The sequence below is a fragment of the Nomascus leucogenys genome, chromosome 12, assembly GCF_006542625.1.
Source record: "Nomascus leucogenys isolate Asia chromosome 12, Asia_NLE_v1, whole genome shotgun sequence".
Taxonomy (NCBI): Eukaryota; Metazoa; Chordata; class Mammalia; order Primates; family Hylobatidae; genus Nomascus; species Nomascus leucogenys.
In genome coordinates this window covers 33,899,599-34,187,956 of record NC_044392.1, presented here as the reverse complement: position 1 = coordinate 34,187,956, position 288,358 = coordinate 33,899,599, and the positions used below count along the sequence as shown (strand labels likewise).

The 288,358-nt window shown below is 43.4% G+C and overlaps 3 protein-coding genes and 2 non-coding genes across 11 annotated transcripts; 3 read left to right on the top strand and 2 right to left on the bottom strand.

Moving 5' to 3' along the window:
- The first annotated feature begins 3,100 nt into the window (after window positions 1-3,100).
- On the top strand, window positions 3,101-82,300 carry RCSD1 (RCSD domain containing 1). Of its 2 annotated transcripts, XM_030824028.1 has the most exons (7): window positions 3,101-3,433; window positions 57,192-57,293; window positions 58,748-58,837; window positions 63,381-63,452; window positions 67,428-67,631; window positions 70,754-71,491; window positions 78,277-82,300. In XM_030824028.1, exons 1-7 carry the CDS (start codon window positions 3,428-3,430, stop codon window positions 78,307-78,309), a joined length of 1,245 nt encoding a protein of 414 aa, XP_030679888.1. In that variant the 5' UTR covers window positions 3,101-3,427; the 3' UTR covers window positions 78,310-82,300. The 2 variants fall into 2 exon arrangements, with proteins under 2 accessions (XP_030679888.1, XP_030679889.1); XM_030824029.1 differs by lacking the exon at window positions 58,748-58,837 and having other exon boundaries at window positions 3,202-3,433.
- A 5,996-nt stretch (window positions 82,301-88,296) lies between these two features.
- Window positions 88,297-88,368, top strand: TRNAP-CGG. Its single transcript has one exon. It is a non-coding gene; the product is annotated as a tRNA-Pro (tRNA).
- A 684-nt stretch (window positions 88,369-89,052) lies between these two features.
- On the bottom strand, window positions 89,053-89,124 carry TRNAP-AGG. The gene has a single exon. It is a non-coding gene; the product is annotated as a tRNA-Pro (tRNA).
- A 6,355-nt stretch (window positions 89,125-95,479) lies between these two features.
- On the top strand, window positions 95,480-166,039 carry MPZL1 (myelin protein zero like 1). Of its 4 annotated transcripts, none has more exons than XR_004032612.1 (6): window positions 95,480-95,760; window positions 140,175-140,341; window positions 146,723-146,936; window positions 147,684-147,816; window positions 149,195-149,293; window positions 150,512-150,598. XR_004032612.1 is itself a non-coding variant. In XM_003258818.2 (6 exons), exons 1-6 carry the CDS (start codon window positions 95,670-95,672, stop codon window positions 163,148-163,150), a joined length of 810 nt encoding a protein of 269 aa, XP_003258866.1. In that variant the 5' UTR covers window positions 95,480-95,669; the 3' UTR covers window positions 163,151-166,039. The 4 variants fall into 4 exon arrangements, 3 of the variants coding, with proteins under 3 accessions (XP_003258866.1, XP_003258867.1, XP_030679887.1); XM_003258818.2 differs by lacking the exon at window positions 149,195-149,293 and adding an exon at window positions 163,049-166,039 and having other exon boundaries at window positions 150,512-150,614; XM_003258819.2 differs by lacking the exons at window positions 149,195-149,293; window positions 150,512-150,598 and adding an exon at window positions 163,049-166,039.
- Window positions 166,040-182,686: 16,647 nt separating this feature from the next.
- Window positions 182,687-287,286, bottom strand: ADCY10 (adenylate cyclase 10). Of its 3 annotated transcripts, none has more exons than XM_004089823.3 (33): window positions 287,047-287,205; window positions 277,833-278,038; window positions 276,745-276,849; window positions 274,860-274,898; window positions 274,506-274,686; window positions 271,673-271,878; window positions 268,999-269,095; window positions 266,252-266,340; window positions 254,449-254,640; window positions 251,524-251,642; window positions 251,148-251,224; window positions 249,110-249,299; window positions 245,788-245,843; window positions 242,024-242,177; window positions 234,615-234,807; window positions 233,549-233,635; window positions 229,908-230,182; window positions 228,095-228,231; window positions 221,880-222,008; window positions 219,493-219,771; window positions 219,071-219,361; window positions 210,170-210,239; window positions 209,225-209,456; window positions 206,885-206,992; window positions 205,592-205,767; window positions 201,875-202,031; window positions 197,263-197,467; window positions 197,088-197,184; window positions 195,618-195,733; window positions 194,314-194,431; window positions 191,703-191,898; window positions 184,362-184,550; window positions 182,687-183,448 (listed from the first exon to the last, which is right to left on the bottom strand). In XM_004089823.3, the coding sequence occupies exons 5-33, from the start codon at window positions 274,663-274,665 to the stop codon at window positions 183,287-183,289; spliced, it is 4,557 nt and encodes a 1,518-aa protein (XP_004089871.1). In that variant the 5' UTR covers window positions 274,666-274,686; window positions 274,860-274,898; window positions 276,745-276,849; window positions 277,833-278,038; window positions 287,047-287,205; the 3' UTR covers window positions 182,687-183,286. The 3 variants fall into 3 exon arrangements, with proteins under 3 accessions (XP_004089871.1, XP_003258869.1, XP_003258868.1); XM_003258820.4 differs by having other exon boundaries at window positions 183,254-183,448; window positions 274,506-274,649; XM_003258821.3 differs by lacking the exons at window positions 274,506-274,686; window positions 276,745-276,849; window positions 277,833-278,038 and having other exon boundaries at window positions 287,047-287,286.
- Window positions 287,287-288,358: the final 1,072 nt, after the last annotated feature.

Genomic DNA, 288,358 nt, shown 5'->3' with positions numbered 1-288,358 from the left:
ATATGCCTGGCTCCTCCCCATACGCCCCTCCCCTGGCTGAGCTGTATCTCTGGTGTTCTTGTTCTTGTTTTTTTGTTTTTTGTTTTTTGTTTTATTTAGATGGAGTCTCACTCTGTTGCCCAGGCTGGAGTGCAGCTGCACGATCTCGGCTCACTGCAACCTCTGCCTTACGGGTTCAAGCAATTCACTTGCCTCAGCCTCCTAAGTAGCTGGGATTACAGGCGCATGCCACCACGCCTGGCTAATTTTTGTATTTTTAGTAGAGATGGGGTTTTGCCACGTTGGCCAGACTGGTCTCAAACTCCTGACCTCATGATCCACCTGCCTCGGCCTCCCAAAGTGCTGGGATTGTAGGTGTGAGCTACCGCACCCGGCATTTGTTTTTTGTTTTTGTCAGGGTCTTGCCTCTGTCACCCAGGCTGGAGTGCAGTGGCAAGAATTTGGCTCACTGCAACCTCTGCCTCCCGGGTTCAAGCAATTCTCCTGCTTCAGCCTCCCAAGTAGCTGAGATTACAGGCATACGCCACCTTGCCCAGATAATTTTTGTATTTTTTTAGTAGAGATGGGGTTTCACTATGTTGGCCAGGCTGGTCCCTAACTCCTGACCTTGTGATCCACCTGCCTCACCTCCCAAAGTTCTGGGATTACAGGCATGAGCCACCGCGCCCAGCCTGGTGTTTTTATTGTTAGTTACCTGATGACCTCTACTTATTGCGTGGCTGGTTCTGGCTATCAGGATATATGAAGGGGAAGGCCCAGGGTAGAGTGAAGGAAGTGGTTCCGTGTTAGCCAGCCAGACCTCCAGAGAGAGAGGGGAACCAACTCCTCGGAAAGTCACTTTCCCTTCCCCTTGGGCTGTTGTTTCCTCCCAGCCCCCAGAGCAGCCAGTTACAATCCCAGATAACCCAGCAAACCTGGGTGTTTATCAGCAGTTACTGCTATTCTGGCTCCTGGAGATCTTCTGTAGGGACAGGAGAAGAAGATAAGGGGAGTACACACACCACACCTACTCATGGCTGCCTAAACACAGCTCGGGGCTACCTCTTGGTCCCTCCCTCCCTGTTTTCCACCCCCTCCCTCAGGAGAAGTCCCAGTCTGGGGCCCAAATAGCTCTGGAGCAGCATTAAGCTCTGCACTGGGGACCCAGGAGCATAGTGGAGGCCCAGCTTGTTTGCTTTGTGGTCATCTGTTCTCAGCCAAGGGAGGCCTGAGCAGGGCGTGGGGAGCAGCTGCAAGTCACCTTGGGTGACTGTGATGTTATCGAGGCCTAACGGTTTCCTCTGGGTAAGCACTTCCGCCCTCCTGTTTGTGAAGCCAGAAACCTGTGCTGGGGCAGCCCCACTCTGAGCACAAAGGAGGACTAGGTAGAGGGAGAAAGGAAAAGGCCCTGTGGAGCAGAGTTAGAAGACCTGGTAGTAGACTGCGCAGTCATCATTATGTCCTGGCACCTTTAAAAAGAAGAAAGGAAAAAATCACAAGCAAAAGTGTGCCTTGCAAGTTACCTGTAAATACCCTTCCTTGCTGCCGAATCTGCTCTAGAGTCTTCACCTGAGCAGCCATGGGGCTGGACTGGGAGGGGCCTCACTATTAATTCCTGGGAGTGAGGGCTCTTTTCACTGGGTCCCCGAGTGCCTGTCTCTAAATAAAAGAAATATCAGGCTCTTATTCATCTGAAGCTTGTACATGGGGCTAAGCATGATAAAAACAGCCACTCTTTGCAGAGTGCCTACTACATTGTATAGGTGAGGAAAATGATAATCAGAGCAGTTAAGTGACTTGTCTAAAAAATACAGCTAGAAAGTAGCAGAGCTGGAATTCAGCCCTCAATCTGTCTGTTCCTAAACCAGGGGTCTTCCTCTATGCTTAGCTAAGCTAAAGAACTAGAAGCCACTCTGGCATTAGGGCTGCCAGTGTTTTAGAAAGTTGGGCCTTAGAAAGTTCTAGGACAGGAAGGAGGCCATATTTCTAAGACTGGTACCCAAAGCAGCAATCTAAGTGCCTGAAAGTGCAAAGATGGTGCGGGATAAGCAGAATCAGGGCAGTCTTTGTAGCAGGAGCAGACTCTCAGCCTTTTTTCTCTACTGTTTCTCCACATGTCTCTTCACAGCGCTCACCATCACTTGTCCCATTGCCCACCTCTGATGGGGCTCCCCTCCCCTGGCTGAGTTGGGGTTGGGCCGGTGAAAATGCTGTGGGATAACCCAGAGGCGTCATATACCCAGCCAATACCCTGGCGCTCACAGGTCTCTGAAGGCATTTTCCTGTTTCTCTCTGCGGAAGGGTCCGAAGGGGGCCGGGATCCGGGTAGCAGGGAGCGACCCTGGTGCAGATTCCAGTCCCCGCATCCCTCCCACGCGGTCTCTTTGCTGCCCAGCCGGGATGGCCCCAAAGGAAGGTTGCTATGCTGAGCCCTATGGGAATCAAATGTTGAGCATCTTGCCCTTGACTATATTTAACAGGAATGGAGACGAGGCCCTTTAGCAAGCAGCTTGTGGGAGCCAAAATTCCCACAAAACCGAATGCATCAGTCAAAGCAAGGTTGAAGAAAAGATTTACCACTTCAGGGAGCTTGGAAAACTTTGCGTGGATTCCTCGTTTTCCTCCTCCTCCTCCTTCTCCTCGTACACAGATGATAGATGGATAGATAGTAGTTTCCTGAAAGGTGGAGAGGAAAAGAGGTGAGAAGGGAAAGGTGGTCCCGTCGGCGCCACGCTGAGCTCTGAAGCCTCTGTCTGAAGGGCTCCTCTTTTGGGAGAACACAAACGCCTTCCACCAGGGAGGGTCCTCGAACTCCACCCAAGAACTGCAGGGAAACCAGGTATGACAGTAATGCAATTTTAAAAAGAGGGAGAGGAAGAAGGAAAGCAGGAAGGATGGACACAAAAGAAGGAAATCGAAAAGAGAGGAAATAAAAAGAATTAAAGGACCACTCTAATTCTTGAAGGGACAGGAAAAAGAAAGAAGGCGCATTAAGCGAGGGAGACGTTTAGAAGGACTGAGACCGTGGCAAAGCCCAGGGTCCTGAGAAACTTCGCGAGACAGAGGGGCCCGGCGGCTGCCCATCCCCATGTTTGGGCACATGGAGTCGTGGCTCCCGCTCTTGAGTCCTGCCCTGGGAGGGACAGTATCTGTTTAGATTTGCGTCTAAATTTAAACCCTGATCGTCGGCCTCCCTCCCCGCTCCCCACCCTCCCCTCCCCTCCCCTTCCTCCCTCCCTCCTCCTCCTTCCTAGTTCTCTCGCGCAGGGCCCCCGCGGCCGGGGCAGTCCCGCAGCCGAGCGCAGCTGGGCGCGCGCCGCCGCCCACTCGCCCTGTGCCCGCCGCAGCCCGAAACTGGCCACGGCCGGGAGCGGAGGGGACAGCGGGGATCGTGAGCTCCGGCCTGAGCGAGCGGGTGCGTCTGCCGCGGAGTCGGCACCTGAAGGACATGGAGGTAAAGGACCCCGGAGGGGGATGCGGGGCTGAGCGGTGAGCGGGGTATCGGGCGCCCCTTCCTCGGGCGGCTGCCCCTTCCTCGGGCGGCTGCCCCTGCCCTGAGCATGGAGCACGCGGCTCATCGCTGCTGCCAACTAGAAGGGCAAATGCCTGCTGTTCCGACGCCTCCTTGACCAACTCCGAAGGATCATCCCTGGTCCCACCTAGGACACCCGGGTTGGGAGGCTGGGGTTGGTAAGGAGACCTCAGAGGGAGGGAAAAGGGCTTTCCTAGAGGCCCGGGTATTTTGGTTAGGAACTTAAATGCTAAAAAAAAAAAAAAAGAAAGAAAGAAAAAAGAAAAAAAGTTAGGTGCAGCCAAGGTTTGTAAATGGGTAAACGTGTCAGCAAAAACTCTGCAAGAAGGCAGAAGCCCTTGAATATGAAGAGATGGGTATTGAAAGAGAAACAGAACTGGCAACACGAGGCCAGCACGTCTTCGTGGGTCTGTGGGCTTCCCTTTTCGCTTTCGGAGTGGCATTTTAGAGAGTCCAGTTGTCCTCTTGCTTCTGAAGTCCTTCCTGTGTCTGTCGCATCTTCTTCCATAACTTTCTGAAAGCTCCCCTTACCGGTCAGTCGAATGACATTACTTCTGATAAAACTTAAGACTCCCTTGGACACCCCTGCCTCTGAAGCTGTGTGTATGGAGGTATGCTGGCCACATCTGCAGGCTGTGCCAGAGGGAGGCCCCGCACTTCTCTGCCTGCTGAGAGGAGGTCTGGGGACTTTCCTTGTTCTGTTCCAACTTCAGCAGAGGAGTGTTTGGGTGTATTCCCCACATCCCTCTCTTCTGCACATCTTGAGGCTTCCCTATAATGAGACCTGATATGTAGCCCTAAGTCAATCTTAGTAGGACCTGGGGCTTTTGAGAAGATGCAAATGTTATATAGTTTTAAAGGTGATTCCCACTCATATTCAAAAGGAAACCTGTGTTGCTCACTAGACCATGGTCAGTGCAATCAGGATTCACAGTTAACTCTGCTATCTCTTCCCTGCTCCAGGCTCTGTGCCTGGGCCCTGGTGGTCTTTTTATTTTTTTCTTTTGAGACAGGGTCTCATTCTATTACCCAGGCTGGAGTGCAGTGGCACAATCTCAGCTCACTGCAACCTCTGCCTCCCAGGCTCAAAGGATCCTCCCACCTCAGCCTCCCAAGTGGCTGGGACTACAGGTGTGTACCACCATGCCTGGCTAGTTTTAAAATTTTTTGTAGAGACAAGTTCTCACTATACTGCCCATGCTGGTCTTGAACTCCTGGGCTCAAATAATCCTCTAAGCCTTGGCCTCCCAAAGTGCTGGATTTGCAGGCATGAGCCACACCACTCCTGGTCCTGGTTGTGTTTTCTAAGCTAGACTGTGCTCGCCAGCAAAGCTTCATGACTTCTCTAAAGGGGCAATAAGTTTGCCCTTTAGAGAAGTCATGGAGCTGTATTCAGGCATCCAGCCCAACCAGTTGTCTTCAAGGAACAGGGAATCACCTTCAAGGAGACTTTATAGACTGCAAGAACCACTGGAGTCTAAGATGGACCCTGCATAGAAACATTTGGAAGGCCAGGAAGCTCCGGCAGATTAGGGCTGGTGGTGAGGCACGCACACAGCGAAGCTCAGCAGGTGGTGTGCACACATCCACCCAAAGAACACACAAACACAAAACAACAGGGTTCTCTCTGAGCTGGCCACTGCTTCAGGGCAGAGGAGGGAAATGGCCCAGGCAACACCCAGCTTCTTGGGTTGGGTGAAGGCGCCTTAAGAAATTGTTTTAGAAGTGGCTTCCCTCTTCTGGAAGTGTACAAAGTGCCTTAGGCCCCAGGCTGCAGATTCACTATGATGTATGGTCTGTCTAACCTCTTGAAGAAACGGATTGGAGATAAGAGGAAAGCAACTCTTAGACTTCAAGCAGGTTGCTACTGGAGGGCCAAATGCAAGTGTCAACTTTGTTCTAGGAAAACAAGGAGGGTCTCCTTCCACAGAGGCAGTTTCTCCCCCGTCAGCTGAGGAAGGAATAGTGTATGGCAGAGGCCCTGAAACTATCAGCTGAGCAACTTCCTTTGTGGCTTGGGGGGTGGAGGGGATTGCAGTAAAAGAGAAGGCCCTCCCTTATCGAGATGTGTAGTAACTTGTGCAGGATTCCACCAAGTTATCAAAATCACTCCCGTGCTAGGGTTTGGGAGTGACGCAGGGAGGGAATCGCTCAGCCAGCCAGAAGCCTGACAAATCACCCTGCATCTATTGCAGGGCATCAATTTGCTGGTTGGACAGTGGCTGCTTTTGAAGTTTCTTTGTCTAAATGCCAGGAAAACAAAAAACAAAAACAAAAAACAAAACAAACAAAAAAAACAACATGCAACTGCTAGTGAAGAAAGTAAAGAGGAAACCTAGGGGCCAGGGAAGTGACCATTCTTAGCCAGGAAGTAAACTTTTCATGGTGAAGCATGATATGCAGGAGTTGGATTTGGGGGTTTCTGAAAATCTCAGAGTAAAACCCTCTTTTGAGAGGTGAAACTCAGTTTGGGGACATGAAAGCTCTACTGTATCTGGAAAGAAATTAAGTTATATTACTTCTCAGTACTAGGAATCCAAAACAGACCAACGAGGGTTACTCAATATTCATTCTCTAAAGTTCACGTACCTATTGGAAGTCTCTGAGAGATCTTTTTTTAAAGTCACTGTTACCATTATCAACAACATCAATCTTCATCCCTCATAAAGCCCTGTGGAATAAACAAAGTATAGATGCCATCTGATCCCTGCCTTTTAAAAGTTTGCAACCCAATAAAGGGACTATATCCTATCATATATATATAATCTTCAAATGCATAAGTGCCAGTTGAATACTGCTGCAGATCATGAGTTCTGCAGGAGTTCAGACTAGATTAGGTTCAGAAGAAAGATGTGGGTGAGGAGGAGAAGGTATAAGGAATGGGCACAGGGAGAACATGCCAGCTTTGTCCAGCTGGCTGGGAAGGAAGGCAGGAAAGCAGTAACAGAAAAAAATGGAAGTAGTAAGATAAATCCAAGGTCACTGAGTATAGTAGATGCCCAGCTAAGTGGGTGAGTGGGAGCTGAAATCCAAGTCACTTGGAGGAAAAGGTTACTTTTTGTTCATACAAAATCTCCTTGCCTAGTTGAGCCTCAAATGGGTGGCTTTTTCTAATTCATGCAGAGGCCGTCTGCAACCCTTGAAGGCGAGAGTTGTATGGCCCTGGATTCTGCTCCATGGATAGTAGGAAACTCTGAGAGGTGTTGAGGCAGCTGGCAGCAATGATGTAGCAGGGATGATACAGCAAAAATGCCAGTTCATGGAGTGAGCAAGGGAACCAGGTAAGAAAGCATCTTTTCGAGTACAGGTATGTTCTGACTTCAGGATACAATAAGAATGGAGAAGATGGAAAAGAGTAAAGACCAGGCGCTGGAAGGGAAGTCAGAAATCACCAAGCTGCCCAGAAGAGTGAAGTTCTCTATGGTGCCAGGGAAAATGGCAGTACCAACTTTTACAGCTCCATACAAAGCCTTTTGCAGGCAGAGATTTTCTCATTGGTCTTTGAGTCTCCAGAATGAGCACAGTGCCTGGCATATAGTCATATAATTTCTCTATAAAAGTTTGCTTGATAAATGATTAGCAGAAATAGGCAACTCCTTCCTCTCTCGGTCTGCAGCTCAAATGTCTGGAAGCCTTCTGTGAAGCCCCCAGACTCTAAAGCACTCTCAGAGCACTTTGTTCAAGCCACTATTAGAACACTAGGCAGAACTGGAACAGTCAGCCTCCTTAACTGTCACCCCGGAAGTCTCCTTGAAGGCAGGGGCCATGTCTTATATATTTAGAGCCTAATGGGCACCAAGAAAGGCTTGTTCCATGAGCAAATATTGAAGAGGGAAGAAAGATCAAGGTTTTTTTTTAACAAGCAGTGTTTAGATATGTTGGTTTTGATTGTTCTAAGCAGAATGTCCACCACTCCCTAAGAAATACAAACCTGTTATGATACAAATGTGATTCTCCTCTAGAAGAGATAATAGGTAATGCTATTGTGGATAGGAACCCAGAGGACAGAGGTGTGTAAAGAACGAGCTGGAGGCATAGGATGTCACATTTAAATTAATATTCTTAGTCACTTAAATATAAATTGTGTGCACTGCCAATAGCCTGAGGGCACTTAAAAAAGGTATAATTTTCGCCGGGCGCGGTGGCTCACACCTGTAATCCCAGCACTCTGGGAGGTCGAGGCGGGTGGATCACTAGGTCAGGAGATCGAGATCACCCTGGCTAACACGGTGAAACCCTGTCTCTATTAAAAATACAAAAAAAAAATTAGCCGGGCGTAATGGTGGGTGCCTGTAGTCCCAGCTACTCGGGAGGCTGAGGCAGGAGAATGGCGTGAACCCGGGAGGCAGAGCTTGCAGTGAGCCGAGATTGCGCCACTGCACTCCAGCCTGGGCGACAGAGCGAGACTCTGTCTCAAAAAAAAAAAAAATATATATATATATATATATAAAATTTTCACTGACTAAATCCTTTGTTTGTTCAACTAAATTGTAGGCACATCATGGCACTGAAAAAATCATGAATTTCTAACTTAGGTGGAGTCAATAAATGAATCCTTTTCTCTGGGGTAACTGCAAATCTTTCCCAGATATTATTTGTCATTCATGGACCTACTCAGTATTTATTGGGCCCTTATTACATACCAGATCTTGTATTTTAAATGTTACTTAAAAATTATGGAGCTCTCATGTCTTTACATTCTCACAGACTGTCACTATTACTCTGATGAGAATGTGTGTGTGTGTGTGTGCGTGCATGTGTGTGTGTATGTGTACATATTGGTGTATATAATGTGTTTGTTTTGTGACCTACTTTTTCATCCATATCTTTTTACTTTAGTAAACATTTTCTACCACATTTTTTTAAATTATGGGACTAGGAGATAGAAGAGAAACATGTAATGAATCCAAGTCTTAAAAAGATTATTTTGATATTCCACCGTGAAACACTAGGAGAAACACCCACAGCCTTGCTGTTTTTTGACCCACCCACCCTCTCACTGAGCCATATGTTGGCTGTTGGTTGGAGCTGATGGGCCGTAATTAGGAATTGCACAGCCTCTGAAGCTAGAGTTTGGCTCGGTGGACTTGTGGCATGCCCAAATACCCCACATTCCTCTCTGACTCCCACGTGCTCTGTGGGACCCTCACCGTCACACTGGCCCCCACTCAGCAGACATCGTCCATTTGTTGGACTGCGACGACAGGGGGAATTTGGGGAGTGAGACTCTAAGGGCCCAGCCCAGGCCCTATCACAGGAGGGGGTGAGTGTGCATTCCTGGAAAGGAGTCGGGTTTCAGAGCCTGATCCGCAGCGTGGCTCCTCACAGCACTGCGAGCCAGAGCTTGGCGAGTGCGGTTCCGTGGGAAATCTGAACACTGGCGGCTCAGCAGCCCGGTAATCTTATCAGGGCCACAAGGGAAAGCATTTTGGTTCCAGAGAAATCTGAAGGCAGCTCCGCTTTTCTCCAGTAATAATATTTAAGTCTGTGGAGCCAGCCTGACCACCCCTATTCAACTCATTAGAATCTAAAAGTCTCAGAGCTCTGGGTGAAATAAAACAATCTTTAACTGCCCTCTGCCATATGGTAAAGGGATAAACCAACGCACCAAGAGGTATCCTGAGGATTTAGGCACTATTGGACTTTTGGAAAGCCCACAGCTTGCAATTTTTCTCTTACCTGGGGAGTAGTTCAACCCAAGCCTTCAGAAGTAAGACAGAAGGATGGTTCTTGTAGTAGCAAAGTTTCAGTAATGCTTCGGACACAGGATGAATACTGAGTTGCCACCATCAACAGGATTGCCCTAGGAATCTCCTGAAGCTCATCACCAGAGCCAGACCCGAATGAACACTGTCCTGGTTCTTTGGTCTTCTGAGCAGTCAGCCTCCCGTTTTTTTCCTTTGGGGCTTCCTGAATACCCATCTCCTGGGAATTGTGGAAACAGATGGCTAAGCCCATGAGGCTCACCCTGTAGAGCCATTTATTTGGATGGATCAAATCCTATTCCATGGGAAGGGCCTCCAGCCAGTGCAATTCCAAATCCCAGTGAGTCCCTAAGAGAGGTGCAGGGCCTTTACCTCTGTAAGAGACCCCTCTGAGATGCCATTAAAACCTATCCTTAATGAATAGTATTAGAAGCCTCCAAGCTAGAGCAGTCAGGTGGGGGCACTGAGAAATTCTGGACATTGGAACAGACATTATCCCCAGCCAGAAATTCGAGTCAGCATCATAGATGTCTCCAGCCCTTTGTTTTGAACCTGTTTGTACCATGTCAGGGCCAACCTCCTGGCCTTGGGGTAGCAATCACTACTCTTTCCCAGGCTGAATCTTTTATAATTAATCATTAATGATTCACAGCATGCCATATGCCATGCACTAGCTTCTTCTTTTTTTTTTTTTTTTTTAGACGGAGTTTTGCTCTTGTTGCCCATGCTAGAGTGCAATGGCAGAACCTCAGCTCACTGCAACCTCCTTCCAGGTTCAGGCAATTCTCCTGCCTCAGCCTCCCAAGCAGCTAGGATTACAGGCATGCACCACCACACTCGGCTAATTTTGTATTTTAGTAGAGATGAGGTTTCACCATGTTGGTCAGGCTCGTCTTGAACTCCTGACCTCAGGTAATCCACCCACCTCGGCCTCCCAAAGTGCTGGGATTACAGGCCACCACGCCTGGCCCATGCACTAGCTTTTTAGTTAGATTCAGTAAGCACACACTGAGCCCTTACTGCCTGCCAGGCACTGAGGATCTAAAGGGGTACATATCTACTAGCTTGCTGACCCTTGAAGAACTTGCAGTCTAAGAGGGGAGACAAACACCTAAACAGATTATTGCAGAGCAGGGATGAGAGCTTACACGCACGGAGGAGGGGCATCAGCCTGGGGCTCAGGGAGGGCTTCCTGCTAAAAATAATTTCTGAGTTGAATCTTGAGGGGTAAGAGTTAACCAACGGCAGAAAATTGGGAAGAGCATTCCAATCAGAAAGAGTGACAAGAGCAAAGCTACTGGTGCAAGAAACAGCATGGTGTGCATGGGAAATAATAAGTAGTTCATTCCTGGAGGATAAAGCAAGATAAAGATATTTGAGGACTAGATGGGGAGTACAGGAAATGTAAGTTGCAGTTCCTGCCCTAAAAGGAACTCTATTCTATTTGGGGAAACAAGATATACCCAAATGACATGACATAAAAACGCAAGATAGAATCTTGATAAGTTCTAAGGTATGTGGGCGTTCAAAAGCTCCTCTAATACAAGGTAGAGAAAACTGGCTTCCTGTGCTGGGGATTCCTCCAGAAGTGCTGCTCTTCCCCCACCTCCTGGCAGCCCTAGGGTGCAGAACACACAGGAGACCTCAATCTAATGGCAGCACGTGCCTGCCTGGGGCCTGCCCCAAAGGCTTCTTCTAGAGAAGTTGATTTGAAATAGGCTCCAGGTCCCAAGGGAATGCCTTTACTCAAGCTCACCAAAAGCCACCCCAAGTCCTCCTGCCTTTTCTGACAGAAAGAGGGCTCTAGGAATAGACCACACACACACACACACACACACACCCCTTCTGTTCCCACTCACACTTCCACCTGCAGCCCCACTCATCCCTTCCACTATCACCACACATCCTGTACACCCCCTGAAAAGTCAGCATTTCTCCTGCTTGCCCAGAAGCAGACAAGGGATGCACCAGGGTGGACTGTAGAGCAGCAGCCAACCATATGCATCAGCCCAAACCCAGTAAGCAGTGCCGCTGGGCCTTGTGGCTGCTTTGCACAATTCAGGCACCCACGCCACAGGGCACAGAGAATTTGCATCTCACAATGTGCCGCAGCAGGCTTTGGGCCTCCTCTGAGCCTCCCCGCTAGACCCTCCACCTTCAATAGTTCATTCCCAATGCATGAGCTAAATGTACGCTTTTCCCACCCTGCTGGGCTGCCCACCACGACCTCCATCTCTGAAGCACGTTCCCAGGCTTCAGGTTCCTGGCTTGTCATCCTTTACAGATATGTTTTGATGAATAATGGGAAATTCATTTCTGAGCAGCCACACCGATGTCAGTGTGGGAGAGACCTAAAACTTGTTGTCATGGTAATTACTACCACTTGTTGAACGCCTACTATATATAGATGCTGTGCACAAATTTATTTCTTTTAATCTTCATAAAGTCGTATTATGTCAGTCTTCTAGGAAAGGATGCTGAGGCTTTGAGATGCTTAAATGATGTGCCCAGGGTCTAGAAGGTAATTACCAACCTTCTAACATTTGAACCTACCCTATCCGGTGGGATCCTGTCCTGTTCTTCCTCTTGCTCTGGAGAAACTCTGGCTTCCCCCACAGCACCTATGTGGGCTCTCAGGAAGACAACATGCCCCTCAGCCTGGCCAGTCTTCCTCCAGCTCAGGCCAGGCCTCAGTGGAGGCCAGCCAGCCAGCTCAAGGCTTGGCGCTTGTAAGGCCTGGCACAGGTTTACTCCGAGCCCTCCTCTGCACAGCTAAAAGACTTCTGAAAGGCCCCAGTTGTGTCTCTGGGTGAAACTGGTGCCCACACCTAAAGCAAAACAGGAAGATTTTTCCAAATTCATTTTTAGGACTTTGGAGTTTTGAGAGCAAGAAAGAACCATAGCAATTTCTTCTATCCCCTTCATTTTAAAGATGACGAAATTGAACATAAGTGATTTACCAATGGTCGTACTTAAAGTCAGTTAGTAGCCAAGTCAAGAGTTAAAACCAAGGTCCTGGTCGGGGGCAGTGGCTCATGCCTGTAATCCCAGCACTTTGGGAGGCCAAGGAGGGCGGATCACGAGGTCAACAGATTAAGACCATCCTGGCTAACACGGTAAAACCCCGTCTCTACTAAAAATACAAAAAATTAGCCAGGCATGGTGGCAGGCACCTGTAGTCCCAGCTACTTGGGAGGCTGAGGCAGGAGGATGGCGTGAACCCGGGAAGCGGAGGTTGCAGTGAGCGGAGATCGCGCCACTGCACTCCAGCCTGGGCGACACAGGGAGACTCCGTCTCAAAACAAACAAACAAAAAGCAAAAACAAAAACAAACAAAAAAACAAGGTCCTCTGACTCCCAGCACACTAGGGCACCTTTGATCCACATGTTCAAATGAACTCATAAATAATGACTTTATTGATTTTGCATTTTTGTGTATTGTCTTCTTGGCTCTCTGAAGTCCTCCACACCGTGGTGCTCAGCTCTCTAGGTCTTCCCTGGCAAGCACCACTATCTATGGGGATAGGGTGGGTAGGGAGAAGAACCGTTTTCATTCTCATTGTTTTTTTTTCTTTGTTTGTTTGTTTTGAGGTGGAGTCTGCTCTGTCTCCCAGGCTGAAGTGCAATGGTGCAATCTCAGCTCACTGCAACCTCCATCTCCCTGGTTGAAATGATTCTCCTGCCTCAGCCTTGGAAGTAGCTGGGATTACAGGCACCTGCCACTGCACTCAGCTAATTTTTGTATTTTTTTAATAGAGACGGGGTTTCACCATGTTGGCCAGGCTGGTCTTGAACTCCTGACCTCAGGTGATCCACCCGCCTTGGCCTCCCAAAGTGCTGGGATTACAGGCATGAGCCACCATGCCCAGCCCATTCTCATTGTTTTAACAAATGCCAAGAGACCCAGAGCCGAGGCTAGGAGGGCCCAGCTACCCTAGCTGCAGCACCACGCCTTGCTCTACTAGGCTTACTTTCTCCGATGCCCTCAAGGGGTCTTTCTGGGGGAGCCCCTTGGCCCCTGTTGCCCAGTCATACCTGAATCTCCTCACAAAGTCCTGAATTTAAGTACTGGAGAGGAGAAGAACAAGGATGATTCCAAATGCTTGTTTTCCTTGGGGAAACAAATGGGAGACTCAAAGAGATGCCTGGCACTCCAGGCTGCTATACAGTGCGGAAGTGCTGCCCAGGTGGAGAATCTAATGCCAGTGGAGTTGGCAGGTGTATGAGTTTGCGAGGGCTGCTGCCGTAACAGATAACCACAAACTGGGTGGCTCAAAACAACAGAAACATCTTCTTTCACGGTTCTGGAGGCCGGATGTCTAAAAGCAGAGTGTCAGCAGGACCTCATTCCCCACTAAGGCTCGAGGGGCTCCACTCCATGTTTCTTTTGGCTCCTGGTGGTTGCCAGCTTCCTTGACTTGTGGCCACATCACACCAGGCTTTGCCTCATCTTTGCTGCACCTTCTCCTCTGTGTGTCTCTTATAAGGACCTGTGTCATTGGATCAGGACCTATGTTGATAATCCAGGATGATCTCCTCATCTCAAAATTGGTAATTACCTCTGCTAAGACTGTTTTTGCACATAAGGTAACATTCACAGGTTCCAGGGATTAGGAAGTGAGCATATTTTTTTTTCCCTCAAGACAGGGTCTTGCTATGTTGCCCAGGCTGGAGTGCAGTGGCACAATCATGGCTCACTGCAGCCTCAAACTTCCAGGGCTTAAGTGATCCTCTCACCTCATCCTCCGGAGTAGCTGGGACTATAGGCATGCATCACCACACCCAGATAATTTTTGTATTTTTAGTAGAGACGAGGTCTCACTATGTTGCTTGCCCAGACTGGTCTCAAACTCTTGGGCTCCAGTGATCCTCCCACCACAGGCTCCTGAAGCACTGGGATTACAGGCGTGAAACACTGTGCCTGTCCAGGAAGTTATCATATCTTTTAGGGGGTCACCATTCACCCCACTATCGCAGGCAACATGCTATCCATATAGAGTTAAAGGACTTGGGGATTGGTGGAGTGAATCCTAGGTTATTGTTAAGCTATATTATAACCACCCCCCTGAGCCCCCACTAGTGCCTTGGGTGCAAATTACCGAGGAATATTTATTGACACCTGTTGTGTGATTAATTTCCTGCCTCTTAGGCAGCCCTTATATACAGCTGTGTCATCCATACCCCTAGTGCCTGGGTCTCAGCTGTAATTCTCTGTTCAGAGAGCTGCAGTTGGGAGGGGAAATCTGTCTCCAGGCCACTATGGAGCATTTCCATGAAGCCATGAGGATCACCCCCAACTCATCTGGTCACTTTTCAGGGAGATAACTATGGTGTAAGCAGGCTGGGAAGAGCCACTCAAGATTATCTAGGATCACCACCACCATTGTAAAGGATCACACCTAGCGAGATTATAAAATCCTATTCTTAAATATCTTATTCTTTCATTAATCCCTTCATTCATTTATTTAGAGACATGTACCAAGATGCTACCAAATGCAAATTAATAAGACCAATCCTGGCCGGGTGCAATGGCTCACTCCTGTAATCTCAGCACTTTGGGAGGCCGAGGCGGGTGGATCACCGAAGGTCGGGAGTTTGCGACCACCCTGACCAACACGGAGAAACCCCGTCTCTACTAAAAATACAAAATTAGCCAGGCGTGGTGGTGCACGCCTGTAATCCCAGATACTCAGGAGGCTGAGGCAGGAGAATCGCTTGAACCTGGGAGGCGAAGTTTGCGGTGAGCCGAGATCACGCCATTGCACTCCAGCCTGGTCAACAAGAGTGAAACTCCGTCTCAAAAAAATAACAGTAAGACACAATCCTTGCCCTCAAGATTCATACAGTCTGAAGGTAAAGAGGGGACATAAATGAAAGAAGTAATTACAAAACAGTGTGATTGGTTCTGAAAAGGCAGTGAGTAAACAGTCCTGTTGCATAAATAACAGGACAGGCTAGTGTTGCTGTAACCATGCCACAATCTTAGTGGCTGAAAACAACAAAGGTTTACTTTTCACCCCTGCTGCAAGTCCATTGAGTGTTGGCTGGGGGCTCTGCTCTGGGTCATTTCTTGTCCTCCCTCTGAGACCTAAGCTGTGGGAGCAGCTACCCCTTTGCTTGTTGTCATGGCAGAAGGAAGGAAAGTTCTGGAAGACTCGCACTGGCCATTAAATGCTCTCTTTTGGAAGGTTCCTAACTATCCACGTGGCTCCACTTAACCATAGGGGCAGGAAGTACCATCCTCTCATGGCCTCCAAATGATGAGAGCTAGAAGTACTTCACAAACATTGTTAGTGGCCTGATAGAGTCTTAGAAGCCTTCACAAAGCAGACGATCTTTGAGCTGTGTCTGGAAGTAAGACTGTGTCTTTCAGGCTGACAAGAGGGGGAAAGCCGAGGGAGAAAGCGTTTATCTGCACCACTCAGGGCTCATTCACTTGAGTCTTACACAGCTTTTGTGGTCGGAGATGTTCTTGCAGATTGAAATGAAAACTGCTTCACAAGCACAAATAATGTTTTCAATGATGTCAACTGTTCTTCATGCTTTGGGGGTGATTGAGAGAGGCAAGTAGGTTTGAACGAGAAGCTAGGGGTGCAGATATGCAGGAAAATATATCACAGAAATATAAACATAAGCGTTAAGGGCATCTGTTTAGACTGTTTCTCAAGCCTCTTAGCCCTGGAACAGCCAATTCCATGGAGCATGCCACCAGGAGTTGCAACTTATAGCCTAGGTGGCTCCTGGGAGGTGGACATCTTTGTTGCTATATGAGCAGCATTGAATTGTCCATGCCTTTTGATTGGAATGCGCTCCCCCTTGGTGAAAGGGAATCTATGCCTTTTTTCTACATGCAGTTGCATAACACTTAGAATCACCATTCTTTCCCATAAGCCTTGTACATAAGCCCTACCTTTTGTCCCTAAGGAAGGAGTTGGTGAAAGTCAGCCTGTGAGTAACATTGGAATTAGGCAGTAGAATTTGAAGAAATGGTAGCAACAGGCTGCCCTCTGCTCCCTTAAGGCTTTCTTTGCCTGATTATTGAATTTGTAACAGATCAAGGGGGATGCCATGCAGAGAAAGACCACCAATCCTGGGTTTTAGGTTCAGGGTCAGTTACCGGCCTCAGGATCCCGGTCAGTTCCCCGCTCTGTAAAATCAATACCTGCTTTACCTACCTTCCAGGGTTATTTTGAAAAGGAAGTAAGATCTTGCATGTAATAAATATCTTATGAAAGTACCTTGAAGCATTCAATTATTTCACAAATGCATGGTGGTGGTGTTATTAGTATTTATTAAACTGATATTGTGAAAAATTGTAACAGCCCTGAGTGTGTCTTCTGTAAGAAAGCACTGGCGCTGTCTGTGCCTAGTGGAAGGTGGCAGAAGGGAAGGCAAAGAGGGTGACATTGGTGCATATGAGCAAAGTGAACCTTTCCAATATAGGACAAAGAGGCTTTTTATAGCATAAAGGAGGTTCTAAGCTGTGCAACAGTAATAGGAAAAATACTTTGCACTTCTACCACACTTTATTTTCAAAGTACTTTCCCGTATCTGTTCAGCTAAACTGTAAGCTCTGCAAATCCCCATCATAGGTCCTAACATCCAATGATGAGCATAATGTAGGTTCAACACATCCTGTGAGTAGATGCGGGAATGCAGGTTTCATATGCCACATGGGGAGACAGTGCAATGGCTTAAGGGCTAAGAGCACAGAGAGCCATATGGCTGGGATTGAGTTTGACTTTGCCATTTACTAGCTTGTGACCTCTCCATGGCTTGGTTTTTCCATTTGTAAAATGGAAATAATGGTAACACCTACCTGATAGGGTTGTTTTGAGGTGTAAATGAGTTAGTGGTTGTGTAAAGTGCTTAGTGCCTCACACATATTAGGTATGATGCAATTGTTTATTGATTAAGGAAAAGAGGCTTTTATAATCATTTAGAAGAGAACAGGCTCCTGCGCTTTTGGTGCAGCTCTGACTGGGACACGGGATAGACAAGAGGACATCTGAAGTTCTCCTCCAGCCTGAGAGTTTGACAGAGGGGTGGTTACTGCATCCTGCATGCAAAACTCTGCCAGTAAATCTCTCTGGGCTTCTGTAGGAGGCTGGGTCTTGGGGGCAATGCTGGAACAGTATCCCACATAAATCCATACTAGAACCTGGGAGACTAGGGGAGCCTTGGGCATAGAATAGCAAATCCAAGTGTCAGGCTCATGGGCAGCCAAGACCTGCAAGAAAAAGGGAGTCTCCTTGGCTCAAGAAATACATTTTGGCTGGGCGCGGTGGCTCACGTCTGTTATCTCAGCACTTTGGGAGGCTGAGGCAGGCCGATCACCTGAGATCAGGAGTTTGAGACCAGCCTGACCAACATGGAGAAACCCTGTCTCTACTAAAAATACAAAATTAGCTGAGCGTGGTGGCATGTGCCTATAATCCCAGCTACTCTGGAGGCTGAGACAGGAGAATTGCTTGAACCCGGGAGGCAGAAGTTGCAGTGAGCCCAGATCACACCATTGCACTCCAGCCTGGGCAACAAGAGTGAAACTCCGTCTCAAAAAACACATACATACATACATACATACATACATACATACATACATACATGCATACATACATTTCAAAGAAAGGGAGGGAAGGAGAGCAGATGGCAAGTGTATTTTTGGGGGTCACCCTGGTAGATCAATGAAATGAGGAGGTAGGAAATGGGAAGGAGAGCAGTCTGGAGTAGAGTTTCCCTTCCACTTCCTCCCCCCACATACCTGGGTTGCCTGTACCCTGAAATTCCTTATCTTTCACACCTCTGTGGGGAGGCCCCTGCTAGGGAGCTGAACAGGGTGGGATTCGGAGACTGCTAACACAGCTGCAGGGATTGGACAGTAAGAGGCTAAGCATTCAAACCAGAGCCCCTCTCCCTATCTAAGCTGACATCGGTCGTGATCTTTCCGACTGGGCTTAAGGAATTGAGTGCTTTCCTATGCCAACAAGGGTATTCTGATTTCTCACGTGGTCACATTACTTGTATTACAAAGGATTTTTTGACAAGATGTATTCAGTGCAGGTTGAACTACCTTGCCCAAAGTATTTTGATTAAGGACCGCAGGTCTTTCCTGAAGAAAGTCTCCAGTGGCAGGCCACAGGGCTCTATCCTTGGCCATGATTATTAAACATTTTTGTTAATGACTTAGATGAAAAATAGAAAGAATCCAGATGACCCACAGCCGGGATAGTTACTATGCTACGTGACATATTCAAGTTCAAAATGATTTATATAGGATGGGATGCTGGGCCAAAACCAACATGATAAAATTAAACAGGGATGAATGTAAAATCCTCTGCTTAACTTTAGGAAAATTTCATGCACCAGCATAGGACAGACCTGGCTTGGAAATACGCATGCATTTTTTCCACAAATATTTATTGGGCCTACTGTATGAGAGACACTGTCTGGATTCCTGGAGGGAGTAAAATATAAAGACAGTATCTCAATAAGCTGGAGGTTTAGTAGTGGTGGTGCCAAGAGATAAGATGTGTCCCCAGATAAAACAGGGCACAGGATATGCTAAAGTGTTATATAAGCAACAAGACCATGAGGCTGGGGAATTTCACAGAGAAAGAACATTCTCAACTTGTTCAATTGAGGAAGGCTTCTTGGGAGAGGGTGACATCAGAGTGGCCACCAAAAACTAGGAAGAATTTTTTTAAACAGGTGGTCATAATGAAGGGGCAAAGAAGGGGATGGTGGTGAGAAGCTAGTGTGATGAGAAGAAATGAAGGATGCCCACGGGGAACTGTGAGTGCCCTAAGTGACTAGGGTGGAGGACCTCTTAACTCACATGTGTGGGTGTGGGTGCACATGTGTGTGCACAGCAGATGGGGAGAGGGTGGGTAAACACTATTGGAAGGCCTGGATGCAGTGAGGTGGTGCACACATTAGGGAGACTGAACTGATGCTGCCTGCCTCCCTCAGTCTGTCATGAAGGTCCTTGCAGAGTGGGGCTCACGGGATGGAAGGGATGGAAGGAGCACTGGAGGGCCATTAATTAACCTAGAAGCCAAAATACCAGTTGAGAGGCCGAGGCACCGGTGAAAGGTGGCCTTGGGAATGGAAAGGCAATGAAGCTGCGAAACCAACTGTGGGAAGAATCCACAGTGCAGATTTGGTATTTGGTTGGAGACTGTCACAGAGGCAGAGTTAGAGAGAAAGTGATCAGAATGACTGCATTTTCCATCTAGGAGCATGGAGAATTTTACTCGTTGGGGGTGCGGAAGAGGCTGAGTTTTGCTTGAGGCATTGACAGGACACCCTGTTGGAAATTCAGAAGTGGAGTTTGGAGGGCTTTGGGCCGAGGCGCAGCTGGGTGGTCATCCGCACAGCAGTGGTTCACCGCAGGCCTGGGTGGTGAGCGGTGGCTATAAGGAGAGAAGCAGGCCAAAGACAGCTCGGGACAGCCCTCACATTTGAGGAACGCCAGGAAGACTAAGGACAGTGAAAGAGGGCTTGGGAGTTATAGCCGACCATAAGCTAACACTTTTCTAAAAAAAAAAAAGAAGAAGAAGAAGAAGAAGAAAAAGAAGTAGAAAGACTCAATTTTGTGTGAGACTTAGAGTTTTTTTTCTTTTTCTTTTTCTTTTTATATTACTTTAAGTTCTGGGATACATGCATGCAGGTTTGTTACATAGGTATACATGTGCCGTGGTGGTTTGCTGCATCTATCAACCCATCATCTAGGTTTTAAGCCCCATATGCATTAGCTATTTGTCCTGATGCTCCAGTTTCTAATCCTGCCTAGGCGTCCTCCCCAGGACTCTCCTTTGTGTGATCCCCTTCTTTGAGAGCTCTTTCTCAAGCTCAGGGAATGGACACCTCAAGAGAAATAGGATCCTCGGAACTTCCGGGGCATCACCCAAAAGCTGGGGTAGTGGTAGCCAGGTAGAGAAGCAGGTAGAGGCTGGTGCGGTGGCTCATGCCTGTAATCCCAGCACTTTGGGAGGACAAGGAGGGTGGATCACCTGAGGCCAGGAGTTCGAGACCAGCCTGACCAACATGGTGAAACCCCCATCTCTACTAAAAATACAAAAGTTAGCTGGGCATGGTGGTGCATGCCTATAATCCCAGCTACTTGGGAGGCTGTGGCAGGAGAATTGTTTGAACCCGGGAGGCAGAGGTTGCAGTGAGCCGAGATTGCACCATTGCATTCCATCCTGGGCAACAAGAGTGAAACTCCATCTCAAAAAACAAAAAAAAGAAGAGAGAGAAGAGGGTAGAGGCAACAGAATTACTTGTCCATTAGGCACATGTCTTTAAGTGCTTTTAGTGTTAATCAGGCTGCAGTTTCCACAGCAAGCAATTTATAACCCACAGCCATGCATTGGGAAGGCCTGCATGAGGCATGTTCTTATTTTTAAAACAAGGGGCCAAGCACAGTGGCTCACATCTGTAATCTCAGCACTCTGGAGGCTGAGGCAGGGTGGACTACTTGAGCCCAGGAGTTCAAGATCAGCCCGGACAACATAGTGAGACCCCATCGCTACAAAGAAAAAAGAAATAGCAGTGTATGGTGGTCTACCTGTAGTCCCAGTTATTCAGGAGGCTAAGGCAGGAGAATTGCTTGAGCTTAGAAGTTCAAGACCAGCCTGGGCAACATAGTGAGACCTCATCTCTAAAATAACTAACTAAATAACTAACTAACTAAATAAATAAAATAAAATAAAAGCAGTGCATGGTGGTGCACCTGTAGTCCCAGCTATTCAGGAGGCTGAGGCGGGAGGATTGCTTGAGCCTGGGAGATGGAGGCTGCAGTGAGCTGTGATCATACCACTGCACTCCAGCCTGGGTGACAGAGTAAGACCCTATCTCAAAAATAAAATAAAACAAAACAACGATAAGACCACAACCAATAAAAATTCTTTCTAGAAAACCCTAGGACTGTTCAGGACATTTTCTCTAGTTTCTAGTCACTTTGTTTTAAAATATTAATTTGCTAAAAAGCTAATCTTAAATATTTTAAGATTTGAAATTCATCATCTTAACATAACTATTTTCTTTTTCTTTTTTTTTTGCTTCCTTGAAATCCTCAATTATATCCCTTTTATTATTTTTTAAAGTTGGAATAAAAAGACAATCCTGCATAATATAACTACTTCCAATTTTCCACTTCTTTATTAGTTTTAGCCAAATACATAATTCTTACATAATTGTAATCAGTGTATATACAACTCTGTACTCCATCTTTTCTCTTAACATTATTTCCAGGTCAGTATTCTTGTTCCTCATAGTCATATTTTCATTGTAAATGTCTTCCTGACACTCTGTTATACAAATATATCATAATTATTTAATCATTTTTCTATTTTGGAACACGGCATTTGCTTTTACTTTCTCCTTATTACAAATAACACAGCTATAAACAGTACATGTATCCTTTTTCTTCTTTTGAATTATTTCTCTGGAAGCAATTCCCAGGAGTGGAATTATTAGGTCAAAGGATATGAATGTCCCTTGACGAGCATTGCCAAATTGGCCCTGGCCTTCCTTCCTTTTTGCAAACACTCACTGTATGTACCAGGTGTGCACAATTGCAGGCTCAGCGAGATGTGCCAGGGAGGAGATGTGAGGTGACAGCCCTCCACTAAGCCAGTTTAGCAAAGAGCCTTTCCTCCCAGTGCCTTCCAGCAAGTCCTGTGGTTCTCCCTCCACCAGCAGGGAGCGGACGGGAGGGGAGCACAGGAAAGGGGTGTGGACACCCTGGAAATGAAGCAATCACATGGTAGCTCCCGCTGGAGCAGCTGCAGATAGGGGGAAGTTACATACCAGTGATGGGGTGCGGGCAACAGTGAGCCCGGGGACACCAGGACACCAAGAATCTCACCCACCAGTCAGGGATGGAGGCAGAACACCAGAGGTTTTGGGCTGAACTCTAGAGAGTGATGGGCTTGTCCTCTAGGAAATCCCTTGAAGTCCTGAGCAAGAGTGGCCTGAGTTTGAGAGGAGAAGCAATCACTCACTCGCTTGCTTAATAAATATTTAACAAATGCCCACTGTGTCAGGTTCTGTGCTGGGAATTCTACACACAAAAGGTAATAGAACTTGGATCCTGCCCTCAGGGAGCTTGCAGCCTAGTAAAACAGTCAGAATGATAACAAGTGATTGAAACAGTTTGGTTAAGTATTCTAAAAGATCTGTGCTCAGAACACAGATCTGAGTATGACCTGGGTATCTTGCCCAGAGTGGGGAGGGGCTGGGGGAAAGAAAGGCTTCTTAAAGGCAGTGATACCTGAGCTCAATCCAGAAGGACAAAGAGGGAATGGATAGTTGAAGGGTGAGGAGGAGGGTGTTCTAGCTGGAGGAAGTAGCATGAAAGAGGACAGTGTGCCGGATCCAACCAGATTGAGTTGGTAAGCCAGGCAAGACCTCGAGAATCTCTTCAGGGCTTGATCCGGGAGGTGCCAGGATTTCTACACAGAAGGCGCTTGGGGCTACAGTCTAATTGCAAGGGGAGAGTCCAAGGGGCTAGCCTTGACGCTGTTATTTGTATAACAAGCATGCTTTTCACCTAAAACGGAATATGTATTTGGTGTGGCTGATGATATTATGGGGTGTTACAGCTCTCAAAAACCACAGCTTGGCCTCACCACTTGTTTCATTCCCAGAGTGATGGGGGGGGGCAGAAAGTTACATAACCAGACTTGAATTTCAGGAAGTTGGCTCTGGCCGTGGTTCAAGGAATGGATTGGAGAGAGCATGGTATGAGGCCTTTAGGAGGCTGGTCATTCATATGGACTAAAGACCAGGAGAGCTGGGCTTCAGAAGGGACTGTGGGGGCAGAGAAAGAGAAACGGAGTTTGAGAGGAGGATCCTTCCTCACAGGGACAAGAATTTTCTATCTAAGGCCTAGCTGACGACTAAGGGAGGGGACAGCATTGTTCCAAGGGACCTGTGTGTTAATGGGGATGCCTGGGTGTAGGCATAACATTTAAAGGGCAGACAGACCAGGGCCTGGGTGTCTTGTGTCCATAATAATAAAAAGCTCACCTGTGCCTCTGGGGCAGCTGTAAAGATGCACTGTGTGTGTCCGTGTGTGTGCCAGAGGGGAACCAAGCAAGTGTTAACACGTTGCAGAAGGAAGCTAGGCAGAGTGGCCAACAGGAGTTCAAGGCTCTGGACCAAATCCCATCACTAAATTGCTGCGGGATCTTGAATCAGTGGCACAAGATTTGGGGGCCTCACCGGGATGATCATCTCATCCCTGCCTGGCTTATTGGGAGGACTAAATGAGATAATGAATTCAGAGTTAAGGATTTGGAAAGAGTATAAAAGACTCCACAGATGCAAGGTGTTGTCTCCACTGTGTTTTGGAAAACATGGGGCAATGTCTGCAAACAGCTTGGTCCCTCAAAGAGAAGCAGGTGCTCTGGAGCCTGGATGTGCTAGTGTTGGGGTGGCGGCAGGGTCAAGCTGTGAGGTGTTCACCTCCCCTCTGGCCTCTGCTTCCTCCTCTTCTTGTGGCTTCCCTTTGAAGCTCTGAGCAGCTGTTACAGATGAGAGGCCAGGCTGGGCCAGGCCCAGACCACTCACTCAGAAGCAGAGGCTGTGTTTGAAGCCACCAGCCAGGGGGTAGGCAGGATTTCCTGACTCTCGAGTGTTTGGGTCCAGCTCTGGCCTGGTACCCTAGAGGCCTACCAGGAGGCCTGTGCTCTCTAACCAGAAGGACCGCCGCCCATCCCTTCAGCCAAGATCTCTGTTCCAGCCACAGCCGAGGCCAAAGTCCAGGAACTGTAGGGACTGCCCTCTGTCTGGTTAAGCATTTTGAGTTTTAGAAACAAAAGCACCAATTAAGCACAAAGCAGGGAGTGGAGCCAATGGCTCTGCTTGTGTGAGGTTAGCAATGGAGTAGGGAGAGGGGTGAGAGGAGTGTGCATGGTACGATGGGGTAAGGAGGGGATAAGGAGGGGGGCAGCCTCAGAAGCAGCTTCCCCGAGGCCAAGTTCAATGCCTTTATTAGTTCGGTAGCGCTGCTGTAACAAAGTGCCATAGACCGGATGGCTTAGACAGCAGAACTTTATTTCTTTGCAATTCTAGAGGCTAGAAATGTGAGACGGAGGTGTCAGCAGGGCTGGCTCCCTCTGAGGCCTCTCTCCATCTTCTCCCTGTGTCTTCACGTGGTCTTCCCTCTGTGCATGTCTGTGTCCTCATCTCTTCTCATAAGGACACCAGTCAGGTGGGACCAAGGCCCATCGTAATGACCTTATTTTAACTTAATTTCCTCTGTGAAGACCCTACCTCCAAATACAGTCTCATTCTGTGGTACTAGGGGTTAGGGCTTCAACATGGGAGTTTCAGAAGACAGTTCAGCCCAGGACAATGCCGCCAGCCTGGAGCCTCACTTCCAGATGTGGGTGAGAATGGAAAGGTCACAGCAGAGGTCACCACTCCCAACCACAGAATGCCACAGGCTCTGAACACCCAATCCGTACTGGAGTTCTGGGTCCCACCTTTCCCTTCATGCCTGGCTCCTTCTGTCATGCCTGCCCTGGGCCACATCCTAGAAAGAGCGTCCCAGGCACCAGGGCACACTGCATTCTGTGCTGGCGCTGTTGCTATGCAGCTCTCCTCACACGCCGACCTGGGCCCAGCTTCCCTTATGTCACCTCCTTCTGGATCCGTAAATTCGTGTCACCCCTTTCTAACACAGAGTGCAATGCTGTGGACTGTGACCAGGTGTCTTCCTGCCCTTCTGTCTTCTTGGCCTGTTGCTCCTGCTGGTCCCTCTACCTGCAACACCTCCCTGCCTCTTCCCTGCCATCCTGCAAGTAATTTTGTTCCTGTTGAGCTCTTACCGTCCCAGGATTATTCCATTTGGGGTGCTAGGTCTTCCCAGCCAAGACAGAGGAGAAGAGGGTATAAATACAGGGAAAGCATGGCAGGGAACATGGTGGGATGAGCCTCTGATAGGCCTTCTCCCTGCTGTTCTTGAGGGGGGCTGCGTTCCTCCCCGACCTCCACCATTATCTGGGGGTTGGGCCCAGATGTTTCTTCTCACCCAAACAGTCAACAGTGCCTTTTCCCACAGAAGGGCAGAAGCCCTGTTTCCAGGCCTGAGATGGGAGGAGGTTCCCCCAGCCCCAGCTTCTGCCTTTGTTCATCTTTTTTTTTTTTTTTTTGAGATGGAGTCTTGCTCTGTCACCCAGGCTGAAGTGCAGTGGCATGATCTCAGCTCACTGCAATCTCTGCCACCCGGGTTCAAGCAATTCTCCTGCCTCAGCCTCCTGAGTAGCTGGGATTACAGGCGTGCACCACCATGCCCGGCTAATTTTTGTATTTTTAGTAGAGACAGGGTTTCACCGTGTTGGCCAGGGTGGTCTCAAACTCCTGGCCTCAGGTGATCTGCCAGCCTCCCAAAGTGCTGGGATTATAGGCGTGAGCCACCATGCCCGGCCTCTGTTCACTTTTCATTCCTCCTGTAGCCATGATTCCCGTCTTAGCATCTAGCCTAGAGAGAATTTAAGTTTAAAAGGAACTGGGCCCTTTAAAGATGAAACCTCACCAGGCCCAGATACTTGAGTGTATTTTCAGCCAGAGACCTAGGTAAAGATACAAGCAGTTGTCAGGCTGGAAACAGGCCTGCTGCTCCCTTGAGACAGACCAACAGTTGCTGCCCCAGCAGAGGACCACATTTTCTAAATATTATTTTCTAATTACGAGAAAGTCAAACAACTTGAAAGCTAATGAACAGTACCTTTTTTTGCCTGTCAAATGCACCTCCAGTCTTTGTGAATTTATATTGATTTGCTGTTATGTGACTCATCGCGGGGCACAAAGCATGGGGGATTTTTTTTTTTTAGCCTTTTTCTTGTTTCATACACATCTCCATGTGTGAGAAATGTTGGATATTCATCATTTGTAATGGGAGCATAATGTTTTATTATGCTCCAGAATTTACTTTGTGATCCATAATTTACTTCAACTAGTCTTCAAAATTCAGTATTTAGATGGCTTCTAAGTTTTCACCTTTATGTCATGCCACTGCTGCAGACAATTTTGAATAAACTGCATTCTTCTCCTTTATTTTCTTAGTGTATATTCTAAAAATAGAACAAAGTCCTCTCGGGCTTTGGTTACACAGTCGCAGATTATTGTCTCAAAACAGAGTAGAATTAATCAATGTGTAATGCTAACAGCAGTTTTTAAGGGAACAATTTTCGCCATAATCCTGGCAGCCTTTTATCATTATTACATATTTCTGCCAACTCACAGTTGTGCAATGATACCTTAGAGTTACTTTGCATTTTATTAATGACTGTCAATGTCATGTGTCTTCCTAAACTATAACTTTGGGTTGGTATTTTCTCCCATGCTTTGATAGTTTATCTCCTTTAGTTGCTTTCTGGTGTTTATTTTACACAGATTTTGCATGTATAAACATGTTGTGTAATTTTCCTTAGCAAGCTTCTACCCTGGCAGCCCTTGCCTCCACAAAATCTGCTTTAGATGAAAGCAGTGGTTCTCAACCCTGGATTCCTGTTAGAGTCCTGTGGGGAGAGTTTCTAAAATTTCAACACCTGAGGAACTGAGCAGACTGCTAATCTTATTTAACAGATGGAGATCCCCCTAGGCATAGTAGCCCAGTTACTTGATCCAGAAGACAGAGCCTTAGTCTTTATCCAGCGGCTGATGCCTTTAAACCCACAGATATTGCACACCTATTACGTGTTGGCCACTCTGCTAGGAACATGGGGATGTCAAGGTAAAGGCTAGGGTACCTACCTTCAAAGCGGGCTCACACTCTGTTAGAGAGACAGACAGTTCAATGTAGCAAGATAAGTGCTATGAGAGAGAATTGCATGGAGTGGCTATGATGGCATAACCCAGGGGAGAGGTCCATGAAGGCTTCTTAAAGAAGGCAGGAAGGAGCTGGATCTTGGATGATGAAGAAGAACTGTCCAGGTGAAGGGAATAAGGATCAAGGCATTTGAGGTAGAAGAACAGCATCTGCAGACACAGAGGCAGGAAAATGCATAACAGGTTCAGAAGGCTGCAGGAAGTCCCTGGTGGGAAGAGCAGGGGCCTGGAATTGGACTGCCAGGGTTGAAACCCCAGCTCTGCTGCAGCTTTGTCACCTTTGTCATTTTGCTTCTCTGAGCTCCAATTCCACCATCCACAGCATACGGATCATAATGCTTGGCTGGTTCAAAAGGTAGTTTTGAGGATCAAATGAGATAATCTTCGTTAAGCACTAAGCATGGTATTGGGCACATGGTAAATGTTTAATAAGTGTTGGCCATTATTGAGGAAGTGTTACTGTTTGGTGAAAGGGCCATGTACACAAAGTGGCTCCCAAATGCAGAAGGAGCTGAGCGACAAAGAAGTCCAGCTTGTCATTGGAGGGTGATTTTATTGGGGAACTTATGGACAGAAGTATGGTCTTGGGTGGCTGCACCATTACCCCTCAGACCAGGGATTATATACCACAGGGAAACGGTATGCGTGCTTCAGAGGGAATGGGTAGGAATTTGATCTAAGGTCAGGATTTAAGTCAGTACAAGTTTATCAAGGATGATTTTATGTAAGGGCAGGATTTACAGTAAGTTTGTGCTCTTACACAAGGAACAATACTTAAACTGGAAATTTCAGAGGCATTCCTGTAGCCAGGGTTAAGCAGAAGTCAACATAGTGCTGTATTAGCCTCCATAGTTACCTTTCAGGAAGGAGAGATTGACAGGGGCCTTACATTCTCTACTAAGATGTTTTGATTATTTAGTAGGTAGTATATAAACCGAGAAAAGTCATGATGAGACTTGTATTTGAGAAAGGTTATGTGGGTGGGAGAGGGCAGAATAGACAAGAGGAAGGAGAGCAGAAAGAAATCAGTTAGACCATAATCTCTCCCCACAGTCGAGAGAGAGATGATGGCAGCCTGAAGTTCAGTAACTACAGTGAGGATGAAGAGTCTAGACCAGAAATATATATATATAGAAGACAGGACTAGGCTTAGTGACCTACTGGATGTGAGAAGGCAGGGGAGGCAGAATCTGATATTACCTGATTGCCATCCCCAAATCTGCTCCTGAGTTCAGCTGGGTCCTGCAGACCCAGCCATCATGTCTTCTCCAGATGGGCCTGTCATTGCTGCTCTTCATGGCCCCCAGGGACTGACTTCCTGAGGTTGAGAAGGCTGTGGAGGAAGAATACAAGGGCCTCTTGTTTCCGAAGCTGGATGGAGGCTGCACCTCTCCCGAAGGAAATGAGCTCAGCTTCCCCAAACCTCCCTCCTGCAAAAGAAATCTTAAGCTTGGACGCTTGGAACCTGCCCCAAGAACCTCACTGACGATCACTCTTAGGCATCCAGATAGCTTGTTAAAGCGTCTGGTCCAGGCCCATCTCTGCCTGGGGAGGGTTGGCCCACAGGAGGGATGTGCTTCGCAGAGAGGAAATGGCTCAAACCAGATATCGTTTGTTTGTTTTCCCTGTGAAGAAAAGAGACCGTTTTTCTCTCCTCTTTTATTTATTTTTTAGGGATCAGGGAGATATTTTTAATTCCTCTAGTTTCCTGCTGTCTACAGGTGTTTCCTATGGTGTTGCTGTCAGAAAGGACAGAGCTCATCGCATAATCAGCTTTGTTCCTGAGATTATCAAAAAGTCTCCCTGCTATGACCTGCGTGTGCCATCCCAAACCCCCTCTGGGCAAGGTGAAGGGAACACGCCACTGCTGCATAACCTGCTCTGTGCCCTCCACCAGTCACCCTGGGGTGCAAGGCAGGGCTCTCTCTTAATACCAGCTGATAAGAGGTACAAAAGCGGAGATTAGGAGAGCAGGAAGCCTTTGGTCTCCAACAATACTCTGTGGTTGTTGAGTTCCTAGCTACTGCTAGGCAGCTCCAATAGAATCTTCTTTGCTTCTCATACATAAGACAACTCTCCCATCCCAACCAGAGATGACAGCCCTATAGAACAGGTGAGGATGCCTTTGCTTTTGAAAAGGCAGAATACTTGTTCATTTAGGCAACAAAAAATGTTATATGTAAACTAAAACTTTGGGAAAAACATGATGTTCTCCTTGCACCAGAGAAGCCCATTATGGGAAATCCTCTTATGAAGTGAAGAAACTATTAGTTAAACAACATAATCTCTCTAAATGTTTCTGTTTACAATATACATGGATTTATGGAGCCTCACATCTGTCTTTTAGAAGCAACAGAACAAATATTTATTGAATATTTCAATTATACGGCCTATCTTTTAAAACCCTCACAGACATTCTGTGAGGTGGGTATTGTGGACTCAATAAGAAACTACGGCTCAGGATGGTTAAGGGGTTGAGCAGCTGCTGAGGCACAAGCAGAGGACTTGAACCCGGGTCTTTTCATCCTGTCTCAAGTTCTATGTCATAATCCTCCCTAGAATTCAGTGAGGAGGTAATGATACCTTTGATATTATTTCATAGTAAGAACAATGGTATAATAATATGCATATAATAATTAAAAAGAAATTAATATATTAAACCAAGAGACACCTCCTGTCCAGGCAAATGGAATGCTTTTATTGGGATAAAATGCAGCAGGCAAACATTTTCTCCACTATTGAGGTTCTTCTTTGTTTTTCTTTTTTAATTGAGCAAATTTTTTAAATCAACAGATTGCACTTTATCTGAATTTTAATCTTGTTTTGAAAAATCCGATCATTTGGTGACACTGGGCCTTGAATGATCTTTTGGAAAATGACCCAATGTAACACAGACAGACAGTAGGCTAGAACTGAGGAAGAGCGGCTCTATTCATTTGGGTGGGGACAGGACAGGACACCTTCCACACACTCATTTACATTGCCAACCCACCATCTAAAGGCACTGGAGTTAGCAACGCCTCCTCTAAATGACGGGAGAGGGAGGCATGGAAACAAGCTACAAAGCTGGGCCTGGATGAAAATGGGTCTTGCACATTGGGAAGCTCTCCCTTTTCCATCTGCTCTAAAGGGTGTCATTGCTCCCAAGAGTCAAGCTGCAGTCTCAAAATAGGAGCTCCTGTTCAGAATTTATATCACTGACATAGAGTTGAAAGAGAGTTCATAGAAGGGAGAATAGCTGTGTCTTGTTAAGAGTCAGACTGGGACACATTTTGAACCCACCTTCACTATGCCAGCATGTGACCCTGGTTGGGAAAGCCACTTTATCTCTATGCTTCCCTGTTAGATGGGACTGATAATACAATAATATCTACTTCATAGGGCAAGTAAGAGAATTAAGTGAGCCAGTGTCCGTGATGTGCCTTGCACATAGTAAGCACTCAATCTGTAGATATTGATTCCTGTCCTGGTTTTTTCCGAAACTTGTGAATACATGACTCCTTTGGAGATACAATCTGTTTATCACCAGGGATATAGATGAATCTATGCTGATTTGTCCAAGACCTACAGAAAATCAGGGGTGTGGGGCCTAAAGGAAATCACCTATATTCCCATTCTCTTTCTTTTGTCTTGTGATTTGGATTTTTAAGAGTATATGCTGAGATGACAGGGCCCATTTTGGCTTCAGACTGATCATTTGCTTCAGCAGAAAGCAGTTGCCAGTAGCAAAGGGACAGCATTTTAAAAAATATGTTTAGGGCTGGCTGCAAATGGGGCAAATTGACCTAAATTTTAGTAAGCCTCATACTTCCTAAAAACAGCTTCAAGGTGCATACATTTAAATTTAGTAATGAAATATCCTTATGGGATTATTAGTAATTTCATCTCCTTCCTCCCCTCCCCTCTGGGCATCTGTGCCCAGTCCCCAGACAGCCAGGACTTGGTTTTGATATTCTGAGAAGACTGACTGCTCACTGCAGCGTTCTTTTCCAGGTATTTGTTCCCCTGCTCAAATCAGACATCCTAGAGAGCAGAGCTTGAAATTCTCATTTCAGCATTAAAATTTTTTTTCTTTATTTGATGTTTTCCATATTATATATCTTGCTTCCTTTTCCTTGAAAATATATCATGGACAGCCCTATAAAATCAGTTCTAGTTTACTCATGCACACATACACACACACACACACACACACGTTTTATTTTTGTTTTAATTTTTTAGAGACAGGGTCTCACTCTGTCACCCAGGCTGGAGTGCAGTGGTGTGATCCTAGCTCACTGCAGCCTCAAGCTCCCAAGCTCAAGTGATCCTCCTGCCTCAGTCTCTCGAGTAACTGGGACTACAGCTGTGCACCACCACACCTGGCTACACACACTTTTACATAACTGAGATGGTATGAGACACACTGGATTTATGCAGCAGTGCTTTTCTTTTGGTTTGCTTCCACCAGATCAGCCCCCCTCCCTGTGTCCAGCCTCCAGAAACTTCACATATACCTTTCTGTAGGATCCTTTATATTCACATAACTATATAGATAATTACATATACATTGTGCGCATATGTGTACATAGAGATACACACACATAAGAGGTAAGCTTTTTTGGTTGTTGATTTATAAAACTAGTGTTATATAAACTTATCTGCATCTTACAATTCTCACTTTACAATTTTTCCTGGAAGTTTGGAGTTTTGTTGTTGTTGTTTGTTTGTTTGTTTTTTGAGATGAAGTCTCACTCTGTTGCCCAGGCTGGAGTGCAATGGTGCAATCTTGGCTCTCTGCAACCTCTGCCTCCCGGGTTCAAACAATTCTCCTGCTTCAGCCTCCCGAGTAGCTGGGATTACAGGCGCGTGCCACCACGCCTGGTTAATTTTTTTTTTTCTTTTTTTTTGGAGAGACAGGGTTTCACCATGTTGGCCAGGCTGGCCTAGAACTCCTGACCTCAAATGATCCACCCTCCTCAGCCTCCCAAAGTGCTGGGATTACAAGAGTGAGTCACCATGCCTGGCCTAGTTCATTCTTTTTAATGGTTTCCTAATAACTTGTTATGTGGATGGGCCATAAACCATTTCCCTTTTTATGGTATTTCTTTTTTTTGTCTCTAGTGTTTTGCTGCTGTAAACAGTACTGCAGTTAGCCCCCATGGCTGTGTACGCTGGCATTTATGTCTATGGGGTAGGTTCTCAGGAGTGTAGGGTGAGCTGAAGGGTTTGTGTAATCTAATTTAATCAATGTTGCCAGATTACTTTCCCAAAAGGCTGTAACAAGTCACATTTACTCCAGCAATATATCAATATATAAGGGTTCCTTATCTCCATTTCCCCAACCGCAATTGCTGTTTTCTCTCCTCTCTCTCTCCCTCTCCTTCCCACCGCCCATCATCTGATAAGCATAAAAAGAAATCTTAGTGTTAATTTAACTTGCATTTCCCTGACAAGTACTGTAGTAAGTTTGAGCATCTTTTTATGTTGATTGGCGTTTTGAATTTGCTTTTTTATGAATTGCCTATTTATATCCTTTGTTATGTATTGTTCCTGTCATTATGTGAGAGTGCTTTATATAACAGACATTACCTCATTTTCATCTGTGTTAGAATACTTTTCCAGGTCTCTAGTTTTCTCTTTACTTCTTTGATAGTATTTCTATATGTAAATAAGTTTAACATTTTCCTTTATAGTCAGGAGGTTTTGTTTCCTGGGGTTTTAAAATTTTAATAGTTTCTGGGAGTTTTCCCTTAGTTAAAAAAGGGAAACATTTATTTTAACACCTTTTTGGGCACACTCTACGCTCTGCCGCTGCATACTGTGTTTCAACTAGGTAATCTCAATTTGCCTTCAGAATGCCATGAACTGGAGAGCCAGGCGTGGGAATCCAGCAAAGCATGCTGGGAACTGTGATCACAGGCTCCCCTTGGACCACGTGTCCATTCCCTGGCCAGATCTTACAGCTGATACCAGTCTGGAATTTTTCTAGCTCCAGCTTTTAGCTTCTGTCATCTCTTTCCTCCCTTGTCAGCCCCCTCCCCCATTTGCTCCTTAAATGGAAGTTTTCCTTCCATTTTCTCAGCTTTCTTCTATATTTTGCCCTTCTCTCTGGTGGGATAGATGTGGAATGTCCCTGAACTCGCCATGCCTCTGCTCCAGGGCCTCCCAGGGTTACAGGGTCTTTTCCTGCCATCTTAGCCAGGTCACTCACCCTTCCCTGGACATTGAACCCCCTTTCAAAAGGATGTCTGCATCACTGTAGGGGCTGCCCACGTGCCTCTTTTTTGCAATCTTGGTTTGCACGTAAGAATTCAGGACAAGCGTTTTCTCTTAAACTCCTCGTCATATTTACCCCTTCAGGATAGATTCCAAATACCTTGGCTCCATGCTTAATAGCTTGCATTTTTGAACACTTGTTTGTGTGCCAAGCTCTGTGTTAAGCATTTTACATGTGCTCTCTTGTTTGATTCTTATATGAGCCTATGACATTAAGTATTCCTATCCTCACTTTTAGATGAGGCCCCTGATGCTTACAGAGGTTGTTACTTGCCCGAGGTCACATAAGGAACAGAGTGGAGATGTCAGTCAGACACTCCATCTCCAGAACACTGTCTATAATCACGTTTTGATCACATCTGACCCCCATCCTTACCCCATCACTTCTCCTTCCTGGGCCCATAGCCACAGCCACACTTACAGCCTGTGCTGCTCCTTGAGCTGTGAATCATGCCCCCTAGAGTTGCAACTTCTGTACCATTGGCTCCTTAATTCACTATTTTTGTTTTGTTTTGTTTAGAAACAGGGTCTTACTCTGTTGCAGGCTGGAGTGCAGTCATAGCTCTCTGCAGCCTTGAAGTCTTGGGCTCAAGAGATCCTCCCACCTCAGCCTCTTGAATACCTCTTGAATACCTAGGACTATAGGTGCCTGCCAGCATGCCGGGCTAATTTCTCTATTTTTGTGTAGCAATGGAGTCTCATTTTGTTGTCCAGGCTGTTCTCGAAGTCCTAGCTTCAAGCATTCCTTCTGACTTGGCCTCCCAAAGTGCTGGGATTACAGGTGTGAGCCACCGTGCCCAGCTGTAATTCACTCTTGCATTTGATATACCCTGGTTTCATATTTCCCTAACTGGTCTGTCAACTTCAATACAGAGGAACTTGATTTCTCTATAAACTCCTCCCCACCACTAAATCGTTGGTTGATTGTTTCTTATTTTTCAGGAACTTCCTTTGGCTTCCACCAAAATGAGGTTTAGCTAAGAATTCTGTAGGGAGACTGAATCTTCTTAAATCTCATTGCTTTCAACTAGGGGCCTACAGAAGTCCCTGCTTGATCTTGACTATCAAGCAGGTTCTATCCCCAACATGGGCCAGCCCCTAATCATATTAAGTAAAATCAGTTGAAAATAGGAATAATACAAACTGGGATTTCCTTATTTTTAAATAAACATTGGTTTACAAGGCACTTACCATACACATTGTGACTTACCTTCATTATGACCCTATGTAGTAGAGATCATCCCCATTTTACAGAGGAAGAAAATGAAGTCGAGAAAAGATAGGTAGCTTGTCCAGGGTCCCTGCTGTGAAGTGCGGGTCTGGGACTAGACCCTGCACTTCTAACTCCACATCCTCCCCTGGTGGAGTCCCAAGTTCAGGGCTTAGTTCTGGATCTTCCATGCCAGCCCGTGCTTGGACGTTAGGCTGATCACAGACAGACCAGCATGGGCCAGTCTGACCTCACTGCCAGCACTGTGCTGACCCTGGGGTGCAATTGAACACCATTTCTGCTCTCTGCTTTCTGTAAGGATCCAGAAGGTCCTTTTACAATCCTGGATCCTCTCTGGGTGTAGTGGCTAGAAGCCACTAAGAGTGGAGCCACCTCTCCTGCAAAAGCCACAGCAGCCACCATCCTGGGCTCCTGGAGGCCACTAGGAAGTGGATGTGGATGTGCTTAGGTGGTGGGATAAAGTACTGCCTGGGCTGTCCACAGTTCTGCTGTCGATTAATATATATAAAATCTTGTGAGTCATCTTCCCAAATAACTACACAAGGAGCAGATTGGCCCGTATCCAAAAAGAGATTCCTCATGCATTTGGTGGAGGATAGTACAGATGCTGGTAGGAGTGCAGCAAGAGGAGATTGGCTTATTTGTATCTTAGATCTTGTGTACATTGCTTCTTGGGCTGGGGGGCCATTATGTTTCTGTGCTCACTATAAGGAGAACCCTTCTTGAGTTTCCCATGAGGAATATAATGCACAGATTGATCTGTGCAGCAACCTTGTATGTTCACCTCTGCTTAGAGCCTGAGAGCCCCCTGAGGGATGGAGGAGGGTCCCAGTCACTCACCCTAGGGGATTAGTGAAAAGCCCTGTCTGTATCTATTCCAAAAGCTTCCTTAGATGACCCATTCTATTCTTAGAGCCCCTGCTTCCTGCCTTGACCCTTCCTGCTTCAGAACCACGAGGCTCTCAAGCTGGCCAAGGGGCTGGGCCTATGCCCTTGGTGTAGCAGATGGCAAAAAAGTAACAGGAAAGAAAACAAAGTCTTCATTCCATCTTTTATGACTTTTCTGATAAAACCAAAGTGAAGGTTATTTTTTCCCTAGCTGGGTAGCAGCAATCCCCTGGGGTGTTGGGGGATTGGGGTGTGCAGGCAGCACACTCGTGTGTGTATGTGTGTATATGCAGGCTCTCTTGATCTCGCTCTCTCTCTTTCTCTCTTTCTCTTTCTGCCTCCTCATTTCTTTTTTTCTTTTTCCCACTCACAATTATACTTCTTCTGGCCTTGTGTCCCTTGACCATCTTTGTCACTGTTCTTCATTACCAGTTTTTCATCCACTTTCCTCTATAATTGCTTGTGGACACCTCTTAGGCTGTTTGAGCCCTGCCATCTGCTTTCTGGAAACTCTCCTTTTCGAAAGAATGGCTGGCCTCAGCTTGCTAATTTGGAATGAAAGGACCATATCATATTGTGCATTTTATTCCTGATTTAAGAAAGGCAGGGAGTTCCACTCCTAAAATCTTCTTAGGAAGGAGGAGGAGGAGGAGGGACGGGATTCTCTACTTGGAAGAGCTGAGTGTGAAGATGTTGGGGCTGTAGCAAGCGCTGGGTTTGCTTGGCAGCCCTGAGTTTCCTGGCAGAGTTTCTTACGATTCTGCCTGGACTTAATTAGGTTATCCATTATCCACCTCTATTTTCATCTACAGAAGAAAGATAACCCAAGTTTTCCCAATTTTCTCCTTACGTTATGTTAAAAATGAAGAGCGAGCCAGCAGCGTGGGTCTTAGGAAGCGTCTTTTGCAAGCCCCTCATCTCGCAGATGAAGCGGAAGGTCATGGGGGCCAGTGAGTTCACGCCACTCCTCTGACTGCTGGGTTAGTGGGCTCGCCTGCCTCCCAGCTGCTCAGCTCTTGAAATGACTCATCTGGATCTTCCCTTCTAACTTTGCAGGACAGGGCTTGTCTGCTCAGAGACTTAACCCCGTAGTCCCACTCCCTAGACCATTGTGTTCCCTGGAGAACTACTCAGGCCATTCACCCACAGAAGCCTTCGAGAGCCCGTGCCCTCACTTGAGAAATTATCCCCATCAGGCCTAGACCTGCAGGGGCAGGCACAGCCCTCAAACTATGGCCACACCCCTGAGGCCAGCTGCACTCGAGACTTGCCCTTTATGGCCCCTTCATACCATATGCCTGGGTAATGGCAAGACCCTCCCCAGCCTGCAGAAGCCAGAAGCAGTCTTCCCTCTGAAGGCTGATCCTGACCCATTACCCTACCCCACAGCCTGGAGACATCCAAATGACCCCAGCACACGAATTGCCCTTTTCTGAGTGAGTGTCCTCGTGGCTGGAGGCCAGAATCACACTCCAGCTAGCTCCTGTGGTTCCGAAGACTCCCATTTGTAAATTCCTCTGACATGAAGATGCAATGCCAGCCCATCTGCTCTGCCAACCTATTCTGCAAGATGGGAATGAAAATGACTTGGCAATAGCAGATCCCTGCCACCCCCTTACAATTCTTCAGGGCCAAACTGGCAACAGTCTGGTATCTCTACAAGGAGTGCGAGGGAGCCCACATTTTGACTAACACCTACTGTGTGTCAGTTGGTATCTTAGGTGACAACAACAATAGCTAAAATGAGGGGAGAGCTTATTATGTGCCAGGCACTGTGCTGGGGCTTTATATGCAATATCTCATTTGGGCTTTATCACAATTGTAAAAAATAAGTGCTATTATAAATGTTTATTTTACAAGTGGGGAAACTAAGGCTCAATAAGGTCAAGTGTCTTGCCTAAGATCACACATCTAGTAAAAGGCAAGGTCTGGATGTCAACCCAAACTATCTAATCAAACACTATCTCCTAGTATCCCCATGACCTTGTAGGGGGTGTTATTATCCTCATTTTACAGATGAGAGTCTGAACAGTTAAGTCAATTGCCTAGGATCCCACAACCCATCAATTACAGAGTGGGATCCAAACCTGGTCTTGTCAAGCTCCAAATTCTGTGTTGTCTCCTGTATCTTGCTGCATGAGTCCTGGCAGCCACCCTGGGCTGGACAGGAGTGGCTGGATGTGGCCTGCTCCCAGCAGCTGCCAGAGGCTGCCAACCTCCTGCAGCCACAGCACCTTCCTGCTCACGCCGAGGCACACAGAGCTGGCATCCTGAGACTAAGCCAGGTTCCTAGCCCTAGGGCACATGAAAGACCTCCTGCAGGCTGAGTGCACCTCAGCTTTTGTATTTGAACTATCATGAGCACTTTAAAATGTTTTAATCACCTTTTTGAGGTAAAATATATGTACAATAAAATTCACCCATTTTAAATGTGTACATTGATGAGTGTTGACAAATGTATACAGTCATATAGCCACCACCACGAGATGTAGACCGTGATCAAGGTATAGAGCATTTCTGGCTGGGTGTTATGGCTCACGCCTGTAATCCTTGCACGTTGGGAGGCTGAGGCTGGCAGATCACTTGAGGTCAGGAGTTTGAGACCAGCCTGGCCAACATGGCAAAACCCTGTCTCTACTACAAATACCAAAATTGGCCCGGTGCAGGGGCTCACGCCTATAATCCCAGCACTTTGGGAGGCTGAGATGGGTGGATCACCTGAGGTCAGGAGTTCAAGACCAGCCTGACCAACCTGGAGAAACCTTGTCTCTACTAAAAATACAAATTAGCCAGGCGTGGTGGCGCATGCCTGTAATCCGAGCTACTCAGGAGACTGAGGCACGAGAATCTCTTGAACTCAGGAGGTGGAGGTTGCAGTGAGCTGAAATCGTGCCACTGCACTCCAGCCTGGGTGACGAAGTGAGACTCTGTGTCACAAAAAAAAAAAGATGAAGAAGAAGATATAGAGCATTTCTATCACCCCAAAAGACCCTTCACACTCTTTACAGTCAATTCCCTGAGCCCACCGCTGGTCCCACGCAATCAGTGATCTTTCTATTATTATAGTTTTGCCTTTTAAAGAATGTTATGTAAATAGAATCATATGGGAAGTCATTTCTGTCTGACCTATTTCACTTAGCACAATGCTTTTCAGATTCATGCATGTTGCTGTGTGTATCAGTAGTTTGTTCCTTTTTATTGCTGAATAGTATTCCATAATGTATGTAAAACATAATTTGTCTGTCTACTTACCCGTTGATGGACATTTGAGTTATTTCTAGGTCTCAGATATTAATAATAAAGTTTCTTTGAAGATTGGTATATAAGTATTTATGTGAACATATGCTTTCATTTCTCATGGGCAAATACAAGTGATTGCTGGTAGGTGTAGCGTAGGTGTATGTTAACTTCACGAGAAGCTACCAAAATATTTTTCAAAGTGACTATACTGTTTCACATTCCCACCAACAACATAGGAGTGATCCAGTTGTTCTGCAGCTTCACCGTCATTTGGTATGGTCAGTTTATTTTAATTTAGCCATTCTTGTGGGTGTGTAGTGGTATCTCTTTATAGTCTTAATTTGTGTTTACCTGATGACTAATGTGCTTATTAGTGATTCATATGTATTTTTTTGTGAAGTGTCTGTTTAAATCCTTTGCCCATTTTTACTGTTGTCTCATTATTAATAAATTTGATGAGCACCTTTTTTTTTTTTTTGAGACAGAGTCTCACTCTGTTGCCCAGTCTGGTGTGCAGCGGCACAATCTCCACTCACTGCAACCTCCGCCTCCCAGGTTCCGGAGATTCTCATGCCTCAGCCTCCTGAGTAGCTGGGATTACAGGCGGGTGCCACCACACCCAGCTAATTTTTGTATTTTTAGTTGAGATGGGGTTTTGCCATGTTTGCCAGGCTGGTCTCAAACTCCTGGCCTTCAGTGATTGGCCTGCTTCAGCCTCCCAAAGTGCTGGGATTACAGGCGTGAGCCACCCACCGTGCCTGGCCAGATGAGCACTTTTTAATCCCAAAATGTAAACTCTCTATGCTTTTCCTGCTGGAGGCAGTGTGGAGTTCCGGTTGGGAGCACACAGGCTTTAATAGACCAACTGAGCATGGGTTCCAGATCGCCCATCAGTAGCTCCGCAACCCGTAATTCAGTTACTTGGGCTCCTGAGTCTCAATTCTCTCATCAGTAAAAAGGAGATAATTATGAATCCACATCACAGAGGTGTCGTGGGGATTAAATGAGATCATCTTAGCACAGTACCTGGCACAATAATCATTCAGTAAATTTGCTCTTTTATTATTGTTGAAAAAACATTATGAAAGCCTACTATTACTCATTCAAAACCAGTTTCTAAAGAGAGACAGTGAGCAGGAAGGAAGTGTAAGGAGAATTCCTGAGTATGCGGATGATGCTAGTTACAGAGGGGACTTGAGTGCCTGGCAGCCACTCCCCCACACACAGGTCTGAATTCTCATGGGACCAATGCCCTGGAATGCTTTCCATCAGCCCTGGGAAGGGACAGTAACCGTGAATCAGCCCAAGGCCCAAAGGGAGCATCCAGAGGAAAGGGTGGGTGGAAGAGAGAGGGCTGGCCATCAGCAAGCCTCTGCAGGCTGAACACCCAACAATCTTCCCTGCCATGCCAGGAGCCTAGCTGCTTTGCTCTGTAAAACCCAATAGAACAAGCTTGTCCAACCCACGGCCCATGGGCCACATGTGGCCAAGGGGGACGGCTTTGAATGTGGCCTAACACAAATTCATAAACTTTCTTTAAATATCATGAGTTTTTTAAGTGTATTTTATGTGTGCCCTAAGACAATTCTTCCACTGTGGCCCAGGGAAACCAAAAGATTGGAGACCCCTGCAATAGAACTTTCAAGTGAAGCAACTCAACTCAGCTGGATGGCTTTTGTTTCTTTTCCCTTTTTGTAGCAGGCTGGTGAGAGGAGATGGAAAAGTTTATTTTAAAAAGTCAGCTCCAAGACTCCTTTTGGTCCCATTGTAGCTGAGCAGGCTTCAAGGGAAGGGGCACCTCATTGTAGCTGAGTAGGCTTCAAGGGAGGGGGCGCCTATCCTGTACTTTGGATGGAGCCCTCTTGATATACTAGAGACTGTGGAATCCTGCCTTGAGCATCCCTGGGCTGCAGAGGAGGCCTTGGAAGGGACCTGGAGGCATGGAGCCTCTCCCTTGGTGACCGAAGGCAGATACTGAGACCAGACCAGAGATGTGGACTTCAGAACTGGGACAGACACCATTCTACTATATTCATAATACATTAATTCTACCTTCTGCATTATATCTTTCTTTTCTTCAAATTTTCTCCTCGCTGAAATGGATCTGAAAATATCAAGCAGCTAACAGATATATTCAACCACTCTAGATAAAGAAACAAATTTTAAGTATTTTTGATGTGTCATGTTCTAGGATAGGTTGGGTTGTTAAAACTGGAGAAGACAGATACCCATGGATAGAGATATGGAATTATAATAGATTTCATAGCTCCAAGTTGAGACAGGAGGCTCTGATTGTTAAGTAATGGCTTGGGCAGGAGAAAGCCTCATTCTTTGCCCTTTGGTTACTATTTTAGGGAGCTTGGACAAGTCACTGAATCTTAATGAAAATATTCAAGCCTGGTGTGCTCAGAGCCTCCCTGGATGACAATTTGTTTCCATTTTCGCTTCAAGGTCTTGATCTATATTTATCAAGCCCTCACAATGTTGCCCCAGTGGTATTGGTTTACGGAGGCATCATTCATTTATTTGTTCATTCGTTTACCGGCATTTACTGAGTACCTACTATGGGCTAGGGGATGGAGCCATGAATAACACATGGTCTGTGTGCTCAGCAACTACAGTAGAAAGAGAAAAACATGAAAAATGCGGGTATTTTAAAAGCTCTCAGGCCAGGTGCGGTGGCTCACGCCTGTAATCCCAGCACTTTAGGAGGCCAAGGTAGATGGATCACGTGAGGTCAGGAGTTCGAAACCAGCCTGGCCAACATAGTGAAACCCCATCTCTACTAAAAATTAAAAAATTAGCCAGGTGTGGTAGTGGGCATCTGTAATCCCAGCTACTCAGGGGGCCGAGGCAGGAGAATCGCTTGAACCCGGCAGGCAGAGGTTGCAGTGAGCTGAGATTGCACCACTGCACTCCAGCCTGGGTAACAGAGCAAGACTCCATCTCCAAAAAAACAAAAAAAACTCTTTGAGTTCCAGCCACATCTTCTTCCAGTTCCTCAAACACCTCCTGTCTCTCCTCCAGGAGGTTTTTGTGTAAACTCTACTCGAATGCCCTTGGCTACCTCTGGCCACCCTCTGACTAATCCTCCTTACCCCTCAAACTTCACACTTGCCTGGATCACTTCTAGTGACCTCAGTTTAAATGTCACATCTTTGGGTCAGATTTTCTTGTCACATGCTCTCCTAGAACCCTTTTCCTCTTCAGCATTTATCACCCTAATAAATAATAAGCTGGAGTTAAGATAATAATGGCTATGGAGTATATGTCTCCCCTACTAGACTATAACCTCCATTATGAAAGGACCCTTTTGATTTGGTTCATTCCTAAACCCTGAGCACCCACTGCAGGGCCTGGAATACAGAAATAATGAATGAATGAATATGTCCAAGATGTACTAAAAAAAAAAAAAAAAGGGAGGAGCTTCCAATTCTGCCTGAATGGGGGAAGGTGCATGGTGGGGAAGGGGAGCTTCACAGGGGGTTTTCTGGAAGTGCCCAGGGTGAAACTGTGCTTGAAGGAAGCTCAGATGTCAGTTTTTCAGATTGTGCTCTCTGTATATCTAGGCACTCATAGATACTTTCTAGAACTTTGTGTAGTGTTTTGCAAATGTAGTTAAACAGATTTGCGAATCCATAACTTATAAAAACTTAAGCTTGTGTTCTTCTAATGTTGTTCTGAATCCAGTCATTTTTCTTCTGCCTCCGAATTAGACACTTCCCCTATGCAGTAATTCCAAGTACAGTCAAAGATTAAGTAAGGAAATGATGCGCATGAAAAAATTTCTACATATTTGCTAATAATCTAATGACTGTGACATCTAAACACTGGAAACACCTTGATTTATGGATAATAGGGCTATCTAGAATTTTCAAGGGATCACGGACAAATAATAATAGGCAATTTGATCAAGTGGCCATGTAAGACCATTGGTGCAGATACAGACTGATTAAAGTGGAAAATGTTCTTTTTTCTTCCTAGCTTCCTGCTCTGCCATTGCCTTGTTAATGTGAGCCAAGGCCTATTGGTCTCCACAGGACAAGCCCTAGGCTGTACTCTGGGCATGCTTGAACCTGCCTCACCTGTCACTTCAAGTCCAGCCCTGAGCCTCTGAGAATGAGCCTGGGAACCATGAGAAATTATGTCTATTTGCAGCAGGCAGGGCCTCCTTTGGTCTCTAGCATAGCCTTTGCCCCATCTGCTCTTTTCACTTCATATGGGGTACTAGGGAAAGTGGCTTCCTCTTTGGGTTTTGTTACATACTTTAACCAAGACTGTGCATGCAGATGGCCTGGCATGTACTCGGTGCTCAGGATGTTGCAGCTACTGAATTATTATCATTGATTTCTTCTGCATGTGACCTGGATCCACAAGTCAAATGCAAAAATTTGTCTTGACTGATGGTCCTCTCCTGTCTCCCTCCAGTACCCCCTCGTGAGGCTTGCAGGGGCAGGAACCAGAGGGCCCAGCACCATGTCCTGCTCATGCTCACTCCTGACTGCAAGGGAGGCGAGGTTGGGAGACGCTGTAACAGGAGAGGCTACAGCTGACTGGGACGCAGACCGGGGGCCGGGTCCTTGGGAAATTTGTTCTAATCTTAGAAGGTATGCCCTGGCTTCCTGCTGCAGCCTGAAGGACAAGTGTCCCAGACCTCAGGACACACACGCACACTCACACTGTCACTTGACTCCTGCCTGGGAGGCAGGAATGGCCCCTAGTGAAGGGTACTTGTGTGGGCCTCCAGGTGGCTGTAACATACCCCAGGACTCCAGGCAATCCTGGAAAGGTGGCTCCCTGGAGCCCAACCACCCTTCAGACTCAGAGGAGCTCTCTGTGAAGTCAATTTTATTGCTGAACTAACCAACAGTAGAGAGTCAGAGTAGTGCATAACAGGGAGATTCTGAACTTACCTTGGAGAGTAACAAATTGTACGTGTACTTATTGGCCTAGGTGAGTAAATCCATCTAAATCACCCATGCCAGCTACAAAGAGACACTTCTTTCCCACTCTTCCCCTTTGCCAAAAAAAAAAAAAAAAAAAAAAAAAAAAAACACTAGAGCTGTTCAGAGGCTGCCAGACTGACAAGGTTCAGTTTGATTGGCGCCTCTGCCCCTGCATGCCTGCTGGTGGGAAAAGGAAAGAGAAGACAAAATGGTTGTGTGTAACCCCCTGAGGCATTGCTGCCTTCTGCCTCTTCATCCCAGCACCCTCTCCATCTCCTTTGCAGCCTTCGCTCACCCTCCCTGTCTTCAGGCTCTGCCATCACCTTGTAATTTGAGCCAAGATTCACCCTTAGGTTCGTCTGACTCCACAAATCCCAAGCAGGTGCTTCACGGTCTGCCCTGGGCCCTCCACTCTGGCAACTCACCCTTTCTGAGCACTCCTGCAGTCCTGCTCCTCCCCTCGGCTCCCCCCTCTCTGTAAATGACACTCCTCTCCACCCAGAAGCCAGAGCCAGAAATCTGGGAATCATCTCAATTCCTTCCTGCCCCCACCTGTCAGTCCCCAATTCTGGTCAGTCCTTCCTCTTAAATTGCTTTTGAGTCCTATCAATAATCTCCCCTCCACTAACCATACCCCCATCCAGGCCATCGTCCTCTCTAGTTTTAAAGATTCCTGAAATCAACAGAATATTGACTCCAATGCTGTGGATCCAAGCCATCCTTAAGATCTCTACTTATTTTCAGATGGACTTATCTGCTCATGGTCACCACTGGGCCCAGTTTTCTGCCTCTGCTGAATCCCTGTTCTCCATTCTCTTATAAGGAGGGAGCCTCATCTGCTCTGCTTTGATGAATCCCTAGAGCCTGGCCTAGGGTCTGGCATGTTGTAGGGTCTCATTAATATCCACTGAGTAGTTCATTCAACAAACTCCACATCTTGAAGCCATTCCTTTACTCCTCTAAATATGGGCTATGCTCTTGATTCTCACTCTACATGTCTAAAAAGCACCCACAAATAAAAGGCTGCTGTGCACAGTTCAACTTTTACTGAAGGTCCACTGATGCCACACAGCTAACAATTCTAAATCAAGGATTTGAGATCCTGATCCTCACAGTCCTTTCAGCCATCCCATTGCCAGAGGTTCTTTCTTTCTTGCCATTTCACCCCGAAAGGGGCCAGCCCTTATCCATTTCTCAGCTCTCCTTGCTCCTGCTCTCCTCCACACTCACTCTTCCCAAATGCAGCTCCCAGTTCCCTTGGCAGATCCAGACCCCACCAGAAGCTGAGCCCAGTGAAAAGATCTCCTGCCACCTTCTGCAGGAGGTGGCATAGTTGCCAACTTGCTCATTTTTTACCTTCTGTGATAGTTTCAATGGCCTCTAGACTGGGCTCTCCACCTCCTGAAGCCCACTCCTGAACCCCAGCCCACATGTTTCTTACCCTACAGCCATAGGCATCTTGCAAAAATAAATCTGTGGTTTTGCTTTTTGCTTAGAACCTTCCAGTGACCTCAGATGGCCCTTAGGCCAGAGTCCCAACTTAGGCAGCCTTTCATGCTCTGGCCTCATCTTGCACGCATGCTTACATGACAGAACTTGTCATTCCCTGAGGCTCCCCTGGCCTTGAACTCCTCAACTGTGCAGCTCCCTCATGAGAATGACCAGCTCTGCTTACCCTTCAGGCTTGGCCAGTTTGTTACTTCCTCCTGGAAGTCTTCCCTGGTGCCTCTGGCCAGGCTGGGTGCTCCTGCTGTGCATTTCACCATGTCCTTCTGCAATCATAGCACCCGCAACTCAATGTCAACTCCTACGCCTCCTCCTCCTCCACCTCCGCCTCCTCCTCAGAAGGCCTCTTGTGACCTCCCTTGCAGAGGTGGAGCCTGACACTCTCCATATTAGCACCACTCACATACTATACATTCACTTGCTTGTTTACTGCCTAGCTCTCTCCACTGGAATGTGAGCTCCAGTGATAAGCAGTGACTGTCTCTTCTTCCCCACTATGTTCTCAGAACTCAGAACACATTGTGGGTGCTTGCAAATACTCGACCAACTGACTGTATTAGTTTCCTATGGCTGCTGTAACAAATGTCCACCAACTTAGTGGCTTGCACTATATGAACTTATTATCTTAGAGTTCTGGAGGTCAAAAGCTCAAGATGGACTAAAATCAAGTTTTTGGTAGGGCTGCATTTATTCTGAAGGGTCTAGGGAAGAAACCATTTTCTTGCCTTTTTCAGCTTCTAGAGGCTGCCTGCGTTTTTGCTGGTTTGTGGCTTCTTCCTCTATCTTCAAAGACAGCAATGGTGGGTAGAGTCTTTGTTGCCTCCCATCACTCTGACTCTCACTCTTCTGCCATCCTCTTCCACTTTTAAGGGCTCTTGTGATAATATGGGACCCACCAAATAATCCAGTCAGCTGACTGTCAGCCTTAATTCCATTTGTAAACTTAATTCCTCATTGCCATTTAATCTAACATATTCACAGGTTCCAGGGATTAGGATGAGGACATCTTTGAGGGCCGTTATTCTGCTACCACACTGACTGACCTATCATACTTTACATACTTGCTTAATTGTCCCTGTTCCACAGTAGGCCATAGACTCCAGAGGTATAGACCATGCTCATCCTGTCCTTCTCTATGTACGTCTCATCCAGGGTGCTTTCATTCATTGTGTCTTTAGAGCCTCACAACTATCCCATGATAGTTGGGGTAGGTAAAGCAGGTATTATGATCCCATTTTACAGATGAGGAGACTGAGACTGCAAGAGCTCATGTGATCTGACACTCAGGAAAGAGGTAGATCCAAGAGGATGCTCAGGACTGACCTTGCGTTCTTACCAGCAAGCCTCTGAGAGCTCCCTGCATTAGGCAATGGGAGAGCATATGAAAGATAGCAATAAGCATAATTATAAGAAGAAGAGAAGAAGAAGAAGGAAGAGAGGAGGAAGAGAGGAAGAAGACATGACAACGATTCCTTTTTAATAGCACTGCCTTAAAAGAGTAGCAGCAGATTCCCTCCATTTGCCCAAGGTTTTCAGAATGGATTGAAACATAGATTGATAACTATCTGCTTCCAGGTAATCCTTCTAAACAGCAAATCAGATAACTTCCCTCATCACCCTGGCTTAAGAAATGAAGTCCACATGCTGTAGCACAGCCTCAGTATAACCGCTTTCACCAAGCACTTCCCATGTGCTCAGCTGGCACTTGAGGTATGAGCCAGCACCAAGGGAGCTCACAGTGAGTGTTGGCTATGATGGCTGTTATCATCTTAGATATTCCTCATCACCACACAGTGACACAGGTATTGCCCACCTGATTTTACAGATGTTGAAACTGAGACTCAAGAAATCAAGTGACTTGCCCAAGGCCACCTATATAGCTAATAAGTTCTGGAGCCTGAATTATAGCTTGTATATGCCTTACTCTGGACAAGCCACATCTTTCAATTTCTCTACCTTTCTTTTTGCTTAGACCATATTGAACTAAAGTTTCCCATAGACAGCATGCTCTTCCCTGCTTTTGACACTTTGCATGTACCAGTCAACCCCTGTGCCTACAACATGCCTTCCTCTTTCTCCCCTCATGCCCACCTTCTCTCCTGGCAAGCTGTTATTTGTCGTTCAAGACTCTGCGTAAGCATCACTTCCTCTGTGAAGTGTTCCCTGATTCACCTAAGCAGGTTAAGTACTCCTCCTGAGCTTCCATTGCAATGTTATGCATTTCCCAATTGCAGCAATGGTCTGTTTTCTTTCTGATAGTTTTGTTACGAGTCTGCCTTTCAACTAGAGTGGAAGCTCATGGAGCTCTAGGACCATGAAACTTCATCTTTATATCCCCACATCTGACCAGTGTCAGGCCCATACGATGTTCAATAAATATTCACTGAATGAATGAATAAGCGAACAGCCATGGACTGAGTGCCCCCTCAAGCCAGACCCTTCACAGATACTTGACATGAAACTCACTGTTTTCCTCACAGACCTATAAGCCCTCCCAGTGGTGGGTTGGAAGAGACTTCTCAGATGTGTCTGCAGCTGCAAGGCATGCTGGAGGCAGGGAAAGGCTGAGCCTGTGGGTGGAGGGTGCTGAGCACGAGGGAAGGGAAGTCATGAACATGGAAGGAAAGCCAATTTCCCTTCATTGGCCCCTCCTACCCACAGTCCAACAGACTGGCTGTAAAGACTTGACAATTTTTAAAATAACAGTTTTATTGAGATATCGTTTACATACAAGTCACCTATTTAAAGTGTACAATGAAATACTTTTTGGTATGTTCACAGACTGTGCAACCACCACCACAGTCAATTTTAGAACATTTTCATCACTGAAAAAGAAGAAAGCCTGCAGGCTTTAGCTATCACCCCACCTCCTGTCTTCCCATCTCCTCTAGGCAGCTATTAATCTACTTTCTTTCTCTCTGGATTTGCCTATTCTGGACATTTCATAACATTGAAATCACATAACATGTGGTCTTTTGTGATGGGCTTCTTTCACTTAGCATAATGTTTTCAAGGCTTATCACATTTACTATATATTAGAGCTTCATTCCTTTTTAAAGGTGAAAAATATTCCACTGTGTGGCTGTGTCACATTTTGTTTCTCCATTTGTCAGTGAATGGATATTGTATTAGTCTGTTCTCATGCTGCTAATAAAGACATATCCGGCCGGGCGAGGTGGCTCACGCCTGTAATCCCAGCACTTTGGGAGGCTGAGGTGGGTGAATCACAAGGTCAGGAGATCAAGACCATCCTGGCTAACACAGTGAAACCCCATCTCTACTAAAAATACAAAAAATTAGCTGGGTGTGGTGGCACGTGCCTGTAGTCCCAGCTACTTGGGAGGCTGAGGCAGGAGAGCTGCTTGAACCCGGGAGGTGGAGGTTGCAGTGAGCCAAGATTGCACCACTGCACTCCAGCCTGGGTGACAGAATGAGACTCCATCTTGAAAAAAAAAAAAAAAAAAAGCATACCCAAGACTGGGTAATTTATAAAGGAAAGAGGTTTAATGGACTCACAGTTCCACATGGCTGGGTGGGCCTTACAAGCATGGTGGAAGGCAAAAGAGAAGCAAAGACACGGCCTACATGGCGGCAGGCAAGAGAGCTTTTGCAGGGGAACTCCCCTTTATAAAACCATCAGATCTCGTGAGATTTACTCACTATCATGAGAACAGCATGGGAAAGACCTGCTCCCATAATTCAATTTCCTCCCACCTGGTCCCTCCTATTAAACATGGGAATTATGAGAGCTAGAATTCAAGATGAGATTTGAGCAGGGACACAGCTAAACCATGTCAGACATGGACTTGATATTTTGGTTCAGCTGTTTGACTTGACCCAGAGCTCTGCACAGCTGGGATGTGTGAGTATTCAAAACCCTTGTCATGACCCTAAAAGCCATAAAGTGAAACTTAGCTGTATTTATTTTTTAATTGCTAGATACCACGCACATCCATCTCTCAGGGATGATATGAGCTCAGGGAAGGGGTGAGAGTGTCTGTTAAGCTCCTGCCTTAGTAATAAAAGAGCCCACCAAAATCGCTGAGTCCAGATGGTCCATTCTTGAGCAAAGAATGGCTGCAAACAGCAGGGAGCACATCTTAGCTAGCTGGGGCTCTATCTGGGACTTCTGTATCCAAGAGGGAATGGAAGGACAGGAGAAGATTAGACATCTAGGATGCAAGCCTAGACATCCCTCAGAGTATTCAGGAATGCTGCTAGCCCCATAGCCAACATCCAGTAATAGCTAACAATTATCAAACACCTCCTACACGCCAGGCCCTGTTCTAAGCACTTCACGTACAAAAACTCATTAAATCCTTCCAATGAGCCTGTAACATAGCTACTATCATCATCATTCCGTTTTACAGACAGGCAATCTGAGGCACGGACAAGTTAGGTAACTTGCCCAAGGCCATAGAACTAGTAACTGTAGAGCTGGAATTTGAACCCAGACCATCTGGCTCAAAGCCTGAGCTCTGTGCTTCCCTTCATAGAGCAGTGTAAAGCATAGTGCACCCTCCAGGGCAGACAGTGCATCAGCCTCCTTCCTGCCATCCATGGAAGAAGGGCGGTGCCGCTGCCAGAAAACAAGATAAGTGTTTGCATATTAGGTTGAACCAAAGGATGATAGATGTAAATGGCCTCATTTACAAACAAGCAAACTGAGACTCAGAGAGGTTCACACCCAACATATATCAGAAGCAAGACTGAAACCCAGATCTGACTCTGAATTTGTTGTTCTCTGTGCTTTCGCACCCCCACCAGACTCAAAATAATTTCTTTTCTTTCTTTATGCTTGTACAACAGTTAGCACATTTTAGAGACAAATTTCCCACCATCATCTCCCAAATTACACTGACAAAATCCTGTCACTGCAATGACATTCTGGATGAACATCTCCCTCTCCTCTATGGTCTCCTGCTGGCACCTGGGAATTTGCCCAGACACTAGCCATCACTACTAAACCTACAAACCCCCACCTGGAGGACCCTCCCAGGCACCAGAGGCTGTGAACTATGCTGATTTTAAAACCACTGAGACAGCCAGGACTGTTCCCCACAGTGTGAGGACAGCTAAATCCCGTCTGGACTATTGGGTGACAATGCCAAGTCCTGGGAGCAAATGGGAAGCCCTGGAGTTTCCAAACAGGGACACACTCCTGGGCTCAGTGCCTGCGTGTGGGTCCTTTTTGTGAGTGGAGCACCTCAGGTGGGATTTTCCCTGGGAGCCAGCTGCAGAGACCAATTACCTGCCATTTTCAGATCCTTAAAGCCTACAAGTGGTTAGGTAGGGGACATCTGGGACTTTTTTGGGTTTGTGCGAAATATCTGATTACATGTATTTGTTAATATATACTTGTTTCAATTCCTCTACCTTATCTATTTCTTGCAGTTCTTCTTTACCTCTCTGTATTCTCCTCACCCCTGAAAAAGGCTGTTCACTCCTTGAGGGCCATCACGGTTACCCCAATGCATTCTACAGTGTCTATAGATGCTCAGGAAGGGGTGATTAAATGACTCAACAATGTGGATGGGGCACGCAACATTCATGAGTGACATTCAGGATTTCTTACCCTCTATCACTTTAGTCAAAGAAATCTTCTGGCCCTAACCCATGTAAACCGAAAGTATCTGAGACAGGTCTTTATTTAGAAAGTTTATTTTGCCAAAGTTAAGGATGTGCCCCCAGGAGGCAGGTCTGTGCCTTTCTCCAAAGATGATGTTGAAGGCCTTAATATTTAAAGGGGAAAGGATGAATATTGGGGAAACAGGAAGAAATTTTATAAAGGTGTGGGTAGATGAGACAAATGGTTGCATTCTTTTCAGACTTTGATCAGCCTTTCACCAGATACACAATTTACATGTGAGAGATGAGCAGAAGAAACAGTCCCCCTATTGCCTCCATAGCTCAGTGAATCTGCATTTTTACATCAGAGGAAGCAATCAGATATGCCTTTGTCTCGGGTGAGCAGGAGAGTGACTTAGAGTTCTGTCCTTTGTCCTGCACCTGTGAAGATAAGCTATCAATTTACATTGTCTACATTGTCAGGGTAAAATTCAACAAAACTGTTTTAGGGTAAAGATCTTGAGGCCCACAAGGAATTTTCTAGTGGGAAAAATTATGAGGGGGGTATGTCGCTTTTTAATCTTTGTCTATCTTATTCAGAAATAAAGCGGGAGGCAGATTTGCCTGACGCGTTTCACAGCTTGACTTTTCCCTTTGGATTAGTGATTTTGGGGTCTGAGGTTTATTTTCCTTTCAAGCCCATCCCATTTGCATTCTACACCAAAATGCCCTCCAGGCTCCCACTGGAATAACAGGACCAGTCCCCTCACATTGAGAATGAAAGGCAGCTTAGGGTGACTAAGGAGAAAACCCAGACCTCAGTCTTTGGGCCTCTTCTCTTCCCTATTCTCTATTTCCTCTGACTTTATGCAGTCTGGTAACATCAACTACCATCTCTAGCTAGTGGCTCTCCGGCCTGAAACACTTCTCTGAACTCCAGACTTGGGTATATATTCCACCTCCTGCACTGCATCTCCACTTAGACATCTAATAGACATGTCAGACTTTCATGACCAAGGAAGAACTATTCATTGCCCACCTAGCCCCACCCACCCCTCTCTCCCCAACATGGCTTTCCAACCCAGAAGCAAATACCCCATGCATCCTGTTATCCAAGTCAAACCCTCAGGAGTCATCCATGATTCTTCTCTTTCCCTTGCTCACACCCACTCGCCAGTAATTCCCAGCAGCCTGACCTTCAAATTCCATCCCCCTGCACAAGCCCTGTTCACTGCTGACCCAATCTCAGCTGGACCACTGCCAGCACCTGCCTCTGCTCACCCTCTTCCACTCCTGCCCCTCCTCCACAGAGAGCCCCTTGATGTGTGATTCAGGTCACATCCCTCCTTGAAACCCTCCAGATGACATCCTGCTGGCTCAAGATAAAACACAAACTGCGTGCTCTGGTCCATGAGGCCAATGTAGCTGGCCTCACACCACCACTCGCATCTTCCCGCCCCCTCTTGTCCCTGCCACCCTTCTCTTTTCTCTGCCCCTCAACCTTTGTTTCTGTCTGTGCTTCTGCTCAGAACAATTTTCCTTTTCTCTTTTCCCCAACTGGGATTCAACTCACGTGATCTCTCTTCAGAGATGTCTTCCCACATTCCCATAAAATAAGTGCCCTGTTTTATTTTCTTCACAGCATTTAACAAAGTATCTTACGGTTTCGCTGTGTACCTGTTTATTGCTGAAGTAGCAACTTCTGAAGGGCAAGGACTGTCTTGTTCACTGATGTATCTCAGGGCCTAGACCAGTAAATGCCTATTAACAGGAGACTAAGTTAACTCTTCCAGTAAAGGCATAGAGTTAGTACAGCATGTTTGTGTGGAAAGAGCTATAAGTTTGAAATCCAGGAATTCTCACGCCTGCACTTACTGACTTGAATAGCAACTTACTTAGCAACTCTGGGCCCCAGTTTCCTCTTTTAGAGAGGTAAGAGTTACAGAAAATATATCAAAGGCTGTAAGGACAGTGCCTCCCACATAGGAGGTACTCTGGTAGATGAGCAGGTCAAATGGACCTACCAGGTTCCCAGTCCAGAACCCTTTCCATCCTCCTAGGATGGCAATGGTCAAACATTGGGATAAATGGAAGAACTAGGGATAAGTAAGGTCATAAAGGAAGATTCTAGAGTCATTGCAGTATTTCAGAGAGATTCTATGGTGGTCCTTACGAAGTGATGATTTAAGCATGGTCACACTGGAAGGGGTGATCCCCTTCAGTTCTGGAGGAGTGAAGAAGCAAACATACCTCAGACCTTTGAGGCTCTGGGCTCTGGCCTATTTCTGGTGAGAGAGAGAAACTTCCTTTTGGCCAAGAGCATAGTTCTTCCAGTCCCACACTGGGCTCTCTCACTGCATCTTCTCTTAAGCTGTAGATGATGAGGCCTTCCCTGGTGCCTTGTTTCCCTAAGCCATAGCCCAAAGGCTGGGAGATACTGAGACCCTGGACCAGCGCGAAGGCTGGAGAGACAGAGCAGAGCCTGGGAAGCAGGTAGAGCCTAGTCTGGCCTGTACATAAAGGTCTCATTATGTGGATGGTCAGCAGTATCCAAACTGTGTTTACGCAACATGGCAACAGTGGAGGGGAAGTTCCATGCTGTCCAGACACAGGGGCTCCTCAGTTCTCAGAAAAAAGTCCCATAGAAATAGAAAGTAAACACCAGAGGTGATTTTCTCCTGGCCTTGGCAAAGTCAGGCCAGACAGTAACCACAGGCATGGTTTCCGAGTTACCTGGCATGGCCCAGCTGAAAGGTAGCAGGGAGGGCTTCGTAAGCAAGACCTGGGCCCAGGAAGATGGAGTGCAGGCCTGTGATCTGTAAAGACAAGTGTGAGCTAAAGCAGGGCACAAAGGGAGATGAGTGCAGAAAACAGATCTAAGACATGGAAAATGGCCCAAAAAGAAAGGACAAGCTGAAGTCAAGGCAATGACCAAGACCTAGAGGGTAGATGCTGGCAGGGGAGGGACTTACATCTGGGTATGGTCCAGGGGGGTGAGTTGAGGGTGTCAGTGATTCTGTGAGCAGGTACCCAGGCCCTGACAGCAGACCAGGTCAGATGGGAGGAGGAGGAGGAAGAAACCAACCTTAGATGAGCCCTGTTTTTTTTTTCTTTTTTTGAGGCAGAGTCTCTGTTGCCCAGGCGGGAGTGCAGTAGTGCAGTGATGTGAGCATGGCTTACTGCAGCCTCAACCAACTGGGCCCAAGCGATCTTCTGTCCTCAGCCTCCTGAGTAGCACACGCCATCACACTAGGCTAATATTGTATACAGATGGGGGTCTCTCTTTATTGCCCAGTCTGGTCTTGAACTCCTGAGCTCAAGAGATCCTCTTGCCTTGGAATCCCAAAATGCTGGGATTCCAGGCTTGAGCTACCGTGCCCAGCCAAGCACATGCTATGTTTCAGGCTCTGTGCTAAGTACTTTATGGACACCACAGGAACAGAGGAAGAACATTTAATCCAAAGAGGCTAAGGGTGTCTCAGGAAAGTCTGGGAATAGGTAGAGAAACTGAAGTTCTCAGACCTAACAGTCAAGGTGAGGGTATAGCCTTAGCAAGACCGCCATGAAGAGCTCATGGCCCATGGCTGAGGTGGTGTGGCGCTGAGCACACCGGAGGGGGGTTAGCAGCTGTACCTGCCAGGACTGCAAGACAGAAATCCAGGCAAGGCGTCAAACAGGCTGAGCCGCCAGCCCCGATTCATCCCCAAGACCACGCTTCTTCCATTGCACCTATGCAACTCAGAGGCTAATAATAATGTTGAGATTTGTGTAGCACTTTAGAGTTGCCAAGGCACTTTCACAAATGATGCTACTTAACCGATGTCCATTACTGGATCTCAGGAGTTGGAGTCAGATGTTTCACAGATTATCCTGTTTGGCCTGTCCTGTGTGACTCTGGCTGTCACTTGCCTTCTCTGGGTTTAATGTGCCCGGAGGGCAGACGGTAATAATCAATCAGTCTTCTGCAAAAGAGGATGGGAATTGTCTGGAGAGGGGCTGATGGTGTGAGGTTCTGCCAAGCTTCAACAAGCTCTGGAGTCCTTAGTCTAAAGAAAAGCCATTCACTAGGTTCCAGGAAAACAAACTCAGAGGTAATAGAATCTTTCCTTCAACCCAGCTTTTAAGCCCTAAATGCTTCCAGAAGCCTCAGAGTTCTCTCACTTCTGAGCCCCTTGCCAAGGCTAGTTTTGAGACAGGGAAGTAAGGGAGGAGCTTTTGATTCCTAAACAGCTCTATTTTTAACTGGAATTTATCTTCCTGCTCCACCAGTGATTGGCGCCTTTGAAACTGAGGTAAAGCGCACTGTCAGCAGGACCCAAGCATAAATAGCAGGGGACAGAGAGACTGATCTGTGATGTGGGCAGGAAGTTAGACAGATGGACAAACCAATCAGCCAACGTCTTTGCCAAGAACGGCTCAATTAATCACACACTGTCCCCAAGCCTCTTTCTCGTTGTTCCATTCTCTGACTTCCTTATGTGGCAAGTGTGAGGGTAAAACGGGTCAAGTCTAGGAGCCCTTCCCAGTGGGGAACTCATCAGGGTGGGGCCTCGCACTCCTCGGCTTTCCCCCAGCATCATGGGGAAATCTGGCATCTTGAATAGAGGTGAATCCTTTTATATCTTTATGCAAAATCAGCATTTGGTGTTAGGCTGGGATGGAGATGAGCTTGAATTATAGCAACCCACAGTAAAGGGGTAAGTGTCTTTTCCTCCAGAATAGCCGTTCGCAGATCGGAAAGTCCATGGCCCCAGCAGTTCCTTCAAATCCCTAAACAAAGCCTTTTTTTTTTTTTTTTTTTGAGACGGAATCTCATTCTGTCGCCCAGTCTGGAGTGTAGTGGTGTGATCTTGGCTCACTGCAACCTCTGCCTCCCAGCTTCAAGTGATTCTCCTGCCTCAGCCTCCCGAGTAACTGAGATTACAGGCGCACACCACAGCACCCGGCTAATTTTGTATTTTTAGTAGAGATGGGGTTTCACCATGTTGGCCAGACTGGTCTCGAACTCCTGACCTCAAGTGATCAACTGCCTCGGCCTCCCAAAGTGCTAGGATTACAGGCGTGAGCCACCATGTCCGGCCTGTCAAAGCCTTCTTCTCAAAGCTTTGCCACATTAACTTAACTTCCCTGCCGGAAGTGGCTGGGAGGTGAGGAGATCTGCCCCTCCCTTGCTCCAAGGGGACAGCATCTTAGAATGACTAAAGTTATTTACTTTGGAGGGAGCACCCAAACAAGAAAGCTCGGACACACCACTTTTAGCACAAAAGGAAGGCCGTGGAAGAGTGTGTGTGTGTGTGTGTGTGTGTACAAGGGAGTAAGCTCGCTGCTGGAGAGAAGCATCCTTTGTTTTCGTAGACCACGAGAGCCAGGGAAAGGCAGAGATGGACTTTCTCAGACAAACTGCTGCCCAAATCCTCCCATTTTCAGACTAGATGTAAGGAGGGGAAGTGATGGGGGAGTTGGAAGTCTGTGTAAGAAGTGCTGCCGTCATGGTGGCAAAAGACAAAAACCTAATGTCTCCCGGACTGGACATGTAAAAAATCTTATTCAAACCAAGTGGTTATGTAGGCCTCCTGTTACAAGGCAGAAATGAACTGGCCATTTCCAGCATCACCAACTTACTCTGTGTGTCTTGGTGACAAATGGTACATGAGAATAAATGGTGTCCTGGGGTGCATCTTGGCCTCTTCAGGGAACCTGGGGGCACCTCAGTGGAGGGTCAGCCAAGGTAAACTGATGACCACACTGGAGGCAAGACTCATCACCAGTAACAATAACAACCACCCTTCCAAAGCACTTGCGATGTGCCAGGCCTTGTCCCAGCACTCTGAGTATATAGCAAATCATTTAATCCACGAAACAACTGATGAGGGATGTGCTACAGCCATCCTTGTCAAGGCACAGAAAGGCTAAGCCATTTGCCCCAGGTCCCCAAGCTGGTAAGAGATGGAGCAAGTCAGTGCTTGAATCCAGGCAGTTTGGCTCCCATCCACTGTGCTATCTGCTCTCTTGTCGCTTATTTATAAATTCCACAAATATTTACTGAACACTTCTTTACCCATGGCACTCAAGTAGGGAACATAAGACACATATATATGTGTTTCAAGTTCAGTAAAGGACATTTGCTCACCCTTGTTCATGAGGTAAGGATACTCGTACACTGTCACAGACATTGCCCTTTGCCAGTGGGGTCTTTGAGGAATGAGAAAATTGGACCTGTACTGCCTCTAACATCCCTGGGCACCCTTCCAGGAAAGAACCAGGTTTTGTTTGTCTCCAGGTCCCCAAAGCCACACCCAGGGCCAAGAGCATTGTAGATATTCACTAAATGTGATTGACGGGAATTTTTTAAGTCCTTGAATGCAGAAGCCAGTTGGATAATGCTGTTAAAGTACCTCACTGTCACAGCATTCCTGCTTGCGGCCACAAAACAAGTGCCGTGCATGGCATCTGGTACCCATTTGCTGATTAACTGTTTCTTCTCCTCGATTTGCCAGGAAAGACCGGCAGAGACCAATGCCAATGTGGACAACTCCTCGTCCCCCTCGGTGGCCCAGCTGGCCGGGCGGTTTAGGGAGCAGGCCGCTGCAGCCAAGGAGGTGAGTCAGGCCGCTGCAGCCAAGGAGGTGAGTCAGGCCGCTTCAGAGCAGCCTCTTCGGCAGGGGGCAGGAGGAAGGGGAAATCTGGTCAGGCCCAGCGGAGAGGGAGGGAGGAGGCTTGGTAGTTACCAAATTAGGAAGAGAAGCCAGGGGCTGGAGGGGTTTCTCTGAATGTGAGGAATGTCTCACTGCTGCTGTGCCTGGGCAGAATCTGTCCCCACCAGGGTGAGGCCTGCACTCTGGCCAGGAGGAATCAGACACAGGGCAGAGATGAGCATCTGTATCCATTTCCATCTTGATCATCCACCTATACAGACTTAGATCTCACACAGCTGTGCCGGGCCTGGACTGTGTCAGAATAAAGAAGTTCCTACAGCCAGCTCCTGCCCTGTAGCCAGAGCAGGGCAAGGCTGGGGCAGACTCCAAACTGAGAATTGAGAAAGAAGAGAGGACCTGAAGGAAGGCACATTCAGATAGGAAACCAGGGATCAGGAAGGAAGAGCGTCCGGTGACCAGTAGAGGAAAGTGTGACAAGGGAGGGTCTTAACTTTGGAGAGATTTGGGCTAGATTTTCTTCAGTCATGCAGTGTGAGAAGCTCATTAGAAGTGAGATGAGGGGGCCGGGCATGGTGGCTCACGCCTGTAATTTCAGCACTTTGGGAGGCCGAGGCAGGTAGATCACTTAAGGTTGGGAGTTCGCTACCAGCCTGACCAACGTGGAGAAACCCCCTCTCTACTAAAAATACAAAATTAGCTGGGTGTGGTGGCGCATGCCTGTAATCCCAGCTACTCAGGAGGCTGAGGCAGGAGAATCGCTTGAACCCAGGAGGCGGAGGTTTCAGTGAGCCGAGATCACACCACTGCACTCCAGCCTGGGCAACAAGAGCGAAACTCAGTCTCAAAATAAATAAATAAATAAATACAAACAAGTGAGATGAGGGAAGGGTGCCCCAAGGTGGAGAGAAATCTATCGTGGCCCCTTGGGGCAAGTGAGTACTTATTTGCCTTGCATTTTTAGGTGCACTATTTTGGGGTTTTGTTTTCCCATCTGAAAGATCAGGTTCATGATTTCTAGACAGTATAGGCATGTTATAAAGGATAAAGAAGATAGCATTGATCTCAGGTGTTGGCACTGCCTGAAAACTGAGTGTGATTCAGGTTGGTGAATCTCAAGTAAAAGAGGATGTTCTAGCAGGAAAGGAAATAGAGCGGAGAGGGTGAAAGTCAAAATGGGTAGATGGTAAATAGAATTAATTTAAATAGTAAGCGGGCTGTCCCAAAGACACGCCATTACCTTCCCCCATTCTTAAATATTCCTACACTTCCCTAACATCCTAACATTCCTAAATCCCTAAACCTTCCTGAAACCAGTTTCCACTTCCTTGCTCTTCCTCCCTGTTGCCTGATCAGTGCTCTCTTTTTCTCTGTGTGTCTGTCTGTCGCCCTCCCTCCAGACACCAGCCAGTAAACCAACCCGAAGGAAACCGCCCTGTTCCCTCCCCCTGTTCCCCCCCAAGGTAGACCTGGGCCAGAATGGTGAGGAGGTAAGTGCTGCTGTTGGGGCTCAGAGGACGCTGTGATGGGTTTTCTTTCCCCTTCTTGGAGGAGGCAGCACCAAACTCATACTTTAAAGCTCAGACTCTGTGCAGGGAATTTCTCCATTTCAGAGAGAATCTCCTCTTAAATGTTTCCTGAATCCTTTACTTTGGAAACTAGGCTCCTCCCTCCTCCCTTTTACTGAGGCTCCTTTATGATTTGTCAAGGACAGGAACACTATTTTCCAAGCCTGAGAATTTTAGCAAAGAGAATGGGTCATATATTATTAACAGACCCAATTCAGGAGCCAGGAATGTTCTGTTTTATTCCCAGGTCTGACTTAGATGATTTTGGAATAAGGTGTGGAGAAGGTACCTGGAAAGGGGGCTACACTTACATAGGGCAGGACGGAAGCATGAGAAAACCCCGTGGTTCTGCAGTATCCTTGTAAAGTCTGGCTATTGTTCAAGATCACTGGAAGAAAACCAGAGCGCACAGGAGGCCTCGTTGCCCTCAGATATAAATAGCCAACGTTACCAACATAATAAAGGCTCTGGTATCATGGATCATAGACAGTAATAGGTTCTTAGCCTGCATATTCTCCTATCTTTATTTATCTAATTGTAGCTGCAGGAGTGCCTTCTCCACACCTTATGCCAGCAACCCATGAACCTTCACTGTGATCATAGTCTGTGCCAGAAATGGATTTGTATGTTCTGTCATCTCACCTGGGAGGCCAACCCCAAAATACAGCAAGCAAGCCAAAGACAATGTCATTCCCGAATCCCACTTCAACAACCTCTTTACTCTCCCCTTCTTTTTTGGGGAGCAGCACCCTGATAATAGCCATTAGGTGCCCTATGTGAACTTGGGCAAGCATCTTAATGCCTACATTTTCTCATCTATGAAGTGAAACAGCTGAAGTAGATCAATGATTTTCAAGCCTTTTTGTCAACCTAAGGCTTATAAGCAGAAGCCCACGAGATAAAGCAGAAACTCATCACTGCCCCAGGTCAAGTGAGATGGGGGAGGCGAGGCCTGGAGCCCCAAATGCTCTCAGAATACTCTCTCCCCGCTGAACAAGGGTCTTATTCTTGGATGAGAACCCCAAGGAACACAGTTTAAAAACACTGAGGTTTTCCTTGGATCTCTTCAAGTGCCAACAATATGATGCTGTGTCTTTATGGGGTCATCAGCCAGTGCTGTGACCAAACACATACCAACAACTTCTCTTTCCAGAGGATCAACTTCTCCTTGTAACCTCTGTAACTTCTCCTTGTAACCACTTGAGACCTCTGGCCTCGGTGTCTCCGCTGCTATGCAATGGGTTGAGGTTATGGGCATTCAGAGCTTAATGTGAGGCTGCCCCCTGATAGCCTGGGCTTGGCCCAGGAGAAGTCACCGCACCATACCGAATCAGTTTTCTTATTTGTGAAATGAGGGCAAAAACACTAACCAGACAGATCAGAGAAGCTGGCTAGGGAAGTTTTATCCCCTGGAGTAAAAGCAGAGGGAGTTAGGCTAGTGATTGGGTTAAACAGCTCCATCCTGGCAGCTCTGTGGAAATGCATTCACAGGTTTCACCCCATGGGGCACATCATCCAGAAGTTAAATGGTTTATAATGGCCAAGGGCTGGATAAGTCCAAGGGTGGATTTTAGAAAGTCCTGCCTAGAGTGACAGGCTGCTCGCACATTGAAAGGACACTACCTCCAGGGATCAATGACTTTTCACGGCCTTGAAATTCACATAGAAGCAGGGTGTAGTGGCTCATGCCTGTAATCCCAGCACTTTGGGAGGCCGAGGTGGGCGGATCACGAGGTCAAGAGATTGAGACCATCCTGGCTAACACGGTGAAACCCTGTCTCTACTAAAAATACAAAAAATTAGCCAGGCGTGGTGGCGGGCGCCTGTAGTCCCAGCTAGTTGGGAGGCTGAGGCAGGAGAATGGTGTGAACCCCGGAGGCGGAGCTTGCAGTGAGCCAAGATCACGCCACCGCACTCCAGCCTGGGTGAGAGAGCAAGACTCCTTCTAAAAAAAAAAAAAGAAAGAAAAGAAATTCACATAGAAATAAAATGGGCAGCCTGCTTTGTCTGGCAGGGCTAATTGGAGGCTGCTGTCCACATTTCTCCTTCCATACTCCTGTAGCTCAGCCTGCAGAGTGCTCTAATGCTGGAAACCTTGGGGGCCTGCAGGGAGGGCCCCGGTCAGGCTACCCCTCGGTTCCCAATGCACAGTGCCAGGAAGGGTCATTTCATCCCTGACCCGCTATGCTTGCTCAGGTCTGAGACAGTGGGGTCAGCCCCCTGACAGCACCTGCTGACTGCAGGGCCCCTCCTGATGGCAGGGTGGCCAAGAGTTACCCCTCTCTGGAAGAGCCAGCCAAAGGGGTGTTTAATGCAGCCACAGATCCTGCCTCCTCTACTCAGAAAAGGCTGAAAAGCATTCCCATCTGGAAATTAGTCCATAGTTTCTAGACGTGGTAATAATGTCATGTAAATACATCTATATATATATATATATATATATACATATATAGGGATGGAAGGCTGGTTTTTCTCCACCGGATTGTTAGTCTCAGCCACTTGCCTGAAGCCCCTTGTTAAACCGCAAAGGAAATGATGCCACCTGCTGTCATTTCCAGGAACTGCACTAGATGTTATTTTGGATTCTTTCTGCTTTGCAATTCAAATCAATAGGGTTTTATGGAGCATCAGCTGGGTCCCCAGTACTATACTGTGGTTAAGGGGCAGGGTCCACTGAATTCCACAGACTTTAGAAAACAGTGGTCAGCCAGGGAAGAGAAGAACTCATAGTATTATGTGAAGTGAGCTTTATCAGCAAAATTGTTGCTGCGGTTTCTAAAAGTTTCTCTGAAAACCCCAGCCCATGTGAAATTTCCCTGTAAAGCACAGAAACTAAGGGCACTTTCATTGGGGCTGGAAGCTGTTTATACTCATCCTAGATAAAAAGCTCCTTGAAAGACTGCTATAGGAACATACCTGACAGTGAAGACACATGGAGGCAGAGGCAGCGGGAGTCCTTAGAATCATGTATTCCTGCCCAGCTGCATCGTGGTAGAGGAGGCTGAGGCCAGGGGCATTGTCTGGCTCCTGCCAAAACTAGAATTAGAAGGAGTGGGGATCCTGTGAGTCCAGCCCACGCTCTCCCTTGGTGTTGGGCTGTAAAAAGATGACAAGGAGTTCAGTTGAGTGAGCCTCCCTCCTTCCGTCACTAAAATACAATCATCTCACATCATAAATATCTCAGAATCTTTCTTAAGAGATCAGTGTAGTTCTTCTTCTTATAGTTAAGGAAAATTAGTACATGGGGTCAAGGAGTAGGTCATACACATTGGTCTCCACACTATGGGGAGATCCCTTCTCTGCCTTGGCCTCTGTCCAACCACATGGAAGTCATCCTCTTCCTTTTCTTCATCATCATCCTATCACTGTCACCATTCTCACATATTTGTGGAGATTTTACGCAAAACACAGAGTTAATATTTTTACATGATATAGATCTCAAAGGCAGACAAGATTCCTGGCATTCATTCATCACAAAAATATCTACAACTAACAGAGAGTACGTATGATGATGTAGCACATGCATCAGCCACGGACTGCTTCTGTGGCCGAGACTGAATCATGCTCCTCTTTGTATGACCCACACAATGTCTGGAACGTAGTAAATACTCAGTAAATGTTTACTTGGTTAAAAAGAATATTGAGGCTGGGCGTGGTGGCTCACGCCTGTAATTCCAGCACTTTGGGAGGCAGAGGTGGGTGGATTACCTGAGGTCAGGAGTTCGAGACCAGCCTGGCCAACATGGTGAAACCCTGTCTCTACTAAAAATACAAAAACTAGCCAGGCATGGTGGTGCGTGCCTGTAATTCCAGCTACTCGGGAGGCAGAGATGGGAGAATTGCTTGAACCCAGGAGGCAGAGGTTGCAGTGAGCCGAGATTGCGCCATTGCACTCCAGATTGGGGAACAAGCAGGACTCTGTATCAAAAAGAAAAAAAAAGAATATTCAACATTTTGGAAAATCATAATTTATAAATCATGCCATCGATGGGATTTTCCAAAATATCACTGGGTCCAGGGAGGAATTCCAGTCATACCTCTCTCTTCCTGGTCTGGTTTCTTGTTGTGTGTATGACAAGCAGGATGGTAATTTTTGCCCTTTCTCTTTGAAATTCCCCAAATTGTTGATTCACAGTGTTGAAGGTCATGAGGTGAAGATCTTGCTCAGATAGTTTTCCCTCATAACGACAATGAAGTCACCCTTCCTGGGAGAGACCTTCTGTGTTAAGGATGTCGGCGCTGACTTCTCTGATTCGGATTCGAAGATCTTGCTGTGGTGGGATGAGGGAGGGAGGGGGAAAGTTCATGTCGCCCAGGCCCTAATGAAGTGTGTGGGCTACTGAACTAATGAGAAAGTGGCAACATCAACTTCTCTTCTCCTTCTGCCTGTGGCTTTTGGGTTCCAACCAGAACCCCACTTTCCTTACCTTACTTATCTGGTTGTTTTGGTTGATTTGCTCCATAGAAATCACCACCCAATGCAAGCCACCCTCCTAAATTCAAGGTCAAGAGCTCGCCTCTGATTGAGAAGCTTCAGGTAAGTGCAGAATTCATTGTCTATTGCTACCTTTTATCTAACTCCACTTCTTATCCAAAATTTGCATGACTTTGAGGCTCATAGGGGTAGCCTATGTGTCACCTGGATAATTGGCCCCGATAATCAGCCAGTGATCAAATTGCAGTAAACGATAAGGATCTCACAGTCCCGCCTGAGGGAAAAGAACTAACATAAGGACCACATCAAGCATAAGCTCATGTATTTGACATTTTGTGGTGGGGGTTGATGGATAACAGGATGCCTCAGGAGTCTGTATGGGGCTGGGCTCAATCCTATAATCCCAGCACTTTGGAAGGCTGAGGCCGGAGGATCACTTGAGCCCAGGAGTTCAAGACCAGCCTGGGCAACATAGTGGGACACCATCTCTACAAAAAATTTTAAAATTAGCCAGGCATGGTGATGTGCACCTGTAGTACCAGCTACTCTGAAGGCCGAGGTGGGGGGATCGCTTGGGCCCAGGAGGTTGAGGCTGCACTGAGCTGAGGTCGCTTCACTACACTCCAGCCTGAGTAACAGAGTAAGCTCCTGTCTCCAAAAACGAAAAGAAAAAAAAAAGAGTCTTAAGGGAAAGGACACCATAGTTGCAATAAACACTTCCAAAATAGCCAAGCCCTCTCTCCCAAGGCCTGAATGCAGCCACAAACCATTTCAGCCCTATGGTGTTCAGCTGCTGCACACTGCACCAGTATGGACAAATTTGTTGTCTGGGCATCCTGTCCAACCTCTCCACCAGTAACCCTGTGTGCCCAGAGCCCTCGCCCACCATGCCCGGGGCTGGCTGGCTCCCTGGGACTATAATTAAGCAGAAGACACTGGCCCTGAGCTCACAGTCTTGTGGAGACAGAGCTTTCACAGGTGATATAATAAAAGGAGCTGATGCCAGAGATCTCCACTGCGGGTCACTGCCCAGCTCCTCTGCTCGAGACCAGGGTTTCTCAGCCTTGGCATTACTCGAGCTGGATAGTGTTGTTGCAGGAGCTGTCTCGTGCACTGCAAGATGTTTAGCAGCATCCCTGGTCCTACCCACTGATGCCAGTAGCACTCTCCAACAAGTTGGGACAATGAAAAATGTCTCCAGGAATTGTCAAATGTCCCCTGGGGGCAAAATCGTCTCCCACCCCTGATCCCAGGTGAGACCCACCATTCTAGAATTTCAGAGCAAGAAGAGAGTGGAGAGGGCCAGAGTAATTAATGAATGTTTTATGAAACACCTATGTCCTGAGCCCGTCCTGAAGGGATGGGTGGCTGAAAAGGAGGGAGGAAGATGTTCCCCATGGGGGAATGGCAGAAGCTAAAGTGCAGAGGAAAGGTAGGCATGTTATGTCCAGGTGGGGGCTGTAGGAGAGGCTCCTGTTTTCACCCCACCCTCTGTCCAGCCAACCAGGAGAAGAAACAAGGCTCTTGTGCACCATACCTCCCATCCAGGCCCAACTAAGAGCACTGGCTCACCAACTTCATTCTGAAGGCATCAGAGGTGTCAAGACGAATAGCCACAGCCTCTGTAGTTTCCAGCCATGGGAGAGCCTAGGGATTTGGATCCCAGCCTGATTGGGGATTAAGGCAAGCATCTCTGGTTTCTGGCCATGAGCCTACCCTGTGGAGGGTGGGGAGGGCTCTGCAGTATCTACCTGAAATTTAATTCAAACTGAGAAGCCCTGATTCCACCCGGCTACAGGAATAGGGTGGTGCTACCTTTCACTCCAGGAGGCTGCAGGGCTCCTAAATACGTAACAGGGTCTCTCAGAAGCATTCCCAGAACTCCAGCACCACTCCTAGCATCCAGCTGAGGGGATGTAGCCCCGGACTCCTACTCTGCCTCCCTGTAGCCCACCCTAGCCCTCATTCAAGTGCCAGAAACCAGTTACCAAATGTTCTGTACCCTGTAGTTTTGGACCCATTCCTTTTTCTAGTCATTAATGAGTCTTTTGGGGAAACACAACAACTTGAGAATGTGGTTTGGATGTCTAGTTGTTCAATCTCATTAAGATTGTCAACAATAGAACAACAACTAAGCCAAATCCCATAGGAACCTTACTTTGTTGGGAATATGTGAGAGAAACAGCTAAGAAATGCATCGCCAGCTAGATTTTCTTCTAACTATTCTACTGAATGAATTATGAACTAGGGATTTTCTTTTTTAGGATAGCCCAAAATTCACAATTCAACTTTTCTGCTATCAGCATCCATTTTATTTGCAAGCAGTCTTACAGAGGGAATTTCTCTGCTTGAAATTTAGAGAAGAGCATTTCCTTTAAGGTCCAGTGAACCCCCTCTGCCACGAAGCCCTCTCAGCCATGCCAGCATATCAACCTGCACAGCAACTATGCTCCAAATCCTCCCCTGGGTACTCCCCATATGCTGCTTTTTTTTTTTTTTTTTTTTTTTTTTTTTGAGACAGGGTCTTGCTTTGTTGCCCTGGATAGACTCAAAGTCTCAAACTCCTGGGCTCAAGCAATCCTCCCACCTCAGCCTCCTGTGTAGCAGGGATTACAGGCACACACCACTGCACCCAGCTTCATATGCTGCTTTTTGACGTGGTTTGGGCTAGTATGCTATTTAACTTTCGTATTTTATATATTGAACTCTTACCATGACTCAGCCTTGTCTATATGATACCTTCTTTCTTAAGATCACAATGAAAACACTAACACCCTTCTAAACTTGTGCAATGCTTTCAAGTCTGCAAGTCCTAAAGTATACATAGGAGTTCTCCAGGACAGCAGAGTCTGGCTGGTGGAAGGTGGGAAGGTGGCCAAGGGGAGCAGGGAGGGAGAGGGTGTGAGTGTGGGGCAGGAGAGAGTACACAGGGACCAGATAGAAAAGACTTTGGAAGTCAGGCCAAAAGGTGTGGACAGACAAAGAATCTGAGATTCAGAAAGGCTGTTGGACTTGCTGAAGGCCTGAAGGTCACACTGCTATTAAGTGAAAGATCCAGTATTTAAAGTCAGATCTGTCGGTATGGAAAACCCATATACCTCCCATTGCACCATCTGCCCCTCACTCTCCATCCCTTCTCTGTGAAGTCTCAAAGCGGCTCTGTCTCCTGGTTCGGCACTGCCACAGGGTCTGCAGGACGCAGCTCTGTGGTGATTTGGGAATGCAGAGGGCAGGAGAAGCACCCTAGATGGCCTTAAAGAGGATCGGACTCTCACGCACGTTCTCCCCATGGACACATTCGGGCATCTAAGACCATCTGCCTCCTCCCCAACCAAACTCAAGACTCCCTGAGGCTTTCGTTACCTTTGGGTGACTCTCCCATTTGGCTGCCTTTCATTTTGATGGGGTCACACCTGTACCTTGATACCCCAAGTTGTGGCTCATACTATGGTGTGTCCCACTGCCTTCTTCCTGGAGCTCAGTGGCCTACTGTGTCCACCACTCTGCCGTCTATTAAGAGGGAACCTGATACCTGGAGGTTGAGGGAGAATCAGACCCGGTGTGAATCTCGGGGCAGATCCCTTAGCCACTTTCTTGATTGTGCAATGAGAACACAGCTGAACGTGTGGGGTTGCTGTGGAGGACACAGCTACATGTGCCCGGCAATAGTAGGCATCCAGTGGGAGTGAGTGCTATTGACTCTGATGAGAAAGGTGATCACAGAGCCTGACTTCGTGTGAGATCCTGGTGCCACAGGTGCTCCTGGCAGTTGCTGCTTCACCACTTTGTTGATAAGTTGAGCTTGTTCCGGGACATTTTTGTTGGATCCTCATCAGTGCTGGCTGAGCATTTTGGAATGCAGCCTGTGGCAAGCCAGGTAGCAGAAGGAGGATGGAGTAGGCAATGCTTCCAAGAGCAGGCCATGATGGGACAGTGGATAATTGGTTGGGAAGTAGCATGAAAAGCCTGGTGTTACCCAGTCTCAACCAGGCCTGAGGCCAGGTAACCAACAAGCTAAAGTAGAGGCTCTCATCTTCTCCCTAGTCCTATTTGAAATTGTTTATCTTTTCTTGACAGGCCAATTTAACCTTTGACCCAGCTGCTTTGCTGCCTGGGGCCTCACCCAAGAGTCCTGGACTCAAGGCCATGGTGTCGCCATTTCACAGCCCACCTTCTACCCCCAGCAGCCCTGGTGTGCGATCTCGGCCCAACGAGGCAGAGGAGGTGCCTGTCAGCTTCGACCAGCCCCCTGAAGGCAGTCATCTGCCCTGTTACAACAAGGTAAATTCTAGCTCCAGATTATGGCTGTATGTCTGTGGAAATGTGGGCACTGGCACCCCTGAATTTTCTCTACCCTGTTGTCCTGGAGAAAGGAGGAAACATTCGGAGTTACTGTCAGAGCTGTGTGTTAACCCAAGTGAAATTTCTCCTCTCCTTTGCAAGTGATTTCTGAGCTAGGATCACCTTCTTCCTCGACTAACTGGCTCATCTCCCCTCGCTGTAACTGTGCCATTCAACCCCAAGACAAGCCTGGGGGATGGCGTGCTCTCTCCTTTGTGGAGAAAGGTATGGAAATTCAGGACTGATCCCAGCTGCATAGTTCATTAAAGTCAAAAGCTGAATGCAAAAGCTAAAGGCCTGATCAGTGATTTGCACAGAATGCTGGGCAGCATCCCTAGAACTCCAAAACGTCCTGTCTGGCCTGGTGTGAATAGTCCTAAGTGTCCCAGTGTGGACTCAAATCATTCTTCCTGCAGCTTGCCCCAGTTAAAGAACATCCAAACTGTTCCCTTTGCAAAAATGACATGACAGGGTGCATTTCTACAGATGCAACCCTGGTCCTCTGTGTGAGCTTTCATCACATCCCTCACTGTGCTGGGAGGAGGTAAGGATCAGAGATAGGGGCCAAGCAGGTAGCCAACAAATGTGGGCCAGGGCCAAGCAAAGGCCAAGACTTCCGGGGGTCTGGTGCCAGGGAATGCTAAATGGGTGTGGCTTTAAAATTAATGATGGAGAAATGAGATCTTCTAGGCCATTCTAGGAAGTCCAGCTAGCAAAAAAAAAAGCAAATGTGTAAAAACAGGGAGGACTCAAGGAAATAAACTAGTGGTAAGGAGGGGTTCAGGCAGGCTTGAGCCTGCCGGCTAGGGCCAGAGTGGAAGTCCCCCAGCCAGGGTGATGGAGACCCCTGAAGGCAGAGAGGAACCTTCAGAGAGAGCCGCATCTTCTCACAGGGTGAGGCAGGGAGGGAGGAGCTGCTGCCTGGTCATAATGCCTGGAGACTTCAGCCTTCTGCCAGCAGCAAGGGGAAGTTATTTTGGAACCCTGTTGGTCATGAGGGCTGGGGCCTTGATAACTTTCCAGAGCTGGCCCAATCATGGTCTCAGGAAAGGGCTTGGGAGGCCCTGATAAAACAAGTATTCATTCCGCCGGGCGCGGTGGCTCACGCTTGTAATCCCAGCACTTTGGGAGGCCGAGGCGGGCGGATCACGAGGTCAGGAGATCGAGACCACGGTGAAACCCCGTCTCTACTAAAAATACAAAAAATTAGCCGGGCGTGGTGGCGGGCGCCTGTAGTCCCAGCTACTCGGAGAGGCTGAGGCAGGAGAATGGCGTGAACCCAGGAGGCGGAGCTTGCAATGAGCTGAGATTGTGCCACTGCACTCCAGCCTGGGCGACAGAGCGAGATTCCGTCTCAAAAAAAAACAAAAACAAAAACAAAAAAAAAAACAAAAACAAAAAAACAAATATTCATTCCAAACCTCTTAGATGGGAAACTAGGATTGACAAATACAAAATGTAAATCAGTGGGAAAATAACATTTACAAAAATTTATTTTACATACTAATTTTTTTTTTGAGGCAGGGTCTTCCTCTGTCACCCAGGCTGGAGTGCAGTGGTGCAATATTGGCTTATTGCAACACCCACCTCCTGGGCTCAGGCAAGCCTCCTAGTAGCTAGGACTACAGGCATGCACCACCACGCCTTGTTTTGTATTTTTTGTAGAGACAGCATTTTGCCATGTCTTCAACCAGGCTCCTGCAGCTCCTGGGCTCAAGTGATCTGCTGGCCTATGCCTCCCAAAGTGCTGGGATTACAGGCGTGCACCACCACGCCCAGCCCACTTACATACTGATTTTTAAAGGATGCATCACTCTAGTAGGTAGGGTATCTGATGTGAACATTTCCATTGCACCTTTGACTAAGTCTGATGAGCTGAGAAGAGGCCTGATTCTGAGATTCACGTGCTTCCCAGAGAGATCACCTTCAGGCAGCTCTGCTGGTGCTCCTGAGAAACAGCTTCTGACAGTGGTGGACCTAAGTTCTAGAAGCAAAGGAGTCTGGCTGCTCAGGTTTCCCAGTATCCGCCAGCTTCATGGGGGCCAGGAAGGGCAGAGTTAGGCAAGAGAAGAAGCTGGTCACCAGGTCTCCAGCTCAGCACCCCTGAGGTCCCTGCACCAGGGCCTGGCCATCAGCAGGTCTCTAACCCTTTTCTCAGTGCGATTCATCTTTGTCAAAGTATAATTTTCAAAAGTACGATTTTCAAATTTTTCAAAATTTTACAGTGCAATAAAATCATAAGTTATCTTTTTTACTGGATAGAAAGCATTTTGCATCTTCACAAGATAAAAGTCTGACTCTCATGCAAAATAGAGAGAGATTTTATTCAATATGTCAATTTATGAGGAAACTTGTAAGATGGTAACACTTAGTCAAACAGCATTTGAAGAACTGGTTATTTATAGACAATTAGACAATTTCTTTTTTTTTTTAAATGCAAGGTCTTTCTGTGTTGCCCAGGCTGAAGTGCCGTGGTCTGATGACAGCTTACTGAAGCCGCAATCTCCTAGGCTCAAGCTGTATTCCCATCTCAGCCTCCCAGGTAGCTGGGACCACAGGCATGCACCAGCACGCCCAGCTAATTTTTCTTACTTTCAGTAGAGATGGAGTCTCGCTATGTTGCCCAGGCTGATCTTGAACTCCTGAGCTCAAGCAATCCTCCTGCCTCAGCCTCCCAAAGTGCTGGATTACATGTGTGAGCCACCATGCCCGGCAAGAATTTTTTTTAAGTGTCAGAATAAAATTACTAAATTAGACACCGAACTGGTTAATGTTTTACAGTGCAATAAAATCATGAGTTTTTGTTTTTGTTTTTTACGGAATGGAAAGCATTTGCATCTTCACAAAATAAAAGTCTGCAGGTCACCATGTGATTTCACAATCCCACATGGCTCTAACCCAAAATAAATAGCAAACAATGATACGTTCTCCTGGAAAATTAAATGGTTCTTGCGTGGACTTGTGAAGCAGTGCACCAGACTGACATTGAAAGTGCATACAGTCCTCCTCTTGGCCTTTTTTTTACGAGTTTCTGGATAATTTTCCTTAACACTTTCTTCTAGGTGCGGACGAGGGGCTCAATCAAAAGGCGCCCTCCCTCCAGGCGATTCCGAAGGTCACAGTCAGACTGTGGGGAACTTGGAGATTTCAGGGCGGCGGAGTCATCTCAGCAGAACGGTGCTAAGGAAGAGGATGGGGATGAGGTGTTGCCATCCAAGAGCAAGGCCCCAGGATCCCCTTCGTCCAGTGAGGGAGCAGGAGAGGGAGTGAGAACCCTGGGAACTGCTGAAAAGCCTCCTCTGAGGTCACCCCGCAGGACAGTGAAGCAGGAGGAGGACAGGGCCACAGAGGAAGCCAAGAACGGTGAAAAGGCCAGGCGGAATTCAGAGGAGGTGGACGGCCAGCACCCGGCCCAAGAGGAGGCCCCGGAAGCATCCCAGACCTCTGGCCCAGAGGCAGAAAATAGGTGTGGGAGTCCCAGGGAGGAAAAGCCAGCTGGAGAGCAAGCAGAGATGGAAAAGGCTACAGAGGTGAAAGGGGAGAGGGTGCAAAATGAAGAGGCGGGACCTGAACATGAGAGCCAAGAAACAAAGAAGCTGGAGGAGGGATCTGCAGGGAAAGAGACCCCCCATAACCCCCCTGGAGGAGTGACGGGCGGAGATGTCCCCAAGCAGGAAAAAGGCAAGGAAAAAAAACAGGAGGGAGCAGTGCTCGAGCCAGGCTGCAGCCCCCAGACTGGCCCTGCCCAGCTGGAGACCAGCAGTGAGGTCCAGAGCGAGCCAGCGGTCCCCAAGCCGGAGGTAGGTGGCCTGGCTCTTTCACACGCAGAAGGCAGTGCCAGGGCCAGTAGTAGAGGCATGTGTGCCTCTGTCACATGCCCTGTTCCATACAGTCCCTTCACAAATCAGCTCGATATGCAGAAACAAAGGTGCCAAGCTCCTGCCTCGTGCCAACTGGTTGGAGAAAGGCTGTCGCTGAGGCTGAGGGGACAACAGGACACAAAGGGGAAGTGTGTCTTGTGCTCTTGCCAACTTCTCACTGACTTGGAGTTCTGGCAAGCTTCTGGGTGTGTGTGGAGTGACCGAGCCTTAGCATGGCTCAGTAACTGAGGCCTGCAAGCATCTATGGAAGCCTGCTGAGTGCAGGAGCCTGGGCGTGCTGCTGCAGGAGATCCAGAGATGAAAAAGAAAGGGGAGCTCCTTTCTAAAAATCATCTCAGTTTAGCACATGAGACCAGCAGCTCTTTTGCATGCATGAACAAGGTGGAATAGGGCAGTGGACAGGGGGTATTCCTAGGGAAGCCCAAAGTGCAAGGGTAGCAGAAACAATTTGTGTGTGGATGGGACAAAAAGTTGGGGATGCTTCAGGGCCAAGGTAGCATTTGAGTTGGCCCTCAGAGAATGAGGCTGCATGTGATGTTGGGGCGTTCACTGTCTCTCAGGAATTGGGCATCTGCTGCACATGAGGAGGACGGGGTGACTCAGTCCCTGCCCTCCTGCCTGGGCCTGCACTTACTGGCCCTTTCCCCTACACCTGTCTGCTCCCCACCAGCTCCCAGGAAGCCCATCCTGAGCTCACCTATCTATGCTTTAAGAGCAGAACCAGCTCTGCAGAGTCCCTAACAATTTCATCAAGTCAGTCACCCACAACTGTTTCCCCCTTCGCTTTTCTTAGTGCATTCATTCATTCATGCGTTCATTTACTCACACCACTATCAGCTTCCTGCTACAGTAGCCTCTTTTGTTTGTTTGTTTTTTGTTTTTGTTTTTGTTTTTTTGAGAAGGAGTCTCCCTCTGTTGCCCAGGCTGGAGTGCAGTGGTGCAGTCTCGGCTCACTGCAGGCTCTGCCTCCCGAGTTCACGCCATTCTCCTGCCTCAGCCTCCCGAGTAGCTGGGACCACAGGCGCCCACCACCACGCCTGACTAATTTTTTGTATTTTTAGTAGAGATGGGCTTTCACCGTGTTAGCCAGGATGATCTCGATCTCCTGACCTCGTGATCCACCTGCCTGGGCCTCCTAAACTGCTGGGATTACAGGTGTGAGCCACTGCGCCCAGCCTTACAGTAGCCTCTTTTCTGGCTTCCTGCTTCCACTTTTTTTTCCCCCTGCCTATATAATCCATTCTCTGGACAGCAACCAGCAGGTTTGGTTTGTTTTTTAGATCAACTGCTCTTTGCTAAAATTATTCACCTCTTATATTAGGGTTGCCATAAAAAATTACCACAAACTTGGTGGCTCAAAACAATAGAAATATACTCTCTTACAGTTCTACAGTTCAGGCCTTCAAAATTAAGTTGTTGGCTGGGTTGGTTTCCTCTAGCAGTTCTGGGGGAGAATCTGTTCCTCTCCTCTAAGTTCTGGTGGCTGCCTGCAACTCTTGGAATTCTCCCTTGCCTCCTCTGGCTCCTGGTGGCTGCTGCAATTCATGGCATCTCTTGGCGTCTAGATGCACCACTCCAGTCTCTGCCTCCATCTCCATCACATGGCCTTTCACTGTTACTGTGTGTCTCATAGTCCCCCTCCTCCCCCTTATAAAGATGTCAGTCATTAGATGTAGAGTCCACCCTAAATCCAGAATGATCTTGTCTTGAGATTCTTAGTTACATCTGCAAAGAACCTTTTTCCAAATAAGGTCAAATTCGCAGGTACTATGGGTTTGGATTGGATGTACCCACCTCTCCCTGACTCTCCCCCTCACTGTGCTCCAGCCATGCTGAGGTCTTTTTGTTCTTCAAATACAGCAAGCTTATTCCCACTTCAGAGCTCTATCCTTGCTGTCCCCTCTGCATGGGACATTCCTTCTGATCCTTACAGGGCCGCTTCTTACCCACAGCTCAGAGCTCAGCTCAGATGGTCCCTTCTCACTGAGGCCTGTCTGTGCCACTCAGTCTAAGCGGACCTCCCTCCATCCCATCACTTACTCTCTCCCACGATTCTACTTTTATCATAGAACACATCACTATTTGAAATTCTCCTGTGTATTTTTAAATTGTATTTCTCTACTCCTTTTCCTCACTACATCTCCAGCACCTGCTACAGAACCTGGAACATAGTAGGTTCTGTAAAAAATCTTTGTTGAGTGAATGAATGAATTTTAAAACAAGATAGAAAATTGTCTGACCCAAAAGAAATAATCTCTAATGATAGAAGTACAGGTATAAGAGGAGTTGATGTGTTTAGAGGATCTCCTGGGGCCCTCACATTATTCTCACTCATGCTAGATCAGGGAGAAAAATGTGTGAGTCCCAAAGACTCATCAAGTATGACTGAGACCCCTGGGTTAAGTTGTTAGGCAGAGGTACTCCAGATTTCTTTAACACCTTCCATTCTAGTGCCGGACGTGGTGGCTCACACCTATAATCCCAGCACTTTGGGAGGCTGAGGCAGGTGGATCACAAAGTCAGGAGATCGAGACCATCCTGGCTAACACAGTGAAACCCCGTCTCTACTAAAAATACAAAAAAAAAAAAATTAGCCAGGCATGGTTGTGGGCGCCTGTGGTCCCAGCTACTTAGGAGGCTGAGGCAGGAGAATGGTGTGAACCCGGGAGGCAGAGCTTGCAGTGAGCGGAGATCGTGCCACTGCACTCCAGCCTGGGTGACAGAGCAAGACTCCATCTCAAAAAAACAAAAAAACAAAAAACAAAACAAAACAAAAAAAACACTTTCCATTCTAAGTAAGCAATCTTTAGATTTAGGATCTTCTGGAACTGAGAGATTCCACCAGGTCTAGAGAAGGCAAATACATGCCCCAACCTGTTAGTCCTTTTTGAGGATGCAGTCACTGGGTCCAAGTAGTCACCTGCCAGTGGTTGCCACATCTTATTTTCAGGTTAGGAGACACCTGCCTTGCCAAGAGACCTCCCCATCTCACTGACAGCATCTTCCAATCCTGAAGGGTTGAAAAGTCACTTTGGTTGAAAAGCTAGTAGGGAAGAGGGCTGCTTCAGGGAGGCCTCAGGTAGAAGTCTTCCTGCAGGGACTCCAGGAGCTCTGGGGCAGGCTCACTGGTAATCTCTCAAGCCTTGCCACTTCCATATTCCCAACAGAGCCTTAGGCAGGGGAAGAGAATGCCCAGCAACCTCAAGAGCATGGTCCTCCCAAACAGGCAGCTCAGGTGGAGCGCCACCTGAGTGGAATGAGAGGAATGCTTTTCCTCTCAGTCATCTCTGAGATGCCAAACTTTGACGCCACTTAACCCAATTGCCTAGTTTCTCTCTTTTTTTTTTTTTTTTTTTTTTTTTGAGATGGAGTCTTGCTCTGTCACCCGGGCTGGAGTGCAGTGGCACCATCTCAGCTCACTGCAAACTCTGCCTCCCAGGTTCAAGTGATTCTCCTGCCTCAGCCTCCCAAGTAGCTGGGATTACAAACCCACACCACCATGCCAGACTATTTTTTGTATTTTTAGTGGATACAACGTTTCACCATATTGGCCAGGCTGGTCTTAAACTCCTGACCTCAAGTGATCTGCCCACCTCAGCCTCCCAAAGTGCTGGGATTACAGGAGGGAGCCACCATGCCCAGCCTAGTTTAGAGAGAGAAAGAAACCAAGGCTCCAAGAGAGGACAGGAGTTATCCATGGTCACAGAGCTCAGTCAATGTTGATATATTAGACACCTGCCCAATCATCAGAATAAACTGCTTACAAAGTACCTGTGCAGGTGTGCATAATTTGTTTAATCTGGAAGAGGGCGCTGTCTCCAGTCCTCCTTGTTCCTCTTAAACCAGGTCAAGGTCAGAATCAAAATGCCTGAGTCACTAGTGCAAAAGGAATCATCAGTAAGAACAATTACAAGGTTGACCCCTTGAGTTATGGGCTTCCTCAGGCACCCATGTCTGTCCCAGGTCTTTCCTGGATCCCCCAGAGGCAGCACACACCTCTAAGCAGTTTTCTAACTCCCTAACCTAATTCCCATCTTGTTCCTCTGTTGGTAGAAATAGATTGATCAGACAAACTAATTACAGTTGCATTCATGCAATCAGCATTTAACAAGCACCCGTTATCCCTACCACTATGTGAGATACTGGGAGTCAAAAGTGAAAAAGACAGAGGCATAAACAAATAACGACAAGGCAGTAGAATAAATGGGATTCTGCCCTAGAAGGGTGCTATGTGAAGCACAAAGGCTGGAGCAATTTGTTCTTCGAGAGAAAACAGGGGAAAGTTCCATAAGTACGCCAAAGGCATCATATGTGTGAAAGCACTATAAAGGGTCACCTTACTGTTAGGTTGCCCCTCACAAGTGTTTTAACATATCATACTGAAAGAAGGAGCCATCCTGGGGATTTCAATCATAGGCAAGCTGGACGTATCAAGTCACTGCACTTAGGATTCTGTTTATAAGGAAAAGTAGCCCTGGAAAGAGGGCACAGAATGAGATACAACTCTAATATTTCAAATAAATTTAGCAAGTGTTATCCGGGCGCGGTGGCTCATGCCTGTAATCACAGCACTTTGGGAGGCTGAGGTGGGCAGATCACTTGAGGTCAGGAGTTCAAGATCAGCCTGGCCAACATGGTGAAACCCTGTCTCTACTAAAAACACAAAAATTAGCCGGGGGTGGTGGTGCGTGCCTGTAATCCCAGCTACTCAGGAGGCTGAGGCAGGAGAATCACTTGAACGCAGGAGGTGGAGGTTGCAGTGAGCTGAGATCGAGCCACTTCACTCCAGCCTGGGTGACAGAGACTCCGTCTAAAAATAAATAAAATAAATAAATAAATAAATAAAAACTTATCAAGTGCTTCTCAAACACTCATTATGTATCCAGTATTGTGTAGGGCACTCAGCTATGCCAGAGACTAACTTACCCAAACAAAGACATTCGAAATGTTTGGACATCAAATCTGAGACTTTGCTGTATTAACAATAAGTGCTGACTTCCTAATTGCCTGATTCAATTGCTTTCCAAGTCATTCCCCTTGGTTTCTGAACATTCGATTTGAAATTCTTTTCTCCCTGAGCTGATGAAATACATCCTTCTCTTGAGAATCCCCTCCTTTGTAACTTTGTAGTGTTAACATTGTTCTTTCTTTCTTCTCCCTCCTGGTTAACTGGCAGGTCAACAGCCTCAGTTCTTGGCCCTTATTTCTTCTCAGTTCTTTTGGGGACACACTGCCTGCATTCCCACCTCAATCATCCCTCAGACACATCAACTGTCCTTGCCAGAGATCCCTCTGTCTCTCCTCCTTCTCCCCTTTCCCACCCCCCACTCCTCCTTGACCCTCCTCGACCCTCCTCAGCCCCGAGCATGACCAGCGCTTTGTGGGAGCTCAATCAATAACGGAATTGTGGCCAGGCACAGTGCCTCACACCCGTGATCCCAGTATTTTAGGAGGCCAAGGCAGGAGGATCGCTGGAGCCCAGGAGCTGGAGACCAGCCTGGGCAACATGGCACAACCCCATCTCTATGAGGATACCAGTGCTAGCCTTTCTTTTCTATCTCTACAATCGCAATTCATTCCTAACAGAATTCCTGGTCTCCAGACTCACCCTACACATCATTGCCAAATTCCTCTTCCTATAAATACCATAGGTTATCTGCTCTCCTATCGCAAACCCTTTGATACTGCCCACTGGAAAATGGAGTTCATGCTCCTCCACGGGCTGGGCTTTGCCACATGCCTAACCTTCACTGTCTCCATGCTCCCCAAGAGTGGGGCCTGGGCTTCAGCCAGCCTGCACCCTCCACCATTCTGCATTAGGCAAGGCATCTCCTCACCCACTCCCACAGCCTCTTTGCCCAAATGCCTGCACTGCCACCTGAAATTGCCTGCAGCCCACTTTAACCCAGCCCTCACTGGTACCTGGAAGTCCTCTCACCACACCTCTATCTTCCCCTCCACAGGCCTTTTCTGATTGCTCTGAGGATGAATGTTCCCCTGCTCAGTATAATCCATTAGGATGGTCCACATCACACTCCACCTTGTACTGTGGTTACATTCCCAAATGTTTCCATTTCTCAGCTAAAGAATTGATGGGGACGAGGCTGGAGTCCTGGTACAGCTCCTAGCACAGAAGGATCTCAAAGTAATACCTTCGGAATGACTGTTGAATAAATAGCTACTTTACTGTCCTTTTACTCAAGTATTAGTCTTTATTTTCAACTCTTTCTGTCCTTTTTCCATTTATATGCTGCCTAAGAATCTTGAGCAGTCTTTCAAGAGAGCACATTGAATGGGAATGAGTGAATAGGTAAGAGGCCAAGATAGAGGGAACTCAGGCATCAAGGGGTGGGCAGGGTCACTTAGTACTTGACAACTCAAGCTCTGATCCCTGGGTTAAAATCCTGACTTCACCACTTACTAGCTGTGTGACCTAGGGGAAATAACCTCTCTGTGCCTTCATTGCCTCACCTATGACAGAGTTAATAAAAGTACCTACCTCATATTGCTTTCGTGAGGATTAAATAAGTCAATGCATAAAAAAAAAAAACTAAGTCGGGCACATAGCATTCTTACGACTATCATTCTTACTATTATTCCTACTGTTACTATTATTGCCTGATCCAGCATCCCCAAGGAGGGATGCTGAGTGTCAGGATTTCCTCACCATTTTCCTAATTAATTCTTTCCTCCCCTGTTCACAGGATGACCCTCCTGTCCAGGTCACTAAAATGTGAAGAACAGCTCATTGTGCCCCAGTGATGAAGTTGCTGGACACGTCTCTTTGCAAGTAGCAGCAACAGTTGTAGCAGCAGCAGACGAAGCCATTGCAGAGGCAGAATATGCTGAGTGTCTGGAGTCAGCCTGAAGACACAGGGTGGATTATTTCCTGGCCTCCACACCAAATGTTCCCTTGCAGATGGAGACTGGATCTGAGGGCAGCAGACTTTTATCAGCTTGAGTTTATGTCATTTGATGGACTTGGTTAAACAACAATAACTTACTTAAAACAATGTACTGTGGCGATGAGTCCCCAGGGGCACTGGTCAGCCTGTGGAGCCCTGGATGCTATCCACACCCACCTATCCCTGCAGCCGACCTCCGAACTAAGCTCTAATTTAGCTGATCAGATTTTGCTTGGGTAAAGTTCCTTTTTATTGTTCTAAAGTGTTTACGGTTCTCAAATATCAGTTAAAAACAATTTTAGGTGGCCATAAACATAAAATAGAAATCCTGTAAGTTACAGAAGACCCTAAATTGTATCAAAACCCTAGAGACAACTTTTCAACTTGATCCAAATTTGAACTGGCCAACCAGTCTTTAAAACATTGGACTAGAAGAGATAATGATTCAAACATTTAAAAAAAAAAAAGTGCTCCATTTGCAGAGGCTTTTCCTGCCCTGTGGTTTTCCAGTTGGTGACCACCATGGGAGGTCGCTGGCTCAGCTCACTCCCTTCTCTCACCCTTGAGAATGTGGAGAACTCCCATGGAGAGGCAGAATGGCAGGAGGTTTCATGTCCCGTGTTGCGTCTCCTCCTGAAAGAAAAACAGTGATACCTGAATAATGCCGGCTCTGTGATTGATCCTGTGAGGATGAATTTGCATTTCCAGAATCCTTGAGCATGGATTAGATGTTTCCTGGGAGGTGGCTTGAGTGCCATCATGTGCAAGCTACATAATTAAAACATTTTTCTTAGTTTCCCTGGGAAGCTTTTCTTGACTCACAGCCCAAGTTCTTCTGCCCAACACAGGAGGAGTGAGCTGGGGTCTTTAGTCTCTTCTTATTGGGTAGCTCTTGCTTTAATATTCTGTTTGGTGAGTGTAGGGGGTTCTGCAAGGGACAGGGGGCCTGACTACCCAGTCTTTGATTTATATCCTCTCCCCTCTTCATGCACTCCTGCTGAAAATTGTTAATCCAAATACACATTTAAAACTTAGGGTCGGTCCTTATTCTGATTTGAGTATTTTAATGTCTCAATGTGCTGATTTGGTAGTTGGAAGAATTATTCTTCTGGAGGTCTGTTAGACTACATCCTACGCTGACTTCAGAAAACAGTCTCTCAGACAAAAAGGCCTTATGTCACCACTGGTACCTCAGTTTCCTCATCCCATTTACAGTTTTTCTAACTCCAGGGTAGTGTTTAGTGTTAATATTTGGGATATATTTTTTTTCAAAACTGTTTTTAAGTAGTTTGTAATTTGTAACAAACTCGTAGCCTGGTTGGGACTGATATTGCCATAACTATGATAAACTTTGGATATTAGCAGAATTTGGGAGATGTGTGTGTCAATTATTTTGAGATCTATAAACTTGTCTGTCTATCTATCTAGCTGGCTAGCTTGCTATCAATCTAGCTACCATCCATTTATTGACCGAGAAGTCTACCCCTAAACAATACTTGGTTTTATTTATATATGTCTTTGGGTTGTTTATACACATGCACTATCTGGGCAAGTACTTTGTGAATATGTGCATGATTGTGAGTGTGTGATGAAAAGGGCCACTTTACTTGAGGAAGGCATGGAACAGAAGGTATGCGATTTAGATATGAAAAATGAAACTGCATTTTTCTTCTGGAGGGTCTAAACATAGTAGCAGACGAGAAAGGGGCAGTAAAAATGACAAGAATGTGACATTACGGGTCCATGCTTGTGGGCATCAAAATACCTTTCTGTCCCCCAAGTCTCCTGTTAGTCACATTATTTGGTGTATTTTGTGAAAAAAAATAGAGGCCCCATTCCCAGGGCTTGTTCATTAATAAAGGGGGCTCTTGGCAGGGAACTCATGAAGTACAGGGACTGATTTTTGTTGGTGCTGCAGCCCCACTGCTTAAAACTCTCCTTTCTCGAAGCAACCATGATCAGGTGTTTTATTTGCATGGTTGATACTGGAACTTCTAAATTTGGGATTAAAGAAATTCATCTGTGTCTTAGGTAGCACAAAGTTATTAACAGGCCAGGAAGACCTTGTTTCTTTCAGGCTTCCTTAATGGGTTTGAAAGAAAACACGGATTCTTCTACAGCAACAGAGTTAAAGAAATAGTCATAGTCATTCTTCCACGATCTTTGTAGTCTAGCTTGAATTTCAAACCGTGTCCTTCCTTACTCCAGACAGGGAGCAAGAAAAAAAACCTGGATGCTTTGAAGGGATCTGCCACTATTTAAAAGGGGGTTAGGATTCTGTTTCAGCTGCATGTGGAACTAGGTAAGCTTCAGTGGCCTCAGAACTCCATGCCCCTCACGGAGGTCACCCTGAACAATGCCCAGTTTTTCATGCAGGTTTTGTCCTATGATCAGTTAACTACATGTTCAATAAATATATGGCAAAGAAATAAATGCGTGAAAAGGCAACCAGTTCATCATCTTCTGATTAGGTTTTCTTGATTAGGGATGTGTTTAGTACAGCTGAATGAATAAGTTCACCCAGCTGCTGGTGACAGAAACCCAACTCAAACTAGCTGATGAAAAACAGAACTATATGGATCAATGAATCTCTCCCCCTTTTTCAGTTTCATAGAACTGAAAAAAACAAACCTAAATATAGTCACCCAAGTGATGTCAGGAATCTCTCGTGGTATTGGTCTCTGCTTTCCCTCATATTGGCCATATTCTTTTTTTTTCTTTTTTAAAAAATTATTTAATTAATTTTCCTTAATAGCTGCAGCCAAGGCTGTCTCTTTTTTCTTTTCTTTTCTTTTCTTTTTTTTGAATGAGACAGAGTCTCGCGCTGTGACTCAGGCTGGAGTGCAGTGGCACAATCACAGCTCACTGCAACCTCTGCCTCCTGCATTCAAGCAATTCTCATGCCTCAGCCTCCCAAGTACTGCAATTACTTTTGCACCAACCTAATAGCTCGGATTACAAGTATGCACCACCATGCCCAGCTAATTTTTGTATTTTTTAGTAGAGACCAGGTTTCACTATATTGGCCAGGCTGGTCTCAAACTCCTGGCCTCTAGTGATCCACCCGCCTCAGGCCTCCCAAAGTGGGATTACAGGCATGAGCCACCACGCCCAGCTGGTCATTTTCTTAAGCAGGTTCTTCCCAGCCTGCAAATCCAGTGAAAGGGCTTGCTCTTTCCTCATTACTGTGGGGAAAAAGTCCTGTAGAGGCTTTCCATAGGCCCTGTGTGACTCATGTGTCTACACCTGAATCAATTGTTACAACCAAGTAGATGCAGAGACTGCGTGCCCTCTCCTGGAGCTAGGAGCTAGGTGAGTCAATCCTGCACTGTCTCTACAAGGCCTGCAAAGGCGAGCAAGAAGATTCCCCAAAGTGAAATCAGGGTGCTGTTACCAAAAGAAGCTATGCTGGCAGGCAAAAAACAACAGCTGTTTCCCACAGGGCAAAACTTGAAACACCCAATTACTATCCCATTGTTTGCTTCAAAATTAAATTTTGTTTGACCCCAACTAGTTCTAGTCAAGTTTTTGCTCGATGGACCAGGTGAAAAAAGGATAAACAGAATGTATCTATATAATGCATGATCAGGTGGTTTATGAAGATGTCAAGAGCACTGAACAAAATCCAAATGCTCACATAAAATGGGATTAGGTTTCATAAGCCACCCAGGAAAATCAGTCTCATTATTTTATGTAATAATATATTACTGTGCCCAGAGCTAACCTGTAGCTCTAGGGGAGTACAATGTGTTTGTATTATTCTTCATTGTACACAGTGCCTCAGATATGCTAGGTACTCAATAAATATTTGTTAAATAATGAATGACTGAATTGATTTCAGAGCTGAGATGGGATTATTTTCAAGTCAATCCTGCTTAACACCTCTTTTATCTGATAGCAGACACCTGAAATGTCATCATTAGCTTCCTTCAATATGCAAATACTTCTGAGAGAGATCATTATTTGAAGCTTCCTTTGTCATTTATACCTTGATGTGAGAAGTTTCTTGAGACCCCTCCCAGAGGGGGTTACAAAAGAGGAGCAAAGTGTGTAAAATTCTAGGGGCAGGAGACACACTTTTCTGCCTTCCCAGTTTTGTTGGGGTAACCCAGGCTCCCCACCAGCCCTGTGCTGGATGTCCTGATCACAGTGGCTATGGATGCTGACAAGAGACCATTATTCCAGTTTTGCCCGCAAATCCCAGGAGAGCTGTGGGAATTCCAGCAAAATCCCACTGTGGTCAAATGGGGCAGGAAACTGGTTCTTTGAGACTCCTCAGAAGAGGAAGAGATGATGAATGTATTACATGCCTCAGAGGGTAAAGGAAGCCAAGATAAAACCACCCACATCCAAAACAGGAACTAAGAGATGTCTTACACATCCTCCTAATACTGAAAAGCTGTGGGGCTTCTCCATGGGAGCTGAACACCCTGCGCCTGCAGCAGCCAGGAAGACACTATGAGGGAAGCAGGATGCCGAAGGAAGAGGTCAGAAAAGGCTAGGATTCTGGGCAGGCGTGGTGGCTCATGCCTGTAATCCTAGCACTTTGGGAGGCCAAAGTGGGTGGATCACTTGAGGCTAGGAGTTCAAGACCAGCCAACATGGTGAAGTCCTGTCTCTATTACAAATACAAAAATTAGCCGAGCCTGTTGGTGTGTCTGTAATCCCAGCTACTGAGGAAGCTGAGGCAGGAGAATCGCTTCAACCCAGGAGGCAGAGGCGGCAGTGAGCTGAGATCGCGCCACTGTACTCCAGCCTGGGTGACAGAGTGAGACTCGGTCTCAAAAAAAAAAGAAAGGCTAGGATTCGCCCCCAGTACTCCTGTAAGTAATATGACTCTAGTCCTTCATGATGTAGTTTTACACAGAAATTTGAGAAAGTGGCTGGGTGCAGTGGCTCACACCTGTAATCCCAGCACTTTGGGAGGCCGAGGTGGGTGGATCACCTGAGGTCAGGAGTTCGAGACCAGCCTGGCCAACATGGTGAAACCCCGTCTCTACTAAAAATACAAAAATTAGCTGGGCATGGTGCTGCAAACCTGTAATCCCAGCTACTCCGGGGGCTGAGGCAGGAGAATCGCTTGAACCTAGGAGGCGGAGGTTGCAGTGAGCCGAGATTGTGCCATTGCACTCCAGCCTGGGTGACAGAGTGAGACTGTGTCTCAAAAAAAAAAAAAAAAAAAATTAGAGAAAGTTACTCTAAATTGGGTAAACCCCTAAGTCAGTTACCACACTTACCAGTTGCTTCTGTTTTAAAGAATGAGTGGGCTGAATTGCACTTTAACCAGCATGCAGAAACAAAATTCTAGAATAATTATATGATCGGTACTCAAAGGATGGATATTGCCAAGACACAGATACTCATTCCCCTCCTAGAAAATAGTAGCCTCTTCAAACAATAGGACCTCCAATACTAGTCACTGCTGTTTGACTATCTAAGGAAGCCACACGTGCTAGACAGTGCCAGGCACATCCCCATCACAGCTGCACCTGGCCTCTCAGGAGTGATACAAACAGGCTTATTGACCACCTCTGGAAGCAGAAGGGATGGAGAAGCACAAAAGGGCCTGCTTTACATTGCTTCTAATTCTGTGTCTCCGTTCTACCAAGAACAAAGAAATGCAGTTTCAAGACACCTGTTTTCTTTGTGGCTTAAAAATGTTAATTATCCTTATTTTTTTCTCATTGTAAAAGCAATGCATCTTTATTTTAGAAAATTGGTGGGGGCGAAGAAAAAATTTTAAGAAGCAAATAAAAAAGTATTTTTAAGTCCACTATCCAGGGATAACTAATGTTACTATTTTATAGATATTCTTCTTTTTTTTAGTGCATTATATACGTTTTGTTTTAATTCTTGGTTGGTGCAAAATTGGGATTTTACTATATCTAATTTTCTTTTTCTTTTTTGTAACATACTCTCATGAGCATGTCTTCATAAAGAATCACAAGTTTGATCACGAAAATGATACACTTTTGTGTTAACCAGAAACATCTGACCAGAACTAGGTCTGTACAAAACAGAGGGTAATAAGATGAACAGGTAATAAGATGCCTTGGTGAAAGTGAAGGTGTCCCAGCGGACAGCAGTTCTTTCACAATCTACATCTGAGATTCATATTGCCCCTCTGACCTCATGTACTCTCAAAACTTAAAAACAAGCAAAACCTTTTGAATGAAAAATGAAGAGGCTGAGGCAATTCCAAGAATTCATTAATAGTGATTCAATGAAGGGACGGCAAAATTCAGAGGGACACATGATCTAAACCTCATAAAAAGGATCACTGAGGGAAACCAAACAGAAATATGTTTAGTAAAACGTAGCTGAAGCTTTTGCTGGATATTGGACTAGAATCTGGAAAAAGACACAAATTTTCAGTCAGATCCAATTTTCTGTTTAAATTGGAGGAAGGCTTGCCGTGGGTGACACAAGCCTACCAAGACAACTGCCATGGCCTTCTAGTCAATTAGTACATAACCCCACAAGCAGCAAACAAGGCTCAGCATATGAGCATGATGCCAGTCTTGTGTGCCAAGTTAGCGAGAAGGTTCCTTGGAGTGGTGAACCCATGTAATTAATTGTATTCTCATTCCTAAGGACTGATCTTGCTAGACAGAGCCAAGTCTGCACCACTTAAGCCTAAATTGGGTAAGAATTCAGTGGCCAGCAAATCTTAGTTATTAAATAGTCACTGAATCCCCATTACGAGTGATTTAAATGCTCATTCACAGTTTCAATAATGTCATCCCAGAGTTATTCTAATCATCTCCTAATGGATTCACTAGTTTTCTAATTTCTTTTACTCCCTTTTATGCATCTGACTGCAAGTCAAAATTGTTGTCATCAATAATACTTTTAACATTATCACCATTCTTAAAAGCTTTGATGCCATCAAAACCCTTAAATGAAATTAAAAGATCAAATCATGGGCTTTAAAGTTATCTAAGAGCCACTGGTCCTCTTCTTCCACGTTTCCATCTTACTTGTTAACCAGCCAAGCCAAGCTCCTTAGCACAGAGTTGCATCAAGAGTTATAAAAGTGGCCAAGAATCAGTGTTTACCTCTGTGACCAGGCCAACTCTGGGAGGGTGTCCTAAGGAAATAATCCAAAGTACATGGAAAGGGTCAGGGTGCAATGGCTCACACCTGTAATCCCAGCACTTTCGAGGCCAAGGTGGACAGATCACTTGAGCCCAGGAGTTGGGAGACCAGCCTGGGCAACATAGTGAAACTCCTTCTCTACAAAAAAATACAAAAATATTAGCCAGGTGTGGGTGAACTAGCTGGGTATAGGTGGCACATGCCTGTCCCAGCTACCTGGGAGGCTGAGGTAGGAGGATCGCTTGAGCCCAGGAGGTCGAGGCTGCAGTGAGCCATGATGGCACCACTGCACTCCAGCCTGGGTGACAGAGTGAGACCCTGTCTCAAAAAAAAAAAAAAAAGTATATACACAAAATTTCAACGAAATGTTTGACACCACTTACTTATACAGTGGAAGAATAATTAAGAAAAGGATGTGCCATTATCTTGATGGGATACTATGAAGCCATTACAAACTACTAAAGGAATGGAAAAGCAGACTTGGGAACTTATTTTTATTTTTTATCCCTCTCCCCAGGCTTGGGAAATTAAAACAACAACGAACAAAAACAAACAAAAAACCCTTGAGAGTGTATACTCAGCAAAGATAGAAGTGTCCACCTCTGTCATGTTCCACGAACATGGTGAGTGGCCGGAATGAGTCAAAGCTCCCAGGAGTGGGATACAGCTCAGACAGGGCAGAGAGAGCCCCAGCGAAGGCACGCATACTCTCAAAGGGAAGGAGGGCGACACTTGGCTGCTCAGGACTTGCCCTAATGAAAACTCTCTCCCCAACCTTCCCCACCCTTGACCCATCCTCAAACTACCAAACAGTGTGTTAAAAGCAATATCCAGCCGGGCGCGGTGGCTCAACCCAACACTTTGGGAGGCCGAGAAAGGCGGATCACCTGAGATCGGGAGTTCGAGACCAGCCTGACCAACATGGAGAAACCCCGTCTCTACTAAAAATACAAAATTAGCCAGGCGTGGTGGCGCATGCCTGTAATCCCAGCTACTGGGGAGGCTGAGCAGAAGAATCACTTCAACCTGGGAGGCAGAGGTTTGCGGTGAGCCGAGATCGCGCCATTGCACTCCAGCCTGGGCAACAAGAGCGAAACTTCGTCTCAAAATAAAAAAAGAAAAGAAAAGAAAAGAAAAGAAATAAAACAATATCCAGTTCTCACACCTTAGGTAAGTAGGAGGAAGAAAGTGGTCTCAGACAAGGAGAGGGTGTCAATAGTTTTACGCACTTCCAAACAAATAGAAGGCGTAGACAGGGCTGCCCACCTTAGACCTGGCCCCTGCACCAGCCAGCGACAGGGCTCTCTACATCGCCAGAATGGGCTAAAGAAAGGTTTTTCAGTGCTAGCTGTTTGTTTTGAGGTATCTTCACTGCATTTCCCCTGTTACACTCCCCACCGGCATGAACCCTGGTCCTGACCTCCTATCGCCAAGTGTCGTCCCAAAAGCTCACTGACATGAAAAGGAAGAGAGGGAGAGAGAAAGAGCAGAGAAGCGGATGCACGTGGGAAGCTCTCGGTTAGCAGGTGAGAGGGCAAAAGCACCACCAGGACCTGGAAGAACGTCTGACCAGGCTACAAAGCAATGGATTCCTTTTACGCTGAACTGAAAGTAGCCTAAGAATGCAAGAGTGTTTTAGAAATAAGGGACCTCTGCAACTTGGCCACAGACTGCAAAGAGCCGGAGTGCAGGGTGGCGGGCTGGGGTCGTGAAGCGAGGGGAAGCGGTGAGAGCAGTCCGGAAAGCAGGCAAGACAAGCTAGACCCCAGGCCGGGAAACCACACCCGCGGGAGACCCCGCACTCGGACTCCCGCTCCTCTGGGCAGAAGGGCCGTAGGGCAGGCTCACATTTTCTGCTGGATGGGAGGGAGAAGACCCGGCCCACTGCCACTGCCCTCTCTCCTCCAAGCTACCGAGGTACCAATCTTCTCCCCCACTCTCCAGTCCCTTTCACACGCCCCAGCCCCCAGTTCTCCCACCCTCCAGGAACTCGGGAGTTCCTAGACCAGCGCCACCGCCAGCTCCTAGGCCTGTGGATTTATGTGAGCGACTTAACATCTCCGAGCCTCAGTTTCCTCATCTGCAAATGGAGATACAATGGCACCTAGGAGATTATTACGAATATCAGGTGAGTTCAATACAAGCAAAGGGCTTAAAAGAGTGCATTATCCCCAAATGAAGGTTCGGGGAGTTAACTTAATATTCACCCCTATGGGATTTCGTCTCCCACCACCCCTTTCTTAGCCAGGATTCGGGTATTCCCTTCCCTCGCCCGGACTCCCCGTCTTCATTCACCGACCCACACGCGGAGCAGGCCCAGCTCTGCGTGCACTGACGGGCGGGGCGCCGCCGGGACCTGGCACCGGGCTGCGTCCTGAGGCGCCCTGCCCCGCCCCGCACTTTCCTCAGCCCGGGCTCCCGGGCGCCCGCCAACACTGCGACTGCAACCGCCGGGGCGAGCCCGGACTCCGGAAGGCGGCTTCCGGGAGCGCGTGCGAACGTGGAGGCCCCGCCGGCGATGGGGGGTTGGAACGGCCGGACCAGGCAAAAGCCTGTCCCTTCCTGCTCCTCCACGCGGTGGGGCGGTAAGCGCTCCGGACCCGAGGCTTAGGGAATCAGAGGACACGCAGTAGAAGGGTCGCAGGTCGTGGTTGTTCGGAACACGAGGTGAGAGGCGGAATAAGGCTGAAGGGAAGCGCTAGGAGCACCGTTGCCGAGAGCGGCTCGTTGGTCTAGGGGTATGATTCTCGCTTCGGGTGCGAGAGGTCCCGGGTTCAAATCCCGGACGAGCCCAGGCTTTTACCCCCACCTACACCCAAAATTAAAAACAGATATTTTTCCCCCTCATTCCCCACATATTCCATTCAGAAACTTAAATGAAAGCATACTGGTCCCATGAGCTCAAATGTTGATCCCCTTTGTTCTTTGAAGCGAGGGACCATGTGAGCTCAATTAATACAACATATGGCTACTGTACGCCCAAGGGCAACGCATTAAAATTGCTTTGTATCATGTAAAACACACACTCTTGAAAAACGGACGCCTAGTGCGGAATCCTGTGCACGCCTTTAACTCCTCCAAACGAGCAGGGGGCGTCATGGATTAGCAGGTCCCGGGTTCGGGAATAAGCATTTCCGAGGAAAGGGGCGCTCAGGAGATATCCCCACCCCCAGTGAAGGGCACTGTCGTGGATGTGTTTAAACTACGCCATAGGCAACCAAGAACGGAGCTCCCGATGGCCTTGTACACGCGCTGCACCCAGGAATAGACAGCTAGGAACAATGTTTTCATAGTACAATACTACATTACTAGCAAACTTTTTACATTTTCAAAATGAGGCCTTTTAATGGTATTTCAATGTAGAGTGTGCTCTAAGTTTCCAAAAATCTCAGTTTTGTATTTTACTCTGACCAACCTGTATTTACTACGTTTAGTCATCTGTCCCCCCAAATATGCAGAGATTTTTACTCCAAAACAGGGCTCGTCCGGGATTTGAACCCGGGACCTCTCGCACCCTAAGCGAGAATCATACCCCTAGACCAACGAGCCGACACAAGTTTTACCTTGCCGTCATCGCAAAGGAGCGCATAGCTATTTAGTCCCGCGCCCTCATGTGGTTGTTTGCATGTTAGGATTCGATCTTTCGGTTGTGTTTGCTTTCTATAGATACCGCGTTTTCAATTTTCTTTCTTTTCTGTTTTGCTCTTTGAAAATCAGTAACACAGAAGAAAGCAAAATTGTCACTATCAGTATAATATCGACCTCTTATTTCGAAAACTATAATTTTATTTCTATTCATGGCTAATAAATGGCTATTAGTGTGGGACAATGTCACTGTGGCAGATTCCAGACTCCCTCCGTTACTGAGTTCTGGATGTTTCATTCGTTCTCTTTCGCACTTTTCTATAATGTTAAAATCTCGGTTTCTTGCCGATATTTTTTATTGTAATATTCAAAGCCCTACGTATCTAGCCTTGTGAATTCCCATCTCTGTTTTTACTCGAAGTGTTCTCTTCAGCTGGAAAACCTGTTTGCTTTTGGACAAATCCCAAACTCTAACCTTCCCAGAAAAAGATCCTTTAACATATCAAAGCCAATTATATGTGGTAAATAACTGGGTTTCAGTCTTATCTCCTCCAACTGTATCTTCTTAGAGTGCAGGACACCTACACCAACACGGAATTCTACTGTAGAACTGGCAACCAATGTGTGATTACTGTTCAATTGTCCCAGTGTCTTTAATTAGATATAGTAGACATGGCTTCTTAACTATATTTTAAATTCTTTTTCCTTTCTTTCTTTTTTTTCTTTCTTTTTTTTTTTTTTTTTTTTTGAGACGTTGTCTCGCTTCGCCCTTTCGCCAGGCTTGTGTGAAGTAGTGTGATCTCGGCTCACTGCAACCTCCGCCCCCTCCGCCCTCCAGGTTCAAGCGATTCTCCGCCTCCGGAGTAGCTGGGATTACAGGCGCAGGCCACCACGCCCAGCTAATTTTTATATTTTTAGTAGAGGCGGGTTTCACCATGTTGGCCAGGCTGGTTTCGAACTCCTGACCTCAGTTGATCCACCCTCCTCGGCCTCCCAAAGTGCTAGGAGTACAGGCGTAAGCCGCTGTGCCCGGCCTAAATTATTTATTTATTTATTTATTTATTTATTGAGACGGAGTCTAGCTCTGTCGCCCAGGCTGGAGTGCAGTGGCACGATCTCGGCTCACTGCAAGCTCCGCCTCCTGGGTTCATGCCATTCTCCTGCCTCAGCCACCCAAGTAGCTGGGACTACAGGCGCCGGCCTCCACGCCCGGCTAAGTTTTTTGTATTTTAATAGAGGCGGGGGTTTCACCGTGTTAGCCAGGATGGTCTCGATCTCCTGACCTCGTGATCCACCCGCCTCGGCCTCCCAAAGTGCTGGGATTACCACCGTGCCTGGCCCTAAATTCTTAAATACTTAGCATTGAGGCTTACCGTAAGAAAGCTAGTGCTCAGTGAATGATTCTGAATGATTACAATTTGTCCCAAATTCCTTAACAATACAAATTTTAGGTGTGTTTGTTTGTTTGTTTGTTTGATACAGGGTCTCACTCTGTCGCCCATGCTGGAGTGCAGTGGCATGATCATGGCTCACTGCATTTTAGTACTTTTGTTACCAGAAAAAGGGGTCTTCACCCAGACCCGGAGAGAGGGTTCTTGGATCTCGTGCAGGAAAGAATTCAGGGTAAGTTGCAGAGCGTAGTGAAAGAAGCAAGTTTATTGGAAACCACTCTGTTACAGAGCAGGACGTTCTCAGAAAGTAGGAGGAGAAACACCCTGTCCTTAAGTTTTTCTTATATAGTGATCTTACCTATTTAAAAGTTAGACTAAGCTGTGCCTACATACGGGTGAGCAGACAACATGACAAATTTTGTTACTCTATTGATTTAAAAAAGACAATTATTGACATTTTAGTGTGTGAATACATAAAAGCATAACTATGATTATCTTAAAGGCATATATTGTTGTGGATATTAGGATATTTGGACTTCTTGCTGTTGTAGGAGTCAGTCCTAGTTATCTTCAGGCTGTTTCCTTAATTATAAACATCCCATGACTATGGGTCGTGGCAGGCAAGGAATGTGCCTTGTTAGTCCTAAAATGGAGCCACAATTACTTAAAACAAACAGTAATTGTGAATTGTCATTCTAGCAAATAACCAACCAGATAGGAAACAAGTAGACAGAGTGACTATCCTAAATAGACCTATTCATTGATTTTATTTTATATGTCATGCATTCATCGGTTTATTCATTCATTCATTGCTCATTCTTTTTTATTTTTTTCCGAGATGGAAGTCTTGCTCTGTCACCCAGGCTGGAGTGCAGTGGCGCAATCTCAGCTCACTGCAACCTCCGCCTCCCGGGTTCAAGCAATTTTCCCACCTCAGCCTCCCGAGTAGCTGGATTACCAAGGGCTGGCACCAAATGTATTTTTAGTAGAGACGGGGGTTTTGCCATGTTGGCCAGGCTGTTCTTGAACTCCTGACCTCGTGATCCGCCTGCCTCGGCCTCCCAAAGTACTGGGATTACAGGCGTGAGCCACCGCGCCAGGCCTGTTCACTCATTCTTCAACAAACATTTAACAACAAGTACTATGTGACCGACTCCAAACTGTCAACTTTCTTCCTATGGTTTGACAACAGAAAATTATAGAAAATCTAGCACTGTCTTCACCCTTCTTTGTTTTATTTAAAACTGCCCTACACTTGAGTCTTCAGTTCTTCTTAGGGCTCCAGGAAAGGAGGGAGGATAAGAATACCTTGTACAATGTTAATAAGTTCTAGACTGCCAGGATAGTGTATTCATCAAAATCTAACTGGAAAAAAATATGCCCTGGACACCTAAGAAGTTTATACTGCTTTTCTCCTTAAAATGAGGAAGCTATAGAATATAACTGGTTAGAGAAAATAATGTAACCACTTCAGATATCTGAAAGCCTCAGTCTCAAGAAGTCTCCCTGCTCTCTCTCTTTTCCCTTTTGAATTTACTATAGCTATTATCATGTTAAGTTTTTTCCCCCCAACTTCTACTTCTATCTAATCATTAAAAAGGAACTGGTCTTTTACTCGGCAGGCCAAATACTTGAATATCTCATTTGACTGTAATAACAATGATGCAGAAAGACTGACAATAACAAAACTCAGAATATTGATTGCTTCATTGACAGTGGGAAATATCCCTATTTGGTAGGAGGAATGCCTGCGCTATCTGTCCAGGCACATGCTTCCCTAGAATTAGGTCCTCGTGAAGCAGATGTAGTACACAGATGGTTGCAGGGCCCAGGAAGACAGCGTATCTTGAGGAAAATTTTATCCTAGCTACAGTGAATTTAGAAATCTGGCAACACAGCCTTCTCCTGTAAGAATTAACACCTCCCTAAGGACCCTTTTACCCTCATTCCCCCAATTTGGTGTCTCTGTGCCCAGGGGAAGGAGACACTAGAACTCTAATTTTCCAATTTTCAAAATTTTCTAGCAACAATGCTTCTGGATTAAGACATTCTTTGTGAAACTGATTTGGCTTCAGGCAAATCTTTGTCAAGGTGGCCTGGGATTCCTTTTTGAATCTATCTGATTGTTATCTGCGAGGAGTCAAATTCTCAGAGTTCCTGGGACACCACCCACATTCCAATTTTCTTCTGGCAACAGATCTTGAAGACAAAGATGGACAGGCTAGAAATTGGGACTCTTTTTCTCTTGATTATACTTCTCATCCAACTTATACCCAGGCCTGTAATTCTTTTCGTGAAATGTCTCTCAAATCCTGTCTTCTCATCCCCACTATCAATACCTTATTTCCTGCTCTCTTCATTCTTGCCCTGCTGCAGTGGTTACCTTTTTAAAACACAGATCTGAACTTCTTACACCCCTTTCACCACTCTCCACTGCCTCCAGAAAAAACACAACTCAAGGCTCTTCAAAATACGACCGCAACCCCCTTTCCTGGCATTCTCTCTTCCCCTCTTTCCCTCACTCCCCTCAAGTTGCAAACCACAAAGGATTCACCTAATATTTCTCACACTTGTTAGGTGATTTCATTTCTCTGAATGTGCTTTTCCTGTTTTCTCAGTTCTCTGAGTTTGCTTTTCCTGTTTTCTCTCTGGTGAATTATTCATCTTTTAAAGTTCACCTTAAATGTTTTATCCTTGGTGAATCTTTCTAGATGCTTCTTGGGCCAGTGGATTTTGGGAGAGCGAGGTGTATGTGGCTGAGGTACATCACAATCAGCAGAGAAGCTTTAAACACTGCTGAGAGTCACTGTCCCTGCTGGCTTTGGGTTTCTTCTTTATTCACTCTTCCTTTTTTTGAGACGGAGTCTCGCCCTGTCGCCCAGGCTGGAGTGCAATGGCGCGTGATCTCGTCTCATTGCAACCTCTGCCTCCCAGGTTCTGTAGCCGGATGAGCCGCAGACAAAACTCCTCAGACACGGAGTTAAAAAGAAGGAAGGGGTTTATTCGGCCGGGAGCATCGGCAAGCCTCCTGTCTCAAGAGACTAGCTCCCTGAGTATGCAATTCCTGTCCCTCTTAAGGGCTCACAACTCTAAGGGGGTCCGCGTGAGAGGGTCGTGATCAATTGAGCAAGCAGAGGGTACGTGACCGGGGCTGCATGCAGGACAGGGGTTTTTACAATGCCTTTCCATATAATGTCTGGAATCCATAGATAACATAACCGGTTAGGTCAGGGGTCTATCTTTAACTACCAGGCTTAGGTCAGGCAGGCCCAGGCCTGGTTTCGGGTCTGGTTCTTAGGCGCAGGTCTACCTGCCTTTAGTTTCGCTTCTCTTTCCTTTTCTGAGTATAAAACATTATGAGAGGATCTGTCTCTCTTCTCTCAGTTCAAGAGATTCTCCTGCCTCAGCCACCCGAGTAGCTGGGTACAGTCACGCGCCACCATGCCCAGCTAATTTTTTTGTATCTTTTCTCTAGTAGAGACGGGGTTTTACCACGTTGGCCAGGCTGGTCTCGAACTCCTGATCTCGTGATCTGCCTGCCTCGGCCTCCCGAAGTGCTGGGATTACAAGTGTGAGCCACCCCACCCGGCCCTCATTTTTACAAATGTAATTGAGTACTTGTTTGTGTACACTAGTAGACGATGTGCTTCTTGAGAGTAAAGCCCAGGTGTTCTACATCCATGGTTCAATTAATGCATTGTTATCTTTTCCAACCTATGGCATTTGAGATACTACTTCAAAAGGATCTGCTGACAGAAATAGGGCAAAGTGGTTCTGGTATTTTTTTTAAGTTTTTTTCTCACCAATGTTCTTATGATTTTGCTGTACTACAGTGTTAGCTAAAACAGCACAGATATCGGGAATGGCATTAAGACTGACCTTAGACAAAACCTTGAAGTGAGAGGTTGCATTTTGGGTTCTCACCATACTCTTCCCCCGCTCTTGTCGTAATTATCTGAAGCTTGCTTCCCTTCCTCACCGTATCAGCCTCCCACCTGAATCTTCCCTTTTCCTCCTTCACAGTCATCTTTCTTGTGCCCCTGTCCCTCCATTTTTCCCTTTTGTAAGCCATTTTCGTAAGGATCCTTCCAAATACTTCCCCTATTGATGGGACAAACCCGTAGGTGGCAGACTGTTCTGGGCCAAGGCATCCAAGTTGAGCAGGGCCAGCAATCAGTGTCGGGAACTTCTGCAGGGCACTTCAGAATCAGTGTCGGGAACTTCTGCGTTCTATTTTTCACGGACACAGACAGGAACACTGACATGCAAAAGCAAAACAATCAAAAAGCATTTTCATTTGTTTTCCAGGTAGTAGGAAAGAGTTCCAGATTCCCATCCTTCTGACGCCAGGAGGGAGGTTCCTAAGAGGAGGTTAGGGTAAGATGGAGACTTCTTTTTAAGCTAGTAGATTTCGCAAATTGCAACACATACATTATCTAGTCCACGCAAAGGACAGGCCTTGGGGACAGGGCACGGGGAACGTGTTCCACCTGGACAACTGAATCAGAAGTCTCTCCCCCATCAATTGAACGCCTCACTATTTTTCTTTCTTTTCTTTCTTTTTAAGGTAAATGAATTGCTTCTTTTTCGTTAGGTGAGGCCGGCAGAGAAGAAGAGCTGAAACGGAGGCGAGGTTAGTACCCAGCAAAGACCCGTGGCGAGGAGAGACAATGAAGGAGACCATGGGACTGGACCCTCAAAAAGGCAGAGGAGACGCTGGCTGGCGGGGCCCGCAGGCGGACAGCCACGCAGGCAGGCGGAAGGCTGGGCTCGGCCTGGGACCGCTGCAGACCCGGCCTCCGCGCGGGGCCAAGGCGCCTGGGTGGGACCGAGGAGGCGGGGCCTTCCCGGCGGACGGGTGATTGACAGCCTTTCTCTCCAATCGCGTCCTTAAAGGGGTGCGGGCAGGCCAATGAGCGGACAGCGAGGGCCGGAGCGGGGCTGAGGCTTGGGTGCAGAGCTGGAGAGCCGCGGTTGGGGCCGGAGTGGGGAGTACGGCTTGGAGGTGCCACCCGGCGCGGGTGGCGGAGAGATCGGAAGCCTCTTCCCCAAGCCGAGCCAACCTCAGGCGGGACCCGGGCTCAGGGGCGCGGCGGCGGCGACTGCAGCGGCTGGACGATGGCAGCGCCCGCCGGCGCCGGGGCGGTGATTGCAGCCCCAGACAGCCGGCGCTGGCTGTGGTCGGTGCTGGCGGCGGCGCTTGGGCTCTGTAAGTGATGCCAGGACCAGGGCTGGGGCCGGGGAGTGGGGCTCCCGGGTCCGGCACACGCCCCTCGCGGCGGTCGCAGGCCAGGCGCGCGCGTTGAGAGCCGAGGTAGGGAGGGGGCGCGGCCTGCGCTCTCTGGGGCCGAGGGGACCCAGCCCATGGGGAACGCGGGCCCCCGCGACTGGCCAGGAAGGCGCAGAGCCTCTTTCTTCTCCTTCCTGGATCCTCGAGTGCGGAGGAGGAGGGGAGAGTGCTCTACCTTGGTCCTTTCCGGGGGGCGGTCCAGGGGAGCGGGCCTGGCGGGCGGCTGCGGTGAGCCCTCGCGGCGCCCCCTGCCCTCCTCACGGTGACTCTGGGTCGTCTGGGCCCTCCCGGATTCTGACTCAGGAACTAGGGTTCTGGCGTTCTCCACCTTTGGGAGGTGGCGGAAGGTTGCAGGTTTTTCATTTGTAGGGCCTTTGTTGGTTGGTTTCCTGTTAAGCCAGGGTTTTGTTGTACTTCTAAGTTCCCTTTCCCATGCTCTCATTCAGTTTTAAGTCTCCGTAATAAAAGAGTCTCATTTCCGTGGTCTGCAAAACGCCAATAAAAAAAATTGTTACTTCTAGGTTAGAATGCAAAGAGCTTGGAATACCAGTGAGATGGCCTGGCTTAAAAGAATTTGGTCAAATCCATCATAATTCCAGACGTAGCCACCATAATTTGACAAGACATAGAGCATTAAAAAGCATAATTTTCCTAAAGGAAAAAAAAAGCTCCTTTTTCTTACCAAATATTGTGACTCAAGCTTAAGGTAAACCTCGGGCTCGATTTATGGGAATTGGATGAGTTGTTTTATGGACATCTGAAGTGGTATCTGCCACAGGACTTTCCTGTGGTGGTGTTCAAAGCAAAGTACTTGTTGCTGTCTCCGAATTTAGTTAAATAATAATTATAAAGAGGGCCAGCTGCTAAGAAACCACATAGATTTTTTTCATTCCCTTTGTTTTCTTTTTTTTTTTTTTTGAGACAGAGTCTGGCTCTGTCCCCCAGGCTGGAGTGCAGTGGCACCATCTCGGCTCACTGCAAGCTCCGCCTCCCGGGTTCACGCCATTCTCCTGCCTCAGCCTCCCGAGTAGCTGGGACTACAGGTGCCCGCCACCACGTCCTGCTAACTTTTTTGTATTTTTAGTAGAGACAGGGTTTCACTATGTTGGCCAGGATGGTCTCGAACTCCTGACCTCGTGATCTGCCCACCTCGGCCTCCCAAAGTGCTAGGATTACAGGCTTGAGCCACCGCGCCTGGCCCATTCCCTTTGTTTTCAAAATGTCAGTTGCATCATAGTATCTGAATACCAGAGTTTACTCAGTAATTTCTTTCTTCATGGAAAATTCTTAATATAATCCTTGGATCAGGGAAACTAGGTGAAGTTCTGTTGGATCACCAACTGTTCCACTTAAACAGTGATTCCAGGGGCTGTAAAGCGTAAATGTAAAAGTCTCCCTACCCTCCAGGGGTTGACAGATGATGACACACTTTGTATAAGACACAATCCATTCTGTATTTTGTCTTAGATAAAAAGGTTAAAAGTGTGTTTGTTGGTGGTGGTATTTGTGTTTAATCAAACAAGTAGAAAATAGCCTAAAATTAAGATTTATCAGAAATATGCTTCAGACAGAATTGTTATGCATGAGAGGTCAGACATTGCTATGGAGGACAAAGCAGTTAGGGTGATCTTAATTAAAATCAGGGTATTAAACGTAGCAGGAGTGCAAACCTACATAGTAGTGAAAAGATCACTAGAGTAATAGCCCCATACACCTTGGACGTAATTTTTCGGTAATGAAGATGAATGTTGATATGTAAAAATCAGCAGCTGATGTTATTGGTTCCATTTAGAAAATTATTGAATCTAAAATTCTTGCCAAATCACCTTTTTTCTGGTCATGGATACTGCACTTAAGAGTTCATCTTTTACAGGATAGCTTCTAAAGTTTTATCAAGACAGTTATTCAGCAAACATTTACTAAGCACCTTTTAAGTGCTTAACACTTAAAAGGTGGGAGGTTGGGTCTCACTGTGTTGCCCAGGCTGCTCTGGAACTGAAACTCCTGGGCTCCAGTGATTCCTCTGCCTTTTCCTCCCAAGCAGCTGGGGCTACAGGTGTGTGCCACTGTATAGGGTCAGAAGCACATTGGTAAAGATGTACTGTGGGAGCTTGAAGGAGAGTCATTAGACTGTAGTTCAGGCTACTGGAGGGAGTTTAAACTGGGTAGGCATAGGGGAGGGGCAGAAGTACATACAGAGTTATGAATGAATCTGTTGGTAGTTCAGTATAGTAGGAGGTTGCACTGTATATAAGGGGGATGGTGGGAGTTGAGGCAGGAGAGCCTGCCAAGGGCACCAACTTACAAAGGGCCTTGTCTGCCACACTTAATCCAATGAGGATTTCTCTGTCTATTGAGATGTGAAGGTTGGGTTAGAGTGGGGCGAGGCTGAAGCCAGAGAAGGCAGAGGACTATTATAATAATCCTGGGGAGGATGATGAAGATCTGAATTCAAGCATTGGGCTATGAAGAGAGGACACATGTTCATGCGCCACTTAGAAAGTACGTTTGATAGAACTTGGAAACATTGATGCAGACTTGAAAGAGGAGATGGATAAAATGATCATAGGTTTTGGGCTTGGGAAGCTGGGCATATTTTTGGCCTTTTCACAGATGGGGAAATAGGAGTCTTGGGAGAAGAAGATGATGGAGATACTTTTGAATATGTTGAGTTTGAAATGCAGGTAAGACATCCAAGTGGAGATAGGCAGAAAACAATTGGATAGACAGTTCTGGAGGTGAGGAGAAAGTTCTGGTTGGAAATGGAGATTTGGAGAGTTATGTGGCTAATAGTTAAAGCTTGGATTGTTTGGATGAGGTCATCCAGGGAAAATGCACTGAAGAACATAGCAGAGAGCCAAAGACAGAGTTCTGGGGTATATGAAACCTGAGAAAGAGGCGCTGTGAGTAAGAGAAAAGCCAGGAGAGTTTGGTATTTCAGCATTGTCAGATGAAGAGAGATTAAATGTGATAAGAATTCACTGAATTTGGCAATTGAAATGAGCACACAGTATATGAGGACTAAATCTCAGTAATTTGTACCATCCATGTCAGTAAATGGAACCTCCATACATCTAATTGTACAGGCCAGAAACCTAGGGTCCATGCCTGATTCTTCCCTGTCCTTCACATCCAATCAGTTCTCCCATCTTTAAAATGCATCTGGAATTGATGTTTTTTCTACCTCCACTCCTAGCCTTTTAATCAAAGTCACCATCATTTCTTGCCTATATTACTGTGATAGCCTCCCAGCTGCTCTTCCCCCTTTTCCCCCTCTGGAGTCTTGCTCTGTCTCGCCCAGGCTGGAATGCAGTGGCGCAATCTCGGCTCACTGCAACCTCCATCTCCCAGATTCAAGTGATTCTTCTTGTGCCTCAGCATCCCAAGTAGCGGGGACTACAGGCATGCACCACCATGCCTAGCTAATTTTTGATTTTTCTATTTATTTTAAAATTTATTTTATTTATTTATTTTTGGGGGGATGGAGTCTCGCACTGTTGCCCAGGCTGGAGTGCAGTAGCACGATCTCAGTTCACTACAACCTCCACCTCCCTGGTTCAAGCGATTCTCCTGCCTCAGCCTCCCGAGTAGCTGGGACTACAGGCGCATGCCACCATGCCCAGCTAATTTTTGTATTTTTTAGTAGAAACTGGGTTTCACTGTGTTGGCCAGGCTGGTCTCAAAACTCCTGACCTCGTGATCCACCTGCCTTGGCCTCCCAAAGTGCTGGGATTACAGGCGTGAGCCACCACATCTGGCTGATTTTTTTATTTTTAGTAGAGACAGGGTTTCACCATGTTTGCCAAGTCTGGGACTCCTGACCTCAAGTGACTGGCCTGCCTCAGCCTCCCAAAGTGCTGGGATTACAGCCATGAGCCACCATGCCCAGTACCCATCTTGGTTCTTTTTAATCCATTCTTCACAAAACTGCAAGAATGATTTTGTTAAAATGCAAATCAGATCATGTTGCTTCTTTTAAAATCCTTAATGGCTTCCCATCGCACTTGGAATGAAATCTAAACTTCCCATGACCTAAAAAGCTCTTCGTGATCTGGTTTCTGCCCACCTCTATGACCTCAATTTGTACCACCCACCACCCCTTTCTCACTATATTCAAGCCACACTGCCATCTTTCTGCTCTGTGACACTCATTCCCACCTCAGGGCCTTTGAACTAGCTGTTCTGATGTTGCCCAGGGCTGGCTCCTTTTCATCAGGAGGCTTTAACATAAGTTTCACTTCTTTAGAGAGGCCTCTCTGACCATCTTATTCTAGGGTACTTACCTGTTAGTATTTGCTGGTTTGCCGTTTACTTCCTTATTGTAATTTCTGTTTGGTTTTTCTTCTCTTTTTTTTCCTCCATCGGAATCTAGGACAGACAAAGCATCTGTCTTGTTTATAGAAGTATTCCTAGTGCTTAACATAGTGGATATGGTAGATGCTAAAAATATTTGTGAAATGGCAGTGAGGCATAGGCATGCCTTGACAACAGTTTGTTAGGAGTTTTTGCAATATGTAGTTATGATTTAGCATGGTATAGTAGGTCCTCGATATGTGTTTATGCAAGAAGAATATTTTTCCCAAGTGTGATTTCATGCATTGCTTGATTATTTCTCATTATCAGTTCCCTTGGCCTTTTACTTATTTACTAGTCGGGATAGTAAAATAGAAACTTAGTCCTATAAAATATATATATTTTTTACTCCAACTCCAGGATATCCACTAGGCTTAGATGCTGCCAAAAGAAAAATATAAATATTAAGTGAAAGACAGCTATATGCAAAAGTACATAAAATGCAAGTTTATGTTTTCGCTAAGTCTAATTTATTTACTTATTCAACGTAAATGAACACCTACTGGGCACAAGGCACTGTTTATGTATGGGATGCAGCAGGGAGCCTAGGTGCTAGTGAGAAGTGACAGACGGGAAACAGCTACTCAAATAAATAATACCAAAGACAGATTAAATTCCCAACAGTCACAACTTTTAAGAAAATATGATTGATCTAATATGAAAATTTGCAGCAAATTTTTGAAAAATGGAACATCTTATTCGTATTACAAAGTATTTTTAAAACTTATAAGGGATATGTTGTAGGATTTCTTTAAAGATTGATCTTTCCCACTGAGTTTTAAAAACGTGATTTAATTGGGAAAAACATAGCTTTTCGGAAACATTGCTGTTTCCCCACTATCCAGTAGATGCTGGTCTACCTACTAAATATTTCTCACCATCCCCTTTGCATCCACACTGAAGCTAATATAGTTCAGCCACAATCACGTCTCTCCTGGATGATTAGAGCCTTCTAACTGGAGCCTGAGTATTTCTGAGTTATATCCTTTATCTGAGAATTTGAATTATTTGTGTAAGACATGCATGTCATGTGTACCTCAACCTTGGAAAGATTTTTAATCTTGCTCTCTAAGACCATAGATGTCATTTTAAAAGGGAGAGTAAAATGGTAAGCTTTGGCATATAATTTATTATAGATTAGTCTTTAGCCCCATCGAAGACAATATAATTATTAGAACTAGAAGCATCTCCTGAGGTCTCAAGTATCATATGGCTCTGAGACTTGACCCCTAAGGCTGGTGATATTAAGCCTTCATGTATCTTGAATGATATTCCTTTTTTCTTTTTCCCCTCTTACTTTGCTAAGTCGTTTGACATTAGCAGTGAGTCCAGACAAAAGTCTTTGGAATTTTTGTTGCTGTAAGAAAGCAGAGGTCAGTTGGCTCCGTTCACCATAGTGCATACATTGAGAAATTGTGGTTGTCTCCTGAGATCTTTATATCTTTGCCTTTAAACCCCTTTATTTATTTGTTATCTTTTTTCTTTCTTTCTTTCTTTTTTTTTTTTTTTTGAGAGAGAGTCTCGTTTTGTCGCCCAGGCTAGAATGCAGTGGTGCAATCTCAGCTCACAGCAACCTCTGCCTCCCAGGTTCAAGTGATTCTCCTGCCTCAGCCTCCCAGGTAGCTGGGATTACAGGCGTGAGCCACCACACCGGACTAATTTTTTTTTTTTTTTTTTTTTTTTTTTTTTTTTTTTTTTTGAGGCAGAGTTTCCCTCCTGTTGCCCAGGCTAGAGTGCAGTGGCACGATCTCGGCTCATTGCAGCCTCTACCTCCCAGGTTCAAGCAATTCTTCTGCCTCAGCCTCCCGAGTAGCTGGGATTACAGGTGCCTGCCACCACGCCTGGCTAATTTTTTTGTATTTTTAGTAGAGATGGAATTTTGCCATGTCAGGCAGGCTGGTCTCCAACTCCTGACCTCAGGTGATCCATCCGCCTCAGCCTCCCAAAGTGCTGGGATTACAGGCATGAGCCACTGTGCCCTGCCCTAATTTTTTTTCTTTTCTTTTCTTTTTTTTTTTTTTGTATTTTTAGAAGAGATGGGGTTTCACCATATTGGCCAGGCTGGTCTCAAACTCCTGACCTCAGGTGATCCACCTGCCTCGGCCCCCCAAAATGCTAGGATTACAGGCGTGAGCCACCGTGCCCAACCTATTCATTGTCTTTTTCAATGCATGTGGCTACTGTAATTTTTTATTCACTTATAATTTTTTCTTGATCTCATTAGGCCTTTATCCAAGATGATTTCTTTCTTTTTTTTTTTTTTTTTTTTTTTGAGACGGAGTCTCACTCTGTCACCCAGGCTGGAGTACAGTGGCGTGATCTCGGCTCACTGCAAACTCTGCTTCCCAGGTTCATGCCATTCTCCTGCCTCAGCCTCCTGAGTAGCTGGGACTGCAGGCGCCCGCCACCACGCTCAGCTAATTTTTTGTATTTTTAGTAGAGACAGGGTTTCACTGTGTTAGCCAGGATGTTCTCAATCTCCTGACCTCGTGATGTGCCCGCCTGAGCCTCCCAAAGTGCTGGGATTACAGGCGTGAGCCACCGCACCCGGTGGTGATTTCTTGATAAATCCTCCTTCAGCAGGTTTTTTCTTCTAAACTCAGAGTCTCTAGAAACTGTGATACCTTATGATACCTCTGATCTTATTGTTAGAACATAGAACTTGAGTAATTTTTTAGCAAGAGTGATACGTTGAATCTAGTACTTAGGTTTAATTGATTGGAGTTGGAAATGCAGTATGTCTTTGCCTATCCTGTGTATTGCAGATAAGATTGCCCCATAGAATGAAATCCATGACTTAAGTTTTGTTAGGAGCATGCTGCAACCAACTGAACAAACCTTGATGAACTTGCAATGAACTTTTTTTTATACTGGGACCCTGATATTCTACTTTGAGATCAGGGGAGTTTATTATGTGCATTTTAAAAGATGCTGTTGTTGGCTGGGCATGGTGGCTCATGCCTGTAATCCCAGCACTTTGAGAGGCTGAGGCGGGCAGATTGCCTGAGCTAAGGAGTAAAAGACCAGCCTGGACAACATGATAAAACCCCTATCTTTACTGAAAAAAAAAAAAAAAATTAGCTGGGCGTGGTGGCGCACACCTGTAATCCCAGCTACTCAGGAGGCTGAGGCATGAGCCTGGGAGGCAGAGGTTGCAGTGAGCTGAGATTGTGCCACTGCACTCCAGCCTGGGTGATAGAGTGAGACACCCTGTCTCAAAAGAAAAAAAAAAAAAAGATGCTGTTATTAAAATTAAGAAATGTGTTCTTTTCTCTCCAAACATTAAGTTTACAATGTGGAGTTATATAAATTTAACATAATCATGTGCTTCTTCCAGATAACACTTGGTAAACTTGAAAAGATGAAAAGTTATAAAGTGTTAATATTGTCAGCTTAGCTTCAATGAGAACCTAGTGACCCTGTGGCCAGACAGTGTCTAATAGTTATTCTCTAGTCAAGTCCAGGTTATCATTGCTGTATACCTTCTTCCAAGGGGTGTTGCTGAGAATTAGGAAGCATAGATAGAGGACTCAGGTTCCTAAGAGAAATGTGGTAAAATGCAAATATTTGAAATCTCCTAGATGTCTGAAAAGGGCAGAGAAAGAGAGTGAGTGAGCAGTTAGGGAGATGTTTTAACTTCTCCCTCTCCCTTTTCTGTTTCTTAGCCCTTGTAAGTTAGGGCATAGAACTAGGTTTATGTTATGTCTTCTGCTCTGCTCTCATTTATTGAGTGCTTACTATGTGCCATGCCTCTGCTAAACAATTTACTTATATACTCCTCACAGCTCTGTGCAGTAATTATTTTTGTTAATTTTATAGATAAGAAGACTAAGTTTCAGAGAGATTGTGTAACTTGTCTTAAGATCACACAGCTAATATATGGTAGAATTGAGACTCAAATTCCAAAGCACATGTTTGCAGCCACCCTGCTATATTATAGATTTTTTTCTTCAAAGTCTCTAAACATTTTGGGGAAGATTCTGGAATGTCTTAAATGCTTACAGAGTGGCTTTTTAGCTGTCCTGGGGCACCCAGATTTCTTCCTCTTTGGGGTGATGTTTGTGCCAAGATCCCTCATGCCTCGATGTTGCTGACTCTGTCAAAGAGAAATAAAGCTGCCCTGTTGAAGCCATCCTCACCAATCATGCAGAATCTGTGCCACCCAATACTCTAAATGCTCCTCAGGGATTTTTAATGATGATGTTCTCTTTTTTTTGTTTTTCTTTTTCTTTTTTTGAGACAGAGTCTCTTGATACGGCCCAGGTTGGAGTGCAGTGGTCTCCACTCACTGCAGTCTCCACCTTCCTGGTTCAAGTGATTATCCCACCTCAGCCTTCCTAATAGCTGGGATTACAGGTACCTGCCACCACACCCGGCTAATTTTTGTATTTTTAGTAGAGACAGGGTTTCACCATGTTGGCCAGGCTGGTCTTGAACTCCTGACCTCAGATGATCCACCTGCCTCAGCCTCCCAAAGAGTTGGGATTACAGGTATGAGCCACTGTGTCAGCTGATGTGGTTCTTATAGGTTCTTCTCACTCATACCTCTCCTGCTATCAAGAGCACAAGCATGAATCCATTATACTGAGTGTCTGATACCATACTGGGCTCAGAATGGTTCCTTGCCCCTCATTAGACATTACATGTGGAAGAAGCCACTAAGCCTTGACTTTCTTCCTTTGAGATGAGTTCTTCTCTGGAGGCTGTGCAGGTCCTTTTGCCATTAGACTCCTGGCATGCTTGCCTTACAGAATGTCCAAACAGGCCCAGGCATCCAAACCAGAGACTCCTCGCTTATACCTCTTCTTAGCTCCTCTGCCCCATTGACAGAGGTTCTGTAGCCATGTTGTCTGCCACAAGTTGGAGGTCTAGCACTTGTCTGTTAATTCTTGAGAACTTTGAGTCTTGATCATTTTCAGCTATTAGGAATTTAATTCTTTTTTTTTCTTCAGTGACTGCAAATTTAGAAGAACTCCAGTGAGGCTTGCAGAACCTTGCACACTAACGAAATTGGTGAATAGATTAATAATGAACAGAGGTGATGCTAATTTGTAATCAGGTTGAATAATGTGGATTTAAGACCAGAAAATGGGCCGGGTGCGGTGGCTTACGCCTGTAATCCCAGCACTTTGGGAGGCTGAGGCGGACGGATCATTTGAGGTCAGGAGTTTGAAACCAGCCTGGCCAACATGATGAAACCCCGTCTCTACTAATAATGCAAAAAATTAGTTGGATATGGTGGCACACACCTGTTATCCCAGCTATTCGGGAAGCTGAGGCTCGAGAATCGCTTGAACCTGGGAGATGGAGGTTGCAGTAAGCCGAGATTGTGCTACTGTACTTCTGCCTGGGCGACAGAGTGAAACTGTGTCTCAAAAAAAAAAAAAAAGATCAGAAAATGCTAAGGAGGCAGGAGGATCACTTGAGGCCAGGAGTTCAAGACTGGCTGGGGCAAAATAGCAAGACCCCATCTCTACAAAGTAAAAATAAACCAAAAAACAAGTTATAGGTCCACAGTTTTTTATCTGTAACTGCAAAGCCACAAAAACTTTGAAAATTAAGTTTTTTCCTAAGTTTGATACAAATTATTTGGCTGCAAAATTCAACCTGAAGTAATAAGATACTGTTTACAACTGTGATCCTATTTGGTATGACTAATTGTATTTTTCACTGCAGAGGTATTAATGTGTTTGATTGTGGGATGCTGCCCTATACTCTCTTGGGACTACTACATAACATATAGGTATTGTATTAATTTTTTAAAATCTGAAAAATTCTATATTCTGAAATACGCCTTGAGGATTTTCAATTAGCTTGTTGGCTTGTACAATATCTTATCTCAGAAATTTCCTTCTACTCTTGTAAGAACTACAAAATATTGCCTGGGCAACATGGCGAAACTGCATCTTTGGGGAGATTGCTTAGGAGTGGAGGCTGAAGTAAGCCATGTTTATGCCACTGCACTCCAGCCTGGGCAACAGAGGGAGACCCTGTCCCAAAAACGAAAACAAACAAACATTTTTAGAAATGTGGTCTCACTATGATGATCAGGCTGGAGTGCAGTGGCTGACTATTCACAAGTATGATCGAAGAGCCTCAAACTTTTGGGCTCAAGTGATCCTCCTGTCTCAGCCTCCAAGTACCTGGGACTATAGGTGTGTGCCACCAAACCCAGCTCATTTTAGTTCTTTTTTTGAGATGAGTCTAGCTCTATTGCCCAGGTTAGAGTGCAGTGGTGCGACCCCGGCTCATTACAACCTCTGCTTCCTGGGTTCAAGCAATTCTCCTGCCACAGCCTCCTGAGTAGCTGGGATTACAGGCATGCACTGCCATACCTGGCTAATTTTTGTAGAGATGGGGTTTCGCCATGTTGACCAGGCTGGTCTCGAACTCCTGACCTCAGGTGACTCGCCTGCCTTGGCCTCCCAAAGTCGTTTTAGTTCTTTAAATGTTTTGGTCCATAAAGCTAGTGCGCTTTACACTTAAGAGCTTTCACTGAAACTCCTTTAGAAATTTATGCTACTTCGGACTCAGCCTGTCTTTTATTCAAGGAATTCTGAATCTGTGAACTGGCACAAGTTTGGGAATTGATTGAAGGGTCCTGACTTTCTGTTTTGATAATTCACATTAGACTTTTGTTCACTTGACCTAGAGCTTTTCTGCTTATATAGATCAAGCAAGAATTTAGTAGGCTTCCTATCTATTTCACTTGTAGGAGTACCGTGACCAACCGATCAATGCCATAGATCTGTGAGAGTCAGACTTCCAACTGTGCCTTGACTCTGCTGTCCATCATGGTAATCATGCCTACCTTGCTTTTAGCAGTTCAGTGCTGCCACTTGGCCCCTGTCATCCCATGATCCAGTTATTCCCACTGCATTTACGTGTCCCAATTTAGTGACAGCAGTTCCCACTGTAAGTTCTAGGCTATAGATAAGAGTGTCACAGAGTTCTTTTAAAATGCTGGAACTTCCCTCACGGATCTGCTTTTCACAGTCATGTGGTGAAAGGTGTGTCCTCTGGCTGGGCATGGTGGCTTATGCCTGTAATCCCAGCACTTTGGGAGGCTGAGATGGGTGGATCACTTGAGGTCAGGAGTTTGAGACCAGCCTGGCCAGCATGGCAAAACCCCATCTCTACTAAAAATACAAAAATTAGCTGGGCATGATGATGCGTGCCTGTAATCCCAGCTACTCAGGAAGCTGAGGCACAAGAATCGCTTGAATCCAGGAGGTGAGGTTGCAGTGAGCTGAGACTGTGCCACTGCACTCCACCCTAGGGGACAGAGTGAGACTCTGTCAAAAAAAAAAAATTAGCCAGGCTTAGTGGCGTGAGCCTGTAGTCCTAGCTACCTGAAAGGCTGAGGCAGGAAGATTGTTTGAGCCCAAGAGTTCAAGGCTGCAGTGAGCTATGATTGAGCCACTGCACTCTAACCTGCAACAGAGCAAGACCCTGTTTAAAAAAAAAAAAAAGATATGTCCTCTGGACACTCACAGGTGAGTAAGTAGATCTTAAAAGATAAACCCACTGTAGGCCAGGCGCAGTGGCTCACGCCTATAATCCCAGCACTTTAGGAGGCCAAGGCAGGTGGATCACGAGGTCAGGAGATCAAGATCATCCTGGCTAACATGGTGAAACCCTGTCTCTACTAAAAATACAAAAAATTAGTCAGGCGTGGTGGTGGGTGCCTGTGGTCCCAGCTACTCGGGAGGCTGAGGCAGGAGAATGGCGTGAACCCAGGAGGCGGAGCTTGCAATGAGCCGAGATTGTGCCACTGCACTCCAGCCTGGGCGACAGAGTGAGACTCTGTCTCAAAAAAATTAAATAAATAAAAGATAAACCCACTGTAACATTCCATTCTCCCTTGGCCTTTGAATCCCTTCCTCCAGAGTAAGCTGACGCAGGCCTGGTATTTCAGGTTCATTTACTGAGGGCCACATTTTGGTCCATGTTTCAGCCAGTAAACCAAACTGTTAGAGCCCTTTCTAACACCCTGAGTTGCAACATTAAATGCAGAATCTCTGATTAGTGGGCCCATTTCAGTAAATTTGGCCTAACCCAACTTGACGTTCCCTGCACCATGATCACATACCCTTAATATCCATTCCCACACATATTCCACAGATTTCTGTTTATATAAATTAGAAAAATCAAAGTTTTTTTAGAGTATGTGCACCTTCATGGTTCACACTTTGTACCTCACCTTTAGGAGCCTCCTGAGACTTAAGTCTATAGATCTAGAAGCAAAGAGAGGTGTTGGGGGTAGGTCCTGAGGAGAATCAGCAGTGTCTTGCAGTGCAGCTGCCTCGGGGAGGCCGTTAAAGTTACTTCAGGCACAGCAGGTTTAATCTCCTCAGATGTGGGTGGATGGCTGCTTCCACTGGCAAAGAAGACTCATAAGAATTTAGGGATTCGATGTTTCCAGCTCCATAAGGGAGTTCCCACATTTCTCCATTCCAATATTCAGGATCCCATTCCTTCCCAATCAATGCCCTCACTTTAGTAGTAGACACTCTGCAGAGGTTGGGAATTCAGATTGTGCTGTAGTTGAATCATTTGCAGAATAAGATTCTGGATTTGATTTTCAGCAATCTCAGCTCTGCAGCTAACAGAGATAAGGATATCTTTCAGACATAAAGTTTTCTGGTCAGGTATGTAGTGCTCAAGCTGGGAATTTGAATTCCTGAGCTCATCCATTTCTTTTCTCACTTTGTACATTGCCATTAGGAGTAACCAACAAATCTCATTATACTCGTTAGTTTGACAAAAATGTTTAAAGGTATAGTATATGTGGTCACCCAGAACCTTATTCTTATACCTGTTTGATTAAAAGTACCCAATGGTGGCATTTTGCATATCTCCATTGCCACATCATACCCATAAGTGCACTCTTTACTACTGGAAATAGTCATGAGTGTCCTTTAATCCAGTTAGAGAGCCAAGTCCTGAAACCCTAGAATCAATTCAGAGAACTCATCCTTAAGATTCTGCTCCTTTAGAGCCGCTCTCAAAACCAAAATTAGGGTTCTCCAGAGAAACAGAACCAACAAGATGTGCGTGTGTGTGTGTGCACTCTCTTTTTCTTTATGTAAATATAGATAGATAACCTATTTATATCTTGCTGGCATAGATAGATAGATAGGAATTCCCTCATATGATTGTGGAGGCTTGGTAAGTCCAAAATCTGCAGGGTAGGCTGGCAGGCTGGAGACCTAGGGAAAAGTTGCAATTCAAGTCCAAAGGTGGTCTGCTGGCAGAATTCCTTCTTTTTCAGGGATGGTCAGTCTTTGTTATTGTTAAGACCTTCAACTGATTGGATAAGGCACACCTACATTATAATGGAGCATAATCCGCTTTACTCAGAGTCCCCCAGTTGTAATATTAATCTTATCAGAAAACAGCTTCACAGAAATAACTAATGAATTTTAAAAGATAAGCCATAGTGGAGATCTCAAATTGCGGTTTCCCATGATCATAAACAATTCTATTCTTTGTTGTCTCTATTTTAGCACTTTCTCTTCACATCTCAACTTGGTGCTATCTGACTTCCTCCTCCTCTCACTATTCGACACTTTGATAAAGGCCACCTGATATTACCAAATCAACTAACCTGTTTCAGCCTTTTCTTTCCAGACCTTTTTGCTTTCCTTAACATTGTTGACCACTTTGATCTCATTTCCTTTGCCTTTGTGACATTACTCCTGGTTCTCATCTCTGTTCCCTGTCTTCTTCAAGTGTTCATCCTCTGCCTGTGCCCCAGTGTTGATTTTCCTTAGGCAGGTTCTGCTCTCAGCCCTTTGCTAGTCTCACTGCATGCTTATCTTTGGTAATTTCATCCATTTTTGTTTGTTGACAGTGAATATGTGGCGGCTATAGGCATTCAATACATATTTCTTGAATAAATGGTGACTCCCAAATATATCCCCAATGCTCTGAACTGCAGAATCTTACCAACTGACCATTACATACCACTGGAAATATCCATCTGAATATCCAGAGGCAACTCAAACTCTGTATGGTCAGAACTCAACTCCATGTATCTCTCCTCTTCAAACTGTGCTTCCTCTGGCACGCCACTCACTATTGTTATTGCTTGCTGCTGTCCTATTTGTCTTTCTCTCAAGTCAGCCAAGCCAAAAATTTGGTCTTCATCCTAGAATCCTTCCCTTTCCTCACCTCCCCTCCCTGGATTTAATCAGGTCTCTACCAGTGTTTACCTTTTATTTCTGAACCCACTCCCTCCTTTCCATTGTCCCAGGACAAATACCAATCATTGTTACTGCAAGAGGCTCGAGACTCCTAGATGGTCTCTCTAATGCTAGTCATCTTCCCTTCAGGTCTGCCCTCCCAACTGTTGCTAGAGGGATCTCTCTCTTGGGCAAATTTAATTGCACCACTCTTATGCTAAGATCCTCCGTCTCTCCCCATTATCTCTGGGATGTACTTAGGCCATCCCCTTCCTTGTACTTTATTGAATTTTTGCAACATTTCTGCATAATACTGCTGTTTTATGTCTCCTTGAATTTGTGTATGATATTTTCACTCTTCTGATTACCCTTGTCCCTTATTTACCTGGCTAACTCCTATTTAGCTTTCTCATCTCAGATGTAATCTCAAGGCCAAGCACTCTGCCTCTAAGCTTCCTCTATCTCTTTATCTAAAATTATGTTTTTATATGATTGTCTCCTCAAATACAGGAACTATGTGTCTTATATACCTTTGGGTCTCCAATGCTTAACATAATGCCTGGAACATAGTAAATGTTTAGTATATATTAGATGAACTGTTGAACTGTACCCCAAGTGGAAATTACAAACATCAGAGCAGAGAGAGTGAAAATAAGGAAGCAGAACCTCCCAGAACTTAAGATCTTAAGAGCAGGGTAGTAATCAGTCCTCAACTTTGTATTCTAGACACTGGATTTGATAGTGATGTGGCTCAGGGCCAGGATGAGGCTGGGGAGAGAACTGGGCCAGGATCAGGAAGGGGTTGAGGGATGGTGTTCAATAAGATCGTAATGTCAGTTTAACTTACAGTGAACTTTATAAACGCTGGGGAGCTAGTATATTTAAGCAGATTGGGTTGTTAGTACATTTTCTCCCTGCGCTGAGATAGATTGTTCTCACAAGATTGCCCAGGGAATATGGGATACGCCCAGTAGATGTTTATTGAATGACCTCAGTGGCTCTGGCCATCAAGCTATCATAGCCTAAAACAGCCCTTTCTTCACAATAGGAATATAATTGACAGGTGCATTGGATTAATTACATCACCTCTTCACTGGGCAGTGATGCAGTGTGCTGACAATGACACTTTAGATATGAGGATATGGCCTAGAAACCTTGATTGGACTTTTTCTGGATCTGAAAGCCTGTCGTTTAGAGTAGATTATCTCTACAGAGAACCAATATCATCAATTGAGTATTGAGATTTCTTTTTTTTTTCTTTTTTTTTTGAAACAGAGTCTCGCTCTTGCCCAGGCTGGAGTGCAGTGGCGTAATCTCGGCTTGCTGCAAGCCCCGCCTCCTGAGGTCACGCCGTTCTCCTGCCTCAGCCTCCTGAGTAGCTGGGACTACAGGCACCCGCCACCACACCCAGCTAATTTTTTGTATTTTTTAGTAGAGACGAGGTTTCACCGTGTTAGCCAGGATGGTCTCGATCTTCTGACCTCGTGATCCACCCACCTCGGCCTCCCAAAGTGCTGGGATTATAGGAGTGAGCCACTGCGCCTGGCCAAGGTTTCTTGTTTTAAAATTCATTACCTTTTTTGATTTAACTAAATAATCAGGTCTCTACCAGATTTCAAGATATTTAGTATGCTAATGTTAAATTGAAAGAACTTTGGACTCGAGTCAGAATGCACAAAAATGAACATGAAGACAACAAATACTCATGTCTGCTAACAACATAGTGATACAAATAAGATGTCCATGTAACTACTAACCCCATTATTTACTGATCTCCATTGCTGTACTTTGTATTTTTCCTACTATTTATAGCTGGAAATATATTGATATGGTTTGGATCTGTGTCCCCGCCCAAATCTCATTTTGAATTGTAATCCCCAGTGTTGGAGGTGGGGCCTGGTGGGTGGTGATTGGATCTTGGGGGTGGGGATTTCTCATGAATGATTTAGCACCATACTCTTGGTGCTGTTCTCATGATAGTGAGTGAGTGAGTTATTATTGCGAGATCTGGTTGTTTAAAAGTATGTAGTACATCCCTCCTCTCTCTCTTGCTTCTGCTCCTGCCACGTAAGACATGCCTACTCCCCATTCACCTTCTGCCATGATTGTAAGTTTCCTGAGGCCTCCCCAGAAGCCAACCAAATGCCAGCATCATGCTTCCTGTACAGCCTGCAGAACCATGAGCCAATTAAACCTCTTTTCTTAATAAATTACCCAGTCTCAGGTATTTCTTTATAGCAATGTGAGAATGGGCTAATACATATATTTTGGTTTTTCAGAGTTTTTTTGAGATAGGGTCTCACTGTCACCCAGGCTGGAGTACAATGGCTCAATCTTGGCCCACTGCAACCTCTACCTCCAGGTTCAAGCGATTCTCCCACCTCAGTCTCCCGAGTAGCTGGGACCACAGGTGCACACCACCATGCCCAGCTAAGCTTTGTATTTTTTGGTAGAGACAGGGTTTCACCATGTTAGTCCACCTGGTCTTGAGCTCCTGATCTCAGGTAATCTGCCTGCCTCAGCCTCCCAAAGTGCTGGGATTATAGGCGTGAACCACTGCACCCAGCCAAAGGGACTAATACATACATACATATATATTTTATGTTTATTCTTTCTTGGCTTTCCTGCTTCAGTATGAATCTCTGCCAAGGCCCAGAAAAGTAACTGGGACATAGAACGAATTCAGGTGTTTGTTGAATGAATTTATTGGTGGTGTGCATAGTGTTACCATGCTTTGTTGGTTTGTTAATTGAAAGTTTTTAAGTAGAAGAGCTTTTGAATTTTTAAATAATAATTAAAGCTTTCAAAAATTCTAAGATGTAGTTTACCTTATACAGATGTAGAAATTGAGGTCTCAAATTCTCTGTATGTGCTGCCTTCCTATAAACATTAAACATTGCCATGGCACCCAGAGAAGCCCCAGGGAGCCTGGTAAGCAGCCATATACCTGGGGAATATAGCTAGAGGACTTTTGTTTCATGCCTCACTCTCAAAAGTGTCTGGATTTACCCCCTCATTTGTCATATCCCTGTTAACTACAGTCACTATTCTAAATATCTACTTTGGCTCTTTCCTTACCCCTCTTAACTGCTCAGAACCTCATTACCAGAAAATGTAGCAACTCCAAAATCTTATACCACCTTTCAAGCACCATCTCCTTTTATAGTTTCACTACGACAGTTTCTGGAACTCATCAAGTTTTCCCATCCCTCCCTGCTTTTGTTTTGCATTCGTTACTTCCTGCCTGCTTCCCTCTCCTGCTCCAACTTGGAGTCCATAGTTCATTGTTATAATCATTCCTTTGTAAAGGCTCCTACTTCCCCAGCCCTTCTGTGCCATCATTGCACTTACCTGGCAATCCCTCAGCCCTGGGAAAACCCTACCATCTCTTTTTACATCCTTAAGCATTTGTTGCTTTAATTATTGCCCTCTTTAGATCATTCTTACTACAATACAAACATGAGCTAGAATTTCTAATCTTAAAAACCTTCGCTTGGTTCTACAGTCCTCTTTAGCTACATTTCTGGGCCATAACTCTTAGCAAATTTTTACAAAAATGGACTATACTCCTTTCTTTGTATGTACACCCTCCCTTCCCACTTTCTTCTGTCCAGCCATCCCACAGCTGCCTCTGCCACTCCATTAAAACTTCTCCTGTCAGGATCACCAGAGGACTCCAGGTTGACAAACAGTATTAGTTCTTCCCTATAGCCACCTTATATGACTTCTCAGTCCCTCCTCCCTTCTCGTGGCTTTACTTACACCACATTGTCTGGTTTTCTTCCCCTTTCACAGTCTGCTTCCTTTCCGCCACCTTTTCAGGGTCTTTTCTCCCTCCCTGACCTTTATAGTTTGATGTCTTTATGACTTAGGCTTGGCTCTCATCTTCGTCTACATTATTTTCCTATGTAATGGCATCTTCTGCTGTAGTTTAAAATACTACCTCTATGCTGGTAACTTCCAAAATTTATATACAATTCAGACCTCTGAACATCAGACCTGCATATCCGGTTACCTGCTTAACTCCATTTAGAGGTCTCAAGGTCTCGTTGACATTGCAAACTTAACATTTCCAAAATGGCAGGTTGCTTTCTATTCCTTCTCTCCAGTTAAATCTATCCAGATGCTCAAGCTAGAAACCCAGGAGTTATTCTCCATTTATCCCTTCTCTTCATTCCCATGTCCAACCTAATAGCAAGAAGTCCTGTATGTCATCCATTTCTCTCACCGTCTCCTTGCCTCTAGTCTAGGTCATGGCTGCAGTACACAGCACCAGAATTACTGCAGTCACTTCTTTGGTTTTTGTTTTGAGACAGTCTTGTTCTGTCACCCAGACTCAAGTGCAGTAATGTAATCACGGCTTACTGCAGCCTTGAACTCCTGGGCTCAAGCAATCCTGCTGCCTCAGCCTCCTAAGTAGCTGGGACTGTAGGCATGTGCCATCATGCCTGGCTAATTTTTTTTTTTTTTTTAGAGATGGGGGTTTTGCTATGTTGTCCAGGCTGGTCTTGACCTCTTGGGCTCAAGTGATCCTCCTGCCTCAGCCTCCCAAAGTGCTGGAATTACAGGCATGAGTCACCACGTCTAGCCTGCAGTCACTTTTTTTTTTTTTTTTCCTGACAGGGTCTCACTCGTCACCCAGCCGTGCAGTGGCATGATCTCGGCTCACTGCAACCTCCGCCTCCCAGATTCCAGCAATTCTTGTGCCTCAGCCACCTGAGTAGCTGGAATTACAGGCACACGCCACCACGCCTGGCTAATTTTTGTATTTTTAGTAGAGCTGGATTTCACCATGTTGGCCAGGCTAGTCTTGAATTCCTGACCTCAAGTGATCTGCTCGCCTCAGCCTCCCAAAGTGTTGGGATTACAGGCATGAGCCACTGTGCCTGGCCTGCAGTCACTTCTTAACTGCTTTCCCAATTTCAGTCCGTATTCCCCTCCACTCCATTTTCTACATGGCAGCAAGAACTATTTTACATCAGGTGCTGTCATCTTGTTGTTTAAAACCCTTCAGTCTTGGCTGGGCACAGTGGCTCATGCCAGTAATCTTAGCACTTTGGGAGGTCAAGGCAGGAGGATCACTTGAGCTCAGCAGTTCAAGACCAGCCTGGGCAACATGGTGAAACCCTGTCTCTACAAAAAATACAAAAGTTAGCTGGGTCTGATGGCTCACGCCTGTAGTCCCAGCTACTCAGGAGGCTGAAGCGGGAAGATCACTTGCGCCTGGGAGGTTGAGGTTGCAGTGAGCCATGATCATGCCACTGCACTCCAGCCTGGGTGACAAAGTTAGGCCCTGCCCCCAGAAAAAAAACCTTGTTGGGAGGCCAAGGCAAGTGGATCACCTGAGGTCACGAGTTTGAGACCAGCCTGGCCAACATGGCGAAACCCCATCTCTACTAAAAATAGAAAAATTAGCCAGACGTGGTGGCCCTCACCTGTAGTCCCAGCTACTCAGGAGGTTGAGGCAGGAGAATCACTTTAACCTGGGAGGCGGAGGTTGGAGTGAGCAGAGATCCTACCACTGCACTTCAGCCTGGGTGACAGAGCAAGACAGAGCCTTGCTCAAAAAAAAAAAAAAAAAAAAAAAAAAATCTTTGATCTTGTCAAATTGTTCTTGGTTTCCATAATATCAAAAACCCGGAATATAAATATATAACAAGTATAAGAGTGTATTGCCTAATTATATTATGGGCAGATACCTTAATAGTATCTTTCAAATAAAAAAGATACTTGCCAACTTTTAAAATAAATATATATGGAGTGCCTGAGGGAATTTCCTAAGGAGTCCATAGTCTATCATCAGTCTACCATAATCAGAATAGGAACTATAGTTTATTTTGGAATGGATTGTGAAGATTTTCTCTCACTCTGTGGGTTGTCCGTTTACTCTGCTGACTTCCTTTTGCCACACAAAAGCTCTTTAGTTTAATTAAGTCCCAGCTATTTATCTTTGTTTTTGTTGCATTTGCTTTTGGGTTCTTGGCCATGAAGTCTTTGCCTAAGCTAATGTCTAGAAGGGTTTTTCCAATGTTCTCTTCTAGAATTTTTATAGTTTCAGGTCTTACATTTAAGTCCTTGATCTATCTTGAGTTTATTTTTGTATAAGGTGAGAGATGAGGATCCAGTTTCATTCTCCTACATGTGGCTTGCCAATTATCCCAGCACAAGTTGTTGAATAGGCTGTCCTTTCCCCACTTGATGTTTTTGTTTGCTTTGTCAACGATCAGTTGGCTATAAGTATTTGGGTTGATTTTTGGGTTCTCTATTTTTTTCCTTTGGTCTATGTGCCTATTTTTATTACAGTACCATGCTGCTTTGATAACTATGGCCTTATAGTATGGTTTGAAATCAGATAATGTGATGTCTCCAGATTTGTTCTTTTTGCTTAGTCTTGCTTTGGCTATGCAGGCTCTTTTTTGGTTCCATATGAATTTTAGAATTGTTTTTTCTAGTTCTGTGAAGACTGATGGTAGTATTTTGATGGGAATTGCATTGAATTTGTAGATTGCTTTTGGCAGTATCGTCATTTTCACATTTTTTTTTTCTTTGAGACAGAGTCTCGCTCTGTCGCCAGGCTGGAGTGCAATGGCGTGATCTTGCCTTTCTGCACCCTCTGCCTCCTGGATTCAAGCAATTCTCCTGCCTCAGCCTCCCCAGTAGCTGGGACTACAGGCACATGCCACCAAGCCCAGCTAATTTTTGTGTTTTTAGTAGAGACGGGGTTTCACCATGTTGGCTAGGGTGGTCTCAGTCTCTTGACCTCGTGACCCTCCCGCCTGGGCCTCCCAAAGTGCTGAGATTACAGGCGTGAGCCACCGCGCCTGGCATTCACAATAGTAATTCTACCTATCCATGAGCATGGGATGTGTTTCCTTTTGTTTATGTCATCTGTGATTTCTTTCAGCAGTGTTCTGTAGTTTTCCTTGTAGAGGTGTTTCACCTCCTTGGTTAGGTATATTCCTAAGTATTTTGTTTTACCTTTTTTGCAGCTATTGTAAAAGGGGTTGAGTTCTTGATGTGATTCTCAGCTTGGTTGCTGTTGGTGTACAGAAGAGCTACTGGTTTGTTTACATTAATTTTGCATCTGGAAACTGCTGAATTCTTTTATCAGTTCTGGAAGCTTTCTGGAGGAGTCTTTAGGGTTTTCTAGGTAAACAGTCTTATCATCAGCAAACAACAACAGTTTGACTTCCTCTTTACTGATTTGGATGCCGTTTATTTCTTTCTCTTGTCTGATTGCCCTGACTAGGACTTCCAGTACTATGTTGAAGAGAAGTGGTGAGAGTGGACATCCTTGTCCTGTTCCAGTTCTCAGAGCGAATGCTTTCAACTTTTCCCTATTCATTATTATGTTGGCTGTGGGTTTGTCATAGATGGCTTTTATTGCATTGAGGTATGTAATGGATAGGCATCTAAGCCCTTTACAAATATTAACTCATTTCATTCTTGTAATAACTCTTTGAAGTCGGTACTATTAGAATAAACTTAAAAGTATGAGAAACTGAGACATGGAGGGCTTTTTGCACAAGGTCCCACATCATTCTTTCTTGTCTCGGGTAACCCTGTGATTCACATGGTTGCAGACCACACAGTCACACCGGAAGTTTTTCAGGAAACCTTTCTAGACATCTTGTTAAAAACTTACAAAGGGAACAACTTTTGATGTGTAAAACAATTAGGAAGCATGTCCAAACAGAGTCTAAGTGTTCTTTAAAAACCAAATAAAGGCCAGGCACGGTGGCTCATGCCTGTAATCCCAGCACTTTGGGAGGCCGAGACGGGTGGATCACCTGAGGTCAGGAGTTCGAGACCAGCCTGGCCAACATGGCAAAACCCTGTCTCTACTAAAAATACAAAAATTAGCGGGCCATGGTGATGTGCGCCTATAATCCCAGCTACTCGGGAGGCTGAGGCAGGAGAATCACTTGAACCCAGGGGTCGGAGGTTGCAGTGAGCCGAGATTGCACCACTTCACTCCAGCCTGGGCGAAAGAGCGAAACTCCATCCCAAAAAAAAAAAAAAGAACCTCCAAATAGACAGTGGTTTGCCCATTTTCTCCTTCTAAGTTCACGTATAGACCTTAATAAAAGTTATAGACTCCAACAACTAGTAAATATTTTTATCCACTTGTTTCATTAAATTTATGTCCATTAAATTGGGAGTAAGATCAAAACAGAATAATGTTTACTGTCATCAGTTGTAGAATAAATGTTGTGCTTACTCCGCAGAGGCGGGTGGATCCACTAATTCTCCCCCCACTGCAAAATTTGGTTAAGATGTAGAAACTGGTGATACCACATGTGCACCAGGACGGTACGAAAAGGGTTTATGACTCACTTACTGAGGCTTTCTGGGGAGAGCAGGGCAGGCTTCTCATGCAGGTACAAGAATGGCTTGAGAAAGCAGGAAAAGGAGACTGGCTCTCCTTTTATGGTGATAAGTTGCTGAGTCTGGAGTGAAGGTCCTTATATGCCCCTTCAGCCAGGTCTTGGTTTGAACTTCCCACCTGTTCCAAAGGATGGCTCACTTGGGCTTTCTTATTAGCTTGCCCTGAGGAAAGGGGTACAGCTTGAAAGCTCTTGGGAGTCAAATATCAAAAATGATGTCAGACTCTTTATTACAAATATATTTTTAAGTGCTTGTCATTGTTTATGTTATGGGGCAAAAATCTTGCATTGTACTAAACACCATGTCACTAATAGTGTGAACAGAAGATTCAGCAGACTAATGTCAAGAATGTTTTTGGAACCTTGAACACAGGGAATATCCTGTGTGTCTTTTAAAAACACTGAAAATACTTAACATCTCTATTATGTTTGGGTAAACACTGATGATGCTGAAATGTTGGGTACTGATTGCCTGGGTCACTATGGGCAGAGAAGCTTTTTTTGTTTTTGTTTAGTTTTATGATATTACTGATTTCTATGTTTTATCATATTCTTTTCGTATTTTATTAAACATGCTTTTAATAAATGGGCACTCTTATTTTCAAACTTAATAAATAGGGCTCATTTTACTATACACATCCTGGGTTTTAAGTTCTGAGCTAAGAAACGAGAGACAGAAGAACCAAATTTGAGTAAAATTCAGAGTCTTAGATGCCAGAAGCCAGGGAGACGCTGGAAAACAATGACTGAGATGTGTTATAGGTTAACTGATAGTTGGAAGACAGCACGCCTTTCAGGTTTGTGGTTTACTGCCTTTCATTAATTCTGACACAGTTTTTAACATTTTAATATCTCTGATAGTGGGATATGCCTTACAATTGTTGGCGAGTCATAGCCAGCATTTTTATTTCTTGGTAACACAGAAAATAATGTGTCTTACCCTCAGTGGTGTCTTCAATTACATGAACTGTGCCAATTTTTATGCCTTTGTAAGTCTTTTAAAATAAAAAATTCATTTATACTTCAGAAAAAATACCTGTGATTAGACCACGAGTTAGGGAAGACTTTGCAGTGGTGATTGCCTTGGAGTTGCCTTGAAGGAAGAGTGGGAGTTGGCCCAACGGGAGTGGGCTGGTGGAGAAGGCATTCAGACTGAGAGATAGCATATAAAGCATATTATAAAGAGTGTGCTGTGTTGGGGAAAGGGCTAGAAGTTTGATGTGGCAGAAATGTAGGCTCTGGGGTGAGATGAGAACGATAAACTGGCTGGAATGGTAACCTGGAGCCAGCCTTTGAAAGGCTCTGTGTGCCGTGCGAGGGAGTTGAGGCTGTCTTGGCATGTTATGCAGCACTGTAAAGCAGCTCTCCCTCCCTGTTTGCATCAGCAAAGGGGTGGGCAGCACTGGCACCAATAACAGAAGAGTGAAGACAATACATATGTCAAATAAGATCTCTAGCACAGAGCTCTCCAAAATGGAAAGGGCTGCACCCTGGAATCAGATGGAAGGGAGAACTTTACCAAGGGGGTGCTATTTCCTTCTGCCCCTGTTGTGAGTGGAGTTGGGGTTCAGTGACCTGTTTTAGAAGCCTGTTTGTGGGCAAGCTGTGTGACAAAGTTGTTGAAAAATGAGGAATGGCTTTCAGAGGGCAGTATTAATCCATTTGGATGGAAATTTAGGAGTGGAATGTGTGTTTCTAAGCTGTTTTTGGCTTTTTCCTAGGGGCTATGTATTCTTAAATTAAAGGTGATTTATCATTCTTAGTTTCCTCTAAAATATAACTTTTTGTAGAGGGAGGCTTTATCACAAAATTTAAGAAAAAATAGGTTTGTTATTCTTGCTGTGGTTTTATTTTTATAAGAAATTTGGGTATTTGATCCTTCATAGCAGAAATTTGTTCAGTTTGGGTCTCCAAACGAGACACAGAAAATTTGTTCATCAGAAAACCACTGAGCTATATAGAGAGTTAGAAGATCAATCAGGAAAGATTAATGGAACCAGAATTATACAATAGAAGAAGAAAACTGTACAAATATTTCTGTCATTTCAGCCTAATTTTAACACTCATTACAATTTGCAGCCCATAAGTGTATTGTTTTGCATACAGCCTTGCATTGCTAAGCCAGTAGAAGGAACTAGTCTGTTAAAAACATTTTCTAATTTCATTCCCTTTTGTTTTTGAGACAGGGCCTCACTCTGTCATCTAGGCCAGAGTGCAGTGGTGCGATCTCAGCTCACTGCAACCTCAGCCTTCCAGGCTCAAGCAATCCTCCCGCCTCAGTCTCTCAAATAACTGGGATTTACAGCATGAGCCACCATGCCTGGCAAATTTTGTAAAAATGTTTTGTAGAAACAAGGGTCTCACTATGTTGCCCAGGCTGGTCTAGAACTCCTAGGCTCAAGTGATCCTCCTGCCTCAGCCTCCCAAAGTGCTGAAAGAGCCACCACACCAGGTCTTTTATTTCACATTTAAATAAAAATGTTTGAGAGTATTATGTTGACATAGTTCAAAAGTTAAAAAAGAATACATGATAAAAAGTCTTCCTCCTAGTCCTCTGTCCCTTTGCTGAGGAACCCAGTGTTAGTATCCTGTGTATGGTTCCAGAGATATTTTATGGAGACGTGAGCAAATCCATAAGTGATAGCATCCCATACACATGGTTCTACAGCTACTTTTTTTTTTAACAGAAGTTTTATTGTGATATAATTCACATACTATGGAATTCACCCATTTCAAGTGGGATTCAGTGGTTTTTCAGTGTATTCACAGTGTGGTGCAGCCATCATTACTTATATAATATTAGAACACTTTCATCACCCCATAAAGAAACCTTATATCCATTAGGGCTTAGTCCCTCTTCCCCTAGCAACTACTAATCTACTTTCTGTATCTGTGAGTTTCCAAGTTTTGGAAATTTTATATGGATAGAATCAGATAATATGGGGCTTTTTCTGTCTGGCATCTTTCACTTAGCATAACATTTTCAGTTTTCATTCATGATGTAGCATGTATCAATATTTCATTTCTTTTTATAGCCATAATATTCCATTGTATGAATATACCACATTTTGTTTATCTATTCGTAAGATGAGGGACATGTTTTTCTCTTGTGTATATACTTAGGATTGCTATTGCTGAGTCATCATAACTCTGTGTTTAACCATTTGAGGACCTGCCAAACTGTTTTTCAAAAGGCTGTATCATTTCTATTCCCATCAACAATGTAGAGAGTTCTAATTTCTCTACATCCTCTCTCCAGCTACTGGTTAGTGCCATCTTTTTGATATAGTCATCCTAGCGAGTGTGAAGTGGTATCTCATTGTGGTTCTAATATGCCTTTTTGCTAATGACTTAGTGATCCTTGAGCACCACTAAGTGCTTATTGACTATGTATATCTTTGGAGAAATGATATTCATGTACATTACCCATTTTAAAATTGCTTAATCTTTGCATCGTTGATTTGTAAGTGTTCTTTATATATTTGAATACAAGTCTCTTATATATGATTTGCAAATATTTTCTCTCATTCTGTGGATGTCTTCTTGCTTTCTTGGTAGTTTAAGGCAAAAAAGTTTTAAATTTTGGGTAAGTCCAATTTACCTATTATTTCTTTTGTTACTCATGCTTTTGGTGTGATATCTAAGAAACCATTGCTTAATACAAGATGACAGAGCTTACTCCTGTGTTTTTTTTTCTAGGGGTTTTATAGTTTTAGCTCTTACATTTAAGTCTATGTTTTGAGTTAATTTTTGTATATGATGTGCTTTACATTTTGTACTTTTCATTTAATAATGTCTTGGGAGATCATTCTATACCAGCACTAAAGAACTTCCTCAGTTTTTCTTATGATACTATGGTATTCTTTTATGTTGATATATCGTAGCTACTTTAAACAGTCCCTCATTGATGGAGATTTACACAAACATTTGGGTTTGGAAATTATCTCAAAATGACATTGTGGCTTGAAAGTTGTTTCATATCACCCTTCTCAAAAATGCAATTTCATCCATTTCATGGATTTGGCTGTTCCAGGCAACTCTTGCCATTCAGAAGCCCTGGAATAAATCCCAGTCCTTTGGGTAGAATGACCCCAAGGAATTCAAGATATTTCATTCCATTAAATGTTTACAGTAAGTCAGGAAGCAAAAGGTTCTTTCAGTTATCTGAAAATATATGGAAAAATACTTTTGGAGGGACAAGGTGCTCTAAAATTTTGTTGTACCGTCTAAGCTACAGTCAGTTTCAGATGACTTAATGGCATGTGTTGTTTTACTCTTTTGTTGAATTGTTGTCTGTGTATATAAATCAAAGCGAGTAGTAATCTAAACTTCAGGCAATACAGGCAGCCAACTCAGTAAGATATAAAATATCCAGAGATTATGAAACATGTAGGTTTCTTTGTTAAAGAGGAGGCTTAGGGGAAAATCTTGAAGTACATCAACACTTTCCTAATCTGCAGAGGCATATTTGGCCACTCGAAAGTAAACAAAAAAAAAAGGCTAATAGGAAGCTAAGATTAGTATGGCAAAACCCATTCCTTCAAGTTCTTGAGCTTTTACCTGTAACACAGTTCTTCACTAAGAGACTATTCTTACTTTATACACTGATCAAATCAGTGTGATATCACAAAACAAGAACTTCGGAATTGTTTAAATCCTGTTTCTGTTCTTTATGATCTGGATACCTTCAATAAGTTACTTTCCTTTTTTGGGTTATGTTCTTTCTTTCTTTTTTTTTTTTTTTTTTTTCGAGACAGAGTCTCGCTCTGTCACCCAGGCTGGAGTGCCGTGGCGCGATCTCGGCTCACTGCAACCTCTGCCTACCGGGTTCATGCCATTCTCCTGCCTCAGCCTCCCCAGTAGCTGGGACTACAGGCGCCTGCCACCATGCCTGGCTAATTTTTTGTATTTTTAGTAGAGACGGGGTTTCACCATGTTAGCCAGGATGGTCTCGATCGCCTGACCTTGTGATCCACCCACCTTGGCCTCCCAGAGTGCTGGCATTACAGGCGTGAGCCACCGCGCCCGGCCGGGCTAGAGTATTTTCATCTGTCAAATGAACGTGAACTACATGAGTTTTCAAGCCTGTAATAGGACAATTAATTAGAGGTGAAATAGAGGCTACTGGGAGGCAAGCTGCAATCAGCAGCGGCCACAGCTGGCCTGATCTGCATGGCATAGACAGTAAGAATGTTAAAAGCATTTACAAAAGTTCAAAAATAATCATGGCTGGAGACATCTGGCTAGGAGCAAACAGTCCGACATACCTGAGTGGCCCCAGAGGGCACACTAACTTACATTACGTTCCTATTGTCCACACAAGTTCTGAGCTACCAAATAAAGGTTAAATGGAATACTGTAATTCTTTCTTTTGCAGTTTTATTTTGATATAATTTCTGATTTACAAAAAGTTTCAGAAAGAACACGAAGAATACCATCTATCCTTCACCCAGGTTTTTCTTTTCTTTTCTTTTTTGAGATGGAGTTTCGCTCTCGTTCCCCAGGCTGGAGTGCAATGCTGCGATCTCGGCTCATTGCAACCTCTGCCTCCCAGGTTCAAGCAATTCTCCTGTCTCAGCCTCCCAAGTAGCTGGAATTACAGGTGCATGCCACTAACACCCGGCTAATTTTTGTATTTTTAGTAGAGACAGGGTTTCATCATATTGGTTAGGCTGGTCTCTAACTCCTGACCTTAGGTGATCTTCCTGCCTCAGGCTCCCAAAATGCTGGGATTACAGGCGTGAGCCACCGTGCCTGGCCCACCTAGGTTTTTCAGATGTTAACATTTTATTACATTTGCTTAAATCTTTCTCTCCCCTTCCTCCCCGTCCCACCTTGTATATGTGTTTCTGTACCACATAAGAGCAGTAAAAATGCCACTCCTTTATTTCTAAATAATTTAACGTGCATTTCCTGAAGACTAAGGACATCATGTTATATAACCACAGTGTAATTATCAAAATTAGGAAATTAATATTGAAACAGTAACAGTACTGTTATCTAATGTATAGAGTTTATTTGGATGATGCCCACTGATCCAATAATGTCCATTAAAGCAAAAGAAAATCCAGAATCATGTGATTCACTTAGCCATCATGTCCCTTTCATCACGTTTAGTCTGCAGCATTTCCTGAGTCATTTTCTTTAAAGTTTACATTAATATTTGTAACGTATATTATATAAGCCAGTTACATAGTAGATTGCCCCTCATTTAGATGTGTCTGATGATTTAGGCTATCCATATTTGGCAGGAACACCACGGAAGTAACGTTCTGTTCTTCTCAGTGCCTGATCTAAGGAGAAAGGTGCTGCTCATTTGTTCCACTGCTGGTGATGTTGACTTTGATCCTTGGTTAAGGTGTTGTCTGCCATGTTTCTCCACTCTAAAGTAACTATTTTTTTCCCCTTTGTAATTAATAACTATCTTGTGGGTAATTCTTTGAAACTAGGCAACTATCATGTTTCTCCTTAAACTTTCACTCACCATATTATCTTTTTATGAAGACAGAAGGAAAATAATACATTTTAGTAAGAGTCCCATCAAAATGGTTGTGATATTTAAAAAAATAACTCAAGGAACATGGAGTAGTCATTTGACAGATATAATCATGTAGAATTACTTACTATCAGAAATTAAATGTATGCGCTGGGCTCGGTGGCTCACGTCTGTAATCCCAGCACTTTGGGAGGCTGAGGCGGGTGGATCACTTGAGGTCAGGAGTTTGAGACCATCCTGGCCAACATGGTGAACCCCCATCTCTACTAAAGATACAAAAAATTAGCTGGGCGTGGTGGCTCGCACCTGTAATCCCAGCTACTTAGGAGGCTGAGGCAGGAGAATCGCTTGAACCCAGGAGGCAGAGGTTGCAGTGAGCCGAGATGGCACCATTGCACTCCAGCCTGGGCAACAGGATGAGACTCCATCTCAAAAAAAAAAAAAAAAAAAAAAAAAGAAGAAAAGAAATTAAATGTATGCAATACTTAGTTTTTAAAAATATCCTTCACATATCTAAAGTCAATTTGCAGGTTTATACTTGTAAAAATAATTCCATTTGTTAGTATTGTTTTTGAAAGATTTAGAGATGAGTCACTCGTGGAAATTTTTCTATTTTTCCAGTATTGGAGGCAGAATGAAACTAACAAAAATCCTTTGGGAAAAAATTATTCCAATAAGTTTTCCAATAATTATTCCAATGTGTCTTCTTTTCCTCCCTTTTTTGTGTATCTTTAAAACTCAACCAGAAAGTCCACTGTTACTATATCAAGGCTGCTTAAGAATCCTCCGTGATGCTCACTTCCTACAGGATCCAGTTCCAGCTCATCTGAATTCAGACTACCTTTTCATCTTAAAACTTTTCCTCTATTCCAGCCAAATTAATCTTCATAATTCATCTTTAAACAGCATCTCACGTTTTTCTGTCTCAGCAAAATGCCCTTTCAATCTATTTTGAGTCTTCTCAGTATACCAGATAAAATTCAAGTGCATCTTTCATAAAATATTCCCTGACCTCTTCATTTTTCAAATTTTGACTTTAATTAGCTACCTATAGTCTATTTGCTACTTCAGGGGGATGGTTTAGTAGGAACTTATCTTAGGGAAGATAAGGTGGCATAAACAATAAGGTACAGACCAGGTAGTGCTGACTCCCTGCTTGGAGGGCCATTTTCCCATGCCCTGCACTGTGCCATGCCCTGCACACTGTAGGACACAAAGTTTGTTGTATACATTCTTGTGTATATTTCCCTGTACAGTATCTAATGAGACTCATCCCACTCAGAACTTAGGACTTATTATCTACAATAAATGAATTGTTCAGTTGATACTGTCTTTTAAAAATTCTGATAAAGCCAGCATCTCAATAGGAAGCAGGGGCAGATGTTTCCATTCCTCCCTCATATTTTAGTTTCTGTTCAAGGATGAGTGTTTACACTTTGGACTCTTTCTGGCAGTGATGAATCAGTGCTGATTAATCAATACTCTTTTGCCAGATTTTTCTAGGAGCCAGAGAGAGCTTGAGTGGGGTTAGGCATCCATTTAAGGGCAGGTTGGTTTCCTTATTTTAGGAAAAAAAATAGTGCTTATATGTTTCATTAATCATAACTTCACTTTACAGGAATCCAAAAAATTCAGTGTTGTCTGTTCACTCCTTTTGAAATGTTCTTTGAGAGCTCTCTGACCACCAGGAAGTGTAGTAGGTGCTGGGCATGCTGAAGCCAAGTAAGATGTAGTTCCATGGCTCAAGGAGTTGTGAGTCTAACAGAGGAGCTGGAGTCAGTTGCAGGGGAGATTGTGTTTTTCACTGAAAGGTGTGTCTTCGGTAGACTACAGCCATAGAGTCGTGTGAGAATTACTGAAGAGTGTGGCAGAAGATGAGGTGGTAAGATCAGGGAGGGCTTTGCCAAAGTCACGTTCAGGTGGAGTCTTGAAATTCTGTAAGCTTTCAGATGTGGGCCTCGTTCCAAGCTGTGTGAGTATAGCCCTGAGGTATGCTGGCTGCGTGGCATGTTGAGGGAAGTGAGAGCAAGCTGATACCAGCTCACTACCAACAGCCTTTGCCAAATGTAAAGCAGGAAAAAGAGGGTTACTTTGAAAAGCCTAGTGTGCCATGCTGAGAATTATGGACTTTATGAAGCAATGGAGGAGCTTTTAAATGTGTTTTCAATAAGAAATTGTCATGGACAAATCTGCATTAAATTCAGATCTCATTAAGAACGTGTCCAAAGGATAACTCGACAGTAAACACATCTCGAAAGTACCCATGGCTGTAAAAAAGGCGAAGTATTTCTTTCTCCATTTAATTTACCCTCCCCTGGGTGACTGGTTTGTGGTTAGGCCGTTTTTCTAGCTGCAGCAGACTGGTTTTACACCCTGAAGTAAACTTGAACTTCTTTTTTTTTTTTTTTTGAGACGGAGTCTCGCTCTGTCACCCAGGCTGGAGTGCAGTGGTGCAATCTCGGCTCACTGCAAACTCTGCCTCCCGAGTTTAAGCGATTCTCCTACCTCAGTCTCCCAGGTAGCTGGGATTACAGGCGCCCGCCATCACGCCCAGCTAATATTCGTATTTTTAGTAGAGATGGGATTTCACCATGTTGGCCAGGTTGGTCTCGAACTCCTGACCTCAGGTGATCCACCTGCCTCAGCTTCCCAAAGTGCTGGGATTACAGGTGTGAGCTACCGCGCCTGGTCTTTGAATTTCTTAAAACCAAGCAGAACAGTGATTTTCAAGCTCTTTTAGATTCTAGCAGCTGGAGTTTATTTATTTATTTATTTGAGATGGTCTCACTCTGTCGCCCAGGCTGGAGTGCAGTGGCGTCATCTCCATTCGCTGCAACCTCTGCCTCCTGGACTCAAGCAATCCTACCCCCTCAGCCTCCCAAGTAGCTGAGATTACAGGTGTGCGCCATGAGGCTCAGCTAATTTTTTGTATTTTTGGTAGAGATGGGGTTTCACCATGTTGCCCAGGCTGGTCTTGAACTCCTGAGCTCAAGCGATCCACCCACCTCAGCCTCCCAAAGTGCTGGGATTATAGGCGTGAGCCACTGCACCTGGCACTGCTGCACTTTAGAGCTTCCAAATGCTTAGTGCATATTTCATTTGTTTCCAAAGTACATTTTAAACCATTAAAATCACAATAAAAAATAGCACACACACTTGTGGGTGGTTATATAATTTGTGGACTTTGGACACCAATGTCGTGTTAACTCAGGCTGCCAGTGCAGTCTTCAGAATAAAGTAGATTTTTGTAATTTCTCTGCCGACATGTAAACTTATACAAGTGTGTTATTGATTAAGAAGCTGAGTAGAGCACTGCCCTGGTATTTTGAAAAGTTCAGGTTCATGCATGTGCACTAATAACGTATTTTACAAGTGAACATACCTATACCTACAGTCAGTCAAATGCCAGGCAAGGCGTGGCTCCTCTGCTTCAGGCATGGTCTTATTGTACAATAGCATCATAAGTGATGTATGTATGCTGGGTAGTAATTACATATTTCAAATCACCTGGGGGCCTTTTAAAAATCCTGATACCCAGGCCATACCCCTTACCAATTAAATCAGAATTCCTGGAGGTAGGGGTGGGACCCAGGCATTAGTATTCTTTTAAGACTTAGACTGTTTAGAGCAGTTATGGTTTACAGCAAAATAGAGCAGAAGGTACAGATTTCCCATCTGTCTCCTCCATGGCCTCTCCTATTATCGGTATCCCCCACCGGAGTGATACATTGTTACAGTTGGTGAACCTACAGTAACACATCATTATCACCCAAAGGCCATTATATTTACATTAGGGTTCGTTCTTTCTGTTGTACATTTTATGGGTTTCAACAGATGTACAATGACATATATCTATTATTATAATATCATACAGAGTAATTTAGTATTTTTCAGTAGTTTCAGTAGGCATCAGTATTTTTAAATTTTTTAAAATTTTTGCTGTATTTTGGAGGAGACGAATATACTCTTATTGCCATCAACCATAGACGTATTCTTTCCAATCTCTTGTTCTGTCCTTGTAGTAATAATTGTATTGGCTTTTCTGGTTTCAGTTAAATTTTGGTTCACATATCTTCAAACATACTGTAAACCTGGTAAGATTTGAGAGCCCAGAAAGATAGATTTGAGGTACAGTGGTCTTTTTCCTGAAGAGCAATTTTATCAGCACCTGGGAAGTGTAAAATATGTGAGAGTGTTATTTTCTTATCTATCAGATATGCCTCCAGAGCTTTCAACATGTTCTTTATGTTAAGCATTTTAGTCCACTGTACTCTAGCAGAAGTAAAATCTGATTTTTCCTACCAAAAGTTTCTTATTTTCATCTGCTTGCTAAGGACCGAGAAATGTTTGGATGCTTTATGCAGATGATACAATTCAAGCTAACTGCAGCTGGGGCAGTTGTGTTGCCTGCTTCGTGTTTTGAGCCTTTAGTATTTAATGGAAGCCCTGCACTGTGGAAAGTCTCCTAATAGCACTTTGTGCATCGCAGGGGCCAGGCACGGTGCTTCTGCAGCCGCACTGTAGATGTTTGTTTATGTGTCTCCACTAGGCTGTCAGTACATTTAGAGGCTGAGTCTCGGTGTGTGTTTGAAAGAATGAATGGTTGATTGAAGAAAGGAGACCATTTGTGAGAGAGAGAGATGAACAGTACATATATAGAGGAGGGCAAGAAGAAATCCCAGGGCTCTTGAGTCAAGTGATTAGTTCAATGACTGGCCTGATTCAGGACCCTTTGAGCATTTCTCATTTGAGAAACAGAAAGATCTTTGTTGGTACCAAAAAGGTTAAGGATAGATATGTGGCCAGCTGGACATCCATCATAAGTGGAAGGAACTGACTCTGAGAGGGATTTGGTAATCTTGTGTGTTAGTAAAAGTACATGGATTTGTTTTTTTTTTTTTTTTTTTTTTGACAGTCTCACTCTGTCACACAGGCTGGAGTGTAGTGGCACAATCACAGTTCACTGCAGCCTCAACCTTCCAGGCCCAGGCAGTCCTCCTATCTCATCTCAGCCCCCTGAGTGTCTGAGATCACAGGTTTGAGCCACTATGCCCAGCTATTATTTTTTTGTAAAGATGAGGGCTGGTCTTTTTTTTTGAGACGGAGTCTTGCTCTGTCCCCCAGGCTGGAGTGCATGGCGCGATCTCGGCTCACTGCAAGCTCCGCCTCCCGGGTTCACGCCATTCTCCTGCCTCAGCCTCTCCGAGTAGCTAGGATTACAGGCGCCCGCCAACATGCCCAGCTAATTTTTTGTATGTTTAGTAGAGACGGGGTTTCACCGTGTTAGCCAGGATGGCCTCGATCTCCTGACCTCGTGATCCGCCCGCCTCCGCCTCCCAAAGTACTGGGATTACAGGCTTGAGCCACTGCGCCCGGCCGAGGGCTGGTCTTGAACTCCGGGGCTCAAGCCATCCTCCTGCCTCAGCCTCCCAAAATGCTGGGATTACAGGAGTGAGCCACCTTGTCTGGCCAGATTTTTTTTTTTTTTGTAATCAATTATTTCAAAAGGTGAGTCTCCTTTGCGATGATTCTCTCACAAAGAAAGATGATTCTTGGAGGAAACATATCTAAGTGTCCTCCAAGGTAGTGTCAGCATTCAAAGTTGACCCTGAATTATCTCTGCAGACACTTTTTGTGTTGGGCATTATGCTGAAGCCATTTGTTGTAGAGCAAGTTGATTTTTATGGCTGAGCTTATCTGAGTTTAGTTTGATATATTGTATTCTTTCTTCATTCATTCATTCATTCACTGATTCATTCATTTTTCCTGACATTCAAACAAATGTTTTTTGAACACATTGTGAAAGGGCCAGGCATTTGTCAGGTAATGAGGGTATAACAGTAAACAAGGTAGACACAGCCCTTTGCCCTCTTAGGGGTGCATTCAGCCGGTCATTTAAGTGGGGTGTGAGGAGAGCATTGACAAGGAAAGGACAGGATGTCGGGGAGCACAGGGTAGGGAGTGTGGGGCAGATGCTAGGAGGAAGTCCCTTGAGATTAAGGCCTGAAGCATAACTTTAGACAAAGAGTGCAGAAGAGTGTGTTCCTGACTAATGAAAAGCTTAGTTTATTAATACTTAGGGCTTGTTGAATGGAGGATACTTTTGCAGCCTTCCCCTACTTTGTGCCATCCAGCCGAGAGAGGTCCACAATAGCAGCCCTGATTCGCGGGAGGAAAGAGCCCACTTCAGCTGCAGGGTGGCCCTGTTCCCAGGAGAGATTTGAGTCTGACCCCACAGTGGCAGCGAGGCAGCTCTGTGCCTGTGTTATCTCCACTAGCACACGTCATTGAGTCAGCTTTACTTTATCCAGCCTGATTGTAGAAGTCATAGTAGACACTGTGAGGGAATCGTGTGGAATTTTCACTGGAGCATTCTGAAACTTAAAAAGTAAATCTTTTATTGCTTTACTAATGTCTTCCTGTGTCTCTCTTTTTAAAAATTTTTATTGTAAAAAGTAAAATATATACCAAAGAGTGTATGTGTGTACAGTTTACATATCAGTATTAAAATAAGCACCCATGTACTCATGACCAGCCTAGGAAATAAAACATTACCAATAGTGTGTACCTTTCACATCCTGCCTCCTCCACCCTGTTCCAGTTGTAACTACTACCCTGAATTTGTATTTAGTGTTCTCTTTTGTTCCTCTCTTCTAGTATGTTTTAAAAGGTCATATTTATGCTTATTAGGAGATATTACAGTATCAGACTCTTGCTGTGTACCAACAGAGAACAAGAGATAGGTCAGAATGCTGTTTAAATAAATTGCTTGATTATACTCTTTTAAGCAGGAGTTTATACTGGTAACATCAAAGTGCTTAAAAAAATTCAAAACGAAAGCCTTTTTCAATTTCAAGGAAAACCTTAACAAGGTGTGTTGAAAAGATAAGGTTTTTAGGGGTCGGGTGAGGTGGCTCACACCTTTAATCCCAGCACTTTGGGAGACCAAGGCGGGTGGATCACTTGAGGTCAGGAGTTCAAGACTAGCCTGACCAACATGGTGAAACCCTGTCTCTACTTAAAAAAAAATAGAAAAATTAGCTAGGCATGGTGGTGCACGCCTGTAGTCCTATCTCTTCAGGAGGCTGAGGCCAGAGAATCACTTGAACCCAGGAGGCGGAGGTTGCAGTGAGTTGAGATCGCTTCACTGCACTCCAGCCTGGACAACAGAGCAAGACTCTTGTCTCAAAAAAAAAAAAAAAAAAAAAAAGATAAGGTTTTCACAAACCAGTATGCTATAAGTGGACCCAGTAGTAACATGACATGGAATTGCTTCAACCAGTAACAGCTTCAAGATCCCTGCCTATGTTCCCTGCTGTGAACGTGTTTATTTGTTCCTAATAATGCTGCCACAGTGTATTTCAAATTATTTTATGGTATGAGAGTTTGAATTTACTTGGAGTAAGATCATCTCAGCATGTAGTTGGGAAACATTATTTACTCTTGTTTCAGTAATTCAGAATATTGAAATAGGTCAGTCATGTCAGGAAATAGCCTCTTAGGTGAACCATTCTTGAATTTGCCTTTTTCTTTGTGATTGTGATGGATATTGTTTTGTTTTCTATCTTTGCTTTTTTTTTCTTTCTGAAATGTTCTGGTTGTCCATCCAAATTGTAAGAATATTACATTTTGAATATCCTTTGATTATTGTAAAAATGACCCCAGTCAGATGATTCCACAGACTTTTTGATTACTTGTCAAATGACTTTGCGGGCTTTTTTCATTTGAATTGATTTCCTGTTTTGAGGGTCAGTATCACTTCATTGCTAAATGATACCTTTGAGCAATGCGGTCATTTTAGAAACCTTATTCTCTGGAGTACTCTAAGAGAAGGGTTGTTTGGATTATATTTGTTTATATTCTTGCCCTTTAAACTCTAGCATAACTCAGCAGGATTCTGTACTCCTTATAGAACCGTTCCCTGAGAGAAAGTAGGCTCAGCTCTCATTTCCATGTTGAAGTTTGTATGCAAGTTTACGTGGAGCTCAGAATCCAAAGTTGGCAGGATATGAAAACGTTTGTATATCATTTAATCTATTTTATTTCATTTCATTTCTGTGTTTTTATTCCCAAAGAAATTGGTTTTATTCAGGAATCAACAGACTTTTTTCAATCCATCTATGAGTTTTTAAACCAAAGCTTTACTACATTTCACAGCCATTTTTGCCACTATGCCATGATTATAAATCCTCGGCCTCAAAGAAACCTATTTAATATCTTATTCAGATTGAGATTCTAGTCTTTAGTGACATGGAATGTAGATTAGAACAATAGTTTCTGTATATCTCAATGGTCTTTATATTTGCATTTTTAGCCATTTTAACTAGCCCCTAAAAACTCTCTTTTATGACTCTGTGGATGAGCTATCTGAATTCAACAATAATTTTACTATGTATTCCCATAATACTCCTAGTCATTTAAAAAAAGGCAAGGGAATGGACAAAGCAAATCATTCCCAATTGTTTAAGAAACCAGTGAACTCATCCCTTGCACAGTCTGCATAGAATACAGCCTGAGAGGGAAACCTGTGATTTAGTTTCTCTCTTTACCCACACAGGAGAACACTTCTGACAAGATGCCATTCATGCTCATCGTAGTTGGTCAGAAACTGCGGCTCTGTGCTTGGCAAAAGTTAATTTGGATTTTAGATGCTGTGTGCAAGGAAACCATGTGCAGTTTTAAGCAAGGATCTTCACTGAAATTTCTCCCTACAATCAACTACACAGAGCACCCAGCTCTCAGCATTTGACACAGTTGGCCACTCTTCCCTTGTCTCCCATGGCATCGTGATTTCCTGGTATACCTTTGGTCTCTTTGTCCATAGCATTGTCTATCTGGGGTACACTCACCATAGGCAGAGGAAAAACATGGTAACCAGGGTGGCTGCTGCAACATATTTGAGGGGGTCAGGGTAGGCAGTGAGGTCCGAGAGGTAGCCAGGAGTTAGCTCATGTAGGACTTTGTAGGCCACATGAGGACTGGCCTGATCTGGCTGATGGGAAACCCATAGAGGATTTTGAGTAGAAGAGTGATATGATCCAACCTGAATTTTAATGAGATCTCTTTGGCCTCTCTGTGGGCTAGTTGCTGTGAAGTGGGGAAGGCTGAAGGAAGCAGACACCAATTAGGAAGCTATCAATACTTAATCCAGGTGAAAGGTGACAGTGCTTGGACCAAGATGGTGACACCAAATGAGGCAGAGAGAGATCAATTTCTAGATAGGTTTCTTTTGTTTTGTTTTGTTTTTGTTTTTGAGACAGAGTCTCGCTCTATCGCCCAGCCTGGAGTGCAGTGGCACGATCTCAGCTCACTGCAAGCTCTGCCTCCCGGGTTCACGCCATTCTCCTGCCTCAGCCTCCCGATTAGCTGGTATTACAGGCGCCCGCCACCACACCCGGCTAATTTTTTTGTATTTTTAGTAGAGACGGGGTTTCACCGTGTTAGCCAGGATGGTCTCGATCTCCTGACCTCGTGTTCTGCCCACTTTGGCCTCCCAAAGTGCTGGGATTACAAACGTGAGCCACCGCGCCCGGCCCCTCTAGATAGGTTTCTAAGTAGAGATGATGTGTGTAGCTGACAGCTTGGAGGAAAGTTATGCAAAAGAGAGAAGTCACAAAACAGTCCAGGGTTTTGGTCTCAGCCACTAGAAAACCAGTGTTGCCATTTACTGATTTGGAGAAGACCATGGAAAGGAAGTTTAGGGGGTGGGAATCAGGAGTTTAATTTGGACATATTAAATTTGAGATGATGCCAATTACATCCAAGCAAAGTTGAATAGGCTGTGTGTGTGTGTGTGTGTGTGTGTGTGTGTGTGTGTACAGTTGTCATCAGCATTTGAAACTGAATGAGGTCACCAAGAGAAGGAATGTTAAATAGATACGCAGTCAGAGAAATGATCTGGGCTCTTAATCATATAGAGGTCAGGAGAACCAGGGAACGAGCAGTCAGTGAAGTCAATCTCCCTCTTGATTAAGAGGGAGAGGCATTCCAAAAGCTAAACTGTTAAAAAACAAAAAAAAAAGTTTTAGGAGGGAGTAACTTTCAAAGGTTTTAGATAGGGCAATAAGACAAGATTTGAGAATTAACCATGGAGATCATTGCATTCCTTAACAAGAACAGTTTCTGTGGAGTAACGGAGATGAAAGCCTAAATTGGATTTATCCAAGAGAACAGAGAAGGAGAGAAATTGGACACAATGTGTACAGACAATTCTTTCAAGATTGGTAAAATAAAGGAGGACAGGCCGGGCGCGGTGGCTCACGCTTGTAATCCCAGCACTTTGGGAGGCTGAGGCGGGCAGATCACGAGGTCAGGAGATCAAGACCACGGCGAAACCCCGTCTCTACTAAAAATACAAAATATTAGCCGGTCGTGGTGGCAGACGCCTGTAGTCTCAGCTACTCGGAGAGGCTGAGGCAGGAGAATGGCGTGAACCCGGGAGGCGGAGCTTGCAGCGAGCCGAGATCGCGCCACTGCACTCCAGCCTGGGCAACAGAGCCAGACTCCGTCTCAAAAATAAATAAATAAATAAATAAAGGAGGACAAAGGGGCCAGAGCTGCAGGGAGATGCAGGGTCAAGATTTTTTTCTCTAAACCTGGGATATAAATATAAATCTGTATGTTTATATTGCTGCTGGTGGTAATTCAGTAGTGAGTGAAAAATTCAGAAGAGGGAGAATTGCTGGATCAATGAATGTCCTTAGGTAGGCAAGGGATGAGATGCAATGTGCAGTGGAGAGGTTCATCCTGGAGAGGGATGCAGACAGACACTTTCTACATAGGAGTGCAGAGAAAGCAGAATGGGCACAGATGCAGGGAGGTGGGTACCTATGGTGTCTGGACATAGGGAGGTTCTCTTCTTATTGCTTCTGTTTTCTCAATGAAATAAGCAGCCCAGTCATTAGCTGGGAGTGAGAAACCGGAGGAAGTGGAAATTTGAGGTTAGAGAGGAAGGTTTAAAATAGTCCTCTAGGGAAATGGAAAGCAGATGGATTAGGGCAATGTGGAGGGATTGCTAGACAGCATTAAGAGTCCCTGTAAGGTTAGTGACCATACATTTAAGGCAAAAATAGTCAGTAGGATTGTGTGCTTTTGTCCAGCTGTGGTCAGCCACCCTGGTGGAGATGCAGAGTGGGTAGAGAATTGAATTTAACCAGGATAGAGGTTGCAGGTGAAGGCCCTGAAGGGCGAGGCAAGAGAGCTGATTGTGTATGCAAGGGGGTGAGTATAATGGTGGCCTATGGGATTTAGTCTGAGTAAGGCAAATAAAGACATGCTGGGATTTTAGTTTCTGATGCAGCTTAGGGATCAATGAACTCAGGGTTTTGGAGGATATTGGAAAGCTAAGAAGTGGTCAATTAGGGAGTAGAGAAGCCTGAAACTCTGATTCTGGAGTGGGTGCTGGTACTGATGATAGGGTCTACAGCTAGTGATTCTCAGCCGGGGGGATTTCACCTCTGAGGAGGCATTTGCAATGTCTGGAGACATTTTTGGTTGTCACAACTGGAGGCAGAGGAGATACTGCTGTCATCTGGTAGAGGCCAGGGGTGCTGCTCAACATCCTACAAGGTATAGCACAGTTTCCCACAACAAAGGATTGTCCATCCCGGTTGTCAGTAGTGCTGAGGTTGAGAAGCCCTGGTTGAGGGTATAAAAGAAAAACTTCAGCTGAATTAAATTTAAAGGAGTTTAATTGAACAAAGAATGAATTGCGAAATGGGCAGCCTTCTGAGCCAAGGTAGGCTCAGAGACGCCAGCGCAGCCACGTGGTGGAAGAAGATTTATGGACAGAAAAGGAAAGTGATGTACAGAAAACAGGAGTGAGGTACAGAAACAGCCGCATTGATTATAGCTCGGCATTTGCCTTATTTGAACACAATTTGAACAGTTGGCTACATTTGATTGGCCAAAACTTGGTGATTGGCACAAAGTGATTGGCTACGGCCTGTTTACACCTATACTTGTTACAGTTCACAGTGTACAGAAAAACCCTTAGGCCAAACTTAAAATACATAAGGAAGCAGCTGTAGGCTAAACCTGATTGAACAGGTATGACCATAGGAATGAGTGGCTAGGGTAGGCCTGATCTTACCCAGATTATTGGAGAAGATAAACAGACTAGAGTTTTAGAAGGTTTATCTTATGACTGATGAAATCTCCAAAAATGAGGACAAGAGTAATATTAGAGAAAAGCGTAGGTAGCCAGGGATGGGAGGAAGTTAATTTCTCAGTGTGTGGCGTCATTTTCTTTTTCTTGAGCTAGCTGATGGGCTAGCTTTGGATTTCATAATCCTGGCTAAGAGCTACATGTTCAAATTAGCCAAAGAGTGTTGTTGTTTTTTAAAAAGCCACCTGTTTATTACCTAGCTTTGGTATAACGAAATCTGTGTCTTAAATATATGCCTAAAAGCCATTTGGGAATTTGGTTAGTCTTTTTGCTCAAAATTCTGTGACTGTAAACTTGGACACTTGGTCTAATTCCATCTTTCAATAATGTCTCAGGATGACAAGTCTTGCAGCCAGGCCTTGAGGAAGGGATCTGGTTTAAGAAAATCCTTGAAGAAGGCCGGGTGCGGTGGCTCACGCCTGTAATCCCAGCACATTGGGGGGCTGAGGCTGGCGAATCACCCGAGGTCAGGAGTTCGAGACCAGCCTGGCCAACATGGTGAAACCCCCGTCTCTAATAAACATACAAAAATTAGCCCAGCGTGGTGGTGGGTGTCTGTAATCCCAGCTACTTGGGAGGCTGAGGCAGGAGAATTGCTTGAACCCAGGAGGCAGAGGTTGCGCCACTGCACTCCAGCCTGGGTGACAAGATTGAGATTCGGTCTCAAAAAAGAAAAAAAGAAAGAAAAGAAAATCCTTGAGAAACCTTATTTATAGACTTTTAGAGACTGTGGCTTTCTAGTGCTCATCACCATGGAGAAAACTAGTCAAAATCACACAGAGTGAATAAGGGTTGCAAGCCGGTGCTGCTTCCTGGAATAAGCTGGTTCACTAGTCTAGTCTTGTGCTTTGTCCTTCATTTTGAACTCAAGTACCCTGGGGCTGCTTTTCTGCCTACCCACAATAGCAAGGAACTCTTTTGTTTGCCATCTCCTCTGAAAGAAATGCTTGTTTTGAGGTTTGGACCACAAATAATAATCTATTGTTCCCTATAATAATAATCCACCCTCTTTAGCAGAAAAAAAAATCTGCTTGATGCAGTATGGCTATCAGTTTATTTAAAAGAATAGCCAAAAGTGTCCATTGTGTCCTGAGAATAAACATTTGCAAGATGGTTGGGAGGAATGGGGGAGTACTCTTGTTCTCCTTGGCTGAGAGTCAGTTAAGTCTTCAAGGAGAAAAAATTCTGAAAATGACCATCAGTCCTGGCTGACAATACTCTTCCTTATTCTGCCCGTCTGTTACATTCTAAGAATTATTGCAACACTGCAGATATTTATTCCAAACGATGTCTTTAAAAAATATCGAAGATGGGTATTTTTAAGTTACCAATTTTGGGCCAAATAAGTTTTTTTTTTTCTGACTTTCATTTTGTCTGTGAAAGCATTTCTTTTATAGCAGTATGTTCAAATTAGCAATCTTTAGCAATTTGGCAAATACTTTTAACAGCAATCTAACAATTCCTGCAGTTGCCTATGATTGCAGATCTTGAAAAAAGAACCATTTTTATATTCCAAATGGTAGACACATTTTAATTACTCTTTCCTGGGCTTAAGCTAACTGACAAAACTTGATGGGTGAAATGAAAATGATATACAGTGTAATCAGCTGTTTACTTACCTAGCACAGTGAAGTCTTATGGTAGGTATGATTTCACTAACAAAACCAAAATATGCATTTTTCTTCCTTAAGTTCTTTACAAGAAAAGGATCAGTTAAATAATAAATGTGGCTTTAAAATGAAGTTATATCTTACGATAGTTTTAATTGCATTACATATGGATGATGAGAAAAGTTCAGTGTGATAACAATTACATAACAGATGAGCATGAGAACTACTTAAAGAAATAAAAATACGCCCATCACCTCATTAAAAATAGACCATCAGGGAAGCCACCAAGAAGTCCTTCAGTAGGTGAATGAATAAACTGTGGTACATCCATACAATTTGTATATTATTCAGCAATAAAAAGAAATGAGATATTATGCCACAAAAGGACATGAAAGAAAGTTAAGTGCATATTACTAAGTGAAAGAAGCCAGCCTTAAAAGGCTACATGCTGTATGATTTTAACTAGATAACATTCTAGAAAAGGCAAAACTATAGAGACAGTATAAGGTCAGTGTTTGCCAGGGTTGTGGGGGAAAGGAGGGCAGGAATAAATTGGTGTAGCACAGGGGATGCTTAGGGAGTGAAACCATTCTGTATGATACTATAATGGTGGAGACGTCACTATACACCTTTGTCAAAATCCATAAGATCTGCAACACTAACGCAAATCCTAATGTAAACTATGGACTTTGGTTAACAATGATGTAACCATATTGGCTCATCAATTAAAACAAATATATAACACTAATGCCAGATGTTAATAATAGGAGAAACAGGATGGCCGTGGAGGAGTGAGAGAATATGAGAATTCTACCTTCCATTCAGTATTTCTGTAAACCTAAAACCACTCTTTTAAAAAGTCTATTAGTTAAAAAAATAAATATTCAATATAGCCAAACTAATAAAAATATCTTAACTAAAAAGCAATACAAACCTAAACCATCAGCAATTATTCTGTTTATAGTGCTATTGTGATTGAACTTAGCTATAGAATATGGTGCCAGAAATATGTAATGGCAGTGAATTACTGTATATATCCCGTAACTTTGCTGTATCTTTTCTTGTCTGGCAAAAATGCACAGTGGTATTCATGCTAAGTCCTACTTCTAACTACCCTTATTCCTTTCTCTTCAGTGACAGCTGGAGTATCAGCCTTGGAAGTATATACGCCAAAAGAAATCTTCGTGGCAAATGGTACACAAGGGAAGCTGACCTGCAAGTTCAAGTCTACTAGTACGACTGGCGGGTTAACCTCAGTCTCCTGGAGCTTCCAGCCAGAGGGGGCTGACACTACTGTGTCGGTAAGAATGCTTGACTGCTCTTGGCTAGTCCTACCTCAGAGGTTTCTTTACTGCTGTATAATTAGTGATCCATTTTTCTGATGGTTCATTTCCAAAATGAGTGTATTTGTTATCTATTATAGACTTCAAGGCCTTTCTCTTGCTTCAGGATAAAATAAGTTCAGCATCTCTTAAATGCATCTGGTTTCCTTGTCTTTGTTCAGTTCCTCTCCACCATCAAATCCCATTCTGAAATTGATCTTAATTGACCACACTGACTCTAATCAGGATTTATCCTGCATCTTTTCATCTTTTATTGCCGCATATTTATTGATATTTATTTTATGTATTACCAAATTTTATATACATATATATGTATGTACCTTCTGATTTATCTTTTTTTAATTTAGCATATAGTCCATCTGATTTAGCAATATTGATTTGGGAGCTTACTATGTAGTGGGTTATGTAGGGCCTTCAGAAATGTCTAAAACAGAATCCTTGCTCTCACCCAGAGATGATTAGGAGGAAGGCTGATATATAGATGACTTTGGAGTAAGATGAAGGATGTAACAGAAATACAGCACCAGAGGGTTGAAAAAAGGGTTAGTTAGTAACTAGTGGAGTGCTGGTTATGCAGTGGGTGTTTATTAAACATGAACTGACTATCTTGGTTCTGGTCTGTAAAATGGAGACGATAAAACTTGGTTCTGGTCTGTAAAATGGAGACGATAAAACCTCCCACACAAGGGTGTTAGGAGGATGAAGTAAGATTATACAAGATAAGTGCTCAGGAGAGTGTCTAGCTCTTGAGTTACTAAAATACACAATTGGTTGTTACTGTTGTTCTCCCAGCATGTGGAATGCCCTTCATATGTTGGCACATATTTTAGTACTGTTGCATGTTTCAGGTTGTCAGTATTTAGCAAAGACAGTCTGTCATCTATCTTTAAGAATGCCCAATTCTTCTGAATGGTGAGTTACATTGTTGATCACCACCTAGATGTTGGGCCTGTCATATGCCTATGCCATTTAATCTTGACAGCTCTATGAGGAAGACAGGGTGGGGAGGATGGGAGACACTGACTCAAGAGTTATTCACCCATGGCCACACCACACAGGTTAGAATTGTTTAAACTTCAATACGGTATGATTTCCCTTATGTGTTATTTCTCTCTCAGGTAGAAAAATCTGCTAATAATATTTACAGCCTCATAGGTTTTAGGGATTACCTAAGGCAGTGCTTCTCAGTAGTTTTTAAAATTTATTTTTAAAAGGAGGCTTTTCACATTTTTTCTTAATCTCTGCCCCCTTCCATGAAATGTTAATATTGTAGATATCCTCTGCAACTGTTTTACATATAAAAGAGTAAGATTTTCTCAAAGCTTCCCACCCAAGAGCCAGTGTTTGCTCCCTTGGGGGAGAATCTCCCCTATGGAGAATGCATAGTCTAGAGGTCTTTATAAGAGGCCTTCCCTTACAGTAGCCATAAGGGTGAATACAGGAATCCATACAGATACCATGGAAAGACATACAGAGGCATTCTCTGCTTTACATAAATATGGCATCAGCATAGAACATACACTAATGTTCCCATAGAGGCAAGATCAAACACATAAGTTTACTCAAGAGAGTCCAAAGAACTATTTAAACATTTAAAGATTTCCCACTGAAGTCTTCTGCAAGAGTGGGTGTGAGAGCCATTATTTAAGTCCATAGAAAATGAAGCAGTTATCAGGAAGACACCCAGAGGTAATAGCTTTCTTTTAAAGAGCAGTTCCATTTATGCTGGAAACAGCCTTGTCATGTGGGTCCATGAAGGTTTACATAACTGAAAACTTAAGAACATGCTGTAATTCTGATTAATATTTTTAGCTAATCAACTTATACTTACACACGGGTCTGATTGCAGTTAATCCCAGCATGTTCAGTTATTGACATAGGATCCTTTAATTCCAAAATGTCAGGACACATTTAATAAGATGAGTGGGTTGCTTTTTTGTTTTTATAGGTTTTACAGGAAAAGTATATTCAAACCCCGTATATTCAAAAGCCGTACTGTAGATGGCTTTTTTGGCCCATGGCCTCGGGATCCACATGTCTGAAACTGAACTCATTTTTTCTCCCTTCTGTTTCCCTTTTCTGCTTTTTTTTTTTTTTTTTTTTTTTTTTTTAGGGTAATTGTGTACAGATGAGCTTTGTAATCATTTTGTTTTGTTTTGTTTTGTTTTGTTTTGTGTTTTCTGTCCTTTCCTTCCCTGTCCCTTACCACTTACCTTCTGTCCCCAAGAAATAAGAACCTTTGCTGGTTCTTCCTACTTTGTTTCTGGCGTCTAGCTCTTTGTCAGCCTTCCTGTGTCTCTGCTGTCTATTGAGCAATGTTAACTGTGTGCCTGGTCTTGTGCAGTAGCCCCTTGTTATTCTTCTGCTTCTGTTTTTTTCACCTTTCAATCCAACCCTCATGTGCCAGCAGGTGCGTAGTCTTAGAACAGCTCTTTCACCTTGCCACTGCAGGTTGTCAGAAACCTAGATTCCCATTGCTGACAGCATTTGTCTAGAATTAAAAGCTCATTACAATTTGGCCCAGCCTACCACTTTAGCCTCACTTCTGTTCTCTTGTGGCATCACTTCCAGTTTAGTAAAAATGCTTTGTGCTTTGTTTTCCTACTTCTGAACACTTGTCATTTAAGCTATACCCCATTTTTACCCTCTGTCTCCTCCATAATGCCTCTTTTTTTTTTTAATCTTTTAGCCCTTAAAACTCACTACCCTTATCTGGGCCATTCCTGTAATACAGATCCCTTAATATGACAATTTTCCTCTTCTTCTTCCTGAATATGGGTGTTTTAAGAGGACATGCCTGTCTTACATCTTTACTATACCTCATAGCTTTAGTACCTCGGCTTGTACTTTAAAAATATTGATTGATAATGATTCTAGTCTTTTCTGTGAATTTTTCACTGTTTTATTTCCATCTCTCACTGGTTTGACCAAGATGTTATTCCTCAGTTTGATTCAGCAAACTATGTAGTTCCTGCTGTGTCCAAAGTGCTAAGGAGTACAGAGAAAAATACATCTTATCCTCTGCCTTCAAATGGCCCCCAGTCAATGAGGGAGCCTGACTGAGGGAGCTGTCTTAGAACCAGTGCTGAGAAACAGCATCATGTAACTCATCCCCACTGGTTCAGAAATGCAAGGCAGGGAATATGTGGAGATGTTGTGGGAAGGGAAGGCAGAGAGCAGGTGATGGAAGGATTCATTTGCAAAGCTGAGAGTTTATGGTTCATTTTCTAGTGAAGAAGAGAGAGTGAAGGACTTTGAACAGGTAAGACATGATCCCACCTGAGAGGCATTAAACATTGGAAATAGCATAAGCTTTGAAATCAGAGCTGAGTTTGAATTCCATCTCTAAAACCTATGACTTTGGGGAAGTCACCAAGGTTTCCTGAGCCTCACATTCCCTATTTATGAAATATCAGGTAGGCGAATCTCACCTCCTAGGGTGGTTGTGAGGGCTAGAGAGTTGTTGGGAGACAGTTTTCCATGGGTCTTTCACGTTTTTGCACACCTTGCTAGCAAAGGCACTGGCTGCCTTTGTTCTGGACTTTTTTTATACAGTAACTAGCTTTGGAAGGCAGAGATGATGTTACCCTCTGGAGCAGAGGACAAATTTGTGTATTCTTGAGTATAGTAAAGGTAGCGTCTCCTTTCAGGGCTAAAGTCAGACATGTCTTCTGCCCCTTCTAAGAGATTTGTGTTCCCTGAGCTTGGGGTTCCTCTGCTGTGATGCAGTGCCTCTGCCTGCACAACATCCACATCAGCCCCTCCATGTCATGGCTGTGGGACTTGCGGGGCAAGAGGAACAAACACATGCTTTCTGCTCTTAAGGTTCTTTGTTTCTGAGTCTTCTTCATGGGAGTGAAGATTTCACAGGAGTCCGTGTCTTCTGTCAGCATCTCTGAACCTGTGGCCAACTAACTTTGTTAGCTTGTAAGTAGGGTAAAATCTCAGACCCTTCATGGTTCTTAACAAGCATTTAGGTCATATGAAATGCAGAGTAAATATTTGATAAATGTTATAATATTAACCATTATTATCAGTGATCATTTGGGCATTGTGGAAGATGATGAGTTAGACTTACCAGTTAAGAGGCCATAGTCCAAGATGATGAAAACATAAAAACAGATATTGTCAGTGGGAACTGAATAGAGAGAAGAGAGAACTGAGAGAAACTAATGAGACAAATTGACAATACTGGGGGATTAACTGTATGGGAAGAAAGAGAATCAAGGATTACTTTAAGATTTATGGTTTTGGAAAGAAACAGTAACCATCAGTGAAGACGCAATACATGAAGAGGGGAAGATGAAGTTTGTAAGAGAGGGTGACAAGCTTGGGGGAGAGGGGCAGCCAGGTGGTAAAGTGAGCAGGCAATTGGGCAAGGAGTCTAGAGCTATTGATGGAGAGAGAGGTTTGGGAGTTAAGAAAATCTAGATGATCCTTGCGATAGTTTACTGAGAATGATGTTTTCCAGTTTCATCCATGTCCCTACAAAGGACATGAACTCATCATTTTTTATGGCTGCATAGTATTCCATGGTGTATATGTGCCACATTTTCTTAATCCAGTCTATCGTTGTTGGACATTTGGGTTGGTTCCAGGTCTTTGCTATTGTGAATAGTGCCGCAATAAACATACGTGTGCATGTGTCTTTATAGCAGCATGATTTATAGTCCTTTGGGTATATACTCAGTAATGGGATGGCTGGGTCAAATGGTATTTCTAGTTCTAGATCCCTGAGGAATGGCCACACTGACTTCCACAATGGTTGAACTAGTTTACAGTCCCACCAACAGTGTCAAAGTGTTCCTATTTCTCCACATCCTCTCCAGCACCTGTTGTTTCCTGACTTTTTAATGATGGCCATTCTAACTGGTGTGAGATGGTATCTCACTGTAGTTTTGATTTGCATTTCTCCGATGGCCAGTGATGATGAGCATTTTTTCATGTGTTTTTTGGCTGCATAAATGTCTTCTTTTGAGAAGTGTCTGTTCATGTCCTTTGCCCACTTTTTGATGGGGTTGTTTTTTTCTTGTAAATTTGTTTGAGTTCATTGTAGATTCTGGATATTAGCCCTTTGTCAGATGAGTAGGTTGCAAAAATTTTCTCCCATTCTGTAGGTTGCCTGTTATCGCAAGGACGAAAAACCAAACACCGCATGTTCTCACTCATAGGAGGGAATTGAACAATGAGAACTCATGGACACAGGAAGGGGAACATCACACTCCGGGGACTGTTGTGGGGTGGGGGGAGGGGGGAGGGACAGCATTAGGAGATATACCTAATGCTAAATGACGAGTTAATGGGTGCAGCACAACAACATGGCACATGGATACATATGTAACAAACCTGCACATTGTGCACATGTACCCTACAACCTAAAGCATAATAATAAAAAAAGAAAGAAAATCTAGATAATCATTAAATCATAGGAATGGATGAGTCTGCACTGGGGTTTTCAGCGTGCTCAAAGGGTTCTGAAAATGTTCTGTTTGAATTGCTAATAGAGCTGGTTTCTATCCCCAGCCCCACCATCACCCCGTCCATTATCCAGAACAAAGACATAGGCCTCCAGCATAGCTGCTTGGATTAGAGCCAAGTGTGAGGATAGATCCCCTCCCACTGGGCCTTAACCCTGCTTCCAGGTGCTGAGTTTGACAAGGTTTACTTTGAGAAGACAGTTCCTTTGCTGAAAGCAGGACTGAGGAGAGACTGAGGATTGGAAAGGGAAAGGGGCCAAAGGCTGAACTTTCAAAAGCCGGCAAGAGTATCTTGTGTTATCTGGGCTTTGTTCCTTTCACACACCCATGACTTTTCCATAGGAAACCAGAAGGAAGAGGGAGAAACTCAGATTAGCTGATCTGAGATATTTAGGATTCTTTTCCTTTGTGCTAGCTCAACACTAAGCTTTCTGAAGCCTTGGGAATCACTGGGCCCAATCATGGTGTTATTGGAAGAACATTGGCTTTGAAGACTCAGATGGGCCTAAATTTTACTCTGGGTCCCCAATTTACTATCATTGGGACCTTGGGAAAATGGCTTCTCTTGAGTCTCCATTTTATCTTTTATAAAATTATGGGTGGTAATAATTATATCAATGAAATATTGAGAGGATTAGAGATGATATATGAGTCTGATTCTTCCATTGAAACTTGGCAGGGTTGAGTCCTATGATCTCTAAACTTCTGTCTGGCTTAGATTCCATAACTTGTGATTTGTAATATGATGTTGCATTTCTTTCCATATGAAGTCTTTAAAAGAACCTTTCATAGCATGCACATTCCAGAGTTTAGGAATTCTGCCTTTGAGAATAGTTCATGTGTTCCTTTTTTCTAATTGCAGTTTTTCCACTACTCCCAAGGGCAAGTGTACCTTGGGAATTATCCACCATTTAAAGACAGAATCAGCTGGGCTGGAGACCTTGACAAGAAAGATGCATCAATCAACATAGAAAATATGCAGTTTATACACAATGGCACCTATATCTGTGATGTCAAAAACCCTCCTGACATCGTTGTCCAGCCTGGACACATTAGGCTCTATGTCGTAGAAAAAGGTACTTCCTTGAGTATTTTGGCAGTAATAATGCAGTCTCCTTTATCTCATGTTTGGTTGGAGAACATGAGTTGCATTTTGTGCTGGGTTTGGAGGGAGGATTTCTGCCATACAGTTGTGCTCCCTGTTGCCGTGAACCTGTGGCTCTACCAAACACACTTGGAGTTGGGGAACTTGTTGCTCATTCTGACCCAGAGTGGCTGATTTCTCCGTTTTTATTCCTCCCATCTGGCGCCTATTGGTCTAATTTCAGGAGTATGAATTTTTCAGTGTTAATTAGAAGAAAGACCAAATTCATTATGTTTGGATGTGATGGGCAGTGGGAAAGAAGGAGATTCATACTGTTTTATATTCTCCAGGAAAAAGCTTTCAACAACAGCACAGTTATTTCTTCCTTTTGATTTTGAGAACAAACAGGAAATGCAGGTTCTGATGTCTCATTTTTGAGACAAAGTCTGCTTTGTCGGAGAGTAGATCCAGGTAAATTCACACCTCCGGTTTTTCTTTAGAGCACTGAGAGGGATTGTAGGTGTAGAAATGCTTAGTTCCATAGTTCATTCTTTCTCATCTAATATTCGCATGTCATTAATTACATAGTAATAGGATAGATAGTAGGGTCTCATAATTTGGATAATAAAAGAGGGTACAGTAACTGCTAAATGAAGATACTTGCTTGTTAATTTAATAAAATTCCATGTTTTCTCTCTGTAGCAATGTACCTTAAAACTATTTTGTTCTTTCTCTCTAGAGAATTTGCCTGTGTTTCCAGTTTGGGTAGTGGTGGGCATAGTTACTGCTGTGGTCCTAGGTCTCACTCTGCTCATCAGCATGATTCTGGCTGTCCTCTATAGAAGGAAAAACTCTAAACGGGATTACACTGGGTAAGAAACACTGTTTTTTTAGGGCAGGGGTGGAGGGAGGGAATCAGGGTTTATAGAAACTTCTGTATTTAATGAAAAAAGGATTTTAAAGAATTAACTACTATTTTCTTTCATGTCAGAATCAGGCAGTCTCCTTAGGAGGTGTTCTAACATGGGCAAGCGGAAATCAGTGGGCCTGCTATTAAATGTGAAATATGATTCTAATCTGTGTTCCAGTTTCCTTCTTAGGTTTGGTGAGATGAGCTGCTCAGCGGTCTGTGCTCTGTTTCAATACCATCCACTATGCAATTAGTATTCTTAAGACATCACTTACCCAGTTTAAGAGTTTAATTTCAATTTCTTGCTAATAAACTGACAAGTTGGTTCTTTCCAGTTAGGAAATATAAAACCCTAATTAAGAAGTTGTGAGCTGGAATTAGTGGCATGCGCCTGTAAGTCCCAGCTACTTAGGCTGAGGCAGGAGGATTGCTTGAGCCGAGGCGTTTGAGTCTAGCCTAGGCAACATAGCAAGATCCTGTCTCTTTAAAAAAAAAAAAAAAGAAAGAAAGAAAGAAGGAGAAAAAGCAGTGGTTTTAATAAACTACCTCCCCCAGCCCAGTGTGATGATGGTGCAGGGCTTTTCCTTTTTGTAGTTCCCCTACCCCACTCCAAGCTTAAGTAGCTTTATTGCTTTGATCATTCTTAGCTGGATTCACCCAAAATGGGATAATAAGAGTTGATAACAAAATATATCAGCAATAAAGAAAAATAGACTTTCTTTTTGTTAATGGCTTCTCAAATGGAACATGTTTAAGCATAGGGTGCGTATCTAATTAAAGGACCTTCTCTTTTCCCCACTCCAGCTGGAAAGCTAACCCATATAAGCTATGTAGAACTCATGTGGTAAGACTGGGAGCAGAGGCTGAATTCAAGTTGATGTAGCATGAGCAGTGTTGCTGGTACACAGATCTAACTTTAACCATCCTGAAGGGACTCTGATGTGAAAGGATTGCATGTCCTGAACTCTCTTGCTGGTGGATGGTGGGAACCTCTATCTATGGGCTCTGCCGATCTAGAGTTTTTAGGAGTGCTGTGTTTTAACAAGTTTGAGTGTTCAAATTCAGATACTACTTGCTTGGAATGCTTCTATTCTGCTGACTGTATCTGCCCCCCTTGCATGGTGAGTGTTTTATGATTAAATATAGCTGGACTGTTGGTTTCAACATGAGACTAATCCAGGGTGGTGACATGCCGGTCTTTGTAGTTCTTGCTTCGGGGTTAATGAGGGGCAGGAAAGAGTTCCTTAGACTCCTGCATGGCATCATGAATGCTGCTGTTCTTCTTACTTTGGTTTTTTTCCTCCTCCTCTACCTTTTCTACCTTGGTGTGCTGGGATCAGATCCTGCTTATCTTCCACTTCTTAAGAAAAGCTGACATAGAAGACACATTGGGACTATAACAGGGCTGGGTCTCCTCTTCCACTCCCACTAGACACATGGTAACTAATCACATTGCCCGTTGCTGTTAATATTCCTGTATATGTATTCAGCCCCTCTCCTTTGTTGATGACTAACCAGCTAGCTCCGAGCTAACCCAACAGCTATTACGATTTGTCCATGAATATGTCACATGTTTGTATTAGAAAGATATTGAGCATACCATCTGGATGAAATTGGATTATCAAGTTACATAGAGTTTTTATGCACATCTGAATATTTGTGCTCTTCATGTAAAATGCCCTTGTATATGTGTGCGTGTGTGCATTGGTTTTCTTTTTTCATACATGTATCGTGTTATCAATAATTAAGATCCTGACTGATTATGTATTAGAATAATTAAACCATTTTGGTTCAGAGCATGTAGCCTTCCATTTCACAGAAGGAACAGTTTGCAGAATGCATGGTATGCTTTGGTCTTAGTAATGACACTTTAAATGTGATTCTCCCCAAACTCCTAAGTTTTAAAAGTATATATCAAAAGGCTTTAAGCTGTACTGATGACACATCTCATTGGAAAATCCCTACGCTGTACCCCAGCTTTCTTACTTCCTGGCATTCATTTTGCCTGATTCATATATGAGATAGTGCTTGTTGTTAAAGATGACTGTCACCGTGAAAAGGTTCAGCCTGTGTGACATGGCATTCCCTAGTTTCTCATTCATGACTTCCTGGGTTTTTGGGGGGATTTGATTACGGTATTGGTAGGGAATAAAAATATGGAGAGAACAAAATAAGCCAAGACTTGCCTGGATATATATCTGTAATTTAAAACATACATTCAGAAGAGGTTTGCCTTTGATTATAACAAAAGTGAATTGCCATTAAGCTATTAAAAGGTGCCATAGAGCTTGTTCCCTTAAACCTTTATCCCAAAGGAGGGTTGATGGCAGGGGGAAAAGACAAACAGCAAAAGGATAAATGTATATTGTAACTAGACTTCCAATATGATTTTTGTAAACTGGGTTGAAGAGGTTGTACCACATTTGTTTCTGTGCCTCCCCCAGTGATGAGTTCATTGACTTAGAAGAATGAGTGAGTGTCAGGTATAGAAAATAGTTTAAAAATATGTGATCGTTTTGATACCCATTGTTATGTTGTCTTTTGTTTTTATATATCTGTTGCTTCATCTTGCCGTCAGTTGCATTTCTATATTTTTGTTTCTATTTATTTATTATTATTATTTTTTACATTTGTTCTTCAAATTGCCAATTCATCAGCTGCAGTACATCAGAGAGTTTGTCACCAGTTAAGCAGGCTCCTCGGAATTCCCCCTCCGACACTGAGGGTCTTGTAAAGAGTCTGCCTTCTGGATCTCACCAGGTAATGGCTGATTGCGATTCTGCCCACTGCACTGTTCCCTACAGCTTGGTGCTCTGTCACTTCCCTGGGTGTGGAAAAGAATACTGAGCTATGAGAGACAGAGACAGACAGACAGACAGACAGAGACAGAGAGAAAGAGAAAGAGTGGGAGTGAGGAATTAAAGGGCTGGCCTAGGAAGACCACAGGAAAATATGTGGTGAAGAATCTGCTTGAGTAAAGATTTCCATGAAACCACCAATAACATAAATTGTTTACTAACAATGTGGCTTCCTTGCCCTAAGCAGAATTAGGAAATGGCTTTGTCAGTAAAAGATTCTTTAATTGCCCAAGGAAATGAATCCAGTGAACGAGATTCTTTCTGTATTGAGGTACTCTGTAAGATAAGAAATTAGCAGGGAAAAGTTGGTATTCTTAGTATTGATAATAAAACCAAAATTATTTTCTATGGATTCTTTAGAAAAAATGGAAAGTAAGCATTTATCTGAATAATTAATAGGCTTGATGAACAAGGAATGGTTTTGGTTTCTACTTGTAGAAAGTACAGAAGAGAAACAGGTTTTATTGGAAGTTAGCATATAATCTAGCTTTGTGTGTTTTGGCTATAGTATTTTAGTTATAATTGTGGCTTGGCAAAAATTCCATAGCTTAGTTCAGTTTGATTTTTCCAGGGTAGAAAGCATGCTAAAGAATTTGGCCAGTTATAGCTTTGTCCTAAAAAGGTGTTAGCTGGTGGGAATGGAGTTAAGAGGAAATAAAGAGTGTAACAGTGTTTTGTGGGAAAAGTACCCATGGTCTTATTCCATAGTTTTTATATGTGGTGAGGAAACTAAGGCATTGTGATGTTAAATTACTAAAAGCACACACCCAGTTAGTGACAGAACCGCGGCTAGAACCAGGTGTCTAGATAGCATGTTCTCTACCACAGCATCAGGCTCATTACTTGTTCCTATTCTATCTGTCTGTCTCTCTCTCACATTACATAATATATGTCAGATACCTCAGTCTACTAATTTGGGTTGTGAACAGGAATAGGGTTGTAAATGAAGACATGAAAGTTACACACAGGCATAGCATCTAAAAAAGCCTTGGAACATTTTTCTTCCGCCCTTGAAGCACTGTGGAAGTTGCTTTTTTGCTGAAAACAAACTAGAAAAAAGAAAAATAAACTATGGTTTTCAAGACAGTGGAACACAGATTATGCAGCACTGTCATCCCCAAGAGAAAGGAAACAGACAATGTGAGCCGTGTTATTGCCCCAGTGTACTGCCTTGAAGCAGTTTCCACACTGCAGTGTAGGTGGGGAAAATGGAAACCGGGCCCAGCTGTCTCACTGAATTGAGAAGGCAGAAATCAGAATTTGGGGAGGTCAAGGAGGCTAAGATTTATGAGGCTGAGTACCAGAGAAGGAACCATAGAGAGAGCGTGCTAGGATGAACACGAGCACTTCAGAGATTTGGAGCGGGGTCCCCTTGAGTCTTTGTCTGATTACAGAGTTGTATACACATAGGAGAACACTCTTCTGAAACCAGGGGAAGAACTACCTGAAATGCAGTAGGTTGCATAATGCCTGGGGCTCACACAGGTGTGGGACTGGTTTGTGTTCTTAAGAGCCAGAGTAGAGAGACTTATAATACACAGGGTGTTGGTTGCGGTTCTCAACATGGTCATACCTAAATGGGCTAAATTAGCACCAGAATAAAGGATGCTATGGACCCACCATAACAAAGTTTAAAAGGAAGCCTTTAAAGAATCAAACTAATCCAAAAGTAATTTAGTTGCATTTTACAACAAAATCCAACACTCTTTATGCTACAACAAAATTCAGCACCCAACAATGTAAAATTGACAATGTCTGGCACCAATCAAAAACTACCAGGCATGGCCAGGTGCGGTGGCTCACGCCTGTAATCCCAGCACTTAGGGAGGCCAAGGCGGGTGGATCACGAGGTCAGGAGTTTGAGACCAGCTTGACCAACATGGTGAAACCCTATCTCTACTAAAAATACAAAAATTAGCCAGGTGTGGTGGCACACACCTGTAATCCCAGCCACTCAGGAGGCTGAGGCCGGAGAATCACTTGAACCCAGGAGGCAGAGGTTGCAGTAAGCCGAGATCACGCCACTGGCACTCCAGCCTGGGCAACAGAGTGAGACTCCATCTCAAAAAGAAAAAAAAACTATCAGGCATAAAAAGAAACCAAAAAATAAAACACATAAGCCAGATACAGTGGTGTGTACCTGTAGTCCCAGCTACTTGAGAGGCTAAAGTGGGAGGATTGCTTGAGCCCAGGAGCGTAAGACCAGCCTGGGCAATATAGTGAGACCCTATCTCAAATAAATAGATGGGTGGAAGGAAGGAAGGATGGATGGATGGATAGATTAAAAATAATAATATTTAATAATTAATTACAATAAAAAAATCAGGAGAAATCAATCAGTAGAAACAAATTCAGAACTGACAAAAATGATGGGATTTGTAAACAAAGACCTTAAAATGAGTATTATAAATCTTATTAGTAAACCTAAAGATGTAAAGGAAAGCTTGAACATAAAGAGGAAAGAAATAGATATCTAAAACAGACCAAAATTGAACTTCTGGAAATAAAAAAAATTGGATGGTGTTAACAACAGATTAGACACTGCAAAAGAAAAGGTCAATCAACTTGAAGACATAGCAATAGAAACTGTCCAAAATGAAGCTCAAAGGGAAAGACAGATGGTGGGGTGAAAGTGAACAGAGCCTAATGGTGAAAACCCATCTCTGCTAAAAATACAAAAAATTAGTTGGGCGTGGTGGCAGGCACCTGTAGTCCCAGTTACTCAGGAGGCTGAGGCAAGAGAATCACTTGGACCTGGGAGGCAAAGGTTGCCGTGCGCTGAGATCATGCCACTGCACTCCAGCCTGGGCAACACAGCGAGACTCCATCTCAAAAAAAAAAGAAAGTGAACAGAGCTTCAGTGAGCCACTGGACAATATCAAGCAATCTAATTAGAATCTGAGAAGAAAAAGGGAGAGAAAAAAAATATGTAAAGAAATAGTGAAATTTTTAATAAATTTAATGAAAAACATAAACACACAGAAATAGTGAAAATTGCTGGGCGCAGTGACTCACACCTGTAATCCTAGCACTTTGGGAGGCTGAGGCAGGTGGATCACCTGAGGTCAGGAGTTCGAAACCAGCCTGACCAACATGGCCAAACCTCATCTCTCCTAAAAATACAAAGATTGCTGGGCATGGTGGCAGGCGCCTGTAATCCCAGCTACTCATGAGGCTGAGACAGCAGAACTGCTTGAACCTGGGGAAGCAGAGGTTGCAGTGAGCCAAGATTGTGCCACTTCACTCTAGCCTGGGCGAAAGAGTAAGACTTCATCTCAAAAAAAAAAAAAAAAAAAAAAGAAATAGCAAAAATTTTTATAAATTTAATGAAAAACATAAACACACAAATCCAAGAAGTTCAACAAACCCTAAGTAAAAGAAACAAAACCACACTAAGGCACATTGTAATTAAATTGCTAAAGACCACTGATAAAGAGAAAATTGTAAATGTTGTCAGAAAAAAAAAAAGAAAGCATTATAGAGGAGCAAAGGTAGGGATGACATCAGACTTCTCTTCAGAAACCATAAGGCTAGAGATGATGGAACCAGCACTTTTAAACTGCCGAAGAAAAATATGATCAATTTAGAATTCTTTGCCTATCAAAAATATCTTATATATAAAATATATATTATATATATATATATGTTGAATTTATCACCAGCGGACATACTGTGTCAGAAATGTCAACAGTTTTTCAAGCAGAAAGAAGGGGACACCAGACGGAAATTTAGATCTATACAATGGAATGAAGATCACTGAAAATGGCAAATAAGTGAAAAATATAAAATACTTATTTTTATTTTTTTAAAAATATCTTTGATCCGGTATGGTGGCTCACATCTATAATCCCAGCACTTTGGGAGGCCAAGGCGGGTGAATTACTTGAGGTCAGGAGTTCAAGACCAGCCTGGCCAACATGGTAAAACCCCATCTCTACTAAAAATAAAAAAATTAGCCAGGCATGGTGGCGGGCTCCTGTAATCCCAGCTACTTGGGAGCCCAAGACAGGAGAATTGCTTAAACCACAGAGGCGGACATCGCAGTGAGCCAAGATCGCACCACTGCACTCCAGCCTGGGCAACAGAGTGAGACTCCGTCTCAAAAACAAAAAAAAAAAGTTGACTCTTTACAGCAAAACTAATGACAGCATTTTATGAGGCTAAACATGTGGAAGTGAAATGTATGACAACAGTAGTACAAAGGATGGGGTGGGAGGATGGAAGAATACTGTTGTACTGTCCTTATATTATCCATGAAATTATAATTTGAAGGTAGACTGTGATAAGTTAAAGATATATACTGCAAACTCTAGAGCAAACACTGAAAAAAATAAAAGAGATACATACAGCTAACAAGCTCTATCTCCGAGTGGCAATACTGATAAGAACGAAATTCTGACACATGCTACAACATGGAAAATTGTAAATGTGGATGGTAATAATATCAATGTTGGCTTCAGAACAAGAAATAGAACCAGGGATAAAGAGAGACTTTTTATGATGATAAAGTGATCTACTCACAAAGAACACATAATCCTAAATGTTTATACTTCTAATAGTAGAGCTTGAAAATAAGTAAAACTAAGAGATTTGGAAGGAAAAATTGACATATTTACAATCATAGTTGGAGGTTTCAACAAGAAACTTTAATCATTTCAGAATACTCAGTTAATCCAAAAGTGAGCAGGAAAGGAGGGGAAAATGAGCAAAGGGTAGATGGGGCAAATAGAACACAAATAATGAAGTGGTAGATTTAAACTCAACAGACTGATGATTGCATTACTATAAATGGGCTGAGCATGCCATTAAAAGGTGGAGATGGACAAATTGGATAGAAAAGCAAGAACCAATTATGCTGTCCACAATAAACCACTTTAAAAAGATCCAGGTAGGTTAAAAATATTAATACAAGGATGGAATTGAAAGCAGAGTCTTGAAGAGATATTTGTACATCCATGTTCCTAGCAGTATTATTCACAAGAGCCAAAATACAGAAGCAACCCAAGAGTCCATCAGTATACAAGTGGATAAATAGAATGTGGTATACATATACACAATGGAATATTATTCTGTCTCTAAAAGGAAGGAAATCCTGACACGTGCTACAACGTGGATGAATCTTGAAGATATGCCAAGTGAAATAAGCCAACCACAAAATGACATACTATGTGATTCTACTAATATCCCATACCCTACAGTGGTCCAGTTCATAGAGACAGAAAGTAGAGTGGGTAGTTGTTGGGGAAGGAAGAATAGGGAGTTGTTTAATTGGTACAGTTTCAGTTCTTGCAGGATGAAAATATCCTAGAGATTGGTTGCACAAGGATGTGAATGCACTTAACACTACTAAGCTGTACACTTTAAAATGGTAAAGATGCTAATTTTTATGTTATATATTTTTTACCACATTTTTTAAACAGTAAAAGGATGGAAATGATATGCTACACTAACACTAATCAAGAGAAATCTGGGTGGTAATAATATCAGAGTAGGCTTCAGAACAAGAAATAGAACCAGGGTTAAAGACAGACTTATGATGACAAAGTGATCTACTCATAAAGAAGACATGAGCCTAAATATTTATACTTCTAATAATAGAGCTTGAAAGTAAGTAAAGTAAAACTAAGAGAATTGAAAGGAGAAGTTGACATATTCACAATCCTAGTTGGAGGTTTCAACACTCCTTTCTCAGCAGTTGGTAGAACAAGTTTACAGAAAATCAAAAACGATGCAGAAGACTTAACACTGAAACCAATTTGAGCTAATAGACATTTATAAAACACTCCTTCCATCAAGAGCAGAATTCTTACTCTTTTTAAGTACACATGAAAATTAACCAAATATAGACCATATTCTGGGCCATAAAACAATTCTCATTAAATTTAAAAGGGTTGGAATCATATAGAGTACGTTCTCTGGCCACAATGGAATTAAACAGAAATCAACAGAAAGATACCTGGAAAGTCTCAAATATTTCAAAATTGAACAACCCATGAGTAAAACAAGAAGTCACAAGAAAAATTAGAAAATATTTTGAACTGAGTGAAAATAACAACATATCAAAATTTGTGAGATATAGCTAAAGAAGTGCTTTGAAGATTTGTAGCATTAACTGTTTATATTAGAAAAAAATAAAGCTCTAAAATTGATGTTTTGGGCTTCTGTCTGAAGAAAGTAGAAAAAGAGGAGCAAATTAAACCCAACATAAACAGATAGAAATAATAAAGAGAAGAGCTGTAGAAAAATCAGCTGACATTCTCATTGTTTCCCTGTAGGTATTCTGTCTCTTCTCTCTGGCTGCTTTTCAGATCTTCTTTATGCCTTTGGTGTTCGGCATTTTATATACTATTTAATTATAGATTATCCCTTGTTGCATCTGCTTGTAATTTCATTGGACCTCCTGAGTCTTAAGGTTGTTGTCTTTAATAAATTCTAAAAAATTTCCAGTCACAATCTCTTTGAATTTTTCCTTTCTGCATTTTATCTATTTATCTTTTTATGGAACTCTGATTATATGTGTTATACTTTCTTTATGCTCTAAGTCTCTTAGCCTCTCTTGCGTATCTTTCATTGTATTGTCTTTCTGCCATTTTCTGCATAATTTCTTCATCTGCCTTCATTCACTAATTCCTTAGCTGTGACTAGTCTACTGTTTAGCCCCTTTTTAAAGTTTTTAAACTTCGATTTCATATTACAGGTTTATTTTCTAGAAATTTTACTTGGTTCTTTTTTAAATATACCTGGCTAATTTTGATAGTTCCTTATAACTTCATTATATTTTCAACTATCTTATTTATTTAAGCATATTAAATATTCTTATTTATACCTCAAAACTGATAATTCCAGTGTCTGTAGTCTTTATTGATCTGACAATGGTTTTTGTTTCTGTATTTCTTGCTAATGGTGGCTATTTTCTCATCTCATGGGTGTTTTATAATTTGAAGACTGTACTTATGTTCTTGGCACTTTGTACAAATTGATTGAGTCTTCATTTAAAATACATTTACCCATGAGAAGATTTGTATTTCTTCTGCCTGTGTCTTGGATACTACCAACCAAGTGAGAAGAAATGCACAGGAGGTAAAAAAATTTTGAGAACTTGAATGGTAGACTGTATAATGGCCCCACAAAGAGGTCCACATTCTAATCTCTGGATTCTTTAGGATATGTTACCTTATGTATCAAAAAGGACTTGGCAGATGTGATTAAATTGCCTTGAGATAGGGAGATTTTCTTGGGTTATCTGGGTGGCTCCATTGTAACCATAAAGGTCCTTAGAAGAGGGAGGCAGAAGGGTAAGCATTGGAGAGAGACTGGAAGATGCTATACTGCTGACTTTAAAGATGAAGAACTCTTAGCCAAGGAATACAGGCAGCTTCCAGAAGCTGGAAAAAGCAAGGAGACAGATTCTCTCCTGCAGCCTGTGGAAGGCATGCAGTCCTATTGACACCTTGATCTTAGCACAGTGAAACACATTTCAGACTTCTGACCTGTAAAACTGTGAGATAATTAATACGTTTTTAACACCTTTAAAATTGTCTTTATTCTCCTCCCTCAAACTTGATTGCTAATCTGGTGGGGTAGGATTCCAGGTTGGAAATCATTTTCCTTCAGCATTTTGAGGCATTGCTGATTGTTCTGGCTTCCAGCATTGTGGCTTAGAAGCTGATGCCATTCTGATTCACTCTTAGGGCAGAGGAAGGTGGGGTCATCTACCTGAGCAAAGGGAGAGTAAAGACCAGAACCAAATTAGGGGTCCTCCAGCCAAGGGGAGTGGGAGGCTGGGTTGGGAAGGTGTTGGATAGGCACTACCTAGAGTTTAGAGTGTTAAGGCACTGGGGAAGAAATAAGAAAAATTTTTTTCTTTGTGAAGCTTAGTTTTGAATGAGATTGGCATAAAGTAATTTTTGTATATGTATTTGATGAATAGTTGGTTTTCTAGATCCTTTTCTGGATATCGTTGATGCTTTGTATGCAAAAGGTACTTTTTTGGGTTATGTTGTTAAACAGTGATTGAATGGAATATTTATGTATTTGTCAGCTATAGTGCGTATAGCATAGATAGGGTAATGTTTCAAGAAGTAGTTATGTGCGTTTTTCCTTTAGTCCTCACAACAGTCCTCCAGGGTAAGTTCTTCTGTTGTCTCTATTTTACACATGAAGAAACAGGCTTAGTTAGGCAAGTCACTTGCTCAAGGTCAGTTAGTGGCTGAGCCAGATCTGTCTGGTTCTAAGACACGTGTATATTTTATCCTGTCTGTTCAATTTTTTTCACCTCCACTTTGATAATCAGTATTTGTCTCATTTATCTCAAAGGAAGTCATAATACATAGCTGTGTTTCATATTTATATTTTACTTTAAAAACAGTGAAATAAATAGTAAAAAAAAGGTGTTCTGTCAGTAGTCAATGAGCATATGGTAAAAACAGATGTTCTGTCTTAGTGATTCGTGCTAGGATGTTGAGGATGATTCCTCTAACACCTGAAGGACTAGAATCAAATTAAATAGGGCTACAGGCTACAGAGACTATGAAAGGTGTACTACAGGACACAACGTAATGACTCCTGAGCAGTTAATTTGTATTTAGAAGCAGGTCTCTTTGCTTTTCTAGAATCCCTTCTTCCTGGACCTTCTCCCCCAACCTTCACCAGTATGGTTTCTTTATTGGAATAAATAATTAATTTTGGTACAAGTAAACTTCAGAAGTAATTTTATCTCTAGTTGTAACTAAAATAATAGGCCTGTATTATGCAATGTGTTTCTTGAAACATTTTCAATAGCTAAGGCCTATTCATGTAGAAAGTAGTTGAAAACATATTCAGACCAATTTTTCACTTTATTGTTGTAGTTCTTTGTGTGAAAGCAAAGATAAATAAATAAATGAAGTGGAGGGTGGGGAGGGTGAGTACCAAGAGGTAGAGTGAAAACAGCTAGGTTAATGTAGGTTTTGCTGTTGTTTTCCTTCTTTATTATACCCAAAAGTGAACATCTTAGCAATAATGGGTTCATTTCAAAGTTGATCGTGGTTCAATGGATCCTCTTGAAGTCCTGAGCAGCCTCATTTGCCCTCAAAATAGAGGTGCTGAGGCATGTTCCATAGAGACTCAGGGCTCCTTCCACCTCTAAATAGCACTCAGAATCAGACTTCATAGAGGTGTTCTAGATTGAGCTAGATCTGTCAGCAGACCCCAATCTCAACCTACATCCGCAATTTCTCTGCATCCTTTATTTCATCCATCCCTTCATCTAGCACCTATGTTCTGCCAAGTTCTAGGAAGTTAACAAAGTCCCTGACTTAAGACCTTATTATATTCTAAGGGGGAAGAGGAATGAGCATAACATCAGGCAGTGGTAAACAGTTTGAAGAATACCAAGTCCATCAGCAGGAAGGGATTTCTTCAGTGTTTTCCCATTTACTTTCAAGAGATAGTTGTATTCTTTTGACATGAAAGACAATACTGTCTCACATGAAAGACCTCATTGATATTTTAACATTTACAGACTAAAAGATAATTGTGTTCTTTTTCCTCTTTACTTTCTCTGTTCTCATTCTTTTCCACTCACATAGTGTATCAATTATCTACTGCCACATAACAAATCCTCCAAAATATAGTGGCTTAAAACAGCCACCATTTATTTGGCTCCCCATTCTGTGGATTGGTTGAGCAGATTCTGGTCTGGATGAGCTCAGCTGATCTCTGCTGGCTCACTTGTACATCTGCAGTTGGCCAGAAGGTTGACTGGTAGCTGGACAGTCTACAGTGATCTCACTTACAGTCTAACCATTGGCAGGCTTTTGGCCAGGCAGATAGAGGACAGCTGGGCCATGCGTCTCTCAGCAGCCATCAGGCTGACTTTGGCTTCTTCACGTGGTAGTGGTGGCTGTGTGGGTCCCACGATCAGTAAGAGAGTGGAAGTGGCAAGGTCTGTTGAGGTCTGGGTGTGGAAACTGCACAGCATCACTGCTGCCTCATTCTGTTAGTCAGAGCTGATCACAAGACCAGCCCAGATTCAAGGGGTAGAGAAACAGATTTCTACTCTTGATGGAAGGACCTACAGCATTATGTTGCAAAGAGTAAGATGCAGTGAAGGAAAGAGTTTGTAGCCATTTGTGCAGTCAGTCACACATTGTAAACCCCTTCTCCCATGAACATACCCTAAAACTCTTAGTGAGTTTTTAGGAATTATGATATGGGGTTTTATTACCTAAGAATTTATATAATTTAATGTTGGGAGGTCTGTCCTATTCTTGGAAATAGCTGTTACCAGGGAACAGTTAGTTTAATTCTGTTCCTAGTAGAAAACAGTCTTTTTTTTGTTTTTTTGAGACGGAGTCTCGCTCTGTCGCCCAGGCGGAAGTGCAGTGGTGCGATCTCGGCTCACTGTAAGCTCCGCCTCCTGGGATCACACCATTCTCCTGCCTCAGCCTCCCGAGTAGCTGGGACTCCAGGCGCCCACCACCACGCCCGGCTAATTTTTTTGTATTTTTAGTAGAGACGGCCTTTCACCGTGTTAGCAAGGATGGTCTCGATCTCCTGACCTCATGATCCGCCCACCTCGGCCTCCCAAAGTGCTGGGATTACAGGCTTGAGCCACCGCGCCAGGCCGAAAACAGTCTTTTTAACTTCCTTTTGTTTCTTGGTGGGATTGGCATTTAACTTAAAGCTTTCTGAGATGAATGTGGAGGGTCTGTATGATTATTAAGCATGTGATCTGTTAATATTACCTATGACAGCCATTGTAAACTAAAGATAAACACACAGAGTTTGACTATTTAATTTACTTGACCAGTTACCTCAGTGCATTTTAAAGTGTGTTTGTGTAACAAGACATTCATCATAATAACTAACATGTATTAAGTACTATCTGTGAGACACTGCCTAAGTTATAGGTATCATCTTATTTAATTTTCATAACAACAAAAAACAAAAATGTAGATATTATTAGTAGTACCATTTTAGAGATGAAGAAACTTGTGTTTAGAAATTTACAAATGTGCCCAGGGCGACGTGACCAGTGCTGTTTTCTAAGGTTCAACAAAGACGATATCATACATAATTCAGACCGCAGATCTACCAACATTCAAATGGATCTAGTCCTCGAGTGTTATTTTCTAACTCCGCTTTTAGATGCACCATTGTATAGCCCTTACAACTGGGCCTGTCCCTTCTGTAGACATCGGAGTACCTGAACTCCACAGAACCCCAGGTTACACACTAAGGACACAGGTTGTTAGGGCTCCTGGATGAGGGTAAGTGTGTTTATTTTAAACCATGTGCTTTTGGCTACTGAGCTTATGATTTCAAAGGTGAAAGCTTAAGCACATTATTAGACTTCTCAAGGAGAGTTCCCCTAGATTGGGAGAAAAGTTGACACTGGGTAATATTAAATTTTTCTTTTAAAACCAGGGCTATTTTGTTGTTGTTTACAATTTTAAGAGTCTGGACTGAAAGAGTCATGAAGTGCAGCCACCTATCTGACCTCTTCCCCCAACAGTTAGGGAATTCGCTCTGCCCCCAAGCCACCCAACCTTCCCTTGCTCTCCTGAATGGGACCCTGACAATTCCCTGGAATTGTAACCTCTTCCTTACTGCTGAGGCTAAGAAGGGATCTTTTCTACTTTACTCCATTTAGGGTTTTTCTTTATATCTGTGTAGATTGTGGCTTTTTGTTTTTTCTTTTTAATTTTATTTTAAAACAGGAAGAACAGTTATCTGATATTAAAAATCAAGGAAGCAATATTTGTATTGGTCACAATAGGCTCAGACTAAAAGAATTATGCTGTAAGTAGTTGTATTGAAGAATATTTGAAATGCTTTTAAACTATTTGTTTAAAACTATACCTATTTATATAACTGACCAGATCAAATTGATTGTATCTTTGGGTGGCACCAAATATGTTGGCTTCTTGCATGGACTGATTATTCTGAAGCTCATGATTTCTGTGGGTCTCAGGTGGGTGGAAGTTCCCATCTTAGTCCTTAAGACTCTTACCCCAATTGTAAGAGCTGAGGAATTCTGTGATAGCTATTAAGATAAGAGATATTCCTAAGAAGGAATATATTATTACAGAAATTTTCAAACATCAAAAAGGTTGAAAGAATAATGTAACAAAGCTCCATGTGCTTGCTTTAACTATTGTCAACGTATGTCCAACCTTGTTTCAAAGTCAGTCCTGGACGCATCATCCATAAGAGGTCTTCCTGAAGACATTCAAGAGGGAAGTCTTTGCTTTGGAACCCTGATGTGATCACGTTAATCATTGCTTCTATGCCTGTAGCTGAAGGAACCGCCAGCTTTTTCAGTCCTCTAATCCTTCTGCTTCCCTTTTCCAGGGCCCAGTCATATATGCACAGTTAGACCACTCCGGCGGACATCACAGTGACAAGATTAACAAGTCAGAGTCTGTGGTGTATGCGGATATCCGAAAAAATTAAGACCTAGAACATATCCTCAGCAAGAAACAAAACCAAACTGGACTCTTGTGCAGAAAATGTAGCCCATTACCACATGTAGCCTTGGAGACCCAGGCAAGGACAAGTACATGTGTACTCACAGAGGGAGAGAAAGATGTGTACAAAGGATATGTATAAATATTCTATTTAATCGTCCTGATGTGAGGAGCCAGTGTTGCATGATGAAAAGATGGTATGATTCTACATGTGTACCCATTGTCTTGCTGTTTTTGTACTTTCTTTTTGGGTCATTTACAATTGGGAGATTTCAGAAACATTCCTTTCACCATCATTTAGAAATGGTTTGCCTTAATGGAGTCAATAGCAGATCCTGTAGTATTTCCAGTAGACATGGCCTTTTAATCTAAGGGCTTAATCAGTGTTAGCATTTATTGTAGTTGGAGGATGGAGATGCTATGATGGAAGCATACCAAGGGTGGCCTTTAGCACAGTATCAGTACCATTTATTTGTCTGCAGCTTTTAAAAAATACCCATTGGCTATGCCACTTGAAAACAATTTGAGAAGTTTTTTTGATGTTTTTCTCACTAAAATATGGGGCAATTGTTAGCCTTACATGTTGTGTAGACTTACTTCAAGTTTGCACCCTTGATATGTGCCATATCAATTTCTGGATTCGTAATAGCAAGATTAGCAAAGGATAAATGCTGAAGGTCACTTCATTCTGGACACTGTTGGATCAATACTGATTAAGCAGAAAATCCAAGCTTTGCTTGAGAACTTTTGTAATGTGGAGAGTAAAAGGTATCGGTTTTATTCTTTGCTGATGTCCTTTCTGCTTGAAATAACAGTCACCATACAGCTAAAGGAGAGGAGTTTCTTTCCTTCTAAGTAGGCAGAAATGGGATCATTATGTTGCCACTCTCCAATCTCCCAGAGCTCGCTCTCTAGAGAATCACCTTCTTTTGCTTTTTTTTTTTTTTTTGAGGTAGAGTCTCACTATGTTGCCCAGACTAGCCTTGAACTCTTGGGCTCAAGTGATTCTCCCTCCTCAGCCTCCCAAGTAGCTGGAACGAACTATAGTTGCACCACTGCGGCTGGCAAGAATCACCTTCTTTATAAAGCGTCAGTCATGCTTCCAGCAAGAGGCAGCATCAGTCATGGTTTTATAACAGCTTCATGGTGCCTCAAAGACTGTTGAGGTTAATGAGAGCCTAGATTAGACAGTTTGGCTGTCCTTCCCTAAAACTTGTTTTCTCCTATTCACTACTCCCCACCCCACTTAAAATCTAGGAATTTGTACTTTTTACTGGGAATGGAAAGTGTGGTGAACATCATTCAACACTTATGTTGTCATTTCACCCATTTTCTGAACTTTGTTTGTTTTTTTTTTTTAATTTCCCCCCTTTTAAAATGTCCGAAAGCCCACAGTTATGGGAAGAATACTGTCTAGATGGTCTGCAGAACGTGTTTGGGGTGAGTGGGAGTGAGGGGCAATGTTACTTTTTCTCCCCTCTAGTTTGGAGTCCATTATGAGCTGCTGCTTTTTCTCCTAATCTTGTCATCTTCTGGGGATGTTTGAAGGCTGAGTTCCAAGAGAATTCATAAAGGGAATAAAACAGGATTGAGATTTCGAGGTGTGCACAAGGTGGTAAGATAAAGGGCATATGAGTTTCAAAACTAACGCTGTCCCACACATGAAGCCTTTTGTTTTTTGAGGAGCTATTTTTGTTATTCTTGTAATGCTCCACCTTACATGCCACGTCTGTGAGTCAACAGGGATCAGGTTTGGTCACCACACACATCTGAAGCTGGGCAGCGTCTGCTCTGTATTCTGTGTGGAATGGAGAAAAAACGCCTGCCCTGCTGCCTTCCATGTTCATAGGCCCAGCCCAAGAGAGTGACACACAGTGACACAGTGCTGGCCCTGAGACATTTCCACAAAGTGGTCAACTCTGCCTTGCATCCTAAAACTTTTTGGACATCTATTTTGAAAACTACAGGAGCCTTTAGAAGGCCTCTTATGTGTGTTTGGAGGGGAAGGGTGTTGCGATTGTCACCATCCTTCAAGCTGACACTCCTGGTGAGAGCCTTTGCCACTGTGAAAACCTCATAGCTGACTAAGGCTGTGCTTGAGGGTACAGAGGACACACATTGTAGACAGGCCTGTGTCATGTTTCCTTACAGCCGTCTTTTACAGAGAAAAGGGGCATTGTTTTCTCACTCCTTTCTCAACAGTTCCTGTGAATAAATGAAACATTTCGGAGCTCCCTGAGAGCAGGAGTGCCGGGACCATGTGTTGGTGGAGCTGGTGCTGTGGGGGCCACTCACTCGAATGACACCTGGAGGCCTTTTCCTCCCTTACCACTCCCTTCCCCAGCCCGACTTCTTGGCCTCCTGCCCAACCAGATACCTCAAACTCTGTCAGCGCCCTGGCATTCTGGCAGAGAATCCTCACCAGTTCTCACCAACCTTCCCCCCAGGCAAGGGCAGCTGCCAGCATGGTGCTCTGCCAGGACAGGTTTCCCTGAAGGAAGCTGCTCACACCGAGATGAGCCTCTTAGGGCAGGACCTCTTCCCAAGCCCCGCACACCCACCCCTGCAGCCCTTTTGGCTCCCCTTTTTCCTGTGCCTCAGCAGATAACTGGTTGCAGATAACGAACTAGGGTTGCCTAAAGGGCACATCTGCCCTCTCCATGTCTTCGTCCTGGCAAAAAGGGTCCTCTTAAAATTATGTGCTAATTCTGTACGGGAGCACTCAAAAGGCATTACTTAGAGATTGAAATTTCAAACTATCTGTAATTTTTCAATGGAAATGTATCAGCTAGGGAAAAACCATCAAGCTCATTATTATTTTTTGATCTTCAGTTGTATTTTTGTGAATATTTTAATACATCTTTCTCAATTTCTGGATTCTGTTGTGTGCTCATTTTGACCAGAATAGAAGAAGAGATACGCTTTTCACTCATACCATTCCAGCTACACCTGCCTTCTTTTCTTCAAAAATGCTGTCCATGTGCCTGCTTCTGGGCCTTTGCACATGCTGTTCCCTGGGCCTGAAGCACGCCTTCTGCAGATATTCCTGTGGTTTGCTCTCTGACTTCCTTTAAGTCTCTGCTCATATGTTACCTCCTCAGGGAGACCTTCTGTGATACATAAAAGCAAGCCCCCCACCCCACCGCCTCAGCCTTCCTAGCCCCCTCAATTCTGCTCTAGTTGCTCTATTTCTCTCCCTGTCTCCCAGTACACACTTGTCTGTTCTCCCCCACTAGAACATAGGCAACAAGAGGCCAGGACCTTGCTGTTTTGTTCACTGCTTCGTCTGCAGTAAGGGGAACAGTGCCTGGCACTTAGCTGCTCAATACATGTTACCTGGGTCGATGAGTGGGTGGAAGGATTCATCCATTCAGCAGCCTACACTGAGAACAGTCCTGTGCCAAGCACTGTGCTAAGCATAAGGAAACAAAACAAAGAAGATAAAGCTCCTCAAGGAGCTTGCCACAGGGTGGAGGTGACAGGTGACATGAATGGAAGTAACTAATAGTTACCAAATATTTAGCGTGAGCCAGGCACTTTGCATTTCTTGCTCTATTATTTCTGTGAGTTAATAGTAATTGTACTAATCTTAATCCCATTGTTTGAAAGATTATATGGCTTGCCCAGGGCCACTTAGCTAATAAAGGTACAGAGAAGAGGGGCTGGGCCTGGGGCTGCTGTTTGATCCAAAGCCTTGTTCCTAACCACTATGCCCTGTGGCCTCTCACACCAAAAGGAAGTACCAAACTGCTTCCTTACTCAAATAAATGTGCTGTGTGCCTGAAATGCAGTTGCAGTTTTCTCCCAGTCCCTTAGGAGCTGGTTAGGGAGTCCCTTAGGAACTTGAGAGGGTAGTGTAGTCTAGGTGGTAGGCACAGCTGTCTGAGATCTTTAACCTCAGTCTGGAAGACAATATGGTGACTTAATTTGTTGAGAACTATGTTACAAATAATGTGTTACTAATAAAACACTGAGGCTTTGCAGTGACTTAGTAATTTTATAAATTACCATGGATTCACAATGAGCCCCTGCCTTGCATAACTTTGGGCTTGCAAAGCCTAATGCGTTCTTGAGTGGGAGAGGACGAGTTACAGATGGCAGGAACTCCCCTGGGAGTAATTCTCACATGTGAACAGCATCCATCTTACGTGATGTGACGAAAAGAAAAGGGATGCTTCCTCCACCACACAAGGGCAGCAGTGAGTGACGGAATCACATTTTTGTCATCTCTGCAATTCCTTCCAAGTCAGCACTAAGTGTCGGAGGGCATCCACCCGCTGGGGCTCTGGTTTCCAAGCTACATAGGGGCCTTGCCAACCAAAGATGGACTTATGATTTATGAAAGCAGCTTCCACCCCTGAGGGAGATGAGTTGAGCTGTGTTTAGAGGAAACTCAGATACTCTCTCACCCCAGTTGGCTCCCTTCTGACCCCTCTGGGTAGTTCCTGTGCTAACTGGACTGGGAAACCTCTGACTTAATCCTTCCACTGTGTAGGGAAGGCGAGGGAGCAGCTACGGGCAGGAAAGTGGCATCTGTGGCATTGGTAGAGCTGGTGGTAGGAACCAACCATCTGCTTTTATGGCAGGCTCTCCCCTGCACTTTCCTCTTGCATAGTCAAGATATTTTATGAAAAATTTCATTTTTTTTTTTGTAGAATTACTTTAATGGAATTACCCTTTGACATAATTGGAAAAAAAAATTTTTTTTGAGACAGAGACTTGCTCTGTCGTCCAGGCTGGAGTGCAGTGGCATGATCTTGGCTCACTGCAACCTCCACCTCCTAGGTTCCAGTGATTCTCCCACCTCAGCCTCCCCAGTAGCTGGCATTACAGGCACGCGCCACCACACCCGGCTAATTTTTTGTATTTTTAGTAGAGATGCCCGCCTCAGTCTCCCAAAGTGCTGGGATTACCGGTGTGAGCCACCGTGCCCAGCCCCTTTGACATAATTCTATCAGCCTACACTGAAGTGTGTCATAAAAAAAGAGTCCTAGGAAACTAGCTACTTATTGTACTTTACTGCCAGGATGGCTTTGAGAACGTTGTTCCCTGTCATACATTTTTCAGTTTTATAAAGACCCACAGCACAAATATCTCTCTGGATTTAATACCAGATGATATGGTTGAGATCTGTGTCGCAGCCTAAATCTCCTGTCGAATTGTGATACCCAGCGTTGGAGGTGAGGTCTGGTGGGAGGTGATTGGATCACAGGGGGTAGATTTCTAATGAATGGTTTAGCACCGTCCTCCTTGGTACTGTTCTCGTGATTGTGAGTTCTCTCGGGACCTGGTTGTTTTAAAAGTATGCAGCACCTTCCCACTTTGCTCTCTCGCTCCTCCTCCCGCCACGTGAGACGTCTCGCGAGAAGCCTCACTCCCCCTTTGCCTTCCGCCATGTTTGGAAGCTTCCTGAGGCCTCACCAGAAGCCAAAGACGCTATGCTTCCTGTGTAACCTGCAGAACGGTGAGCCAGTTAAACCTCTTTTCTTCATAAATTACCCAGTCTTGGGGTTTTGTTTTTGTTTGTTTTTTGTTTGTTTGTTTTTTGAGTTGGAGTCTCACCCTGTCGCCCAGGCTGGAGTGTAGTAGCACGATCTTGGCCCACTGCAACCTCCACCTCCTGGGTTCAAGCGATTCTCCTGCCTCACCCTCTTGGGTAGCTGGGATTACAGGCATGCGCCACCATTCCTGGCTAATTTTTTTTGTGTGTTGTAGTGGAGATAGGGTTTCACCATGTTGGCCAGGCTGGTCTCGAACTCCTGACCTCAGGTGATTTGCCTGCCTTGGCCTCCCAAAGTGCTGGGATTACAGGCGTGAGCCACCACACCTGGCCTGCAGTCCCAGGTATTTTTTATAGCAGTGTGAAAACAAGTAATACATCAGGAAAACTGTTACTTATGAAAATTTTGTTTCATACTAGTCGTGTGCACTGACTTGTCACTGATTGTATTTGTCTCTTTGCTTTTGCTACTCTCTAGGTCCTAGCCAAATTTGTGGGTCACTTTCTACCACTGTACACAGATTGTACACTCCATATACACTTTGTACATTAACTTTACTCATAGCTTTATGTGTATCTTGGATTATGTTCAGCTCTATGATCTGTCTCAGTTTTTTCCAGTGATACAATAATAGATGTATCCTGATTTAGATAGAGAAAGTAGGTAGGCAGAGATTCTGGCCATGGCATCAGAGAGATTCATAATGCCAGCCACAGACTTACTCTTGACTCCACAAAAACCATTTCACAAATTCCTATTGCTGCCCAAAAGAGGTGAAAATAAAAGTATATGACTGGCTGAGTGTAACAAAACTACATGACAGGAATTACAACTCACATACAGCCTAGAGTCACCATTCTGTTATACCCTGTTCATCAGTGATGGAAAGCCAGGTTCCTATGTGCTGAAAGTTCATCTCTGTTATTGCAGGTATGATTTCCACTGGTATTAATGAGCTTGAAATATGAAGGCCACTTAAATTTCCCAGAGGTATCAAGTGATGTGGGGATTTCAGAGCACGTATCAACTCACTTCAGCAATATTAGCATTTTTGTTTGAAATACCCAGTTAGACAGGAAACTTGAAAGATAATTGTCTCAATTATTTGTATGATCATACTGAAAATTGCTTAAAACTTTCTGGTTGTTCCTTCTGGTTGAAGACATTAAAAGAATAGATCCTATTATGCCCCATAGGTTATTTGATCCTTTTGGAAATGAAAAGATTGACTGATGATTGATTGAATTTTCTACTTTTTATTAAATTGGTGAGATGGCAAAAAAAGAAAAATGTAAACATATACAAAAGAAGAGAGAATAGTAGAATCAACCTCCATACACTTATCTTCAATACTTAACTTTATTCAGCCCCTTTTTTCTTTTTTCCTCTTTTCTGAATTATTTTAAAACAAATCCCAAAATCATGTTAAGTGCATTCTTCACTGTACATCTTTTAAAAATGTGGACATTTTCTTACATAATCACAATATCTTGTCACATTTAACAAAAACCTGTTCTAAAACACATTTTTTAAAAAACAAAATCCTTGGTTTTATATATTATTACCCAGTTAGTATTCAAGTTTCCCTTGTCTTAAAAAATGGATTTTACAAGTGGTTTCTTCCAGTCAGGATCCAAACACGGTTCTGGTAAAGTTTTTTTTTTTTTTTTTTTTTGCGTATTTTTAAACCCAAAATGGGATCATGGTGCTCTGCAGTTTGCTTTCTTCCCTTAGCATTATGGCAGAGAAGTTTCAGCATGAACAACTAGGTCATTAGATAATAGCACCTACAGGACTTTCTCTTTTGTAGATGCACCAGAATATTTTAAACCATTTCTTTTTTTCTCTCTCTTTTAAACAGTTTTGCTCTTGTTGCCCAGGCTAGAGTGCAATGGCGTGATCTTGGTTCACTGCAATCTCCACCTCCCAAGTTCAGGTGATTCTCCTGCCTCAGCCTCCCGAGCTGGGATTCATGCGTCACCATGCCCTGCTAATTTTGTATTTTTAGTAGAGACAGGGTTTCTCCATGTTGGTCAGGCTGGTCTCGAACTCCTAACTTCAGGTGATCTGCCCACCTCGGCCTCCCAAAGTGCTGGGATTACAGGCATGAGCCACCACACTGGGCCTTTGCATTTTAAACTATTTCTGAACTTCTGGATAGGCTGTTTCCAGTTGTTTTGTTATTGTCTATTACAAGTAGTGCTGTAATTGTCATTTGCCTTCATGAGCTATTAAGGAAGAAAAGCCAAATAATTTGCAGGCTCGGAGAAGCAACACAGAATCAGTCACGTCCTTGGCCTTGGAAATGGGATCTAATATCTGAGAGCAATGAAAGTGGCTTGCAAGCTCCCCTGCCCTCCTCACATCCTTCCTAAAGCCATCAGGAGCTGGCCACAGAGTACACTGGCTGCTCTCAAGTTTGACTGAGTCTTGGGTTGTTAGAAAAACAACTGGGAGTGGAAGGCAGGAGGGAGCTCTAGAATCCACGGGAGACCTGGCTGTGTTTGCAAAGAAGAAAACATAGACGTAAAGCTCAAAGGGGTCCGTAGGGAACTGCTGCTTCCAGCTTCCATTTCCTCCTGCAAACAGGATGTGAAGCTATTGTCCCTTCTTGGCTCAGGCTTTTGGATTTGTTTGTCCATCCATTTCTTCACTGTGGGCTTTGTGGAGCTGGCCTTTAGTGTTCCAGAATATAAGGAAGGGCTGGGTTGGTTGGTTGGTTTGTTTTTTAAAATCTCCCTACCTCTGTGAAGAGGATGTTGTGCAGATTTGCTTTCAAGCCTTGCCCTCCATGCTGTGGGGCTGACAAAATTCTGGTTACTTTGCCCTTCAGGGCATTAAATAATTTCAGGTATTTGTACCTGAGTCACTGCTCTGCTATGGGAGTGGGGGATAGAACAGCTAAAAACCATCTTAAGGCCTGAGGTTTCTCATTCTCTGATAAGGACTCCAAGGAAACTGAATTTCAATACTAGAGTACATTCTGAGTTCTTTCTCTGCCTTTGAATAGAATTATTTTTTAAATTACAAAGTTTCTTTTAAAAGAAAGAACTTTTAAATATATTTTGTAGGGAATCTCTTAGAATGTACAATAGACTCATAGGAATGTGGAACATTTGGCCGGGTGCAGTGGCTCACGCCTATAATCCCAGCAATTTGGGAGGCCAAGGCAGGCGGATCACTTGAGGTCAGGAGTTCAAGACCAGCCTGGTCAACATGGTGAAACCCTATCTCTACTAAAAATACAAAAAATTAGCCGGGCGTGGTGGCATGCTCCTGTAGTCCCAGCTACTCGGGAGGCTGAGCGGGGAGAATCACTTGAACCCAGGAGGTGGAGGTTGCAGTGAGCCGAGATCATGCCATTGTACTCCAGCCTGGGCGACAGAGCGAGACTCCATCTCAAAAAATAAAAATAAAAAAAAAGAATGTGGAACATTTTACAAAACCTTGTCCATGGTCTTGCCGGCCCAGCAGAATCCCAGATGTTTGTCTATAATGCGTCTGGATGTTCCTATCTGAGAAAAAGCCTTAGTCTTTTACTTGTAAGCTATTCCTGAAGAAGGTTGCCTCAGCAGAGGGGAAAACTTTCTGAAACGCTTGCTGAAGTACCTGGGTCCCAAGAATGTCAAGCATCTGTGGAACACACAGTTCCCAGCAGCCAGCAAGTCCCACACTGCTCAGTGTCCTGCAGCCAAGGAAGCTGAACTGAGCTCATGGGGTTACAGGAAGATGAAACAACACTGCCTCACTGGCAAGGAGATCACACTGCTGAGTGCTGCCTGAGTCCCTCTGACACACCAGGCTCTTGGAGAGGAGGTCGTGGTAATCATTTAATGCTGACTAATTGAGGTTGAGCAAGAGAGAAAAATACCCGAGGGAGATACATGAAATAAACTTAGGAGGAGAGCTTGTACTTGGCTGGAAATAACTGGCCTTCTTCCATATCCTCTCTAAAAAATACCTTAAGAGAAAGTAAAAAATTTGTGGTTTCTATTGTAAATTGTGTTGATTCAAATTAATTTCAAGCTTTTAGATTGTAGTTCTATGGCTACCCATCACACCTCCTCCTCCCATCAGTAGGCATGCATTAAAGTCACGGCAAAATGCAGGTTCTTCCGGTAGAGGCAGAGAGGTCATATGAAGGAGGATAGAGAAATAGGAGCAGCTTAGCCAATGTAGTACCTGTGCATTAGACTAATATCTAATCTGTTACTAAGCACTAATTTGACATCCTGGAATCACAAGAATTGGATAACTACATATTGATAAAATATGCCTGATATATTTTCTCATATATTAGTAACTCCCTTCTCATCCAAGTTGATATCATTCTGTGCTATAGAAACATCTCAGTTCAATCGGTGGTTTTGTTTTGGCATGTTAAGGTTAATGGAGATAGGCACAGACCTACACTCTACTATATGGCAGCCACTGGCTACATATGGCCATTTAATTTGTTTGTTTTAGACAGGGGATTCTGCTGGGCTGGCAAGATCATGGACAAGATTTTGTAAAATGTTCCACATTCTTTTTTTTTTTTTTTTTTGAGATGGAGTCTCTGTCGCCCAGGCTGGAGTACAATGGTGGCACGATCTCGGCTCACTGCAACCTCCACCTCCTGAGTTCAAGTGATTCTCCCCCCTCAGCCTCCTGAGTAGCTGGGACTACAGGCGCGTGCCGCCACGCCCGGCTAATTTTTTGTATTTTTAGTAGAGATAGGGTTTCACCACATTGACAAGGCTGGTCTTGAACTCCTGACCTCAAGTGATCTGCCTGCCTCGGCCTCCCAAAGTACTGGGATTACAGGCATGAGCCACCACACCCGACCCTACTTTTTTTTTTTAATGAAAGAGATGGGGCCTCACTCTGTTGCCCAGGCTTCAGTGCAGTGGTGCAATCACAGCTCACTACAGCCTTAAACTCCTGGGTTCAAGTAGTCCTCCCACCTCAGCCTCCTGAGAGCTGGGACTACAGATGCATGCCACCACACCTGACTAATTTTTTTTTTAATTAATTTTTTGTAGAGATTGGATCTTGCTATGTTGCCCAGGCTGGTCTTGAGCTTCTGGGCTCAATCAGTCCTCCTGCCTCAACCTCCTAAAGTGCTGGGATTAGCCTGGGCAACATGGTGATGTTCCCAAACCAAACTGAGAGTCAGGCTGCTATTTCTCGCAGCCCAATAATGAGATGCAGATGAACTGGGGAGGAAGAGAGTTTTTATTTCTGTAACCAGTTACAGGGAGAAGGCCTGGAAATTATCGCCAGACCAACTCAAAATTACGAAGTTTTTCAGAGTGTATATACCTTCAAGCTATATGTCTGTGTGTCAGTGTGCATTAATCTAAAGACATAAGTGATTAACTTCTTTTAATCTATAACTAAGGTCTGAGTCCCAAAGACCTTCTTCTGGAGCCTCAGTAAATTTACTTAATCTAAATAGGTGTAGGTGCTGGGGTGATTACCCTTATCTTGTCTCCTGTTAAGTCATAAGGGTTTGGGGAGTTCCTTTAGATCCCAGTTAACTTGTTTGTGGAGGCCTGGGGAGTTTCTTCAGACCCCCAATAAAACTTGTTTAATCGTAAAAGGGTCCTGTTAAGAATTCCTTCATTATCTTGTCATGCTTCAAGGCCCAGGAAAAGCCTAGGCACAACTCTTGGTGGGCTCTTTGTTACAGTCCGCCCTTTGTATAAGGGCACTGGCTCAATCAGCTTTAATGTTTAACCTAGCTACTCAGTCAGAGCTGGGACAGTTGTAATGGAGGCCTGCGTTAGTGAGACCTGGCTTGCCACAGTGGTACCCTGTCTCTACAAAAAAAAAAATACATAAAAAATTAGCCGGGTGTGGTGGCACATGCCTGTAGTCCCAACTGCTCAGGATGCTCAGGTGGGAGGGCTGCTTCAGCCTGGGAAGCGGAGGCTGTAGTGAGCCGGGATTACAGGCATGAGCCACCGCACCCAGCTAAACTTAAGTTAATTAAAATTAATAACATTTAAAATTTATATCCCTAGTCACATTACCACACTGCAAGTGTTCAGTGGCTACATGTGTGTCTTGTGACTGCCATATTGATCAGTGCAGATACAGAACATTTCCTTCATTGCAGAAAGTTCTATTGGATGACACTGGTGCAGACCACGCAGGGGTTGGCAACGTTTTAGATAGTTGTGTCAGGTTATATGCACACAAGCTCAGAATCCTCCACAGCCTTTTTTTTTTTTTTTTCATGGTGGGGATGGGGGTACCCCTCACAGCGGTGGTCTGGTGGCTGACACTTTCTGGTGGGTAGACAGCATACACTCTTTGCTCACTCAATATGATTTATGGCCTATGATGTCCCACACATTGCAAAGTGCTACGATGCATCTGAGAACCAGATAGAGCTTGCTGAAGGTCTTCTAAGCTTTGACCTTATGCCGAGTTCTGGGATACAAAGATGAGGGCTGGCTGGGCATGATGGCTCACGCCTGTAATCCCAGCACTTTGAGAAGCCGAAGTGGGAGGGTTGCTTGAGCCCAGGAGTTTGAGACCAGCCTGGGCTACATAATGAGGCCTCTATCTCTAGAAAAAAATTAAAAATTAGCCCCAGCTACTCAGGGATAGTGGGCGGTGGGGGCTGGGGGCAAGGGTGGGAGGGCGAGATGGGAAGATCACTTGAGCCTGGGAGGTCAAGGCTGCAGTAAGCTATGATCATTGTGCCGCTGCACTCCAGACTGGGTGACAAAACGAGACCCTGTCTCCAAAAAATAAAAATAAATTAAAAATAAAGATGAGAGCAACAGAATCCCTGCCACTGATGAGTTCAAAGAGGAGACAGCCCCAAACAGCGGCAGTCCTGGAAGAGCCTGGGGGAAAAACAGGGACCAACTGATAAACCCAACCCATAGCAGTCAGAAGCAGGTGCTTTGAGGCAGAAGCATCTGAAAGACACTGGCACAGACATTCCAGCCGGAGCAACGAGTCACAAGGGTTCAGGGTAGGAGAGTGGGGCCAGTGTGGTTGCAGCATGGGGATTTGGGTTGAGCCAGGCCTTAAAAGCCTACCTTCCAGGCTAAGAAATCGGTATGTATCCTGAAGGCCAGATTTGAAGTAGAGTAATAAATGGGGATTGGTATTTTAGCAAGCTTATCCTACCAATGGCTGAAAATCTGAAATCAGATGGAAATTTGAAATCAGGAGACCACTTAATTATGTGGCCATTCCAGAGCTCAGTCAGAGATGAAGGAAATGGATTTTCAGCAGCAATGGGAATGAGAGGATAGGAGGGGTGTAAGAAATATGTAGGAAGATGTTCAAGAGCCCTGGCAAAATATGACTGGCTCTGGGATTGGAGGAGTCTTGACCGCAGGGGCTGGTACTATTAACAGATAGGAAACCAGGGAAAGGTGGGGGTGAAAGGCTGGGGTTTGTTCGGAGTGCAGCAGGAGGGACAAACCTAACAGTCCATTTAGCAAGTAACGAGAACCATGCAAATGCTTGAAATTGTTCAGTCCTTAGTTTACTTAGCCTCTCTCAATGTCTTTGTTAATTTTGAGCATCCTCCTTAAAAAGTCCACCTCTGATTTCAATATGTTCTTCCTCCATTATCTGTCAAATCAACGCCTTCATCTCTGTCTCCACTGATACGTCTTTCTTGCAGGCCACCCTAATTCCAAGCTTGCAACAGCAGCTATCTCCCAGTCTTCATCTTGACTCAGCTGTATTCTAACCCATTCTGGATAAAGAATGGTGGTCCTTCTAGTTTTTTTTTTTTTTTTTGACAAAGTCTCACTCCATCGCCCAGGCAGGAGGGCAGTGGCACGATCTCAGCTCACGGCAACCTTGGCCTCCCGGGTTCAAACAATTATCCTGGCTCCCAAGTAGCTGGGATTACAAGTGTGTGTCACCACAGCCGGCTAATTTTTTTTTTTTTTTTTTTTTGTATTTTTAGTGGAGACAGGGTTTCACAATGTAGGCCAGGCTGGTCTTGAACTCCTGACCTCAAGTGATCCACCTGCCTCGGCTCCCAAAGTAGTGGATTACAGGCGTAAGCCCCCACACCCGACCCTACTTTCTTTTTTTAATGAAAGAGATGGGGCCTCACCATGTTGTCCAGACTCAAGCAATCCTTCTGCCTCAGCCTCCCAAATGCTGGGGTTATAGATGTGAGCCACCATGCCTGGCCAAGAGTGATGGTCTTTCTAAAACAGAAATATGGTCCACGCACTTCCTTGGGAAAGTCATTCAGTGCCTTCTACTGCTGGCAGGATAAGGTCCCAAACTCTACCACCTGGCCCATAAGGCCTGAGGGCATGCAGCTCCTGCCGCCCTCTAGTCATCACACACACCTCCCCTTGTTGAGGAGAGCTCCCGCCAGACCAAGTGGAGCTCCAAAACTTCTCCAGCACCAAACGCTGTGTCCCAAATCTGTAAAGCTCTTCACCTGGCTGAGTCCTGTTTCCTCTCTCAGGAAGCTTTATCCAGCCTTCTAAAGCCAGGTTAGGGTGCATGCCAGGCCCCTTCATAGCTATGCGTTTTAATGATCTCTTCCCCCAGCGGAATTCTGAGGGCTTTACCTGTTGTATTAATCCATTCTCACACTGCTATTAAAAACTACCTGAGACTTACAGTTCCACAGCGTTAATAGGAAGCATGACTGGGAGGCCTCGAGAAACTTACAGTGGCCGAAGGGGAAGCAAGTACCTTCTTACCATGGAAGAGCAGGAGAGAGAGAGTGAGGGTGGAAGTGCCAAACATTTTTAAACCATCAGATCTTGTGAGAACTCACTATCATGAGAACAGCATGGGGGCAACCTACCCCCATGATCCAATCACCTCTCACCCGGCCTCTCCTCCAACACTAAGGATCACAACTCAGATGAGAGTTGGGTGGGGACACAGAGCCAAACCTTATCACCCTTGACCCACAACAACCTTATGAAGTGGATACTATTATTATCCCCATTTTACAAACAAGGGAAAGAAAGAACAAAGAGGTTAAATAACTTACCCAAGGACACAAAGAAGTAGCAACTGGATCCAGTCCAGGGAGGTCCCAGGCCCACGTCAGTAACCACCATGCAGAGTATTTCTTACTTCTCGTTGTAACCCTAGTGCAGAGCCTGACTAGTATAGTTGATGTTAAGTAATTTTTGTTTACCTCCATATTGTTTACTCATTCAGTAAATATTAGGTTTCTACTTCTAAGGTAGTCTGTAAGAATTAGCTTGAAATGATCAAATGAAAATATTATGGGCCAGGTGTGGTGGCTCATGCCTGTAATCCCAACACTTTGGGAGGCCAAGGCGGGTGGATTACCTGTGGTCAGGAGTTGGAGACCAGCCTGGCCAACATGGTGAAACACTGTCTCTACTAAAAATACAAAAATTAACTGGGTGTGGTGGCGCACGCCTGTAATCCCAGCTACTCAGGAAGCTGAGGCAGGAGAATCGCTTGAACCTGGGATGCAGAGGTTGTGGTGAGCCGAGATCACGCCATTGCACCCCAGCCTGGGCAAAAAGAGAGAAACTCCATCTCAAAAAAAAAAAAAAGAAAATATTATTTAATGAACTTATTAATTTACACTTTCTGAAGACTTACTGTTTGTGCAGGCACACTGGTCTCAGTGCGAGAAATAGAGAATGAGAACAATACCTTTACCCTTGAGTTGACAGGCATGGGGGTCGTGACAAAATAAATATTTTTAGAAGATCATCACTTTTTCATTCCTGTTCCTGAAGCCTTCGTGGATTATTTATGTCTGCCTTCTCCTAAAAATAATTCTATCCAGGATGCCCCGAGGACGTCATGCTGGAAGTTTTCTGTAGGTAACGAGGGGCGCCGCAGTGGTGCTAAGTGCTGAGGCTGCAGGTCTGAAGACAAAAGCCTCCAGAGCGTGACCAGGAACGGTTCGTTTGGCTGCAGCCACAGTAAGGAGCCAGTGCTGCCACCTGCTGGCCAAGAGCAGCTTCGCCCACACCCATCCTGTTAGGAGGCTGAATCACACAGCCAGATGGAGGAGGGAAGGGATTTTATCACAACTCGCTTAGTTTAGAGATGAGGAAACTGATGAAAAAGGGACTTGCCCAAGGTCACGTAACTGGTTTGTGGCATAGTCAGAACCGGAACCAAGTACAGGGTTCCTGCAAAACCTGATGCACGCTCCTCTGGATTCAGGCACATGGAACTTAACCTTCAAATTGCAGTATAGTCTTTTCTCGATTTTTCCTTTCTCTCTTCCCTCCCCCACTTTCCCTCCCCTCCTCTCCCTTCTCCTCCCCTCTTCCCTCCTCTCTCCTCCCTTCCCCCTCCCCCCATCCCTCCCTTCTCATCTCTCCTCCCCTCTGCTTTTTTTTTTTTTTTGAAACCAGTTCTCATCACTGCACTTCCAGGACAGGGGAAGCACTGGGGAATGAGGCATCCTAGCTCTGTGGAGGGAAAGGGAGCTGGTCAACATATGCTTTAGGTATTTTTGGTTTTGTTTTTGATTAATAAACTTTATTTATAGAGCAGTTTTAGACTCATAGCAAAATTGAGTGAAAGGTAGAGAATTCCCATATAGCCCCTGATCCTACATACTCACAACCTCACCTGTTAACAGCATTCCCCACTACAGCAGTAAATGTGATACAATTGAACTCACATTGACACGGCATTTTGACCCAAAGTCCATAGTTTACATTAAGAGTCACTCTGCTGTTATACATTCTATGGGTTTGAACAGATGTATAATGATGTGAATCCCCCTTCAGAGTAATGTACAGAATAGTGTCACTGCCCTAAAACTCCCCTAGGTTCCTCCTGTTCATCTCTCCTCCTCCCACCCCACTGGCAACCACTGTCTCCATAGTTTGCCTTTTCCAGAAGGTCACACAGTTGGAACCATAGAGCATGTAGCCTTTTCAGACTGGCTCCTTTCACTCAGTAATGTGCATTTAAGGTGCTTCTCTGTTTCTTCATGGCTTGATAGCTAATTTCTTTTTAGTGCTGAATAACATTCCGTTGTCTAGATTTACCACAGTTTATCCGTTCACTTACTGAGGGACATCTTGGTGGCTTCCACGTTTGGGTAATTATACAGTTGCTATAAATGTGCAGGGTTTTGTGTGGATATGAGTTTTCAGTTCATTTGGGTACATGCCAAAAAGCACAATTGCTGAATTGTATGGTAAGAATATGTCTGGTTTTGTAAGAAACTGTAAAACTGTCTTCCAAAATGGCCGCACCATTTCACATTCCCTCCAGCAACGAGAGTTCCCATCCCTTGCCAGCATTTGGTGTCTTAGATTTTGGCCATTCTCATAGGTGTGTGGTATGCTTTAGTTTTTTGGTAATTTGGGAGATGAACTATTAGTTTTAGAAATCCTCACATTCATTAGCACTATCTACCCGTAGAATCAAAATCACAGGGAAGCCTGGTGGTGTTGAGTTACAGAAAACGTGAATACTTGCCTGCAGTTCACAAAGGGCACAGGAGTGAGACTCATGCTTTTGGCAGCTGTCGGGCAGCTGAGTATGAACCAGACTAAGGTGGTTGGGGCAGGACCCCAGAATACTGTCCCCTGAGCCTATGTTCAAGCATGCAGAGTGGCAACCAGAGGATGCTAAACTCGAAGGACATGACTTGACTTTATCATGATCACTGCCTGCAGTTATCACCAGGAAGGCCTAACACAGGGTGCAGGATATTTAAAGAGAAGGAACAAGTATAACCCAATAAGGAAGGCATAGGCTAGAGATAAAGGCCACCATCCAGAAAGAGTGCCCAAAGGCCCACGTTCCTTTGCCCATCAGCATTTAGACATATGTTTTAGTTTACTTCTCTCTCACTGGCTAATAGCAGACCACAGTGGGCTTCTTTGTTTCCTGTCTGTACCGTCTGTTCTCTTTAAAGTAAAAAAAAAAAAAACTGTCTAAATACAGGATGGGGAGAACTTGTTAGAATACATGTGACAGTATTAAAGGCTAATGCTTATGGATCTCCTTCTGTATACTAGGCAGCGGTTTTTTTTAAATGAAGGAAAAAATTGTTTTTTGAGACAGTCCCACTCTGTCTGTTGCCCAGGCTGGAGTGCACTGGCATGATCTCTGTTCACTGTAACCTCTGTCTCCCAGGTTCAAGCAATCCTCCCACCTCCACCTCCCGAGTAGCTGGGACTATAGGCACATGCCACCACACCCAGTTAACTTTTGCATTTTTTTTTTTTTTTTTTTGGTAGAGACAGGGTTTCATCGTGTTGCCCAGCCTGGCCTTGAACTCCTGAGCTCAAGCAATCCACCTGCCTCAGCCTCCCAAAGCACTGAAATTATTGTTGTGAGCCACTGCGCCCAGCCCTAGGCAGTGTTTTTCATGTAATTCTCAAAAAAAGAACCCCACAAAACTCCATGCAGTATGTACTACTATTATTTCCACTTACAGATGAGGAAACTAAGGCACAGAGAGTAAGTAGCCAACTTGGGATTATCTTCCAGATAATTGGAATATGTCCACAGTGACTCCAAAAATGGCTGCCAAAAAAGTGAAGGTGCATAAGTGGTTTTAATAGGACTCTTCTAGGTAGAACAAAAGAAGTAAGAGTCCTCTCCTATTCCAGATTGGCCAATCTATAGCTCATATATAAGAGAAATAGAGATAAATTTGAATATATTCAGAGACAAGTGACCAGGATACTGAGGGAACCGAAAACAAGGAGCTGGTAGGAGAAGCAGAAGGAACCGGAGATATTTAGCTTGCAGAAGGCTCAAGAGAACCATGAGAGGTATGTTCAAGGGTTTGAAGGGGTCAGTGAGGAACAAGTTTAAATTTATTCTGTATGATTCCAAAGAGTAGAACTAGGTCCATTTTGTGGAAGCTAAAGGGAACTTGAATCTTTAGATGGTCAAAGCGATTTTTAAGACAGAAAACACTGTTTCCTGATGGTTTGCACAGACAGAGAGCCAGAAAAAGTGGACTTGAATATGCTTCGACAAGGGCACACAATTTCTAGATTTAGGCTCCAGTTCAGCCACTTCCACTTACTGGCCAGATGATCTCAGGCAAGCCAAAGCATCTGCCATTCTCACCATTCAGGGTTTACAAGGAGAAGATAAGGGCAGGTCCCAGAACTCTCTGTATCTATAAAGAGTTGTACAAATGTAAGGAATTGTTATGATTAAGGCATTAGCTTATTATGACAATGTAATCGAAATGAATCTGAACTCAGAGGCTGTTCCGCTGGGTCTTCAAGTTGTCCAGGTTTTGTATGTGTCACTCCTTCCACCATGCAGGATTTGAACACAGCTCTATTATATTACAGTAGAATGGGCTCAGTGAGGTTTACATGTGCATCTTTTTTCTATTGGACATGTGAGCTTGCTGAGGTCAAGAATTGTGTCCTTCATGTTTTTATATCTTAATCTCCAGTACTTAGTCAGGGATTAGTGTACAGTAATGAGTTGGAAAATTGTAGTGGGGTGAATAAGTGAGAGAATGAATAAAGTACAAAATAAGGCAACTGGAAAGCAAGGGATTTCTATATTGCAGCATGGGGCGAGCATGCAGCTTCCAGGATGACAGCTTTGAAGGGGACAATACTTAATCGAAGTTTAGTATTTGATGTGTTTATTTTAAAATCAGTCATCTAATATTAGTTTGTTTTTACTTGTATGGCACATTGTAATTTTCAACACTTTTTAACCTTCACTATCTTATTCAATATTCACAAATGTACACTAACATAGGGAAGTTACGTGGATCAGGCAGGGTATATGTATCAGGCAGGAATAAAGTGTGCTTACGGCAGAGCTCATGTTAGAACCGAATGTTCTGATTTCTTAGCTTGGAGCTCTTTCGTCCATGCCAGGCCACCAGGCCTCTGTGGCTAACCTCGTGGTATCATCTGGGTCTGTCCAACCTCGTTTGTGGAACTCAGTTATGTGATTAGGAGAAAAAATGCACAGCCTTGCTTTTGCATCTGGGAAATGATGAAGAATGAATGTTATTTCTTAAATATAAAAAAAATACAAACTCTAAATATGTAAAAGATACCCATGTAAAAAAAATTATTAATATTTTAATTTTTAAAATGATCTTTATTTTATATTAAACATATTTATCTGACATTAAAATTTTATTTGATATTTGATGCATGTGGTTAGAGGGGCTAAGACATCACCCTGGCTTTGGAAGCGGCAGTCAGGCCCTACAAACATGTATCTTTTCTAATTCTGTCTTTGTAGACCATGACAAATGTTTGCTATTTGTAATATTGTGCTACCTCCAAAAGACTTAACAACTGGACATTTAAAAATAAGTATTTTCAGTTAATATACTAACTAGAAACATGTCTTTTGCAACACACGATGTCATACCATCTTGAGATTAATAATTTCTAATATGATACAGTTTTGCATGGGCTGAAATAAACAGGTCAAGCTAAAACAACATGAATGGTAAAAGCAATTTTTTGTAACATTAGGAAGAAGTAAACCATGACACTCCTGACCCTTTTAGGCTCTCCAGAAAGAGAAGAAATCAACATGTCTGTTTCTGTGTCTGAAACAGAAGAGATTATGTAGGAACCTGGAGCGGGCCAGCCACGCAGAAAGGTCAATAATAGATAATCACAAGGACATAGTGCTTATTAAAATCTTTTTTCTTTGACATGTTAGAAATGATTGTCCACGGTATTAGCTCTCATCAGGAATTTGCTTTTTTGAAGATCCTGAATGTTTACCCTGCCTGCTACAATTTTTTCCCATGATGGGAGACTCAAGATCGTCTGAAGCCATTGGTCTTCTTTTAACTCAGAGGTTGAGTACCACGATTCCTGAGAGGAAAGAAACAGAACAAAGAAATCATTAGTGCTTCTTGACTTTTGTAATCAAGGTTAGTCCAATATCAAACAAGGCAAAATGTCTTTGAGCTTTCAAAACCATGTGAACCCATAGACAAAAACGAATCTTGCTGTCCAAACTAGGATACTGACACAGCCCTCTTTAAATACACATATATACTCATACATTCATTCACTTATTCAACAAAACTGAGTATAAGGCTCTGTGCTAGGCACTAAGTGTGGTTTTTGCTTTCAAAGAGTTCACATTCTCAAGGAGAGGAAAGACACGCAGACAGATGTAACACAAAGTGGAAAGTGGCCACAAAGAAGGGCAGAGAGAGGGCATGCTAAGGGGGATTTGGATGAGGGAGAGAGACCGTGAGAACTTAAAGGGGAAGAGGAAGCTCACAATCCTGAACTGTGGATATGTCACCCTTTCTGGTAAGAATCCAGAAAGGCCTATGGTGACTGCTATGGTCTGAATGTTGGCATCCCCTGAAATTCATATGTTGAAAATTAACCCCCAAGGTAATGGTATTGAGTTGGGCCTTTGGGAGGTAATTAGGTCATGAGGGCTCTGCCCTCATAAAAGGGCTGAAGGGAGCAAATTTTCTTTTTCCATCCTTTTGACATGTGAGGACACAACAAAAGGCACCATCTGTGAGAAACGGACCCTCACCAGACAGCAAATCTTCAGAGCCTTGATCTTGGACTTCCAGCCTCCAAAACTGAGCAGTAGGTTTCTATTGTTTATCAGTGACCCAGTCTAAGATATTTTGTTAACGGCAGCCTGGATAGACTAAGACCTTCCATGCCTGGTGAAACCTAACCAGGCAGTAGGCTTCCGGGCTTCTTTATGTGGGTGAGCATCCCCCACCCCAGTTTGCTAGCTGATGATACATACTTTGTTCATGTTCAGCCAGCATTTCTCCAGCATATTCCCCTGTGTTTCAGAGAGCCGCAAGGCTGTGTTCAGGAAGAGGCCACATTTCTGCCCATCTCCCATTAATATAGAGACATAAGCCATCAGGTGGTAGAGCCTTGGGCAAAAGACAGGGCCAGTGGTATTTTGAGCCACCAGATTCTCCAAATTCTAAAGAAAAAAACCCACAACAGTATATTAGAATTAAACAGGGGTCCTTGACTGTAAGTTATTTCCTTCACAGATGATTTGGGAACATTTCAAGGATTTAAGCAATCAAGTGAGAAAATACATTATAGAGACATACACAGTAGGTATTGAAGATAAGATAATAAATGTCAGGCGGAGTAGCCCCCATGATCCACTGAGATCAGGAATTGACCTGAGAGATCCCATCATTACTGCTCTGCAATAACTTTTTTAAAAAAATTATTTTGATTATTATGATTATTAAGGCAGTACAAGTTAATTGTTGAAAAATTAGGAAAAAAATTGGCCATTTCTGCATGTAAGGAGCTTGGAAATAACCACTTGGTCCTAGAAACAAGTAAAAAGCTGAACAGGCTGGGCGCAGTGGCTCACGCCTGTAATCCCAGCACTTTGGGAGGCTGAGGTGGGTGGATCACAAGGTCAAGAGATCAAGACCATCCTGGCCAACATGGTGAAACTCCATCTATACTAAAAATACAAAAATTAGCCAGGCATGGTGGTGCGTGCCTGTAGTCCCAGCTGCTCAGGAGGCTGAAGCAGGAGAATCGCTTGAACCAGGGAGGCAGAGGTTGCAGTGAGCCGAGATCACGCCACTGCACTCCAGCCTTGTGACAGAGTGAGACTCCATCTCAAAAATAAATAAATCAATAAAGCTGAACAGACTGGAAGATCAACAACTATTCTTGGATCCATAAGAGAAGTGAGAACACGGGGCAAACTGCTGCCCCTAAGACTGGAGAGACAAACAGATGGAGACTCACAAGTGGAAACCACTGTGGGAACCAGTGCTAGGCTAGAAAAACCTGAACTGTAATTGATGAATTGCTAGAAACTCAGAGTGGACCAGTCTGGGAGTTAAAAACTCTAGGGAGAAGAGGATTCTGGAGAGACGGCAGAGTAGGAAGTACCAACTATCTGTAGCCCCACCTAGACTATCATTACACTGGCAGAATCTGTCAGAATGTAACTATTTTAGAACTCTGGAGTCTACTGAAGGCTTGTAAATACCAGAGGAAGGCTTGGATGGTAAACTGAGGTTAATTTCAGTTTCAGCTCTTAGCACAGCTGCCTGTCCCCCAACCTCAAAACCTGTGGCAAATAGTTATTGTGCACATGCTCCTGAAGAACCTGCACACAATTTGTGGGAACAAGGGTGGGCAAAAAGGACCCTGAGATATCAGGGATCTGTGCTCTGATCACCGATTGCTGCTTCTGATGAAAGAGGTAGGCAGTCATTGTCGCACCTCTCCCCATCATTGCAAGCCCCTCCCACTCCAGTTGAAGTGACTTCCAGTGGATTTAAAGGGCTATTGCCCTTTCCTCCCCCAACTTTATTTTTCTCTCCACCCACCCTCCACCACCTTGACAGCCAGACATTAAATACTAGGACATTCAAAAGCAACTGCCTATAAAAGGAAAATTAGAAAGTGACTGTGCATGCCTAGGGAAAGGCACAGGCTCAGAAAAGATCTAGGAAGACCTTAAGTTTGCACCTCAGGCTGATCCTTGGCATAGAGACAGCCTACAACAACAAAAAACAAAAACAACAACAAAACCCGGAAAACCCTGGAGAAGAGGGAGAATTTGATATCCAGAGCTATCATATTATTAGATTCAAAGGTCTAGTTTTCAACAACAACAACAAAAAGGCATACCAAGAAACAGGAAAGCATGACTCATCCCAAAGGGGAAAAAATATCAAGAGAAACTGTCCCTGAAAAAGACCTAATGGCAGATATCCTACACAAAGATTTTTAAACAACTCTAAATAATCAAAGAACTAAAGGAAAATGTGGATAAAGTCAAGTAATTGATGTGTGAAAATAATGTAAATATCAGTAAAGTGACAGAAAACCTAAAAATATACCAAGAAGAAATTCTGGAGGTGAAAAGTGCAATAACTAAAATTTAAAAAAAAATCACTAGAGGGATTCAAAGGCAGAGTTAAACAGGCAGCAGACTTGAAGATATGACAATGGAAATTATTGAGTCTGAGGAACAGAAAGAAAAAAGATTGAAGAAAAGTTAACAGAGCCTAAGGGACTTGTGGAACACCAAGAAGTGAACCAATAAATGCATTGTGGAAGTCCCTGAAGAAGAAGAGAGAGAGAAAGGACTAGAAAGAATATTTGAAGAAATAATGGTTGAAAACTTTCCAAATTTGATAAAAGACATGAATATAAACATCCAAGAAGCTCAACAAGTAAGATGAACTTAAAGACATACACACTGAGACAAATATAATCACTTTTGAAAAGTGAAAGACATGAAACTTGAAAGCAGTGAGAGAAGCAACTAATCACATACAAGACATCTTCAATAAGATCACCAGCAGATTTCTCATCAGAAAATTTAGAGGTCAGAAGGCAGTGGGCCAATACATTCAAAATGTTAAAAGAAAAAACCCCGTCAACCAAGAGTCTTCTATTCAGCAAAAGTGTACTTCAAAGATAAGGGAGAAATTAAGACATTCCCAGACAATCAAAAACAAAGTTAATTACCACCAGGACTTTCTTCCAAAAAATGCCCATGCCTTAAAAAAAAGAAAGAAAAGAAAAGAAAGAAAGAAAAGAAACACCTAAAGGAGCCCTGTAGGGTAAAATGAAAGGACAGTCAAAGCTCTAAGAAGAAATAAAGATCTCAACAAAGGTAAATACATGGACAATTAAGTGTTATTGTAATAATAGTTTGTAACTTGTTTTGTTTTCTACATTTTTAAGAGATTAATACGTTTTTAAAATTTAGTAACCCAAAAGCTAGTATTATTGTAACTTTGGGTTGTAACTCCACATTTTGTTTTCTACATAATTGAAGAGACTAATCATTTAAAATAATTATTCATATTATTTTTGGGCCATATACTGTATAAAAATGTAATTCCGTGACATCAACAACTGAAAGGGGTGGGAAGCTATTAAAGGAGCGGAGTTCTTTGTGCATTACTGAAGTTAACTTTAGGATGCTAAATGTAATCCTCATGGTAACCATAAGGAAAATAGCTATAGAATATATACAAAAGAAAATGAGGAAAGAACTTAAATGTTCTACTATGAAAAATTAAATGCAAAATAATAAGTTCAGTAAATGAGGAATGAAAAAGCTGTAAGGCATATTGAAAACAAATAGCAAAATGATACACACAAGTCCCTCTTTATCAGTAATTACTTTAAATGTAATTGAATTAAACTCTCAACAAAAAAACAAGTTGGCAGAATGGATTTTTTAAAAACATAATCTAATTACATACTAAAACAGACTCACTTTAGATGCGAAGACACACATAAATGGAGAGTGAAAAGATAGAAAAAGATACTTTATACAAATAGTAACCCAAAGAGAATAAGCATGGCTATACTAATGTCAGACAAAATAAACTTTAAATCAGAAAGAAACTTACAAGAGGCAAAGAATAATATTATATATTAATAAAAATTTAAATACAGCAAAATATACGTAACAATTATAAACATTTGTTTTATAATTATATTTTTAAAATAAAAAATATAACAATTATAAACATTTATGCATCTAATAATAAGATTGTCAATATATATGAAGCAAAAACTGACAAAATTAAAGGTAGAAATAGACAGTTGTATAATAGTAGTTGGAGACTTCACTAACAGTCAATAATGGATAGAACAATTATACAAAAGATAAGACATAGAGGACTTAGACAACACAATAAGCCAACTAAATCTAACAAACATACACTTAATGGGTATAGAGTTTCTGTTTTACAAGATAAAGAGAGTTATGGAGATGGAGGGCAGACATGGATACACAACATTATAAATGTATTTAATACCACTGAAGTGCATACTTAAACATGATTAAGATGTTAAGTTTTATGCTATGTGTATTTGGATCACAATAAAAAAAATTAGGCCACACGTGGTGGCTCACGCCTGTAATCCCAGCACTTTGGGAGGCCGAGGTGGTCGGATCACTTGAGGTCAGGAGTTCAGGACCAGCCTGGCCAACATGGTGAGACCCCGTCTCTACGAAAATACAAAAATTAGCCAGGCATGATGGCAGGTGCCTGTAATCCCAGCTACTCAGGAGGCTGAGGCACGAGAATCACTTGAACCTAGGAGATGGAGGTTGCAGTGAGCCAAGATCGCGCCATTGCACTCCAGCCTGAGCGACAGAGTGAGACTCTGTCTCCAACAACAACAACAAAAATTAGACAAAAAAAAAAACCCCAAACACCTTCAGGTGAGCCCCCACAGTTTTGTGTGTTTTACCTCCAGAAGCTCAACCAGGATCTCTCAGTAAATATTGGAGGAAAAAAAATCTGTCATTCTTTCAGCAGAGGAATAGGAAAAGGAACCATTTTGAAATATGCCAGGGTACTCCGTTTTTCTAAACAAGGTGTGCCCTCAGGAGAAACTATGTAACCAGAGCCTAACCTCCAGGGTTTTTATTAGAGCCTAACTGATGTTGGGGAAGAGGAATACCCAACTAAACCCAGCTCTAGCCATTATATCCCACCTAAGGAAGAGGGGACTGAAAAGCACTTGTGAAGTTCTTAGTCCAGAGGAATAGGCTCACTAAAAGACTGAGACCTAATCATAGGACTGTAGAATGCTTTCCCTCTCCTCACACCTTACCATCACATTACTAAAGACTTATTTAAACAAAGTCTTTTTACTTGGTACATCACATCTGGCTATCAAGAAAAATTACAAGGCATACTAAAAGGCAAAAACACAGTTTGAAAACACAAGTCAGAACCAGACATGACAGGGATGTTGAAATTATCAGACTGGGAATTTAAAATAACTATGATTAGTATGGTAAAAGCTCTAATGAATAAAGTAGAGAGCATGTAAGAGCAATATAAGCAGAGAGATGGAAATCCTAAGAACAAAAAATAAATGCTAGAGATCAAAAACACTGTAAGAGAAATGAAGAATGCCTTTGACAGGCTTATTAGTAGACATGACCCAGCTGAGGAAAGAATCTCTGAGTTCAAGGCCATATCAATAGAAACCTACAAAACTGAAAAGCTAAGAGAATAAAGACTAGAAAAGAAAAACCATAACAGAATATCCAGGGATTGTAGGATAAGTACAAAAGGTATACTAGATGCATAATAGAAATATCAGAAGGAGAAGAAAGAGGAAAGTAACATCAGAAATATTTGAAGCAAGAAAGACTGAAATTTTTTCTGAATTAAGGTCAAACACCAAACCACAGATCCAGGAAGCTCACAGAACACCACGTAGGATATATGCCCCAAAACCCCAACACATAGGCATATGATTTGTAAACTACAGAAAATCAAAGATAAAAAATTTTAGGTCGGGCATGGTGGCTCACACCTGTAATCCCAGCACTTTGGGAGGCAGAGGTGGGCAGGTCACTTGAGGTCAGGAGTTCAAGACCAGACTGGCCAACATGGTGAAACCCTGTCTCTACTAAAAATACAAAAATTAGTTAGGCATATTGGCGGGTGCCTGTAATCCCAGCTACTCAGGAGGCTGTGGCAGGAGAATTGCTTGAACCCAGGAGGTGGAGGTTGCAGTGAGTCAAGATCACGCCACTGCACTCCAGCCTGGGTGACAAAGTGAGACTCCATTTCAGAAAAAAAGAGAAAAACAAAAAATTTTTAAAGAAGCCCAAGGGACTTCTATAGAGGAACAACAACAACAAAAGAATTGCCTTTCACTTTTCCTTAGAAACCATGCAAGCAAGATGACAGTGCCATGACCTGTTGACAGGAAAAAAAATCCCTAGAATTCTTTACCCAGTGAAATTATCCTTCAAAATCGAAGACAAAATAAAGACTTCTCAAACTAAAATTGAAGGAAGTTGTTGCTAATAGCCCTGACTTGCAAGAAATGTTAAAGAAATTCTTTAGAGAGAAGGAAAATATGTAGTTCAGAAACTTAGATCTACATAAAGAAAGAAAGCATGAAAGAAGGAGTAAGTGGAGGTAAAATAAAAATTTTCCTTTTCTTATTCTAATAGATGACAGTTTGTTCAAAATAACAACAGCAACAATGTGTTCAATTATTCAATTATGTCTACTTATCTTATGTAAATACATCTCCTAAGCAGAGATCCCAGACCAGACCACCCAGGCTTTGGACCCGCCAAACTGTGAGTTAAGAAGTGGGTGTTGTTTTGGCCTTGGCATGGTGGCTCACACCTGTAATCCCAGCACTTTGGAAGGCTGAGGTGGGTGGATCACTTGAGGTCAAGAGTTCAAGACCAGCCTGGCTAATGTGGTGAAACCCCCATCTCTACTAAAAATACAAAAATTAGCCAGGCATGGTGGCACGTGCCTGTAATCCCAGCTACTTGGGAGGCTGAGGTACGAGAATTGTTTGAACCCGGGAGGCGGAGGTTGCAGTGAGTCGAGATTGCGCCACTGCACTCCAGCCTGGGTGACAGAGTGAGGCTCTGTTAAGAAGTGGGTGTTGTTTTAAGCTGTTAACTTTGTGGTAATGAGTGACAGAGCAATAGAAAACTAATACACCTGTGCTCAGTGTTTACAAGAACAAGGCAAACGTGTCAACCCAACACCGGAGATTTAGCCCTTTATTCTCTTAGGGGGCTTGCCCATGCCAGGTTGTAAACTCTTGGAGGTGTTTAATTTGCTCACTCTTGCACCCCAGCAGTCTTGTATTAATACGCTTAATACATATTCGAATTTTTAAAATTGTCGCGTGGAATGCTTTGTCTACCAGGATGCTTCATCACAGCAATAGCAATAAAATCATACAGAAAAGTTCTGTCCAAGAATAATTAGGCCATACAATCGTATATCTGTAAGATAAAGTACCATGCTTCCTTTTAAATCGTGATGTGAAAAACAATTTAAAGACAGGAAATTATTCATAATATATTTAATAGCAAATTACAAAATAGAGAAATGTGCATGCACACACACAGAAAAATACTTGAAAAGTGGGATCTCAATATACAAAAAGTACTTATCTCTGAGTAGTAAGGTTTATATTTTCTTTCTTACTTTGGGAAAGTGCCTTCAAAAACATCTATTATTAAAAATATATGAATTCTATAATGAGAAAATAATTAGCACAGGAAGTAGAGATCCATTTAAGGTGTATTTTATACTGGAAACTGGAGAATAGGCCTCACCTTGAGTAGCTCCTCCCCACTGGCTTGGGCATTCTCTGACTGTTCCTTGATTTGTTTTTGAAGGTGAAGAACTTGCCCCTCCATGTACCTAGATATTCCGTCATAGTAAATAAGTGTCATGGTTCTTCTTGGCAAGAGAATTTTAGCTCTATTGGAAAATTTGTAAAAATTGTCCCATTCCTGAAGTCTGGCATACCTGCATTACCACAAGAGAATAAGAAAAATCAGTATCACCCATTAGGAATAGGCTGGCTTTCTGAAATGGGTCTCTGGATGTGCAGCTTCCTTTACCTGGGTCTCTGGAAGTGTGTAGTCTCCTGCCTACCCCTGCTTCACACTCCCTAAAAAAGCAGGAAATTATGTGATACAGAGCAAGGAAATAATAAATTTTTTTGATGACTTGAGATGAATAGAATCCTTGGAAACACTCAGGTAATATTAGCCACCATTGAACTCTTTGGCTTTGGCTTTTTTTTTGAGACGAAGTCTTGCTCTTGTCCCCCAGTCTGGAGTGCAATGGCACGATCATGGCTTACTGTAACCTCTGCCTCCTGGGTTCAAGTGATTCTCCTGCCTCAGCCTCCCAAGTAGCTGGGATTACAGGTGTGTACCACCACGCCCAGCTAATTTTTTGTATTTTAAGCAGAGAGGGGGTTTCACCATGTTGGCTAGGCTGGTCTCGAACTCCTGACCTCAGGTGATCCACCCGCCTCGGCCTCCCAAAGTGCTGGGATTACAGGCTGAGCCACCGCGCCCGGCCACTTTGGCTTTTTAAATTAAAGAGTGAGGGAGATCAGACACTTGGAGCTGTAGATTCTGGGGCTTGAAGAAATTGTTCCAATACCAAAGAGAGATGATTTAGGCCAGTACTGCTCAAAATGTGGTCCACAGACTGGCATCATCAGTAACACCTGGGTTCTCATTAATGCAGGTTCTCTGGTTCAGTCCAGGTCTACGGAATCATACAGGCTCTGGGGTGTGGCATCTCTGAGTTAACAAGCTCTCCAGATGATTTTTATGCCCACTAAAGTCTGAGCAGCATTGGCCTAGGACACAGCTGTTTAAAAAACTCTCCTGCTGAGATAGACAAGAAAAATAAATTTGGATGATTTCTGGACTTTAGATTCCTTAACCTTTAACTCACATTGGTAAGTTATTTGATTTTGAACTTTAATTGGCAAGAGTAATTAATTTTTGGATTTTAATTTCTCCTCATTAATTTTATAATAAGAGGGGATTTCTTGCCAGGTGCAGTGGCTCATGCCTGTAATCCCAGCATTTGGGAAGGCTGAGGTAGACAGATCACCTGAGCCCAGGAGTTGGAGACCAGCCTGGGCAACATCACGACATCCTATCTCTACAAAAAATTAAAATTAGCCAGGCATGGTGGTATGTGCCTGCAACTCCAGCTACTCAGGAAGCTGAGGTGTTTGGATCACTTGAGCCTGGGAAGGCGAGGCTGCAGTGATCCGTGATCGCACCGCGGGACTCCAACTGGGTGACACAGCAAGACTGTCTCAGAAAGAAGGAAGGGGTGGATTTCTATTCAAATTTGAAGCTGTTCTAACTTGTAGCATTTTATATAGGAATGTCTTCATATTGTCATTTAGTCTCATCACAAACCTCTGATAGACCATATGGTTGCATATAATTTAATTAAGATAGGAAATAAAATAATAGGGGATGATTTTCAGTCTTGGGGATAGTCATGGAAATAATTTAATGAATGTTCTGTTCTGACCCATTTTAGAACCTTAGCATTCATCTCCTTCCTTAAGGGTATGACCATAATAACTACATGCTTAACTGAGTTAAAAACGTAGTAGGTTAAAGGAATTGAGCCTTAGGCTTAATGAGTTAATGGGTTGCGGGGAGAGTGCTTCTTCCTCACTCCTGAAATTTCCTTCCATGTGAGGGGCCTCTATTTGGTGCAAAGCACCAGAACTCTTTCCCTGCTTCACTTGCCCCTTCAATGATAAGGAGAGATCTTGCTGGTGATTTGGGAGAGGAATTGGGCAAGTATAACTCCGTCCGTGTCTCTCTCTATCTTGAGAGCCAGTGAAGCCAACAGGGAGTGTGATACTGATCTCTCTGCTACAAGAGGCCTGCCTCCATGTGAGTAGACCTACAGTTTTCCAGAACTGCCTGCTGCTGAATGGGTTACGTCTATTCCAGGGCTCAATATTACGAAGCCCGTTTTCGTGAAGATACAAGCCATGTCTTCCAACATTGGCTTTATCAATCCATGTGATTAGATAAGGCCAGGTGCCGGGTGGGCAAGTGGTGCTATTCATTAGTCTTCCTCAAACCCCAGCACCCCTCTGAAGAAAGCAATCTTTTCTTATTTATCCCTGTATCACCACAACATGATATGTTTGCAATAAATGTTTATTGCATGGAATGTAATTGAGACAACTTTACTTTTCTGTCCTTGGCCAAGGGGGATGAACTAGTTGATCCCTAACATGTCTCTCAGTGTAAATATCCTCTGACAGCTTTAAGCTGTCTCAGGTATAAATTATCAATACTTTCTAAAAGATTTTTCAAGAACTTTTCCTTGGGATTCAACATTTTCACTTTGGGAATTTAGTGATATGCCACACATTGTTACCAGATAGCTACAGAGGAATAAAGTCCCAGGAGGAGTCCACTCTGGAACTTGAGGATTCTGTTATCTTTGTATTGGTATATGAATTCCAAACATTCTTCAAATGTTCTATAAACAAAACCTAAGAGAGAGGAATGGGTGAGAGTTATTGGTAGGTGTGGGTGATCATTTTTCTAGCCTAGTCGCTCTCAGTTGAATTTCCCACTGCAGGGAGAGTTGCCTCTGATTATTGTATGAATCCAAAGGGTCCCGTGGATTGCAACAACCTCATGACTGGATTGCCCTGTGTTTGCTGAGTCCTACCTATTGGGGAGTGTTGTGGATATATACTACAGTTCCACAGTACAGACCAGGCAGGTGTGGGGTTTAAACTAATCCTTCCTGGCCTTAGTGCAGCCTAGGACTTCTCTGTCTCCCCACACATGCTTCCTTTGTTGATAGCAATGTCTGTATCCCCTTTCAAGATCACATGTGGGGAAAACAATTCCCAAGTTGGTTCCTGTGGTTTAATGTGTACACTTCAAGTGACCTACTTGGTGTCACTTGAAGGTTATCAGGAAGTAACTAATTTTCCAAATCACCAATAGCTACCAGCCTGGAACTCTCACCTCAAGCAATCTAGTCTTCTAAATCTAGACTTCTAAAGCATGAAGTCTCTAAGTACAACCTGCTAAAAGTTAAAAACCCCTAGTAAAAGGCACATAGTAAGACAGTCAGCCACTATCACTTAGGTGCAAATTGATCTGACAGTTTCTTTTTTTTTTTTTTTTTTGAGACAGAGTCTTGCTTTGTCACCCAGGCTGGAGTGCAGTGGCACGATCTTGGCTCACTGCAAGCTCCGCCTCCCGGATTCACACCATTCTCCTGCCTCAGCCTCCTGAGTAGCTGGGACTACAGGCGCCCGCCACTACGCCCGGCTAATTTTTTGTGTTTTTAGTAGAGACAGGGTTTCACCACGTTAGCCAGGATGGTCTCGATCTCCTGACCTCGTGATCCGCCCGCCTCGGCCTCCCAAAGTGCTGGGATTACAGGCGTGAGCCACCACGCCTGTCCTCTGACAGTTTAACTGGCAGCTCATATCCATCGGGTTCCTTCAGACTTAATTCTCCTTCTTGCCGTGCCTTCACAGTCTCAGCACCTGCTAGACAGTGCTTCAGCTCACACAACCAGCCTCTCTCCATCCCTGCCCTGTAAGTCCACCCAGCCAGAAACCTAGTGGTCCCAAAGCCCCAACCTGAGAGCTGCCACACCACACCAGCACAGGTGTCACACCCCCAAGTTCTTTTACATTCCAAACCCACACTTACCAGAATAAAGCAGGATGTCCAAGCAGACAAAATAGAAAAATGCCTTGCTGAAGATGTGTTCCTGTGTTACAGAAAGCTCCCACAGCTGCCCCAGCACCTGGATCAATTGCGGGTATCTATGGAAAAGAAAAGGTAGTGGCCATTAAAAAGCAGTGGATATTGTAATCCCAGCACTTTGGGAGGCCGAGGTGGGTGGATCACGAGGTCAGGAGTTCGAGACCATCCTGGCCAACATGGTGAAACCCCATCTCTACTAAAAATACAAAAATTAGCTGGGCATGGTGGTGGGCGCCTGTAATCCCAGCTACTTGGGAAGCTGAGGCAGGAGAATCGCTTGAAACCGGAAGGTGGAGGTTGCAGTGAGCCGATATCACACCACTGCACTCCAGCCTGGGCTAAAGAGCGAAACTCCGTCTCAAAAAAAAAAAAAAGAAAAGCAGTGGATATAATGGACTTTGGGGACTCGGAGGGGAGGGGAGGAGGGAAGGGAGGAATAAAAGACTACATGTTGGGTATGTGTACACTGCTTGGGTGACAGGTGCACTAAAATCTCAGAATTCACCTCTATAAAATTCATCTATGTAACCAAAAACCATTTATACCCCCAAAGCTATTGAATAAAAAAAGCAGTGGATAGGATGAGGTTCAGTAAAGTCCCTTCCTGGTCTAGTCTTGGTCCTTCTCAGTAATTCAGAACCAAATATACCTCTTAAACAGACTTCAAACACACCCCTATCCAGGACTAAAACCTCAATCTCAAATTGGCTCTTTTTTCAAATTGTTCTTTCCTGGGTCCTCTATATCAGGGTGACCAGAGTCAGAGCAAATTGGCCTTGACTTCTAGTCCTGGTTGCTATTCTCTGGCCATTTGCCTCCCTGGAATACTTTTCCCTTTGTCTCCACCTGACAGAAGTGGAGGCCTGATTCCCACAGCTGGGATGACTGTCTGACTACCCTCTGATCACTGGCCAGAGCAACCAGATTAGAGATGATGCATGGCAAAGAATTCTGTTTGTTTTTTTTTTTTAAAAAAGACAAGGCCTGGCGCAGTGGCTCATGCCTGTAATCCCAGCACTTTGGGAGGCTGAGGTGGGTGGGTCACTTGAGGTCAGGAGTTCAAGACCAGCCTGGCCAACAGGGTGAAACCCCCTCTCTACTAAAAAACACAAAAATTAGCTGGGTGTGGTGGCACATGCCTGTAATCCCAACTACGTGGGAGGTTGAGGGAGGAGAATTGCTTAAACCCGGAAGGCAGAGGTTGCAGTGAGCCGAGATCGCACTACTGCACTCCAGCCTAGGAGACAGAGCAAGACTCTGAGAAAAGAAAAAAGGATGACGATTATCAGTTACATTTTCTTACTGCAAACTCTACTCCCTTCCCCACCCTATGACCAGGCTAAAGTTGAACCCAGGATACTCAATAATATGGCCTCCTCCCCCTAATTTTGGAAAATGCTTTAAGATAAATACCTGCTGTTCAAAAGGAGACATCTGCTAAGTCTGCAGAGGGACAGATAGTGTCGGTTGGGATTCTGGAGCAGTGCCCACATTTGAAGGGCTCGGGAGCCTGGGAAGAAAACAATTCCAGTATATTATGGGGCATTCCTTGTATCCTCATGTCCCATCTTGCCCAGCCAGCCCTTACCTAACTCAATGGCCAAATCCAGGTGTCCCATTATGAGTTTGTTGAAGACCAGTGTCTCGGCCACATGTGCCACGATTTCAATGCCCTCGCCTTTCAGGGGGAGGTTGAAGATATGCTCCATGGCCATGACTTCATATTTGAACCACACACCTTGGTAGCCAGCCAGGTGGTGGTATAGCGAATAGTCTAGGTAAGCCTTAATGATCTGAAATGGCAGAGTGGAGGAAGAATGAGGCGGAACGCAAAGCAGAAAGCTCAGGAACATCACTCAATGTCTGCCAGTAAATGTTTGTTTATTAAACTTGGGAACAGAGCTGGACATTTGGCCGAAGCCATGGGCTTAGAAACAGAAATCAAATTGGGTTTCTGCTACCTGTTTACTGAGTCATTCAGGATAAGCTTGATGGGCCCTTGCCCATGTAGTCCTTAAATGAAATATAAAAATTTTAATTTCTGTGAAAAATAAAAGCAATAGCTTACATATTAGATGCATAATTGCAGAGCAAAAAGCCTGCAAGGATACACTCCAAAGTGTAAACAGTTACCTATTTGTTGGGGGTGGGAGGAAAGGTTTTACTTTATGCGCCTCTGTGATGTTTGTTATAACAAGCATGTATAACTTCTGTAATTTAACAAAAAAGAAAAGTTTGTTTGGTTTGTTTGGCTTTTTTTTTTTTTTTTTTAAATAAGGACTAGTTTTAAACCTAATTTGGAGATCAGGTGCAGTGGCTCACATCTATAATCCCAGCACTTCTGGAGGCTGAGGCAGGAGGATTGCTTGAGCTCAGGAGTTCCAGATGAGTCTGGGCACAATAGTGAGACCCTGTTCCAACAACAACAAAAACCAGCCAGGCATGGTGGCACATGCCTGTAGTCCTACCTACTCAGGAGGCTGAGACGAGAGGTCACTTGAGCACAGGAGTTTGAGCCCAGCCTCGGCAATATAGTGAGATCTGATCTCTACAAAAGATTTAAAAAAAAAAAAAAATAGCCAGCATGATGACACAAGCCTGTAATCCTAGCTATTCAGGAAACTGAGGTGTTTGGGAGGATCACTTGAGCAGGGGAGGTTGAGGCTGCAGTGAGCCATGATCACGCCACTGCACTCCAGCCTGGGTGACTGAGTGAGACCCTTCTCAAAAATGAACAAACAAATAAATCTAATTTGGAGGTTTAAGAGAAACTGGTTACTCTAAACAACTCTTTAAAAAGATAAAGTTGCTTCAGAGCATACATGCTTAGATAATAGTGAGGAGAAAAGAGTTCCTTCTAAAGAAGCAGTTTTATTATGTATACAAAAACAAAATAATACATGTAAACTACTTTGAAAAATACAAACAGGAAAAATATAGTATCTCTAGTGGTGGGAGTATTGGGGTCGGGGAAGTATTTTAGAGTAGAGGCTTTTTTCTTGGAATTCCTCAGATGGGACAAAATAAGCAGCCCACAAATTCTGTGTTATAGCAGGTCCCTGGATACTTAAACCACAGTGAGTCTTAGAGAATTCCTTTCTTCCTGGTTTGGAGCATGCTCCAGATAATGCTACCAGAAGGTAAAGATAGCCAGAATTGGTGGTGGGGGAGAGAGAATTGTTGGGCATGAGAAATCCAAGGCTGTAATAAAGCCTAGGACCTCTTGGATTTGGACCAAGAGAATGGAGGTCCAACTACTTCATTTTACAGAGAAAATATAAAGCTCCTTGTTTATGTGGCTTGCCAGTGGTCACACTGCAGATAGGCGGAGTCCTGGAAACCATCCTCTGGCTCTCAGTCTGGGTCTTTCCATTCTCCTATGCTGAGTCCCTCACCTGCTTTTGAGCACTGAGGGGAGCGCTTCTCTGCTTTCAATCCCATCCACCTTGAAGACAAATGTCTTGGTTCACATTCTATCCTGACTTTTTATTTTCCCCACCCCAACTCTACCACAATTCTTAGGATATAGCTCCAAGAGTGGAGAAGTACTTCAGTCGATATAAATTTCTTGAGCAACTGCAAATGTTCTAGAAACTTAGGATGTGAACAAGACAGCTGAAGAGGTCCTTGCTTCCATGGGATTTACACATTGGTGAGGGAGAGAGACCAAGAACCAATGCAGGAGCAAACAAGAAATTGTCAAATGGTAATAATACCTATTAAAACAGAGTGACAGGTTAGAAAGTGAATGGGTGGCCATGACCAGTTCCCTCCAAGCAGAGGGAACATCCGGTGACAGATGGGATTAAACTTCTGTGTTTGAGGAACTAAAAGAGGACCAATATGGCTGGGCTTGTGGCTCCTTCATAGCCTACGGAGCTAAAAGAGGATGGGAAATAGGCAGGGGTCAATCTTGATGGGCTTTATAAATACTTCTGTATTCTAGGAGAGCCAGCCTAAGTTCACCGAAAGGAACTAATGTAGAGGACAGACTCCAGGTTAGGAATCTAAGCTCCTCCAACATTTATGGTGCTACTTGACCCCTTCCCTTAATTTTTGACAATGACTCCAGGAGGAAGAAACCCAGACTTAATATACTTTTTTTTTTTTTCTTCTGAGATGGAGTCTTGCTCTGTCACCCAGGCTGGAGTGCAGTGGAGCGATCTCTGCTCGCTGCAAGCTCCGCCTCCTGGGTTCACACCATTCTCCTGCCTCAGCCTCCGGAGTAGCTGGGACTACAGGCACCCGCCACGGCACCCAGCTAATTTTTTTTTTTTTTTTTTTTTTGTATTTTTAGTAGAGACAGGGTTTCACCATGGTCTTGATCTCCTGACCTCGTGATCCACCCACCTCAGCCTCCCAAAGTGCTGGGATTATAGGTGTGAGCCACTGTGCCCGGCCTGCTGACTTAATGTACTTTTATAAAGGAGCAAGGTCACTCTCATTAGATGAGTTTGATTTAGCTTAATAATTTCTTGATCATGTCTCCTGATATCTTCTTCATCCAGTCAAAGGCTTCTTTGGTTATGACCTAGATTAGTGGTTCTCCCAATTCATCCTGGGAGCCCTAGGGATCCCTGACACCTTTTCAGAGACCACATGAGGTCAAAGCTAGTTCCATAATATCCAGGCATTTTAAATTTAAAAAAAAATTTTTTTTTTTGAGTTGGAGTCTCGCTCTTGTTATCCAAGCTGGAGTGCAATGGTGCGATCTCGTCTCACTGCAACCTCCGCCTCCTGGGTTCAAGTAATTCTCCTGCCTCGGCCTCCTGAGCAGCTGGGATTACAGGCACCCACCACCACACTCAGCTAATTTTTGTATTTTTAGTAAAGATGGGGTTTCCCCAGGTTGGCCAGGCTAGTCTCGAACTCCTGACCTCGTGATCCGCCCACCTCAGCCCCCCAAAGTGCTGAGATTACAGGCGTGAGCCACCGTGCCTAGCTAATATCCAGGCATTATTTGTGACAGGAAAAATAGTGAAAGACCTTAAAATGGGCAAAAACACAAACTTAGTGGGGGGTCCTACCTAACTTACTAATCAAAGTTATCTCTATTTTTCTTTGGACTATCTTACAACTATGTTGCAGAAAACTGATAATAATATAAGTGATATGATTTGTTTTTCATAGAAATGTAAATATTCAGTGGAATACAAGTGATTATTACGCTGTTACTAGACAAGTTTTGTATCCATTGGTAAACTGAATTCTCCTTGGAACCACTTGGTACCAATCTTACTAATTTTGATTGAGTCAACTCAGTGAGTTAAATAAAATCTTTGATGTGTACTTTCCATATTTGTTATCAGTTATAATTCTATCTTTTTAAAAAAGAATTATTCTTTAACATTTTTCTCCTTCACCCTCATTCTCTCATGAATATACACTGGAGTCTTCCAGAGGCAACATATGTGATATTTAAACAGTGAAAGTAAAAGCAGATGTGAGAATCTAGTTGTCTTCTATGAAGCCAGACATTAAAATATTAACGAAAATTTAATACAATGCCACATTTCCCGTTTTTTGTTTGGGGAACAGAGTTTTAAAAAATGAAAATGGTGATTATGTTAATATGTAATAGGCTTGTTATCTTTATTTTAAAATAATATTTTAGGCCAGGTGCAGTGCCTCATGCCTGTAATCCCAGCACTTTGGAAGGCCAGTGTGGGCAGATCACCTGAGGTCAGGAGTTCAAGACCAGCCTGGCCAACATGGTGAAACCCCGTCTCTACTAAAAATACAAAAATTAGCTGGGTGTGGTGGCGCATGCCTGTAGTCCCAGCTACTCGGGAGGATGAGGCAAGAGAATCTCTTGAACCCGGGAAGTGGAGGTTGCAGTGAGCCGAGATTGTGCCACTGCACTCCAGCCTGGGTGACAGAGCAAGACTCCATCTCAAAAAAAAAAAAGCAATAATAATAATAATAATAATATTTTAGAATTTTCTCGGCTTTTGGTTCTTGTATGATATCAATAGATTCAACCCATATAAATAAAAGCTATTTGGGATCTTCAATAATTTTTAAGAGTGTGAAGTGATCCTGGAGCCAAAGTGAGAACTGCTGGCCTTGTCAAAACAAGCCAGTCAGAAAGCCTTCTATTATTATATCCTCAGAATTTTGAATCCTAATTGGCTTTCACTAGGCTTTTCTTCCCAAATGAAATTCAGAAACTTAAAGGAGCAGCTACAAAAATCCCCTACCTGGAAACAATGTTGAGTTTCCAGTGCAGTATTCATTTGCATCATAACTGCCAGGTGGGCATAACACTTGCAGTGAAAAAGATAACTGTAGCTGTAGATGCGCCACAGCAAGGAAAGGCAGACAGTTTGCCGGTAAAGTTGTGCCAGCCTCTTCTTCCTATTGGATAAAGTAAACACAAATGGAACATAAAAGGTATCATCATTACCATGCTTTAGGGGAGCACAGGTATATGGTGTCCTCACTATGGGCCTGGGAATCAAAACTGACTTGAATTTGAGGCCTGTCTCCATGACTGACAAACAAGCACATTAATTTTTATGGAGCACATTTTCTCCATTGTAAAATGGGAATCATAATACCTACTTTGTAATGATTAAGATAATTTATGTAAAGCGTCTGTCCTGTGTCAGGTAATTGCTAAATGAAGCTATTTAAAAAGCACATTGATATTATTCATCACATTTGATTCTGATGACAATCCTGTAACAAAAGAGTGGAATAACTGACTCCATTTTACATCTGAGGAAGGTGAGACTCAGGTTAAGTAATTAAGGCAAAGACACACAGCTGGAATGTGGTGGTGCCAGGATTCAAACTCCATCTACCTGCAGCCCAAAAGCCCAATGTATTATTTTCTCCATTGCACACTGCTTTCAGGAACTAGTTCTCAGCTCAACAAAGGTGTGAAAGGAAAATAAAAACTCAGGATCCCAATTCACTATGCCGAAAGGAAAAAATTAAGCTGAAAGCTGAGTCATGCAAGAAGTTGCCTTTCCTTTTGTTCCTTAGCAGACAGCTACAGATAAAAAGTTAAGTATCTGCACAGATAGCTACTCTATGTCTGCCTTATCCTACGTTAAGTGCCTATTTACTGAGCATGAGACAATACATAATTGACTATTCCCCTAGCTGCTCCTTTTATCTTGCAACGTGGATTATTATCATGCCCTCCCTCATTTTCCTCCAGTCCACTTTTCCCCTTTAAATACTGCAGTCGCAAACAGGGACTGTTTCTGTGGTTTTGTGTTTTTTTTTTCTTCTGGGCATGTCCATAACCTTGGCAAAATAAACTTACAAATTGATTGAGACCTGTCTCGGGTACTTTTTAGTTTACAAAAAAAAAAAAAAAAAAAAGAGGATTTTTTGTTTTTTGAGCCTCGCTCTGTTCTCCAGGTTGGAGTGCAGTGGCATGATCTCAGCTCACTGCAACCTCTGCTTCCCAGGTTCAAGCGATTCTCTTGCCTCAGCCTCCCCAGTAGCTGGGATTACAGGCACACACCACCATGCCTGGCTATTTTGTGCTTTTAGTAGAGATGGGGTTTCGCCATGTTGGCCAGGCTGGTCCTCAACCCCTGACCTCAGGTGATCTGCCTGCCTCAGCCTCCCGAAGTGCTGGGATTGCAAGTGTGAGCCACTGCGCCCGGCCAAAAAATGAGCATTTTTAACTATTGCATTTTGAAAGGAAAATATCTTGGGCCCCCAAAATCACTAAGGAAAACTCAAGCTGGAAACTGCTTAGGGCAAACCTGCCTCCCGTTCTATTCAGTCACTCCTCCGCTCTTTGAGATAGATGCATATCTGATATTCCTCCTTTGGAAAGTCTAATCAGAAACTCAGAAGAATGCAACCGTTTGTGTCTCACCTATCTGTGACCTGGAAGCTCCCTCCCAACTTCCTGCCTTTGCTTCAAGTTGTCCCGCCTTTCCAGACCGAACCAATGTACTTCTTACATATGTTGATTGATGTCTCATGTCTCCCCAAATGTATAAAACTAAGCTGTGCCCAACCACCTTGGGCACATGTCGTTAGGACTTACTGAGGCTGTGTTACAGGTGTGTCCTGAACCTTGGCAAAATAAACTTTCTAAATTATGATGTGGAAATGATTTTTTTAAAAGGTTCTAAGGAGACATGGACAGGGTAAAATCTCTTTTTTTTTTTTTTTTTGAGACGGAGTCTCGCTTTATCGCCCAGGCTGGAGTGCAGTGGCACGATCTTGGCTCACTGCAACCTCCACCTCCCTGGTTCAAGCAATTCCCCTGCCACAGCCTCCTGAGTAGCTGGGATTACAGGTGCACGCCACCATGCCTGGCTAAATTTATTTTGTATTTTTAGTAGAGACGGAGTTTCACCATGTGGGCCAGACTGGTCTCGAACTCCTGACCTCAGGCAATCCACCCGCCTCGGCCTCCCTAAGTGTTGGCATTACAGGCGTGAGCCACAACACCCAGCCCCGGGTAAAATCTCTTATAGGGCATTCATGAGGGTCATGGACACTCTGACATTAAATGTTGTTCCATGTCATACTCATTTTTCAGATGAGAACCTTTTGACCTGCGGATATTTTAAGCCAACAGCTCCTCAGTTTTTTCTTCTTCAACACTTTTCTACCTTTTCCCTTTGTGCAGGTACTTCTTACTCCTTTTACAAAATGTAAAATGTGTAAATTGCCTGTTTTAGCAGATGAAAATATAGGATGCCCAGTTAAATTTGAATTTTAAACCTTATTTTTATGGAATGCATATGTCCTAAATATTTCATATGATAGATGTATACTAAAAAAAGTATTCACTGTTTATCTGAAATTCAAATTGAGGCATCCTGCAACCTTATGTGTAATGCAAAGACCACTGCCTTCTCAGAGAGATCTCTGCTGAACATCTCCCAGCCCTTCCTCCTGGGGTTTCCAGGAACAGCCAGGTATTCCCAGGAGCCCACCTCCACCGTGCACAGGAGCTCAGCTCCATTACATTTCCTTTTTCACCTCAGGATTCCCTACATTTAAAGGAACATGTTTGGAAGCTGGGGAAGGCAGTTTTTGATGGGGTTGCAAAAGAGTTGTAGTAGCTTGCTCATAGGAATAGATGTTTGTATCTTAGGCAGAACCTATAGTAATATAGCTACTGAGCTCCCCCAAGATGGAAGAGGTGTCCTCTGTCAGCTCTTCAGGTACCCAACAAAGCGGCATCTCTTTTGGCATGAATTGCTAGATAGGTGGAATATTTTTGAAAACATTTATAGAATAATCCAAGCATACACACAGCAAACGAGTATAATGAGCGAAATGCACGCAACACCTACCTTCAACAACTAGCAACATGCTTATTTCATCTACCTCTCCACTCACTATTTTTTCCCACTCATTATTATTATAGTTATCTTATAGGTAGAATTTACATATATTGAAATGCCCAAATCTTAACAGTACAATTTTGACCAACGTATACCCCCATTTAACCCACATCCCTATTGAGATTCCTAGATGGGTGGGAGTTTTGTCCTTTGGCAAATGTCTTCAGGGCTTGCTATTTTTCTTTGGGGCGGGGCAAAACCCAGTGTCTTAGCACCTAATGGAAGAGGGCTTGTGACTGAGGTCCCAGGAGCAGTGGTGCAAGATCCATCCAGTGAGAACACGGATGGCCATGGGGGTTAAAGGGCTAGATGAGTTAGGACAGACACTAGAATTACCTTACAATGAGGTCCCTTATGTTTGTGTCATCAAAATTCCCTTTGGCAAAAACTGCCCGTAAAGTACTTTGTGGCAACCCTAGTCTGGGAGCGCCTCCCACACTCGCCGCCTCCCCAGTGAATGGTCAGAGCCCAACAGGAGTCCTTGTGCCCCCTGGAGGCCAGGCTTTGGAGGCTGACATGGATTATGTGTAGGGCTCTCTGGGGAGTGAGACTAAACAGTCTGCTCTCCCCAGCTCCTTCCCTTACCCTGGAGGTGGGCTCTCTTGGGCCTGCCGATTCACATAATGGAAGTGTCTGTTTTTCTCGATATGGATATGGAGAAACAAGGAGATTAAGTTGTGAGGAAAGATTCGGTTGAGAAGCTTCAGTGCCTTCCTCAGCATTTTCTTGGCAAGCACTATCCGGCCCGTATTGAAACAGACCTACAGGGAGGTGGGAGGGAAGAGAGGAAAAGAGGGAAAGCGATGATTCTAACTTAATCAGTAGGTCCCAACAATCCATATTTTGGGGATTCTTTTTTTTTTTTGAGACAGAGTCTCGCTGTCGCCCAGGCTGGAGTGCAGTGGCGCGATCTCGACTCACTGCAGGCTCCGCCCCCCGGGGTTCATGCCATTCTCCTGCCTCAGCCTCTCTAGTAGCTGGGACTACAGGCGCCCGCCACCTCGCCCGGCTAATTTTCTGTATTTTTAGTAGAGACGGGGTTTCACTGTGTTAGCCAGGATGGTCTCGATCTCCTGACCTCGTGATCCGCCCGCCTCAGCCTCCCAAAGTGCTGGGATTACAGGCGTGAGCCACCGCACCCGGTCCATATTTTGGGGATTCTTATCAAAAAAGGTGATTTATGGACCAGAAACAAAATCTTCCTATGCCTGGCATAATAGAAAATGTCTATTGGATATATGCATGAAGGATGGTTGAATGACTAGGATTTAGCATCTTAGTTGTGCATTGTCTACCTCTGAGACAATGTTTACCCATTCAGGTCCATTTTTAGAGATTGTAACAAAAATATTTCATAAAGGTGTCAACCTGGGCCGGGCACGGTGGCTCACGCCTGTAATCCCAGCACTTTGGGAGGTCAGGGCGGGTGGATCACTCGAGGTCAGGAGTTTGAGACCAGCCTGGCCAACATGGTGAAACCCCATCTCTACTAAAATACAAAAATTAGCCGGGCGTGGTGGCGCATGCCTGTAATCCCAGCTACTTTGGAGGCTGAGGCAGGAGAATCACTTGAACCCGGGAGACGGAAGTTGAAGAGAGCCAAGATCACGCCACTGTATTCCAGGCCGGGCAACAGAGCAAGACTCCCTCTCAAAAAAAAAAAAAAAAAAAAAAAAAAGATGTCAACCTGGAAGACAGGGAAGATCTTGCTTGTAAGCCATGGTGAGGAGGTTGGAGCCCAGGGAGTTGAGTTTCTAGAGTCTTGGCTAGAAGTCTGTGGCAAGAGATGGGAGGAGGGTGTAGAAAGTATAGGGATGACTTCTATGGAAAGGCCTAAGATATATAACAGATTAATTCAAGTCTTTAATGGTTTCTTACCTCACCTTTGAGGCTGTAAAAGGTGGCAGACTCAAACGTCTGGCTCCAAGATTTGTCCTTCTCGAGAGTTTTTAGCAACTTCTCTCCTTCATTCAAATACATGTATGCCTGTAACCAGCCCAAGGAGTAGAAAAGTGTTGATTCAGCAGGGATTGAGCCCACAGAAGGGCCATTGCCCCAGACTCTACTGAAGCAAGAGATGCAGGAGCCATTTCAGTTACCACCTCCACTTCCATCCCCAGCTCCACTGATTAAAATGGGCTTCTAAATTCCAGACAGGAGCTGATGGGTAAAGATCTCACCTTCATGCTTACCTTTGTCTGCTGGATCACTCCATCAAGAGAATGAATCTGGAAATCTCCACCTTTCCTCACACTATCATCTAGGTTGCCTTATCCGAAATTTCCCTCAGGCCAATTTCTTCCTCTCAGTAATTTTATCCCCAACCTCCCTATTCCCAACAACACATCCACTTCCCTTGACCAGCATCCCCACATCTGTGAGAAGCTGGTCTTCAGTTTTGAAATGAATTATGAATCACCCCCATTTCCTTTGCCAGGGTTATTTTGGGAGGTGGATGAGGAAGTAAGTCCCTGCACAACTCTCATCACTTCATCTTCACCTCCCAACATCATTAGGCAAATCTTAGCACGTGTGCACACCAAGGTAAGATCAGACTTGAAGAATAAAATAAGGTGAGGCAATATCTCCCAGTCTCATGCATCCTGTTGGGTATGTGTGGGAGGCAAAAAAAGAGGGAGACATGATGAGTTGGCCACCAGCCCCAGTCCCACTGGAGTTTGATGGGAGAGGGGGTACAAATGGCACATTCTGGGACCTTGCACTGAGGCTGTGCTTCCAATCATTGTCTTCTTGTCGAATGAAACGGGGTATGCGTAGGTTTTAGAAAGTTGGCCCCCAGGGCTACCTAAGCCTCCTCCTCCTGGGACTCATTGGCTACATCCCCATCATCACCTCGAATATGTGCATGAAATATGCAGGAGACTTTCATTCTTAACATAAATGCTTTCAAGGACAGGAACTTAGTGACATTTTTAATAGTTTAATTTTATAATTTTATATAAATCTAAGGTAGGAGGGTTGATTAGGCTGCTGTGACCAGTAGCAACTGTAAATTATGGAAGGTCTATGAAGGTCTTCCTGAAGCTGGCTGAAGTCAGGTGAAGCAAGGGCCCAGAAAGACATTTCCTCAAGTGAGTTCATGGAAGGTTAGCCCAGCCAGCTGCTCCATGAAAAGAGATCTAAGGGCAAATAAGTTTGGGAAACACAGTATGTTTCAGCCTAGCCTGGTCTTTACCCTTCTGTGTCCTCTGAACAGATTTATATGTATCTCAGCATATCAAAGGCCCTGAAGTATCTAAAGGCATCTATTTACCTGTATTCAGCTCAGTGATTTCCAACTTACTTAACAATGAATTCTGTTTATTTCATTATGTGTATCAAATCTCCTCATCTCTAGGGGCATATTGCCCTGGAACCTTATTTATAATTACCCTAGAGAAACATTCACTAGTGCTTTGGTGGTCTAACGGTATGTGTGACAATCTAGCACACATTGCATGATGACGAAGGCAGGGAGAGCCTCTTTGGGGATCACAAGATTAAAACCAGAATTGGCTGGGCACAGTGGCTCACACTTGTGAAATCTAGCACTTTGGAAGGTCAAGGCAGGCAGATCCCTTGAGCTCAGGTGTTCAAGACCAGCCTGGGCAACGTAGTGTAACCCCATCTCTACCAAGAACACAAAAAATTAGCTGGGCATGGTGGCATATGTCTGCAGTCCCAGCTACTCAGGAGGCTGAGGTGGGAGGATGGCTTGATCCCAGGAGGCAGAAGTTGCAGTGAGCAGAGATCGTGCCACTACACTCCAGCCTGGGTGACAAAGACTTCATCTCAAAAACAAAACAAAAAACCAGAATTGCACTCATCCAAAGACCTACAGGTATTTTGCGCTCACAGGTATTTTAGGCTTAACAGAAGGTAAGTGCCACTTGAAGAAGACTATGCTAAGAGTCCTCTCTGCATCATTTTGGGAATGAGATGTGCCCCCTTACCTCCCATACAGGTAGACAATTCATGGCAAATTTCTAAAGGTGGCAATATTTTAAATAATTTACAATGCTAGTTGCAATGTATTCCAATTCTCTTTTCTTAATCTTAGATCATTTCCCTTCTAAGCAATGTGATTTTCAGTGGAAAGGGGTGCTGTCGGGAATATACAATGTGAAGTAATCAGAAAGCATACTGGAGCTTCCCTTCTGGCTCTATGTTCTATGAATTGTCTCTAGGGTGGAGGTGGTCTAGGTAGAAACAGCTTACCATGTAGTTATCACGCAAGATGAGATAAGCAGATGCAATTTCTAAGAAGTAATATAAGGCTTTGTTATTTTCTCCCAAAGCCAGAAAATGGTGGGCCAGAGGCAAGATGACAATCTCTAGGATTTCTTCACACTGACAAGATTCCAGAGGGATAATGTCTTCGTCAGATGTCTTCATTTTTGTTAAAACATGGTCAAAGAAATTCAAGATCTTTTCTCTTATTTCTTCAGAACTGTCCATATGCAGAAATAAATAATAGTAACTTATACAGTATCACTTTTGATATTAAAATATCTTCAGGCCCGGCGCGGTGGCTCACGCCTGTAATTCCAGCACTTTGGGAGGCCGAGGCGGGTGGATTACCTGAGATCAGGAGTTCAAGACCAGCCTGGCCAACCTGGTGAAACCTCGTCTCTACTAAAAATACAAAAATTAGGCCGGGCGCGGTGGCTCACGACTGTAATCCCAGCACTTTGGGAGGCCAAGGCAAGCGGATCACGAGGTCAGGAGATCGAGACCATCCTGGCTAACACGGTGAAATCCCGTCTCTACTAAAAATACAAAAAATTAGCTGGGTGTGGTGGCAGGCGCCTGTAGTCCCAGATATTCAGGAGGCTGAGGCAGGAGAATCACTTGAACCCAGAAGGCGGAGGTTGCAGTGAGCTGAGATTGTGGCATTGCATGCACTCCAGCCTGGGCGACAGAGTGAGACTCCATCTTGAAAAAATAAATAAAATAAAATAAAATATCTTTAAAAACAAAAGAGCAGGATAATAAAACCTAGTGTGGATACTACTGACTAAACTCACCATGCATACCTCCCAAAGTTTCCCACTTGCATCTAAGAGGTCAAAAGTACTGGCCAGACAAATGATTCCAATAGTGTTCTGCATTTAATGACAATTGTTTATGCTCTACTTCCTAAACAATGATATATGCCTCTACCTGTGATTTTCAGGAAAAAATGCAGATGTCTCAGGAATCTCTGATTTGGACAAGATAAGCTCTTCTTCAGCTAGAAAATAAACAAATGAGTTGTATGGGTCATTGAAATGTTCTCTGTAGTGGAGATATCTGCTGTCTACCCAAGACTTTTGTTCCCTTTACGGAGTTGTTGCTGCCCAGCCAGAAACCACATTGCCCAGTCCCCATCGCATCTTAGGTGAAGCCACATGATGAGTTCTCACAATAGAATTAGATCAGAAGTAATGTATGTCACCTCTAGGCTGAGATGGTTATGTATCTTCTCTGCCTTCTCTTTCCACAAGAAAGAAAGTAATTCTAAGAACCTGAAGGATAGCAAACCCACAAGTTGGGAGGAGCCTGGGTCCCTTGCTAACTGCATGCAAAGCCATTGGTCAATACTTGCATTGGATTATTTCATAAGGTGGAAATAATTACTCTCTTGTGTTAAGCCATAGAAATTCTGGGGTTTGTGATAGCTAATAACATTATCCTAACTAATTTATTCTGCAATAAAAACTATGAATTAAACCTGAAGAAAGTGACATCAATTTCCAGTGGAGAAATATAGATATTTAAATGAAATATCCCAAAAGGTTAACTGAAGGGCAGAGAATCTTAAATTAAAAACTTCTGTCTAAGCAGACTTGAACAGGTTAGAAAATTCCATAATGATCTTAAAACAGAAAACAAATGAGGCTTGTCTAGTCCAGCCATTTCTCCCTTCAGGCAGGAGAAAGAATCCCAGAGAGGGGAAGGAGCTCATCTCAGGTCATATATCTGTTAGTGGTGGAAGTAGGACTAGAACTTAGGTTTTCTGGCCCCCAGGCTAATGCATTACTCCATACATCTTACAGATGCAGTTTGAACATCTAAGAAGTTATCACCTTCTTCTGAAAGCCCTCTGTGACTTGCCCCCATAGATAAGTACCCCAATTCCTGTGTGCCCATCAACCCTGTGCAGACCTGTATCATAGTCCTTATTGTACTGCACAGAAATCAATTTGGCCACCTCTTCTCCTAGATTACTATTTATTGATTCCTTATTGACTAGCAGCTGAATATATTGAATTATGACCCTGTCACCCTGCTTCTCTAAAACTGCTCTTGTTAAAGTTACCTGTGGCCATCATGTTGCCAAATCCAAAGACTACATCTTTGTCTGCACTTGATTACCTCTCAGCAGCATTTAAGACAAGTGAACACTCTCTCTTTTCACTGATTCTTTTAGCACAGATTCTTTGTTTTGTGTGTTATAAGGGAATTGGTTGCCCACTTAATTGGCTACTATTCTTCTACCAACATTCTAAATGTTGGTAAACCTCAGGTTGGTCCTGGGCTCTGTTCTCCATTCACAATTTCTCCCTAGGCAGTTTCATCTGCCCATGATTTTTAATTACATTCATATGCTAATGGATTTCCATTTTATATATCTAAGCCTTGACATCTACTTTAACTACAGACCCATATATTCAAATACCACCTTGGCAACTGCCATTTGAATGTGTAATAGGCATTTCAAAATTAACATGATTCAAACAGAAACTCTCTTATACAGTATCACTTTTGATATTAAAATGTCTTTAGGCCGGGCGCGGTGGCTCTCCTCCAGAATCTCTCCTCCAGAAACTTATACCCACTTACAACTTTTCCTATCTTAGTAAGCATCACTGTCATATATCCATTTTCTCAAGACAAAAACCTGCGCAAGATCGTTGATTATTTTCTTTTTCTTACCCCCTTTCCTATTCAGTCCATCAGAAAGTCCCATTGACCGTACCCAAAAACATATCTGAATTCATCGTCTTCTGTCCATCTTCACTACAGCACCACCTCAGTACATTACCAGAATTTTACCTGGACAACTGCAAAAAATTAATCTCCCTTCTATTCCTATCCTTTTCAATCTGTTTCTGTAGAGAAGGCAGTACCATTTAAAAAGCATGATTCAGATCTCTGTGGCAGGAACTGCCGGTTTCCCATCTCAATCTCCATTGCCCCTTTTCGCATTAGTAATAGACAGCAACATTCTTCAGCTTCCCTTGCAACTGGATATAGTCATGTGAGTAGGTTCTGATCAATGGGATGTAAGAGGAAATACTGGGTAGGACTTTTAGAAGATCCTTTAAAAGGAAGGGGACATCCTTTCATGTTTTGGCTTCTTTCTCCTCCTGGCATTAAATGTGCTGGCTGGAGCCTCAGCAGCTGTTTTGGACCAAGGACCCTGATGATCATGAAGCCTCCATACTAATCCCAGTGATGAGGCAAGCCTTTTACATGAGAAATACATAAATATAATGCATTTAATAATAAATAAATTTAAGCCACACTAGCTAGGTCCTTATTATATGCAGCCAATACTCATTCCAACTGATATATTTCCAATGTGTTCCAATTCACTTAAACTGAAATTTAGACTATTTATCAAAGTCTACAAGGCCCCTTGAAGATTTTATTACTTAATCTGTTCATTGTCTGTCAGTTGCCATTAAAATTCAAATTTATAAGAATAGACATGTCTATCATTAATAATAAAATAAAAATTAATAATAAATGTCTATCATTTTTCACTACTATGGTCTGAATATCTAGGTCATTTCCTGGCACATGGTAGATGCTTAATAAATGTTTGTTGCATAAATGCACGTTTATTGAAAATAAATCAATCAGTAAAATGAAAATGCTATTCCTCCTTCAACATTCTATGTATTTTTTTATGTTTAAAGTTGTAATGGTGGCCAGGCACAGTGGCTCATCCCTATAATCCCAACACTTTGGGAGGCTGAGGTGGGAGGATCGTTTGAGTCCAGGAGTTTGAGACCAGCTTGGGCAACATGGCAAGACCTGTCTACAAAAAAAAAAAAAGAAAAGAAAAAAAAATTAGCAGCACATGGTGGCATGTGCCTGTAGTCCCACCTACTTGGGAGTCTGCGGTGGGAGGATGGCTTGAGCCTGGAAGTTTGAGGCTGCAGTAAGCCCAGATTACGCCACTACATTCCAGCCTGGGCAACAGAGCAAGACCCTGTCTCAAAAAAAAAAATTGTAATGGTGATAGAATGGTATGCAAAAATTGGATAGATAAAGCAAATAGAATCTGGGCATATGAGGTATGCTCTTTGTCATTATGTCATTTATTGCTTGGGTGAATCATATTATTAGTAGTATTTTTTTTTTTTTTTGGATGGAGTTTCACTCTGTTGCCTAGGCTGAAGCGCAGTGGTGCGATCTTAGCTCACTGCAACCTCTGCCTCCTGGGTTCAAGTGATTCTCGTGCCTCAGCCTCCCGAGTAGCTGGGATTACAGGCCCGCCCCACCACACCTGACTAATTTTATATTTTATTTTATTTTATTTTATTTTTATTGAAATGGAGTCTCATTCTGTCACCCAGGCTGGAGTGCAGTGGCACGATCTCGGCTCACTGCAACTTCCGCCTCCTGGGTTCAAGCGATTCTCCTGCCTCAGCCTCCCAAGTAGCTGGGACTATAGGTGTATCCCACCATGCCTGGCTAATTTTTTGTATTTTTAGTGGAGATGGGGTTTCACCGTGTTAGCTAGGATGGTCTCGATCTCCTGACCTCGTGATCCACCTGCCTCGGCCTCCCAAAGTGCTGCGATTACAGGCATGAGCCACCGTGCCCAACCAGAATCATATTATTTTTGATTCTCATTTTTTTCATTTACAAAGGAGATATTATATTAAGAGTTTCCTACTACAAGGAGAATCTGTAAAAATCAAAAGAAAAAAAGATACAAAATGCCTATAGGTTCTCAAACGAAAAGAGAAAAGCAAAGGTATCACATGTCCACCTTATGGTTTCAAAGAACTAAAAATAAGATGTTAGGTTCAAGATGTCAGACTACCTCTTGGGTTTATCTTCTGTCTCCCCAGGTTCAGGACATTTTACCTAACTAAATGAGAATAAAATGATTTTTTTTTTTTTTTTTTTTTTTTTTTTTTTTTTTTTTTGGAGACAGGGCCTTGCTCTATCGCTCAGGCTGGAGTGCAGTGGCGCAATCATAGCTCACTGCACCCTCAACCGTGGCTCAAGTGATCTTCCCACCTCAGCCTCCTGAGTACCTGGGGCTACAGGCACCTGCCACCACACCCAGCTAATTTTTTTTATTTTTTGTAGAGGAAGATTTCATCATGCTTCTCAGGCTGGTCTTGAACTCTTGAGCTCAAGCAATCCACCTGTCTCAGCCTCCCAAAGTGCTGGGATTACAGGTGAGCCACTGTGCCTGGCAAGAATAAAATGATCTCTAAAAGTATAAATTCGACATGTATAGAATGGAAGGGCCATGCTCACATCCTAGGGCCACTGCATTCGCTACCCCTCTGCCTAGAATAGTCTTCCTCAGCCACTCACACAGCAAAATCCCTCACTTCCTCTGTCTTTACATGAATCTTGCTTTGCAGTGAAGGCACCCAAATGGCTCTGCGCTCCTTATCTCCCTTGTCCTACCCAACATTCTTTTCTGTTTTTCTCCATGGGATTTATCACTTATACTATATGCTTTCTTTTTTTTTTTTTTTTAAGGGTTGGGGTCTTGCTTTGTCACCCAGGCTGGAGTATAGTAGGGTGAACATGGCTTACTGCGGTCTCAAACTTTTGGGCTCAAGCAATACTCTTGAGTAGCTGGGACTACAGGCACAAGCCATCACACCTGGCTAATTTTTTTTAAGAGATGGGGTCTTGCTATCCTGCCCAGGCTGGTCTTGAACCCTTGGCCTCAAGCCTCCAAAGCCACTGAGATTATAGGCATGAGCCACTGCACCCAGAAATTTACTTCTTTATTATGTTTTTGTTCTCCACTGTCTACTTTTCTCCAACAGAATGCTGTTTTGTTCACTGACGCATTTCAGATGCCTAGAGCAGTAAGCAATGCCTGGCACATAGTAGGAACCCAATAAATAATTGTGGAATGAGTAAATGAAATGCTGAATGAAAGTTCAACATATCTATAGAAGATAAAGGAGTGAGAAGAGTAGTCATTGATGAAATAGGTGGAAGAAGCTGAAGGACAGCACCCAGGAGGGTAAACTGTTGGAATGAATCAAGACTTAGAAAATGACAGTTCTTAAGAAGGACATGAGGATCAAAAGAGAATTGAAAGGGAACCAGCTACCAGCTTCCTCCCTATCTATTTACATAATTCAGTGGCCCTAAATCTCCTCCAATTATGTCTTTTTTTCCCTTTTGGGGAGAGCAGTGGCCATGATCACGACTCACTGCATCCTTGAACTCCTGGGCTCAAGAGATCCTCCCACCTCAACTTCCTGAGAAACTGGGACTATAGATGTGCACCACTATGCCTGGCTAATTTTCTTATTTTTAGTTTTTTGTAAAGATAGAGTCTCAGTTTGTTGTCCAGGCTGGTCTTGAACCAGCCCTGGCTTCAACCTGGCTTCAAGTGATCCTTCCACCTCAGCTTCCCAAAATGCTGGGATTACAAGCGTGAGCCACCACACTTGGTCCCAATTATGTCCTTGACCAGTATTGCCTAAAGGTTATACTCCACACTTTGGGAGATTCAGGGATAATGGATAGACAGAGTATCTATCTGTCTAGGATAGATTGAAGCAGGATATTTTAAGGAAGACATTGCAAAAAAAAAAAAAAAAAAAAAGCTTTCCTAGTAACCCTAGGAAAAATAAACATTTGTTAAGAAATCTATTCACAGTGTATTACTTGGTTTGTAATGGACAACATTTACATAGTCTTAATAATGTAAACACTTCATTGACTTATCTAATGCCAGTTATATGACAATATAGGGGAGAGGGGCCGAGGAGTGGTGTAACAGAGTTAAATCCTCATCTGCCATAGCCAGAAAACAGATGTCAGAATTTGATTTTTTAAAAAATCAGTAAAAGCAATATTAATATACCATTTAGTATATGGAGGTAATGACTAGAAAGAACAGCTAAATTAAAAATGTTTGCCCCTGACTGGAACTACTGAAGGTGTGTGGGACGGTGGGCCATGGGATTACTGTTTTATGATACATTTAGGGAATTTACAAAGTCTCTAAAGTTTGTCGAGTCGATAGCCTTCTGAACAGGTGAAAAATACTGATAAGAGAAATAGTAGAGCTGTGGCCTCACTCAGGTGGAGGTGCTGATGGAAGGGAGACCAGCAGACATTATTCAGAGACATTTGGTCACATATGCTCCAGAGCTGAACTGCCAGTTGATTGGAAAATCTGCAAATAACTGAAATTGTTTGCTTTGATGACACTAGTCAGCCTGCTCAAGGCCAGCTGCTCAAACTGACCTATCTTCTAGCTGTCAGTGTATTTTAGCTTATTTTATCCCCCAAAATAACACATCAATCTACCAAAAATGCATCTATGTATATGTATGTGTGTGTGTGTATGACTCACTGACCCCACACAGTCAAATATTCTTCTTTCCCCTTTCCCTCATTTCTTTCCATCATTTCATCTCCTACTGATACTTTCATTGGTTCTTTGAATAGGGCCCTGTGTGGGATCCTTCACTAAAGCTTCCTTAATTCAGGCAGCGCATCTTCTCGGTGCTCCAGTCTGTCCCCCTTATCCCTGTCTCATTCTAGCAGTCCACACCCAAGGGTCTTCTTACCCTCCCAAGGGCACTCTGGGAAGAACTTAAAATGGTTCCGGACTGGCTATTTCTCCCAGGTGGGTTTTATCTGATTCATGAGAAACCCTCACACATCCTTTCCCACAGTCTGGGATGGCAGCTTGATCCCAATGCAGCCACAGGCCACTTCAGCCTTCTTAGGCATGAGGCAGGCCCCAGTGTTCTATGTCCTCTGATTCTAAGGAAGACACCTCACTAGGCTTGAGGTGATGAAGTAAACAACCCACTTGAGGAGGGCACACAGCACCTCATCAGTTCTCACCAAGGAGATCTCTTCACAATTCCTGACCCTCTACATCCTCTTCCTCATTTCTATGTCTTAGATCTGGGTGAAGGATCCAAGATTATAATTGATTCTCAGCTATTTTCTTTGTAAATTCTGTATATCCACTGCCTCAGTTTGAATTGCAGCATTCGTTGTATCTTGGTGCTCTGGCACAAATTTCAATTTCAACATCATATTACACACATACCACTTTTGTGATAATAATATTACCAATTTTGTAAAAATATAACAGACGAGAGAGAATTTAATAAATGCTAGTAATAGAACTAGACTCAGGTAGGTGTACATTCCCCTGACATCTTCCCTGCCCAGTGGGGGTGAGACTATTGCTGAAGTCTTATCCTCTTTGTACTCAAGCTCTAAGAGGACTAGAAATCTTCATGGTCCAGATCCTAAGGCTCTGAACCTATAGCCTGATTCCTGTTTTCCGAAAAGGGAGATGGACTAGTGTTAGTGCAGTTTCAACAACATGCTTGTCCCACTGTGCAAAGCTGCAACTTTCTCACTCTCTTGATTTCTACTTCATGCTGTGTCTATGAACTTCCTATCTTCTGGCAAGTATTACCTAAAAGTCCAACCCCACATTTGGGGGAGCTCAGGTATAATGAGCAGAGGATGAACTTAGGAATTAGACTGATGGCAGATTGAATAAAGCCTGTCACTCATTCTGTGGTATTGGGTAAGTTACTTAAGCTTCCAGAACCACAATTTTAAAAATCTATACAATGAGGCTGGGCGCGGTGGCTCAAGCCTGTAATCGTAGCACTTTGGGAGGCCGAGGTGGGTGGATCACAAGGTCAGGAGTTCGAGACCATCCTGGCCAACATAGTGAAACCCCGTCTCTACTAAAAATACAAAAAAATTAGCAGGGCGTGGTGGCAGGTGCCTGTAGTCCCAGCTACTCAGGAGGCTGAGGCAGGAGAATGGTATGAACCCGGGAGGTGGAGCTTGCAGTGAGCCGAGATGGTGCCACTGCACTCCAGCCTGCAGGACACAGCCAGACTCTGACTCAAAAAAAAAAAAAAAAAAAAAAAAAATCTATACAATGAAAATAACCCTCATCAACCTTAAAGGGTTCATATGAGGATCCACTGAGAATGCACATGAAATGGAGAACGAATGAGAAAAAAAAGCTTATTTTGCTCCTGCTATGTGCTAGGCAGTTTAGATACATTTCTTCCTGATTTTTAATATCCTTATAATATAGGAGTCCTCTACTTGTAGCCTCTGATTTCTCAACCAGATTTAGCCATAATCACCAAGGTCCTCTGACTAGGGTAGGCAGCCCATTAGGAGCTCCCTGGCCACCATGAATGGGGGCTAGAATTGGTGGTGTTGCTCTATGTCTGACACCCATCATGCCCGTAGTGACTGAGTCTTTGGGTCCTTACATCCCTTGAATCCTCTGCTATGTTTTCTCGGATCACATGGCTGGTTGGTGTTATTGTTTGTAACTTTTTAACTTTTGCTTCTCAGATGGTCTTGAATTCTTTCCCTGAAACCAAGCCCTCTTTTCTGGAGCCCTGACCTGCTTAGCCCTGGCTAATTCTCTCTCAATCATATTCTTTACCACTGGAACCTGTTTCAAACTAGACCAACAAAGCAATAATATTCTTATCTGCCAAGAAACACCATGTCATCATGTCAGATTGTACCCTCCTTTGTATTCCATCCTTTGGTGTGAATTAAGTGGGATATTTTAGTTTGAGTTCTGGTCACACCCCGTTTTGCCAGAGCCCCTATCCCCAAACCCTCCCTGACAGTTATAGTGAGATTGGTTTGCTAGACTCAATACAGGTACATTCCCTTACTCTTCTCTTCCCCATTGGCCTAGGCTGCTGAAGTCTCATCATTCTTTGTGCCCAAGCCGCTTATGGGACTTGAAGCCCTGAAGGTCCACACCCACTCCTTCTAGATCTTAGTCTCTAGATTTCCCAAGAACAGTTAGGATAATTTTAAAATGAAGTAGGTTACTTTTAAATCCATGAGACATAGCCATCTTTTTAATGGCATCCATGTCTAAAGCGTTGAGCCGAATATTCACTGTGAAGTGATGAAAGGGAATGAAGTCCCTGCCTCGGCAGTGGTCACATCTGTGGGCATCTTCTTCTAAAAAGCGGGCACATTTCAAGTGCATGGCTTTTCTCTGGTCCTTGAGCCACAGCTCATAGGCTGTTTTCTGCATCATAGGGCTACAGAATCGAATCCTGTGGCACTCGATCACCTCATTCTCCAGTTCACGAAGCTCTTCCTCTTCATCGTGATCTGGAGAGAGCAAAAAGGGTTTTTCAGCCAAGCAGTGGGCAACAGATCAGCCCCTTATACCTAACATAGGTCAATTCTTTGATCTAGATGGGTCCTTAAGAGGAAATTGGGTCACTCCAGGTGCTACTCACCCATTCCTTCACTGGGCTTCAGAGACAAGGAACGATAGTGCACCTCAAATGAGGTATCATTCTGTTTCAGGGCTGTTTGAAGCTCCTTGCCATTCCGGAAACAACAAAAAATGTTAGATTCCACTAGGGTTGCCAGGGCCTTGATCATCATCTTCATATTCCAACAGGGGAGAATCTCAAACAACAACTCAGTGGTGAAGGTCAGGCCAATGATGGCAGCACATCTCACCAGCATTTGGTGGGAAAGTCTCATGCTATCCAACTGGATCAGAGAGATTTCTGCAGGTAGAAGGCCACACAGTAGAAAACTAGTTATTTATCTTTATCAAATATGCTGTATTTGATAAAGAGCAGGTGCACAACCAGCCTGCTCTACAGTTCTTGTTGAAAGAAACTCAGCCAAGCTAAGTCAAAAGAAGTATTTGTTTAGTACCTAATTTGTGGATAGCACTTGTGCTGGGAGTACTAAAGATGCAGGCTTATGGCCTAGAAAGACACACGGCACAATGACCTGACAAAATTAAGATCGATTTCATGGTGTTCTGATTTTGTGCTAAAGTGTGACAAGTATGTGTGAGGAGAGGAGAGGACATTGTAATCACTATTGTCAGAAGGAGCAGGCCCTGCCATTCCTGTGCTTTGTTGACTTCCTCAGCTGGTCCTTTTGTATCTTCTTCTCTGGCTCCCCTTTCTCCTAGAAACTCCTAGTTTCTCTCTATCTGCCCTAGAAATTTATGTATTCTCATGACATACATTATCATCTCTGTGTCATGACCAAGTGTCAGAGAGTTCACAGCTCCTATCCCAACTTTTCATCTAAGCTTGAATATCGTAGCTCATGTGGCTTTCTGGACATTTTGACCAGGTTGTCCTTCTGTTAGAGACAAAGTTAGAACTTCTCAACTTGCCCAAAAAACACAGTAGAAACTAAGCTAGTCCACTCTCTTTTTTTTTTTTTCTGAGATGGAGTCTCACTCTTGTCGCCCAAGCTGGAGTGCAATGGCCAATCTTGGCTCACTGCAACTTCCGCCTCCTGGGTTCAAGCAATTCTCCTGCCTCAGCCTCTTGAGTAGCTGGGATTATAGGCACCCACCACCATGCCTGGCTAATTTTTTGTGTTTTTAGGAGAGATGGGATTTCACCATGTTGACCAGGCTGGTCTCGAACTCCTGACCTCAGGTGATCCACCTGCCTCGGCCTCCCAAAGTACTGGGATTACAGGTGTGAGCCACCGCCTTCTTACATTAGTAGACACAGCGAACGAAACATAAATGGCACTCTTTTGAAGACTGAGGACCTTGAGATGTCCCTAGGCCACCTTTCTAAACATTGAAAGTTGCTTATGGATGGCATGAATTGGAGATGAGTTCATACTAAAACATTCCTTGAAAGTCATTTTTCTTTAAAAGAATAATAATACATCTTTCTTTTCTTTTCTTTTTTTTTTTTTTTTGAGACGGAGTTTTTCTCTTGTTGCCCAGGCTGGAGTGCAATAGCGTGATCTCGGCTCACTGCAACCTCTGCCTCCTGGGTTCAAGCAATTCTCCTGCCTCAGCCTCCCCAGTAGCTGGGATTACATGCATGCGCCACCATGCCCGGCTAATTTTTTTTTGTATTTTTAGTAGAGACGGGATTTCTCCACGTTGGTCAGGCTGGTCTCTCGAACTCCTGACCTCAAGTGATCCGCCCGACTTGGCCTCCCAAAATCTGGGATTACAGGAGTAAGCCACCGTGCCTGGCCAATAATATGTCTTTCATATAAACTCTTGTTTGTCATTTCTTTCTCATAAAAGTGGATGACAGGAAGTATCTCGGTATTAGATTTTCTCCCTCATTATTTGGTTTCCGTTTAATTGAAAATGTACAATATTTCATTCTTTTATGCAGATCCCAGAATATACACAGGGGAAAGATGGCTCTTAATTAGGAGAAAAGCCAAGCCTACCCTGGAGCCTTCTCACTGCTTCAGCAGTACAGAGCAAACAGACAAACAACCTATGTTGCTGTTTTTCTTTTTCATTTTAAAAACAGACATCCTAGAGAAAGCCAAAGTGGAGTTTAGGGACTAGAAAATAAATACTAGGTCAGATTTTCTTTTCTTTTTTTTTTTTTGAGATGGAGTCTCACTCTGTCACCCAGGCTGGAGTGCAGTGGCTCACTGCAACCTCCGCCTCCCGGGTTCAAGCAATTCTTCTGCCTCAGCTTCCCAAGTAGCTGGGATTACAGGCATGTGCCTGGCTAATTTTTTTGTATTTTTAGTAGAGACAGGGTTTCACCATATTGGCCAGGCTGGCCTCAAACTCCTGACCTTGTGATACGCCTGCCTTGGCCTCCCAAAATGCTGGGATTACAGGCGTGAGCCACCGCGCCCAGCCAGATTTTCTTACCTTTTAATGACGTTGGAGGTGACAGGTTTTTCAGTCTGACACCACTTGTGAGATGACAGACTTCTTCACTTTCCTCATCACTATGGAGAGTAACCATGTTTAACTTCTCTGTTGGCTTAATGAAACGCTCTACAGGGGTATAAAAGGGAAGAAAAGTTGAGTCATTATCCTGTCTTATAAGGTCTGATTTTCCAATGAACTTTGAGATGGATCTCATATGAGGAAGACTGGGCAGAGATGTATATTGGCTCACCAACTATTCTGGAAACCTTTTTTTTGTTTTGTTTTGTTTTGTTTTTTGTTTTTTTGAGACGGAGTCTCTCACTGTCACCCAGGCTGGAGTGCAGTGGCGTGATCTTGGCTCACTGCAACCTCCACCTCCCAGGTTCAAGCGATTCTCCTGCCTTAGCCTCCCAAGTAGCTGGGATTACAGCCGCCCACCACCATGCCTGGCTAATTTCTGTAGAGATGAGGTTTCACCATGTTGGCCAGGCTGGTCTCAAACTCCTGACCTCAAGTGATCTGCCTGCCTCGGCCTCCCAAAGTGCTGGGATTACAGGTATGAGCCACACTGCACCAGGCCGCTGGAAACCTTATTCTAAGTAAAACTGATTCATGAAAATCTAGATGTACTCAAAAATGTTTTGTCTCCCTCTGCCAACCCTGCCCAACCAAAAGAATTGGCACTATTGATGTCTTCCATAGGATATAAGGCTTTACAAACATTTGATTCACAGATGATCAGAATGTATTACAGTTATACAGAAACATTTATTTGTATGTGTACATTTACATACCCACACTCAGTTACAAACACATTCTGTGAGGCACTGTACTCTAATTACAACATAGCTACTATCAGAAAGAGATATTTTAAATGGTGAAGTTTGAATAGTAAATGTGCCTAGTAATTTGGTTTCCTAGTACTCCAAAATGCATTATTTTTCTATCCCTTCAGCCATTCATGTAGTCCTTGGTAGCTGCAAGACTGTGCTAGGTGAGGTGGAAAGAGGAAGGTGAATAAAACCAAGTTCCTTATTTCCTAGAGCTCTAAGTCATGTACACAAAGAGCTGGACTGCCAGGCAGTAAATGAGTGCCATGTGACTGGGCACAAACAGTAAGCACCAGAGTTCACATCAATAAAGGACATATTTATTAAGGACTTTCTGTGCATCATATCCAGTGAAGGCTATAAATGTGAATAACACATGCTTCCAGCCCTCAAGAGGCTTAAAAATCTATGGAGACAGATATATAAGTAACTAATTATAACACCAGGATGAGTGACTTAAGAGCTAAAGAGCAAAGAGTAACATGTTGTGGGAACAGAAAATAACAATTAAATCAGATTTGGTGGATTCAGAAAGGCTTGATAGAGGAGGAAGTACTTTGATTGATCCTTGAAGGATGAAGAGATATTCTAAGCGGAAAGTGGAGGAGAGGCCAACACAAAGGCACAGGAACCTCAGAGTACTTAGCGAGTTAGGGGAATGGAGCTGCCCAGCGTGACTAAAGTGCAGGGGCTGGAGTGCTCAAGTGCTATGTGGGAGACGTGTTTGGAGAGCTAGTTTGGGAGCAGAGCATGGAGGGCATTGAACACCGTAATATGAAGACTGGACTTTATAGACAAGAGGGAAAGATCACAGATTTCTGAAGAGGAGATAGCAGTAATCCAACTAGTCATATTTAGGAAGGTAGCACTGGAAGCAGCATATGGAAAAGGCGAGAGACTAGGACAGGGAAGACTATGTACGGAGCTATAACAATGGAATGTCAAGAAGTGAGGATGGATAGAACCAGGCAAATGGTTCAGCAAGGAGAAAGCAAGTACTAAAGATATGGAGGAAATGGGGCCTAAGCAAGACAGTGATAGAAGTGACAGAGACATGGAGTACAGAAGGAGGGGTGGTTGAGAGGGAGGATAATGCATGAAGTTTTAGATTTATTAAGTTTAAGGGAATCTGTGGAATAGTTCAATGGGCAATTGGAAATATGGGTGTGGAATTAAGGGTGAGGTTAGGGTTCGACACACACACGAAGGCTGAGAAATAGATGAGTAAATGAAAACAACTGGGGAAAGAGTTGTTTCCAATTCTGGCAAGCTAGCAAAAGGAAAGGGTTAAGGATAGAACTTGAAGAATGTCCCAGGAGGAGTAGACCCAGGGAGAGAGCCAAGGATTATCTGAGGACTGGTCAGAGAGGGGAACAGGAGGAGTGTGGGGTCAGGGAAGCCAAGGGAGGATAGCATACTAAAAAGGGGACTGTGTGTGTGTGTGTGTATGTGTGTGTGTTGGGAGTAGGAGAGTGGGGCTCAAGGGTATGATGTGGTCCATGCTCTTTTATGCTTATTTCCCCTTCCAGGACCTAGCACTGAGACAACCATTCTTTCCATCACTCAACCAGTATTAACTGATTGCCTCTAGGTGCTAGGAATTTTCCTAGGATTGGGGATTCAGGAGAGCACAAGAAGCTCTCTCCCTGCCTCATGAAGCTCACATTCTAATGGGAGACAAACATTAAACAATAGATAAATACATTAAAAGGATGATCTCATAATGTAATTCAACTGTGTGAAAGAAATAAAAGGGTGATAGACAGAATGTACTCCCTACTCAGGTTCGCCTTTTGTCAGCCTTTGCCCTATTTACTATATCCTAGGTTCCTTCTATGTGTACATATTTTTCTGAAGCATTTGAATATAAGTCACACACATCACACCCTATACTCCCAAATACTTTACTCTGTATTTTCTAAAAATATTGACACTCTTTTGTTTATTTGTTTTGTATTTTTTTTTTTTTTTTTTTTTTTGAGACAGAGTCTCTCTCTGTCACCCAGGCTGGAGTGCAGTGGAGCGATCTCGGTTCACTGCAAGCTCCGCCTCCCGGGTTCACGCCATTCTCCTGCCTCAGCCTCTCCAAGTAGCTGGGACTACAGGCGCCCGCCACCACGCCCGGCTAATTTTTTTGTATTTTTAGTAGAGACGGAGTTTCACTGTGGTCTCGATCTCCTGACCTCCAAAGTGCTGGGATTACAAGCGTGAGCCACCGCGCCCGGCCATGTTTTGTATTTTTTGAGACAGGGTCTCACTCCTGTTGCCCAGGCTGGAGTGGAGAGGCGTGATCATAGCTTGCTGCAGCCTCAACCTCCCTGGCTCAAGCAATCTCCCACCTCAGCCTCCCAGGTAGCTGGGACTACAGGCGTGTGACACCACACCCGGCTAATTTTTGTGTTTTTAGTAGAGACAGGGTTTTGTCATGTTGCCCAGGAAGGTCTCAAACTCCTGGGCTCAAGCGATCCGCCCGCCTCAGACTCCCAAAGTACTGGGATTATAGGTGTGGGCCACTGCACCTGGCCAACACTCTCTCATATAACTAGAATATAGTTATCACGTTCAAGAAACTTAACATTGGTGGGGCACAGTGGCTCACGCCTGTAATCTCAGCACTTTGGGAGGCCGAGGTAGGTGGATCACAAGTTCAGGAGTTCAAGACCAGCCTGGCCAAGGTGATGAAACCCCATCTCTACTAAAAATGCAAAACAAAATTAGCCAGGCGTGGTGGCAGTTGCCTGTAATCCCAGATACTTGGGAGGCTGAGGCAGAGAATTGCTTGAACCCAGGAGGCAGAGGGTCCAGTGAGCCAAGATCGTGTCACTGCACTCCAGCCTGGGCAACAGAGTTTCTCAAAAAAAAAAGAAAAGAAAAGAAAAGAAATTTGATATTGATACAATACTTGAGTCTACTGTCCATATCCCAATTTTGTGAATTGATCAAATAATATCCTTTAACATTCTCTTTTCTTCCAGTATAGGATCCAGTCCAGGATTATGTATCATATTTTTTTTAATTGAAGTGAAATTCACCCAACATGCAATTAATTATTTTAAAGTATACAATTCAGCGGCCTGTAGTGCATTCACAATATTGTGTAACCAGAATCTCTCCTTAATTTCATTTTTTTAAAATTAAGACACAAAAGATACTGAAGGGTTTTAAATAGAAAAGACACCTGATTATGTTTTAAAAAGCTCATAACAGGGCCAGGTGCGGTGGCTCACACCTGTAAACCCAGCATTTTGGGAGGCCGAGGCAGGTGGATCATTTGAGGTCAGGAGTTCAAGACCAGCCTGGCCAACATGGCAAAACTCTGTCTCTACTAAAAATATGAAAATTAGCTGGGCGGTAGTGGTGCATGCCTGTAATCCCAGCTACATGGGAGGCTGAGGCAGGAGAATTGCTTGAGCCTGGGAAATGGAGATTGCAGTGAGCCAAGATCACTCCACTGCACCCCAGCCTGGGCGACAGAGTGAGACTCTGTCTCAAAAAAAAAGCTCATAACAGATACTACATAAACATTTATTGAACAAGTAAACAAATGTATAAAATTTAGAAATAGTATTTATAGTATTTATATTTACATATCGCTTTCCTTTAATCCATTGGCATCTTAATATTATTATAATGGAATTATTTAGTCTAAAAATAATAATCATAGCAGTCATTATCTATTTAATGATCCATTATCATCTTTAAAACTAATTTGGCCAGAGAAAGTCTTCTCTATTTTTTCATCACAATCATCCAGAAAGAAAAAAAAAATCGATCTTTCCTTAAAAAGCAAGCTAATGTTTCTTGTTCCTTAAAAAAAAAAAAAGGTGGAGCTTTGCCCTGTTCTCTCAGACAATCATCTGTCTCATTTCTCCTACAGATGTGCCCTCAGGGGCCACCTGGTCCCGTAGTCATGCTATTGACCAAGAAGTGAGAGGCAACAGATGCAGCACAGACCGAAACATGGATAGGGACATCCGAGCATCATTCATTCACCCGGGAGGCAGGGGTTTTTAGGAAGCAAGAGGAACCTTTCTTACGAAATTTCCCTCATTGTCACCTTTAGGTGGTGATTTTCTATCCTGCTACATAAAGACAGCAGCACCACAAGTCCTTTATTGCACCATATTCACCTCAACATGACACTGATCTCACATCTATATTCTTCTCTTTAAATTTAGTTGCAGAGGAATAAGTTTTGACCCTCTAGGTTTAGTAATATTAATACACGTCGTGCTTATAGCTGTTAAATCATCTTATTACTTAATTTGAGTCCAAAAAAATGAAGAGGCTTCCAATTCCAGGAAGAGAGAGTTGGTACATTTTTCCCTATTCCTCCTGCTAAATATAATTAAAACCCCTAGACATTATGTGTAAAACAAACAGAAGATGACATTGAAGGTGGAGAGAAGTCAGACCAGCTAGGGACCTTAGGACCCAAGGAAAAATGTGGTAGTGGGTCACATGGCAGGGCTTTCTTTTTGCCTCACATGTTCAAGACTTAGGGCTGAAGAATCTAGCAACTCAGAAACACCAAGGGAGTGCAAACAAAAAAAGTCCTAATTAAAGCCTGCTCTATCTAGCCTTAATTCTCTACTTTCCAACTTGTATTCTCTGGCCCCCACCCTTCTCCCTGCAGTAAAATTATTTTCCTAAAAATTCCAACTGGCCTCCTTCATGCCATCACTTCCTATTTCATCCCTGTGTATATCTGTGTAGCACGGGATCTTTGTTGATAACTCACTTCATACTAGCAATTTTACCTCTGGCAAAAAAGGAAAGGCTTTTTGAAGATAACATCAAAGCAGCCCTTCAGTTCTGGGCCTTAAGATTTGTCAATGCTCTTTCATTTTTACTACAGTTACTTTTTTTTTTTTTTTTTTTTTTTTGAGACAGAGTCTCACTCTGTTGCCCAGGCTGGAGTGCAGTGATGCAATCTCAGCTCACTTCAACCTCCACCTCCCGGGCTCAAGAGATTCTCCTGCCTCAGCCTCCTGAGTAGCTGGGATTACAGGCACCCACCACCATATCTGGCTAATTTTTGTATTTTTAGTACAGACGGGGTTTCACCATGTTGGCCAGGCTTGCCTTGAACTCCTGACCTCAAGTGACCTGCCCACCTCGGTCTCCGAAAGTGCTGAGATGTAGGCGTGAGCCACCGCACCCGGCCATAGTTACACAATCTTTAGCCGAGTCCAGTGAGTCCTAGGCAATGTTAAGTTCTCTTACAATCTGGAATATCAGATCCAATAATTCCTGGCTCCCCAGAACCCTCTGACTCTACAGGAAGCAGCCTGTGGAATAGCCCATTTTTGCTATCTTCTCTGAATGAAGACTTAAGTTAGGCAGAACAGAGTAACAAAGAACCATCACTGTGGGACTTACTGAACAGGTTATTCCAGGTCCTATTTGTCTTTTCCTCAGACTCCGTTTGTTGGAAAACGAATACCTTGTGATGTTCCAGGTTTTTAAGCAATTCTTCACAGTAAAATGGAATCCCACAGCTTCCCTCCACCAGGTACCTGTAGTGAAAACAAGGCAATCTGTTTACATTGAAGATACATCTTTTAGGAAGGAAAAACATTTAAGTCTTCTCAATCACTTGAAAATAATTTCTTGTCATTCTTCATTTGTTTCTGTTTGTTTTCAATTTTGAGGCATTGCTTTGTTTTCTTTTTATTTCACTTATGTGTGTACACAATAAGTGTGCACACACTTTATTTATAGTTTTTAAAACAGACATTGGAAGGATAAGCCAAAAACTAATCAAAATGGTTACCTATAGGATAAGGGAGTGAAGCAAGACTAAGGATGTACCTTTTTGGCTTTGGAAAGATATACGTGTTCTATATAATTTAAACAGAGAAGGGGGAGAGAGAGAGAGAGAGAGACAGACAGAGAGAATGAGTGCCAAATTGGTGCCTGGGGTTATCTTAAATGAGCCTTTGTTCAAGACATCTTTCTTCCAGAAGCGGGGCAACCTCATTGCAGATACTAAGATGGGCTGTAAACAGCCAGCTAAAGAAGAAACATTCTCTATGTTGTTAAGGTGACTGCTGTCAGGACCCCAGGAGAGCCAGGCTCGGTGGCTCACACCTGTAATCCCAGCACTTTGGGAGGCCAAGGAGGGCAGATCATCTGAGGTCGGGAGCTCAAGACCAGCCTGACCAACATGGAGAAACCTCATCTCTACTAAAAATACAAAATTAGCTGGCCTTAGTGGGGCATGCCTGCAATCCCAGCTACTCGGGAGGCTGAGGCAGGAGAATCGCTTGAACCTGGGAGGTGGAGGTTGCGGTGAGCCGAGATCGTGCCATTGCATTCCAGCCTGGGCAACAAGAGTGAAACTAGGTCTAAAAAACAAAAAACAAACAAACAAACAAACAAAAAACAAAGAAAACCCCGGTAGAGGAATCACTGAGAAGCTCAGAGAGCACTCACCAGTGAGTCAGCTTTCCACATCTGCCATAGACAGAGAACACCAATACCAGACCACACCATTACCAGCCAGGTAAGACCTTGCTTAGTTGCAGGTCATGGTCTTTAACGCTTACCAGTTTGCCTTTCTTGTCACTTGCCCATAACGATGCTCTTAGTCACTGCAGGTTAAAGTGAGTATACCCATACCCCCCCATGATGAAAGGGAAATAGAGCCTTTCACTAAGCAAAGTTTGAGAAGGCGTTAACAGGGAGACAACATGGAAAAGGTGAGCAACATCCATCCTACCAAGCATTATGAATGGCCCCTTCAAAAGGTGGACCAGACCAAGCATGGTGGCTCACACCTGTAATCCCAGCATTTTGGGAGGCTGAGATGGGAGGATTGCTTGAGTCCAGGAGTTCCAGATCAGCCTGGGCAACACTGTGAGACCCCATCTCTACAGAAATAAAAAATTTACCAGAGGTGCACCCCTGTAGTTCTGATACTCAGATAGCTGAGGCAGGAGGATGGCTTGAGCCCAGGAGGTCAAGGCTGCAGTGAGCCATGATGACACCACTACACTCCAGCCTGGGTGACAGAGTGAGACCCTGTCTCAAAAGAAGACAGAAAAAAAGAAAAGAAAAATTTTTAAAAAGGTGGGGCCAGGAAAGATACTGAACTAGGCACATCAAGACACATACTAAGAAATCTGATGAAGTCTGGACCGAAGGAATGAATGCAGATGTCGAGAGTTCAGAATAGAAAGAGGTTACTTACGAGTCCAGTTCTTTGGGGATGCAGCTCACATTGAGGTCAAGACAGATCTTGTTGGAGATGTCGTTAGGCTGTACTGCACCAACGGTGATGTAGGTGGTGTTCCTGTTCTTCATTATGGCACTGGCAGCTGCACAGGGAATGTTAACGAAGGGACACAGGGACATAATGATGAAGATAGGAAGAGTCCGGATAAGCTTCTCCATAAATCTCCAGGAGGTCGAATCCACAAACTGGGCCTCATCAATGATAAAAATAATCTTTTCCTCTTTCACTGTCTGGACAAGATACAGAAAGAGAAAGAGAAACACTATAGGATGTCAGGTTTTTTTACATGTGTATGGGTATGCATATGTATCCATTGAGTTTCCTGGTTTGCTTATGATGCAGCGAAAGAACTAAGTTCAATCTTTTCTTTCCAGTAACTTTGCATTCATTTATATTCCATTAACTTAGAATTTGTGGCTATTTGGACAAAGCTGGCTGGAATGGACTCTTACTTGGTCAAACCTTTGTGTAAAGATAGTGCAAATTTGGAGGATAGATGGAGTTTTGGGGTACCCACAAAAGCCAACTGAAGTGCCCATTACATAAAAATAACTGGTTTGTTAATTATGAGTCATTTTAATCTATTGAACGATAAAGTTCTCCTGGGGAAATCTACTTGACATTTATTCAACCAACATATATTCAACACATGCTTACTGAGCACCCCCTGGGCTAAGTGCTAAACGAAACTAGTCCTCGCCCTGCTGGCAGCTGATGCTGTTCTAGTTTGAAATGTGGTATGTGTTACACTTAAAAAACAGATCATGTGTCCCTTTTCTCATATAGACTACCCTCCCCTAAGTAGTCTGAATTATTTATTCACTCATTAAGCATTTATTGTGCATCTATCAGGGTCAGGTGCTGTTCTAGGTACTGGGAATACAGTCTCAAACAAAATATGGAGCCTACATTTTAGCATCAACCACTTACATAGCACGCTCTGCCTTACCACTGTGTAAGGTGTCACAATGCAGAAAACCCGCTCCCCAATTCTCACTGCTCCGGACTGCTAATGGCTGCTTTTTGTTTCCCTCTGAGAAGAGATTGAGTTAACCCATTCTTTCTCTTTGTGCTTGACAGTCATTATAAAGTGTTATAACCTGCCTTGTTTACACATGCGTTAGTCTACTCCTGCAGCCCCATTCTGTCACCAAATACTTAGCCCTTTGACTAGCCCTGAGAACAGTTTAATTAATGAGGAGGTAAGCACTACATTGTTTTGATTTTGACTGATATCTTTAAAAAGATGGAGCAGATAGAAATTTAAGTTTTAATCTTGGGATAGCCTTGTTAATGAATTATTCATAAATGGAAGAGAATAAAGCAGGAACAAAAAAGCATGAATTCAATAATAAAACATTGGCCTGGTTTCTTACAATTTAAAATGAGGATTGGGTTCTCTCTAAAGTGAAAAAAAGCCAACACTTACATTGTACTTACTATGTTCCAAGTACTGCAGGATGCTCTTTACAAAATTAACTCATTTAATCCTCACAATGTCCATATAAAGTGGTACTATTGAATCTATTTACTGAGAAAATTTGGGCACAGAGAGGTTAAGTAACTTGCCCAGGGTCACACAGATAGTTAATGGTCCAAAGACTTGTCAGTACATAATCAAACACAGCTTTGGTAGCAGTTTGCAAACAAGATTCTGCTTCAGTACCAACTGAAAAGTTTTCAAAAGCAAACAACTAAATAGGTTCCTAGGCCCAATCCACATCCTACTTTTTTAATCTTTAGAGTTAGAACTCACAAATCCATATTTTTAAAGGAGCTTCTTGTAAATACTTGTGATGCAAACAGTCTAAAGCCTGACACTTAGAAACTACTGATATTGTCTTGCCTATGACCTGAAGTGCAGAAGAAGAAAGCTGTATTATAAATATAATACAATGCCACCAACTTATATCGATCATTTATTATGTACAACTATGAGGCACATTGCTCATCAATAGTGATACAGAAATGTTAAGAGACTCTCTGTTCTTAAGAAACTCACAGGCCAGGTGTGGTGGCTCACGCCTGTAATCCCAGCACTTTGGGAGGCTGAGGTGGGCGGGTCACGAGGTCAGGAGTTTGAGAAGAGCCTGGCCAACATACTGAAACCCCATTTCTACTAAAAATACAAAAATTAGCTGGGTGTGGTGGTGCATGCCTGTAGTCCCAGCTAGTTGGGAGGCTGAGGCAGGAGAATTGCTTGAACCTGGGAGGCAGAGGTTGCAGTGAGCCAAGACTGCACCATTGCACTTCAGCCTGGGTGACAGAGCAAGACTCTGTCTCAAAAACAAAAAAAAAGAGGCTCACGATCTCCTGAGGGAGAGAGAAACAGATTTATAAGTAATGAATGGCAATATACCATAATAGTATAGAGTGTATAGTATAACTAGAAATGTGTTCAAAGCCTTACAGAAGCCTGATGGAAGAATAATTAGTCTTGTCTAGTGATCTGGGGAAGTTCTCACCAAAGAGGTGACATTGAAAGATGAGCACCATTTCTCTAGGTTAAAAAAAATCTTTTGGCTTTTATCTTATTACCACTGGGACTTATTTTGAGAGTATAAAGTATGGGTTGGTGTGATTTGCATATACTCTGAGAATTATATGAAGGATGAATTGAAGCAGAGAGGTGTGAAGCACAGAGTTTTTTTGAAATCTATGGAAATAGTCCAGGAAAAGATGATAAGAGCCTGAACTATGGCAATAGGAAGGGAGGACAAGGAGATTCCAGAGACTGTTTGAGGTAAAAATAGTAGGACTTGGCAGTGAGTAAATGCGGGAATGTGGGTGAAAAAGAAGGCAAGGATAACTTTAAGTGATACAGAATGGCATAATTTGCTGCTAATGAAATCAAGGATCAGGATCAGGATCAGGATGAAGAAGAAAGGGCACTATAGTAAAAAACTGAATTTGGCATTAGACACTCAACTCAGCATGAGTCACTACATCCAAGTGGAATACATACAAGGCTCTTAGGAATATGGTTTTGGTGTTTATAAGAGAGGTGGGGACTGAAATATAAATTTGGTGATCAATATATAGCAGACAGTCATGATATTACTGGGAGAGAGAGAGCTAACACTTGTTGAGTGTTTCTTATGAAAGAGGCACTGTTCTAAATGTTTCTACATATAATCTAGTCATTTAAACTTACATCCCAGTGAGCTACGTACTATTATTTTCCTCCATTTGATAGATGATAAAGCAGAAACATAGAGAGGATAAGTCACTGCTCGAGGTTGCTCAGGTAGCAAGTGATAGGCCTGGGGGTTCAAACCTCAGTGGTCTGACTACAGAGCCTGCATATGTAACCACTTTGGTACATTATATCTCAACAAAGGATGAAAAAATGAGTGCTGAGAGACGCCAGACTCCTAGGAGTAATGTTAAGGGACTCTTTTCAAGGCATCTAAATTCTAAACAGAACTTTAGCTTGAAGTTTGGAAGGATGGAAGAGAACGAAGCACTTTAGGATAAAGCCTTCACATACTTCAAAAGCCTCTTGCCAATGCGGTCTGAACTCCTCAAACCACCTGGCTTTGTGGTGATTTGCCCAGTTTTCTTCCCCCTACTTCTTGACCCACAGATGCTCTTACCCGCTTCAACATCTTCATAAACAATATTTCCAATTGTTTTTGCTTTTTCAAGGTTCTCATCCTGGAAATCTCCTGAGAAATGGGGAACTGTACAAAGAATTACGAGAATATTGAGTATGGGAAAATAGCAAAGGGAACTACTGGCTGTGCAACTTTGGGCAAAACACTTAACTATTCTGTGTCTTAAAATCCTCATGTGTTAGATAAGTGGTCCCAACCTTTTTGGCACCAGGGACCAGTTTTGTGGAAAATAATTTTTTTCATGAACTGGGGCAGGAGGGGATGATTTTGGGATAATTCAGGTGCATTACATTTATTGTGCACTTTGCTTCTATTATTATTACATTGTAATATATCATGAAATAATTATACAACTCACCGTAATGTAGATAGAATCAGTGGGAGCCCTGAGCTTGTTTCCTTGCAACTAGATGGTCCCATCTGAGGCTGATGGGAGCCAGTGACAGATCATCAGGCATTAGATTCTCATAAGGAGCATGGAACCTAGATCCCTTGCATGCACAGTTCACAATAGGGTTCATGCTCCTATGAGACTCTAATGCTGCTGCTGATCTGACAGGAGGAGCTTAGGTGGTAATGTGAGCAATGGGGAGTGGCTATAAATAGAGATGAAGCTTCACTTGCTCACCCACTGGTTACCTCCTGCTGTGTGGTCTGGTTTCTAACAGGCCATGGACTAGTACCAGGGGTTGAGGACCCTTGTGTTAGATAATTCAGGAAAAGACAGGGCATAGTCTGCACTGGCATCACTTGTAGGAACAGAGTGACTTTGTGTCCCAGAGTAGCTAGTATAGCTATGATAGAAAGGTAAGAAAAAAATTAGTCAGCAGGTGGCCATTTGGATTTTCTTGAGTATGGTATTTCAAGATACCTCTAATATGTCAAGAATGTGGATGCACATCCAAAGAGGATTGGGAGCCATTTACTCACCATCTGGATACTCCAGATATACAGACCAAAGAGATGCTAAGTCACAATGCACCAGAGAGGAGTTGCTGTGCCTGCCCATGGCTATTTGTGCAGAAGTATAATACTAGCTAGTTACCTGAACATGGAAAATGTCATTAAGAAGACAGTAGAACTTTTCATCCAACAGTGTCATGACTTTATTTCGAAGGTTGGTCTGTCGTTCTTTATAATGTTTACAAGTGACCAGGCCTAGGACATTGGCCATGAGCATCTGGATGGTATAGAAAGTTTGATGGAAGCTGATCTTAGTCAATGAAATGGCAATAATCCTGTTTGTGAGAAAATCAAGAATCAGAAATTTTTAAATATATATTTTTGAAAATAATAAAGTTTGAAGGAAAGCTCTGTCTTCTCATATTCAGCTGTAATGATGGAGATTTTCCAAGCTATCTTGCAATGGTTCTTTATTGCTGCTTCTGATATACTCCCTCTTCTCCCGTTCCTAAGCCCTGATTAATTTAACCTAGCTAATTCTCTCCTTTCTAGTCCTACTGCTACCCTATACTACCACAATAGCAAGCCACTACCCCCATCCAGGTCATGACCCTCTGACTGGGAGCTCCTATTGCCTAATGGCATGAACCCAGGCCTCCTTTCTGTGACACACAAGACTTTCCAAAGCCTCATTCTATCCTTTCTTGCCACTCTCTGCCTAGCAATCTACCCTTCACCAACAGCAAGCAGGTGACAGTTCCCTGCACACCCAGAGCTGTTTCTCCTCTCCATGCCTTTGCTTATGCTGTATCCTCAGCACACTTCTCATTGCCCCTCATTTGAGTTCATCTTAAGTCTCAGCTCAGATGTAGCCTCCTAGAAACTGTCATCAATGTCCCAAGGTTGGCTACATACCCTTTCTTCTCTGAACTTCCACAATTCTCTATTGCATGACTCTATCATTGCCCTCACTACATTCAACTTTTAATGTTATCTGATACGGTTTGGCTCTGTGTCCTCACCCAAATCTCATCCTGAATTGTAATCCCCGAGTGTCAGGGGAGAGACCTGTTGGGAAGTGATTGGATCATGAGGGCGGTTCCCCCCATGCTGTTCTCATGATAGTGAGGGAGTTCTCATGAGATTTGATGGTTTAAAGTTTGGCACTTCCTCCTTTGCTCGCTGTCTCCATGTAAGACACACCTTGCTTCCCCTTTGCCTTCTGTCATGATTATAATTTCCCTGAGGCCTCCCCAGCCATGTGGAACTGTGAGTCAATTAAACCTCTTTTGTTTATAAATTACCCAGTCTCAGGTAGTTCCTTATAGCAACGTGAAAACGACTAACACATTATCTCTCTCGTCCTCTTCTGTGAGAGCTCCTTGAGGGCAGAGAGCAGACTTTATTGATATTCAGGGCTTTGGCACTTGTTGACACATGTCCCCACAAAATTCATATGTTAAATTCTTAGCCTCTAGGACTTCAAAGTGTGACCTTATTTGAAAAGAGAGTTGTTGCAGATACAATTAGTCAAGATGAGATCATGCTGGAGTAGGGTGGGCCTCTAATCCAATATAACTGATGCCCTTATAACAAGGAGAAATTTGGACACAAACAACACACAGGGAGAATGCCATGTGAGATGAAGGCAGTGATTAGAGTGATGCTTCTACAAGCCGTCTTTGGAACACCAAAGATTGCCAGCAACCAGCAGAAGCTAGCAGGTGGGCGTGAAACAGATTCTTCCTCATGGTCCCCAGAAGAAAAGATGCCTTGATCTCAGACTCCTACCCCCGAGAACTATGAGACAAATTTCTGTTGTAAGCCATCCATTTGTAGTACTTTTTTACAGAGGCCCTGGCTAATGAATAGAGCACTTAGTAGTTCCTGAACATAGTAGGAACTCAATAAATGATTGAATACATGAATAAACAAATGTCTTCTGACTGTTGTGAACTATCCCTTCAGCAATGGTAAAGATATTTTAAAACTGGCCTTTCTCAGGCCTAACTTTAATGTGGGATAGAGATACAGCTAAGAATATTATAAGATTAACAAGCATTTTCCCCTCATACTGTTTAGGTTAGATGGGGAAAGGATATGAGACACCATCATTATTGTCCTGGTCATCATCACTGTTATTGAATACCATACTATCTACTTCCATGAGGAAGTAGAATGGATTGTCCCAAAGATAGCCCTCATAATATTCCTTATATGAAAATAAATAAACAACATGAGACAAGTATATTAGATCTGTCTTCCAGGGAAAAATCCAAAGACCTCTTATTCTCTATCCCCAGTCTCAGGACTAAATGGTTTGAACTAGTGATTCCCTGTTAAGGGAAGAGACAGACCCTCTCATATTGTTTTATATTGTTTTATACTCAGAAAAGGAAAGAGAAGTGAAACTAAAGGCAGGTAGCCCGGCGCCTAGGAACCAGACCCGAAACCAGGCCTGGGCCTGCCTGACCTAAGCCCGGTAGTTAAAATTTGACCCCTGACCTAGCAACTGTTGTTATCTATAGATTCCAGACATTGTATGGAAGGACATTGTATGGAAGGACATTGTGAAATCTCCCCTTCTGTTCTGTTTCACTGTGACCACCGATGCTTGCAGCCCCTGTCACATACCCCCTGGCTTGCCCAATCGATCACGACCCTCTCACACGGACCCCCTTAGAGTTGTGAGCCCTTAAAAGGGACAGAAGTTGAGCATCTGATGAGCTTGGATTCTGAGACGCTAGCCTGCCGATTCTCCCAGCTGATTAAAGCCACTCCCTTCACTATCTCAGTGTCTGAGGGGTTTTGTCTGCAGCTCATCCTGCTACATTTCTTGGTTCGCTGACCGGGAAGCGAGGTGATTAATGGATGGTCGAGGCAGCTTCTTAGGCACCTTTAGCCTGCCCTGTGAAACATCCCTGCTGGGGACTCCAACCAGCCGGAGCGACGGAGCGACGCGGATCCTGAGAGCGCTCCCGGGAAGGCATTTGCCCCGGTGGGACACCTCGCCAGAGCAGTGTGTGGCAGGCCCCCGTGGAGGATCAACGCAGTGGCTGAACACCGGGAAGGAACTGGCACTTGGAGTCCAGACAACTAAAACTTGGTAAGACTAGTCTTTGGAACTTGCGCACTCCATTTGAGTGGAAGCGTGGCCTGATCACCCACGGCATGCCTTTATCAGCACATTGGTTTTGGTTTTGACTTGGTTTCAATTGCTTGACAGGACTGGTCCTTGGAACTTGCGCACTCCATTTGAGTGGAAGCGTGGCCTGGTCACCCACGGTGTGCCTGTACCGGCACTTTGGTTTCTGTTTTCGACTTGACTTGGATTGCTTGATACTTTGGTTTTGGTTTTGACCTGGCTTGGATTTCTGGATACTCTGATTTTGGTTTTGATTTTGGTTTGGTGTAAACTGCAAAAGTGTGTGTGTGCCCTTTTTACCTGTTTTTTGTTTTGTGGTGTGCATGTGGTGTGAGAATGGTGTTTTGTCTTGAAGAAACATGGGTCAGGCACAAATAAGCCCATCCTACTAGAAACTATGTTAAAAAATTTCAAGAAAGGATTTAAGGGAGATTACGGTGCTACTATGACACCAGAAAAACTTAGAACTTTGTGTAAAATAGACTGGCCAGCATTAGAGGTGGGTTGGCCATCAGAAGGAAGCCTAGACAAGGAAGCCTTGTTTCAAAGGTATGGCACAAGGTAACCTGTAAGCCAAGGCACCCAGACCAGTTTCTGTACATAGACAATCACAGCTGGTTTTAGACCCCCTTCCATCCCACAGTAGTCAAGAGAGGCAGAAAGAGAGGAAGAAACAGAGGCAAAAGGAAAGTCAGAGAGAGAGAGGGAGAGAGAGAGACAGAAAGTCAAAGAGAGAAAGAAAAATAGAAAGAGAAATATACAAGTAGTTAAGAAAAAAAACAGTATACCCTATTCCCTTTAAAAGCTAAGGTAAATTTAAAACCTAAAATTGATAATTAACCCTGTAACACTCTAATACCTCTTTGTTGTCAGTGTAAACAAGGGCATATCCCGAAAGCACTGAGGCCTTCCTATCAAAAATCCTTAACCCAGTAACCCACGGATGGCCCAGATGCATTCAATCTGTAGCAGCAGCTGTTTTGCTAACAGAAAAAAAAAAAAAAAGGCTGGGGAAGGCAAAATTTATGTAAAAAGAGTGTTATATGGTAAATTCTTGTCTTGAAATAAATTAACTGTTGTTTAAAGAAAGAAATGTTTGTAATAAGTCGGAAAGTTGAGACATGTCGAGGAATTGTCTGCGAAAGTCGTGGAAAAAAAGTTATAAAAAAATTTATGCAAAAAATATTGTATAATTTCGATCTCCTGACCTCATGATCCGCCACTGCACTCCAGCCTGGGTGAAACAGCGAGACTCCGTCTCAAAAACAAAAACAAAAACAAAAAAAAAAAAAAAAAAAAAAAAATTGTATAATTTAAAAGTAATAAGGCTTCCTGAGTACTGTTGAAGAAACAGTTTATGTGCAAGGTGCATAAGAAAAGTAAAATATATTTTTGGTAAAAAGATTAGAAGGAGGCATAAGAATGTGGATTTTTACCTACATTAAAAGATTAAAAAAATTATTGTTTTGAAAGTTTAAGCAAGTTTTAAAACGTTAATTATAAAAAAAAATTCTGTGTGTAAACATATTAGCTAAAGATAAAAAGGTATCATCCAGTTTTTCTGTGAACTGGACATTAAAGTAAAAACGAAACAGGTTTTTCTTAAAGCACCAACCCGTTCTTTAACAAAAATTATAAAAGGTTAAAAAGAGTCTGTAAAAACTTACCTTATGGTCAAACATGAAAAATTGGATAAATATGTCTACAAGGTTTTATTAAAATTAAGTTTAACATTAATAACACACTAATATAAAGGTAAAATTTAGCTTATCTTGTATTAAAATCATACAAGAAGCAATATTAAATATAAAATGGTGTTTAGCTTTCTTTGGTCTAAAAACTAATAAAAATAGGTCCTAAAGGAAACATTCATTTTACTAGAGGATCACAGAAGTTAAAGACTTAAAACAAACTTTGGCAATTAAGACAGCATACCAAGATGCAAATGCCTGGTTGAAATGGATCAAATATTCCATCTGCACGTTAAACAAAAGCAATTGTTATGCTTGTGCACATGGCAGGCCAGAGGCCCTGATTGTCCCCCTTCCACTTAGGTGGTCCTCCAGTCGACCAGGCATGGGCTGCATGGTAGCTCTTTTCCAGGATTCTACAGCCTGGAGTAATAAGTCATGCCAAGCTCTCTCTGCTATCCCTGTGGGTCAGCCCCCGAGGGCCATCCAGCCTCCGTCTCCCAACACTAAGTTCACTTCGTGTCTCTCACAACAGGGAGGAAACTTAGGATTCCTTAGAGACCTGAAGGGATGCGATGAGCTTAAGAATTTTCAAGAGCTTATCAATCAGTCAGCCCTTGTTCATCCCCGAGCAGATGTGTGGTGGTATTGTGGTGGACCTTTACTGGGCACTCTGCCGAATAACTGGAGTGGCACTTATACTTTAGTCCATTTAGCTATCCCTTTCACCCTGGCATTTCATCAACCAGAGGGAGAAAAAATAAGACATCGTAAAGCGAGAGAAGCCCCCTTATAGGTCTTTCGACTCTCACGTCCATTTAGACGCAATTGGAGTCCCACGAGGAATACCAGATCAATTTAAAGCTTGAAATCAAATAGCTACAAAATTTAAGTCAATATTTTAGTGAATGACAGTTAATAAAAATGTAAATTAGATAAATTATATCTACTACAACCAACAGCAACAAGCTTTTCATGAGTTAAAAGAAAAACTCAGGTCGGCCCCAGCCCTGGGGCTACCTGACCTGACGAAACTTTGTACACTCTATGGGCGTGGTGGCGGGCGCCTGTAGTCCCAGCTACTCGGAGAGGCTGAGACAGGAGAATGGCGTGAACCCGGGAGGCGGAGCTTGCAGTGAGCCGAGATTGCGCCACTGCACTCCAGCCTGGGCGACAGAGCGAGACTCCGTCTCAAAAAAAAAAAAGGATGATGAATGACTACCTAAAAAATTATACAATACTATAGGCCTGCCACTTAGACACAAGACAGCTCATGGGTATACCAGACCTCCATTTACGTGCTCAACCAAATCATACGGTTGCAAGCTGTTTTAGAAATCATCACTAATAAAACCAGTCAAGCCTTGACTATTCTGGCCCGGCAAGAAACTCAGATAAGAAATGCTATCTATCAAAATAGATTGGCTCTCGACTACTTGCTAGCAGGCAAAAGCGAGGTCTATAAAAAATTTAACCTTACTAATTACTGTCTACACATAGATAATCAAAGGCAAGTAGTTAAAGACATAGTTAAAAATATGACAAAACTGGCACATATGCCCGTACAAGTGTAGCACGGATTCGACCCTGAAGCCATGTTTAGAAGGTGGTTCCCAGCACTAGAAGGATTTAAAACTCTTATAATAGGAGTTGTAATAGTAATAGAAACCTGCTTACTGCTCCCTTGTTTGCTACCTGTACTTCTTCAAATGATAAAAAGCTTCATTGCTACTTTAGTTCACCAAATGCTTCAGCACAAGTGTACTATATGAATCACTATCAATCTATTGCACAAGAAGGCATAAGTAGCAAAAATAAGAGTGAGAACTCCCACTAATAAAAAGTGAGCATCTCAAAGGGGAGAAATGAGGGAAGAGAGAGACCCTCTCATATTGTTTTATATTGTTTTATACTCAGAAAAGGACAGAGAAGCGAAACTAAAGGCAGGTAGCCCAGCGCCTAAGAACCAGACCCGAAACCAAGGAACCAGACCCGAAACCAGGCCTGGGCCTGCCTGACCTAAGCCTGGTAGTTAAAATTCAACCCCTGACCTAGCAACTGTTGTTATCTATAGATTCCAGACATTGTATGGAAGGACATTGTGAAATCTCCCGTTCTGTTCTGTTTCACTGTGACCACCGGTGCTCACAGCCCCCATCACGTACCCCCTGGCTTGCTCAATTGATCACGACCCTCTCATGTGGACCCCCTTAGAGTTGTGAGCCCTTAAAAGGGCAGAAGTTGAGCACCTGACGAGCTCAGATTTTGAGACGCTAGCCTGTCGATTCTCCCAGCTGATTAAAGCCACTCCTTTCACTATCTCCGTGTCTGAGGGGTTTTATCTGCAGCTCATCCTGCTACACTGTCAGCTAGCTGGATAAACTTAAGTGTTTGTTCTGCAGACCAAATCTAACCCTGATCTCAACATCTATGCCAATTGTTCTTGATCTCTCTGAATGTTGGGATTACCTAGGAAACTTTAAATAACCAAGCCCTACCTGGCATTAAATCAGGATATCCATGGGTCAGCCCAGTTTCTCTTTTTCTTAGCTCTATATGTTTATTATTAGTTATCTATTTAGCACAAGGGTCATGGCATCCAATAATTGTAGGTTATAGATAATTCACATAAAGCAAGTTATAGGAAGGAGAGGAGCATCAAAATAAATCAGGATTATATGGGTTCACACAGAACAATCATTCCAAGACACTCACCTGTGGTTCTTACCTTGGGCCAGGTACTCAATTTTCCTAAGTATCTGGCTTTTTCCATATCCCGGTAATCCCTCATACATTAAGACTTGGCTGCTGTTAGATATCAAAAATTTCTTCATAGTACACATGAAGTAGTTGATCTCTTTATTACGTCCTGTTATTTTTAGTTTTAAAAAAGGGCAAACTCAATCAACATAAAATAGTCTAGAGATATAAAAAGGCACATAGAAACACTCCTTCTAAAAATATCCTTGAGCCAGGCACTGTGGCTCACTCCTGTAATCCCAGCACTTTGGGAGGCCAAGATTCAAGTGTAGACATTTAATAAAAAGAAGCTAAGTGCTTTGCTTGGTAATATACATTTCTGAGTATGGCTTAGTGAGAACTACTTAGCAGACTGTATTGCTTCTTTTGGGTGAAATATTCCCTTTCTGAAAATGCATTTGAACCTCAATTTTGTGAGATGTTTTGTGTTTTTCTTTGGCCTGAATGAAGCTCACATAGGAACTCAGAAGATGAGGCTTAAAAGGCTGCATAGCTGCACACCAACATGGCACATGTATATATATGTAACAAACCTGCACGTTGTGCACATGTACCCTAGAACTTAAAGTATAATAATAATAAAAAAAAATAAAGTTTCCAGGCCAGGCGCAGTGGTTCACACCTGTAATCCCAGCACTTTGGGAGGCCGAGGCAGGCAGATCCCCTGAGGTCAGGAGTTCGAGACCAGCCTCCACATGGAGAAACCCCGTCTCTACTAAAAACACAAAATTAGCCAGGCATGGTGGTGCATGCCTGTAATCCCAGCTACTTGGGAGACTGAGGCAGAAGAATTGCTTGAACCTGGGAGGCAGAGGTTGCGGTAAGCCAAGATCGCGCCATTGCACTCCAGCCTGGGCAGCAAGAGTGAAACTCCCTCTCAAAAAAAAAAAAAATAAATAAAGTTCCCTAAGGAAGCTTAAAAAAAAAAAAAAGGCTGCATAGCTGACTCTTCCAGCTCTCTGTGTTCTATTCATACAGAACACCTACAGGTAGAACCTTTTGGATTGTCTTTAGCTGGATTCTAAAATGAGGTTGTCTCCTTAACTTGAAATGCATGCACCTTGTTTCTATCTAAGCAAAGCCTCAATATCGGGGACTGTTGTATGCAGTTTTTACCCTAAAAAGCCACTATTTATTTATTATAGTTTTGTTGTCAACCATGTTGTTGCAATTTCATTTACAGCAGCCCTTGTAAAAGAAAGGCATTTCCCATGCTGCTAGCCTCTGACAATCTGTGTTTGGTTATAGCTTGAAGGAAAGGTATGTGGGCCTGATATTTATGTCATACTGGTGGAATCAGGGCAAAAAGGCAACTAGATCAGACTGAGAAATATACACATAGGCTGCGTGCAGTGGCTCACGCCTATAATCCCAGCACTTTGGGAGGCCAAGGCGGGCAGATCACAAGATCAGGAGTTCAAGACCAGCCTGGCCAATATGGTGAAACCCCGTCTCTACTAAAAATACAAAATTTAGCTGAGTGTGGTGGTGTGCACCTGTAATCCCAGCTACTTGGGAGGCTGAGGCAGAAGAATCGCTTGAACCCGGGACGCAGAGGTTGCAGTGAGCTGAGATCGCGCCACTGCACTCCAGCCTGGGTGACAGAGTGAGACTCTGTCTCAAAAAAAAAAAAAAAAAAGAAAGAAACATACACATAATGTGTTCTAATGTGACTGTCATGTTGGGTCTGCAATCTTGTAGAAAGAAGGTTAGGATTCTGTTGCTGTCAATTACTAAAATAAGTATATCCTAGGATGAAAAGTAAGGCCTCAGAGGAGGATGAGAGTGGGTATTCCTTCTCTCTAGCTTCAGGAGTTTTGGAATCTGGACTTAAATGAAATGATTGGCTTGAAGACCCTGAAAACTACCTGAAAGCAGTGAAAGTGAGGCATTTCTGCTGGCTCAAGTGTTTTTTGCAGTTCTGGAACTGTTGCCTTCCATCAGGCTCTGCTGACACCAAGATTGTGGCCTGATATTTCTCCAAAGTGTGAGACAGAGCCTCCTCTTAATTGCCTTAACACAGGACCAAGATTTAACTTATGATAAGACTTTTGGGGATGTTCGTGTCTGACAGAAGGAAATTACAAGTGCTACTAGAAGTGGCTGCCTTCAGAATCCACAGGTCAATCTTCATTGGGTCTCTTCTCTCATAGGTATATCCCTGCCTCATTTTAGGTCTACTCCCCTGTCTAATCTCGAGTTATCTTTCTTACAATAAGGTCCCTATCACCAGGAATCACAAAAATATCACTTCCAAATGGATTGTAGACTTAAATATAAAAGGTAAAAACAAAATTTCTGAAAAAAATGCTAGAAAAATACCTCCATGATTTTTGGGTAAGGAAAGGTATCTCAAATAGTACACAGAAGCACTAACTATAAAAGACAGGTAAATTTGATTACATTAAAATTAGGAATTCTGTTTATTAAATGCATAATTGAGAGTAAAAAGGCAAACACAGAGTGTGAAAAGTGATATACAGTAGAAACAAATGACAAAGGACCCATCTCTAGAATGTGTAAATAATTCCAAAAGATAATCAAAATACAACCCAGTTGAAAAATAGGTGAAAAATTGTACAGATACTTTAAAAAAAATGTCTGGGCTGGGCACAGTGGCTCACGCCTGTAATCCCAGCACTTTGGGAGGCTGGGGCAGGCAGATCACTTGAAGTTAGGAGTTCAAGACCAGTCTGGCCAACATGGTGAAACCCTATCTCCACTAAAATACAAAAATTAGCTGGGCATGGGGGCAGACACCTGTAATCCCAGCTACTCAGGAGGCTGAGTTATGAGAATCACTTGAACCCAGGAGGTAGAGGTTGTAGTGAGCCAAGATCACTCCATTGTACTCCAGCCTGGGCAACAGAGTGAGACTCTGTCTCAAAATAAACAAATAAATAAATAAATAAATAAATAAATAAGTCCAAATGGCCAATAAACTTATGAAAAAGGAGCTCAACCATATCAGGGAAATACAAATGGAAACCATAATAAGATACTACTATATACCCAACAGAATTATTGAAAGGATAAAGATTGATAAAACTAAGTTGTTGCCAAAGATGAAGAACAGCTGGAACTCTCTTAACATTCTCGGTCGGAATATAAATAAATACAACCATTTTGGAAAACTATTTGGCATCATCGACCAAAATTGCACCCTTTTTCCCAACAATTTCAGTCGTACGTTTTACTCCTACATTGTACTCAACAGAAATGTATACATGCATTCACCAAAAGACTTGTGTAAGAATGTTTATGGCAATATTATTCATAAGAACCAAAAACTGGAAATAACCCAAATGTTGTACAGCAACAGAATGGGTAAATTGTTGTATATTTATAAAAATGGAATACTACATAGTAATGACAGAGAATGAATTACAGCTACACCCAACAATATGGATGAATTATATAACATACCATTGAGTAAGAGAAAGTATATATGAGGTGTATATAATTATACAATGTATGATTCCATCTGTATCAATTTTTTAAACAGGCATAAGTAATCGAGGGTATTAGAAGACTTTGGGGAAAGGAAGAAGGAAAGAGCAATCCTGGTGTATTGCTATTTTTCTATTTCTTAACCTGGAAGATGATTATATTTTCATTTTGTGATAATTCATTAAGCTGCAAACTTATCATTGACGTACTTTTCTGCATGTTTTGTTATAGTTCAACAAAGAAGTTTAAAATCAAGGCCTACTACCTACCCAGCAAAGGGTAATCCTCCTTTCTGTTGCAGATGAGGCACGCCATACCAAACATGCTGAAGAGAAGAACAAAAGAACAGATGCTAGATTCAAAACAGGGAAATATTGAGAGCAAGAGTGATTAGTTCTTAGTTCCCAGAAAGTTTCCTTCTCAATTGCTAACAAGAGTCTATCCCCTGACTCAAGGGTTGCAAACACCAAAAGAAGGAGAAATGAGGAGAAGGTCTGACTTGGTAGTGGAGAATCCAAAGAACTCAGGTAGCATTTGTTTCCATAGCATTTGGCACATTGTTCAATAAATGCTTGTTGAGTCTGCACTGGTAGAGGAAACCCTTTTCTGGGGAGATCAGACACCTGATATATGACCTAATAGACTTCAATGTGGTGCAGAGTCACACATCCTGCAAAGATTCCACCAATTGCTCAATCAATAATAGTGCACCTTTTTTTGGAGCACACGCTATGTGTCTGGGGCAGTTCCAAGTGCTTTGCATGCATCATTTTCTTTAATCCTGACAAAAACACTGTTAAGAAGTACTACTTGGCTGGGCGCAGTGACTCACGCCTGTAATCCCAGCACTTTGGCAGGCCGAGGTGGGCAGATCACGAGATCAGGAGATCGAGACCATCCTGGCTAATACTGTGAAACCCCGTCTCTACCAAAAATACAAAAAGAAATTAGCCAGGCGTGGTGGCGGGCCCTGTAGTCCCAGCTACTCAGGGGGTTGAGGCAGGAGAATGACGTGAACCCAGGAGGGGGAGCTTGCAGTGAGCTGAGATCGCACCACTGCACTCCAGCCTGGGTGACAGAGCGAGACTCCATCTCAAAGAAAAAAAAAAAAAAAGGACTACTGGCCAGGTGCAGTGGCTCATGCTTGTAATCCCAGCATTTTGGGAGGCCGAGGCAGGTGGATCATCTGAGGTCAGGAGTTTGAGACCAGCCTGACCAACATGGTGAAAACCTGACTCTACTAAAAATACAAAAATTAGCTGGGCTTGGTGACGTGCGCCTGTCATCCCAGCTACTCTGGAGGCTGAGACAGGAGAATCACTTGAACCCAAGAGACAGAGGATGCAGTGAGCCAAGATCACACCATTGCATTCCATCCTGGGCAATAAAAGCAAAGCTCCATCTCAAAAAAAAAAAAAAGTACTACTATTATGTTCATTTTGCCAGTGAGGAAATTCAGGCACAAAGAGTTTAGTTGCCCAAGACCCCATAGCAGGTGGTAACACAGGATACTGACAGTATCCAAACATAGGCCAGGGTGCATATGTTTGCTCACTCCATAACACTATCTCTTGAAGAAGCCTTTTAGTCAAAATGGATTATGCCCTTCTCTGAACTGCAATACTACTTTGTTATGCCTCTCTTATAGCATATATCAAAGGTTCCCATGTAACATACAGTTAAGTTTGTATATGTTGGTCTTCCCCACTTGATTGTGAGTTTTCTGGGCAGGAACTAGGCCCTGTTCATGTCTGTATGTGTATTTCTACACTCTTATCTGCAGAGGTGGTACAGAGAAATCATGAGGGGTACAGGCTTTGGGATCAGATAGTCCTGGGTTTGCATAGTAAACTGATTGCATTAATGGCCCCAGTACCTGTGTCTATGTATGCCCTTTGCTATGTAACTTGGCAGAGTCCTCTCATTCTGGACTCAACCTTGTGAATGCTTTTGTCAATGGACTATCACAAACATAAGACATAGGAAGAGGCTTGAAAAATGCTTTTGCATTGGGCCGGCTCTCTTGCTCCTCTAATATTGTCAGGACAAACATGCTGGATGGAAGATGAGACACATAGAGCCAGATTGCCATAGTTATCCCAACTGAGGCCGCTAGGTTGGCTAACAGCCTGTTGAACCCCAGGCACGTGAATAAGCCAAGACAAGATCAACCAAATCCAGCCAAGATCAATTGAACCCCACATTTGTGAGAAAAATAAATGTTTATTTTTGCACACCACTGAGGTTTTGTGATTGCCTGTAAGGCCATATTATTGTGACTGAATCTTGACTCCATTGCTCACTGTAGATATGGCCATAGACAAGTCATTTAACATCTCTGAGCCTCGGTTTTTGAATTTATAAAAATGGAAATAATAATAATTTCTATCTCATATGGTCAATATTAAGACCGGATTATATATTTTGAGGTAAAGTACCTGATGTTTAATAAGTACTCACTAAAAATTATTATTCATTCATGTATTCAAACTGCACTTTATTGATGGCCTATGTATGCCAAGCACAGTGCTGAGCCTCAGGAATACTGAAGTGAATAATAAAGATACCTTGACCCAACTGCCGCCCTGGTTCTGTTATCTGACTCTTGAAGACCTCGATTCTAGCTTGCTAATATAATGAATAACAACTTTCTGCTTTCTGTGCCATTCATTTATTCATCATTATTGAGGACCTACTCTATACCAAGCACTGGGGATATAAGAATAAAGAAATAATTAGTATCTTCAAAGAGTTCACAGTGTAACAAGTGAAAACTATAGGAAGTGAATAATTGTGATATAGGGTGAGGAGTGTTCTAATAGAGGTATATGCTATAGGAGGAAAAAAGGAAGAGGAAGAAAGAAGACAAAGGAGGAAAGAGCTTAACTGTCTAGCTGGGATGGGGAATTCATAGAGGAATGTCTATGAATCCCTCGAGCTGGGTTTCAAAAATTGACTGCGATTTTCCCAATACACCAGGAGTAGGTGGGTGTTGATAAGGACAATCTACTTAAACAACACAGAGGAGGGGGGACAGGAGGAGATGAGGTTGGAAAGGCAGGTGGTACCTTGTATGTCATTGCAAAGATTTTGAACATCACCATGAAAGTGACTGAAAGCCATTGAAGGATTTTAAGCTTCAAAGTGACACCCGTAAATCTATGCTGAGCTTTTGGGGAATGTATTTCACTAAAGACTTAGAGGAGAAATAATATCTTATACTCTTTTAACCCTAACAATGCCTTGGCATACAGTTGACATAATTAGTAAATATTTAATGGTTGGTGATTGGGCTCATTTGGGTGCAAATAGATACTCAAATGAGAGGATTTTTTGTTTGATTTGTACAACCTTTGAAGAATCACTCTTATATTCTCAGATCTGAGGAGAGAATGGGATTTTCCACCATGCCATAGTGTCAGTCAGACGGAGGAAAGATTAAGGATTTTGAAGTCTGGGCCTTGGTCTGGGGAAAGCATAGATTTCAACTTCTTGAATTGGTTCCAAATCTTAAATGGGTGACTGCCTTGCTATCATAATTCTCCCACTTCTTTACTAAAATATACTTCAAAATTAATGCTCCACACTCACACTTTCTCAGTACGGCCCAAATACTGATACAATGGTCCAGAATCTGCAACACCTTTCATAACTTTCTTTGGAAGCTCTTTAAAAAAGTACGCTGGTAGGTGGCTGCCATTGTAGGTGACAGAGTCACAGGTCACAATTCCTGGGTAGTACATCATCATCCTGGCAGCTATGTTGACTTTTTGACCAATGACTACAGCAAGAAAGAGAAAGTCAAAGATCAGGGAAATAACAGCCATTGAACTGAATGTAATCTGAAACATACTGTCCCCAAATAGCATTTTTACCCTTTACTCCCTTTTCCATTCATGAATGACACACAAGTCTAGCCTCAAGACCCATATTCAGCCAATGGCTATTAACAAAATGTGCAGGGAGTTAATTAGCCATTAGCAAAGTTTCTGCCTCACTTGGGAGGTCAAGAGAATGATCTGCTCAGGGATGGAAGGGCCTTGAGTATGGAGCAGACTCTGTAAGCGGGATGGCCACAGCACTGAAGGCTCTCAGAGAAGGTGTAAGCTGGTCTTCTGCCACAAGGTGGACAAGCACAAGCTTGGGCCTGGGGTACTGATCCCCATATGAGACACAAAATTGTGTCTGTATGCTCCTATGAATAAACCTTCATTTGGCAATTTCTCGATTTAGTAAATGGGCTAGAAGAGGTGTGCATGGAGGATTGAAGCACAGGCTCTGAAGGCAGACTGTGCAGGGTTGAACACCAGCTCTACCTCTAACTATGTGCAAACTACTTAGGACAATTACTTTAAATAACTCTTCATGCCTCCATTCTCTAACCTATAAAATAGGGATGATGGCCGGGCCCGGTGGCTCACGCCTGTAATCCCAGCACTTTGGGAGGCCGAGGTGGGTGGATCACAAGGGCAGGAGATCGAGACCATCCTGACTAACATGGTGAAACCCTGTCTCTACTAAAAAAAAATACGAAAAAATTAGCTGGGCATGGTGGCAGGTGCCTGTAGTCCCAGCTACTTGGGAGGCTGAGGCAGGAGAATGGCTTGAACCTGGGAGGTGGAGCTTGCAGTGAGCCGAGATTGCGCCACTGCACTCCAGCCTGGGCGACAGAGCAAGACTCCGTCTCAAAAAAAAAAAATAAAAAATGAATAAATAAAATAAAATGAAAATAAAAATAAAAAATAAAATAAAATAGGGATGATAATAGTAACTATCTAGGAGGGTAGTTTATGAAGATTAATGAGTTAATACACGTTTATCACTTTGATCGGTGGCTGGCTGCTTGTAAGCCTTCAATTAATATTACTACAAATGAGGTAGCAAATGTGTCACTTTAGCATAAACTTGAATATTTCTGAACAAGATACTCTTTTTAAAAACTATTTATTGTGGAGAAATTTCACCATAAAATAAAATATAATATAATGAATTTCCATATACTCATCACCCCATCCCAACAAGCCATTAGCCCATGGCTAATCCTGCCCCATCCTCACCCCCATACACTCCCCACCCTGTGTACTTTCGAAGAAAATCTCAGACATTGTATCATTTCAGACATAACTATCGTGGTATTTTACATATATTCAGTATTTTAGACACATTATTGCTGAAAATCTTAAACCCTGATAGGATGGAAGAGGGAAGTAATAGAGTCGTGAAATCTGGAGATAAGATTTACTTATTACTACTCTCTTTTGAGAGTATCATTATTTTTCAGCAATATCAACATTCATAATTTTTAAGGAGTTCTAGCTTATTCCAGGAATTAAGAGAAGTAACTATTTAATGTTAACAGGAAAGTATTACAGGAGCCCCTCATTCCATCAACATATAGCCTCCTACTGCTCCCCTTCCAGGACTACATATTTCTCTACTCATGCATAGCCCCAGAAATGCACACTCTGCAAGCATTGAGAGCTCCATGGCTTGGCTCCATCTGGAAGACTCTAAAGTTTCTGAGGGCAGGGCTCATGTCTCACTCATTTTTGTGCTTCCTCCCACAAAGCCCAGTGGCAAGGTGCTGTGTTTGCGGAAAGAAAAGTGGAGATGAGCTGACTCAGCACACCTGTGTACTCATGTCTCACATTGTGTCCAACGATCCCACAGAAGACAATCCCACTGGCAATGCCGATGGATACAGTTCTGGTGCAGGGGAGACAAGATTTGTGGGGAAAGAAAGAAAGATAATGAGTGTAGAGAAAGTGGGAAGGGTGGGAAATAACGACTGGGTTGGGAAAGGGTGGGAAAGGATTTTCTCTACCCGTTGGAATTAGTTTATGGCGTTTCTGCATGGCCCGGAGATGGGAAGGAGGAACAACAGTTTGAGACACAGGACTAAGTTCTTAATTAATTCTTCTTTCTTTCCTGTACCCTGCATGCCCTCCCTACTTATGCCTCAAAAGGGTCAGGGACCACTGGGTAGGACCAGGGTCAATACTCACTGGATTTTGTGGACTTGAGAGCAGAAGTCAAATATATCCATAGCACATTCCAGAGCACGAGTGAGCTCGTCAGGTACCTTTTCCCCAGGGAAGCCAAAGACACAGAGGAAAGAGCAGCCCTGTGAGGGAGAGAGACAGCAACCACAGCTGATGGACAGTGTGCTTTAAACTGGACTGGCCAGAAGGCTCAACAGAGAGCCGGCAGCGATTTTTGGCTTCTGAATCAGATTTCATCATTTCTCTCACAGTATTTTATTTTTAGTACACTTCAATCACTTCTACTGCATTATCAACAGGAGGGCTTGAGCCCTTGAGAAGGGCTTGTTTTGCTCCAGATATAGTGAATAGGGCTGAGCTATCTGTGTGCATGCTCCAGCCTACTCTCTCCTGTGGCCAAGGTCCATGCTGCAAAGTGCTCAGTTTAAGCCTATGAAGCAGCAGCACAGAGCAGTGGAAAAGGCACCAGCTCTGGAATCAGAAAGTCTGTTCTCAAGCCACTTCTCAACTGTGGAAACTTAGATAAGTAAATTACAATCTAGGAACTTCCTTTTATCTGTCTGAAAATGGATACACTGTAGACCCGCTGAGATGTTTTTGGCTACTAAAAGAATTAATGTGTTATATATATTCAAAAAGTCGTCGTAAACTATAAAGTACTTTGCAGATACTGTTATCATTCTTAGGGATAAAGGCTTAGGCTGCGAGTAGGTTTTCTTATCATAAAGCTAACTGTTCCATGCAATGATTCAACTCTAAAACTTGGCATTTGTAGTATTAGTCACTTAAAAAATGACCTCAGTCAGGTGCTGTTGTCTGTAAAAAAAGCGCATTGTGAATAAAGGGTGATGGGTTGAAATTTTGAGTTTTTGACATGTTACATCCTGATAAAATGCAAAGAACACTAAAATACCTCAATTTCTTCAACCCTCTCCAAAAGAATTTGATCAACTGTTAGATCTTAAAAAGGACTGGGATCTGCCTTGACATGAAGGGGGAAACCCTGCTTCTAGGTACATGTAAAGAGGGCAACCCCTTTGGGGGAAGCAGGGAGCTTTTGCCTGCAAATTTATGTAGTGGCCTGGTAAGAGCTTTTGATTCCCCCTAGCAATGGAATGATAGCTCTCATTTATTGCGTGCTGACTCTAAGATAGGCATTACACCAAGTGCCTCACACATATTACATTATTTAAAACTTTCCACGATCATTTGAGGCAAATACTATCCCCACTCAAAGAGGAATAAACCAAGGCTCAGAGAAGTTCAGTGACTTGCTAAGTCTCACAGCTGGGAATCTTTGGAGCCATGTCTGCAAGACACGAAAGACTGTTCTCTTAGATTCTACACTCTTTTCTTATGATACCCATGAGTCAATACTGAAGAAGATACTGGAAGCACCAGGCTGGAATTAATCCCTTTCCCAGAACTCCCATAGCACAGAGTTAGTTCATCTCATATGGAATGCATGCTTCCTGCCTGGTTGTGTTAATACGTGTGATACTCATCTCTGCTGCCCAGCCCTAGCTTTTCATCTTCTATGAAATGCTCAGTAAATGCTTGTTGAATTAGTGAGCGAGTGGATGTGGGGCAGTAATTAAGTGCTCTGCTTTTACTACACAAAAGAAATTGAGATGGGAAATCAATTCTCATATATGCATCTGTGGTCATTTGTTCATCACATAACTTTTCTCTGAACTGATTAAGAACAGAGTGAAGACCAGGTGCAGTGGCTCATGCCTGTAATCCCAGCACTTTGGGAGGCCGAGGCAGGTGGATCACTTGAGGTCAGGAATTCGAGACCCACCTGGCCAACATGGCGAAACCTCATCTCTACTAAAAATACAAAAATTAGCCAGGTGTGGTGGTGCGCCTGTAATCCCAGCTACTCAGGAGGCTGAGTCAAGAGAATCGCTTGAACCCAGGAGGCAGAGGTTGCAGTGAGCCGAGATCGTGCCACTGCATTCCAGCCTGGGCAATAGAGCAAGATTCCGTCTCAAAAAAAAAAAAAAAAGAACAAGAGTGAAAATACCTGGGAGCCAGAGGCAGTCCCCTCCCTGCCATGGATGAAAATAAAAGGGGAACTGGAGGTGTTGACATGGCAAGTGGGCATTCTTGGAAACAAGCTTATGGGGTGTGAAGGTTACTAGACTCCTGACCTGAAACCCCGGGTAATACATCATGCGCTGGGCTGGAGACTTATGTGTAGTGAGAGGTAGCCCAGCATAGTGAGCTCAGACGGGGGTGGCAGACTGCCTGGGTTTGAATCCCAGCCTCCCTCTTACTAGCTTGATGATCATGAGCGAAACGTAATCTCGCCTTGTCCTGGTATCCTAATCTCTGTTTCAGCATCCTCATCGATATAATGAGGATAATGACAAGAGCACCTACCACTCAGAGTGGTCATGAGGATGAAATGAGTCAATACAGATCAGGTCCTGAGAGCAGTGCCTGGCACATAGTAAGTGCCATATCCACCATAGAAGTTATAATTATAAATAAAGACTGGCCTTCTAGGTTAAATTTCTCTTTTTGTTTGGTTGAGACGGAGTCTCAGGCTATAGCCCAGGCTGGAGTGCAGTGGCGCGATCTCGGCTCACCGCAACCTTCGCCTCTCAGGTTGAAGCCATTGTCCTGCCTCAGCCTCCTGAGTAGCTGAGATTACAGGCACGTGCCACCGCACCCAGCTGATTTTTGCATTTTTAGTAGAGACAGGGTTTCACTGTATTGGCCAGGCTGGTCTTGAACTCCTGACCTCAAGTGATCCGCCGACCTCCACCTCCCAAAGAGCTGGGATTACAGGCATGAGCCACCACGCCCAGCCTCTAGGTTAAATTTCCCGTGTCTATTCTCTCTGTCTCACCAATGTGCTTGTCCATGAATGCTAACCTCAAACTACTGGTAGGTTCCCATCCCATAGTTCACACTTACCTTGTCAAACATGAAGACTTTATTGATTTGGCCTTTGAAGATCTTCAGGACAGAAGTGATGTGCATATAGGCATCCTGGATGGCTGGGCCTATCTCTTCTGCTTTGTCTTGGTCTTCAAACATCAGGTTCACAAACACAATTGTCACTGGGCGAAGCTCAGACAAATAGCCCTGAAGCTGTTTGTCATCAATCTGCAAAGTAGAGAGCAGCTTTCTGTAGGTGTCCTTGGCAGTGGATCCCTCCCCGAACACCACCCCCACCTCATACCAGAAATCATCTAGGGAATGTCTACCTCAGAATGGGTGAGGTACAACATGACAGAGCCAGCATGCCTGAAGTGGAGCAGATGGAAATAGAATCAAAATCCCTCTCTTCCAGTGGGGACTTAACGCATGTGCTAATTTTTGCCCAGCAACCACTCCATTACCCCAACTGCTGGCTTCCTCATGCCAATATGAGCCATTGCAATAAGGGAAATAACTACTGTTCTTTTTGGCTCTCTTATTTTTAAAAAAAACTTAACATTTTTTAATTTTTGTAGGTCTATAGTAGATGTATATATTTTTGTGTTACATGAGATATTTTGATACAGGCATGCAATGCATAATAATCACATCAGGGTAAATGGATTATTCATCCCCTCAAGCATTTATCCTTTGTGTTACAAAGAATCCAATTATACTCTTTTAGTTATTTTTAAAATGTATGGTTGTATTAGTTCGTTCTCCCACTGTTATAAAGAACTACCTGATACTGGGTAATTTACAAAGAAAAGATGTTTAGTTGACTCACAGTTCCATGGGCTATACAGGAAGCATGGCTGGGGAGGACTCAAACTTACAATATCGCAGAAGATGAAGGAGAAGCAGGCACTTCTTTTTTTTTTTTTTTTTTTTTTTATTTATTTTTTTTTCTTTTTTTTTTTTTCTTTTTTTTTATTATACTTTAGGGTTTTAGGGTACATGTGCACAATGTGCAGGTTTGTTACATATGTATCCATGTGCCATGTTGATTTCCTGCACCCATTAACTCGTCATTTAGCATTAGGTGTATCTCCTAATGCTGTCCCTCCCCCCTCCCCCCACCCCACAACAGTCCCCGGAGTGTGATGTTCACCTTCCTGTGTCCATGAGTTCTCATTGTTCAATTCCCACCTATGAGTGAGAACATGCGGTGTTTGGTTTTTTGTCCTTGCGATAGTTTACTGAGAATGATGTTTTCCAGTTTCATCCATGTCCCTACAAAGGACACGAACTCATCATTTTTTATGGCTGCATAGTATTCCATGGTGTATATGTGCCACATTTTCTTAATCCAGTCTATCGTTGTTGGACATTTGGGTTGGTTCCAACTCTTTGCTATTGTGAATAGTGCCGCAATAAACATACGTGTGCATGTGTCTTTATAGCAGCATGATTTATAGTCCTTTGGGTATATACCCAGTAATGGGATGGCTGGGTCAAATGGTATTTCTAGTTCGAGATCCCTGAGGAATCGCCACACTGACTTCCACAATGGTTGAACTAGTTTACAGTCCCACCAACAGTGTAAAAGTGTTCCTGTTTCTCCACATCCTCTCCAGCACCTGTTGTTTCCTGATTTTTTAATGATGGCCATTCTAACTGGTGTGAGATGGTATCTCACTGTAGTTTTGATTTGCATTTCTCTGATGGCCAGTGATGATGAGCATTTCTTCATGTGTTTTCTGGCTGCATAAATGTCTTCTTTTGAGAAGTGTCTGTTCATGTCCTCTGCCCACTTTTTGATGGGGTTGTTTGTTTTTTTCTTGTAAATTTGTTTGAGTTCATTATAGATTCTGGATATTAGCCCTTTGTCAGATGAGTAGGTTGCAAAAATTTTCTCCCATTCTGTAGGCTGCCTGTTAATTCTGATGATAGTTTCTTTTGCTGTGCAGAAGCTCTTTAGTTTAATGAGATCCCATTTGTCGATTTTGGCTTTTGTTGCCATTGCTTTTGGTGTTTTAGACATGAAGTCCTTGCCCACGCCTATGTCCTGAATGGTATTGCCTAGGTTTTCTTGTAGGATTTTAATGGTTTTAGGTCTAACATATAAGTCTTTAATCCATCTTGAATTAATTTTTGTATAAGGTGTAAGGAAGGGATCCAGTTGCAGCTTTCTACATATGGCTAGCCAGTTTTCCCAGCACCATTTATTAAATAGGGAATCCTTTCCCCATTTCTTGTTTAGATCAATGGAACAGAACAGAGCCCTCAGAAATGATGCCGCATAGCTACAACTATCTGATCTTTGACAAACCTGACAAAAACAAGAAGCAGGCACTTCTTATATGGCCAGAGGAGAGCAGGGGGGAAGTGCTATACCCTTTTAAACAACCAGATCCCATGAGAACTCATTCACTATCACGAGAACAGCAAGGGTGTAATCCACCCCTATGATCCAATCACCTCCTACCAGTCCCCTCCACCAACATTGGGGATTATAATTCAACATGAGATTTGGGAGGGGATACAAATCCAAACCATATCAATGATTAAATTATTTTTTACTATAGTTACCCTGTTGTACTAGCAAATACTAGGTCTTTCTCATTCTTTCTCTTTTTTTGTACTCATTGACCACCCCCAATTCCTCCTCATCCCCCACTACCCTTGCCAGCCTTTGGTAACCAACCTTATATTCTCTATCCCTATGAGTTCAATCGTCTTAATTTTTTTTTTTTTTTTTTTTGAGACAGACTCTCGCTCTGTTGCTCAGGCTGAAGTGCAGTGGCGCGATCTTGGCTCACTGCAACCTCTGCCTCCTGCGTTCAAGCGATTCTCCTGCCTCAGCTTCCAGAGTAGCTGGGATTGCAGGCACGCGCCACCACGCCTGGCTAATTTTTGTATTTTTAGTAGAGACGGGGTTTCACTGTGTTGGTCAGGCTGGTCTCAAGCTCCTGACCTCATGATCTGCCTGCCTCGGCTTCCCAAAGTGCTGGGATTACAGGCATGAGCCACCGTGCCCAGCCCAATAGTTTTAATTTTTAGCTCCCACAAATAAGTAAGAACATGTGATTTCTCTTTCTATATCTGGTTTATTTCACTTAATATAATAACCTCCAGTTCCATCCATGTTGTTGCAAATGACAGATCTCATTCTTTTTTATGCCTGAATAGGACTTCGTTGTGTATATGTACCACATTTTCTTTATCCATTTCTCTGTTGATGGACACTTATGCTGCTTCCAAGTCTTGACTATTGTGAATAGCATTGCAGTAAACATGGGAGTGTAGATATCTCTTCAATATATTGATTTCTTTTCTTTTGAGTATGTATCTAGGAGTAGAATTTCTAGATTGTATGGTAGCTCTATTTTTAGCTTTTTGAGGAACTTTCAAACTGTTCTCCATGGTGGCTGTGCTAAGTTACATTCTCATTAACAGTGTACAAGGATTCCCTTTTTTCCACATCCTGTCCAGCGTTTGTTATTGCCTGTCTTTTGGATAAAAGTCATTTTAACTGGGGTAAGATGATAATCTTATTGTAGTTTTGATTTTCATTTATCTGATGATCAGTGATGTTGAGCACCTTTTCACATACTTTTCACGTATTTTTCACATACTTGTTTGCCATTTGTATGTCTTCCTTTGAAAAATGTCTATTTCAATCTTTTTTTTTTTTTGAGACAGAGTCTCACTCTGTCGCCCGGGCTGGAGTGCACTGGCACATCTCAGCTCACTGCAACCTCCGCCTCCTGGATTCAAGCGATTCTGTTGCCTCAGCCTCTGAGTAGCTGGGATTACAGGTGCCCACCACTACGCCCAGCTAATTTTTTGTATTTTTAGTAGAGACGGGGTTTCACCATGTTGGCCAGGCTGGTCTTGAACTCCTGATCTCGTGATTTGCCTGCCTCGGCCTCCCAAAGTGCTGGGATTACAGGTGTGAGCCACTGCGCCTGGCCTTATTCAGATCTTTTACCCATTTTTTAATCAGATTATTAGATTTTTTTTCTATAGAGCTGTTACAGCTCCTTATATATTCTGGTGATTAATCCCTTGTCAAATGGGTAGTTTGCAAATACTTTCTTTGATTTCTTCACTTTGTTGAAAGTTTCTTTTGCTGTGCAGAAACTTTTAAAACTTGATGTTAAAATCAATGTGCAAAAATCACAAGCATTCCTATACACCAATAACAGACAAACAGAGAGCCAAATCATGAGTGAACTCCCATTCACAATTGCTTCAAAGAGAATAAAATACCTAGGAATCCAACTTACAAGGGATGTGAAGGACCTCTTCAAGGAGAACTACAAACCACTGCTCAACGAAATAAAAGAGGACACAAACAAGTGGAAGAACATTCCATGCTCATAGATAGGAAAAATCAATATCATGAAAATGGCTGCACTGCCCAAGGTAATTTATAGATTCCATGCCATCCCCATCAAGCTACCAATGACTTTCTTTACAGAATTAGAAAAAACTACTTTAAAGTTCATATGGAACCAAAAAAGAGCCTGCATTGCCAAGACAATCCTAAGCAAAAAGAACAAAGCTGGAGGCATCATGCTACTTGACTTCAAACTATACTACAAGGCTACAGTAACCAAAACAGCATGGTACTGGTACCAAAACAGCATGGTACTGGTACCAAAACAGAAATATAGACCAATGGAACAGAATAGAGCCCTCAGAAATAATACCACACATCTACAACCATCTGATCTTTGACAATCCTGACAAAAACAAGAAATAGGGAAAGGATTCCCTATTTAATAAATGGTGCTGGGAAAACTGGCTAACCATATGTAGAAAGCTGAAACTGGATCCCTTCCTTACACCTTATACAAAAATTAATTCAAGATGGATTGAAGACTTAAATGTTAGACCTGAAACCATAAAAACCCTAGAAGAAAACCTAGGCAATACCATTCAGGACATAGGCATGGGCAAGGACTTCATGACTAAAACACCGAAAGCAATGGCAACAAAAGCCAAAATTGACAAATGGGATCTAATTAAACTAAAGAGCTTCCACACAGCAAAAGAAATCACCATCAGAGTGAACAGGCAACCTGCAGAATGGGAGAAAATTTTTACAATCTACCCATCTGACAAAGGGCTAATATCCAGAATCTACAAAGAACTTAAACAAATTTACAAGAAAAAAATCAAACGACCCCATCAAAAAGTGGGCAAAGGATATGAACAGACACTTCTCAAAAGAAGACATTTGTGCAGCCAACAGACAGATGAAAAAATGTTCATCATCACTGGCCATCAGAGAAATGCAAATCAAAACCACAATGAGATACCATCTCACACCAGTTAGAATGGCAATCATTAAAAAGTCAGGAAACAACAGGTGCTGGAAAGGATGTGGAGAAATAGGAACACTTTTACACTGTTGGTGGGACTGTACACTAATTCAACCATTGTGGAAGACAGTGTGGCGATTCCTCAAGGATCTAGAACTAGAAATACCATTTGACCCAGCCATCCCATTACTGGGTATATACCCAAAGGATTAGAAATCATGCTGCTATAAAGACACATGCACATGTATGTTTATTGAGGCACTATTCACAATAGCAAAGACCTGGAACCAACCCAAATGTCCATCAGTGGTAGACTGGATTAAGAAAATGTGGCACGTATACACAATAGAATATTATGCACCCATAAAAAGCATGAGTTCCTGTCCTTTGTAGGGACATGGATGAAGCTGGAAACCATCATTCTGAGCAAACTATAGCAAGGACAGAAAACCAAACACCGCATGTTCTCACTCATAGGTGGGAATTGAACAATGAGAACACTTGGACACAGGGTGGGGAACATCACACACCGGGGCCTGTCATGGGGTGGGGAGAGGGGGGAGGGATAGCGTTAGGAGATATACCTAATGTAAAAGACGAGTTAATGGGTGCAGCACACCAACATGGCACATGTATACATAACGTAACAAACCTGCACGTTGTGCACATGTACCCTAGAACTTAAAGTATAATAAAAAATAAATAAATAAATATAAAAATAAAAGATTAAAAAAACTCATCAATGAAACTAATTTTTTATCTGATAAAATAATTCTAAAAAAAAAAAAAACAATTGATGTTATCCCATCTGTCCATTTTCGCTTTGGTTGCCTGTGCTTGTGGGGTATTACTCAATAAATCTTTGCCCACTCCAATGTCCTTGAGAGTTTCCCCAATGTTTTCTTGTAGTAGTTTCATAGTCTGAGGTCTCAAAGTCCGTCTTGACTTGATTTTTGTATATAGTGAGAGATAGGAGTCTAGTTTCATTCATCTGCATATGGATATTCAGTTCTCCCAGCACAATTTATTGAAGGGATTGTCTTTTCCTTAATGTATATTCTTGTCTCTTTTGTCAAAAATTAGTTCACTGTAGATGTATGAATTTATTTCTGGGTTCTCTATTCTGTTCCACTGGTCTATGTGTCTGTTTTTATGCCAGTACTATGCTATTTGGGTTGCTATAGCTCTGTGGTATAATTTGAAGTCAGATAATATGATTCTTCCTGATTTATTCTTTTTGCTTCAGATAGCTTTGGCTACTCTGGGTCTTTTGTGGTTCCATGTAAATTTTAGAATTTTTTTTCTATTTCTGTGAAGAATGTCATTGGTACTTTGATAGGTATTGCATTGAATCTGTAGATTGCTTTGGGTAGTATGAACATTCTTCCAATCTATGAGCATGGAATATCTTTCATTTTTTTTGTGACCTTTTCAATTTCTTGCATCAACATTTTGTAGTTTTCATGGTAGAGATCTTTCACTTCTTTTGTTAATTACTAGGTACTTAATTTTATTTTTAGCTATTGTTAACAGGATTACTTTCTTGATTTCTTTTTCAGGTTGTTCACTGTTAGCATATAGAAATGCTGATTTTTGTATGATGATTTTGTATACTGTGACCTTGTTGAATTTGTTTATCAGTTCTAATGGTTTTTTGGTAGAGTCTTTAGGTTTTTCCAAATATAATAAGATCATCTGAAAACAAGGATAATTTGACTTCTTCCTTTCCAATTTGTATGCCATTTCTTTCTCTTGTCTGATTACATAGGACTTCCAGCATTCTGTTGAAAAGCAGTGGTAAAGTGGGCATCCTTGTGTTCCAGATCTTAGAGGAAAGGCTTTCAGTTTCTCCCTATTCATTATGATACTAGCGGTGGGTCTATTCTATATGGCTTTTCTTATGTTGAGGTATGTTCCTTCTATACACAGTTTTTTGGGAATTTTTATCATGAAGGGATGTTGAATTTTATCAACTGCTTTTTCAGCATCAACTGAAATGATAATACGATTTTTGTCCTTCATTCTGTAGATGAAGACATATCACAGTGTTTGATTTGCATATGTCCAACCACCCTTGCATTCCTGGGATAAATCCCACTGGATCATGATTCATGATCTTTTTAATATGTTGTTGAACCCAGTTTGCTAATATTTTGGTGAGGATTTTCACATCAATATTCATCAGAGATACTGGCCTGTAGCTTTCTTTTTTTTTTATGTACTTTTATCTGGTTTTGGTATCAGGGTAATACTGGCCTTGTAGAATGAGTTTGGAAGTATTCCCTCCTCTTCTATTTTTCAGAGTGGTTTGAGTACGGTTGGTACTAGTTCTTCTTTAAGTGTTTGGTAGAATTCAGCAGTGAGTACTTCGGGTCCCGGGCTTTTCTTTGCTGGGAGACATTTTATTATGGCTTAGATCTTGTTACTTGTTATTCATCTGTTCAGGTTTTAGATTTCTTCAGGGTCCAATATTGGTAGGATGTATGTGTATAGGAGTTTATACATTTCTTCTAGATTTTCCAATTTATTGGCATATAATTGCTCATAGTAGCCACCAATGATCCTTTGAATTTCTGTGGTATCAGTTGTAATGTCTCCTCTTTCATTTCCGATTTTATTTATTTGGGTCTTTTCTCTTGTTTTCGTAGTTAGCATGGCTGAAAGTTTCTAAATTCCTTCTCTGTGTTATTTTGAATTTCTTTGAGTTTCCTCAAACAGCTTTTTTGAATTACCTGTCTGAAAGGTCACATATCTGTGTTTCTCCACCCTGGTGCCTTATTTAGTTCCTTTGGTGAGGTCATGTTTTCCTGGATGGTCTTGATACTTGTGGAAGTTCGTCAGTGTCTGGACATTGAAGAGTTGGGTATTTATTGTAGTCTTTGACATTTAGGCCTGTTTGTACCTGTCCTCCTTGGGAAGGCTTTCCATATATTCAAACAAACTTGGGTGTTGTGATCTAAGCCATATCTGTATTACAGAGCACCGCAAGTGCAGTAATGCTATGGTTCTTGCAGACTCATAGAGGTACCACCTTTGTGGTCTTAAATAAGATCCAGAAGAATTCTCTGGATTACCAGGCAGAGACTTTTGTTCTCTTCCCTTACTTTCTCCCAAACAAACGGAGTCTCTATTTCTCTGTGCTGAGCTGCTTGGAGCTGGGGTGGGGTCACACAAGCACCCTTGTGGCTACCATCACTGAGACTGCACTGGGTCAGACCTGAAGCCAGCACAGCACTAGATATTGCCCAAGGTCCACTGTGACTACTACCAGGCTACCACCTATTTTTGTTCAAGGCTCTAGCACTCTACAATCAGCAGGTGACAAAGCCAGCCAGGCTTGTGTCTTTCCCTTCAGGGTGACGAGTTCCCCCAGGCCTCAGGCAGGTCCACAGATGCCATCTGGGAGTTTGGCTGTCTTATTTTTATAGTTACGGATAAGAATAGCATGCTGTGTAATTCAACCTTCTATTTTCATTAGGTACCTTCTGGAATGTTTTCACATTCTATCCTACTCTATGTTCAAACAAAATGAAATCAGTATTATTATCCCCATTTTACTGATTAGATAACTGATGTATGGAGAATTAACACAACTTTCCCAAGGTCACATAAAGACACAATAAACTGGAACCCAAATCTCCAGACTCCTCATCCAACATTTATTTATTTATTTATTTATTTATTTATTTATTTATTGAGAAAGAGTCTCGCTCTGTCACCCAGGCTGGAGTGCAGTGGCGCATTCTCGGCTCACTGCAACCTCCACCTCCCGGGTTCAAGCGATTCTCCTGTATCAGCCTCCTGAGTAGCTGGGATTACAGGTGTGCGCCACCACACCTGGCTAATTTTTGTATTTTTAGTACAGACAGGGTTTCACCATGTTGGTCAGGCTGGTCTTGAACTCCTGACCTGGAGATCCACCCACGTCGACCTCCCAAAGTGCTGGGATTACAGGCATGAGCCATCACGCCTGGCTCATCTAACATTTAATCTGCCACACTCTCCTGCCTCTCTGGGATGGTATATTTCATTTAGGTCCCCTCTTCTCTCCAACACAACAGGCACAGTGAAAAGAAAGGAGAGTGTTGGGCCGGGCATGGGGGCTCACATCTGTAATCCCAGCACTTTGGGAGGCTAAGGAAGGCAGATCACGAGGTCAGGAGATCGAGACCATCCTGGCTAACACGGTGAAACCCTGTCTCTACTAAAAATACAAAAACCAGGCATGGTGGCAGGCACCTGTAGTCCCAGCTACTCAGGAGCCTAAGGCAGGAGAATGGTGTGAACCCAGGAGGCGGAGCTTGCAGTGAGCCGACATCCCGCCACTGTACTCCAGCCTGGGCGACAGAGCGAGACTCCGTCTCAAAAAAAAAAAAAAAGAAAGGAGAGTGTTCCCAAATTATCCCTGCCAATCATCATCCCAGAATTTTGTTAATTAAATACATAGCAAACCAATGGGGGAAAATCACTGCACTTTCTCTCCGAAATAGCACAAGAAGTGTCAGATTCTTCAACGACAATGTGAAGCACATTTTCTAGATTAAAGAAGGAATTGGTATAGGGAATAATGCAGCCATGCTTCCTAACTGCCTAGAAGGCCCTGGTTTCATGTAATTTTATTCTTTTTAAAAAGAGATTTAATAATTTCTAATTAACCAATGTGCTGACTTTTTTTCTTTTTTTTTTTTAGAGACAGGGTCTTGCTCTGTCCCCAAGGCTGGAGTGCAGTGGCACCATCTCGGCTCACTGCAAGCTCCGTCTCCTTGCTCAAGTGATCCTCTCACCTCAGCCTCCCTAGTAGCCGGGGCTACAGGCATGCGCCACCACATCCAACTGATTTTTGTATTTTTGTGGAGATGGGGTTTTGCCATGTTGTCCAGGCTGGTCTTGAACTCCTGGGCTCAAGTGATCCACCTGTCTGGGCCTCCCAAAGTGCTGGGATTACAGGCATGAGCCTGGCCTTGATTTTTCAAATAAAATAATTCACAAATAAAAAACTTCTGTCAGACTATGTAGTCTGAGTTTTGGCTTGGAAAAGAGGACTATAGTATCTTTAAGGACTTCTCCTCTTTGGGTGCAGGGTCTGGTTTTGGTAAAGTTGTAAAAGGTTGTCTTTGGTCTTGTTTTCAACCCTCTTAGCTGTACCTCTTCACCGGGTAAACATTTTTCCTACCTGGAATTTTCCCAGTGACTCTCAGAGTCCATCTTATATTCCATTGCTAAAGACCTTGTTTTCAGCTGGTTGCAATTAAAGAAGCATAATGTATTATATCTCTTGAGAATGGCTAGGGGAGAATGGGGTGACTTTTTAAGCTTCAAAAGCCATGAAGAGTCAAGCAATTGCAGGCACTAGGAGTAATGTTTTTACAATGGGCTGAAGGTGGCAGGGTGCATTCTGATACCTCTCCAATTCACTCTATGAAGGCAGCTACCCACTGGACAGGGCTTTGTTACAAAGATTTCCTCCAGGACACAACAGCATTTTGATGGGACTAAGCATTAAAGCAGGCATATATTAGGAAGGTGGATAGCCTGTGCAAAAATTGTAGAAGTCAGACAGACTAGGGTTCAAATCCTAGCTATATCTTTTACTTGACAACCTCAGGAAAGGTTGTAGTGTTCTCTGGGTCTCAGTTTTCTCGTACATGTAAAATGAGGATAAAAATATCTACCAAGGACTGTAAAGAATAAATACATGAACAAGCAGAGTGACTGGCATATGGTGAGTAATAAGAGACAGTTATAATTCACATGGATTAATAAATTTGAGAGAACCAAGATTAAGAGAATAAAAAGAGAAAACACTGGAGGGTGGAGGTAGCTCAGAGTATTCTAATTACCTGCATTGTTAAATCTCAAAACTTAAGATCTAATGCAAATAACTTGGAGAAATAGTGTACCAATGTTCATCCACTTGAAGTCTTTCTGCTATGTGGCATATAGAAAGGGTGCCCACATAACAGCTCCCATTTGCCCAATTATATAAGGCAACGCAGTCCTATTTTATGCCTGTTGTCATATTATAATTATGAATAATGACCTCTTTGAAAGTATCGAGATCTGAACAATGAATTTCACAGTCACCTACACATAGAGAATGTCTTTTTAGGCTCAGTGTGGTGGCTCATGCCCGTAATCCCAGCACTGTGGGAGGGTGAGGCAGGCAGATCGCTTGAGGTCAGGAATTTGAGACCAGTCGGGCCAACATGGTGAAGCTCCATCTCTACTAAAAATACAAAAAGTTAGCTGGGTGTGGGGGCGCATGTGGGAGGCTGAGGCGAGAGAATTGCTTGAACCCGGGAGGCGGAGGTTGCAGTGAGCCAAGATCATGCCACTGCACTTCAGCCTGGGTGAAGCGAGACTCTGTCTCAAAAAAAAAAAAAAAAAAAAAAGGAAGTCTTTTTATTTTAATGCAACATTTTACTATTTACTAGTAGCTGCTGGGTTTTTTTCTTAAATCTTAAAATTCCAGCTGTCCAGATCCCTGACATCCCCAAAGCCAATAAATTCAATTATGAAAATACCTGCTTCAAAATGCTTTCCATCACATACTTTTGTAGGGACATCTCCAGTTCAGGATCAGGCTTCAGCGTGCATGCAAGCCTCAGGAGGTCTAAGAAGGCAGAAGGAGGGTACAGGATCAGAGAGGGAAGTTTGGCTCTGCAGTGCTAGCGAGAGGAGGCTCCCAGTCCCTATCCTCCTGGGCAGTGGGCCTTCCTGTCATTACACTTGTCAGGCGACTCTGGGACACCTAGGGGCCGAAAGGGCCAGGGGAAATCCAAAAAGGAGCTCTTAGAGGTTACGGGTTTCCCAAAATTCAGTCACATGTAGCTCAAAACCTTGTTCCAACGGACATGATGCTTTGGGACTTAGGGAGATTTTCACTTCTGAACTTGGTTTAGAACTATTGCCACAGGAGATGGGAACAAACAAATGAGGGAATGACAAGAGAGGAGCAAGGTGACAGAATGAAGGGGATGGTAGAGTTGAAAGGGCAGCAGGAATAACATTAAGAAGACTGGTTTCTGATCTCAGGCTTGATACCGCTTCACTGTGTGACCCTGGAGAAGTCACTTTGCTGCCCTGGTTGCCTCCCATTTCCTCACCTGGGAAAAGAGTAGTTGAGCTTCATGATCTCTATGGTTCCCTTCACTATAAAGATTGATAGTTTTATGCTCTAGGATAGACTGATAAGAGATGGTAGGAATGAGTTTGAGGGAGTCAAAAAATAAGGGAGACAGAAATGGCGAAGGGTTTACAGCAGGGAAGAAAACGATAGTGTGAAAAAAATGTGTGTGTGTGTGTGTGTGTGTGTGTGTTTAATTTGGCTGGTCCTGATTTGTAGCCTTTATAATAAAACTGTAACTGTAAGTGTAGCACTTTGCTGAGTTCTGTGAGTCATTTCAGTGAATTACTGAACCTAAGGGCATTAAGGAGATCCCCAAATTTGTAGGTAGTTGGTCAGAAGTGCCGGTGGTCTGGGGATCCCAGAGCTTGCAGCTAGTGTCTGAAGTTCGTAGAGGATTCAACCAATGAAATCCTGCACTAACTCCAGGTGGTTATAACATCAGAATTACACTGCAGGCCGAGCACGGTGGCTCACACCTGTAATCCCAGCACTTTGGGAGGCCAAGGCAGGCAGATCACGAGGTCAAGAGATGGAGACCATCCTGGCCAACATGGGAAACCCCGTCTCTACTAAAAATACAAAAATTAGCTGGGTGTGGTGGCGCGCCTCTGTATTCCCAGCTACTCAGGAGGCTGAGGCGGGAGAATTGCTTGAACCCGGGTGGCAGAGGTTGCAGTGAGCCCATATCGCGCCATTGCACTCCAACCTGGTGACAGAGCGAGAATCCGTCTCAAAAAAAAAAAAGGAATTGCATTGCAGTATTATGGTGCTCAAAGTAAGGCCTGAAGAAACCCTTTATAGAAGGTACCATTAAGACCCAGGAGATGGCATTAGTAAAGCCCAAGGAGTGGATAATGTCATGAGGCTTTCTCCTTCATCTCTGGAGCTTCTGAGAGGTTCTCGGCCTTTCCTGATCAATGTTTGTACAGTCTCCCCACTCCCCACCCCACTGCCTATTGTGGCTTTGTAAAAATACAGTCTTCCATATGTAACATCTCAAATATTCCAGACCCGTACATAAATGATGAGAAAGAATGATTCAAAGATGTTTCTGATGTTTCTCGCTTGGATGGAGTTTTCAGGGAAGGGTAAGTAGCTAAAGTTCAGATAGTTAATATTAGATGCCTATTTGACATCCAGTGGAAGTAGCCTATAGGCAGGGTATTTTGTTTGTTTTTTATGAATTCAGGACAAAAATCTGTCCTAGAATTCAGGAAAAAAGACTGAAGTGAATTCTGGCAGTTAGGTCTGAGACTCGGGTGATAAAAGCAACTTGCAGGACCTTGAGAGTGAGTGTCTGCTTAAGTTTTGTGATACAGCCTTCTTATTTGCCTCATCTTACTCATATGGAAGTTAAGCACGAATAAATGGTTCACTAAGAAGTGAGTAGAGAAGACTAGAAGGTCAAAGACAGATCCCTGAAGTCACCAACATTTAAGACATGGGAAGGAAACTAAGCAAAGAGGACTGAAAATAGGTGATTTGAGAGGTAAAGGCAAAACTAGAAAAGAATAATACTTTTGAACCCAAGGAAAAAAGAGAAGGTAGTGTCCAAGAAAAGAGCATAAGCTACGGTCAACCATCTAGGATGAGGCCTGAGAAGAGGTCACCTGGTTTGGCAAATTAATGGTCTTTGGCGGCCTTGACATAAACAGTCTCAGTAGACAGCAGGGGACCAGGGTAGAAGCTGGATGTCAGCGGTGCAAGATTGAAGAGCAGGTGAGCACAGACATCAAGGTGCTTGCAATCAATATTTATTGGATAAATAAATAAATAAGGGGATATAAGAACAGGTATAAATACATTTACAGATTACTTTTCTGAGAAGTTTATTGGTGAAGGTTAGTAGGGGAAAGCAGCACGCAAAGAAGCTTTACTTTTTCTTTTATCCTAGGGGATACTTATTAATGTTTGATGGATGAGGGAAAGGAGTCAGTGCATAGGGAGAGGTGGACGGTGTGGGGAGTGTCATACTTAGAATTGCTGTCCTGGAGAATGGGAAGCAGGTCCCCTTCATGTGCTGGTAAGGACCAGGAGCTGTGTTGAGGAGACCACCCACTAGTAATGAAGCTGTTGGCATTGGTATAAGACCCTACTGACCACTGGTAGAGGCGAAGGCGTTTTTCCATGGTGGGTACTTACTTCTGTGCTTACCAGAAGGATAATAATGCATGAAGGTCATACACTTTGTGAAAAATTCATCAAAATTAAAACTACGGGGTGGTTTTAAGAAGTTAACCTAAATAAAAGAAAATGAGAAGTTTTCAATTATTCTGAGAACTGTTTAACCCTTCAGAGTGTAATTTCTCAGCAGAAAGTCAGAGAGTATGCTTTTGACTGAACAGTGATTGGCACACTTAAACACCAAAAATCTTTGATTTGCAAAATTGAAATTTTAAATTGAAAATTTAAAAAATCTTTCCAATTACGGTATTCACTCATATCTCAATGTTTGGTATATGTACAGAGAGGGTCATTCCAAGGGGGACTAATCTTACACTTTTCCGCCCTTAGAACTTTTTCCTGCTTTTTGTCCTTCATAACGTTTTAATTCAAATAAAACCTGGTTAAACTGCACACCATTTCTTTCTTGTAAGTGTTAAAGGACGGGGGCTGATGGCCAAAAAGGAATTAGGAGCATCACCAGTCATAAGACATGAAGATCATGAGACACATGTGATGACACACTGAGGGTGGCATGACCTCGTTTTTGTGGTAGTCTTGGTTAAAAAAAAAAAAGCATAAACTTAGTCCAATAAACAGAAAACATGAGGCCCGTAATCCCAGCACTTTGGGAGGCTGAGGTGGGCAGATTGCTTGAGCTCAGGAGTTCGAGACCAGCCTGGGTAACAATGGTGAAATCCTGTCTCTACCAAAAATACAAAAAAAAAAAAAAAAAAGCCAGGCGTAGTGGCACATGTCTGTGGTCCCAGTTACTCAGGAGACTGTGGTGGGAGAATCGCTTGAGACTGGGAGTTAGAGGTTGAAGTGAGCTGAGATCATGCCACTGCACTCCCCCCTGGGTGACAGAGTAAGACTCCATCTCAAAAAAAAAAACAAAAACTATATATATATATTTTATATATATATATATATATATATATAGAGAGAGAGAGAGAGAGAGAGAAAACATCAGGCAAAACTAAACAGAGAGATGTTTGACAAAATAACTGACAACTCTCAAGTGTCAAGGTCATAAAAGACAAGGAAAGACTGAAGTGCTGTTACAGACTGCAGGAGACTATGCAAAAATATCAACAAAATGCAATGTGAGATCATGCATACAGTCCTGGAACATTCCACTAAGGACCACAGTGGGAAAACTGGTGACATTCAAATAAGGTCTTTAACTAGTGCATAGTATTGTACCAATGTTAATTTCCTGGTTTTGACTATTGCAGTCTTGTTATGAAAGATGTTAACATTAAGGGAAGGTAGGTGAAGGATATATGGAAACTCTATTATTTTTTCAACTTTTCTGTAAGTCTAACATGAATTCAAAGTTAAAACACTTTTTAAAGGTATAAAGAATGATTGAAGAGAGGCTGGGCGTGGTGGCTCACACCTATAATTCCAGCACTTTGGGAGGCTGAGGCGGGTGGATCATGAAGTCAGGAGTTCAAGACCAGCCTGGCCAAGATGGTGAAACCCCATCTCTACTAAAAATACAAAAAATTAGCCGGGCGTGGTGGCGGGCGCCTGTAGTCCCAGCTACTCGGAGAGGCTGAGGCAGGAGAATGGCGTGAACCCGGGAGGCGGGGCTTGCAGTGAGCCGAGATTGCGCCACTGCACTCCAGCCTGGGCGACAGAGCGAGACTCCGTCTCAAAAATAAAAAAAATAAAAATAAAAAAATTAGCTGGGCGTGGTAGTGGGCACCTGTAATCTCAGCTACTCAGGAGGCTGAGGCAGGGAATTGCTTGAACCTGGGAGGCAGAGGTTGCAGTGAGCCGAGATCACGCCATTGCACTCTAGCCTGGGCAACAGAGTGAGACTCCGTCTTAAAAAACAAAAAACAAACAAACAAAATGATTGAAAAGGATGGGAATGGGCTATTGCTATGAGCCAGCTAGGCCATGCAGGCTGGATATGTCTTGCTGGAAGACTGAGGAGTGGGTAGTGGTGGTGGGGGTTGTAGGCTGATGCATGAGTGTGGGAGTGCCTCCCATCTTGGCCAGCATCTGCACGGATTCTCTGTCTTTTCTTTCTTTCTGTCACTTAGTCCCATTCCTTTGGCTCATCTAGCAGCACACCTTTCTTCCACTTTCATACCCTCAAAGCACAGCTTTTTTAATTGGCCATATCCCAGGGACAGTTCTGCTTATAGTCAATCTGCAACTTAATCACAATGTTTTCTACTAGGCAGAGCCACAGGAAAAGTCTCTCTTCTATCACTGAACTTCGCCACAGTTGCTCAACTCCAATCTTTACCCTCAGTGATCCCTCACTCTGGGTTAGGAGGGTGTTGGGTAAAGAAAGTGAGGGTCAATGACTATTCCCCTCTGCTCCTGGATGAACCGTCAGACCTTTCTGGTTCCTTAAGAAGGTCACTAGCCCCTCAAAAGACCTCAATCCCCAAATTCCATATCCTCAGTTACCCACAAAGAAGCCTAATCATTTCCTCCTCAAGCTCACCAGCCTGGACTCCTCCCAGAGGAGCTGCCCTGGACTAAAGCTTCTGTAGCCTAACCCAGACTGACCCCGTCCCAATCTCCAGCCCAGGAGCTTTATGAAACCAGTGTGCCCAGTGACTCTTCTGGCAGGGGGCCTCTGTTACAGGCTGGCAGAGCTTTCTGCAAGTAGCAGCATCACACCCACCTTAACTGCTCTCTGATCTGGAATACTCTCAATTTCAATCATGCTCCGGTCACAGAGCTGCCAGCAGTTTGGTGACAGAATAACATCATTCATCTGAGCCATGTTCTGTGCAAGGCGCACATCATCCACTGCCTGACCAATCACCAGAAAGTGGCTGTGTGTTTCATCTCCGAAGACCAACATGCTGATGTGGCCAGCAGCCAGTCCTGGTAAGAAGGCAAGGAATAGGTTGCACAAGAAGTTCTGGATTATTTCCCAGCAGCACAGTTTCTTGGAAAAACCATAATCTTGGTGGGACTATACCGTCTCAGAGCAAAATCTCACTTCTAAAACTTTACATAGGAATTATGGCACACCTCTTTTGGGCTCGGGCCTTCCAAAGCTCCCCTTCTTCCAAAGCTAGAAAGTTCTACCACTAAATTTTGCCTGTCTGTAACATTTATCTCCCTACATTGTCCTACCAGTCCCCAAAGTTATTTTTACCTTTTCTTCAATTATGTATACTTAAGGGCAACAGGGAATACCTTTAATAATTCTTATTTTGGGAGAATTTGCATTTTAGTAGAGATTGAAGCCATAACTAAAAATAATCCCTTAGGGTCGAATTTTAGACAACAGAGGGTGGGGGAAAAGAAGTATGCATTTGACAGTTACACATCCCATCCCAACAACAGTTTCTTTCATTGTTTTTAAGTTGGTAAATGAAAGTTTTGGTACCTGAGTGACAGAAGAAGATATTGTATAATATGACATGTACACAAAATATATGTATAAATGGACTATAAGTGACACGCATTTCTTTTAAATGACAGTAATACAATCAAAGTTTATTTTTTATCTTCGATCTCTGCTGTACTGATTTGTCAGGGCTGATTCTCCCCTGATTCTACATACGGTTTGTTTTCTAGCTGAAACACACTGATGTTTGGACTTACTCTAAAAAAAGGTGCTGGCCGGGCGCGGTGGCTCACGCTTGTAATCCCAGCACTTTGGGAGGCCGAGGCGGGCGGATCACGAGGTCAGGAGATCGAGACCATGGTGAAACCCCGTCTCTACTAAAAATACAAAAAAAATTAGCCGGGCGTGGAGGCAGGCGCCTGTAGTCCCAGCTACTCCGGAGGCTGAGGCAGGAGAATGGCGTGAACCCGGGAAGCGGAGCTTGCAGTGAGCCGAGATTGCGCCACTGCACTCCAGCCTGGGTGACACAAGACTCTGTCTCAAAAAAAAAAAAAAAAAAAAGGTGCTGGGACCCACCTCACTAACAGCCAATCAGCATGCAAGAGGGGGCTGGGTTCCCATCATTCTCTTTTGTTTTTTTTGAGATGGAGTCTCGCTCTGCCACCCAGGCTGGAGTGCAGTGGCACAATCTCGGCTCACTGCAAGCTCCGCCTCCCGGGTTCACGCCATTCTCCTGCCTCAGCCTCTCCAAGTAGCTGGGACTACAGGCGCCCGCCACCACGCCCGGCTAATTTTTTGTGTATTTTTAGTAGAGACGGGGTTTCACCGTGGTCTCGATCTCCTGACCTCGTGATCCGCCCGCCTCGGCCTCCCAAAGTGCTGGGATTACAAGCGTGAGCCACCGCGCCCGGCCCCATCATTCTCAAGAAGGACAACACATCAGACTCCTTGAGTGCTAACTTAGAAAAAATATTCAGTATTATAATAACTTTGTTTTTTTTTTTCAACAAAATATTTAACTTATTTGGACTTTTTTTTTTTGAGATGGAGTTTCACACTTGTTGCCCAGGCTGGAGTGCAATGGCGCCATCTTGGCTCACTGCAACCTCCGCCTCCGGGGTTCAAGCAATTCTCCTGCCTCAGCCTCCCGAGTAGCTGCGATTACAGGCACCCGCCATCACGCCTGGCTAATTTTTGTATTTTAGTAGAGACGGGGTTTTACCATGTTGGTCAGGCTGGTCTCAAACTCCTTACCTCAGGTGATCCACCCACCTTGGCCTCCCCAAGTGCTGGGATTACAGGTGTGAGCCACTGCACCCGGCCTTATTTGGAAATTTTTAACAACATCAAAAGCGGGCCTAGGTGAAAGAAGGCTGAGAAACAGTTAATTGTATAACTGCTGATGATCCCATCAGGTATGACATGTGAGAATTCCAAGTTTTGCAAAGTTTAGTTAGGCAGAAGCTAACACCAACAGCACCAACCATAACTCTGTTACTCATTACTTACACCTCTCAGAATCTCAATTTTCATCTATGAAATGGATACAATGATGCCTGTATCTCAGGACTGTCATATAGTGTGTGTAATGTTTGCACATGCATAGTGTGCAATGTCTGCAATGTAATAAGGAAATATGTGTGACTGTTACTATATTATATGTATAACTTTAAGAAGCCTTGTATAAAGCTGGAGCTGTGTTGCAGGCTGACCTGTTAAGCTTTTCCTGCACATCATTCTTATGAGGTAGGGGGTGACCAGTCTCATGTCGTTGCTGAAAATATGTAATGGCAAGCTAGTCTCTATTTTGTTTTATACTGCACAACGTTGACAAGCAGCAAGATGGAATAAGAATAACAGCAGTAGCAGTAATAAAGACTATTTTGTTCGGTGGTTCCTATGCATCAACTACCATACCAGCTAATTTACTTTTTGTAATAGCTTATTAGGTAGATATTATGATTAGCCCAAATTCTCTCAACTGGTATGTGAGGAAACCAAAATTCACATTCTGATTGTCCTGATTCCAAAGTTCAGGGCATCATGGGGGCTGAGCCACCATGTTCTACTACTTCTCTTTGGGAGAGAGAGATGCCCCAGGAGTCAAGACCCCTATCCCAACTGCCGTAGGATTTATTCCTTCTCAAATGCTTACCTATCTTGACTCGGATGTCTAGGCCTTCTTCACACTCCTGGGTCTCAAACAATCCATGGATCTCCAGGCTACATTTAATTACCACTGTGATAATGTTTTTCAGCTGCTTTCGCTCCACCCTCCACAGGGCTAGCAGTGCATCACCTTCAGAGAGAGACATGCCGCGAGCTTTTGACCTGCCCTGGGGATCAATCTATTTCGTCTGAGATCTGTATAGAAACTTACTCATCAAGCATTCCTCAGCCTATCTCCTGGCCACTCCCTTCTCTGGGATGCCTCTTTTGTCCCCAACACAGAAGCACAGGCACCTCAGCACTCCTTTCTTACCCCTCCTATCTTAGTAAGCCCCCATACCTGCAAATTTCAGGATGTCTCCTCCAAAAATCAACACTTCTGAGAAAAAAAAAAAAAATTAAATCAAACCCTGATTCCTTAAAGGTAGTAAAAAAAATAATAATTCTTTCTTAGTGGAAGAGAAACTAGGTCAAAAGAATAGTGATTCAGAGAATAGGCTTATACTAAAGATCTCATCCCAGACAAGCCACTTAACCCATTTGAGTCTGTTTCCTCAAGTGGAGAATGAGTACGTGGAAACAGTTTATGTCTATGCTCCATTTCTGTGAATGGGGAAAGACAGGAGAAAGGCAGGTAGGGTTTCTGATGAGGTCTGAAGACAGCTGCCCTGCTCCCACGATAATGGAATGCTTTTAATTAATTTATTGATCAATATATGTTATAGGCTGGGGCTTGCGTAAGCATGGGTGGGGGGATGAATGACAGGACTCCACAAAAACTAGGAGTCAGGGAATGGGAAAATCACAACCATAGTCACTTGCATTTTTGGTTATTACCAACTGTGTATTTTGTTTATTTAGATGGTATGGCATAAATGGTCATTCTCTCTTTTAGTTACGCATCATCACGGATTGGTTAAGCACCTGTTGTGCCAAGTCAGATGCAGAAAGGTATCAACCATAGTTCCTGTTTTTATGAAGCATTAAATTTTGTCTAGTGGGTAACATCAAGATATTACTAAGGAACTCAGAGCCTGATAAAACACCAGGCCAGGAGTTCACCATAACAGAGTAAACTGTTGTCTTCATGAATAGTTTGAATTAACAATGCAAACAAGATGGCAGGCAGAGGTTGACAAGGAGACTAAAGTTTTCAGTTCACTCTAAGTGCTTTACCATCCATCATTAGGAGACAAATTATTGAGACGTTAATTATAAATCATTTATCTACTCATACAACAATCTCTTAATGACTATCTTTGGGTTATATAGATGCTGGCTTTTAAAAATACTTGGATAGGCCAGGAGCGGTGGCTTACACCTATAATCCCAGCACTTTGGGAGGCTGAGGTGGGAGGATCACCTGAGGTCAGGAGTTAGAGACCAGCCTGGCCAACATGGTAAAACCCCATCTCTACTGGAAAAAAATACAAAATTGCTGGGCATGGTGGCGCACGCCTGTAACCCCAGCTACTTGGGTGGCTGAGGCAGGAGAATTGCTTGAACCTGGGAGGCAGAGGTTGCAGTGAGCTGAGATGGTGCCACTGCACTCCAGCCTGGAAGACAGAGTGAGACTCTGACTCAAAAAAAAAAAATTAATAAATAAAAATAGCCGGGCGCCCTGGCTCTCACCTATAATCTCAGCACTTTGGGGGACTGATGTGGGCAGATCACTTGAGGTCAGGAGTTCGAGACCAGCCTGGCCAACATGGTGAGACCCCATCTCTACTAAATATACAACAATTAGACGGGCGTGGGGGCGGGCGCCTGTAATCCTAGCTACTTGGGAGGCTGAGACATGAGAATCGCTTGAACCCAGGAGGCGAAGGTTTCAGTGAGCCAAGATTATGCCACTGCACTCCAGCCTTGGCGACAGAACAGGACTCTATCTCTAAATAAATAAATAAATAAAAATAAATATAAATACTTGGATATGTAATATAACTAAAAGTATTACTACTACAGTTCTTTTAAAAAGCAGTCTATAATTCAGCCCTCTAACACAAAACATCCCTTCCCTCAAATAGTCTGTATTAGTGAGGTTTGATTATATTTATTTCTTCAGTTATACTATATCATATTTCAAAAAAGACTGGTTTTATACACATTTCGTGGGGAAGAGGAGGAGTGCTAAGCAATTGTACTCTATCAGGTTATAATTGACAACTACAGAAAAAACAATGATTTGAAATATTCTCAAGCCAGAAACCTATGGGAACACTTACTCTCCACTATTGCACTTATGTGGTAGTTGAGGATCTCCACCAACTGCTCAGCCCCTCTGTCCATGTACATGGCACTGCTGAACTTCTCAGTCATTGCAGTAAAACCTGGAATAAATGTGCAGCTGGTTTCCTTGGCTGCTTGGGGAAATCAAACAGAGCCAGAAGAGGACTACCCTGGAAGGCAGTGGGCCTCAGCTTTTTTTTTTTTTTGAGACAGAGTCTCGGTCTGTAGCCCAGACTGGAGGGCAATGGTGTGATCTCGGCTCACTGCAACCTCCGCCTCCTGGGTTCAAGCAATTCTTCTGCCTCAGCCTCCCGAGTAGCTGGGACTATAGGCGTGCGCCACCATGCCAGGCTCATTTTTGTATTTTTAGTACAGACAGGGTTTCACCATGTTAGCCAGGATGGTCTTGAATGCCTGACCTTGAGATCCGCCCGCCTTGGCCTCCAAAAGTGTTGGGACTGCAGGTGTGAGCCACTGTGCCCAGTGGCCTCAGCTTTTAAAAACAGGCAGTTTCTTCTTAAGGATCTTTGTGGCTGGTCAAGTGTCAGACATGCAGCCTCCTCTATTATTTTAGGGGTCAGGAAAAGGCTCCAGATACCTCTTTCTTCCAAATTCTCAACTGTACAGTGATAACTGCAACTTCTTTAACTGGGAATAAAATTTTCATTCCGTGGTAACAAAAACACACACATTTCAAACACTTCTGAAGAGGTGGCAAGTTTATTAGTAAGATGTAAACATCATCTAGGGAGATCATTTCCTGAGGTCAATTTTGACTGGGATGTGTGTGGGGCTTGGGGCTGGGGAGGATGAGTCAGTGAAGTTGGGGCAGAGATACTGGAGCAAAGAATGGGACTTGAGCATCTTAAAGATATGCCCATGACTGGCAGTACTGGGTAAGGGAGGATGAGAGAGAGCCAGGGCCACAAGCTATTTCCTCCCTCTTGGGTTCTCAATGGAGCACATCTGTGACAGCCCAAGGGCTCCAGAATGGCCTCCCTACTCTGCAATCAAGCTCTGCATGTGAATTCCCACGTGAGCCTGTTGCTCATCCACATTAAACAAACATCCCTTTTGCACTTGCCTGAAATATCAACAAACATCAGGACTCCATCAAAACAATCTATAAAGGGTCGCTCTGGGGAGAAATGTCCATAGACAATGAGGTCTGGTAGATGAGCTGCTATTCTGACTATGGGCCAGTCCTGGAATTCTTCTCTTGGAGTGTTCATGTTCAAGACAAATGTTCAGGATTTTATGGTGACAGGAAGCAGTCTCCAAATAGGTCTTCTAAAAAGAAAATTGAAATAGAGGAGATCTGATATATTCATTTGCTCATTTTCCTATTGCTGTTTCTCCATTTGTTTTGTTCTAACCTGCAGCCTGCTTATAGTGGTGAAAATGCCAGAGTTGTTGAGCCACACTTCAAAAGGGCCAATTTCTATATAGAGGAAGAACCCTCCCACCCTGAACAGCTGTTGCATAAGTGAGCTCCATTACAAAGAGGCTGGGGTGAAAGAGGGTAGCTGAACGGCTCCACTCATTTGCAGGAAGGGGTAGGCCCTCGCAGGGCAAGTCCAGCTGTAGGAGGCTGTTAAGCTCTATTCACTCAGGCCAGACTTCTTTTTCTTCTGTCCTCATGTTTCCTTTACCCTCTCTCTACCTTGGTCTTTTACTTTTTTCTCTCTTAAAAAAAAAAAAAAAATCAAGTGTAGATGTGATTTATGTGTGTGAGTGTATTTATATGTAAGTGAGTATTAGAGTTTTGTATATAGGCAAGAGATTAAGCCTATAAAGGTATAAGGTTAAATAAATAGAAGAAAAGAGTTCAGAAAGGTGTGTGTGTGTGTGTGTGTGTGTGTGTGTCTGTGGCAGCTGGAAAGATGGAAGACCTTAAGCTGTAAATGGAAGGAAATGCTGAAATTTCAATTTGTTGCCCAGTTAGTTCTGAGAAAACTAGGATTTCCTAAGGCCTTCCTGTAGCTGCTGGGGCAGATTAAATGCTCATGCCTAAATGTTGTAAAAATCATGCTCTACCAGCCTGAACAGTACGAGCAAACACGCTTTACTTTTTCAGAGCAATCCAAGTTACTGGAATAGGTTATACAGAAAATAAGAGGATTTGTTTTTTAAGAAAAGGAATTGTTATTTTTGGTTTAATTCTGACCAGCAGACAGGAACTGGTTAGTAGGTCATATTGGGATATATTAGAGTATTAGAGGAAAAAATTGAGACAGTCACTTATATCCCTTAGATTTAAGGGGAAGTATTTACAAAATAACTCAGGGAAAAATATTTGTGCATTTAACAGACAAACTTTAAAATGTATATAGTATACATTTAAAAATGTATTTAGTGTGCTAAAAAATGAGTGCTAAATGTTACATATTGGATAACCTTTAAAAGGAAAAGTCCTGGCAAACTCAAATGTTAAGAAGTGAACAAAAGAAAGAAGCATATAACTAAGGTTTAAAAAAAAAAAGGTAGCATTAAAAACGCAACAAAAGACCACAGCATGTGCCAGGAACAGTCAATAGATAAAATTAAATCAAATAAATAACTTCAGATAGTAAATTTGGTGCTATATGAACTTTTAAGAAGGATGTGAGAGGCTGGGTGGAGTGGTTTGTGCCTATAATCCCAGCACTTTGGGAGGCCTACACAGGAGTATTGCTTGAGCCCGAGTTCGAGACCAGCTTGGGCAACATAGTGAAATCCCATCTCTACAAAAAAAAGAAAAAAAAAATTGCTGGGTGTGGTGGCATGCGCCTGTAGTCCCAGCTATTCAGGAAGCTGAGGTGGGAGGACGGCTTGAGCCCAGGAGGTCAAGGCTGCAAGGAGCTGAGATTGTGTCACTGCACCCTATCCTAGGTGACAGAGTGAGACCCCATCCCTAAAATAATAATAATGATAATAATAAAAAGAAAGGTACAAGAAAATTGAATGTCCAGAATGAAAGACTTATAAAAAATGCTAAAGTTAAGAAAACCTAGAGGGATTTTTAAAGGCTTTGTTGAAAACAAGGTAATTAATAAAAGAGGAATAAGGACGAAGCTTAAGTATGATGTACCATACAACTTTTCTTCTGTTTCTACCTTCTCCACCATGGAGGATTGAAAAGTATAACAAGCATTGCTAAGAAAGAATTGAAATCCAAGATAAGTAGTGTTAAAGCACACAGTCATTTTAAATAAATTCTAGCTAGTCCCAGACAACATATATCTTCAGATACTGAAAGAACAGACAAGTGTAATGTCAATAATCTCAAAAAACCGTGGAGAACAAGAGATGGGCTGGAATACCATAGATGGGCACATTCTCTTTTGAATTTCAAAAGATGAGGCTACTCATGGATCCCAGAAAGCATAGACCAGTAAACATAATGTATTTGTTGAGATAATACAGGTTATGTTTCATTAACAAATAACTTTGAAATCTCAATGGCTTGAAGTAACAAAGGCTTATTTCTTGTTCATTTCTTGCTCATACTACATGTCCCTTGTGGGTTGTATGGGATTCTCCTCTGTTTTTGCCTTCACTTTGGGACCCAAACTGGAATATTCTGGTTGTCCAGGTAGTGGGAAAGAGGAGGTAGTGGAGTATACTCATTCTACTCCCAGAAGTGACTTATTTCACTTTTACTCGTGGCATTGACCAAAGCAAATTACATGACCATGCCTAGTTTCAAGTAGGCAGGGAAGTGTATTCCTACCATGTGCACAATAGGAAAGAGGGTTGGAATATTTGGGAGCAGCCTCAATGGTTATTTAGATTAGCAAGACGTGATTAAAAGGAGTCAAATGGATTCAGAGCCAAGAGCAAGCCAACATTATTTCCTTTTTTTGGAAGAGTTATTAAACTTTTAAATCAAGAGACTGCTATAGACAATGTATATATTGACTTTAAGGCATTTGGCCAAATTTCTCATATGCTTGTGAGTAAAATATACAAAATTACAGGAATAAAGAAAATATAATTGGCTGGTTAACAATCACACTTAATGGAAATTGATTAGTATTCTGGTGTCAACTCAGAGGTAAGCCTCCATGGGCATGATAGAGGACTTTGATAACAATATAATTGGAAGTACGGCCATTATGGAAAACAATATGGAGGTTCCTAAAAAATTAAAAATAGAACTATCATATGATCTAACAATCCCATATCTGGGTATATACCCAAAGGAATTGAAATCAGTATGCCTACACTCCTGTGTTTATTTCAGCACTATTCACAATAGCCAAGATATGCAACCAACCCAAGTGTTCATCAGCATATGAATGGATAAAGAAAACATTGGATAATAGATAATATATACAATGGAGTACTATTTAGCCCTAAAACAGAAGGAAATCCTTTCTTGTATGATAGCATGGATGAACCTGGAGGGCCTTATGTTAAGTGAAATAAGCCAGGCACAGAGAGACAAAAATATTGAATGATCTCACTTATATATGGAATCTAAAAAAGTCAAAATCATAGAAGCAGAGTAGAATGGTGGTGCCAGGGGCTGGGTTGGGTGGGGGGAATGAGATGTTGGTGGCTGAAGGATACAAAGTTTCAATTAGACACAGTGAAAAAGTTCTGGAGATCTAACCTAGAGCATGGTGACTACAGTTAATGAAGTATTATATACTTCAAAATGGCTAAGAGAGAGTAGATCTTAAATGTTCTCACCACACAAAAATGTTAAGTATGTGAGATGATATGTTAATTACCTTGATTTAATTACTTCATGATGTATACATATATTAAAATGTCACATTGTACACCATAAATATGTATAATTTTTGTCATTTTTGCCTTAATAAAGCCGAGGGAAAATAAAATTTGAAAATGCACTGATGACAGAGCTAGGATTTTAATATATCTTAATCAACCACAATAATGAAATTTCAAAAGAATAAGTGAGAAGTGCTGTATTTAGAGTTTTTAACAAAATCAAATGCATAAGCACAAGGTGTTAGAAAACTAGATTTACTGCAAATTAATGCTATCTTTTAAAAAATTTTTATTGAAGCATAACATACACGTAGGAAAATGTACAAATCATAAGTGTACAGCTGGAATTACTCTAAGGTGAGCAAATCCATGTAATACCCATTCATAGCAAGAAGGAAAACATTACCAGCAGTCCAGAAGTTTTTCTCATGCCCCCTTCAAGTCACTACCCTTCTCTTCTCCCTGAAGGTAACTTTTCTTATTTCTAACAACATAGATCACCTTTGCCAGTTTTCAAACTTTATATAAATGAAATCATACTACATCTTTTGTGTTTGTGATATTCATCCATGTTGTTGTATATCAGTAATTGTTCACTTTCAGTGCTATATAGTATTCCATCACCTGATTATACCACAAAACATTTATCCACTATACTATTGACCTGTGGGTTGTTCCCAGTTTTAGACTATTATGAATAATGGTGCTAAGAACATTCTTATTCATGTGTTTTGGTGAACAGATGTATGCATTTCTCTTGGGTATATACACAGGAGTGGAATTGCTGGGTCATAGGATATATACATGTTAAACTTTAGTACAGGCTTGTCCAAGCCATGGCCTGTGGGCCACACATGGTCCAGGATGGCTTTGAATGCAGCCCAACACAAATTTGTAAACTTTCTTAAAACATTATGAGATTTTTTTGTGATTTTTTTTTTCTTAGCTCATCAGCTATCATTATTGTTAGTATTATTTTATGTGTGGCCCAAGATGATTCTTCCTCTTCCAATGTGCCCCAGGGAAGCCAAAAGATTGGATACCCCTGCTTGAGTAGATCCTACTAAACAGCTTTCCAAAGTGAGGGTACCAACTTACACTCCCTCAGGCGAGGTGTGACAGTTCAGTTGCTACATATCTCGGCCAACACTTATTTTGTCAGTCTTTTCAAGTTTTAGTCATCTTGCTAGGTAAGTGGTGGTGAGAAGACAGGCCATTTCTCTTACTGTCTCCTGTCTCTGAAGAGAAGGAGGAAGTAAAAGCTGAAAAACACAGGAATGAAGTCAGTGGCAAGACCAGCCAGCGCCACTGATGACCAGGTCTGAGGTTAAAAGATTAACCCCCCATTCTAACCACATGTGCTATCTACAGATGTCAATCTATTATGACCCTTTCACCTGGAACCCCTTAGAGCTGTAAGCCCTTAAAAGGACCAGGAACTGTTTCTTTGGGGACCTCAGTTCTTGAGATGCAAATCTGCCAACGCTCCCGGCAGAATAAAGCCTCTTCCTTCTTTAACCTGGTGTCTGAGGGGTTTTGTCTGTGGCTTGTCCTGCTACAATGGTATCTGTGGTTTTGTGTTTCCTTGTTGGTACTAAGGAGATTAAGCACCTTTTCATATGTTAATTAGCTATTTGGAGGCAATGCAATTTTAAGATACATAAAAGTGTTCAAGTCTAATCTAGAGGATTGAAGTTCATTGACCTCTTTAAAGTTCATTGACTCTGGAATGTGAGGAATAATGGGAGAGATTGGAAATAAGTCAGAAAATTATGACATTTTGGTTAAAATGGTAGTTGTCTTCAAATATTTGGGCTGAACTGTGAAAGTTGTGGGGTAAGTGGGGGACATGGGTGTGAATGCAAAGTGTAATGTGGGACCTTGCAATCAAAGAACAACTTCCCTACCTTCCTTGAGGTAGAAATTTGGTTTGGGTTAGCAAGATTAAAGTTCATGGGAAGTATGTAGTGGGAAAGGCAAGTTGGTGTGTTTTTCTTCAGTGGAGGGAGCTAGTTATCAAAGAATAAGTGACCGTAAACAGTATGTTCTGTAGGCACGGGTGCTCTGAAGTGGCTTCCACGATGTGCTGAGTAGCCAGAGAACTAAGATAGGACTAAGCAGAACTGAGCAGGGCGTAGCTCTATTCTTCCCTCTCCTGCCCCCAGTTCACTAGCTCAACTTTGATTTCTTTAGCTACCAAACTTGTAAGATTGAAAGACTGAGCTAATAAAAATAGAGGATGCTCAGTTAAATTTGAATTTTAAATAAACAACAATTTTTTAGTATAAATATATTCCAAACATTGCATTCTTTCTAGCAGCCCTACTATCAGCCGCTTCAATTTTGGCAATATCACACTCTCCTCACATGCATAGTATAGACTGTCTTGCTAAAGTTGTTAACACTGGATGAAAAGTGGGTTAGGTTTATTCTTTGTTGCTCAGGATCAACTAGGATCAATGACTGGCAATCACTGAAGGACAGATACAAACAATGTACGAATGAATGTTCAAACTGGGCAGTTTTAGGAAGTGTTGGATAGCTATCTACCTGTGAGGGTAGAGGTATAAAAAGTAGAGGTTCCTCTTCAAAGACTTTCCTCCCCGTCTAATTAGGAATAAATAGTAACTTCTCTTAAAAGCAAAATTTATTCAAAGGCCACAATGTAGCCTAAATATTTGCCCTGGCATGCTTGTACTGGTCCAAGCAAGCATTAGGTCATAGCGTGTTCCTCTTCCTTATTTAAAAGTGTTTTTACCTTTCTCAGCATTCCACAAGTTACTTCCTCCTTTTGTTCTCCTCTACCTTTGCCTCTTTTAAAAGGTTCTAAGTTGCTAGCCAATCGGGACAAATACAGAATGTGAGGTCCCGTTCCAGCCAATGGGCAGTAGGGTGAACACATCAGGTTATAAATGACCCTGTCTCCTTTGTTCAGTGTACTCTTGTGGCAAAACTGCTGGCGAGTATACCCTTTCTGCAGGAAGTAAAAATGGCCTTACTAAATAATTAAATTTATGTTTAAGTGCTATTTCTTTATGGCACTGGAGAACAAGCGTTTCAAACAGAAATGATTTTAGTCAGTGTAGAGATGAATTAGATGATTGCTAAGATTCTATTGTTTTAATTAAGGGGATGTGAATGAACTTGGACAGATTTTTCTGTTTATGATGACCAAACAAGGAAAGTATGTGCATTTTGAGATTAAGATAGCATATGTAGATGTGAAACTAAAAGAAGAAAATGATAGGTTTAAAAGGCAGGGAGATCTAAAATGAATATCTGGGAGTTTCTAATGAACATCCATAAAAGACAATAGAAATTTTCTGTTTTTGAAGATATAGTTTTCTGCTTTGAGTTCTGCACATCACAAAATGATTAGTGATAGCGATATTTACCTTTCTATAGGCACATACCACATTGTAATTATAATTTATTATGACCTCTTTATGTGAAGCATTCTATTGTAGGAGTTATTAAGAAATTATTTTAGGCAGATAGAGAGCAAAAGGGGTCATTGGGAAATTTTCGTTTTTTAAAGCATCTCCAGAAAATTTCTTGTATAGCCTTAGCTCTTACAGCCAGGCCGGCAACCTTTGATATGCAAATGAAGGTCATTAGAAACAGGGCCCACCCAACATGGCGATTCCCGAGGCCTTCTTGCCCTTGCCCCACATGTTCCTGGCAACATGGCCGCCCCCACATACTCCCACATGTGTAGAACATCATGGCACCCTGCATTTGCATATTAAAAGGCTAGGGTGAGAGGGCCAGCTTTTTTGAGGGCTTCGTGAATGACATGCCTGGTCAAACCAATCCCCTGAACCCTATGCAAATCAGACACTACCTCCTCCAGCCTCTGTAATACATACCTGGCTGACGTCCACCCCCCGGGGGTTCCCTTTCTCCGCTTTGGAGCCCCCCTCCCTCTGTCACTGTATGGGGGAGCTTCTTCCCTCTTTCCTCTTCCTTCTTGCCTATTAAAGTCTCCGCTCCTTAAAAATCACTCCACATGTGTCCGTGTCGTTTTATCTAAACCGGGATGAGGACTAAGAACCTTGGTGTTCCTCCACTCATTGGAGCCATATCAATTCTACATAGGTTGCCTCATTTAATCATCCAAAGAGCACTATGAAGTAGACCTGATTTCTATAGATATGAAAACTGAAGCACAGAGATATTAACTTGCCCTAGGTTATACAGCTGGAATATCCAGGTCTGTGGGACTTGAAAGTCCCTGTTGTTTCTACTGTATCATGCTATATCCCATTTGTATATGCTTTATAGCACTTTGGGGATGTATATGACCTAGAGAAAAGATGTATTTAATTTAAGAGCACTTTCAATGCATGTTGATGGTACCCTTATCAACTGTTCAGCCAATTCTATCACATCAATGATAGAGCATGAACAGCGTGGGTACTGACAAAGCATGGAAGCACCTTGGAATGAGAAATGAGGATACCTGAGTCAAAAGGCAAGCAGGCGGCCGGGCGCGGTGGCTCACGCCTGTAATCCCAGCACTTTGGGAGGCCGAGGTGGGCGGATCACAAGGTCAGGAGATCGAGACCATCCTGGCTAACACGGTGAAACCCCATCTCTACTAAAAATACAAAAAATTAGCCGGGCCTGGTGGCGGGTGCCTGTAGTCCCAGCTACTCAGGAGGCTGAGGCAGGAGAATGGTGTGAACCCGGGAGGCGGAGCTGGCAGTGAGCCGAGATGGTGCCACTGCACTCCAGCCTGGGTGACAGAACAAGACTCTGTCTCAAAAAAAAAAAAAAAAAAAAGGCAAGCAGGCGAATGAGGCCCGAAAGATAAACCAAGAAGGATTCCTGAATGAAGAGTGTGAGTAAAGAAAACTCAGTAGTACCCAAAAATGAAAAGAGAAATTAGGGTTTGATTATATTCATCAGTTTCCCTAAATCTCTCCTCTAGAACTTCCTAATAGATTTTATATTCAACTTTTCACCTATATGTAGTCAGGTTTCACAAGAGTCCAAAGAGGGAGATACTCTGAACTTAAAGGCACAGTGTTATCTGTCATGAAAGCTTGCTTGCCTACTCTAGCCATGGTAATTTTTCTTCTGAGCTATTATGGCTCTTAATGTCTACACTTAAGTGGCTTATTTCCCGTACAAATATCCTTGATTATCTTTTGAATTGCTTCTAGTTTGTCTTCATCTGAATTGTAAGCTCCCCGTTTGGAACCATCTTCTACATATCTTTGTTTACTCCACAGCACCTTCCCAGAACCCCCTTCAAGAGGTAGGCACTTAGTAGTTGTTGACTGATAAAAAGGAGGGTATCACATGAGAAACTGCAGAGAAGAGGCAAATAAAGAGAGTAAGCTAGAAAGACAGAGCATCCAGGTTAAATAAGATGAGGCAATATTTAAGCCTTCAAGCTTCTAAGCTCATGTAAGGGACTGACACAGAGGTATACACCAACTTGAACCCTGACTTCTAGCCCCAGGCTTTCCCACTCCTCTGCACTCCAATAGCTGTCTTCTTTCCTGACTGTCGCCCTCATCTTCAGCGCTGCAACCAATCTTTCTGCTGAGACTCTTACTTCCACATACCTCCACTTCATCCAGGGCTGAGGAAAAGCCATACCTCAATTAGGGACTAGGTCTTTTAAGACTGCAGAAGACAGGAGAGGAGGCCAGGTGACATTATTCTGAAGACAGCTGAAGTGCCATGTCTGTCTACAGCTGACCCATAAAATGACAGTTTTGTCTAAGAGCCGTTTTCCAGGCCACACCCTCATCAGTAGCTCATTGTTCCACGGACACTGACCATGTTTCTGATTGGGTGGCACTGCCGTCCCCTCCCCCACCAACCTGAGTGGCCTACTACTGTACAAGGACTGGCTCTTTCAGGTTCTCTTATCCGCACGTTTGAGGCAAGGGTCAGGGGAGACTGACATGACCCCAGAGTGTTTTACACAACTCTTCCCTTGGCCATGGGGAGGAGGGTTGAAATTAGGCAATAGTTGGTAGGTGATCATCAGAAGTATCTCCAGAGCCAGCAAACACCTAATTTTAGTCAATAGTGGTTACAGCTTGTACCAGGCCTGTGAAATTTACCAGTTATAATAAATTCAGTACTTACCTTCAGATATATTTGTGAGGTAAATTTTTGTTTGAAGAATTATATACCTGCCCTGACTGGTCAAGTGCACGCTTTTAATCAAATTTATCCCAAAGATAACTTGAAATCCAATGGGCACTGGATTTGAGTTTTCTTTATCTGATGTGACACTGGAAAAATGTTTTTTAAGAGGCTGGCGTGTTTTCTAACAGCTTAAATCATGTGTTGATTTTCCAAATGTTCTTATGTGTATCATCACAACCACAATTATTTAGGGGCACAGCTTTTAAAATGGGAATTTAAAAAGTCTTATTTAAAAAGCTGTACATGTTCTCATACAAAGCCCCGCTCTATAATTAAGTTTACTGTGTACATCAAAATGTTGTAAAACACAGTTGTCTTAGGGAGGAAAACAAGAGGGTCATTTAATTATGTTTGTTGAGTGAATTTTCTGGTGTGAGTTGTGGAAACCAGTCTTATAATTAGAATCATACCTCATTTAATTAAATAATCCACTTAGGGAGAGCTATTCTTAATAAATGCCAGTGTTTTCTATTTCTGCTTCATTATATAAACAGGCTCCAGTAGAGACCTTTGTTTTACAGAAAGGAACCTTAGCTTTGAGGTCCATCCTCATTAACATTCAACCTTTCACTATCATTTTATAAGTTAAAAAAGAAAATATTTACTATGAGGAAACAGCAGCACTGACGTATCTTGGATCAAAGTTTCCTTAAAAGAAATGCCATACCACAAAAAAAGACTAAAGAATTTATTTCTCATTGAGCATTCTCCACCCCA

Excerpts from the sequence above, each read along its gene's own strand:
- RCSD1 (XM_030824028.1), top strand. Across the intron at positions 58,838-63,380 it reads TGGGCCAGAATGGTGAGGAG|AAATCACCACCCAATGCAAG; the intron begins GTAAGTGCTGCT and ends TTTGCTCCATAG. Across the intron at positions 63,453-67,427 it reads CTCTGATTGAGAAGCTTCAG|GCCAATTTAACCTTTGACCC; the intron begins GTAAGTGCAGAA and ends TTTTCTTGACAG.
- MPZL1 (XM_003258818.2), top strand. The coding sequence starts at position 95,670 with ATGGCAGCGCCCGCCGGCGCCGGGGCGGTGATTGCAGCCCCAGACAGC. Across the intron at positions 95,761-140,174 it reads GGCGGCGGCGCTTGGGCTCT|TGACAGCTGGAGTATCAGCC; the intron begins GTAAGTGATGCC and ends CTTTCTCTTCAG. Across the intron at positions 146,937-147,683 it reads GCTCTATGTCGTAGAAAAAG|AGAATTTGCCTGTGTTTCCA; the intron begins GTACTTCCTTGA and ends CTTTCTCTCTAG.
- ADCY10 (XM_003258820.4), bottom strand. The coding sequence starts at position 277,980 with ATGAACACTCCAAGAGAAGAATTCCAGGACTGGCCCATAGTCAGAATA. Across the intron at positions 242,178-245,787 it reads GGAGGATTACCCTTTGCTGG|GACGTAATAAAGAGATCAAC; the intron begins GTAGGTAGTAGG and ends TAAAAATAACAG. Across the intron at positions 205,768-206,884 it reads TTTACAGCCTCAAAGGTGAG|GTCTGTTTCAATACGGGCCG; the intron begins GTAAGAAACCAT and ends ACCTCCCTGTAG.